Below are 240190 nucleotides of genomic sequence, written 5' to 3' on the forward strand. Positions count from 1 at the left end.
GACAGACCGGCATCAGATGTGCATAGATGTAGGCCAGCTGTCAGCCTCCTTCCATGAGTTACCTCCTGAGGGAGGTTCAAAGGAGTACATGACATGCTGAGGGCAGCTGGCAAGAGAGGGACCCGCATTTGAACCAGGCCAATCTGACTCGATGCCAGGTCTCCTCCACCTCCCAGAACTGCCTGGCTCCGTCCTCCCCCGCCTCCTCCTGCCACCAACCCCACCCACCACCACCGTCATTCCCTGCTGAGGCGACTTCATTTGTCAGCCTCGTCTTTCTGTCACTCAGCTTGTCAGGGGGTTGCAATGAAACCTGTCACTTACAGATGGCTCCCAGCCTCCCTCCCAGAGATGCCTTCACACAGTCCCAACTGCCACTTCATTTGTTCACTCATGCATTCATTCAACAATCCCTCCTTAGGGCCTGCTCAGTGCTGGCCCTGTCCCAGGCATCAAGACCAAGGCCCATCGCCCTAGGCCCTGCCCTCAAACAGCTCCTGGTCTGGCAAGGCACAAAAGGCACGAGCGCAAATACCAGAATAAAATTAAGGTTTGGGTAAAAGCGGTAGGTCAGGAATAGAGAAAGCTTGAGGAGGACCTGGGAGAGAGAACAAACTTCTCCACTCACTTCGTACATTGTTGGTGTGGAAGATGTCCTGCAAGGATGTGCCAGCTGGAGGAGGGAACAACATGGGGAAAGGCCTACACACAGGGAAACAGGATGTGTGTACAGGGACAAGGCCCAAGGGCTGGCGAGCCTAAAGCCTGGAGAGGAGCAGTTATTGCATCCTGTCACTCTCAGGTGCCCAGTTAGTCTTCCTGCACAGGAAGACCTGCAAGGCAGAGCCCACCGTACCTTGGCCTACATTCCTGGAGTCCAGCTCAGGGCCATAGGTCAGCTCCACAAAGCTGACTCAGGCTGAAGAGCCAGGCAGCCAGGGTTCTCAGTGGGTCTACCCAGAGAGGATCTCTGGGCCTCAGTCACCCCAAGCCAGGATGAAATAAGATGATGATATAGAGGGCCGAGCCCAGAAGATGCTCAGTAAATCAGCCCTCCCTTCGAAGTCACCCCTCCAGGGGACAGAATTCATCCAGGAGCCCCTGGGCCCTTTACCCCAATCAACCTTGACCATCTATGCCCCGAGAGCTGAGGCCCTGGGCCTCCCAGCTCCCCGGTACGTCTCCTGTTGACCCAGGAAGGCAGCTCAGTGGAGGGGAGACCTTAGGTTTCCAGAGTCAGGCACACTTGGGCCCTAATTTCAGTTCAGGCACTTCCCAGCTGTGTGATTTCTTTGGGCCAAGGTTTCCATATCTGTAAAATGGGCGTAATAATACCTGCCTCACAGGATAAGGATGTGAGGATGGAGGGAGGATGTGTGACACAGATGTGTGCCATCCATGTTCTCTCTCTGCCGGAGAGCTCAGGAAAAGTCGGGTCACCCTCACCTTTGTATTCTCAGATACCAGCGGCTCCCCCAGGGCCCATTTCCAAGGAAAAATGTTTGGCAAACTGAGGCCAGACCGTGGGTTGGGGTTGCCGCTTGGCCACCACACCCTTCCTCATCCTTTCTTCCCCTTTTCTCCCATTCACTCACCACTTCTCCTCAGGCAGGCCAGGGTGGGGCAAGGCCAGCCCTGCTCAGCACAACTTCCCCAGACCCAGGAGCCTGGGCAGATCAGAGCCCCAGCCAGCGGCAGCAGCAGCGTGCCATTCTCCCTGCTGCACGCCTGCCACATTCACAAATGGGGCCTCGCTGACTCATCCTTCCTGGCAGCTCCAGGAGGTTGGGAATGCTGAGCCCTGTGCTACCCAGGGGGTAACTGAGGCCCAGAGAAGGGAAGTTACTTGCCTCAGAAGGGTCACTCTGGAATTGGACCCCATCCCTGCTCCCTGCCACCTCTGGATCTCCATCCTGTCTCAGACCCAGCTATATGGGTTATTAATATGTAGTGGGGCAAGAGGGGCCCAGGAAGAACTGCATGGGGCGTTCGGAGTCAGAGCATCCCTGGCAAAGGGGGTGCCAGCGCCTCCTGTGAGGGCAGCGGAGGGCAACTTGGGCCCTTGTGGCTGCTTGGGAGCACCTGGGCAAAGAGGGTGCTCCTTGAGGAGGGAGTTCAGGCTGATTCCCTCCTACGATATAGGCCTGCCCTCCAGGAGCTACAGGCTGCTAGGGGAGAGGCCCAGACACAGGTGGGCAGCAGTGTGGTGGGCAGGGGGATTCGGGGCAACTGGTGTTTAGGGAAGACCGATGTCAACAGGCAGAGACTGGAGAGCCATAGGGTGGGGGGAGAAACAGTAAAGCAGGAAGCAGGAATGTGAAGAGGTGTGGGGAAAATAGAAGTTTGATGAAGTGCAGGGTGGAGGTGAGGGGGAGGGCAATGGGGGAGGCTGAAGGGGTTCATTAGTCAGGCTCAGGCAGAGCTTCAGCAGTAACCCAGCAACTGCTCTGCCTCCCAGAGTGAGGAGTGGGGCCAGAAGAGGGCCTGGGAGCCAGCCCCACATAAAGACACAATCCATTCAACGTGATGTAAAGAACAAAACAAAATAGGAGTGAAGCCAAGCCCAGGCCCCTCTGCCTTCCCTGGGGTCCTGGGCTGCCCACAAGCATCCCGTGCCCCACCCCCCCACACACGGAAAAGTGCAGTGGAGAGCCCTGAGCAAGGGAGAGGCTGAGTCCTGGGTTGGAGGGCGGGCCAGAGAGAGGCCTGTGTGTGCTGGTTGCGGGAGGAGGGAGGGCCAGGTGGCCACCGTGGAGTGGGAGGGGAAAGTCAGGATGGTTCCCGGAAACCTGGACAGAGGGAGGTAACCAAGGCTGGGAACAGCCACAGAGCAGCCTGGGGAGGAAGAACGTGGGACAGGCAGGTGCAGGCATGAGGGCAGCTGACAGGAAAGGGAAAGAATAGTTGGAAGGGACCTTGGGCTTCAACTTGTCCCCTTCACACACCCCAGGAGTTGAGACTTTGTCCTGCAGCCCCGGGAGAGAATTCCCATGAAGCTGTCAGATGGGCGAGTGCAAAGGCAGCAGGGCAAAGGCTGGGGCAGCCAGGGGAGGGCGTGCAGGGTGGTTCCATGTCCAGCCTCCCTCTGCACAAGCTTTCCCTCCTCCTCCGTAACGTCTTATCCCCGTGCTCCAGCTTGGAGACAGGCTCAGGGAGGGGCCCAAGGTTGTAAAACTAGAAAAGGACAGGGCTAGGCTTTGAATCTTTGTCTGACAGACCCGATCCCTGTGTTCTTCCCTCTACCGCAGGGCTTGGCAAAATTGAAAGCTGAAGCAGGGCCAGACACCAATACTAATGCAACAACAATAATAGTAATGTTCCTCGAATATTTACCACATGCCAGATAGTGTTCTGAGTTCTCTTTCTATGTATATTTAACTTATTTAATCACAGCAAGCCTTTGAAGTCCTGACCATTATTTGCCCCATCTGTATAGAGGGAGAAACTAAGGCACAGGGAGGTAAAGTACTCTGCCCAAGGTCACACAGCACAAATGTGAACTCAGGTAGTCTGGGGCCTGCCTCCATAAATAACATAAATGCATCAAACTGGCCCCAGAGACCTCTGAGGAGAGTGCGAACCCCTTCTAGGGAAAGTGGTTGCTGCTCAGGGCCAGCCAAGGTTGCCATTCTGGGAAGAAGCTCAAGGTAGCTGGGGCAGAAAGCTGGGGTTTCATGTAAAACTCCTGACTTTCAAATATGGGAAACCCCTTTAAAGTTAAAAAAAACAAAAACATTCTGATATTAATAATGTCCTACTTATTTGCAGGCCAGCTCTGGCCCACAGATGTGTGACCCGGGTGCTCCCAGGTTGGGGAACAGAGAGGGAGATTCCAGCCAGGAGGGCAGGGAGAGTCTTCCTGGGGAGGAGATGTTTGCAGACTTGTTTCCAGTAGGGATGGGACGAAGGGACAGGTGGCGGAAGCTCCTGTGACAGGACCTAGTGAAAATGCAGGAGGTGAGAGGGAGGAAGGAACTGGGGATCAGTCAAGCCCTGGTGTTAGGAGCCCAGGTGATGGGAGGAAAACCAGATTCAGGGAAGCTGGTTCCGTGCCCTGCTTTGGTGGTGGCAGAGGTGGCTTCCATTTGGGACTGGCTGAGTTGGAAGGGCTTGTGGGGCATTTGGGTGGAGATGTCAGCAGGAAGTTGGCTATGTGTGTTTGAAGCTGGGGAGATGTGGGAGGGAGAAAGGGCCCAGAACAGAGTCAGAGAGGGGTAGAGGCCACCTTGCATGTATAGATGATGAGGAAGCTGGAGGATTTGCTAGGAAGGTAGGAAGACCGAGGGAAACCACTGCAAGATTCATTTTGAAAGGAGGGTTTTTCTGTTTCACTAATGGTTGGGATTCCCAGAGAAGTCAGAGTTGTGCATGTGGGGGAAGGGGGGATGTGCAGAGGAAGGGATTGGCCTCTACAGCTACTCACAGGGTAGTCCATAACCAGCAGCATCAGTGCTTGGGATCTTGTCAGAAATGGAGAGTCTTAGGCTCTCCTGAACCTGAATCTCTGGAGGTTCCCCCCGCCATCATTCTAATGCACACTAAAGTTTGAGAACCACTGCTCTCTACTATAAAATAGCATCCTGTGCCCTGCCCATGGTGGGGTGTTTCCAAGAGGAGGCAGTTGCAATAAGGAGATCATCAGTTACAGAGACACCTCTCCTTCCTCAAAGACAACAGCAAACATTGATATAACACCTGCCACATGCTGGCCACTATTCTAGATGCTGGAAATATATTAAACTGATTTGATCCTCACAGCAGGCCCAGGAAGTAAGTTAATTATTATTATCATCATCCCTCACTTACAGATGGAGACAAACAAGTTACTTGCCCAAAGTCATACAACTAGTAAGTGGCAGAGACAAGATTAAAAGTTTGTGTTCCTACCCACTATGCTCTACACCCAGGCTCACCCAGTGGGTGCTGGGGGTCAACAGGGGTGACTGGGGTGTACCTGGTATAAGTCCCAGTGCACATAGTGGTTGGCACATGATGGAAGGGGAGCCAGGGGCAGCCTGAGCAAAACCCTGAGCAAGCAGTGACCTGGCTGAGAATGCCCAGTGTGGCCCTCCAGGCAGAGAAGAACACAGCTCCAATCCTGGGGGCTGGGCCTAGAACTATCCCTTGAGAATCCACCCTGGGCTCTACTCTGACTTTCTACCTCGGGTTTCTTGTAGGTTCTGGCTGTCTCAGATGGAGGTAAGTGACAGAGTATGTGGAGGAAGCCTGGCTGGGGTGGGGGGGGGGGGGGCTGAGGGGGGTGTATGTGGAAACAGCGTGGGGATACCCCTGCCATTTGCTGTCTTTCCAGGAAAAGTACCTGAGATGGGATTGGGCCAGGGGCTGGGGAAGGCTGCAAGGCTCAGCTGCACTTGTCCATCCCCCTGCAGAGCTGAGCAGCACGACGGGACCCCAGGGCCAGGGCGAGGGCCGAGGCAGCTCCCTCAGCATCCACAGCCTTCCCAGTGGCCCCAGCAGCCCCTTCCCCACCGAGGAGCAGCCTGTGGCCAGCTGGGGCCTGTCCTTCGAGCGGCTGCTGCAGGACCCGCTGGGCCTCGCTTACTTCACTGTAAGCCCTGGGGTGGGATAGGGAGGGCGGATGGCAGTGGCCACCAAGGGGGGAAGGGTGGAGGGCATGGGAGAGGGCATGGATGGAGTTTCAGGCTGGCCAGAGTGGGACTCCTCTGTCAGCTGCCTCATCTGGCCTTGCTCTGGCACTCTCTTACTCTTCTCCCAGCTGGGAAGTTTCCTTCTCTCTGCCTCTTATTTTCTCTCTGTGCCTCCGGATCTCATCCCATCTGTCTGTCTGACCCTATCTGTCTGGCTTGGCCTCTTGGCCCTCTCTCTATACCAATCTCTTGGACCACATCCCCTGACTGGGTCTCTGTGTCTCACCTCTGTGTCTGTGCCTCCTTCTCCCCACCCCTAGGAGTTCCTGAAGAAGGAGTTCAGTGCTGAGAACGTGACTTTCTGGAAGGCCTGCGAGCGCTTCCAGCAGATCCCGGCCAGCGACACCCAGCAGGTGGGGAGAAGGGGGAACTGAGGCGGCGAGATGAGACCAGGGCCTGAGCCATGCCCCTGACCTTCTCCTGTCCGTCCTGCCCCAGTTAGCTCAGGAGGCCCGGAACATCTACCAGGAGTTCCTGTCCAGCCAGGCACTGAGCCCTGTGAACATCGACAGGCAGGCCTGGCTTGGCGAGGAGGTGCTGGCGGAGCCCCGACCGGACATGTTCCGGGCACAGCAGCTTCAGGTGAGCGGTCCCGGAGGCGCGGCCTGGGATAAGGGGCGGCGCCTTGGAAGGGAGCTCGGTGGAGCAGAGGCAGGGCCAGATCCAACGGCGGAGCCTGAGCGGCAGAGATGGTGGGGATGGGGTGGGGAAGAGAGCAAATCTGGATGCTGGGACCCAGCTAAACGTTGGGCAGGGCGCGGATCAGAGGTAAGAAAAGAGGTGACAGTGAAGGAGGGGCTAGGGGCGGGACCTGGAGCAAGGAAGGGCTAGGGGCTCGCTCCCTAGGTTGGGGACGCCGCCAAGCCCCAGGGCCGAGTCTGGGACTCTGGCGGCTCGCAGAGCGCCCTCTCCAGCTCACCGCCCCGGGAACCGGCTCCGCAGATCTTCAACTTGATGAAGTTCGACAGCTATGCACGCTTCGTCAAATCCCCGCTGTACCGCGAGTGCCTCCTTGCGGAGGCCGAGGGTCGCCCCCTGCGGGAACCTAGCTCCTCGCGCCTTGGCAGCCCTGACGCCACGAGAAAGGTGCGGACGACTGCCTGTGGGGGCAGGCGGCTGGGTGCAGATCTGCGAGGGTGTGCCCACGGTCTGCCTGCGGGTGCGGCCCGGCCCAGTGCCAGTGGCTTCCCTGTATCTTGCAGAAGCCGAAGCTGAAGCCCGGAAAGTCGCTGCCGCTGGGCGTGGAGGAGTTGGGGCAGCTGCCGCCTGCTGAGGGCCCTGGGGGCCGCCCGCTCCGCATGTCCTTCCGCAGGGGTGAGGGCAGGAGCGGGCCGCAGAGATGAGCGGGGTCGGGAGTCTGGGCAAGCCTGGAGAACACCCCCTTCCTCCTACTGGTCCCGCAGTCTCTAAGACTGTGAAAATCGAAATGCAGGTCCGTGTGACCCCCATGTTCCCCTGGTGGTTCGGTTCCCACGCTAGACCCCAGAAGTTTGGGAAGCCCCTCTCAGCAGCGAAGCTTCCGGGAACCCAAACCACGTTAGACCCCTGCAAAAGGGCTCCAACAGGGTCCGCCTGGCTGGGAGAGGCCTCTGGCAGAGGGGTTGGGGGAGGGGCTGTCCTGCTCATTCTCCCTCTCCCCTAGAACTAGGGGGCGGTGCGTCAAACTCAGCCTTGCGCCGAGAGTCCCAGGGGTCCCTCAACTCCTCCGCCAGTCTGGACCTCGGCTTTCTTGCCTTTGTCAGCAGCAAATCTGAGGTGAGCCCACTGCTGGGGGAGATGAGGTGTGGGCTCGGGCCACTACTCCGGCCCCTTTGTGGGCCACCGTCATTCCAAGTCACCGGCCCCACTTCATCCTCCACTTGATCCAAATGGCCAACCACTCAGCCTCCTCACTTTCTTCCTGTCCTCACCACATTGGGCCCCATGCATGTTATGGGTGTACATCCTCTTCAGCCGATGTGTGTGCACGTGTGGGTGCCCAGGTGTGTACAGCACGTGTGTAGCAGTCAGTGGGTGGACCTGTCTCTGGGTGCCCATACGCTTGGGTGAGCATACATGTATTCCTGTAGGAGGATGTATCCTGCCTGCCTACAAGTGTGCCCTTGGGCATGTGTATGCCTGTGTGTGCCCCAGTGAGCTTACGTGTCTGTGTACCTGTCTGTGTGTCCTTGCATGTGTACACATCACCTCCCTTGACACCTGCTCTGAATCAGAGCCATCGGAAGAGCCTTGGGAGCTCAGAAGGTGACAGTGAAAGCCGACCAGGGAAGTATTGCTGCGTGTACCTGCCTGATGGCACAGCCTCCTTGGCCCTGGCCCGACCTGGCCTCACCATCCGTGACATGCTGGCAGGCATCTGTGAGAAACGAGGCCTCTCTCTACCTGACATCAAGGTCTACCTGGTGGGCAACGAGCAGGTGCGAACCTGGCCTGTTCCCCAACTCTAACTCCCTTCCTGATCCTGAACCCACCCCCATTCCTGTCTCTGCTCAGCCATGACCCCAACACCAATTCCACTTCTAATTCCAACCCCATCCCTTATCCCCACCCCCTTCCTAACTCCAGCCCCCACCACAGCCCCCCTGCCCCATGCCCAACTCCAAATCAACCCAGTACCACCTCCTCACTCAAACTCAGATATCCACTCTCATCCCATGAAAATCCTGTCCCCACCCCATTCCCATCCTGGTTTCCAGCTTCATCCATCATCCTCACTGTGATAGTCTCTGGGAGGAAGAGTAGGGGAAAACCACTGCTGGAGCTGAGTTTTTCCCTGTCACTCCCAGAGTTCAGACTGCCCATCCCTGAAATGGCCATTTGGGGATCCCTTACTTCCTCTGCCACCAGGGGCACACAACTGCACCCAACCTATGAAAAACTTTCCTTTAGGTACAAACTAACATAGCTTTAAAGAGGAGGCTAGGGCAAAATTCACTTAAACTAAACCATCCAATAAGGGGGAATCTAAAGGAAGGATGCTGTATCCCAGGGAGACCCGTCAGGATTTCATTCACCCGATAAACAGTCCTAAGCCCCTGCCAGGGCGGGGCAGAGGGAGCCAGGCTGAGTTCTGTCCTCCAGGTCCAAAGGCTGGAGGTGAGCCAGGCAGGATGTGATCAGGAGGAGGAGTTGAAGCTCCAGAGAGTTTCTGGGTCAAGGAAGGCATTTCTGGTTGGTCCCAGGAGGCTTCATGGAAGAGGTGGCCGTTGATGAGGATGAGGACAAGTTTGCCTGGCAGAGCTGTGGGGGGAGGACATTCCAGGCACAGGTGGGTAAGAAGTGCAGGGCAGGTTCAGGGGCCTGGAGTATGGGAGTATAAGGGCCACAGTAAGAGAAGCTCTGCCCACTTTCTTGGGCCACCCAGGCAGCCTCTGCAGCCCTGATGGGTTTTCATGTCTGCTAAATATAACTTCACCACCCACACTCCACCTGTCCCTGCAGCACAGCACAGGCCTATTGCCTGGGAGGGCTGCCTCCCAGCCCTGGGCTTGTGCAGGCAGCAGGGCCTCCAGGGGTGGTAATTACTACAGCTACTTTTATGTACCTACTGTGTGCCAGGCGCTGTGCCAGATACTTCGCATCCTTCTGGCCTCACAGCTGTGTTGCGGGGAAGAGCCCTTTTTGCAGTGAGGAGACAAGAAGTGTCCTTAGTAGGTGGGAATGGAGAGAAGTGGACAAGTGTAAAAAAAAGGGACAAGGCCTGGGTGGCTGACCAAGGGTAGGTGGTGAGGGAGGAAATGCGTCCAGCTGGTCCAGTTGGTTTTCCCATGCCTGAGGGACAAGGGGCAGCTGTCCAGGAGGCAGATCCTGACCTGGCTCAGGAAGAGGTGGCCCCATGATCCAGGACTTAAGCCTGCCCCTTAACCAAGCAGCCCCATTACCATTTCGTGCCCACCCCACCTCCATGTTTCTTATAACTCTGTTCCTTTTCCAAGTCTGTCCAGCATTCTTGCCACTAGGCTCTGATCCAGCCTGGTTTCGTACTCTGTCGGCATCTCTATGGCTCACCCGACCACCGGCCCCTCCCTCTGGCCCTTAGGGAGCCTCAGTGGCGGCCCTGGGAGGAAGTGATGATTGTTCCCTCAGACCCTGGGGATGGGGGAGGAGGGAAGGAGAAGGAATTTTGAGACCCTGCCTGGCTCCTGCAGAAGGCCCTGGTCCTGGATCAGGACTGCACCGTGCTGGCGGACCAGGAAGTGCGGCTGGAGAACAGAATCACTTTCGAGTAAGTGTCTGTCGCTCCAGTCTAGGGTCCGGGGGTCCCAGCACTCGCTTGGGTCCCAGTTCTGGCTGCTGTTCTCTCCAAGTCCTGCCCCTGGTGCTAACCCCGCCCCTTAGGCTAAGGCCCCACCCCCAAGAGGTCCCACCTCCCCAGTTCAGGCTCCACCCTCTCTCCGGCCAGTCCCAGGTGGGTTGGGGGAGAGGCGCGGCGGGCTCTCCGACCTTCCACAGCGCCAGGGTCCCGCGCAGGCTCGAGTTGGCGGCGCTGGAGCGCGTGGTGCGGATCTCCGCCAAGCCCACCAAGCGGCTGCAGGAGGCGCTGCAGCCCATCCTGGCGAAGCACGGCCTGAGCCCGCAACAGGTGGCGCTGCGTCGGGTGAGCCGTGTGGCCGAGGGGCAGGGGCGGAGCGGGGCGGGCTGCCTGTCCCGCGGGCTGCTGACCTGTCCCCTCAGCCAGGCGAGAAGCAGCCGCTAGATCTGAGGAAGCTAGTGAGTTCGGTGGCGGCCGAGAGATTGGTTTTGGACACTCTCCCAGGTAAGGGACGTTGGCCCAGGGGCTTGTAAGGGACAGCTCTGGCCCAAGAGGAAGGGGGTCCAGGCGAGAGGCAGACAGGAACGGCGGCCCTCTCTGCCGCAGGTGTGAAGATCCCTGAAGCTGGAGACGTATCCCCCTGCTGCAGCCAGGTGAGCGAGGGACTGGGCGCCCTCTTTTGCCCGCCAGCCTCCCCTCCCGGTTGTGGCTCTAACCCCACATTCTCGCAGGGTGGCCAGCCTACAATCCAGGACAAGGCCGCCCACCTCCCTCCACTGTCCCTGAACTCACTGGCCCAGGCACCCAGTAGTATCACTGGGAAGCGGCAGACCTGTGATATTGAAGGTACATTGGGGATGATGGCAGCTAGGGACCAGAAGGGTTGGGGACCGTTGAGGGTGGGTGGCCTTAGAGAGCCTTGAGCTGAGGCAGGGGCCTGGATGTCACTGGGGCTGGAACAGGGTCCACTGGGGTTGAGGGACCAGAAAGGCTGGGACAGGGGGTGGGATGGGGGCATTGGTGCTGGGGTCAGGGAGGCTGTGGCCATAGTAAGGGCAGCAGGACTGTGGTGGGCTAGCATAGGTGGGTCTGCACCCATGGGCCCCTTGACTCTGCGGCCATCCCCAGGCCTGGTGGAGCTGCTGAACCGGGTGCAGAGCAGTGGAGCCCACGACCAGAGGGGCCTTCTGCGCAAAGAGGACCTGGTGCTTCCAGAATTTCTGCAGCTGCCTGCCCAGGGACCCAACTCCCAGGAGGCCCCACCACAGACTGAATCAGCGGCCCAGCCCAAGGGGAGCCTCTCAGACTCCACTGCGCACTCGGCCCTCTGACAGCTGCCCAACCGTCCAGGCCGGCTGCGTGGCACCTGGCGGGCCAAGCATGCCATGGGCCCGCTCTGCATGCCCTGTCTGTGCCATGAGTGTCCCTGGCCCCTTCCTGCCACGGGCAGGCCCGCAGGAAGAGCTGGGAGGGGATGGAGAGGGGACTCAGAGGAGTGACACTCCACAGCTGCCACCACTTGGTCCCTTACAGGCTTGCTCGTCCATCCCTTGCTGCCAGGCCACCAGGGGGAAGTGGGCCTAGCCCCCAGTGCAGGTGTGCCCAACACGGAGGGGCGGCGTTGGCAGTGCCAGCCTCCCCACCATGTGCCAGGCCTCAGCAGGGAGTAGGAAGAGGGGCCGGCTCTTCCTCGGGGAGCTGGTATGAGTAAGGCCTGGGGGTGCAGGCAGGCAGGCAGCCCCTCCCGCTACCCACAGAGACGCTACTGGACTTTTGGATTTTGCAGTTGGCTTGGGGCAGCTGGGTTTGTCCTGGATGTATGATATTGTTATTATAATAATTATTATTATTCTGCCATGGGGCGTGTTCCTTGTGTGCCAGTCTACCCTGTGTGCCGCCCCCACCCCCAAACTGCGTTGCCTCTGTCACCAGGGTCATGCCAGGAAGCCCTTGGGGACCTCAGGATGTACCCCCTGACTTCCTGTTGTCAGAACCTCTCTTCCTGACTGCACAGAGTATGGGGTGTGAGTGTGAGAGAGAGACAGAGACAGCCAGAGAGAATGAGGGAGGGAAGGAGGAACCAGGGGAGGGAGGGAGGAAGGGGAGGGAGGGGTGGACCCCTCTGGGGAGCTGTGCCTCTGCTGGTGTCATTGTGCTGTTCCTCAGTCTCTGAATCTGAGTACAGTGTCTGGTCACTGTCCTGTTTCTACTGGGGACTGAAAGTGTCTCTGTAGACATGGCGGTGGGCTCTTTTGGATTCACCGAAGGCCTCGAGGAGGACACTGGTTTTTGTGGTGGGGGCAGGTTCTGCCCCCTGCCTGCTTTGGCTGGGTGGTCTTCTCTGTCCCCCGGCAGCCAGAGAAGCCCACAGCCCACACAGGGAGGAGGAGCAGGGAGAACCCCAGAAGGAGAGCCCCAGCCTGGGGGCAGAGAAGCTAGACTCAGTCCCGGTGCTGCTGTGACAGACGAAACAAGGGGACGCAGGAGCCTTGAGAAGGCACTGGGGGAGTGAGGGGCCCTCTTGACCACCTCCAGCAGACTGAGCTCTCTTCCCCACTCCAGCTCTTTGTACTTGCTGTCCCCTCTGCCAGGGGCTCCCCATACCTGCCCCCTATCTTGTAACTGGCTCCTCACCCGTGAAGTTCCTGGGAGAGATCAGTGCGGTTTGCTGGCCTTTCTCTAGAAGTGGAGCGCAAGCCTTCCTCAGGGGGCCTTCATGGCTTGTAAACAAGAAAAATTTATTTCTCACAGTTCTAGAGGTCAGAAGTATAAGATCAGGTGCAAATATGGTGGGGTTCTAGTGAGGACCTTCTTCCAGGTTGTAGACAGCCAACTTCTGTGTCCTCATATGGTGGAAGGGGTCAGGGAGCTCTCTGGTGTCTCTTTGTAAGGGCACTAATCTCACTACATCCTCATGACCTAATCACCTCCCAAAGGCCCACCTCCACATACCATCACCTTGGGCATTGAGATTTCAACATATGAATTCAAGGGGACACAGATATTTAGACCATAGCACAAGGTGACCAGGAAAGCTCTACTGAGGTGTGTAAGCTGAGACCTTCAATGAAGCGGGACTTTGGTGTTTGTAAGTCTTAGAAATCCCACTCAGAGTCACAAGCACACACACACTGAAAGAATGCATTGGCTTGTCTAATGAAGAAGTCTAGGAGTGGCTGGGTAAATTTAGGAGTTTAGATCATTTTAGTCAGGAATCTCCGTCCATCTCAGTCCTGCTTTCTTGTGTTGGCTTCATTTGCACGCGTGTTCTCTCCCTGCATGTCCTTTCTGCAAATCCCCAAAGGACGGTAGAAAATGACCAGGATTGGGATTCTGACTGGGGCCAGAGGATCATTCCTGAAGCACACTGAGTAGCCAAGCCTGGCTCATGAGATGACCTTAACAGCCAGAGGGCTGGGCCAAGCCAGCCAAACAAAATGGGCTGAGGGGGCAGAGGGCTGAAGGCCAGGTAGAAGAGCCTCCATAGAGGTCAGCCCCTACGGGAGGAGGAATTCACATCTCCCGAGGTCCCCAAGTTAAGCATGCTCCATCCTTTATCTCATTTTGTCCTCACAACAAAACAGCCTGGTGGGGATGAAATCAAGGCTGCAGGGGGGCAAGTGACTAGTCCAGGATCATGCAGGGGATTGCTGCTGGGGTGTCACCAGCACTCAGGCTGTCTGACTCAGGGACACACACCAAGCAGGGCCTGGATGCTGTAGGAACCCCCACTGGGGAGCCAGGGCCCTCTCAGAGGAGGGCACGTTGATGTGGCTACCCTGGGGGGGGGGGGCGGAGTTTGGGAATTTCTACTAAAAATTAAAAACACACAGCGTGTGACTCCAGCAGTGCCACTAGAGAATCACTCACTTCTGGGCACGTGGAGGCCCATTGTTGCAGGGTTGTCTATTGCCTGAAAACTGTCAAAAGTGTATAGGGGTGGGGGGGGGTAGGGTAACACAACACATGCTCTGCGATACCACACAGCAGATAAAGAATTGGGTACAGCATGTCCTGCCATGGAAGGTTCTCCAAGACAGTTTGGTAAAAGAATGCAGAGCGATGAACATGGCATGATACCTTTATATAAACCACAAACACACAGGCACTTATAAGTGTACAGAAAAGAGAGAGAATGTTCTAGAAGGATACATACCAAACTGACAGGGAGATGGGAAACAGACCAGGAAGGGGTAGTGGTCAAAGGAGACTTTCACCTTTGCTTTAATTTCTTTTTAAAGGATGCAATTAAAAATAATTATAATAACACAAAGAACTCCGCAAAGCCACTTCTTTGTCACTGCTGGCCTGCCATCCCTTTCTCCATAAGTGGTACCCAGATCTTCCATTAGGGGCTTCAGCCCACTGCCCCCTCAGCCCATTTTGACTGGCTGGGTGTGTCCCTCTGCCACAATCCCCTTGTGATCTCCTCCCCATCATGCCCCCTGAAGCAGCCCTGAGCCCTCACTGTCCCACCCTGCCCAGGCCCCAGCTGCAAGGAAGGGGGTCAGGGGCACCAGATGGTTAACCCCTGGGGCCATGTTTCAAAGTCACTGCACAGAGGTGGACTCCTGGGTGGTGGGGAAAGGTAGCAGAGCTGCTTCCCCTCATCCCACCAGGTGGGAAGCCCGGAGAGGAGTCGGCCTGTTCACCCAGCACCCAGTGTGAAGGAAGGGAGAGAACACACATCTGCTGACCACTCTGCAGCCTCCAACACCCCCATCCTACAGAGTTCACAGGCTGGCAGAGGAGGCGTGACTTCCTCAAGGACACCCGTGGGGCCCAACCCCATGTGGCTCCAAGCCTCTAAGAGACAATCTGTCTCTTGTCCCCCCACCCACCTTAATAGCCTTGGGGTACGGGATGGGCACAGGGTGAGAACAGGGCACACAGTGACCTTGGCTCTGGGCCAGCGTGGGAGCGGGTAGAGGCATTGGCTGCTCACCTGGAGCCGGGCTGCAAGCACTGTTCTCTGGGGACAGCCACCCCACCCCCAAGGGCGAGCACAGAGTGCACCCGGTAGGGGGCCTGGTCTGGTGATCAGGTGACTCAGACTTATGGGGGATTAGAGGCTGGAATTCAGCTTCCACAGGGAAATGAAGGCCCAGATGGGGAGGAACACACATGGTTGGTTACAGTGAGTCAAATGCAGCCAGAGCTGGGCACAGGCCCGTACCACTGTACAACCACAGGGGGCGCCATTCATGTCCACCATGGTCCTGGGGGTGTCCAAGAAGAGCTAGGGACATGAACATGTGTATGTGTCCTGTGACTCCTGCAGGGAGGGACTGAGTGAGTGGTGCTCTGTGACCATCTCAGCTCCTGTCTCCAGAGAACTGGCTTGGGGGTAGAGCGGAGGCAGAAAGCCAAGGAGGTGAATGAACATCCTACCTGCAGGCCAGCCCAGAGTGCCAGCTGCCAGGACGAAGTGGCCAGCTAAGATTGGTGGACCGGGGTGACCCTACAAGCCAAGGAGGCCCCCATCTTCCTGCCCCATTGCCAGGAAGCACTGAAGGAACCCAGAACCCAGACCCAAAACCTGAAGCTTGGAGTGTGGAACTGGAGCTTGGAATCTGGAGCACAAAGCCTGGATCTGGGGCCTGAAGCACAGACCCAGAACCTGGAGGCAAGAGCCGGAAGCCCAACCTGGTGTCTGGAATCTGAAATTGAAGATTAGGGCTCAGAACCCGGAGCCCAGCGCCAAGAACCAGAGCCCCGAGCTTGACATCTGATGTCTAAAACTGGAGCCCGAGACTGCAACTCAGATACTGGAGCCCACTTGAGGCCAGAACCAGAGTGGGGACCCCAGAAATTGGAGACAAGCTCCAGGCCCAGAGCATGAAGGCCAGGACCTGAAGTCTGAAGCCAACCTCCGAGCTTCAGGTCTGGAACCCAGAAGCCAGAGCCTGGGACCACCAACTGGGAGTTCACAGCCTCCCGTTCAGGCCTGGTCCCTGAGGCCAGCAGGAAGGGCATAGGACTGGGGCCATGTAAGGAAGGGAACTGCGGGGGAAGAGGTGATTTCTGAGAAAAGCCCAAAGCAGCCTCAGCTCTTTTGGCCACAGACTTTGGCCTTGTCAGTCAATGAGTGACCGGCGCTTGGGCCACCAGGATTAATCATTACATGGGGCACTTATCCCCCAAACAAGGACAGGGCATCCTCAGATCAGCCGCCCCTGCCCTGGAACCAGAGGATCTAATGTAGCCTTGGGCTCCCCCTCTGGAAAGTGGGCCTCAGATGGGACAACGTCTCAGGGCCCTGGCTGATCTGTGCCGGGCAGCTCAGATCAAAACCCAGGCTCTCTAAGAGAGGGCAGTCAAGAGGGCCAGGGGAGGGACTGCTCTGTTCCCGGAGGGAGGTGACAGGGGACCCCTACCGTGTCACTGAGCCTGCTGGTGAGAGTGGCTGCTCTGACCGCAGATACAGAGAGCACGCGCCCGTGTGTGCTATATGCACACTCATGCTGTGCAGTTGTGCTGGCTGCACGCCGGGCAGGAATGCTGCTGCCCGTATTCCCGGCGTGCAGCCCTGTGCCGCCTCCGTGGGGCTTATATGTTGGTTGAATATTAAATAAACATATTGATGAGAAGAGGCACAAGTTTCTCAAACTGTGCTGATGGGAAACCCTGTTGTCATTAACCAGATCCCCTCAAAAAATCCAGGTCATGAACAGATGGTCTGGGATGTCAATTTTTCCTCCTTTGGTTGTCGTCAAACTTTATGGTCCTGCAGAAAACTTACATGCAGCAAATTGTGTGTGTTTAAGGAGCAAATGGATCTTAACAGAGAATTGCAGAAAGGGAGAATAACTGGAGCTGGTTGCGCCAGCTTCCACAGATTGCTCCCTTTCTGGACCACACACTTGCTCTTGGGACCATTCTCTACTCCGTTCAGCAATCGTGCCGCTCCTGGAGAAATCCTTGTCGTTGGTGTGACGAAATTCAGTGTCTGTCAGCCTGTCCCATGCACGTTAGCCATGCTGTCTCTGCTCCCACCTCCTTTTCCTTCCCTTCCCCCAGCACTGCCCCGACTAGGCTCTCAAGGGTCACTAAATCCACTCTGTTCTCACGTTTCCTGACAGCGGCATTTGATTTTGCTGACTAGGGTATCTCTTTCAAAACGTGGGCAAACCAGGGGTGGGGATGGTGGTGTGCTGAATTGGGCGATTGGGATTGATATGTATACACTAATGTGTATAAAATTGATGACTAATAAGAACCTGCAGTATAAAAAAACAAACAAACAAAACAAAAAACAAAACAAAAAAAAACCGTGGGCAACCCTGGCTTCTGGGGCATCTGCTTTTCTGCTCTTCCTCCCTATCCCTGCCGAGCTTCTTCCTGTGTCCTCCCTCAAATGTGAGTGCTCCTCTGGGCTTGGCTGGGTCTCTCCTCACTGTGCACACTCTCCCTGGGGGCACCTTCACCTGAGGTCACGCAGGCAGGAAGCCAAGTCACACTGCACCCTGACGCTGTGACAGGATGCTGGTCTTTGGACTAGCAGGGGTAGGATTTAAAAGGAAGAGGGGTGACATGGTGAGATTTGCATTTTGGTAGGCTGGCTGGCTGCTTTTTTGGAGACTAGATTGAGGGGAGCAATCAGACAGAAAGGCTACTACAATAACCCAGCTGAGAGATGGTGGCCAGGACCAGGGAGGTGGCAAAAGGATTAGGGAGCTCCCAGAAAAGGAAAATTGGGAGAATTGGGGGATGAATTTGAGACCAGGAGGTAGAGGAGAAGCGTGTGTCAAAGATGCCTCCTCCATGTCTGGCTCCGTGTCTGGACCACATGCTGCTCACTGAGGTTGGAACACGCAAGAGGCCCCATTTGGGGAAAGGAGAACATTGCGTGCTTCAGACCCGCAGCTCCAACTGCTCGTGCCAGAGACACCTCAGACACAGTGGTACAGTTCAGTACAGACGGATCTTTGCATCTTCCCTCCAAAACTACTCCTCCTCCTGGGTGCCTTTCTCAGTGTGAGACACCACCAAGCACCCAGGCTCCGGGCCCAGAGGTCTGGGGGAGGCCGTGGCCAGAGTGCAGGTGAGCAGACAGGGCAGGACTCACCATTCAGGGGACACACAGAGTCTGTCACAGACAGAGAGGAGGCAGGCCATGCGCAGGAGTGGGCTGAGATGAGCAGAGGGGCTGAAATGCTTGGGGGCTGGGGGGTGGCCACCTTCTCCACTGCTCTCAAGAGTCCCAAGGCAGCTCTGGTCAGCTCCCAAGTTTCCATGCTTTTGCTAGGGCTGTGGCAGCCCCACTCCCCACAAAATATTTTTGCAAGTGGTGGAGATCCACAGCATTATGTAATTGTTTCTCTTGCGATGCATTTGATTAATAACTGCCTCCCCCGCTAAACCCTGAGCTCCACGAGGGCAGGGAAGGTAGGCTTCAAAACTGTCAAAGATCCAAACCTTATTAAAAAGGAGACACACCCCCAGCTCATAAGGAGTGCCTTGGATACCGCTGCTCCTGCCCGGGGTCTGACTGGAGCAGGCAGGGGAGAGGACCACGCCTGTGGGCGGGGGTGCACGTACCCAGACAGTCTCTGAGTCCATCAGCTCAAGGATGAATCCAACACAAGAACTCAGTAATAATTGCATTTCCCTGGAGCAGCAACACCCCTCCCACCCGTGCATGAACGCCAGTCTTACCCAAATCACTCCCTCCATGTAGGAGAGGTTCTAGGACACCCAAGGGTTCACCATGTAAATTAGGGTTCATGACAGAACGTGATGCAACCATTAAAAACAACATCTGTGCTGAGTGTAAAGACACAGGAAAAGGCTTATGTTATAATGTTAGATGAAAAAAAGCAAGATGCAGTCTTCCAGAGACAATAAAATCCAAAGTAGATAGAAAAGGCACAGGGAAAAGGACAAAAGGCAGTGTTTTAAACATCATGGTGATGTTTCTGAGAAGCAGGATTATCTTTATTTTCCTTTTTGCTATGAATGGAGACCTTTCTAGCAAGCAATGGGTGGCTGATTTCCTGCCTTAGTTCCCCAGAATCTTCCAGAACAAGCCATAAGACTATATGGCTTATTGTCCAAACCAGGGCATTTTGCAGAGTGAAAGGGGACTCTGGGCCAACAGTCATAAACCCGGACTTGGCCAGGCAAACCAGGACTTACGGTCACTCTCCTCAAAACCAATCCCAGCCGCACCTCCGCCCCCCCAACCCCTCTCTTCCCTGTGGGTTCTGTGGCCTAAACTACCACAGCCACAGTGTGGTGGCGCTGGGATCCAAACCCAGGCTGGCCTGTTCTCTGCTCTTAGCCACTTCGACAGAGAGTCTGTTGTGAACTCTATGCAGTAGATAACTCCACAATGTGCTGCAAATTAAGCACTAATGTTAAAGGGGGAAGTGTGCAGAAATGTCCATCCTCCCTGATGGAAAAGGCTGGGACTGTGTCGCCCTAAGATGTGTAAGATGTTGAGTGAGATTTGTAGCTCAGGGGACCCTGAGCAAACAGAGTAGCTGGTGAGCCAAGAGTTGTTGACCTGAAACAGGGCTGAGAATCTAGAGGAGATGGGGCCATTTCTTTGGCGGGGACACTTCAGCCATCCTGGAGACAGTGAAAAGGGCATGAGAACGTGAAGAGAACAAACATGCTGAGGGACTTTGTTCTAGGCACTGAGATGGGTCATTTATCTCATTGAATCCTACAACTCACTGAAAAATTCATGCTCATTGCCATTTTATAAGGGAAGGGCCTAGGGCTCAGGGAGGTGAGTACTTAGAATCCCAGGCCGACTCAGGGACTGGACCATTTCTTGGATCAGGAGAGAAGCTGGCCTTGCAATCTTGGCTCGGCATGGAATAGGAACTCAACTACTGTGCTTAGAAATGGATGGACAGACACAAGGCTGGCTGGCTGGCTGGCTGGCTGGCTGGCTAGGTGGATGGATGGATGGTTGGATGAATGGGCCGATGGATGTTAGGTCACTCAGACAGTTGCCCAAGCTAGATCTTGAATGGAACTCACCACTCCTGGATCTGAGAAAATCTTAATCCCTTAGAAGGGAAGCTCCCTTCTCATCTCTCTGTGAATATGGGCCACAACTCAGGCTCCAAGGTCCTGTAAAGAGAAACAAGCTTCTCAAAGACTCCCTAAGACCCCTGTCTGGGTTTCAGGGACTCTACAGCAGACCTCATGTCATCATCAGCTTCCTGATCCAGAAGCCCAACTGTGATATATTTCTTCTCTCTCCCACCCTCCCAACACCAATTGTCCTGCCCAAGTATCCCTGGGATGCATCTTCTCTCCATCCCTCTTCTTCCCACTTAGATTCAGACCTCATCCTCTCTCACCTGGACCATCTCATCACCCTTTTAACCGGTCTCTCTGCTTCCAGACTCACTCCCTTTGACACATCCCAACCCCCCACACCTGGGACCATTCTAAAATGCGGACCAGGCCCTGCCCCATCTGGCCAGGGGCAGATTCTCTCAGGCTCACATCCTGGATCTGTGGTCTTGGACCGTCCACAATTCAGCGCTACATAGCCTCTCTGGGTTTGTCTTCTGTTGCTTCCTCCATCACACACTCCCTCTCCAAATGCCCCTCAAGACACACAGAGAGACCCATAGACACCCAGATGCAAGGCAAGGCTGAAGGGTGTTTGTGTTACTCCTTGCAGAGTACTGTCAGGCCAAGAATGAGGGAAAGGGGCCAGAGCCATGGAATCTCTGGGGACCCTGGGAACGAGGTGCCTGAGTGGCATCAGGGTCTCTGCCTGGGGGCATGGGATGCATCTGTGCCCTCCTTGCTGTGTCTGAGTCATGGTTCTGGCTGAGTATCTGTGTGGGGGAGGGGAGAGCCTGTCCACAGACTCCCCCTGCAGAGCTGACGATTAGCAATTAACCGGGAGGAATCTCGGGGGTGAGGTTAATTGGGGAACAGAGGGAGGGCAACTAGGGTTCTAGGGACTTTGCCCCTGACCCGAAGGTATAAAGAAGAGGATCCCAGCTTCTCCTCAGGCCCCTAGGGCTTCCCTGAGCATCTGAGCAGGAGCTGAAACACAGAACACCAAGGTGAGTCCAGGGTCCCCACACCCCCACCCCATCCCCAACTCTTAGGCTCCTCACCTCTGTCCTTACTGTGCCTCTGTTTCCTGTCCCCCATAACATCTCAGTCCCAGCCCAGCCTGGCTCACTGCCCCAGAGTAAAACGGACTCATGCTCTTCCAGGGCTTGGAATTCAACTCTGCATGCCCCCCAACCCCACAGCCAGGGCCTTTGGAATAAGGTTGGGGGTGAAGGGTGGGGTGCTGAAGCAGACTGGGTCACTCCCACCCCGACAGCCGGGAACTCCTGCGGCAATTCAGGGGCGGCTAAAGCAAGTCAAGGGCTTCCCAGACTTGGGGACAGGATGGGGACCCTCCTTAACTAAACAAGTCCTGGTCTGAGCCTCATTCATGGCAGAAAGGCCCATCAGTGCTTGTTTATTGCTGGGGGGTGGGGGTGGATGGAGAAAGAAGTTCACTTGTGAGGATGAACCCCTGTGCCCCAGGGGCACTCTGGTGGCATCTGCATCTGTCATTAGAACACTTGTTCCCATTGCCATGTTCCATCTATTTGAGGGATTATTTCATTGACATCTGATTCTCCACTAGACTTTGAGCTTCCTGGGGGCAGGAGCTGCATCTGTATTTAGCCAGCTGTACCCCAGCATCGAGCTCAGTGCCTTCGATAGAGTAGATGCTCAGTAAATACTTGCTGAATGAAGGAATGAATGAATCCCCAAATCTGTGCTGAGCACCTGAGTGTGCACGTCTGGGTGTGGGGGGACGGTGGAGGGTGTGCTTCGCTGGATGTATGTTTGGGATCACACACCATGGGTGTTTGTGCACGTGAGCGTATGGGTGTGTGAGTGTGTGTGAGTTTCCAGGACACGGCAGTTCTCACTCAGTGTTGCTGTGCCCCTGATGTGCAGGGCCCACAGTGTGCACCCAGGATGATGTCCTACGGAGAGAGGTTGGAGGGCCGGGCTGTCTCCCCACTCCCAGTGTGTGGGGGGCACATGATGCGTGGGGCGGCCTTTGCCTACGTGCCCAGCCCACAGGGTGAGTGCTGCTCCCACCCCTGGACCCTGCTTGCCCTCAGTTGCCTACGTCCCGTCCCGGTGGGGAGGCCTCCACCCCTCTGCCCACCCCTCCCAACCTCCCCGGGACGTGGGGCCTCAGGGAACTCCTGACCAGCCTCGCTCCCCAGTCCTGCACAGGATTCCAGGTACCTCAGCCTATGCCTTCCCCAGCCTGGGCCCCGTGGCCCTCGCCGAGCAAGGCTGCCCCTATGGGGAGGTTCTGGAGCACCATGACCCGCTGCCTGCCAAGCTGGCCCAGGAGGATGAGCAGAAGCCAGGTGGGCCTGGGTCGGGGTGGCAGGGGTGTCGGCAGTCACTGGCAGAGCCCTCCAGCCACTGTGCTCATGACTGGCCCGTCTCCAGAGCCTGGGTTGGCCCAGAAGCTGCGCCGGGCTGGCTTGACCCTCCTCAAGGTACCACTGATGCTCGCCTTCCTCTACCTCTTCGTCTGCTCCCTGGACGTGCTCAGCTCAGCCTTCCAGCTGGCCGGAGGTAGGGGAACAGAACCAGAGGAATTATAGAAACAGAACCTGCAGGAGATATATAGAGATCTATGATTTATTGCAAGGAATTGGCTTACTTGATTGTGAAGCACGCTGGGCCTCTTGGGCAGAAGCCAATACTGCAGTGCACAGGTGGAATTTCTCCTTCCCCAGGGAAGCCTCAGGGGAGAGGTAGGGTGGAGGGGAGGGGACCAGGGAAGGGTTTTGAAGCGTCTAGGACAACGCTGGCTCATGCTCCCTAGGGAAGGTGGCTGGCGACATCTTCAAGGACAATGCCATCCTGTCCAACCCGGTGGCGGCGCTGGTGGTGGGGATCCTTGTGACCGTGCTGGTGCAGAGCTCCAGCACCTCCACATCCATCGTGGTCAGCATGGTCTCCTCCGGCTGTGAGTTGGCCCACGAGGGCCAGGGAAGGAGTGGGGGGCTGGGATTCTGGACCCGTGGCTGGGGTGGGAAGAGCAGGAGTGGGGGCAGGGGCCGCGGGCAATGGGCAGCTCTGGTGTCTCCCACTCTGTTCTCCAAAGCATGGCCTGGAGTCTCAGCCAGGAGGGGCGCCCCAGGAGCTGGGAAGGGTGGCAACTAGGGAGTACACCCTCAAGAAGGCTCACCTCCATGTCGCCACACAGTCACTCATTCCATCAATCAGGGGAACAGAACCAGAGGAATTAGAGAAACAGAACCTGCATGAGATATATAGAGATCTATGATTTATTGCAAGGAATTGGCTTATGTGATTGTGAGGCAGGCTGGGCCTCTTGGGCAGAAGCCAATACTGCAGTGCACAGGTGGAATTTCTTGTTCCCCAGGGAAGCCTCAGTTTTGCTCTTAGGGCCTTTAATCTCATGAGATGAGGCCCATCCAGATTATTGAGGTTAATCTTTTCTCAAGGTCAATTGATGGTTGAGGCAAATCCATCCGCAATACACCTTCACAGCAACATCTAGATTAGTGTTGGACTGAATAACTGGGTATTAGCCAAGCTGACACATGAAAGTGATGTCACACTCATGTACACATGTGCACACACAAGCACAGAGACACATTTGAATTTAGGACCCGTGCCCTCATGGACATGCACCCACACACTTGTTCACGTATACACAGGTGCGGTACACATATGTGAACATCAGTTCACATGTATGCACACATGTAAACACACAGCATGTGCCCCCATGTACCTGTGACGCTGAGGCTGAGCAGAGTCAGCAGCATGGCAGGAATGCCTGCTGGGCGCTGGGATGAGGGCAATGGGTCTGACAGGAGAGGTTGTGGGGCCGGAGCTGGGTGGCCCTGATCCAGTTAGTTAAGAGGCGCCCTCTTCTACCAGTGCTGGAGGTAAGCTCTGCCATCCCCATCATCATGGGCTCCAACATCGGCACCTCCGTCACCAACACCATCGTGGCCCTGATGCAGGCGGGGGACAGGACTGACTTCCGGCGGTGAGGGGGTGGAGCAGTGAGGGGCCTGTCCTTGTCGGGGGAGGGTGGTCCCAGACGCCAGGAGCCCCCAATCTGAGTGCATCCTGGCTCCGGCCTGCCCTGCAACGTGGCCTCCCTGCCCAGGGCCTTCGCGGGGGCCACAGTGCACGACTGCTTTAACTGGCTGTCAGTTCTGGTCCTGCTGCCCCTGGAGGCTGCCACCGGGTACCTGCACCACATCACTCGACTTGTGGTGGCCTCCTTCAACATCCGTGGCGGCCGCGATGCCCCTGACCTGCTCAAGATCATCACGGAGCCCTTCACTAAGCTCATCATTCAGGTGGAGGCAGGGCTGTCGTGGGGCGGGGGCTGGGGGACTGTAGGACCCCACCCTCACTCCCCCCTCCCACACCTTGCCCACAGCTGGACAAGTCCGTGATTACCAGCATTGCCACGGGGGATGAGTCCCTGAGAAATCACAGTCTCATCCGGATCTGGTGCCACCCAAACCCCATGGAGGTGAGTCCCAGGTCTGGCTTCAGTGAGAAGACTCCCTCTTCAGACAGCTGACTGCCAGTGTCATTGTCTGTTCAAAAGCTCTATGTAGACCTAGGGGATCATTTACCCTGGGAGGACAAATATGGGGCACTTTTGCAGTGATACTGTGCCTATGGCAGAAGTTGCTACACCCTCCCAGCCTCACACCAGCTTCAGGCAGCCATTGCCAATCAATTAGAGTTAGCATGTCATCGATCTAGCCCAGAGATTGGTTCTCAAAGTGTGGACCGGTGACACACATACCACCTGGAAACCCATTAGAGATGCAAACTATCCGGCCCTTTCCTAGACCCACTAAATCAGAAAAAAAACAGGTAGAGCCCAGCAGCCTACATTTCAACAAGCCCTCTAGGGCTGTTCCACGCTCAAGTTGAAGAACCACTGATATGGCTCAACCCTGTGGTTTCATAGGTAGAGAAATTGGCTCCAAGGGGCTAAGAAACTCTCCAGAGCTTGTCCTACCGCTTCAGGGCCCCAAGCTCAGGTCTTGCAATCTAGGGCTCTCTCTTCCCCCCGGGTGCCAGGGGGATTAATGTCTCACTTCTGCCGTGTTTGGGGGCCCAGGTAATGTGCGGAGGTGGGCGGGGAGAGAGTGCTATAAGGATGCCTGGGAAAAATAGGACCAACAGGAAACTGGCCCAGGAGCAGGACAAGAGGGCCATGGAGACCTCACTGGAGACACAACAGCCACTTGTACTGATATTGGGCTCCTTCCCCTGGAGACTCCCACAGGCCGGTGTCCCCTTGTCCTGCTGCACTCTTCCTGCTGCTTTCTGGCTTCTAATGCCTGGAATGAGGCTCTGTTTGGATCAGTTGGACACTCATGGACCAGCCATTACACCAGGCTAACATGGAAGCTAGCAATTAGCACACTTTCTCACTCAGCCATAAAAAGGAAAATGCTTCATCAAAACCATAATCCACAGTATTTGCTCCCCCTTGATTATAACATACAAGAAGTAACACCATTTAGAACGAAAGACAAGGAAACCAGAAGCCCAGCACACCCTCTTCACTTGCTACTTGATGTTCCCAGACTTTATCCCAGTGTGAACAGAGAACATTCTTTCAACTGGCCCTGTGAGGTTCCTTTGCATCTGAGTGGCACACAGCTCCAGCTCAGTCCTTCTGAGTGTTCAAGGCAGTTTGACATCAAAAAGCCCATGCAGACAGCTTTCACGCTGGCTTTGTGACCCCTCTAACACATCTCCCCTTCTCATGAGCACTCTGGGCCCTCTCCAAGCCCTCTGAATGGCCAAAATCCCCTCCGCTTCACAGCAAAACCTGAAAGAGACCAAAGTCACACACTTTGAACTTCACAAAAAGCAAGCTGTGGAAGGGAGCTCCTCAGCCGTGGTGATCCTCGAGTCCTCTGAAATCCCTGCTGCCTGCCTGCAGCTGCATTCACCTGGTCTCCCCTTGAAGGATGCACCAGCAAATGTAACTCTCACCCAATGGAATCCTCAGTGACGCTGGTCCTGAGGCCCAGGGATTGGAAGCAACCCACCCAAGTTCACTGGGCCGGGGCTGTCCTCACTGGTGCCTCCACTGCTCCTGCTACTGCTTGCCTGAGCACTGTTTTCTCGTCCCAGCTCTCCCGGGAAACCTTCCCTTGAGAGCAGGGTCCAGACTGGATTTCCTTGGCTTGGAGAGTAGCTGGGGGTGGGATGTGAGCTCCCTGTTCTGGCCCTCTCTCTGGGACAGTCCCCTTTGGAAAGTGGCTCACTCAGCCACGTGCACTGGCCGCTCCTCCTGCACTGAAGGCTCACGTTTTTCCTCTGGCCACCGAGTCTCCTGTGGCCCCTTCCAACCTGTTCTCATTGCTTCCAGCTTTCACCAAGCTAGGCCCAACCTCGCCTAAGCCAGCCTCCAGGGCACCTATGTGATGACAGTCTGGGGTTTTCCAGATGGTGAAAGAAAAACCAGAGGCAATGTTTGTTAGCATCCCAACAATTCTTGATGTTCCAGGGTCCTGACACTGTCCTGGGAATTACCTTCTTGTGTGGTCACAGTGTGGATTGTCAACCCTACATACCTGGTTTAAACCAGCTTCTTTTGAGGACTTGGGAGGCAGGGATTGTCACAACCCCATTTTAAACAGGTTCAGACAGGCTTGTCCAAGTCTATGTGATTGAGGTAGGACAAAAATCCTGGTGGAATCTGGAGCCCACACTCTTGACTCTCCATTTCGCTGTCTCTTCCAGATGTATATCCCGCCATATGTGTCCATTTCCCACTCTGCCTATCAGGCGTGAATGCCACCAGGTGACCACAGCCACTTGGAGACCCTCCAGGGGTGGTAGGTGCAGCTGTAAAAATGAATTCTCCTCTTTGCCACCAGATGGCGCTGCTAGCAGAGCACTCACGCTCTGCTTCCAGAAAAGCAAAGACCCTAAAACACCTCTTCTCCTGGAGGGGAGACTACTGCACACGCCCACATCCTGCACGGTTTTCCCCAGGGGAAGGATTCTTGGAGCCCACATTCCTCTGTGAGCTTAATCATATCCTTCAGTTCCCAGAGGTGTCTCCTTAATTTGGGTTGTCTCTGCAAGCACATCAATCCCAAGCTCTCTCCTCCCAGATCCCTCACAACTAGCGCCTGGGGAGAAGTGGGCAGCATTATGGACCTCATGCTTCAGACAGGGAAACTGAGGCTTAGAGAGGTTACGTGTTTTGTCCAGTGTCACACAGCAGGGAGTGCTCAGCTGGGGTTGAGCCCAGGGCTAAGGCAACCCCTCCACATGCCCCTCCCACTCCTCCACCCCCACCTACCCAAGGCCCAGGAGGGATGGGCATATCCTGGGGCTATGCCCCAGACCCTGGGCCTGGCAGCTCTTTACCTAGGCTGGAGCTCCCACCTTCCCCTCTGCTGGACAGGGAAGCCCCAGGGCCTGCTCCTTCCCCTCCCATCTCTGCCCACCCAGCCCGGCAATGCAGTTGACCCTCTCTCTGCCACTCTTGCTGCCTCCACACTCCTCTCTTGCACTTTAGGGTCTCTGGACCGGCCCTTTGAGCTCAGCCAGGGCCACATAACCCCAGGCAGGAAGGTCAAGTTTCCAAAACTCAGAAGTCCTAGCCCCCAGCCTTGCCCTGCCCCGACATTGTCAGCACTGAGTGGGACCCCAGTGGAGCTCCTCTCCTCCTCCTCCAGCCTCCCCAGGTCCCAGAGACCCCTCCCCCAAGAGACCCCTAGGCCCAGCGCAGTGCAGGATGGTCCACCAATTTCCTTCCCAGCAGGGCCAGGATCTTCAGGCATGTCTGCAGGAGCCATTGATCCTGACCTAGGAAGTCAACCCATACCCACACACCATGTGATACTAGATAGGCCCAGGGAGGGAGGGGGTCTAATCCTTATTTGGAGGCACAATTTATCGAAGGCCTGTCATGATCTAAGCCCTGTTGTGAGCGCTTCACACATATTTCCTCCTGTAACCTTTGCAACAGCTCTTTTCTTATCCTGCTTTAGAGAAAACAGGCTCAGTGAGGCGGCATGACTTGCACAAGGTAGCTGAGATAAAAGTAGGATTTGAACTCAGATCTGCCAGACAGCAAACACCCAGCTATCTCCCAGTTACCACTACTTTCCCAGCCGGCTTTTCCAATCAAGCCCATCAGAGACTATTTTCTCCTGGTTTCTCGGCCTGCAATTCTGGCCCAGGCTTGAGGGTGCCCCAGGGCCCTGGTATGGCCAACTGGGTACGCAGATGAGCACGCTGCCCCCCTCGAGGGAGTACATGTCACCAAAATAAACCCCGATTTAAAGTCAGGTGCCATAAATAGTTCTTATCTCTAACACACATTTTTTAAATGACACAGATTAGAATAAAACATAAAGGAGCTGTAAATCCAAGTGCCAGTACCACACCTGAGCCCTTACCCTCAGCACCCAGGAAGGTCAGAGGGGTGTGGGCTGTGGACTCCCCAGGGGATCCCACAGGGAATGGGACCAGGGTCCATATCAGCTCCCAGAGGAGGAAGATGGTGGTGACAGGGAGAAGCTGTGGCTCTTTCATTTTGCCTGGGGCCCAAGGAGTAAGGGCCCCTTTCGGCGGCTCAAGTCCTCCTTTGTAACATGGCTTCTTCCTAGCCAAGCCTGGCCCACTTTCTACTTTCACTGATGGGACCCTGGGGGAAAGGTAAGGAGCCCAGGTTGCATTTTTAAAAAGAACTCCTTAGGGAATTCCCTGGCAGTCCAGTGGTTAGGACTCCACGCTTTCACTGCTGAGGACCTGGGTTCGATCCCTGGTCGGGGAACTGAGATCCCACAAGCTGTGCCAAGGAAAAAAAAAAAAACTCCTTAACCCAAGAAGGCTACAGATGAGTGGTTCCAGACTGGCCAGACTGGCCTTCACAGAATTGTAAAGTATGTCTTTAAGTGGTTGCCAGCATTTACAGATTGGGAGATTTTATCTAAACCTTCAGAGTTGTGGTTTCTCTTGTAGAATCAGGCCCTTTGGCTAAGCTGGGCTGCATCTCTGGACAGTGACAGTGGCCTGGAGCTGAGTAGCTGCTGCCCATTTAGGCCCAGGACACTCCCCACCACCTCCACGCACAGCCCGAACCCCTCACTTAGGCTACCTGCCTGGCCCTGGGCCCTCTGAGTTAAGGGGCCTCTCCAGGAACCCCCTCCTCTTCACCGATAGTAGGTGGGGGAGGGAAGAGATGTTGGTCTTGGGCCCTCTGCCTCACCCCCTCCAGATAAGGAATTGAGCAAGAGGAAAACAGAACGTGGGCTAGGTGCCTGAGGGGAGAGGACAGGGCAAGGATGCTGCAGAAGAGGAGGCCCTGAGACAGGGATTGATAATAAAAGATGGCGAAGGGAGAGTTTTCAGAAGAAGTGGGCCATGGTCAGCAGCCTCCAATGCCAAGGAGAGGTAGAAGAAAACATGGACAAGACACCATCAGATCAGGAGGCCCCTGCAGGCCCCAGTGAGAGCCAGATCAGTGGGTTGATGGGGCTGAATATTCTGAGGGCCGCCTACAGCCAGATTCTCCTGTGGCAGATATTTTCAACTCCATTTCATCATTGGAGGAAACAGACTCCGAGAGGGCAAGCAAAGCATCCAAGGGCATGTAGTCAAGAGGACCATCTGTATCCCCTCCATCCCCCATCTCTCCCTAACCCCCACCTTAGCCCCCATCCCAGGCTGCATTTTCCTGAATTCTCTAAGTCACTCTCCTCTTAATCTAGGTTCCCTCCCGCAGGCCCAGGGCAGAGGCCAACACCAGCCGGATGCTCGGAAATGCCACTATGGAGAAATGTGAGTACCTGCAGCGTGGGAGATGTCTGGCACGGCAGGGCAGAGTCTGGCAGAGGCAGGGCCATCTCCCACCTGGCCACTGCTGCTTCCAGCCCCAGGACTGCCCAGCTCCTGGGCTTGGGTCTGGCCCTACTCTAGAGGTTGAAGAGACATGAGGCAGGGCCTTTGGCTCTGAGCCCAAGAGTGTGGCAAAGGTTGGGGGCTAGGAGCTGGATTGAGTGGGTCAGCTCTCAGAAGCTTGATACCACTACCACCATCCTCCCGCAGGCGGCCACATTTTCGTGGACACAGGACTGCCTGACCTGGCTGTGGGGCTCATCCTGCTGGCTGGCTCCCTGGTGCTCCTGTGCACCTGCCTCATCCTCCTCGTCAAGATGCTCAACTCTCTGCTCAAGGGCCAGGTGGCCAAGGTCATTCAGAAGGTTATCAACACTGGTGAGCCTCGAGCAGTGGGTGGGCAGGCCCCAGGATGGGCCCTTCTGGATCTTGCTGAGTCCTGCCACTGCCTTGGTGTGTGATCTGGGTAAAGCCCTACCATCTCTGAGCCTCAGTTTCCCCATGTGAACAAAGAAGAGACTGGACGAGGTGATTTTTGAGGCCCCTGAGGTGCTGACAGCTGGGGATCTGTGGCTGCTTCCAGCTGTGGTTCCATTCTAGCAGGTGGCTCCAAAGAGATTCTCAGAGGCCATTGTTTGATTCAATTAATAGTCATTGAGCCCCTACTGTGTGCCAAGCACGGCGTGGTGCCAGGGATACAGAGGTGAGCCACACAGAGATGGCTCCTGCCCTCAGGGGGCTCACGGCCCACAGGGGGAGACAAGCAATAAAAAAGTGATCGAGGGGGGATAAATTCAGATAGAGCGGTAACTGCCAAGGAGAAAGCAAAAAACAGCAAATAGAATATGGAAGAGGCTGCTTTTGATGGGTGGTCAGTGGCTTCTGTGCAGAGGTGACATTTGAGCAGGGACCTAAATGTGGAGCAGTCAGATGTGGCTGAAGAGCTTTTCGGGTGGAGGGAACCTACCTGAAAGTGCAAAGGCTCCGAGGCAGGACTCAGCTGGGCAGGACTGTGGCACAAAAAGGTGGCCAGCAGTGTGGTGGGAGCTCAGTGAGTGAGGTGGAGAGAGATAGGGAGAGGTCAGCGAGGTAACAGGGACAGAGCAGGTCCCAGGCTGCGCTCAGAGCCTAGACTTTATCCAGGGTAATGGGGGCACTTGGGGGTTTGGGCAGGGCAGTGATACCACCTGACTTTCATTTAAGCCTCATTTTGAGCTTTCAGGACACTGCCTGGCACTGGCAAAGGCAGCATGACAAACGCTGGAATAAGGGGCATCCATGGATCTACGGGAGCTCAGAGGAGGGAGATGCAAAGTCTGCCCAGGGGCTGGGGTCAGGGAGGGCTTTCCAGTGGCAGTGATATCCACGCTGTCCCGAGGATGAATATTTAGGAGTGAGGAGGATGTCCCAGGCAGAGGGAACAAGGGAGCAAAAGGATGATAGAAGCAGGCTGAGAAGGGCCTTTAATCCAAGATCAAAGAGGACCAGGAAAAGCCACCGCAGTTGAGCAGGGGACTGACAAGGTCCCACTTGGAAGCTGACATCGATTCCTCCTCCCCAAGGAAAGTCCCCGCCCCCTCCCAATGCCCTCCCACTGACCCTACTGGGACCGTTTGCTCGCAGACTTTCCCACCCCCTTCACCTGGGCCACAGGCTACTTTGCCATGGTGGTGGGCGCTGGCATGACCTTCGTTGTCCAGAGCAGTTCTGTGTTCACCTCGGCCATCACCCCACTCATCGGTGAGTCCCCACACCGAGTCAGGGTCAGGTGGGGCAGGGCTGACAGGAAAAGGGCTGAAGGAAGGAGCTGGGGAGACCATGTCCTCTCCTCTATCCCCAGGCCTGGGTGTGATCAGCCTTGAGCGCGCCTACCCACTCACACTGGGCGCCAACATCGGCACCACCACCACGGCCATCCTGGCTGCACTGGCCAGCCCCCGGGAGAAGCTGTCCAGTGCTTTCCAGGTGCGCTTGGGAGAGTAACCCTGTCAGAGGCAGGACAGGGCTAGGACTGGTGCCTGGAGCCTGACCCAACGTAGGACAACACGTACAAATTAGTTTTTGACTGCCTACTAGGGGCCACCCACTATGCCAGACTCTATGGAAACCATACGGACAAAGTATACCTGGTGCTGCCCTCAAGACCTTAGTGTCTAACAGGGGAGAGACATTACTGAGAGCCATGCCAATCGAACAAGAGTAAGAGGGATTTGTACTCTGAGGAAGGGGTGCTGGCTCAGTTTGGGGGATCAAGGACTTGGGGGGCAGACAGCAAAGGGGTTGCTGTTCTAGGAGCAAAGGAGTAACTGATAAGCCAGGATGTTGCCCACTCAGAAGGCCAGAGCTTCTGAGCCAGAAACTGGTGTGAATCTTTTAGCTACTGGATCTGGGCAGGATCTGCTGGGGAATTCCTGAGAGGGAGATCAGTGGGGGAAATGTGGAGAGTTCAGGGCAGCAGTTATTTACCTGCTGGTCCAGAAGTGTTTCAGTATTTTACTGGGGGAATGTCAGCCCTAAGTGCTGACTTTCCTGCTGCCCAGACCCTGTAGGGCCACTGTTATCTATCTTGACTCAGGAGCTGGCGCCCCTGCCCACCTCCACCCCTCCACCCTCTCCCCTGCAGATTGCCCTCTGCCACTTCTTCTTCAACATCTCAGGCATCCTGCTGTGGTACCCAGTGCCCTGCACGCGCCTGCCCATCTGCATGGCCAAGGCGCTGGGCAAACGCACCGCCAAGTACCGCTGGTTCGCCGTCCTCTACCTCCTACTGTGCTTCCTACTGCTGCCGTCGCTGGTGTTTGGCATCTCCATGGCAGGCTGGCAGGCCATGGTAGGTGTGGGCACACCCTTTGGGGCCCTGCTGGCCTTCGTGGTACTTGTCAGCATGCTGCAGAGTCGCAGCCCCAGGCGCCTGCCCAAGTGGCTGCAGACATGGGATTTCCTGCCCCGCTGGATGCACTCCCTGCAGCCCCTGGACCACCTCATCACCCGCGCTACCTTGTGCTGTGCCAGGCCCGAGCCCCGCTCACCCCCGCTGCCCGCCAGGGTCTTCCTGGAGGAGTTGCCCCCTGCCACACCCTCCCCCCGCCTTGCGATGCCCCGTCACCACAATGCCACCCATCTCTAGGCTCCAGCCCAGACTGCTGCCTGGAGTCAGGAAATGCCTGTGCCTGGTGCCCGGGGTAGAAGGGCAGAGGGGTGTGTCTGTGTGCTCTGGGCATGCGCCTGTCCTTGCGCAGGTCCTCAGAGGTCTGGGCTTGTGAGAGACCTGCTCTGTCCCTGTCACTCATTAAGAGACAGTGTTATGTGCACACGTGGGCATGTTGGGGTGAGTCTGTGTGACAACCTGCATATGCGTACTGATGCACCTGAGGGTGGGGTGGGGGGGTGCGTGCCAACTGCAGGTTACTTGGGTATGATTTTGAGTCCTTTGCACATGTGTTTGGAGACCTGCACTGTGTCCTTGTGCACACACAACTCTGACTGGGCTCGGTGGGAGTAAGGGTGAGTCTGAGTTCATGACCTACAGCTGTTTGCTCGCGCATAGATGTGGGAGCCTGAGTCGCTGGCTGAATTCTCGCCCCCTCCCTGCCACCTTCCTTCCTCCATGATACCATTCTCCTCATCCTCACCCAGGTTTTCTGTATCATTGTTACAACCCTCTTCCCCAACACTGCTTGATTAAAAAAAAAAAAAAGAAATGAAACTCTCATTGTGCACTTGGAAGTCTGCTTGCTCTCTGTCTAGGGGGGAGGAGAGACCATGGTTTGGGGTTCAGCAGCACTATCTCCCCTCCCAAAGAGAGCCTGTTGTGCCCTGGAGGAGCCAGCCTACAAGCTCTCCCCAACAATCCTCCTGGCCCTGCCTAATGAGTCCAATCCACAATTCAAACTTCCTGGAGCCCCGGCTAGGGCCACCTTAAGGCAAGTGTAAGGAGGACTCTTTGCTAACCCCACCAGGCTGACCTCCTCTGGTCTCTATCTGCCTCTGCTCACCCACCTCATTGCCTCCCTCCCTCCCTCTCTCTGGGATAAAATCAGTTCTCCAGAAAACAAGTGATAGGTGGGGGCCTGTCAGGGCCACTGGGGGAAGGAGAGTCAGGGTGGAGATGGGCAAGGGAGGTCATGCCCTGGACCCCAGTGCACAGGGCGCAGAAACTAGCCACTCTCCCTCTCACCTTTATCCTCTACTTTTGGGCAATAAACCAGCCTTCATTTAAACCCACCCAAATTTTTCAATTCCTCCTCCTCCATAGGTCCCCCTGAGCTGAGGCTTGCAGAGGGAGGGTCAAGGGGTGGGGGGTGCCAAAGTTCCTCCCTCTAGTCCAGGGACATATCCAGGGCCTTTGGACCCCAAGGAGGCAGGAACGCTGTAGGGCCCCAGACCTAGTTGTGACGGTCTGCAACATGTGCCTCCCCACCCCCACCTCCGTCCCCTTTGAAGTATGTGCAGGGAGATGCAAGGGCCTGCAAGCCCTAGAGCTGCTCTCCAGGCTACCGGCCCCACCATCACCCACTCACAACCCTCACTAGTGCTTCCTCTTGTCATGTGGAGGGGGTGAGAAGTACCCTGGCCTCCAGCTTAGGGAGTGTTGTGGGAGGGTGGGGAGGGGACTTCCTTTACCGTATGTCCCACACAGATCTGTAGAAAGTTTTGTGGGAAAGGATGCTCAGGCCTGAGTTAGAGGGTTTGAGAACTCCCTCCTAGGGTTGGCCGTCCTTAGGACCCTGGGAAGGCACCAAGGCCCTTGGACTCTGGCCTAGGGAGTTAGGCCACAGGCAGGGCACCCATGGGAGGGCCTGGTGTAGGGCTCAGGAGGCTGGGAAGCCTCTGGACTCATAATACCAACCTCACCAGATACATTTTCTGCAAGGATCTTCTAGTAAAGTACTTTCCGCATCTGCAACCCTCCCCATCCCCCTCACGACCGGAGGGTGAGTCTGCCACGCCCAGGTCAGACTTTATTTTGCAGCTGTCTGGCTGTCCTGCTAGGTGCCCTGCGAGCGCAGCCCGTGGATCAGCTCGTGCATCTTCTTGTTGAGAATGCCCCCATGCACGCCCCGCCGGCCCATGAGCACGAGGAGCACACGCGGCGTGTGGCCCACGCAGATGGCGCGCCCGTCCAGCCCCTTAGTGCGCGCGTCCAGCACTCCGTCTCCCTTGGCCAGCAGGTGGTCTCGGATGACGCAGCAGCGGCGGCCCGCCACGCTCAGGCCCGCCTGCAGGAAGGTGCGCCGGTCCGGCCCCGTGAGTACACCCACCTCCTGCGGTGAGATGGCCGCCAGCAGGCCACCGGGCCGCGATGCCCACACGCAGCGATTGTCCGAGTGGCCCACGATGGCCACGTCGTCGATGCGCTGGTCCCGCAGCACCGCACTGATGTAGCCTTTCCACTCGCCCATTCCGGCTCAGAGTGAGCCCCTCGCCTCTCACTTTCGAGGGTTGTCCTGCTGCGCCGCGCACCTGGAACGCCCGGGGCACTATGACTATTCGGGGGGCGGGGTTGTGACGTTGAGGTGGCTGCTAGGTCACAGAGCGGCTATCTATGCTGGAGAATGGGGTGCGGGTGGGGCGGCGTTCGTATCTAAGGCCTGATGAAGTTCTAAAGTTAGCCTGAAGGAGGGAATCGCACGAGTCAAAATAACTCGCAAAATAAACAAACAAGCGAACACTTAAATGGCCCATCAAGCACAGCACACATGAGTTTAAGAACAAAAAGAAAGGTGCCATGTCTAAACTGCCTGACCTCTCAGCCTGATAACCATGCAACTCCCAGAATGTGGTTCTCAAACATTAGGAGTATCAGAATCTCCTGGAAAGCTGATAAACAGATTGCTGGGCCCCAAGTCAGAGTTTTCTCATTCTGCAGTGTGGGATGCAGGCAGAGAACACGCATTTCTAACAAGTTCCCTGGCGGTGCTGCTGCTGGTCCAGGAACCACACTTTGAGACCCACTGCCCTAGTGACAGTTGGGGCAGGGGTGAGGGTCTTCCACGCCATCAACCTTAAGGGTCCACACCACTGATTTAATGTTAAGTACTTCTAACCATGGTTCTCAACCTCCGCTGCAGATAGAATCACCTGGGGAGGTTTTAAAACAAACGGCTAGGCCATTTTAGAAATGGCGGCTCTGCTGGGAGGCATGTTCTCCGGGAAGCCACCCGGACCCCCGCCACCCACGCCGGGGCTCTCGGGCTAGGCTTCGCTTCTTCAGGCCATACCAGGCGTTCCGAGAACTTCTAACAGTACCTTGGTGGACGAGTTGGAGTCATTGTTCGAGGCTTGTTTTGCTTCTCTGGTGAGTCAGGATTATGTCAATGGTACAGATCAGGAAGAAATTCGAACTGGTGTTGATCAGTGTATCCAGAAATTTCTAGATATTGTGAGACAGACAGAATGTTTTTTCCTACAAAAAAGATTGCAGTTATCTGTCCAGAAACCAGAGCAAGTTATCAAAGAGGATGTCTCGGAACTGAGGAACGAATTACAGCGGAAGGATGCTCTGGTCCAGAAGCACTTAACAAAACTGAGACATTGGCAGCAGGTGCTGGAGGACATCAACATGCAGCACAAAAAGCCAGCCGACATCCCTCAGGGTTCCCTGGCCTACCTCAAGCAGGCATCTGCAAATATCCCTTCACCGATGAAGCAAACCTGAGGAAAAGCCACCTGAACATGAGCTGGTGGCTGAGTCAGCCCAGACACAGTTTTGTCAAACATCACTTCTTGTAGACATGACATTTTGGGAGAACTCTTTGCCAGAGAATATGATTTTAGTTTTGTGCTCTCATCTAAAATTTTCCCCCTATTTTTATAAGTGTTATTTCTGGAGTACTTTATAAAATGCTTATTGCTTTGGTAAACCAAGTATATCGTCTTTAGCAAAGTTTAAGACTGTTAGCGTGATGCCATTTACAGATTCCTTTTTATGTTTTTGGTTTTTGCTGCTTGTTATTATTTTTATTTTTGAATGAGTGTTAATCTCTCTGTTTCCAGTTTTAGATTATTTTGTATGATCTGAGGGGAAAAGCTTGTATGATCTGATCTGCATATCAAAGGATGAGGATTTCGGTTGTAGGCCTTTTATGATAATTTACCCATCAGTGGCAGTATATAAAAATATGTAAATGTGCTGTTTTTCAAGACTTTGAACTACCTCAAGAAGAAGAGTATATAAAAATAAAAATATATAAAAATATGTAAATAAATAAAAATATGTAAATTTTATATATAAAAATATGTATATAAAAATATGTAAATGTGCTGTTTTTCAAGACTTTGAACTACCTCAAGAAGAAGAGTCTAATGCAACAATGTAACACTTCCAGAACCTCAGAAAGAGGATATTTTGTAAATAGGTTGGAAGAGGATTATAATATCGTAGGTTAGTGTAGTAACTGTTATTGAACTGCAGTAACCTAGTGCTATAGGAATCCAGTAGTATCCTTAAGTTAATGTTGACTTTTATTTGGGGTAAGTTTATATTTTGTGTAGTGTTTATTTACTTTTGGGGGGGTGGTAGGAGCAGTGATATGCTAGTGATATTCATTTCTGCAATAATCAGTTTAAGTAACAGAGTGGACCCTGCTCTCAATAGGGGCATAAGTGAAGTATGAGGGTTAAAGTTTGCTGTGATCATCTCTGAGTTTTGAGTTTTGTTTGTTTGTTCTGCTGTTTGGAGCAGATTTTTCCATTAATGAATTTCTTGCTAATGGGTAGTGTTGATTCCAAGGGACTGGGGCCTTGAGGTGGGAGGTTGGCTGCAGGGTGCATGGGAGACTCGGTGTTTGGGAAGATCTTTTACCCTCTGTCAGTCACACAGGCCACCTCAGATTCTCTGTTGAACCATTGTTGAGAAATACAAACCAGCACTGTGTCTGGTCTGCTGTTGAGAAATACAGACCGGCATTGTGCCTGGTCTCCTTGGATGAGGCTTTCCTTTCTCTGTTGTTCACATTCCCTCATTAGATTACACCCCTTCTCCCTCACCCAGTGCTGCACTGTCTCTTGAACAGGCAGTAATTCTATGACTTGGTGTCTTGCCTTGCTTTTTCTCCAGCCTTGAAGGCCCTGCCCCACCAACCTTGACATCCACTCAAGTTCCCCTCTGGCCTGGACGCCACCTGGTCTCTGCAGCCTCCAAAAGCCCTCTCGTCATATCCACAGTACACAGGACTTCTTGTCTCTTCTGCCAGCCTTGCTTGGTTCTCCCTCTGGAGTTAGTGATCTGTCTCCTTGTTCCTCATGAGAAGTAGGCATTATTCCCCTCTGAATATACAGGGACCATTTATTATCTTTTATACATAATAACTTAGTACTTATTTTTGTTTGTGTATGTGTGTGTATGGTACACAGCTGGAGGCCAACGAATTCCCTCATTCGGAGTATATAGTTAAACAAAGCTTTTAAAAGTTGTTTTTAATCACATTATCTGATTTCAAGGTTGTTAACCTGGTCATCTCATGCCAATTAGAGGGTCTGATTGGCAGCTTTAGATTTCTTGATTAAAAACCTAACTAAATTGATTACATTTTAGGCATTCTTTCAGTAATGGAGAGGTTCTTAGCGAAAAGTTCAGGAACTATTCTATTTGGTGCTTAGTAAAAATATTTTGAATTAATGTGTGTACCAGTTATTGTCATTTCTTTATTAACTTCAAAAGTTTTCTGCCAAATAAACATTTCACTTTTTTCTGTTTGTAACAAAACAAAACAAAACAAAACAAATGGCTACCCACCCACCCCCCTTCCCTAGAAATATTGATTTAATTGACCTGAGGTGGATGTTGGGCATAGGTTCAAAAAGCTCCCCGTGGTGATTCTGATGTACAGTCAAGGTTGAGAATTCCTGTTCTATAAACTTAAAATATTAGTTTCATACTTGTGGAGTCACCTTGCACAGGTTTGGTACACAGTGTGGCTTAGTAAATGTCAGCTGGACATGAATCTAAACCTTGCATCAGATCTCAATAGATTCTGTTCTCTGAAGGGGTGTGGAGAAGTTGAGCACCGGTATACTATCTTGGCATTTCCCGACGGGACCCCTGAAGAGCTGTGCCTTTCAAGCATCTTCAAAAGTACTTTACTGAGTTCTATGCCATGCCTGGCGCCGGGCTGGCAGCGCTGGTGGGAATGGAACACATTCCTTGCTATCCATGATCATGCCTCAGCCATGCTTCCATTCCAGAACTGCCCAGGAGGGAAAGACGAGTCCCGGGGCGGTCAGGAAGCGGTGTGCTCCCGGATCCAGGCTAGGTAGTTGGCCACGTCGGTGTATACACCCGGCTTGTGGCGGTCGCCACAACCTGAACCCCAGCTGACGATGCCCCGCAGGATGAGCTGGAGCTCTGCGGTCTCATCCTCACACACCAGAGGGCCCCTGGAGTCACCCTGGGTCGGGGACACGCGGCTCAGCGCCCTTGGCTTGGGGTCTGCACTTGACCGGGTTGGAGGAGGGCGCCAAGCGGGTCCAAGGGCTCACCTGGCACGCGTCAGTGCCACCCTCGAGGAAGCCAGCGCAGAGCATGCCGGGGGGTGAAGGCGGCTCCGTGCACATCGGGGGCGGAGCAGCGCTCCGGACGGATGAGTGGCACCTGAGTGCCGCTTCTTCCTTCTACTGCAGGAAGCTGGAATATTCCCCCGACCCTGCGAATCGAGAGCGCCTTCCTCACACCCCTCCCGACTCCTCTCCGCCCAGGCCATGGACCTGGCTGCGCCAGGCTCTTTCAAACCCGCTCATCTCCTGCCTCCCTCGCAGCAAGCCCGAGAGGGAGTGAGTTGCCTTTAACACTATTTCATAGACGAGAAAACTGAGGCCAGAGAGGAGCGGTGATGTGAATGAACCAGGAGGAAGCAGGACTGCTTCGGAACCCCACCCCCACTTCCCATCCAGTGTCTCAAGACCTTGGTCCCCATCCAGCCCACCTGCTGCTCCAGCGCGGGCCAGCGTCCTAGTAGCCCTTGCAGCCCTGTGCCCAGAGGGAATCAAGAGAAAGTGCGATTCTCCCGGTACGCCTCAGATTTGGGGACGCCCCCCAACAGTGAATACCAAGCTCTTGGAGAAGCAGACTGAAGAGACAAGGACCCTGCGCGTCCTCACAACCCACCAGGTCGGCCCCACCTGTCCCTGACGGTACCAAACCTGCGGGCCTCTCTTGCCTACCCCGGTGGCCAGAGGTCTCCCTCCCGCCCCCAGCCGTTCTGCTTATCTTCTAACTGGTGACCCCAGCCGGCCACTTCGCAGAGCGCAGGTTCGGATTCGGCCGGGCGGGCGGCGCTATTCGGCAGGCACACTGGCTGAACGAAAGACAACGGGTGCGCGCAGCAGCCTTCAGCGCTCTCCTGCAGGCGCACCAGAGCTAACCCAAGCGGGGAGGAGCATGAGACCGGGACGCTAGGACTTCGAGCCCTGCCCACCCTTTCCCCTGATCCCCGCGGGGGCGCCCGCACGCACCCAGGTCGTGCTGGTAGGTGATACGCGAGAAGGCCTCGTGCAGGGGGTAGGCGCGCACGACCAGCGGCGGTCCTGGCCGAGCACCACTGTCAGCTCCTCCGGCGCAGGTCTGGGGGCAGGGTCGGGAAAAGGAAGCGCGCTCAGAGCCGGCCACAGGCATCCTGCGGGAGCCCCCTCTTTCCGAGCCCCTTCTTGGGTTTCAGCTTCCTCCTGGGGAGTTCTGAAAGGGAGAAGGGGGAAAGGTGGGCGGAGACGCGGAGAGGTAGGGCACGTGTTCGGGTGTCGCGCGGAAGCTGGGCACAGAGGAGAGAGGAGCTAGGGATCCCGGGCCGGGAGCTGAGCGCTCAGGCACTCGCCGGTTCTGCAGGCAGTGAGCCGCGGTCAGCACCCAACAGGGGGCGATGAGGCTGCCGCTGCAGAAATTCTGGCCCTGCTACAGCGCGGCGATGTAGGGATGCGCCCCGGGGAGCGCCACCAGTTCCCCGACGACGCGGCTCAGCGAGGACAGCCGTTTGTGGAGCCGCTGTCCACAGCCCGCCGGGCCCGCGCTGGGCAGGGGAGTCCGCTGCTCGGGCAGCGAGCACTAGCCTGTGGGAGAAGCCCAGGCTGAGGGCCGGGAGACCCACGATCAGTTGGAATGTAGCTCGTCCCGTGATTTCTCTGCTCGGATTCTTAACCTTTCCCAACTACCTGAGGTCAGGGGTCGAAGCGGGGTCTGGGTCATGGGCTGAGGTTTCTGCAAAGCCGAAAGCGAGGGCAAAGGGAAGTACTGGTGCCCCGATGAGATCCGGATCGGAGGAGGGATTTGGGGCGCCGCCGGGGCTGGGGCCTGGCATCGTGCCAGGCGGCAATAATTCCAGCTCAGTCGGTCGCCTCTCCAAACAAAGCACCACGGGCGGGTGTCGTTGTCCTGGTTCTTGTAACCACGGGGTGGGGTTGGTTGAGAAGCCCTAGAGGGCCCTGGGGCGGAAAGAGACGCCCAGCCCTGCCCCACCCGCGCACCGGCAGAAGGCGTGGTCGCCCAGTCTCCGATTCAGCGCTTGCTCTGCGGTCACATTCCAGTAGGTGGCCTCGGAGGCCCACGGCTGACAGGGTGCACCCGAGAGCTTAGTCCGGGCCACGCCGCGGTAGCTGAGCCCGCGGTCGCGGTCGTCGTAGCAGTTCGCCTTGAAGTCTGGGGAGAGAGAAGGCTCCCTACAGCTAGGAGACAGAATGGTCTCCTGTCGCCCTCTCACCCACTTCTCCACTCTCCCTCCTCCCTCTCTGCAAGCCCTTCCCACGTGGGGGCGGGGCTTCTTCTTCCCAGACACCCTAACTCACCCACTTCGCACAAGCGTCCAGCGTAGCCCGTGGGGCAACGGCACAGGCGGTGGCCCTCTGCCTGTAGGCAGCTGCCCCCACTGAGACATGGGTTGGTACGGCAGACTGGGAGAAGGAGCATGCTGAGCCCCCCCTAGGCTCAAAGACCCCCGCCCCCCACCCCCCACCCAGAGAGCTCCCTCTTACGCTGGCACACCACCTGGCCTCCTGCCAGCCTTTCTTTCCCACCTTCTGCCCTCCTCCCTGGCCAGCTCCCCACCCATCTACTCACCCTGGCTGGCCAGTGGCTTGCACTGGGCATTCGGACCCTTGCACTGGCACTTGGCTACACCTGCCAGCTCAAGCCTATGCCATATTTCATTCTTCTGGAAGAACCAAAGAAGCTGGGGCTCAAAGCACTTCTCTGGGGACAAAGGGGTAGGGTAGTCTCAGGAGAGTGTGGGACCATGCCAAGTCTCTGGGAATCCACAGGACCTCTTCAGTAGGCCTGCGGCTGCCCCCGTTCCCCAGCAGCCCCTCCCCTGGCCTCAGCATCTCCTTACCTCTCTGGCAGTGCTTCCCAGTGAAGTGATCTGAACAGATGCAGTGTGGGCCGTTTGGCATGTTCACACAGGTCCCTCCTTTCTGGCAGGGGTTGTGTTTGCTGCAGTGATCTGAGAGATGAACACAGGGGGAGAAAGAGTGGGGAGCCTGAATCAAACAGATGGGGCCAAGTCCCTACCCAAACCTGCTTGTCTTTTGACCTTGGCCCTCCAAATTTCCAAGCCTTAGTTTACCCACCGGAAAAATGGGGCTACCCCCTCTTAGAACTTCTCCCTCTGGGAAGGAAGGAGATAGGTGGGCCCAGAGTCCCATATGTTTTAGATCTGATGATACCCAGGAGAGTAGCTAGGGTCGGGGAGAGGGCCCTGGGCCACCCCAAAGGTTGTGTGGCACCTTTCACTTTCTTTGGCTCCAGGCAGTATGCCCACATCGCTGATCCTTCTCAAAGTTGGGGGCAGTAGCACACCTGTAGACAGAGATAAGGCTTAAGACATGGAAGTGACCCAAGTGCCCATCAACGGATGATTGGTTTAAGAAGATGTGGTATATACACAATGGAATATTACTCAGCCATTAAAAAGGAATGAAATATTGCCATTTGCAGTAACATGGGTGGACCTAGGGAATACCATACTAAGTGAAGTAAGTCAGATGGAGAAAGACAAATAATATGTGATAGCATTTATATGTGGAATCTAAACAGTAACACAAATGAATCTATATACAAAACAGAAACAGACTTACAGACATAGAAAACAAACTTACAGTTACCAAAGGGGAAAGCGGGGGTGGGGGGGATAAATTAGGAATATGAGATTAACAGATACACACTACTATACATAAAATAGATAAGCAACAAGGATTTACTGTATAATACAGGGAACTATATTCAATATCTTGTAATAACTTATAATGGAAAATAATCTGAAAAAATATATATATATAACTGAATCATTTTGCTGTACACCTGAAACCAACACAATATTGTAAATCAACTATACTTCAATAAATAAAAAAAGAAAGAAAGAAAGAGATAAAGCTTCCTAGCTCTGCCCAAGGGGCTGGGCTGCCCTTTCCTATCACAGCCCCTTCTCTCCAAGCAGGGTTCCTTGGACAGAAGGATGGGCAGAGTCCACCTCCCCCAGACCCCTGCTCCAACCCTTCCGGGGTAGTCTTACCAGGGTCGGGGCCGGGCCAGCCTCTGTGGATACATTTGTGATACAGCTGCCGGTGGTACTGGAAGGGGAAGTGGCAGGGCTCCCTGGTGACAGTGAGAACTGCAGGGGTAACACACTCCTTAATGACTTTCCCCGTGCCCCATTGCCCAGGTACCACCCCTCAGAGTCTGGTTGGAAAAAGGATAGACCTTTGAAAAGATCATTGTGCCTTCAAGACCACATCCTGCTTAAGAGTTGGGTTTCTGGAGTCATTTGGTGGACTCCTGACTCCACCAACTACTAACTGCGTGACTTTAGACAAGTCTGCAGCCTCCAGGCCTAGAAGAGTGCTTGCCACAAAGTAGGCACTTAATAAATACTTGTTGAATGTTGAAGTCACTTGACCACTCTGAGCCTTAGTTTTCTCATCTGTTAAAAATGGCAAAAATCATACATAGTACAGATGAAGGGTTTCAGTTTTGCAAGATGCAAAGAATTCTGGAGACAGATGGTGGTAATGATTGCACAACAATATGAGTGTACTTAATATCACTGAACTGTACACTTAAAAACGGTTGAGACGGGGATTCCCTGGTGGCGCAGTGGATAAGAATCCGCCTGCCAATGCAGGGGACACGGGTTCAAGCCCTGGTCCGGAAAGATCCCACATGCCACAGAGCAGCTAAGCCCGTGCGCCACAACTACTGAGCCAGCGTGCTGCAGCTACTGAAGCCTGCATGTCTACACACCTAGAGCCTGTGCTCCGCAACAAGAGAAGCCGCCGCAATGGGAAGCCTGTGCACCGCAACGAAGAGTAGCCCCCACTCGTGGCAACTAGAGATAAACCCTGCACGCAGCAACAAAGACCCAACTCAGACAAAAATAAATAAATAAATACATTTATTTTTTAAAAATCCAGCATGTCAGTATGGTCCTATTTTTGTACAAACATATTTACATATGCATAAAAAATAAATCTAGAATGAAATCTCCAAAATTTGTAACAGTGGTTTTTGGAAGATAGTGGATTATGGGTGACTTTTCCTTCTTTTCTATTTCCGTAATTTATAAAGTTTTTACAAAAAAAAAAATTGCTATTGTAATTTTTAAAAATAGTACAATTGAGCCTCATTCAGATTCTGTATTTGCTTATCTGCACTTCTTGCTAAAATTTATCTGTAACCTCAAACCAATACTCAAGGTGCTTTCACTGTCATTTGTGGACATGCACAGAGTGGTGAAAAATTTGAGTCACCCCAAGTGCACATTCCCAGCTGAGGTCAAACAAGGTGATGCTCTGCTTCTTGTTTCAACTCCTACTGTAAACCAGTGTCTTTTTTTTTTTTAATTTTTAAATTTTATTTATTTTTTTATACAGCAAGTTCTCATAAGATATCCATTTTATACATATTAGTGTATATATGTCAATCCCAATCTCCCAATTCATCACACCACCCCACCCCTGCCACTTTCCCCCCTTGTTTTCCATATGTTTGTTCTCTACATCTGTGTCTCAATTTCTGCCCTGCAAACTGGTTGATTTGTACCATTTTTCTAGGTTCCACATATATGCGTTAATATACGACATTTGTTTTTCTCTTTCTGACTTACTTCACTCTGTATGACACACTCTAGATCCATCCACGTCTCTACAAATGACCCAATTTCGTTCCCTTTTATGGCTGAGTAATATCATTGTTTATATGTACCACGTCTTCTTTATCCATTCGTCTCTCGATGGGCATTTACGTTGCTTCCATGTCCTGGCTATTGTAAATAGTGCTGCAATGAACATTGGGGTGCATATGTCTTTTTGAATTATGGTTTTCTCTGGGTATGTGCCCAGTAGTGGGATTTCTGGGTCATATGGTAATTCTATTTTTAGTTTGTTAAGGAACCAACATACTGTTCTCCGTAGTGGTTGTATCAATTTACATTCCACCAACAGTGCAAGAGGGTTCCCTTTTCGCCACACCCTCTCCAGCATTTGTTGTTTGTAGATTTTCTGATGATGCCCATTCTAACTGGTGTGAGGTGATACCTCATTGTAGTTTTGATTTGCATTTCTCTAATAATTAGTGATGTTGAGCAGCTTTTCATGTGCTTCTTGGCCATCTGTATGTCTTCTTTGGAGAGATGTCTATTTAGGTCTTCTGCCCATTTTTCGATTTGGTTGTTTGTTTTTTTAATATTGAGCTCCATGAGCTGTTTATATATTTTGGAGATTAATCCTTTGTCCATTGATTCGTTTGCAAATATTTTCTCTCATTCTGAGGATTGTCTTTTCATCTTGTTTGTAGTTTCCTTTGCTGTGCAAAAGCTGTGAAGTTTCATTAGGTCCCATTTGTTTATTTTTGTTTTTATTTCCATTACTCTAGGAGGTGGATCAAAAAAGGTCTTGCTGTGATTTATGTCAAAGAGTGTTCTTCCTATGTTTTTCTCTAAGAGTTTTATAGTGTCCGGTCTCACATTTAGGTCGCTAATCCATTCTGAGTTTATTTTTGTGATGGTGTTAGGGAGTGTTCTAATTTCATTCTTTTACATGTAGCTGTCCAGTTTTCCCAGCACTACTTATTGAAGAGACTGTCTTTTCTCCATTGTATATCCTTGCCTCCTCTGTCAAATATACAGTGACCACATGTGCGTGGGTTTATCTCTGGGCTTTCTATCCTGTTCCATTGATCTAAATTTCTGTTTTTGTGCCAGTACCATATTGTCTTGATTACTGTAGCTTTGTATAGTCTGAAGTCAGGGAGGCTGATTCCTCCAGCTTCGTTTTTTTCCCTCAAGATTGCTTTGGCTATTTGGGGTCTTTTGTGTCTCCATACAAATTTTAAGATTTTTTGTTCTAGTTCTGTAAAAAATGCCAGTGGTAATTTGATAGGGATTGCATCGAATCTGTAGATTGCTTTGGGTAGTATAGTCATTTTCACAATACTGATTCTTCCAATCCAAGAACACGGTATATCTCTCCATCTGTTGGTATCATCTTTAATTTCTTTCATCAGTGTCTTATAGTTTTCTGCATACAGGTCTTTTGTCTCCCTAGGTAGGTTTATTCCTAGGTATTTTATTCTTTTTGTTGCAATGGTAAATGGGAGTGTTTCCTTAATTTCTCTTTCAGATTTTTCATCATTAGTGTATAGGAATGCAAGAGATTTCTGTGCATTAATTTTGTATCCTGCAACTTTACCAAATTCATTGATTAGCTCTAGTAGTTTTCTGGTGGCATCTTTAGGACTCTCTATGTATAGTATCATGTCATCTGCAAACAGTGACAGTTTTACTTCTTCTTTTCCAATTTGCATTCCTTTTATTTCTTTTTCTTCTCTGACTGCCGTGGCTAGGACTTCCAAAACTATGTTGAATAATAGTGGTGAGAGTGGACATCCTTGCCCTTGCTTGTTCCTGATCTTAGAGGAAATGCTTTCAGTTTTTCACCATTGAGAATGATGTTTGCTGTGGGTTTGTCATATATGACCTTTATTATGTTGAGGTAGGTTCCCTCTATGCCCACTTTCTGGAGAGTTTTTATCATAAATGGGTGTTGAATTTTGTCAAAAGCTTTTTCTGCATCTATTGAGATGATCATATGGTTTTTCTTCTTCAATTTGTTAATATGGTGTATCACATTGATTGATTTGCGTATATTGAAGAATCCTTGCATCCCTGGGATAAATCCCACTTGATCATGGTGTATGATCCTTTTAATGTGTTGTTGGGTTATGTTTGCTAGTATTTTGTTGAGGATTTTTGCATCTATATTCATCGGTGATATTGGTCTGTAGTTTTCTTTTTTTGTAGTGTCTTTGTCTGGTTTTGGTATCAGGGTGATGGTGGCCTCATAGAATGAGTTTGGGAGTGTTCCTTCCTCTGCAATTGTTTGGAAGAGTTTGAGAAGGATGGGTGTTAGCTCTTCTCTAAGTGTTTGATAGAATTCACCTGTGAAGCCATCTGGTCCTGGACTTTTGTTTGCTGGAAGATTTTTAATCACAGTTTCAATTTCATTATTTGTGATTGGTCTGTCCATATTTTCTATTTCTTCCTGGTTCAGTCTTGGAAGGCTATACCTTTCTAAGAATTTGTCCATTTCTTCCAGGTTGTCCATTTTATTGGCATAGAGTTGCTTGTAGTAGTTTCTTAGGATGCTTTGTATTTCTGCAGTGTCTGTTGTAACTTCTCCTTTTCATTTCTAATTTTATTGATTTGAGTCCTCTGCCTCTTTTTCTTGATGAGTCTGGCTAATGGTTTATCGATTTTGTTTATCTTCGCAAAGAACCAGCTTTTAGTTTTATTGATCTTTGCTATTGTTTTCTTTGTTTCTATTTCATTTATTTCTGCTCTGATCTTTATGATTTCTTTCCTTCTACTAACTTTGGGTTTTGTTTGTTCTTCTTTCTCTAGTTCCTTTAGGTGTAAGGTTAGATTGTTTATTTGAGATGTTTGTTGTTTCTTGAGGTAGGATTGTATCGCTATAGACTTCCCTCTTAGAACTGCTTTTGCTGCATCCCGTAGGTTTTGGATCATCGTGTTTTCATTGTCATTTGTCTCTAGGTACTTTTTGATTTCCTCTTTGATTTCTTCAGTGATCTCTTGGTTATTTAGTAACGTATTGTTTAGCCTCCATGTGTTTGTGTTTTTTACATTTCTTTCCTTGTAATTGATTTCTAATCTCATAGCGTTGTGGTCAGAAAAGGTGCTTGATATGATTTCAGTTTTCTTAAATTTACTGAGGCTTGATTTGTGACCCAAGATGTGATCTATCCTGGAGAATGTTCCGTACGCACTTGAGAAGAAAGTGTAATCTGCTGTTTTTGGATGGAATGTCCTATAAATATCAATTAAATCTATCTGGTCTACTGTGTCATTTAAAGCTTGTGTTTCCTTATTAATTTTCTGTTTGGATGATCTGTCCATTGGTGTAAGTGAGGTGTTAAAGTCCCCCACTATTGTTGTGTTACTGTCGATTTCCTCTTTTATAGCTGTTAGCAGTTGCCTTGTGTATTGATGTGCTCCTATGTTGGGTGCATATATATTTATAATTGTTGTATCTTCTTCTTGGATTGATCCCTTGATCATTACGTAGTGTCCTTCCTTGTCTCTTGTAACATTCTTCATTTTAAAGTCTATATTATCTGATATGAGTATAGCTACTCCAGCTTTCTTTTGATTTCCATTTGCATGGAATATCTTTTTCCATCCCCTCACTTTCAGTCTGTATGTGTCCCTAGGTCTGAAGTGGGTCTCTTGTAGACAGCATATATATATGGGTCTTGTTTTTGTATCCATTCAGTGAGCCTGTGTCTTTTGGTTGGAGCATTTAATCCATTCACGTTTAAGGTAGTTATCGATATGTATGTTCCTATTACCTCTTTCTTAATTGTTTGGGGTTTGTTTTCGTAGGTCCTTTTCTTCTCTTGTGTTTTCCACTTAGAGAAGCTCCTTTAGCATTTGTTGTAGAGCTAGTTTGGTGGTGCTGAATTCTCTTAGCTTTTGCTTGTCTGTAAAGCTTTTGATTTCTCCATCGAATCTGAATGAGATCCTTGCCAGGTAGAGTAATCATGGTTGTAGGTTCTTCCCTTTCATCACTTTAAATATGTCATGCCACTCCCTTCTGGCTTGTAGAGTTTCTGCTGAGAAATCAGCTGTTAACCTTATGGGAGCTCCCTTGTATGTTATTTGTCATTTTTCCCTTGCTGCTTTCAATAATTTTTCTTTGTCTTTAATTTTTGCCAATTTGATTACTATGTGTCTCAGCGTGTTTCTCCTTGGGATTATCCTGTATGGGACTCTCTGCACTTCCTGCACTTGGGTGGCTATTTCCTTTCCCATGTTAGGGAAGTTTTTGACTATAATCTCTTCAAATATTTTCTTGGGTACTTTCTCTCTCTCTTCTCCTTCTGGAACCCCTATAATGAGAATGTTGTTGCGTGTAATGTTGTCCCAGAGGTCTCTTAGGCTGTCTTCATTTCTTTTCATTCTTTTTTCTTTATTCTGTTCCACAGCAGTGAATTCCACCATTCTGTCTTCCAGGTCACTTATTCGTTCTTCTGCCTCAGTTATTCTGGTATTGATTCCTTCTAGTGTAGTTTTCATTTCAGTTATTGTATTGTTAATCTCTGTTTGTTTGTTCTTTAATTCTTCTAGGTCTTTGTTAAACATTTCTTGCATCTTCTTGATCTTTGCCTCCATTCTTTTTCCGAGGTCCTGGATCATCTTCACTATCATTATTCTGAATTCTTTTCTTGGAAGGTTGCCTATCTCCACTTCATTTAGTTGTTTTTCTGGGGTTTTATCTTGTTCCTTCATCTGGTACATAGCCCTCTGCTTTTTCATCTTATCTTTCTGTGAATGTGTTTTTTGTTTCACAGGCTGCAGGATTGTAGTTCTTCTTGCTTCTCAACAAGTGTCCTTTTCATGCTCTATTTAGTGCCATGTTTTTCAAATTTTGTGCTTTTGATACATGATTTTGCTGTTGAAAATGGCCCCCAAATAGAGTGCTGAAGTGCTGTCCAGTGTTCCAAAGTGCAAGAGGGCTGTGATGTACATTATGGAGAACACTTGTGGGTTAGATAAGCTTCATCCAGGCATGAGTTATAGTGCCTCTGGCCATGAATTTAATATCAATGAATCAATAATATATATTAAGTAAGGTGTCTTTAAACAGAATCACACATAAAATAAGGTTATATGTTGATGAAAATGTTGTGACCAGAGCTCACAGGAACCTAACCCTATATTTCCTCTAGGAGCAATGGTTCCGTTTTTGCTAATTCAGTGTTCATGGTGACTTTATAGAACATGACTACCACGAATAATGAGAATTGACTCTATCTATTTCAGAGGAGTGTTGCAAAACTTAAATGAGATCGTGTCTATAAAACACTTACACAGAGTCTGGCACATAGTACATTAGCTGCTATTTTGTATTAGAGGCCCAGTGACACTTGTGCTGAGGGCCAAATCAGGGACAGGACATTAAAGGAAGAGCGAGGGGTCTGAGACGGACCTTTAAGATGCAAATGGAATGGACACAGAAGAGTAGGACCCTAAGTAGGTGATTAGGCAAGGGCAGGGCAGCTAGGTTGGGTCAGGCTAGAAGGAGGAGAGCAGTTTGGCTAGGTGTGGAGTGCTGAGGAGAGGAGGTGAGGTACTCAGGATTGCCTCAGTGCCATGCTAAGGGGCTGGGCCTGATCCCATCAGGGCAGGCTTGCCAGGGCAGGCTCAATCTAGTTTACAATTCTAGGTAAATATTTAGTGCCTGGAAGAATAAAGGCAATGGGGAACTATGGCAGGGGGGAGATGGCAGATATCCACCATCTAAAAGGGAGCTTGATAATAAAAGCGAATATATTTTAAGCATTTACCATGCACCAAACTGTGGGCTGAGTGCCTCACCGGGATTAATGACTCATTTCTCCTTCTCCACAGCCCTAAGAGTTTTACCATTACCAGTCTCATTTTACAGGTGGGGATTTAAGCTTGGAGAAGTCAAGTCATTGGTCCAGAGCCATCCAGCACATAAGGGATGAAGCTGGGATTCAGAGGCATTTGGGCTCCAGAGCCCTGCTCTTGATACTTCCTTGTCTGTCAAGGGCCCTGGCCTCTGTGTGGCATGACTGATGCCTGCGAGATGTATCGAAGAGAGGAAAGGAAGGGGGAGGCTGGGGAAACCGAGGAAGACTGGCAGGTACTGGACCAGACACTCAGATACAGCCCCAGCCTTGCCCTCAAGGAGCACTCAGTTCACTATCACTCTGGATCCCCAGCACCCATGTGCACAAGACCTGGCATATAGTAGGCACTCAGGTCTGAATGCCAGCCAGACAACTCCGGGGATGAGAGTGAAGAGCGCCCAGGATCCTTCCCCTCACCCCAAGGGCCAGAGACTAACAATCTGCACACTCCCTGCCATACTCATCCCTGTTCAAGGGTCTCTCAGGAGGCGGACCCAGGCTACTTACCCACTGTGTGCTCACTCTCTATGAACTTATGCTGCTTGGGGGCTTTCCAAGGTGGAGTCTATGACAGAGAGAAGAAAGCCAGGAATTTTCCCAGAAAGTCGTTGCCTGCCCCGATCCCATGCTAGTCCCCAGCTTCCTTTCACAGTCCAGAAATGCAGAGATTTCCTCAGAAGGCCTGGACCCCTCCTTCCTCCTCCCATTGTCTCCTCAAGGTCCCCCTCCCCCAGTAATGCAGGCCATGTCCTCATATCCACCAGCACTGTCTGTCTCTCTCTCCTCTACTTTGGCCTTATAGGCTTGCCTAGTCTTTCCAAACAGGCCTTCCAATCACCTAGACTAAAAGGTCATGGGCAGAGGCCAAGGCTGTGATAGGGCCATCCCAGGGCCATCCCAGTACAACCCTCCTGGTTCCCACAGCCCTCACCAAAACCGCTGACTCCATGCTCACCAGCAGGACCCCCAGGAGCAGCAGAGCCCTCATGGCGTCTGTCTGTTGGTCCAATCACTTGCCCAGGAGTCCAGATCAATAGAACTGGTCAAAGGTCCCTAAGGCCTGGGAAGCAGAGATTGGTCGAGCTGCCCTCCTGGGCTGTTTATGGAAGGCCAAGCAGAGAGTTTCCTTGATGGGCCCCCAAGGATGGGAAAGTTGGGAGCTGGTGGGTGGGAGTAGCATAATAAGGAGTGGGGCTCCTCCTCTCTTTCCCAGATAATGGAACTGGAAGCAGGAAGAGGGACCATCTTTGTTTCGGGTCCTATTGGGGATGAGGAGTTTAAGGAGATTCAAGAGAAGCTCCCTACTTTAGGAATCTTAGAGTCCATGGAGAAGTATATTCATTTTCTATTGCTGCCTAAAATTAACCACAAACTTTGCAGCTTAAAATAATACCCATTAATTAGTTCGTAAATCTGTGGGTCAAAAGTCCAGCACTGCGTGACTCAGTTTTCTGCTCTAGGTCTCACAAAACTGAGATCAAGGCTAAGTTTTCTGGAGGCTCTGGGGAAAAATTCCCTTCCAAGTTCATTCAGGTCATTGGCAGAATTCAGTTTCTTGTGTTTGTAGGACTGAGGTCCCTTTTTCTTTGCAAGCCAGGGGTTGCCCCCAGCTGCTAGAAGCTACCTGCATTTCTTGCCAAAGAGCCCCTTCGATCTTCCAAGCCAACAACAGAGAATCTCCCCCACGTTGACTCTCTTACCCTTTGAATTTCTTTTTCCAGGAAGAACCCTGTCACTTTTAAGGGCTCATCTGATTAGGTGAGGCCCACTAAGGAGAATCTCCCTGTCTTAAGGTCAGCTGATTTGGGACCTTACTTACATTTGCCGCATTCTTCTACAGAAGCATCTAGATTAGTGTTTGATTAAATGACTGGGAGAAGGTATGTTTACACCAGGGAACTTGGGGGCCATCTTAGAGTTCTACCTACAAAGAAAGTAAATTATCCCATGGAAAAAATACTAAAAATACTAAACCAAGGGGTGCTAAAATATGCAACTGGAGCACAAAGGAGGGAGATAGGTTGGGCATGTATTATTTTTCCTGCCCAACAACCATCCACCTTGGTTCAGTAAGGACACCCTGCTTATTCCTTTGGGAACCACTCCTCCTTCATCCGCTCCATGAGTCTCTAGTGCTGCCCACTCTATCCTCAGTTCTAGGGCTGGGGGTGTGGCCTAGGTCTGGCCAATCAGAGCATGGTATCTCTAGACCACAGCGATTGGTTCAGGGATAAGCTATACACAAGTTTGGCCAATCAGAGTCAGCCTTGGGACTTTCACCAGAACTTTTATGATAAAGGTGCTTTCTTCCCCCTGGGGTCCCTAAGAATGCAAGCCTGGAGATGTTGATGGCCATCTCTGTCACTGCCTGGGGAAGGCCTGCCTGAGAATGAAGCATACACACAGGAATAGCCGAGCAAACAGGGAAGGAAGGATGGAGGAATGCTGTAGGAGGCAACCTCCTAGATGGTCCCCATTGATCCTCACCTCCTGGGATTCATGACCTTGAATAGTCTCTTCTAAAACTGATTCAGAGCTGTTCTGTGTGTCCAATAGAATATGGAAGAAATGATTGTGTTTGACTTCCAAGCCCAGATCAAAAAAGGCATTGCAATTTTTGCCTTGGTCTCATGGATCACTCACTCCGGGGGAGGCCAGCTGCCATGCTGTGAGGACACTTAAGCAGCCCTGCAGAGAGGCCCATGAGGGAAGAAAGTAAAGCCTCCTGCCAACAGCCAGCACCGACTGGACAGCCATGTGAATGAACCACTTTTGATATGGATACTGCAGCCCCGACCATCTGGCCTGCAACCTCATTAGAGACCTCAAGCCAGACCATCCTGCTAAGCTGCTCCTGAATTCTTGAAACTCTGAATTTGAGAAAATCCTAATTGATTTTTGTTGTTTTAAGCCATAAATTTTAGGATGATTTGTTACCCAGCATTTAATAACTAATACAGATAAATTGATTACTGATTATTTTATTTGAGAACCTGGATCCTAAAACTAGAGATACTCTCAAGAATTCTCAGTTACATGCACCAATTAAAACCAATTTGAATGGACTTCCATCGCTTTCAAAGAAGTCCTGACTGATACAAAGTAATTTGTGGGAAATGAAGGGAAGACAGAATGCAGCAATTCCTTAATTCTGCTGGAAGAGAGGCAGGCCATGGAAGACTTCCTGGAACAGAAACACAACAACAGGACGGCAGGAGTAGAGGCACCACTTCAACAATTGTTTTCAAAAGTTGATGTGACAGTTATTGGGACTTCTCCGCGGCATGTGGGATCTTCCCAGACCAGGGCTTGAACCCACGTCCCCTGCATTGGTAGGCAGAGTCTCAACCACTGCACCACCAGGGAAGCCCCTTTCATCAGTTCTTGATTGCAGTTCTTGAATACAGTCCATGGCCTAGAGCTGGTCCTATGTTGCCTCCTTCTTCCTGATGAGAAGCCAGCTCTCCCTCCAAATGGAAGGGGCCTTTTAACTTATTTTATTTATATTTATTTTGGGCCGTGTTGGGTCTTCATTGCTGCACGTGGGCTTTCTCTAGTTGTGGTGAGCGGGGGCTACTCTTTGTTGCGGTGCCCGGGCTTCTCATTGTGGTGGCTTCACTTGTTGTGGAGCACGGGCTCTAGGCGCATGGGCTTCAGTAGTTGTGGCTCGCGGGCTCTAGAGCACAGGTTCAGTAGTTGCGGCGCATGGGCTTATTTGCTCCACAGCATGTGGGATCTTCCTGGACAAGGGCTTGAACCCATGTCCCCCTGCACTGGCAGGCGGATTCTTAACCACTGCGCCACCAGGGAAGCCTGGAAGGGGCCTTTAAAACAGGTCTTCACAACGAATAGGGCTTTGCAGGTGGGAAAGGGAGAGAACAGCTTCCAGGCAGTGTGAGTACTACAACTTCACAGAAACCTGAATGTAGCATGTCAAATGAAGAATGTGATGAGCACAGGGTGCTTTGTAGGGAATGTGAGATGAGGCATCCAGTCTGTTGGGACTGGAGATGGACATTCATGGGTATTTGGATGTTCAACATCTATTCCCCCTTCCTCTTCCTCTAGTCTCCCAGTTTCTATTTGGGGTCACCCCTCCCCCATTGTGTGGGGGAAGGGTAATTTCTAGTGATCACCTCCCACTCTGGAAGCCTAATGGACCAGATCACCCTCTCCCTACATTAACATAGTCAGAGGGGCCTAAACGTGGCCAATGGGCACTCTCTCCCAGGACTCTGAATCCTGAACAGGCCACCCAAGGATCGTGAAAAGAGCTGGGGTTGGAAGTCTGCCATTGCACCAACTGTGCCCCGACCAGATTGTCCCTGCTACATGGCATAAGTCAGGATGCCTTCCAAAAGCTAAGCTTAAGTAGCAAGGAAATTCAAATGCATCATTTCGTATCATAAGAGATCTAGAGTGGAGGGGCTCCAGGAACAGTGCTTTCAGTGGTTTAACAATGTCATCAAGAACCCATGTTCTTTCTTCTTTTTGTTTACTATGGTCCTCAGTGTGTATACCTTCAGGCTGATTCCCTCATGGTCACAAGATGGCTGCCACAGCTCCAAGAATCACGTCTAAACTCCAATGAAGAGGAACCTTCCCTTCCAGTAGATCTTTCTTAGAAATGAGGAAACCTTCCTCCCAAAAAAATCCCAAGCAGACCTCCCCTCATGGCTCAATGGCCACAACTGGGTTACCTGACACTCCTAAACCAATCTCTGGCAAGGGTAAGGGGATCTCCTGTCTTAGGCCAATCAACCCTGGAGCCAAGTCAGGCTGTGAGGTAAAGTGGCCACAGGAACAGAATTGGGACTCTGCAAAAGAGGAAGGGGAGTGGTATTGGATATTAGTTAGACAACCAAAGTGTCTGCTGTAATTCCTGCTTCCAGATCCTCTAGTGGCCCTTAATGCCTTCTTATTTCCAAGCCTATTCCTTCTAGTTGATGCTATGAACCGCTGAGGGCATTCCCATAAAGTAAATTCCCTTTTGTTTAAGTAGCTAGAGCCACGTTCTCTTGCTTGCAGCCAAGGCCTTTCACTCTCCCTTATCCCTCAAGTCTAACCAGCCTCCAAGTTCTGTTCATTACACCGCCCACATATTTCTCAAATCCCTCCACTTCTCTCCATTCCTACTTCCTTTCTTTGACTTCTGTAAAATTAAAGGTATATACAGTGGCGGAACATAATTTGAGAACCTCTGGTGGACATCTGTCTTTTCCCTTCTTTAGCATTCATTCTCCCTTTATCTAGTAAGAGTCCTCAATGTTCCTTTGGGGAGGGGCCCATTCCCCCTTCCATCAAGTGGATATAAGAAAGCTTACCCCATCCCTCAGCTGAGGGTGGAGTGGGCATGTGATCCAGACCTGGTCAATTAGAACACTGCCTCTTTAGGAAAACTCAGGGTGCTAGATCCCTTATTCAAAGAGGAACATTTCTCATATTTGTTCATTCTAGTTTATTTTCATTTAAAATCTTTTAGGTTAAGTTTAAGCTCTTTAAGAGTTAGTTTTGGAAATTGAAACACATTACTAATACTGTAGGAATTGGTGAGGCCTTGACTTAAAACTTTCTTTGTACTGTGATTTCCTTTTGGGTGTATTTTGCTAAATGAAACTTGTTAAATTTTTTGTTAACTAAATTTTTTCTTAAAATAAAGAGACTTTTTCACAATGAAGAAAAAAAACCCTGCCTCTTTCTGTTCTCAGTGATTGGTTCAAAATGAACACCTGACCCAAATCAAACCAATGAGAGGCAACCCCGGGATTTTTGCTGGAATCAAGATAGAGGCTTTCTCTTTCTATAAAAGTTGCCATGTTGGTAGGAAGTGAGGTTGAAGCTGCTGGCAGCCGTCTTTAAAAGCCGAGTCAGAATATGGGAAAGACAAATTTTGAGTGACACCATTTGAGACCTGGGATGCAATGACACTTGAAATCAGAACCACCACCTACACTTTTCAGTTACTTAAACCAACAAATTCCGGTTTTTTACTTAAGCCGGTTTTAGTTGCAACCAAAAGTCCTAACTGATGCAAGCAAGAATTCATACATTGTTACCATGAAGTTCCTAAAACAAAACAAAACCGCTAGTGATCAGCACTGTAAGTCAGTAGCTTAAAGAATAGGAAAACAGCTTTTTCGCAACGGGTTTGTCGCCAGGACACAGGTGTCGTGAAAACCACCGCTAAACCTAAGCAAAAATGGGAAAGGAGAAGACTCACATCAACATCGTTGTCATCGGACACGTAGATTCGGGGAAGTCCACCACTACTGGCCATCTGATCTACAAATGTAGTGGGATCGACAAGAGAACCATTGAAAAGTTCGAGAAGGAGGCTGCCGAGATGGGGAAGGGCTCCTTCAAGTATGCCTGGGTCTTCTACAAACTGAAAGCTGAACGGGAGCGTGGTATCACCATTGATATCTCCCTATGGAAATTCGAGACCAGCAAGTACTATGTGACCATCATTGATGCCCCAGGACACAGAGACTTCATCAAAAACATGATTACAGGAACATCCCAGGCTGACTGTGCTGTCCTGATTGTTGCTGCTGGTGTTGGTGAATTTGAAGCAGGTATTTCCAAGAATGGGCAGACCCGTGAGCATGCCCTTCTGGCCTACACTCTGGGTGTGAAACAGCTAATTGTTGGAGTTAACAAAATGGATTCCACCGAGCCACCCTGCAGCCAGAAGAGATACGAGGAAATTGTAAAGGAAGTCAGCACCTACATTAAGAAAATTGGCTACGACCCCGACACAGTAGCATTTGTGCCAATTTCTGGCTGGAATGGTGACAACATGCTGGAGCCAAGTGCTAACATGCCATGGTTCAAGGGATGGAAAGTCACCCGTAAAGATGGCAATGCCAGTGGGACCACACTGCTTGAAGCTCTGGATTGCATCCTGCCACCAACTCGCCCAACTGACAAGCCCTTGCGTTTGCCCCTCCAGGACGTCTACAAAATTGGTGGTATCGGCACTGTCCCTGTGGGTCGAGTGGAGACTGGTGTTCTCAAACCTGGCATGGTGGTCACCTTTGCTCCAGTCAACATGACAACTGAAGTGAAATCTGTTGAAATGCACCATGAAGCTTTGAGTGAAGCCCTTCCTGGGGACAACGTGGGCTTCAAAGTCAAGAACGTGTCTGTCAAAGATGTTCGTCGTGGCAATGTGGCTGGTGACAGCAAGAATGACCCGCCAATGGAAGCAGCTGGCTTCACAGCTCAGGTGATTATCTTGAACCATCCAGGCCAAATCAGTGCCGGCTATACATCTGTGCTGGATTGTCACACAGCTCACATTGACTGCAAGTTTGCTGAGCTGAAGGAGAAGATAGATCGTCATTCTGGGAAAAAGCTGGAAGATGGCCCCAAATTCTTGAAATCTGGTGATGCTGCCATCGTTGATATGGTTCCTGGCAAACCCATGTGTGTTGAGAGCTTCTCTGACTACCCTCCTCTGGGCCGCTTTGCTGTTCGTGACATGAGACAGACGGTTGCTGTGGGTGTCATCAAAGCAGTAGACAAGAAGGCAGCTGGCGCTGGCAAGGTCACCAAGTCCGCCCAGAAAGCTCAGAGGGCTAAATGAATATTATCCCCAGTACCTGCCACCCCAGTCTTAATCAGTGGTGGAAGAACGGTCTCAGAACTGTTTGTCTCAATTGGCCATTTAAGTTTAATAGCAAAAGACTGGTTAATGATAACAATGCATCGTAAAACCTTCAGAAGGAAAGGAGAATGTGTTTGTGGACCATTTGTTTTGTGTGTGGCAGTTTTAAGTTATTAGTTTTTAAAATCAGTACTTTTTAATGGAAACAACTTGACCAAAAATCTGTCACAGAATTTGAGACCCATTAAAAAAGTTTAATGAGGAAAAAAAAAAGAATAGGAAAACAATGACCTTAGAAGCAGGGACTGGAGGGAAAAAAACAGCAACGAACTTCAATCAGGAAACCTTCAGTCTATAGGAGTTTACAAAGAAACTTTCCCATGTGGACACCCCCCGCCTCAGCAATTTCTACACGCGTGCCCAGTTCCCCCTGAACATCTGGGTCCCTTCCATCAACTGCTTTGTATCAGAGCAGAAAGGCACCATCTCCTCACCCTGGTTTCTGTCTTTCCATACCTGGGGTGTCAGTCTATGGGATGAGAAGGGAGAAACCATCAAGTTCCTGCTCACAGGTGCCTGGATCCACAGACACACACAGACCCCACTCCTCTGTAGCAGAGACTTGGGGGCGTACATTTCAAGAGGTGGCAGAACTGCCTATTCAAAGACAAGTTTAGGGGGTCAGAAGGTACCCAGCCCATCATCCTTCATTCCTCCTCACTCGGTGGCACCATTTTTATCCCAGTCTTTCAGGCCACCATAATGGAACATTTGTACAAATGGAAGCCACTCCTTCCTCCAGACCAGCGCTGCCTGTCAGAACTTCTGCAATGATGGAAATATTCTCTACCTGTGTTCTCCAATACAGTAGCCATTAGTCACATGTGGCTATTGAGCACTTGAAAAGTGGCTAGTATGACGGAGGAACTGAATTTTCATTTTATTTAATTTTAATTTAAATTTAAATAGCCACACGTGGCCAGTGGCTACCATACTGGACAGTGCAGCTCCACAGTGTGACAAGAGGGAGAGGTGTATGAAATACTGTTGGAGAGCTACACAGGCCCAGATCAAGTTGGGCCCTGGTAGGCCAAGGGGAAGAGTTTGGGTTTTATTTTTAAGTGTAATGGGAGGTGTCTTAGTTATCTACTGCAGCTAATAAGAGATGACAAATTGCTCCCAAATTTAGCGGCTTAAACTACAAACATTTACAGGCATACCTCACTTTATTGCACTTTGAAGAGAGTGCGACTGGGGTAGGGTCCACTTCCAAGTTCATTCACAAGGCTGTTGGCCTCAAGTCCTTCTTGACTGTTGGCCAGAGACCTCAGTTCTGGCCATGTAGGCCTCTCCATAGAGCAGCTTCCTTGAGTGTGAGCCAGCAAGGGGGTGAGAAGGCACCTAAAACAGAAGCCACAGCCTTTTAGTAACTTGATCTTGGAAGTGACATTTCAACACTTTGGCTGCATTCTTTTCACTAGGAGTGAGTCATTAGGTCCAGTCCATGCTTGAGAAAAGGGGATCGCATCAGGGGGTGAATATCAGGAGGGGGGATCACTGGGGTCATCTTAGAGGCTGCCCACCCCAGGAAGCCACCAGGGGGTCCTGAGCAGGAGAGTGACAGGACCAGGTTGATTGTTTCTAAAATAAGCAATAGAGTCACATGATACAAGATTAAAGTCCAAAAGCATATAAGGGGACTTCCCTGGTGGTCCAATGGTAAAGAATCTGTCTGCCAATGCAGGGGACGCGGGTTCGATCCCTGGTCAGGGAACTAAGATCCCACATGCCGCGGGGCTACTGAGCCCTTGCACCTCAACTAGAAAGCACACGCGCCACAACTACAGAGCCCACCTGCCCTGGAGCCCACACGCCACAACTAGAGAGAGGCCCACGCAACGCAACAGAAAAAAGATCCCGCATGCTACAACAAGGACCTGACACAGCCAAAAATAAAAATAAAATTAATTAAATAAATAAATACAAATCATTTAAAAAACAAAACAAAAAACAAAAACAAAGGGTATAAGATGAAAAGCCCCCCTCCAGCCCTGTCCCCAGCCACTTAACTCCCCCTTCCTATAGGCAACCAATGTTCCTGTACCTCGTGTGGCCTTCCAGAGGGGGGTCCATGCGTACAGAAGCAGATTCATCTGTGGGAGTTAGTGTTGTTCACTAAATATTTCCAATTCTATTCTCCTTCCGGGCGTATAGTCGTTATTCCAGAATCTATTTCTGTGTAGCAAACCACTCACAACTTAGTGGCATAAAACACCAACTTATTAGGCTGATGGAATTTGCAGGTTGGGAATTCAGGCAGGACACAGCAGGGATGGCTGTCTGCACCACAATGCCAGGGGCCTCAGCTGGGGCTGATGGGAATGCCCGGGAGCTGGAATCACCCAGGGGCTTCTTGTGCTCTAGGTGGGACAACTGGAAGGCTGGGCTCAGCTGGAACTGTCAACCATAGCAGAGCACCTACCTACACATGACCAATCTATTCAGTGTGGGCTTATCACATCACAGCACAGCTGATGAGCCTGAAGGAACATCCTGAGAGAAGCTTCTAGAGAACAAGCATTGCAAGAAACCCAGGCTCCATGGCCTTTTGTGACCTGGCCTCAGATCTCATGTGTATCACTTCCACCATATTCTACTGATGACAAGAGTCACTAAGGCCAGGCCAGAGGTAAGGGCAGGGAAATGAGAGCCCACCTCTTGCTGTGTGGGTGGCAAGGTCACACCGCAGAAATGCCTGTGGGATGGGAGTGTATTGCTACACTCATCTTTGGAAAATACAATCTCCCACAGTGGTGTTGGACTTCCACACCCCTCTCAACTTAGTTGTGGCCATGTGGTTGCCTTAACCAATGAAATGTGAGCAGAAGTGACTTGTGTCACTTTCAGATGCAAGCTTTAAGGGCCATCATATGATTCCCCACATTTCCTTTTACTGCCTGACATTGCAGAAGCGCAGATTGACAGGGAGGCCCTAGTGTCCTGGGTCCCTGAGTGACTACTCCTAGTGGAGCCTCCTCACTTCCCAACAACCTGCACTGGACACAGGGTGTACCTGAGAAATAAACTTTTGTTGCTTTAAGTCACTGAAATTTGGGGATTGTTTGTTACTGCAGCATAACCTAGCCTATCCTGACCTTTTGTATACAACTACTAGCAAACCTTACCCACTGTTCTGCACTTTGCTTTTTTCAATTTTTTAAAGATTTTTAAAATATTTATTTAATTTATTTATTTGGCTGCGCCAGGTCTTAGTTGCGGCATGCAGGATCTTTTAGTTGAGGCATGCGGGATCTAGTTCCCTGACCAGGGATTGAACCCAGGCCCCCTGCATTGGGAGCACGGAGTCTTAGCCACTGGACCACCAGAGAAGTCCTGCTTTTTTTATTTAACAATATATCTTGGAGATTGTTTATATCAGTACATGAAGAGCACCCCCACAGTTTTTTTTTTTAAAGCTACATAGTATTCCTGTACAGGAAAGGACCAAATTTTACTTAACTAGTCCCTATTAAGGACAATTAGTACATTTGGTGTTTTTGGACAATGCTGCAGTGAGCAACCTTGAATATTCATTTCTTATTTTGCTTGAGTGCAATTATATTTGTAGGATAAACCCTAGAAGTGCATATGTCAGACGAATGGTGGCAGACTTCCCTTTTAAAAAGGATCACTTTGGTCATAGCTAGAGAACAGGTTGAAGAGTCAGAACCCAAGAGTTGTGTGTGATACCATCCCCTCCTCACCCCATATCAATCACCAAGTCTTATTCATTTGAGCTCTATGATAGCTCTCAACCTGGCCACTTGTCTGCACCCACTGGCCACCGCCCCAGCACAGTGCATCATTCCTCTCTCCGATGATTCCTCTTAAAAGGGTCTCCCACCTGTCTTACTCAGGATACTTGGCTCTAAACAATGAAGCCAATTCTGGGTAACTTAGGCAGACAAGGAACTGATTGGATGCTCTTGGGTGCTTGCTGAATTCCCCTACCCCAGGAAGGGCCTGGCTCGACCACCTCCCCCTCTTCTTCCACTGCCACCATAATGAACCCTAAATGGTCCTCTGATGTCTTATGTTAATCATTTGCTTTGGATTTCAAAGACCTGCTTGCAAACATTGGAAATGCTCCAGGTACCAGGGACCTTAGAGAGGAAATTCTGCCTCCTGATTTCCCTAGTGGAAAGCAGGGCCTGCCTCTGCATTTTATAGGTTTCCTCCCAAAGGGGAGGGGTGTTCAGATGCTGGGCATCAAAACAATCAGTGTTTACAAGTCAGCCTAAGCCCCTCTCTCCTCACCCTTCACCCCACCCATAGCACAGTGTGGCTGAGTCAGCAAATATGATCAAACTACTCCCTGGTTTAGCACACCCTGGACAGCTCCCCACTACTCTCAAAATGAAGTCCAGACTCCTTACCTAGCTTCCAAGGACCTCCCTGATCCAGGCCTCTTCAAGGCCTCCCCATGCACACCCCAATGTGTACCTGAAACTCTAGTTCAATGCTCTGCCCTCAGGTGCCAAATGCATGAGCCCCTAACCACCTTCCTCTACAGAACTCTGAACATGTGTTGGCCCTCTATCCAGAGGCTCTTTCCCTCCCACTCCAGTTACCTCTGAAACCTGCACATTCTCACTTAACTCTCAGGTCTCACTTAGACACAACACCCTTCACTGGGTGAGGTACCTGCCCTTTGTCCTACTGGCCACTGTGTTTCCTTCCTTCAAAGTACTTTTCTTTATTCCCCAAAGTATCCTAGATCCATGCACTTTTCTCCATCTCCACTGCCACTTTCTCAGTCCAAGCAACCATCCTCTCTCTCCTGCAATTCAGTAGGCTCCCAACTGCTCACTGTGCTTCCACTCTTGGCCCCCTGAAAGTCTACTAGCTAGAGTGATCTTTTAAAAGTGTAAGTCAGGAACTTCCCTGGTGGTCCAGTGGTTAAGACTCCGTGCTCCCAATGCAGGGGGTGTGGGTTCAATCCCTGGTCGGGGAACTAAGATCCCACATGCCACGTGGCCTAAAAATAAAATAAAAGTATAAATCATCCTTTCAAAGGCTCCACATTTCATTTAAGAAAAACAAACTCCTCTCCGTGGTTTACAAAGCCTTTCAGGATCTACCTAGAATCTCTGCTCCTTCAACTCATCTCAGACTTTTGGGCCCTGAAGCTACACAGGCCTTCTTCCTGTTCCTTGAACATACCAAACTTACTCTAGGCTCAAAGCTTTGCACTTGCTGTTGCCTCTGCTTGAAACTCTGTTCCCCTAGATCTTTGTGTGGTTGGATCTGCTCAAATGTCACACCCTGAGACCATTTCCCCTATTTTGTCTTAATGTCTCAATAGCACTTGTCACTCCCTTAGACCATCCCATTTATTTGTTTACTCATAGGATTACCATATTTATCCCCCTTCTAGCAGGTAGGCAGAGAGATTGACAATCTTGCTGGCACCACTGTATTCCCTAGCACCTGGCCCAGTGCCTGGCACAAAGTGCATGCTCTGTATTTTTGGATGAATGAATGCATAGGAATCAGAGAAGCCTAGTTGAATCGGGCTCTGCCTTATCCGCAAGTTTGGGCAAGCCTCCGTTTCCTGGTGTGTGAAGTGAGGGTGGAGGGAGTAGGATGTTGAGCTAGAAGGTGTTGATTAGCTGTAAAATTTCGGCCTTGTTTTCTCCCTAGTCTTAGGCCTGCAGCCCTCCACTGGACCTCAGCTCCCCACCTGTATAATGGGTGTGAGCTCATTCCCTACGTCTTGGGGTGGTATCGCTGCCTTATAAGGCAGCAGAGGCCGAGGGCGGACAAGGCCGTGTGGGTGGAGAGAAATCACAACATCCGGCTGTGGGGGCGGGGCGGGGCTGGGGCGCCCGCGGTGGCCGGCCTGGAGGCCTGGGAGCAGCTCGGGAAGCCGGCACCCTCCTGTGGGCCTCTCCCTGCTAACGATGTGCGCCCTCCAGGATGGGCCGGCCCAAAGGAATACGTCCGGATACACGGCCCGAACTTGCTTGAGGCCGGCCTGCAGGAGGCCCAGGATACCAAACGCATCCCCTACAAACCCTGGACAAGCCAAGGCGAGCCAAAAGGACCTGGCCCACACCCACATCTAATGGCCCAATCAGAGTGCAAAGCTGAGAATGACTGACGCTTCCTTCATCCAATAAAATACCCGGGATCCGGGGCGTGACCCAGAGGACCCACCTCCTTTGTCCCAGCGGAGGGCTCGGCCCTAATTGGCAGATTGGTATCCTACGAAGGCCCAGAAATTCGAACGTAGGGGCTGAACCCCACCGCAGACCAACCAGGAAGAGGTGACGTTTTAAGTCCCGCCCCCCTGTTCCTTTGAACGAATTCCTGGCTCTGGGGGCGGGGGATGATGAAGAGGCTATCTAATGGGAAGACGGCGCGGCGAGCGCTCGCCCGGTTATTGGCCGAGTAAAGTAAACAGAGGGCGGGCCGGGGCGGGGCGTGCCGGCGCCGGGGTGGCCCCCGGGAGGGGGCGCAGAGTGCTCGGCGGGCGGCGGCGGCCGGTGAGGCCCGGGAGGCCGCGGCGCGGTCACTGCGAGCCGAGCCGAGCCGAGCCGCGCCGATCGCCATCCGGCCCCGGCTCCCTCGAGCAATCCCGGCCGGTGGCGCGGCCCGGCGGGCCCGGCGGCGCCGCAGCCCATGGAGCTCGAGAACATCGTAGCGAACACGGTGCTACTCAAGGCCCGGGAAGGTGAGACTGTTGGGTGCAGAGAACGCGGGCGCGCGGCCTCAGAGCTCGACCGGGCGCTTCAGCCGCCCCATCCCCTAGGGCAGCTCGCTCCTTGCCCCGCACCTCGCGCAGACACGAGCCCTTCCGGCCTGTGGTCCTCTTCCTCCGCACCTGCCCCCCGGGAGCTGGAGCCCAGCAAGGGGTGGGGGTCAAGCTGCCGCCCGCGCGGAGGGGGGGTGGGGTCGTGGTGAGGGGGTGAGAGAAGGAGAGAGGAAGGAAGAGGGAAGGGTGGGACCCCAGCCCTGGGAGAGCCTCTCTGAGCCCTCTCCCAGGTGAGAGGTAAGAAGATGCCCCAGGAAGGGGAAGCGGCAGCCCACACCCCACGTGCCCGGGCCCAGACTCCGGCGCCCAGCCTGGGCCGGCACAAAGTTGGTGCAGGGTAAAAGGTTTGGAAGATAAATTAACCGAGGCTCTGCCGTAGCACAGCCTATGCGAGGTGGGGAAACTGCTGGTCATATATGCTACCAGCATGACTGCCACTTGCTCGGTGCCTCAGGACACTGGGGACAGAGGTGAATGGGTCACAGTTTTTGCCCTCGGGACTAGTGGGGCATATGGGCACAGAAAAAACTGGAAGCTGAGTTTTGGAGGAAGGGAGGCATGCCAGGCTGGTAGGACTGTTAAGTGCAAGGCCTGGCAGAGGGAGCCTGTCTTGTGAACCTAGTGTTGCTGAGCTCCTCAGACATTACCAGGCACCTCCTCTATGAGGGTCCTGGGGATGCATAGGGACCAGACTTGGTCCTCATTGCCTTGTGGTCAGTCTGCCCCTCACCTGCCACTGTTCACCTCAGTAACATAATCACCGAACACCTACTCTGTGCCCTGTCGTGTCCAGGGTGCCAGGGACCAGCAGAGAAGAAGACACTTCTTTTTGGAACTCTAGGGCAGGGAGGTCAGGGCTCTTTGCTGGGCTTTCAGGCTGAAAAAGACATCTGCTTTGCCTTTCTGACCTATTTTACAGGTGGGAAACTGAGGCTTAGATCAGTGACTAGCCCTCAGGACACACAGTGAGACTGGTTGACTCACGCCTAGGACACAGGATGTCCCCAATGCAGTCTGTAGGAAACCCAGAGGAACCCCCAGCTGGCACAGCATCTGGTGCCCCCTGCCTGCCCAGTGCATGTTGACCCTGGGGAAGTGCTGCCTGGAAAGGGGCATGGCAGTCTGGGTCCTCAGTGCCCAGAGCCTTCCCTATCTCCTGTCCGTTATCGAGTCCTGGGGCTAGGCCTTCCTCCCAGCCTCTGGGGGCATCTGCCGATTCTGTTCTGCCTTGTCATCCAGCCATCCAGGGAGGAGGGGTGGGGAGAGCCTGGCCAGGCCTCCCTCCCTAGGGCTGTAGCCAGTTCAGGCCTCAGGCCTGCTGAGAACACTGCCTTGCCTGACCAGAGAGTGTGGGCACCTTCTGGGAGGCTTCCTCAGGCCATGGGTGAGGCATAGGGGGTTATGGCCAGACTGAGACCAATGCCTTCACTGGAGAATCCTTACTCCAACCTGGCTCTGTCCCTCTCACCTGGGTGGCTCTAGACAAGTCTCTTCTCTCTGAACTTCAGTAACTCTTTTTGTGGGATGGTTGAGGGTGGGACCTGAAAACTAAAGGAAATCCCAGTTGTCACTGAGTTCTGAACCCTGGTCTGTAGATTGAGTGCATTGGAATCCCTTCATGAGCTGGCTGACAGCTTGGACCCTGGGCCTTTGCCAGCTTCCCAAGTGATCTGAGGCCCTGAGTGATTTGGGATTGCATGTATTCAATTGACACCTGATACCAGGCATGTTTGGGGTGGGAGAAGAGCTTGGGTTGTGGTCCTAGGGAGCTGGGTTCGAATCCTGCCTCTGGGACCTCCAGGCTTCGTAATCTTGGACCAATTGACTCCTCATTTCAGGGTCTCGGTTTTCTCATAAAATTAGGCCAGGTCTGGCAGAATTGCTATGAGGATGAAGTGGGACAACACTGGGGGTGTGAACCCTCACTTAGTCCTCCTTCCTTTCCCAGGCCCCCAGAGGCACGGGGAGGGGACCAGGCTGGGGTGGGGAGGAGCCCCACTGACTCTGGTGGCAGTTCCAGGACAGGATATTTGCATGTGACTCTGCTGCTGCCTTGATGTGGCTGGGAGGAGGGAGAGGAGGAAGTAAGTGATGGGGGTAGCGGGCGGATGGAGGTGTGGGGGAGGAGTTCCCCTTCTGGGGAGGCCTCGCCCTGGGTTGGGGGGTGGGGGTCTGTTGCTCACTCACAGTGGAGCAATGACTGTGGGGTATGCTGGGTGCAGGCTGCAGGAGGGCTGCTAGCAGGTTTCCCAATGGGTACCCTACAACACTTCCTCTTCCAGGCAGCTTAGGTCAGGGAGCCTATTGGAGGACCCAGCCTTGCCCTCTCCCTAGACGGTGGCTCCTCCTGCACCACCTGCCTTCAGTCAGGCCAGATGGAAACAAGGCTGGGTAAACCATAGCGGAAACTGAGGCCAGGCAAGGGATAGTGGTGGCCTGAGGTTGCCATTGAGTTGTTGGAGCTGGGACCCACCTCTTGCCACAGCTCTACTGGGTACTGGACACAGACTCTCCTGGTCACCATCACAATACCTCTGGAGATGGCTCTGGACCTGAAGTACACATGGAGAAATTGAGGTTCCTAGAGAGCAAGTGATGGGCCTGAAGTGTAAAGTGGAGATTCAAACCCAGGTCTGTAAGATTCCAAGACTCAGGCTCCTTCCACCATTTTCAACCTCATGGCCCACAGGCCACATCTAGCTAGATCTCTAACATGTTTTATTTATTGGGCTGCAGTGGGTTTTTTAAAATATAGGAACCAATATTTCATGTAACAGTCCAGAGTCTCAGCTGATTTTGAAAAGTCAGAAGAGCTGGCCACACTGGGCCAGCATTTCTGCCTAGTAACAATCAAGCAGTCAGCCGTGGTTGTGCTGCAGCTGCCCCTGTTCGAAGCAGCACCCCGGGTCCAGTTCCCACACTCCTCACCACTCCCTGTTGTCTACCATCTGGCCCACATTTACTGTACCTGTCTGGCTCTGTAGGCATTTGAGCTGCTACCCTGGTCTCAGCAGCTACAGATGAGGGGTCAACTAGGTAAAATGAGGCAGGTAGCAGGACCAGGAAAGCAGGAGTAGGGATCCTGAGTGCCAACCCTCCTGCCACCACTTTGTTTGCATCTCTGATAGCTCTGATGCAGGGCCCCGTAATAGGGGCCTGGAGCCTACCTGGTGACCCAGGCTGCCCTCTGCCTCTGGCGTCTCTCAGGCATGTCCCACATGTCCTGGAACATCTCCCTTCTGGGCCTTGACTTACACAGTTCCCACCACTATCGTGTCCTTCTCTTTCTTCACCTGGGAAACTCCTACCTGGTAGGAAGAAGCTGAGGCCTGCCAAAGCTACCTGGAAACCCCACTCTCCCCCAGTGGCCTGGCCTCATGCCCCTCTTGGCTCTTCCAGCCCAGAAACCCCTAGCAGGAGGGCCTAGGGGCCCATGTGTGTCCTGGAACCCAGCGAGGGCATGTTGCAGCATGCGGAAGGAAGGACCGAGGTGCCTCCCAGAGTGGACTGGGCCTAGGCTGGGCCCTGAAGGCCTCTGGACTGCACTGAGGGTGGAGGGGAGGCGCGGCAGTGGCGGGACTCGAGACCCAGCACCTGTTTGCTTCCACAGGTGGTGGCGGGAATCGCAAAGGCAAAAGCAAGAAATGGCGTCAGATGCTGCAGTTCCCTCATATCAGCCAGTGCGAAGAGCTGCGGCTCAGCCTTGGTGAGGCCTGGGTAGAGACGGGGTGTTGGGTGGAGAGGTGAGAGGGTCCCACTGGTGCCAGGGGGGCCTCCCCCGAGACCTTGCCTCAGGGTGGAGGGGCAGGGTTGGGGGTTTTGGGGAGCAGCGAAATTGAGGCCGCACCACCAACCCAGTTTCAGTTCCTGGGCTTGGGCTGGGTGGAGGGCAGAGAGCACACAGGACAGCAGCGGGTGGTTGGGGTAGGCGTGGGGAGGAGGACGGGGTCAGATTGGGGGCGATCTGAGGGAAGCAGCGGAAGGGAGGGCCAAGCCTCGGGCGAGCAGGGCTCGCAGGATGGAGCGGAGGGTGCTTCGGGGACTGGAGTCAGCCCTCACACTGACTGCCCGGGAAGCCCCAGGCCTGTGCTCAGCCCCACCCAGCTGGCCCTGTGGGTGCCCAGCAAAACCTTGACAAGAAGGGCCAGGCCCCCTCTGAAGGCCTGCACGTGGGCTAGGAGTACACCATGGCTGCTTCCACCGCCGGGAAGGAGGCCTAGCCTTGAGCTCGCCGGAAGCCACAGCTTCCTCCCACACTTTCGCCAGGCAGGCAGCAGGTGTGGGCCGGGCCCAAGCCGGGCCGGAACCTCACAGACCACACCCAACCCCAACTGTGACGTATGCAAGTGGTGTGAACCAGGAGACCGCGGCAGGAAGTGAGGACCCTGGCTCTGGAGCCACACTCCTGGCTGTGTGACCTTGGGCTACTTACTTATCCTCTCTGGGCCTCGGAGTCCCAAGCTATGATGGCAGTAACAGTAGTGCCACCTCAGTGCTGTGGTGAGGGTTCTAAAGGAGACAGTGGCCGCCATACTGCAGGGCTGGAAGCTGTTGTTAGGGCCCCGGTCCTGGTGGTGTGGACAGGAGTGCCCTGCCGGCGGGCTCCAGGTCCAGAAATCCAACAGCTCCCACCCCTGCCTGCAGAGCGTGACTACCACAGCCTGTGCGAGCGGCAGCCCATCGGGCGCCTGCTGTTCCGAGAGTTCTGCGCCACGAGGCCCGAGCTGACCCGCTGCATTGCCTTCCTGGACGGGGTGGTGAGTGCAGCCCAGCCCAACACCAAGGGTGGGCAGAGGTCCCGGGCCACATGTGCCCCACCTCCCCACGCCTGTTGCTGTATCCAAACCCCAAGCTTCTCTGCCTCCCACACCGCAGGCTGAGTATGAAGTGACCCCTGATGAGAAGCGGAAGGAGTGTGGGCGGCGGCTAATGCAGAATTTTCTGAGCCACACGGTGAGTGAGCACTGATGGAGGGATGATGGCAGCGGGTAGAGCTCAGTGATGGGGAGAGGATTGACCACAGCTCAGGCAGAGAGTGCCCTGGAGCTGCTCCAGGCTCACCAGGCAGCACTGTGGGCATGGAGCCCAGGAGGGTGGGCTGGGGCTCTGGGCCCTGCAGCCTGCCAGCAGCTCTGCTTCACCCTGCCTCAAGAGGAGCAGGAGAAACCAAGTACAGCAACTGGGCAGGCTGGCGCACCACCGGCCCATAGCCACCCCAGCACAGGCCCGAGGTCTCTTGCCATCTCTGCCCTGGGAGTGGGTGGCTGGCCAAGGGAGCCCCTGCACTGACCTGTCTGTGGCTTGTCCCTAGGGTCCCGACCTCATCCCTGAGGTCCCCCGGCAACTGGTGACTAACTGTGCCCAGCGGCTGGAGGAGGGGCCCTGCAAAGACCTCTTCCAGGAGCTCACCCGGTAAGCCTCTCCCTGCCCATAGGCTGAGAATCGTGTCCTGACGAGGGGGCTTCTGTGGACCCAGAAGGCTGTGAACAGTTCAGCAGGTGGTGAGGGAGCTCAGCCTCTCACCCCAGCCTTGCGCCGGCTCTGTGACCTTGGGCAGGTTGCCTCCCCTCTCTGTAGCATCCTGGGCTTCAGCCGGGATGCATGTCTCCCACCTAGGTGGGTTAGCAAGAGGGTTGGCCGAGGATGCTGCCTTTCAGGCTGAGCATACACATAACAGGGGGCCTGGCCCATCAAGCCAAGAACTTGAGGTGTCAGGGGCTGACCAGTGGGCTGGGTCTTCTCGATAGGCTGACCCACGAGTACCTGAGTGTGGCCCCTTTTGCCGACTACCTCGACAGCATCTACTTCAACCGTTTCCTGCAGTGGAAGTGGCTGGAAAGGTGAGCTCCTTGAAGGCTGGGCCGGGCTGGGCCGGGTTGTGGGGGCTCTCACGGGCGTCAGGCCCCTGATCAGCTAGTGTTTGCTCCCCAACCCCTTGTCCACAGGCAGCCAGTGACCAAAAACACCTTCAGGCAGTACCGAGTCCTGGGCAAAGGTGGCTTTGGGGAGGTGAGTGGCCAGGCCAGAGCCCCAGCAGAGGTGGGTTAGGGTGGACCCTGACAAGCCCCTTCCCCCTTTGAGCCCCTGTACCCCCAGGAAGGGCACAGCTGGTCCCCATTTGCCCCATCTACCCTGGCTACAGGTGTGTGCCTGCCAGGTGCGGGCAACAGGCAAGATGTACGCCTGCAAGAAGCTGGAGAAGAAGCGGATCAAGAAGCGGAAAGGGGAGGCCATGGCCCTCAATGAGAAGCAGATCCTGGAGAAAGTGAACAGTAGGTTTGTAGTAAGTACAGACAGGAGACCCTTCCCTTTTCCCTGGCCACGCCTGCTCTCCCCACTCGCTGGACTAAGATCTCTTCCCTCCCACAGGCCCCCTCCAGGCACGACTGCCTCCCCTGCCCTCAGAGATGCCTGGGAAGGGTGGGTTTGGGGAATTGACACCTGGCCTAGGGAGCAGGCTGGGCCCCAGGGAGTGGTACTAAGAAGGACTTTTCGGGCGGCTGGCACCAGCCCCGCCACCAGGTGGCCCACGGCCCCTGCTTCAGGGCTCGGGCCCTCTTGGTCACAGGTGAGCTTGGCCTACGCCTATGAGACCAAGGACGCGCTGTGCCTGGTGCTGACGCTGATGAACGGAGGCGACCTCAAGTTCCACATCTACCACATGGGCCAGGCTGGCTTCCCCGAGGCTCGGGCCGTCTTCTACGCGGCGGAGATCTGCTGTGGCCTGGAGGACCTGCACCGGGAACGCATCGTGTACAGGTGCAGGGGTGTGGCCCTCCTTGCCAGGGACCGCAACTGGGCTTGGGTGGAGGCTGCAGAGAGATGTTGGTGTGCTGGGGCTGTCACTGCAGGCACAAGTCTGTCTGGGCTCTGGCTGGGGGCTCCACACTCACCCACACTAGGCAGACTTGAGAGGCTCAGAACCCAGGCTCTGGGGTCTGGTTGACCATGTGTGAATCCCGGCATTGTCACCCCTCTCTCACTCTGTGACCTTGGCCACTCAGCTCCCTGCTCACAACACCATTTTCTTTCCTGGGAAGCAAAGACTATAATTCCTGCCTCTCAGGTTGTTGTAGGGAATGAATGAGATCATGCTGTAAAGTACATAGAACTCGGTAGTGGAGAGCTCCTCTTACTACTGTTACTGGTGATGATTTCATTTGAGCCTCACAACAGCCCCATGAGGAGATGGATGAGTAGCCTCGTTTGACAGATGGAAAAGGTAGAGTCAGCCACCAGAGTGGAGGGAGAGCGGAAGCCCCTTGACACTAGGGGTGAACAAATCTGCTGGTGACGTCTGGGAGGCTTCCCTCTGAGTGGGAACTGCCTTCCACTTGCGTAGCGAGTCCCAGGAGTCCTGGCTGCACAGATCCTTCATCTGCTCCCTCAGGTTGGGGCTGCTGCCAGGGAAGGCAGGGCTGTCAGTCCTCTGGCAACAAAAGGCTCCCACACCTTGCTGCACATCCCATCCCAGGGGGTGAGCGAGCTAGGAGGGGGTGGCCCTGTCTGGCTGCTGGGCAAACTGAGCAGCCTCTGATCCTGCCCTTCTCTCCCCACAGGGACCTAAAGCCAGAGAACATCCTACTAGATGACCACGGTGGGTGAGGGGCCACAAAGGGTGGGAGAGGCATGGGGGAGGTCTGGCCCACCTGCCTAACGGGCCTCCCTGCTTCTCCACCCACGTTCAGGTCACATACGCATCTCCGACCTGGGGCTGGCTGTGCATGTACCTGAGGGCCAGACGATCAAAGGCCGTGTGGGCACTGTGGGCTACATGGGTGAGTCTCCCTTCCCCCTGGCCCACCAGCCTCCTGGGTCCTCTCTCTGTCTTGGGCCCAGTCCCCACCACCTCTGTTGGGAAGTCTCCTGTACCTCAGGGAATAGAAAGAGTTGATGTTCTTCTTTTATAGATGAGGAGACCAGGACTCAGCCAGGGCCTCACACACTGTGAATCCACAGGGTTCACTCACTACATATTCATTGAGCTCCTCCTACTGGCTGCGCCTACAGGTGGCTACCAGTGAAAGACAAGAGCCTCATACCTGTTTCCACGGCCCCGGTCCTCCACTCCCGAGACCTGCCCATGCTAGAAGTGGGAGTGCCCATCTGTGGCGGAGGCCAAGATGTGGCCCCAAATTCCCCTTGGGACCACGTGACACAGTAGACAGAGCTCCAGCTATGGGCTCCACCTCTTCCTTGTTATGTGTCCTCGGGCCAGACATTCTGCTTCTCCCAGCCTCACTTTCCCTGACTGTAAAGTGATCATCACCTACTCCCAGGGTTGCCTTGAAGATGAAAAGAGGCAGTAGAGGCAAAAATCCCTACCTGCCTGTCCTGGCAGGCAGTAGGTATCCAGCAAATGAGTTGCTGTCTTCTTTCCTCTCTTTGATATTAAATCTAGAGGTTGCAAACTGGCAGCCACACTAGGCCTAATTTGGCCTCCATCTGTGTTTAAATCAAATTGTTTTTCAAACAATTTGAATTGATCGCCAACATTTGATAACCCAGACAGCTTCATGTTAAAAATACGGATTTCTGACTTCTCTTGAAAAATCAGAAGACGTGGCCCCCTGCAGGGCCGTAGCACCTCCGTTTGATGGGATGTGTGCTCTCCTACTCACCTCAGTCCCCACCGGGCTGCTGACGGTGCCTGCCTGGCTGGTACCAGTGGGTGTTTGAGCTGGTTACCCCACCTTGACATGCATGCTGGGCATTCCTGGGGCCCCGGGGCTCAATTCCGCCTCCTGCCCCGTCTTAACTCCTGTGCTGTCCCTCCCAGCCCCAGAGGTGGTGAAGAACGAACGGTACACATTCAGCCCGGACTGGTGGGCGCTAGGCTGCCTCCTGTACGAGATGATCGCAGGCCAGTCACCCTTCCAGCAGAGAAAAAAGAAGATCAAGCGGGAGGAGGTGGAGCGGCTGGTAAAGGAGGTGCCCGAGGAGTACCCCGAGCACTTTTCCCCGCAGGCCCGCTCACTCTGCTCCCAGGTACAGCAGGCAGCAGGAGGCCCAGCCGGCCAGGGCTGGGGCTGGGGGCGCCTCTCCCGGGGCTACCCTGACCACCCTGCCTTGCCGTAGCTCCTCTGCAAGGACCCTGCCGAGCGCCTGGGGTGTGGGGGGGCCGGTGCCCGCGAGGTGAAGGAGCACCCCCTCTTCAAGAAGCTGAACTTCAAGCGGTTGGGAGCCGGCATGCTAGAACCACCCTTCAAGCCTGATGTGAGTGCCGCCCACTCCTGCCGAGGACAGGGCCAAGCCCTGGCTGGGGGGCAGGGGTGGGCGAGAAGGGTTGGGGGCTCTTGGAGGATTGGTTGGGACACCCTCATTGCAAGTGTTAGAAAACTCAAGTGGGTTAACCAACAAAACAGAATTCACTGGGCTCAGAAAAATGAAAAGCTGTGGGAGAGGCCTTGCTTGTGGCCTACCCGATCCAGGGCTCCAACAATGTTGCAGGAATTCCGTCTTCCTCTCTCTCCCCACTACTGGTCAGTGTGCAGGCTTCTCTTTCAGGCAGCTGTCCCCAGGGTGTGGCAGGCCTACATCTTAACAGCTCAGCCACCCTGGAAGACAGAGAGTGCCTCTTGCCCAATAACTTCAAAAGAAGTCCTAAAAGGAAAAAAAAACGCCTAAGGCTGACGCTCATTGCCTGATTGCCCAGAGGCCCCTCAGCAGCCACACCTGGATCCTATACCCACTTGAGCCACTGCCAGTGGTGGGAGATCGGTTTCCCAAAGGAAAACTAAGATGCCTTGCCAGCAGGGGAAAGGGCCATTGGGCTGGCAAAACATCTGCTGCCCACTACACCTGGCAACGCTGACCTCCCGTCTGGGAGCAGGACACTCCCCTCTGCAGAGTCTCACTCATTTACTGAGCATCTCAGTGGGTCAGGCATCCTCCTGGCAGAAACATCCTCGAGTCATCAAATTCTAAGTGGCAGAAGCCCAACTCAAACTTACGCCCAACGTGGAGCTTATTGGTTCATTTGGCCAGAAAGTCCCAGAGTAGGGCCAATGTCAGGGTTTCATACCGTGTTGTCAGGACTCCATCTCTCGGCTCTGCTGCAGCCTGTTGACTGTTCTCCCACTGAATTCAGGCTTCTCTGTATAAAGTCATAGGGAAGGTTCTGATTGGCCAATATTAGGTCATGTGCTTGCCCCCCTCTCATGTGTAAGAGAACTGGGACCTGTGATTGACAGTTCACCAGGAACACGGGGGAGGAAGGTAGGTGATGGGCAGGCCAGGTTGGTGGCTGTCAACCATGCACGTGATTGTTGACACACTCAACGAATATCTGAGTGCCCATATGTGCCAGACCTCAGAATTAATAGAGTCAACAGGACCCAGTCCTCCCTTCATGTTTTAGTGGGAAGACAGCAAAATAAACCAGTAAGTGAAAAAGGAGTGGTGGAGGGGTGGGAGTATTTCTACACAGGATGGTCTCTGAGGAGCTGATGGTTAAGTAGAAGCCTAAAATATGCAAAGGACAGAGCTGTACGAGGATTTGGGGCGTGAGCATTCCAGGGAGAAGGAGCAGCCAGGCATTGAGATCCTAGTGCAGGGACCAGCCTTGAGAGGTGGAACAGCAGTGGAGGCCAGTGTGGCTGGCGTGAGCATGTGCAGGGAATGTGCAGCAGGAATATGAGGTGGGGGTGCGGGCCATAGAGCAGGGGAGCAGGAGCGGGAGTGGGAGGCCAGCTAGCGGGCTGCTGCCTCTGCAGGACTGCATCTTGTAGGTGGGTCTCACCAGCAACCCACGGTTTTAGCCTTGCTGTGGGCAGTTGAGCTGAGAGCCTGACTTGCGGCAGCCTGCCTCAGGGCTGGCCCTGCCACTCAAGTTTACTCCTCCTTCCCTGCACATCAACCTTGAAAATCAGTGCCCTGGAATTTAACTTTTTTAGAAGCAGCAGATGAAAAATGTGCTTGATGATGATATAGTTTTTAACAGCTTTATTGAGTTCACATACCATACAACTCACTCCTTTAAAGGATGTAATTAAATGGCTTTTAGCATAGTCAGGTTGTGCGACCATCACCGCAATCAATTTTAGAACATTTTCATCACCCCTCCCTCCAAAGTACCCCATACTCATTAGCAGTCATTCCCCATTCTCCCCTCCCCTGGCCCTTGGCATCCACTAATCGACTTTTTGTGTGTGTGCGTGTCTGCGATGTGTCTTCGTTGCTGTGCGCGGGCTTTCTCTAGTTGCGGCGAGCGGGAGCTACTCTTCATGCGGGGCACGGGCTTCTCATTGCGGTGGCTTCTCTTGTTGCGGAGCACAGGCTCTAGGCATGCAGGCTTCAGTAGTTGTGGCTCGCGGGCTCTAGAGCGCAGGCTCAGTAGTTGTGGTGCATGGGCTTAGTTGCTCCACAGCGTGTGGGATCTTCCCGGAACAGGGATCGAACCCGTGTCCCCTGCATTGGCAGGCAGATTCTTAACCGCTGCACCACCAGGGAAGTCCCTACTAATCTACTTTATGTCTCTCTATATTTGCCTATTCTGGACATTTCATATTAATGGGATTGTATAATATGTGGTCCTTTGTGACTGGCTTTTTGCACTTTGCATAATGTTTTCAAGGTTCACCGGTGTTGTAGCATTTATTGGTCCTGCATTCCTTTTTTATGACTGAATAATATTCCATTGTATGAATATGCCACATTTTGTTTGTTCATCAGTTGATTGACATTAGGGTTGTTTCCACTTTGGGGCTATGATGAATAATGCTGTTTTGAGCATTCACATACAAGTTTTTGTGGGGACATATGTTTTCATTTCTCTGGGACATACACCTAGAAGTTGAATGCTGGCTCATATGGTAACGCTATGTTTAACCTTTTGGGGAACTGCCAGACTTTTCCAAAAAGCAGGTGTATGATTTTACGTGATGATATTTTGACATCCTAAACAGTAGGACTTAGAAAAAAATGTAACGATGAAAAAAGAAGTGGCCTTCTGGAGTGAGGTGGGCTCCTGGCAGAGGGCTGGGGGTGCAGGGAGGTGGGAGGAATGTTCTAATCCTTTGGTTGGCTGTGAAACAGAAGGGGATGGAATATGCCATTGGACGTCCCAGGACAGAGGACCTATCAGCTCCAGGCCCCCGCATGGGGTACCCAGCTGAGATTCAGTCTGCGCTGCCCTCACCAGTTGCACGTAGACAGCTGTATACAGGTGGAGGGGGGTGCCTGTTACTGATTCCGTATGGCACTGTGGGGGCTGGTTGGCCACCGTGGGTCGGCTCTGCAGCCTTGTCAGGCAGTGAGCAGTGAGGGATAATGAGCCCCAGTTTAGAGGGGAACTTGGGCCTCAGAGAGAAGGGACTGCCATGCTCAGGAAGTGCATGGGGCATTTGTGTTTTGTTTTGTTTTGGAAGTATAGTAGATTTACAATGTTGTGTATTAGTTTCTGGTGTACAGCAAAGTGATTCAGATATATATATGTACGGGTGTATATATGTGTATATATATGTGTGTATATGTGTATATATATATATGTGTATATGTGTGTATTCTTTTTCAGATTCTTTTCCATTGTAGTTTATTACAAGGAATTGAATATGGTTCCCTGCGCTATACAGTAGGACCGTGATGTTTAACTATTTTATATATTGTAAAATATATCTGCTAATCCCAAACTCCTTATTTATCCTCCCCCCTTCCTCTTTGATAACCATGAGTTTGTTTTCTATGTCTGTGAGTCTGTTTCTGTTTTGTAAATAAGTTCATTTGTATCATTTTTTTAGGTTCCACATATAAGTGATGTCATGTTAAATATATTTGTCTTTTAACGACTTACTTCACTTGGTATGATAATCTCTGGGTCCATCCATGTTGCTGCAAATGGCATTATTTCATTCTTTTTTATGGCTGAGTAATATTCCACTGTACATTATTTATATACATATGCCACATCTTCTTTACCCATTCATCTGTGGATGGACACTTAGGTAGCTTCCATGTCATGGCCATTGTAAATAGTGCTGCTGTGAACACTGGGGGCACCTGCAAACCAGGAAGCTGCAAGGGTCAGGGCAAACCCAGCCCCAGCTCAGGGTTGAGCTGCCCTCCTGTCGAGGAGGGGTGTGTGTGGTGTTCCTGTCTAACCACTGCCTCTGTCCCCCCAGCCCCAGGCCATTTACTGCAAGGACGTTCTGGACATCGAACAGTTCTCCACAGTTAAGGGTGTAGAGCTGGAGGCCACTGACCAGGACTTCTACCAGAAATTTGCCACGGGCAGTGTGTCCATCCCCTGGCAGAACGAGGTGGGGGCTTGCCCAGCTGATGGGGTGGGCTCCAGAGGGGCACCCTTGGGGGCAGTACTCACAGCTGCCTGTTCTGCGGCAGATGGTGGAGACCGAGTGCTTCCAGGAGCTGAATGTCTTCGGGCTGGATGGCTCGGTTCCCCCAGACCTGGACTGGAAGGGCCAGCCGCCTGCACCCCCAAAGAAGGGACTGCTGCAGAGGCTCTTCAGTCGCCAGGTAACCCCCAGCAGTGTCCTGCCTGGGTCCCCTGCCTGGCTCCAGGGGACGGTGGGTGGGAGGCAGAGCCGGTGCCTGCGTGCACGGGGAGTAGGCATTCTCCAGCCGTGTCAGCGGTGCCCAGGGTCTCTGGCCTCATTCCCGCCTGTCCCCCACCCCCGGCTGGGCTCACGGCCTCTTTTCTCTTTCCAGAGGTGAGCAGTGTGGGCTCCCCATGGGTTGGCCTTGCTGCCCGGCCTTGGGGAGCCACAGACAGCCCTTCCATGGCAGAGGCGAGATGTGGGCGAAAGAAGTCTGGTGCCCGCTCCCTACCTCCCCCTCCCCACTGCTTCCGTGCCCAGCACCTGCAAGCTGCTAGCCTTGCTTAGCCATCTGTCTCCCCATGCCCTGCCTCCACCGGCCCCAGGGGAGAGGGCCCTGGCAGAGCCTGGGATCCACCTGGTCCTCCTTACTTCAGCCTGTTGCCAGCAGCCTCTGCACTGATGTCCACACATGTCTGGCCTGAGCTGCTGCCCTGGGCCCCTCGTGGGGAGCCCCCTCCTTGGAGCACGGAGCTCCTGGTCTGCCCTGGCAGGGCCGGCCCAGGTGACAGCCCTGGTGGCTAACTGCGCCCGCTCTGCCTCTCTCCCTCCGTGTCTTCCCCGCCCTCCAGGACTGCTGTGGGAACTGCAGCGACAGTGAGGAAGAGCTTCCCGCCCGCCTCGAGCTCCCCACCCGCCTCTAGCCCCCAGCCTGAGGCCCCGCTGGGCGGTTGGCGGTAGCAGCTACTCCGAGCGCTGTTTACAGTTTTGCACAGTGGTCTTCCCCATTGTCCACTCAAGTTGTGGCCTGGGGAACACAGCCGGAGCTGTCCCCAGTGCCCTCTGCCCCTCAGCCCCTGGTCTGGCTGAGTTGGGCAAGGCCTGGACTGTCCCTGGGACAAAGGTGCGTCCCTTCAGCTCTTGTCTGTGGAGCTCGGGGCTTTCTGTATTTATGTCTTTGTACGAATGTATATAGCAACCAGAGCGTTCTTAAGACCCACCCTGGAGCCGGCACAGGGGCTGCTGCCACACTCCAGGCACCTCAGGCCCAGCTCAGATGGGCGAGGTTGGGCCAGGCCAGGCCCCTGGGCCCCCAGCACTGTGCTTGCCACCGCCGACCTCCGAGTGAGACTCGTGCCTGCCCCTGCCGCCCTGGGCTTAGGCCGCCACCTCTGGGGCCCAATACTGTCCCTTCTCAGCACTTGTCAGAGCTGGATCTGGGACCTCTGTGTCCCCTAGGCCTGTGCCAAAGTGTGACCAGAGATTGGGCTGACCCTGGGACCCCTCAGTCCACTGCCCAGGCTGTCCCAGATGGGTCTGCCTCTGCCTTCCAGCTCCCAGGTCACCTCGTCCCTTGTGCTGGGCCCTGTCCTGAAGACACCTCGTGCAGAAACACCCCAGCCCAGGCCAGGGGAAGGGTAGGGGTGGGGGTGTCCCTGGCCAACCGTCAAACATTCCAGACTCCCCTCATAACAGACACATGTGCCCAGCAATAATCCACCCCTCCCTGTGTGTGCCTGTGGGGTGTGTGTGTGTCTGTGTGTGTGTGTGTGTGTGAAGGGGGCAGGCGAGGCTGTGGGCCTGCGCCCCGGGCCCCAGCCCTGGCCCTTCCCGGACTGTGATGACCATCCTGGTCCCAGTGTCAGGGTAGCGTGGGATTACAGGGTCCCAGTTTTTCCATATTTAAAGCCAAGTTTTATTACCCATTTTGTCCAATATAAGCTGCCACATGTCTCTGTGTGAATACAGTCCGAGCACAAACCTGGCCAGCTGCCCCTGCCTGCCTCTTTCTTGCCCCTGGTGGCCCAGGGGTCTTCCTGCTTCCCTGGCCGTGCTGGAAGTGGAAAGGGATTGGAAGCGAGGATAGTGGGGGCTGCCCTTCCAGCAAGGCCCAAGGGCCCCCAGGGCCGATCTTGGGGTAGCCTCTCCAGGCAGCCAGGCTTTGGTGGCCTTTGGGCCCAGCAGCCTCCTCAACAGGTTGAGGCCTGAGAGAAGAAGCCTTGGGTCCCCACTAGGTATGGGTCTGGCTCTGGAACCACTAGGGTGTGGGCCTGTGCTGGAGAGACGGGCTCAGCTGGCAGTATCCCCTCCGAGGCCAAGGTGGCCTGGCCGCCGTTTGTGGGTTTGGAGCGGCCTGGGGAGTAAGGTGGGAGCTGCTGTTAGGACCACCTGCCCAGTCTGTCTTACCTGGACACCTGCCAGTTAGGAACACCTGCCCAGTCTGTCTTAACCTGGACACCTGCTGTGTGATTTGCCCAGGGCCAGTACACATGTGTTAGAGCCATTCCTCTGCTTTGCCTTTGAAGCAGGAAATGTGGCTGGGCAGAGACAGACACTGGTGATGCTGGAAGTTAGGCTGTGGCAGAGGTGGGTGGAGACCAGCCATGTGGCCATCAGGGAGGATTCTCTGAAGGTAGCAGTTGAGCCAGGTCTTGAAGGAGACATTCACCTGGGGGACAGAGGAAGTTGGGGAGCATTCCACCTGTGCAGAGACTTGGGAGTGGCAGCCTGTTGACCACAAGTCTGTCCCAGACTTCACAAATCTGTTCCTGGTCTGTAGCATCCCAGTGGCCCCAGCCCCCCAGGGATGCTCTGTAACCACCATAAGTGTTTGTTCCTTGCCTCTGGGCTGAGTACCCAGTGCCACAGAGGCCACATGAGCTTTGCAGTTGGATAGCTCTGGGTTCAAGTGCCAGCCTGGCCACTTGCCAAGCTGCCTTTGCATAGGCCCTTCCCTTGTCTGGAACCCTGGGTGTGATACCCATCGCCTCACCGGGCATCTATGAGAATCCAATTAAGTAGCCAGTCACCCCCTTGAGCCCCTGGGTCACTGGCAGGACTCTTGTCTGTTGGGGGTATGTGGGTGCTGGGGGTCAGGCTGATGGCTATCTTAAGGACAAGTCAAGGTTCCAAGTACCAACTTCGAAGGGGCCTCTGGTGGCGGCCTAGCTCTTGGTATGTGGAGAGCGCACCGCTGCTTCTATTGACTTGAGGGAAATGGGGTAGGGAGAGGGCCTTGCCTAGGTCTTCCAGCTGGTGAGCGGCCATTGCAGGGTGGAGAGGAAGCCAGCTGAAGATGAAGACGCTGGAGGTGAGAGGTTGGGGCCTGAGGTGCTCCGGGCTCTGTTGTGGGCGGTGGGGAGAGATAGGTATTAGTGTGCAGAGGCCACAGCCCAGCTCTGGGCAGGTGTGCGAGGGTAAATGAGTGCCAGGTATCCGGGTGGGTCCAGACCTCCCACCAGACTCCCCTTAGGCTAGGTAGGAACTTCTTGGCTAGGGTTCAACCCACCTTAAAGTTCTTACCACAGTGGATGCTTGGCAGAGAACACTCCCAGAATTCACTTCTTAACAAGCCTTGCCCAAGTTCACCTCCTCCCCATCCAGCCCTATGGTAAGAGCTGGGGGACCCAGATGGAGATGAGGCCCCTGCCAGCTTCGAGCTCTGTCTGGTAGGCAAGCAGATGTGGGGACAGTGGGACCCAGTGTGATCAGCACTGTAGCAGAGATGATGCTGGGACTGGGGGCCAACACCAAACAGGGGAGGCCCCTTGCCACAAAGGTGTCAAGTTGGTACCCTCCAGGATACAGAATCAGATGTTCCCAGGGGAGGAGATGGATGGTCTAGAGCCTCTAGTGGCTTAGGATGGCTGAACATGGGGTAGTGGCTGGAGCGGAGGTCAGTGAGACTCTGCCATCCTGGGCTTTGAAAGCTGTGTTAGGATGCGGGGTCTCATCTGGAAGGTGGGGCAGTCCTGAAGGGTTTTTTAGGTGGTTGTGTCAGGGTGTCTGCCTAGCATGTACAAAAGCACCGCATGTTTCCTTTGGGTAGACTCCCCTCAGTCCTTTTGGTTTATATGAGACTGGGCTTGCACCCCCTGCATACACGTATACCTAGAGCATGTGACCCAGGTTGGGCTGTTAGGAATCTTTGGTTGCAAGTGACAGAGCTGTCCTATAGCTAACTTAGAAAGTGTTAAAGGGATATGGAGGGGCTTCCCTGGTTGCGCAGTGGTTGAGAATCCGCCTGCCAATGCAGGAGACACGGATTCGAGCCCTGGTCTGGGAAGATCCCACATGCCGCGGAGCAACTGAGCCTGTGCTCTAGAGCCTGCAAGCTACAACTACTGAGCCCGCGTGCCACAATTACTGAAGCCCGTGAGCCTAGAGCCCATGCTCCGCAGCAAGAGAAGCCACCGCAATGAGAAGCTCATGCACCACAATGAAGAGTAGCCCCCACTCACCGCAACTAGAGAAAAGCCCACGCGCAGCAACGAAGACCCAATGCAGCCAAAAATTAACTAATTAATTAATTTTTTTAAAAAAAGGATATGGAGGAGCTGAGATGGGAAGAACCAGAACTGAGGCAGCTCATCAAGGCACAACCTCCAGAAGCAAAAATGCTACAGCCATGTTTATGTCTCTGCACCACTGAGCTCCAGATCCAAGGAATCCAAATGACCAGGCTGGGAACCTGCCCACTGTACATCGGGGGCAACTAATGGGGTGAAATGAGTCCCCCAATGAAATCAGGGTGCTCAAAGAAAAGGTAACGGATACTGGGTGTCTGAACACATATCCCTTCCCCCATACCTGGATTGGATCACCTATGGGCACTTGGCCAAAATGAATCCAAAAAGAGCCTAGGGGGTTGCTAGAACTCTTGGGGAAGAATTGGGGTTCTCAGTTCCTCTGGGGATGGGTGGCTTGTGCCTAGAGCTGTGGGGTCATCCTCACCACCATTTGGGGGCACATTTGCCTGAAAATAATGCAAACAGAAGAGAACTGAGTGGAGAGAACAGATAAATGCCTCATTCCATTGCTGGAACACAATTGTGATCACAGCTAAAATCTACCCCTGGACTTCCCAGTTACATGAGACAAATGCCTTTGAGCTCAAGCCTATTTGTTTTGAGGTTCTGTCACTTGGAACCCAAAATGTCCCAGCCAACATGATGGTGGAGGATGTTTTTGGAAGACCACCCTAAGCATGGTGGAGAATTTGGACTGGAAACAAAGAACCCAATTAAGAGGCTGATGGACAGTCAGGTTCAGACTCAGCCTAGGTAGCGGGTCCCTCACTAGAGCTCACCTCTGTTCCCTGGGGATGAGCAGGGTCCATGAAAGCCAGGGCTATGGATCCAGCACTAGGTTTTTCCCTGTGCTACTTCTTACTGGACATGTGGTAGTGTGTGCTGGGAACACAGTGGGAAGGGCCGTGAGTTGGGAGTGGGCTATGTATTTGTGAGTTGGAGCCACATTGGGGTGCCTGCCTGCTCCAGCCCCTGCCTACTGCGTGTGTGCGGTGCCTGTCAGGATGTGGCCAGGGCCTGGACATGTGTGCGTTCTCCGGGTTGAGGTAGGTAGGTAGGTAGGTGTGTGTGTGTGTGTGTGTGTGTGTGTGTGTGTGTGTGTGTGTGTGTGTTCGTTCTCCATCTCAGCTCCTTAGCTGAGCATCCTGTGTGCTCGGCTGACGACGGTGTGCACCGGGTCTGCTAGCGTCTGCCGGGTCCGGACAGCCTGTTGCCAGGAGCTGTGCGGCGTGGCGTGGGCATCCCCTGTGCAGGGTGAACCCGGCGCCCTGCCTGCCGAGTCTCGGTGCGGCAGGTGGGTGCCGGGTCCTCAGCCTTTCGCTCCCGGGACAGCATCCTCGGCGGCGAGTGACTGGGGGTGGGGGCCCTCTGCCGGCGGCCGCGCGCGCGCACGCCGGCCTCGGTACGCGCCGTGTACGCGCCCGTGCGCGCGCCCCGCGGCTCCAGCCCAGCTCTCGGAGCCGCCTTCGCTGCCACGGTCCGCTCCCTGGGGCCGCCGCCGCCTCCCCTGGGTCGCGGGCTCTGTCCGCGGGGCCCGTGCCGCTCGCCCCGAGCCAGGAGGACGAGCTCGAGGAGGATGCCTGGGCCCGTGAGTACCGCGGCGGCGGGCCGGTCGGGTCCGGAGCGCGGGCGGAAGATGGTCCCGGGGCTGAGCCCCTCCCCGCGGGCGGCTCCGCGCCCTGGCCCCGGGTCGCCGCCCCGGACCCCCGCCCCGACCAGCCCCTCCCCCAGCCCACACCGGAGGAAGGGAGGGAGGGAGAGAGAGGGAAGGCGCCAGTGAGCCAAGAAGCGGGAGCAGGGCGCAAGCCGCCGCCGGTTCGCTTGGAAACGGTTGCCACAGCAACCGGGTTGCGCTCCCCGGCAACGCGGCTGCAGGGCGGCGACCCCCCCATCCCCGCCCCCACGAGGGGCCGAAGCCCCGGGGGACTCTCCCTCTCGCGGTGGGGGGAACTCCGACCCTCTGGCCCGTCTGGGTGTGCCTGCCTCCACAGCCGTCGAGGGTGGGGGTGGGGGGAGAGCGGCCCCGTGGGCAGGAGCTGGCTCCCACGTGGCTGCAGTCGTCGCAGCAGGGCTCCTGGGGTGGCAGCAAACGTGGGGGCGGGCCAGCCCCTGGGCCAGCCACAGGAGGAGGAGGCATGGGTCCGGGGTCTGTGCCCGTCACCCCAAACCCAAACCCCCCCCCACCACCCCCCGCCAGCGAAATGGCCTGACCCGAGTTGGGTGCCCCAAAGGCGATGGTCCCTACCAGGGGAGAGGAAAGACTCTCGCATCCCTCCTCCTCACGGCCAGAGCATGTGCCAGACCGTGGCTTGGGCCCGCAGTGGGTCTCTGCTCCTCTTCTCAAGCCATCATTCTCCGGGAAGGGGTGGAAGGAGCGTGGGCAGTAGCAGAGGAAAGGACACTGCTGACCCAGGGAAGCTGAAGCCCAGGCCAAACAGGAGCACCCGGCCCCCTGTCTGGATCACAAGTGTCCCTTTCGTGTCTGAGCACAAAGCCCAGACTGTGCTGGGTGGCATGCAGGTTGGCCGGCAGGCAGGCCAGCGCCACATGGAGATGTCCTGTCTTCCAGGGGAGCTCCTCTGAGAGGAGAATGACCGCTGAGTCAGAGGAAATGACCTCTGGCTCCCCTCCCAACCTCCCCTCAGTGGATAGCGTGCTGGGGGAGAGAAATGGCCCTCCTGCCAGCTCTCCCGGGCCTGACTCAGCAGATGCCAGCCCCAACCGCAGGCCTTGGACCCAACATCCCAGTGACCACAACCACCCTTGGGTTTCCTTTCCCATCCAGGGAGGTCTCCTGGGTACCAGAGGTGACCATTACCTGGTCATTTGAGGCCTTGGCATAGATGCCCTTAGATGGGTGGTATCCTAAGTCAGGCCTGAGTCTCCCACAGGCAGGAGTGCCTTTGGAATTACTCACAGGCTCCTTTCATTCTGTTCCTGCTCTGTGTGAGACCTGTGTTGAGCACTCTGCATCCATGATCTCCTAGTCCTTACAACATTGTGCAAGGTAAGTTTATTATCCCCATTTTAGAGATGATGACTCCAAGGCTCAGGGAGGTAAAGTGACTTGCCCAAGGTTGCACAACTAATAAGTGGTGGAGCTAGGTTTCCAGTGCAGGTTTCTCTGCTGGCATGGCCCCTCTCTGCTATGGTATTGCTACATACTATCTCTTGTGAGCCAGGCAGAAAAGAACTGTAGAGCCTTCTAGAGGAGCATTCTTAACCTTCTTCTGCATTCCTCCGGTGAGGAAATTCCTTTTGGCCTATGTCTTTTAGGCCTTGGTACACCTTTCCTTCTTCCAGCAAAATCAGCCAGATTCTTGCCCCCAGATGCTCTATAGGACCGTGCTATGGCTGGGTTGCCTCCTTTCCTCCCTCCTTCCATTTTCTCTCTCTGAGGGAAGCTGAGCAGTGAGGGCTACCTCAGTCCCCTGGGAACTCCCAAGGCCCTATTCCTTGGTTTGTGGGCTCTGTGGCCTGGTCAGCTTGCAGCCCTGGCTGTAGCAGAAGGAATTTAGCAATGATGGGCCCATGCACTGCTGGCCCCTATGGGTGCTCAGTCTAGCTCAGGGGTTAGAAACCCAAATGCCTCCAAGGCCCAGGTGGATTAGGGCACTAATCAGCTGCAGTCTATGTCACCATCTGAGAATGTGGACTTGGTATGACGAGGTTGTCCAGTTTTCAAGTTGACCCAGAAATTTATGTAAAATCTCCTGGTTTTTAAATGTTGGCAACTAATCATATTTTTAAAAAATGATTATGGGCCAACAAAACATGTCCATGAACTGTGTCCAGCCTGAGAGTCACAAGGCTGAGATCTCTAGTCCATGGGAAAGTGATGGCAGTTTTTGCTAGACCATCTCCAGGCTTGTGTAGATGTAGTGCCATGGGCCAGTTTCCACATTTGAGCCTCTTGAGGCTGCAAGGTGCTGGCATTTGGTTTGTCAAGCGCAGCTGTATATGCTGGTGTATTTTCACATCCCCCATCAGTTCTGCTCCTACCTTGGCACTGCCAGGCAGGCCTCATCGTCTCTATCATACAGGTGAAGAAACTTCAGCTCAGGCATGGGAATAGCCAGGATGGGATTACACAGTCCGGGCAGGGCATAAGCAGGATTTGAACCCAGGGATCCCTGCTCAGTGCTCTACGTGTTCACCAGGCTGCCCCTCAAAAGAGGGTACAATCACCTCCGCTCCACCCCCCCACCCCCGAGGTGTGGCCAACTCCCTTGGAAGGGCAGATCTGAGTACGATAGACATCAACCCACTAGGGCCCCAATCTCTGTTGTCCTGTTTGCAGTTTCGCAAGCCCTGGGTTCCTGGCATTGTGCCGAGGTTGGATCACAGAGATGCTGCCTGAAGGTGAGGGTGTCAAGTCAGTACCTTGGCCTCGCTGGAAATGAGGTTATGGCCAGCTCCACACCTGGCCGACTGTGGCAGCTGGGACAGTTGCCATCATCTCTCTCTGGCTTCAGTTCATTTGTCTTGGTGTGGGAGGAGTGTAAAAATGTCACCAGTGCCTCCCTAAAATGGCCTTCCTGCCAGGACAGTGGGCTTTACAGTCCCCTGGATTTCATAAGCCCGCAGGCAATGTGGGCCTGAACTGGCCCCAGCTCCCTGCCTGTAGAGTGGGGATGGCAGCAACTCCCTCCTCGCTGAGGTAATGAATCTAGAGAGGTTAGCAGGGGGCTTGGCACGTGCAGGGCACGCAGGACAGGTGACTGGTCACCTTTCCTACCCCACCCTCATTCCACACACCATACTCTCCTCCTTCTCTCCTCTGTCCCCTGGCCTGAATGCCTGTTCCTTCACTTGACCAGCAACTCTGGTGTCACATCCAGGGCTTCCCCTTGTGACCCAGAGCCCCTGTTGCCTGGGATTCCTTCTTTCCACTCCAGAGCCCCTGGTACACATCTCCACGTAGACTTTTCCTTTTATTCACATAGACGTATGCATCCTCAGCTTGCTTATAAACCTCCCTGTGAAGGCTGAGAGCTGCTTTCTCAGTGACATTTTGGTGAAAGGCCAACATTTCCCAGGAATGAACTAGATGCAGACCTAGCTCTTGAGGTATTCCTTGTCAGACAGCTAAAAGACCAAACAGGTAACTGGACACCTCCAGTTACTCCTTCAACAAGTGGTTTTTGAGCCACCGTATGCCAGATGATCAAGGCAGATGCAGCCCTCGTGTTGGACACAGGCCACTACAGAACACTGTGATTGATATCGTTGGTCTTCTCATCCAGCCCTGCAGGGTGAGGTAGCTGGAGGCTGACATGTCCAGGGAGGTAACAGGTGAGGCCAACAGGTGAGGCTGAGGAGCACGCGCTGGGGCGAGAGCAGCGAGGCTGTGTAGCAGCTGGGTTCAGGGGCGGGCCAGGGGGAAATGGACAGGGTGGAGAGTGGCAGGCCAGGCAGAAGCACAGCATGGAAGTAGACAGAGTGGTGGCAAGCACGGTAATGGGGGCCCAGGTGAGAGATGACAGTGACCTGACCCAGCCAGCTGCAGTGGGGGGACAAAAGGAAGTGGACAGATGAAGACACACTACACTGAGGGTTAAAAACAACAGGATTTGGCAGATGGTGTAAACGGTGGGCCCTTTGCTGAGATAAAAGACCCAGCAGCAGATCTTTGGGGTCTAAGGTTAGGGTGCCGGGGTTCTCCATACAGAGGAGTAATGTGGGAGGTGCCCACAGCAGTGCACCAGGCCCTAGAGTAAGAGATCTGTGTGACCTTGGGGGTCATTTAATCTCTCTGAGCCAAGTGTTCTCATCTGTCAAATGGGCAGAATGCTCACCTAGTTTATAGGGTGACTGAGAGAACTCTCTGTGGCGTCCAGCCCGGGGGCACACACCTCTGCACCCCCAGCTCCGAAACTGTGGACAGCAGTGCTCATGTTTGTTGGGCATCTCCAAGCCCTTTGTATGGATTAGCTCACTCTTCTCCACAGCCACTGATGAGGAAACTGAGACAACATGTCACCCCCCAGCTCTCACTCCCATCCCCTGCTGCTGTGCTCCCAGTGAGTGTGTGGCCTAAGAAAACCCTACAAAGTGATATACTCACAAACTCCACAAATAAACCAAGATGGAATCCTGAAAAATGTCCAAATAACCCGCAAAAAGGTAAGAAAAGAGAATAAGGAAACAAACAGAAAACAAATCATGAAACGGCAGACTTAAGGATGAGTCTGGCCAAAGGCTCCGCTCCCAGTACACAGTTGGAGTTGGTATTTACTAGGGACCAGGCATGTGTCTGAAGGGGATGGGGAAGGTGAGTGGCTGTGAGCAAGAGGCAGGGTCTGAGTTTGAAGGGTGCCCCAGACCCGGACAGGAGCATGCACAGGTGTGAAGGGATAAAGGAACAGCCCTTTGGAAAGGCTTTGAGAAGCTTGGCTTGGTCAGGAAGAGCACTTGGAAAAGCCTGAATTAATTCCTTGACATTTATATATTGGGCAACTACGGTGGATTAGATGAAATGTTACTGAGCAACTCCTGTGGACCAGACACAGGGCAGGAGGGAGGTTCAGGCAGGATTCCTGCCCTCTGGGCCTGTTGGAGCACCAGGGTGAAGCAGCAGCCCAGGAGGCACTGTCCCACCCCACCCCCCCACCGCCAAACTGGGCATTGGAGCCAGTGTGGGGTCAGAGGGCCAGCTCAGCTGTGAGACCTTAGGCAGACTTCCTCTCTCAGACCCACAGTGGCCAAGTCTGCAAAATTCAGCAATAGTTCCTGCCTCTCAGCTGGAGTTTAGCTAAATTAGAAATAAAAATACCCACCAAGGCCTGTCTACTGTGTGTCAGGCCTTGTTCTAGGCCCCTTCCACACAGAATCTTATGTGATCTTCAACACCGCCTTCTCACTGGGGGTCATGCCCATTTGATAGATGAGACAGGCTGAGAGGCGACAGTGGCACCCAGTGGGTCTTGGGTGTGGCCTGTCCCAGTCCTCCTAATGCCCAGTGAGCTGAGCTGGACCCCTCAGGGCACAGTCCCTGTCCTTTGTTCCTTGTTAACCCTAGAGCTGCCATTCCATCTCTCCTTCACCCTGTAGCCTTTCCCACTCTTGAGCTGAGGGCTGGTTGCCAGAAGCATCAAGTTTTGGTGGGAAGGAGTAGGAAGGCGCGTTCTGGCTACAGGCTGGCCAGCCTGGCCAGTGTCCCCACGACTGCCAAATCTCCTGTACTGAGTGCTCACGTGCATTTATTTACATCTCACTCATCACTTAGGGGAAAGTGTTTCAACACAGACTTTGGATTCACACTCAGGCTAAATCCTAGCTCTTCCCCTTATTAGCTGTGTGACCCAGGGCAAGTCACTTCCTTCTCTAAGCCTGTCTCATCCATCAGATGGACACGACCCCCAGTGAGAAGGTGGTGTTGAAGATTGCATTAGATTACTCTGCATGAAAGGGGCCTAGAATGAGGCTTCACACAGTAGACAATCCTTGGCAGGTATTTTTATTTCTAATTCAGCTAAACTCCATCACCTCCAGCCCCAGAAGTGCTTTCCTGACCCAGAGCTGTTCCTACTTTGCAGGCCAAGGAGCCCCCTAGTTAGGGCCAGCTTCCTCAGAGCACTCCTGAAAATTCCTGTGGGCTCAGGAAAAGGAGAATAACAGATTTAATTAACTCCCAGTGACTGGCAGCATCGTGTTTTTATCTGGGCTGCGTCGCCATGGCAGCCTCATGGTGGGGTTGTCGAGGGGGCGGGTGGAGCTATTGTTCCTGCCATTGTCTGTTCTGGAACACAGGCCCAGGAGAAAGGGACTGGCACGGGCACCAATGGCACATGGCACAAAGCAGTCACGGAGTCAGAAAGGAGCCATCTGGGGGAGAAGTGTGGGGTGGCCCATGTGGCCTGGCTTCCCCCCAGTTTGCTCTCAGACCAGTCTAAGTCAACTTAACGTGGGGTCCCCAGCTTGGGGCTCAGGCCCACTGTGGCCCCCAGAGCTGAATGCATGTGTGCCTTGGTTGGGCATGCTGAGGATGGGGGGTCCATGGGGCTCCTGGAAGAGACCCACAAAGTAGCTCAAGCAGCAGCACTCTCCCACCCCAGGCTAGGGTTTTGTGGCCAGGCTTGGGTTCAAATTATGGAACCGTCAACTGCCATCCACACAGCTAATTGTGTAAAATCTGTAAAACAGGAATAATTTGTTACCCCAAAGGGTTGTGTGTGAAAGACCCTGGGTATAAGGCAGTCAGGAAGGGGTCATTCCTGTTCTGAGGGGGTGGTGAACAGTCGCCTGTCCCTCCTCAGTCAGGGCTCCCTCCTACATACCTCTTAGGATGCAAGGTTCCCCTCTCAACCCTGGCTGTGGAGAGGAGATGGAACTAGAGGTGCCCATCTGGAGTGATGTGGAACCAGGTGGTACCGATTACTTGAGCTAGTTTTCCTACCCTCTGCAGAGAGGGAAAGGAATTGGGGGAAGAGACATGGCGGCCTGGAGCTAGAAGGGCAGGGCCAAGTGGGGCTGCGCATGGGTAGGAGGCTGAGGACGCGGAGACGGAGCTGGGATTCAGCGAGCGGAGGCGCCTAGAGTAAAGGAAAAGAGGGAACGACCCACGCTCGGCGGCGCGTTGGGCTCAGACAAAGACAGGCTGGTAGCACGCAGTAGCCGCGGGAACCACCCGCCCGATCCCTCCCTACAAGAGCTGAGACAACCAGGAAGCCGCGGTGCGGTCCGGAATGTTCCACGCTTTGTACATCCAGGGTTGGGAGCGGATACAAGGTCTAGGGCGCCAGGGGCTGCCAGGTGTGTATGCATAGGGCTGAACCTGGGCACCGGCGGGCTGCTTGTGGGGCCTAGGATGTGGACCACCTTTTCTCCGCCGCAAAACAACCGCGCCATGGCTCCCCTTCAGCGCCCTGGGAGTCTGCCTATGGGCCTCTCAAGCCCTTTCGGAGCTGGGGTACCCTGCACCCCGGGGATGCGGATGGTAAATCTCCCGTTCTCACTGAGGCCGAACCTGGCCTTCACGCGCCCCCTGCTGGCCTGCCTGGAGTCACCTCGGCTGGGAGGCGGCGGCGGCCGGGTCTCAGATACGGGAAAGCCCTACGGGGGAAACCTCGGAGCGTGACGTCATCCCGGTGACGTCACCGGGCCCCGCGGAGTGCGGAGGTTCCGCAGAGGAGGCTTCCCCGGGATTGCGCAGGGCACCGGCGCGGGCAGGGAAGTCGTCCGGGGCTACAGCGCGCCTTCACTGCGCCCTGTGTCTGTCCCACAGGTCCCGCGCGGCCCCGGGTGAGGCCCGCCAGCGTGCCTGCCGGCGCCATGGGAAGGAGCGGGCGCCGCTGCTGCTGCCTCCTGCCTGCGCGCGCACGACTTGAACCCAGCTGCGGGCAGCCCCCGGCCGCGAGTCCCCGAGTGACGCTGGCGGCATCTGGGAGCTTGGCGCGGGCCCGGGGCCACGTCGAGGAGCCCATTGTCCAGTGAAACAGCCGAGGACCCGCCGCCCGCGCCGCCGCCATGGTTATGTCCCAGGGCACCTACACGTTCCTCACGTGCTTTGCCGGTTTCTGGCTCATCTGGGGTCTCATCGTCCTACTCTGCTGCTTCTGCAGCTTCCTGCGCCGCCGCCTCAAACGGCGCCAGGAGGAGCGGCTGCGTGAGCAGAATCTGCGCGCCCTTGAGCTGGAGCCCCTTGAGCTCGAGGGCAGCCTGGCCGGGAGCCCCCCCGGCCTGGCGCCCCCGCCACCACCTCACCGCGGCCGTCTCGAGGCGCCGGCGCACGCCCACCAGCACGTGCACGTGCACCCGCTGCTGCACCACGGGCCCGCGCAGCCGCACGCGCACCCGCACGCACACCACCACGCGCTTCCGCACCCACCGCCGCCGCACCTATCAGTACCGCCGCGGCCGTGGAGCTACCCGCGCCAAGGTAAGTACCGACCTCCGCCAGAGGGCAGCCTGGGCCACTAGGGTGGGCGAGGCCTCGGCAGGGGGCGGGCTCGCTGCTGACCCGCGGGGCTTCCACAGGGGAGCCTCCTTGAGAACCTAGGAGGAGGGAGCGGGTTGGGTCTGGGGTTGGCGGCTGGCCAAGGCCTCTGCGGGTGGCTGAGGATGGAGAGCCTCACGGCCTCGGACCGCTTCCCACTCCGCAGCGGAATCGGACACGTCCAAGCCACCGTGCTACGAAGAGGCGGTGCTGATGGCCGAGCCGCCGCCGCCCTACAGCGAGGTGCTCACGGACACGCGCGGCCTCTATCGCAAGATTGTCACGCCCTTTCTGAGCCGCCGCGACAGCGCGGAGAAACAGGAGCAGCCGCCGCCCAGCTACAAGCCGCTCTTCCTGGACCGGGGCTACACGTCGGCGCTGCACCTGCCCAGTGCCCCGCGGCCCGCGCCGCCCTGCCCTGCGCTCTGCCTGCAGGCGGACCGCAGCCGTCGGGTCTTCCCCAGCTGGACCGACTCGGAGCTCAGCAGCCGAGAGCCACTGGAGCACGGAGCTTGGCGCCTGCCGGTCTCCATCCCCTTGTTCGGGAGGACTACAGCCGTATAGAGGGCGCCCGGCGTCCCGGGCCCCACCCGCGGACTCCTGGCCTGATTGCGGGGCTTTTTAAACGCTTCCCTTGGACTGCGGAGGTGGGTGGGAGGGGGGTGGGGCGGGAGGGAGGGATTTCTTACCCCGTTTGTTACATTTTGAGGATAATAAAGGTGTGTGATCTGGTTTGGTACAAGCGGAGGGGGCACCCACTGCTTGCACCCAAGGTTCTGGCGGCCAGGTGTGCCCGGCCTTATCGGGAACGAACCTTGTTGCGCCTTTCAGCTACAAACCGGCCTGAGGGTGTAGAACTAAACCTGAGGTCTGCCTGCTTCAAACCACTGGCCGGTTCCCCAGGGAACCTCATACCCCACCTTCCTTGCCCTTGAGGTCTTGGTGAGGGTGCCCCCTGCAGCCTTGGAAGTGGGAAGAGTTGGGAATGGGGTCGTGGCAGGCGGTCCACCCCAGATCAGCCCCTGGAGGCCCGGAGCAGCAGGCCCAAAGGGATCTGGATTTCTTTATTAACAGACATGAGCACGACCTGTTACAGAAGTTTGTGCTTTCCAAAAAACAGTTACTGAACGTGAAAAAGGAACCCAAGCAAAGAGGGAGGAGGTGGAAAGGGGCCACCCATAGCCCTGACCTGAATCACGCCTAGGGCCTCCAGCCTGGGACCTGCCCAGCAGGAGGGGGCAGGAAAGGGCCAGGAAGCTGAGAGGCCCCAGCTGGGCCTGCTACTTCCTTCGGGCCAGGTGGGGAGGGGGTCAAGAGAAGGGGGGAGGGGGCGGGTCCCAGGGAGCCAGAGCCCACGAGCCATTTATTGCCATGTTTTAAAATTCGTGCAAAATATCTGAAGCCCTGGACAGAGAATACAAAGTGATATTTTTCCAAGAAACAGAAAACTAGGAAAAGAGGTGGGGGGAACATTTTCCCACCAGAACTTCCCCCCACGCCAGGCCCCAAGCAGGGTGAGGCCTCCACCCCGGCCAGCTGAGTGAGCAGGGAGGACTAAGAGCTACAATCTGGACCAGGTGGGAAGGGGGTGGAATTTGCAACAGCATCTCAACTACCAACGGGAGGAAAACCAGTCAACTGTACAAGTCTCCTATCAACTTTAAAAAAGAGAGAAAAGCTGTAAAAGTAGGGCCCTGTGGGTAGGGAAGCGGCCAAGTCCCCGGCCAGGGCCGGAATCCAGAGTGGGTGCCAGGCGGAGCTGCTGCAAGTGCAGGCACTGCGGGCCGTCTGGCCAGAGGCCGGCGCAGGTGGGCGGCCTTGGCGAGGGCAGCCTGAGGGCAAGCATCACCGCTAGTCGCCACCCTCGAAGCCCTCCTCCTCTTCCGGTACCGGGTCTGCATCCCAGCAGGTGATGTCGATTTCTATGGTGTGCAGAAGGGAGGGGAGTTAAGGAGATGGCCCAGCAGATCCATGCCTGTGTCCCTCCCAACCCTGGGGAGCTGTGCCAGCTGTGCGGCAGGCGGGGGGAGGGCTGCCTGTCCACACTTGAACACAGCACTGCCACCCAAATTCTTCTCCATCACCCATCCCAGTACTACCTGGAGGCTTGTTGTAGAACATAGGAGGCGGAGCCTTTGCACACAGCTCTTCCGATTGGGCAAACTCCTCCTCCTGTGATTGGCTGAAATACCCCTCACTGGCCTGTACGAGAAAAGCTCCATGTCACTGGGTCCCACCCAGCAGGACTAGGGCTGACCTACCAGGCCTGAGCACGTTTCCCCAGCAACCAGCGATTGTATCAGTGGTTGCCAGGCAAACACAGATGCCTGCCTTGGGAATAAAAGCAGAGCTGGCCCAGGGAGGGGGAATGAAATACAGCTTCCCCCCCCTCAACGATGTGGGTCACAGAGAAGGGGGGCAGGGTACTGCTGCAAGCCTCAGGAAGGCAGGGTCAGCCCCCTGCTCCAGCCCTGACCACTTCCCCTCCCATCAGGCAGCCCCAGCCCCACCTGGGTCCCCTCCTTCTGGGTGGTCTCGCCATTGGTCAGCAGGTGGGGCTCTGGCTCCAGGTCCGGCTCCTGATCCGGCTCCTGATCCAGCTCCTCTAGAGCTGAGGGCAAAGTTGGAGCCTGGGGAGCAGCCAGGGGCTCCCCTTCTACTTCCTCCCCTGGGTCACAGAAGGTGGCTGGTGGCTCAGGCAGCTCATCAAAATTGAGAAGGTTGGCACTGCCTTCACCTGCCGGCGGCAGTGGCTCCTGAGCCACCTCGTCCAGCAGGGGCACTCCTGCCAGAGTGACTTCGGCACCTGAGGGTGGTGTGGGGGCCCTAGGCTCAGCCTGGGGTACGGAGGCCCCTTCCCCATTGCCAGGCCATAGGTCAATGAGGCTGGCAGTGGCAGGGGTGACGGTGTTGGCAACACTGGTGTCAGCAGCAGCAGTGTCGGTTTCAATGGCATCAGCTGCTGGGGTGTCAGCTGCAGAGGCTCCAGCCATGGCAGGCTCTAGAGAGGCAGCCAGGACTGCCTGCTCTGTAGACGCCATGAACATCAAGTCCTCCGTGGGGCTGCCTTGGCCCTGGGGAGGCTCTGGTGCCTGAGGGGACTCCTCCAGGGGGCTGGCCCAGGCCTGAGGGTCTGCTGCTCTGGCTTCCTTGCGGGTCTCTTCACTATCCAGGCCGGGGCTGGGCTCCTGGGTCTCTGTCAAAGCACAGATGGAGGAGACATGTGATCAGCTCCCAGGAAAGGATGCGGGCCCTGGGCAGGCACCCTACAGTACCCTGCCCACCCACTGAGGAGTCCAGGAGAGAAGGCCTCCCCTAAGACTTCCATGCAGAGTGCCTTCTAGCACCCACTGGGCCCCACTGCCCCTTTACCTAGTGTCTTTCAACCGCTCAGCAGCCCTGGGAGGAAGGCACAATCCCCACTCCAGGGAGACACTGAGGTGCAGAGAGGGCAGGTCTGACCAGGGCTCCTCCCTGCCCCAGCCATTTCCAGGGCAGTACAGTCTGGCCCAGATCCCTGGGGGGTTGTTACCATGGCCATTTGGAGTTCCCAGCCCAGGGGCTAGGGCCATTCACACACCTTGGGCTGCTGGGGGTGGTGGTGGCAGTGGTGGAGGCTGCGAGGACATAACCTCATCCAGGGCCCGCTCGATCTGCTCAGTGACAGGGGTAGAGGCCATGCTGGAGTCAGATGGGCTCCGGGCAGGGATCGGGGTAGGCACCATCCTCCGGTGGCTGTCCAGGTGGCTGCCTGTGGAACAAAAACCCCTAGGCTGGTCAGTAAGGGCCAGGGAGCCAGGTGGAACCAGGATTGTCCACCTTGGGGCCTGACCAGCCCCTCCTCTCTGGAGTCTGGGTCCGGGCTGGGAGCTCCCCAGGCCCCCCAGGGGCCAGACCACAGCTCCAGACCCTGTAAGCCAGGCCCCTAAGGGCCAGTGTCCCTTCAGGGCCAAGGGAAAGAGGCGGGCGGTACCTGCTCTGGGGACAAACACCAGAGATCAGCAGTCAGGCTGGGGGAGTGAGGGCAGGGGGGCTGCTGGGAAGCGGGGGGCCCTCCTTACCCCCCCACGGAGGCCTGGGGCTGCTACCTACATGGGAGGGAGGAAGAGAGGTTTGGGGTGCGGTGACAGGTGATATAGGGAAAGGGAGTCCGTGGAGGGGAGGAGGAGGAAGAGGAGGAGGAGGAAGGCCCACTGTCCGATGCCTTTATGAAAGGGCAGTACGGACGACCTGCCAAGAGAGACAGACAGAGAAAGAGAGACAGAGGACAAGAGAGGGTCAGTCTCCCCCACCCCCACCCCGAGGCCTCATCCACCCCCAGCCTGGCCCTGGATGTCTAAGCTGCCTTCAGCCAGGGCGCACATTCAGCCAAGCTGGGCCAGAGCCTCAAGCCAACAGATGACTCCACCACACCAGCCACACACAGCAAAGAGCCTGATACGCCACAATGCAACCAGCCTCAGGGCAGCCCACACCTCGGAACAGCCTGCCCCACCCCTGGAACCCTAGCACAGAGCCAAGCACACAGAAGGGGCAAACAGACCAGCAGACAGGGAGCGGAAGGGGGCTTCAAGGAGAGGTGGAAGCTGCACAGGGAGAATCCAAACAGGGAACCCTGGGTACAGGCTCCAGGCTGCTCAAACTCAGGACCAGGGAAAGAGCCCACTCCTCATGCACCCACAGCCCTTCAGATAAGACCTAGTTCAACCCCAGCAGGGCTACTCCTTGCAGCCAGGGGCATGCCTTAGCCCTTGTGAGAAATGCCCAGATGGCTCTAGCACAGCCAATTGCTCAGCCCAGGCCCAACACTGACCCTGCCGGAGCCCTTCTCAGCCCTGCCACCTGGAGGTGGTGGGTGGAAGCACACCTGATGATTGGCCTTGCCTTCTCCAAGGGGTCCTTGGGCAAGGTTTCCCTTCCAAGAAAGGTCCCAAAGAGGCTCAAGGCCAAAACCTGAGGAGTGGGGATTGGGTGGGGGTGGGAGCTGGGACTACCTGGTCGGTGGTTGAAGGGTGAGGGCACATCACAGCTGCCTGCGGAGGCCGATGCGACTCTTTCCTGCTGCTTAAAGAACTCCCGTGGGTTATCAGGTCGCTGGGCAATAATGGCTGCTGCCTCCTGGGGGCACATGGAAAGGGTCAGGCCAGACGGGGCCCAACTGAGGCAGCCCTACCAAACTCAGATGTCTGGTCCCCCCGGCTCTCACCTCTACCTCCGATTCTGACTTCTTCATCTGGGTCTCTTCCTCCTCATCCCGCTGGTCACCCTGGAAACCAAAAGGGAAGGTGTTCTGAGCACCCCACTCCCACAGGAGCTCTTGGCTTTCTTACAGCCCCCATGTTTCCTCCACTATCTGGAACCACTTTCACGACCCAGTCACACAGCACCTTCTATCTGCAAGGTCCTCAGCCACCGCATCTCCAGTCCAGACAGGCCCCTGGGCACCCAGGGCCATCCAGGAGCACTCCCTGCTTTGCAGCTTACTTTTCTCCAACCTCCTACCACACCTACCGCACCTAGCCAACCACACCTCCATCACTGCTGCCTGGATCTTGGTAACACGACTGAGGCTTCTTCATTAGTCCCCTGCCTCCTTGTTCTCTTTCCCCCCATTTCTTCTCTACAGACCTGAAAGCATCTTTTCAAAATGTTAGTCGCCATCACTTAAAAATCAGGTTTTCTTACTGAGATCAGGGTCTCCAGTTTCTCTTGAAATGCCAGAAGCCCTGCCAACACAGGCCAGCGTGTCCCAAAGCAGCCATTGACTATAGCTGCACTGTAGCGGCCCATAGGGTGTGTGTTGTCCAGTTCACCACAGCCCCCACCACTCCCTACTGCCCTTCACATGTCCACTTCACTCGCTGTTTTGAGATTGCAACCCCAGGAGTAAAGGTAGGTGGGGCCCCTTTGCTTGGCCCACGTTCCCTTCTCCCTGCCTGATCTAGTCCATCACTTCTCACAATGCTCCCCTCCCACCCTGACTCACCCACACCCTGTGAGATGTAGGCATAAATTCCTCAGCATGATGTAGTTGCAGTTCCTGGAACATGCATACAACTTCCCACCTCCGTGCCTTGGCATGGGAGATGAATCTCTCTCCCCAAGTGCCCGACCCCCACCCCAGGTCCAGCTCTTCCTGCTTCCGGCCTCAGCTTGGGCACTGCCTCCTCGGGAAGGGGTCCCTGGCCCATTCAGGTCATTTCCTTCCCTGGGTCCCCATGAGGTGTTCCAGGCATACACCACAGATTACACTGTGTCATAATTTCCTGTTTCTGGATCATCTCCCCACCCTTTGTGGGTGATACAGGATAAGAACTCACGTACGTGTGTGAGTGGCCAGCCCAAGGTTCAGTTCGTACCTGTTTCCTCAGTTGAACTCATCACACCAAAAGCCTCAAGAGGGCTGTCATCCCAACTGCCACTTTGTGTCTTCCAGAATGAAGTCTAAACTCCTCCTCTGACCTTGCTCTCTCCTCCCAAATTTCCCAGCGGGCTCCAGTCATTGGGGAAGTTTCCTTGCCTTCCCCAAAAAATGTACATCCCACCAGCCTTTGCTGTTACGCTGCCCCTGCCTAGTATAACCTTGCTAGGTTCCTCTGCCTTGTTCAAAAAAAGGACCAGAGGCAGCTTACCACAAAAACCTTAACTACATAACACTATGAAAACCACTGAAACAAATTAGAGCTTGGGGTTGGAGAAAGACATCAATATACTAACCATAAAGGTCAATAGCATTGCTATCCCTGAGCATCTTCAGATAAATGGAAGCTCCCTGGCATCCCAGGCAAAAAGGGAACTCACGTAAGGAATGCAACTCTTATCAGAAGAGAGAAAGCAGAATAGCGCCTTAAGCCAATATAAAGCACTTCATGGTTCTAAATTCCAAAGTTTCTCATGTGGGAACTCCCTCAGAGGACCTGAAGTTGCAGGGTAACCACAGTGACCTGCTAAAACACCTACTGTCACTGTCACATGAGCCACACTTGAAGGGTCAGATGAGACTATAAAATAATGGTGTGACACTGTAAGCCTTTGCCTGAAACACTGGTAATTGGTGAAGATGAGCAATCAGTTCAGTGGGTTCACTATACTATTCTTTCTACTTTTGTGTATGTATGTGAAATTTTCCATAAAAATAAGCTTTTTCAAAAAGAACTTGCTCTGAACGGATGAACAAAATCTGGTATACATATACAATGGAATATTAACAGCTTTCAAAAGAAAAGACATTCTGACGCATGGATAAACCTTGAAGATGTTATGCTAAATGAAATAAGCCAGTCACAAAAGGTAAAATAACTGCATGATTCCACCCATACAAGGTACTTTGAGTAGTCACATTCTTAAACACAGAGAGCAGAAAGCAGTTGCCAGAGGCTGGGGGAGGGGGCAATGGGGAGTTAGTGTTTAATGGGTACAGAGATTCAGTATGGGAAGATGAAGAAAATTCCAGAGATAAACAGTGGTGATGGTTGTACAATATAAATACACTTAACACCACGGAACCGTACACTGAAAAATGGTCAATATGGTACGTTTTATGTTATGTACACTTTGCCGCAATTAAAAATAAACTAATTCATCAATTAATTGTAAAAGAGCCTTGTTCATCTTGTTCTCCACCATGTTTCTCACACCAGCACGTGGCAGGTGGCAAGGGTTTGCTGAATGAATGAGGCTGCAGCTTACTAACCGGATGTCTTCTCCACCCCCAGGGGCTAATGTGAGTGGAATGACCTATGACAGCCGTTAACGCCAGTGCCGGCAGGGCTGTCCGGCCAGCCCCCTGTGGGCGCGACCTTGGAGCCTGTTTGAGTCCCCAGGGCCCAACGGCTACCCGTCACAGTCCCAGTCCAGACGACTACTGCCCACCTCCTGTCCTAAACTCTACCATGCTCAGCTTTGAATGACCTTAGCTATTGCTCAAGTATAAAATTCAATTCAAAGCATGAAGATTTGACTCCACTGTGATTTTGAAAGGGTCAATCATGATGACCCTATGGGCCATCCCAGTGTTTGGAGGTTCAGCCAGCACCCCTGGAACAAGCGCCTTTTCTCAAAGAGACACTACACACACTTGTATATAGATGCTCAGAACACCAGCCCAGATTCATTCAATGGCTCTGCAGCACTCTTGCTGTGGGGACCAGGCCTCGAGCCCCATAAGGGCAGGAAGCATGTCTAATCCACCTCGAGCCCCTCAGGCCCTGCTGGGAGGGGGCAGGAGGAGCCTGGCCAGTGAGGGTCTGGGTCAAGGTAGATTTTCTCTTTCAGTCTAGAGTATTAGCTTCTCCAAGGAGGTCTCTTTCCACAGCCAGGGAACAGAACCCCACACGATCAGGTACCAGGCCTGACACTGCATGATACCCCGTGCCCATGCAGCAGTACCCAGAATGCCCAGCACTGTCCCCGAGACACTTACTCCCCCCGCGAGAGGCCCAGGAACACGGGGACCATCCTCACTTCCCTCACCAGGAGACAGGAACCCCGACTAAGAACTTACAAAGATGGACTGCTCCTTCAACCGCCTCTTGGCCTCCTCTGCTTCCAAAGTCTGTTGTTTCCTCCTGGAATGAAAGGCGCAGGGAGCCCTTCAGGACGGGCCACGCGGGGCCGGCGGCCCAGGGCCCGGGGGGTGGGGCGGGGCGCACCTGTGCTCCTCGATCTGCTGCTCCCGCTCCCGGTAGCGCCGCTCCCGCTCCTCCTGCTCCTGCCGCTCCTGCTCCATCCGCTCCTGCTCAAACCTGAGCCTCTCATCCAGAGCCTTCTTCCGCTCCTCCTCCTTCCGCAGCTCCTCCTCCTTCTGCAGCACCCCGTGCCAAGGCAGTGCAGGCCCTGAGCCCGGGGCCCGCCCCAGCCCTCCAGCCCACCCCCAACCCAGGGTTCTGAGAATTCAGGGGCTTGCTCCCTCAGTAGGGGAAGCACGTAGGACGGGCCAGGCTGCTGAAGGGAGGCGCTTAGGGAGAGAAGGCAGAGCTGCCCCATGGGGTCAGGACAGGGAGGGGCAGCTCAGCCTGCAGGCCGGGGTCAGGGTCCACACCTTGGCCTGCTCCCAGAACTGCTCGCGGTTAATCCGCTTCATCTCCACAGCTGCATCAGTCTTCTGATAGGTGGTGCCCTGCAGAGTCAAGCGGCCTGGCGTGAGCGAAGCCCACGGGCCGAGTGCTCAGGAGCCCCCACACGCAAAGGGTGAGGACTGAGAGGAACCGGACGGCGGAGCCCTGGGCAGGGCCTGCCTGCCTGGGGCGCACACTGACCACCGGCTCGGCGTTCTCATCCTCACGTAGCCGCAGTCGGTGCAGCACGGGGCTGGAAAGCCGTGCCAGCCCGTTGGAGAGCCGCTGCCCGATGGCGCCCGCATCTATGTCTTCCACACTGCTGGCGTTCACGATCACATCGACGCCCTGCAGCGGGAGGAAGGCGTGTTCAGGCAGCAGGGCTCCCTCCCATCACCGCCCCCTTGAGCCCTGACCCCACTCGCACCTGGAAGAACTCGGCCACCTTAGCCACGTGGCTGGCACAAGCACATTTGCGGGCATCAGGCACATCTTCGCCAACCTGCAAAGTCCCCAGCAAAAGGGGGCGTCGGGAAAGGACAAGAGTTGGCGGCAGGCTGAGGCCCAGGGCTCTCTTCCCGGGACTAGTGGGGTTCTCTCCAGCAGTGTCAGTGAGTGGAGTGGGATGGAGGATAACCGTTCTTGGGCCTTCGGCTCCCTTCCCCAGCCCATAGCTGCATACCCAGTTGATGAGCACGTATTTCGGCAGAGCAGCCTGGGAGTCCTTGACGCTGCAGAAGCCATACATCACCTTCTGGTTCTCAAAGTGGCCAGAGAGCTCCTGCAAGCCCCCATCTGGGGGAATCAGGAGGGTGTCAGGCCCCATCTCCTGAATCCCTCCCCAACAAAGGGCCTGGAACCCAAAGCAAAGACTCCTCTTGTGGGCTCTGCAGGCACCGCCAGAGATCTGGAAGTCCCAGAGTTCTGTGTTGGTGTGAAAGAGGCAGCAGGCAGGTGTGAGCTTTGCCTCTGAATCCCCCAGGACCTTGGGGAAGAACTGAGGAAGTGTTCTTCACACACCAAGTTTCACGCGGGGCTGGCACCCACTGAGGTAAAATAAAACCTTTTAGGGCTCTCAAGAAAGTGGGGTGATCTGGGCCATCCCTGCCAGGCCCGTTCCCGCCTAGCTGTGTGACTTTGGGCAAGTCACTCTCCCTCTCTGAGGCTCAGTCTTCTCATAATCAAACAGGAAACAAGCCTCCCTCCCTCCCCACCCTGGGGATCTTAGGGATAACCACAGGAAGGACACTTGGCCAGACAAGTGTGGGTCTGCTGGATGCAGGCAGCGAGGTGGCCTGGAGCCAGGCGGATGGGGAAGAAAACAACCGGAGGAGGAGGGAGCGGAGAGGAAGGCAAAGGAATGGCTGGAATTCTTACCTCCTGACGCTGCAAGCTTGAGGTCATCTGAGCCATCCTCATATGTGTACAGAGCCCTGGGGAGAGGGAGGGGTGGCTGGGAGAACTGTCAGGGCCCAGGCAGCCAATTTTGGGTGGAGACGGCTCTCCGGGGTAGGAGGGACACAGAGGGGGCAGGACAGGAGGGGGGTTCCAGCCCAGCACTTAAGCCTTGTCGCCATGACAACAGGGCTAAGCACCATTTCAGGCTGGAATCCAGTGGGGGACAGTCCGGGATCTGATGGAGGGAGGCCTGAGTCAGGTGGGGAGCAGGCAGTGGGGAAGAAATCGCTGCCCAGTCGCTTGCTTCCAGTGAGCCAGTGTGTTGCGTCCTCGGAGCCCTGGCCCTAGCAGCCTGCAACCCAGCCAGCGGTGTGAGATGGAGATTCCAAGGCGACGGTTCCTTGGTTACCGTTCCCTGGCTACCGCTCCTCATCCCCATTGGCCGTTGCCAGGAACCTACCTGGCGCGTGCCTCAGTACCCACTGCCCCTCCCCCCACATCGAGGGGGATGGGGAGAGAGAACCTGATGCTGTTCAGCTCTGGGCATCCCCTGGTAACTATGGCAACCCAGCAATTGGCACGCGACTGGCCCACCCCAGCTGCATCCTCCTGAACACAAAGGACCCCAAGGGGACACGCCCTCAGTCTCAATCTCAGTCTCTCTGAAATGGGGATGAGGTCACCGTGGTCACTCCTGCCTGGACTCTGGCCCCTGGGTGAATGTGCTCTCCTGGCCTTCCAGCCCTAGGCCTCCTCCGCCCTAGCTGAGGCTCTGGCCTCTTGGGACTGCTGGCCTTTCCTTCCCTCTCAGCTTTGGCAGAAAGCTGACCTAGCAGCCTTCCTCCTTCCTCCTCCTCCCTAGCTTTTTCTTCACAGGTAGCAGTGGCACAGCATCCCTTTCACAGAAGGGAAGAGAGAGATGTCTCCTCCCCAGGACCCACCGGGAGGACAGGCTTGGGGCCAGGAATAAAGGTCATGTTCCGGAGGTGCAGGAGGCTCAGCCCCTCCCCCAAGCTCCCCTTTCCTTACTGCCAAGGTAGGGGGCTAGGAGGAGAGGAGGCAGGAGCACCAGGGAGATGCAGAAGAGAAAGCGAGCAGGAGGCAGAAAGAGAAGACAAGAGAAGGGAGGGAAGTGAAGGGATGAAGAGAAAATGAAGGAGCGGGGAGAGAGGAAGGGAAATGGGAGGGAAGGAAAGAGGGAGGAGAGAAGAGGGAGGAAGGGAGAGAGGGAAGAGGAAGGAAGGGGGAGAGGGAGGAGGGCGGAGCAAGGAGGGAGCAGGGAGGGCCTGGTCCAGGCCCAGCCCCATGAGGTCAGCACAAGTCACTGCCAGAGCCAAATGGGCCCCCAGCCCCCTGCTTCTCGGGATCCCTCCCTCCTGAAAGGGACACAGGTGGGCTGTGGGGCCAGGAGCTCCTGGTCCAACTGTTGCCCAGGCTACAGTCCTGGCAGCTGCTTCTCAACACAGCTGTCCCACCACCTGTCTGGCTGCCCTAACCCACCACTGGGAACAAAAGGCCCTTAGAGAAGCAGGGTCTTCCCTTCTCCATTCCACAGATGAGAAACTGAGGCAGAACTCCAAGACCCTGGCTCCCAGACACTGCTCTGGCCATCACACCTCCCTGGGGTGACTTGTCAGCCTCTCCTAGGCTCTCTGAGGGACCCTGGCTCCTCCCAGGACCCTGCCCCTGCCATTCTTTACTCCTTGCCTACCCACCTCCAGCCACCTTTCCTGCTGCAGCCCTGGCCCTTACCTGGTGGAAACCATAGCTGAGTTCAAAGGTTTCAGCAGGCCTTCAACCCTGAGCTCCGCCCACCTGCCTTTCCAGCCAGACCTCCGTATCCATACCATACACTCCGGTCACATTGGATGGCTCCCTGATTCCCAGCACAGTTCTGGATATTTCCCACCCTGGAGCCTCTGCATATGTGGTTCCCTTCACAGGGAGGCCAGACCTGTTTCTCCACCCCATGCCCATCCCTGACTGAAATCTCTCAGGGACCCAATGCCAGCTCCCATGAAGCCCTGCCCTGCGCTGCACCTCCCCAAAGCGCTTACCACACTCCAGCAGGGACGGGAAGAGGCACCTGAGCCTGCCCCAGATCTCACTAGACCACCAGTGCTTCTCAAACACATTCGAGGTGGCCTGAGCCTTGGGTGGGTGGGAGCTGGTGAAACTGCAAGGAATCAGGATGGAGGGGGGCAGGAATCTACATGTCTCACCACCTCCAACCCCTGGAGACAGACACTGTCCTGAACTATAAGCTTCGTGAAGGTGGGACATCTAACTCAGTCCTTCAACACAGAGCACAGAGCAGCTCCAGAAGGTGTTTGCAATATTGAGACAAAACTCTGAGAAACCATCTCAGCCAGAGAAAGTGGACTGGGGTGAGGTGGGAGCTGGAATGTAGCAGCTCCAGGGAGATCCTGGGGTCAGCTGAGGATGGGGGGCTCAGGGCAGGTGGATTCTTCAGGACAATCACACTCTCAGGATATTAGAACTGGAAGGGCCTTGGGTATCCCAGGTATGGTTGAGCCCAATCCCCTTTTCCTCTTTTCAAGAGGACCAGAGAGGAGCAGAGACTAGTGTGGTTACATAGCGAGTCGGGTCACATCCAGGACAACACTAGTTCTTTTCACTACACAATCTGACTTCCTGGGTCCCCTGCTGCCAGCATCAGGGCAGCAGTCCATTTCAGAGTGAGCCACCTAGGAGTGAACTCCCCCACCCCTACTCCCCACTCAGAGGTAAGGTAAGGGAGGGCAGTGCCAAGCCCCGTTTGCCCAGACAGCAATTTTACCCAAGACGCCCTCCTCCAGCCTCTGAGTGCAGGGTCTGCCCCTGAATCTTGAGACCCCACTGTACCCCTGGTTCTGTGCTAGGTGCTGGGGACCCTCATGTCCCCTTCTGCAGGGTGATCCTCACATCCTTTCTACCAAATGTTTATCTGGGCCCTTGGGAGTGAGCAAATGTATGTATGTATGACGGTGCATGTGTACATCTGTGTGTGTCCCACACACAACACAGATTGGGGTGGGGGAGGGGTGAGGCACGCCAGTGATGAATAACTCACTTTGGCCACATGGATGCTGCTGGGTGGTGGGAGCCCAGGCCTCTGCTGAGCAGGATGTGGGCCAGCAGTGGCTGTGGGAGCTTTGCCTTTGGGAAGGTAGGGGTAAATGGGGTGGTGGCAGGCAGCACCCCCAGACTGGAGGGCAAGGGTCCCGAGGTGGGCTGTGCCTCTCTCCAGGCATGGCCCATATCCCAAGGCCAGCTCCTCCACCAGGCCAAGCCAGCCACTTGCCCTGAACTCCTCCCATGATGTCAGTCCCCCTGGGGCAGGGCTGGGACAACGGATGGGCCGCTTGCCCGCTTAGCCTGTGCTGGCCTCTCCTGTGACTGACCCGCAGGACAGGAGAGCTTGCTTGTCTCCCACGTCCATCCCTCCAGGCCTGGCCACCCGCCAGTGCTGCAGTACTGTGGCATGGATGCCTGGCCATCTTGTCCCCTCCTCCAGCCCCCAGGTCAGTGTCCTCCCAGCATGAGAGTGAGGCCAGCCCAAGTGAGGTCCCTCAGACCTGCCTTCACTTTGTGTTTCCTGCCTGCCAAGGAGAGAAGAGCCCTAGGGAACAGAATGGGCATCTGCCCCAGGAGAAGAGTATCTTGGGGGGATGATGATTCCTGAATGGGGCAGTGTGAAACCCCCTGGCTTTCCTGCCACCCTGGGGACTCCAGCCCCAGAGCAGGTGGTCCAACCCCTCCCACAGCCTAGGGGGAGACAACAGCTGGGGAGGGAGGAGAGGGCAGCCCAGCTCCTCCCCCACAGAGGAGCTGAGAGCCCCTTGCCTCTGGGCCAAAGGGCTAGGAGCTCAGTGGATCCATTCACCCCCTCATCATTCTCTGGGAACTCCTGCAGAGTGGTGCGCCTGGGGGCTTCCTCCCAGGGACCCCACCTGGCCCCCTAGGCAGGCAGTTCAGTTCCTTTGGCATGTCCCAGCCCAGCTGCCTACTCCCTGCAATCCCTTTGGCATCGAGGAGAGCACTTATCCTTGCCTCCTCCTCGACCCCTGAGGGGAACAGGAGTCACTTGGCGGTGGCCCTGCGGCAATGAACGTCTTTCCATCACACCCCAACTCCGAGAGGCCCCCCGGTGGGCGGGGCGCCCCGGCCCCCAGCCCGCTCTGCTCCTCCCCCGCCCTAGCTTTCCTTTGTGCTGTGGCCGGGGCCGGGTTGGGCCGGGTAGGCTGCGCTGGCTCTGCTAGCTCGGTCCCTGCCCGGTCCTCGCCCGCTCAGAGGTGGCAAAGGTGCCCTTGGCCGCCCGTGCACACCTGTCCGCCCGGCCCGAGGCAAAGGGGAGGGGGCGGGGGATGGGCTTCCACAAGGCCGGGAGGCCCCGGGCCACACATCTGGACCCTGCGTCTCTCCAGCCCGCGTCCGGCCACCGCTCCCACCGCGCGGCTGGGGCCGCCTCCGGGCGCTTGGGGCCCGCCGGTGCCCCGCCTGGCCCGGCCCCTCCCCCGGCGCGCACAAAGGCAGCCCCTCCCTGGCTCTCCCGGGCCGCTGCACCATTTCGGGGTCTCCCCCTCCCTCCCGGCTGCGGGGCGACGGGGCCGGGTGGAAACAAAGGCGCGGCGGCGCGGGGACAAAGGGGCTGGGGGGCGGGGGCGGGGGCTCACCAGTCGGCCGCGCTCTCCTCCCGAATCACCTCCTCGTACGCCGCCAGCAGCTCCAGGCGGTGGCCGCTGAAGCTGACGCCGGCCATGCTGCGGGCCGGACCGAGGCCGAACGGACAGACGCACGGACGGACGGAGAAGGAGGGAGGGAAAGAGGGAGTCGCCGCGCCGCCGCCGCCTCGGAGCCTCTGCAGCGTTGCGAGCCGAGCGAGCCAGCGGCCGGGGGAGGGGAGCCGGCCGGCGGGGGGCGGGGGGCGCTGGCTCCGCCCGGCTCGCTCCCTCCGCGCGCTCGGTCCTAGCGCCGCCCCGACCCGGCCCAGGGGAGGCCCGCCCCCCCTTCCCGGCCTGCCCCGGGGCGCCCCCACGCCCCTCGCCGTCAGTATCTGCGCCCCGCGCCCGGGCGGGTGTAGTCTTCGGCGCGGGGCCATTCTTCCCGTGTCCCAAATTCTCACCTGTGGTGTCCCCAGCCACAAACCTAGCCCCGTCCCCACCTCTCCAATCCCTATCCAGGCCCAGCTTCATCCCTCTCCTTTCCAGCTCCCGGTCCCAATCCCAAATCCACTCCATTCCAATCCGGCCCAGCCCCACTCCGTCCTTAATTTATCTCCACCCAGCCTCACCCCTATCCCTGGTCCATCCCAACCTCCAGCCTCAACCCAATTCCCGTGCCAGCCACCCCTGGCCCATCTGCAGCCCATCCCCACCTCTGAAAGGCCCATTCCTAGTCCATCCCCATCACTGTCCACTGCTGTCTTCATCCCCAAATCCCCCACCATTTCTGTCCCCTCCCAGCTCCAGCCCCACTCCCAACCCCATGCTTAGCACACACCCCCTACCCATTCATCAGACCCCACCCCTAGCTGCACCTTCCTCTTTCCAGCCTATCCTGTTCCCATTCTGATCCCTGTTCCCAACCACACCCCTCCATCCCTGCCTCCTAGACCATTCTCAGCTCCTTACCCCAACATTGCCAACCTCTACCCCATCCCTGCCCTACCCTATGCTGAGCACCCCTCCCTTACCAGCTGCCCCCTGAGTCCTCTCAGGTGGGGCCAGACTAGGAAATCCTTTGCCTTCTCTCCCAAGCCTCAGGCCTCCCAGAGGAATCTAATCCCAGACTCTCAGGGCAGGGCTCCTCCAAGGACACTCCATGGCCAGCCTCCTGGCACCTTAATTTCCCAAAGCTCTGAACACAGAAAACACTGGGGCCTAAGAGGAGTCCCTCGAGGGGAAGTGGACACCACAGCCAGGGCCCCCTGGAGCATCCCTGCTCCTGTCTGAGCTGGAATCCTGAAACCCTCTGCAGCTCTCAGAAGCTTTTACCTCCACCTACAAAGCCTCCCACCCCTGTCTTCCCAGAGGAGGTGACAGAACCTGAGCAAACTTTACCTGGTCCAATCTGGGAGGTGGTGGGGCTGGGCCTCTGAGTTCTGAGTTGGGTAACCAGCTGGGCCAAGAGGAGGAGAGCAGTGTGTGCACTGATCTCCAGCAGTGGGTCCCAGCGCTTTGGGGTAGGAAGAACCTCTTAAAACTCAATACATTTCATGGGTCCCCGCCTGGGGAACTCTCTGCTTCCACTATGCCCATGGACCCCTGGCCCTGGCAGTTTCTCCACGGCCCCCACTTGGAGCAAGTCCCAGGCAGAGTCAGTAGGATTCTGGGGAGGGAGGAAGACCCCACAGCAGGGCTGAGGGGTGCCTGGAAGCGGTAGGTAGGGGGATCTCCGGCCTCAGTCCCTTCCTGCTTCGACTTTTCCCAGCCCAGAACACCTTCATCTCCCCATCCCGAAGCCCCCTCCCCAGCCTCCTGCTCACTCAATTTCACATCCAAAAAACAGAATCCCTACCTGCATGCTCTCCCTTCCTCAAATTCCTGCTTCCCCCCAGACACCTACAAACTCCAGCCACACCCACTCTTACCTCTTTGCCATCTATATTTTTAAACAAACTTAATTTTAGAACAGTTTGAAATTCACAGAAAAATTACAAAGATAGTACAGAGAGTCCCCATATGCCCCATGCCCAGTTTTCTCTATTTCCAGGGGAGCAAGAAGTTTCCCTGCTCACACACCCTGGAGCCTACCCTTCACCCCTCCACATCATTATCATCCTATAATTTGTACATCCGGTAGTCTGTCTCCTTCCCGCATTTCCCTGGCACTGCTCTGGCCAAGGTCACCAGAGACCACTAAATTGCCAAATTCAGTGGCCCTGTTGTAGTCCTCAGTTTCCTCAACCGGTGGGAGCAGGGTGACCAATGATCACTACCTCTTCTGCAAATCTGCCTCCCATCAGCTACCTGCTGCCCCTGAAACCCACACGCTCAGCCTTGGTGGGTGGGTGCTGGGTGCCTCCTTGGAGGCCCTCCCACCAGGCTTTCATGTCTACCACTCCCAGCACTGATCACCCTTCAAGTCTCTCCCACTCCTAGATCTCGAGCTCCTCCCTGCCCCTCCCCCCCTCAGCACTGGGAGCCTAGTCCAATGGCTTCTGGGTCCCCAGAGTGGAAAAGCCAAGAAAGAGGGAGGATTCAGATCCAGAAGTTGGTCACTCGCTGTGTGACCTTGAGTAAAATGCTTTCCCTCTCTGAGTTTCCTCTTTGATAACATGTTGTGAGGATAAGATGTGACTGGATGAAGGCTTAGGAAGCGAGAACCCCTTCCCCTTCCTCCTTGCAGCCCCGCCCTTCCACACCCACCTTCCTGCTCTGCGCTCCCCCACACCTCTCAGAGAAGGCTTCAAGGCTGACGTGTAGGTTTCAGGACTTTTTCAGCACCAGCTGGTGGAGCCTTCTCTGCCCTCACCCTCCCTCTGCAAGTTCCTACCAAGCACACCTTCAAAATTTGCCCCCTCGTCATTACAATGCTCCCAGCACTTTCCAGGTCTTGCCCCTGGCATGGGGCCAGCCACTTTCATCACTTAGCTCTGCTCCTGAGCTGCACAGACTACCGTGTGACTTTAGACTCTGCTTGGCCTTTCTTGTCTCACTATAAAATGGGGATGATAATGATGGTACCCACCTCATAGGGTCTGTTTGAGGAGTTTTTTTTTTTTTAATAAATTTGTTTATTTTATTTATTTATTTTTGGCTGCGCGTGGGCTTTCCCTAGTTGCGGTGAGCGGGGGGGTGGGGGGGGCTACTCTTCGTTGCAGTGCACGGGCTTCTCATTGCGGTGGCTTCTCTCCTTGTGGAACACAGGCTCTAGGTGTGCGAGCTTCAGTAGTTGCGGCACACAGGCTCAGTAGCTGTGGCTCGCGGGCTCCAGAGCGCAGGCTCAGTAGTTGTGGCGCATGGGCTTAGTTGCTCCGTGGCATGTGGGATCGTCCCAGACCAGGGCTCAAACCCATGTCCCCTGCATTGGCAGGCGGATTCTCAATCACTGCACCACCAGGGAAGACCCTGTTTGAGGATTTTTTAAAAGTATCTAGAAAATGCTTAAAATGGCAACTGCACATAGTAGGTGCTATTGACGCGTTGGCCATTATTACTATTTCACAGCTGGGAAAACCGAGGTTCAGAGAGGGGCAGTTACTCGCCCTGTAACACACAGCTGGTGAGTGGCAAAATCTGTATGGGAACCCCAGTCTGTCCTGTATCACATCAGCATAGCACACACCCTCCCTGCTTCCCCTTCTAGCACCCCCATTTTTGCATCCAGGGGCTGGCCTGGAATTTGGTAGTAGCTCCTGAGGCTACAGCTGTGGGGTCTAGGGAAGGAGTCAGGGGGCAGGGATCCTAGGCGTGGAGAGCAGGATGTCTGCCCAGTGCAGTGGATGTCCACGGTCAGGCATCCCTGCCTGTCTTCCAGTTGATTTTCCACTGCAGGCTCCAGAGGGGAGCATGTGATTCAGGCCAGTGGGTCAGAACCAGTGACTGCTTCAGGAATGGACACATGACCCAAGTCAGTCCAATGGGAGCCAGCCCTGAGCTGGCCCCACTGGATGTGGGCCTGGAGCTGGCTGAGGGGCGTCTTTGCTGATAATGGGGAGAGTTGCCTGAGAATAAAGCCAGCACTGAGAAAAGCAGAACTGAGATATGGAGGTAGGGGGAGATCTGGGGGTGGGGGGTGCGGAGAGCGCACCCGGGGGCTCAGAGACTCCTGATATACATCCATGGGTACTGGATCCTGCCATGTCTGAAGCCATTAACCTTTTAAGTTAAACGAGACAAATTATCCCTGTTTTTTTTTTTTTTTTTCCTTTGACAGGCAAACATAGAAGTACAGAAAAGAGAGAAAGAAGGTAAATAATTCCAGCATTAAGTCCTCTTAATAACGTGTCTCTTTATAATCATTGGGCTATCCCTGTTTTTGCTTAAACTAGTTTGAAATGCGGCTGAGAGTCCTTCCTAGTTGACCTAGTCTCCAAGTAGTCGTCATTTTTGTCAGTGGCAAGGGACATGGGTGAAAGCTGAGTTAACCTTCTACTGCCCCCGGGCCCTGAGCGGGAGAACCTAGGCTGGTCTTGGGACTCTCCCTGGCCACTCTGTAGTGACTCCACTGCACAATCTCCCAGGGCTGACCCCAGCCTCCTGAGTTCTCCGCAGGCTCCCAGCAAGCTTCTTCTTGCCCCACCATAGCTCCTGGAACCCTAGGGCCACCCCCGCACGCCCTACCCTGCCCCACTTTAGGTCCCAGTTGGGGAGGAGCCCTTCCTCCACTCTCAGGTTTGGCTTTGGACTCAGGCCAACTCAGGTTCGAATCCCAGCCCCGGCTGCTGCCCCCTGTGTGCCATGGGGCAGGGCCCTTTAGCCCCTAGCCTCAGCTCCCTTCCTATAGCAGGACCCTGTGTACCCTGTGAGTGTTCCAAGGCCCAGCTGGGGCCCAGCACCAAGAAGGCAGCACCAGAATCATCAGTTCCTGCCTGTGTACCCTGTACTCCACCGCCTGTCTCCCTGCTGACTTCAAACGAGCTCAAGCTGCTCAGAGCTGGGAAATGCCCCTCCCTGGCCTGCTGTCTCTCCAGTTGCCCACTCAGCCCCCCTCCAACGGCTCTGCCCCCTCGGCTGGGGGGACTGCACTCTCCAAGGGAGCTAATGGCCTCCCATGCCCGGTACAAAGACATTTCCCAGTACCCTTGGCCTCCACCTGCATAGCCTCACACCCAAGCTTGAGAACACCGTGATCCCTGCAGTTCTGTGTTGGGGAGGGCGGGTGCTTGGACGTGCAGTGGGGAGCACCTTGGCCTTTGATCCATGGAGCAGCAGACCCGGGCCATTCAGGCTGGGTGGCTCTGGACAGGTCACTTTCCCTCTCTGAGCCTCAGGTCCCTCATCTGAAACATGCCTTTCATGACATCTCTCTTAAGCATGTTTTGATGATTAAATGACATCTAAGAGATTGCTCTGTGGTTCCGGCAGAGAGAGAGGTGGCTGTTCAGAGCAGGTGCCCATGCTTGTTTATACTTCCATCCAGACCAGCTCTGCTTTCCTGAGATTCAGTCCCCAGCTCTCTGCTCTTTGCTCTACTCTCCCTTTACATCGGCCCTCCAATTTCTTCAACCACCTTCCCCTGGCAGGAGCCTCCAAGCTGCCTCCTCCACCCCTCTTGGCTACTCAGCTGACCACGATGGCTAGTGGTCCTCTGGGCCCACCACAGCCAAGCCTCTTAAGACAGCCATCTACACTCTCATCTACACACTCTCTACACCCTCCCCCTTGATCTTCCAACCCTGGCATCGGAAGTCACCCAGTTGCAAAAGGCCATGGGGACTCCTCAGCCTTACCTGCCTGGTTGACACTCTTGGCGACTTCTGGAAACACTCCTGCCCCGCCCGGAGGCTGTGATCCTCCACTTCTGGCGGATCCTTCTGCTTTCTCTGCCCTGTGCTGTGATGTCGCTACTCCATCTCTCATGTCTTCTCTATGCTGCGGCCCCGGCCATCCTCACACTGGATTTGGTCCACGTTTATTTTTTTTTAATAGGATTTTTAAAAATTTAACTTAGTTGCCAACATTGAAAAACCAAATTTCACATAGAAGTCTAAATCTCCGGACGCTGTTGGTAAACTGGCAGATCTGGCTACAGCTCAGCATTCCCACACGGCTGCCCCCAGGAGGCCCCCCACAGACGGCTTCCAGCAGCAGTCACCATCCACCCCTCTCCATGGAAACCAAGGATGGACTGAGAGAGCTTCATGGTTCAAGAGAAGTGGGAGAGAGTATATTTCTTTGTGGAAGTGAAAGATACTCTGCATTTAATATGCCAAGGATGTCTAGGGACTTCCCTGGTGGTCCAGCGGTAAAGAATCTGCCTTCCAATGCAGGGGACGTGGGTTCGATCCCTGGTCAGGGAACTAAAATCCCACATGCCACAGGGCAACTAAGCCTGAGTGCCACAACTACTGAGCTCACGTGCCTCAACGAGAGAGCCCGTGTGCCGCCCACGCGCCCTGGAGCCCGCGTGCCACAACTAGAGAGAGAAAACCTGCACGCCACAACTAGAGAGAGAAAACCTGCACACCACAACTAGAGAGAAGCCCGCGTGCCACAACGAAGAGCCCACGCCGCAATGAAAGATCCCGCACGCCTCAATGAAGACCCCGCATGCCTCAACTAAAGACCCGACACAGCCAAAAAAATAAATAAAATAAATAAATAAAATAAATATTTTTAAAAAGGCAACAAGAAATTCTTTTAAAAAAAATAAGCCAGGGATAACTATGTTGAAAGAAAACCACATCCTACCTGCCTTGCTCCTGATGTGACCTGCCTGGGCCCCTCTCTGGGCATCAAAGACAAGTATCTATGATAACTGCCCCAAACTCACTCCCAAATTGAATCCAAGGTGAATCTAGACTTGAATCTTCTGCTGCTCCCTGAATTGGTCTCCTAAATGTCCCATAGGCACCTCATTCAGTCATTCAACAAACATTCACTGGGCATCCACCATGTGCTAGATACTGTTGTTCTAGGCTCTGGAAAGACGACATGAAATTGGAAAAACCCGAATGAACTTTTTGGCCAAGCCAATAACACAGGAAGCCCTGCACTCATGCTCCAGGGGTCCTCGAGAGAACACAACAGAGAGGCCCGTCTCTTCTCTTAAAGAGGACAGGCCCAAGCACCTGTTGAGAATGCCAACAACTTTAGATGTGCTGAGGTTCCTCATGCCAAGGGAGCCCTGGAGGACAGGTGGCCATGGGCACACTGAATTGTCTTGGCCTAGTTTGGGGCCTTTCCTCAGTCCCTCTCCAGTCCAAACTTGGAACAGGAAAAATGACAGTCCCCCTGGGGTAGTGGAGGGCACCAGTGGGAAGCAAGAGACCCCAGGGAAAGATGGGGCCACCACCATAGCCTCCAGGTTTTGAGGTAGCAGGCAGAAGTAAGCTTCCGAAGGAGCATCCCTGGAGCATGGCACTCAGTGCCGGCCAGTCCCAGGACAGTGCAGCCAGCTTCGTGCCTGCCTTCTAGTCTGGCTCATGGCTCAGCAGCTGTGCGACTTTGGTCAGGTCTCCTAAGCTTTCATCTATAAAATGAGAATAACTGCAGGCACCTCACAGTGTTGCTGGGAGGATCATGTAAGACGATGTGAGGAATGACTGGTATACTCCAGATGTCTAGCAGACCTGCCTTCCTTCCTCTCCTCACCTCTCATCCCAGGTCTCCACTCTGGGCTCCCTGTGGACCTGTCACTGGATCCCATCTCTGCCTTTTGGCTTGTTGCTCCTCTCTTCCCCTGAGTCCTGCCCCTCCTCCCAGTCTCTCTCCTTCTGTTCACCCCACTCACGGCTCTCGGGGCTTTTTCTACAACACAGATCTGAACACTTCTGTGCCCTGACCTCCCCACCGCCACCTTGTCCTCAGGAAGCAGTCCTGGCTCCTTGTCCTGGCACTTGTGGCTTCCCAGGACCGGAGGGCTACCCTCTCCAGCCCCACCTTCTTTGCCTGCAGCATACAGATGGCAGCGGTCCCTCTAGGCCCTCACTCTGGCGTACTGTTTTCCATGTCCCATCCCTGAGGATGCCCCTCAACTCCTCTTCTCTGACCTCCACGCCAGGCCAGCCCAGGCGCCCCCCACTTCTGCGGGTCCTGGGCCCAGCACATGCGATTCCCCTTTGCCTCCTCCTGCTGACTGAGAGTCCTCCATGTCCCCATCACAGGACCACCAGGATGGTAAGCCCTGGAAAACTTAATCTCCACCCTGCTACGTGCCTCAGATCCCACCTTTCTTGATGCGTAGGGGGAAGTGCACACCGGACACAGCTGGATACAGGTTTATTGTGGCACTGTACGTGAAGAGGGGCCGGTGTGGCCAGCACCAGTGTGCAGAGGTGGTGGAGGGAGTGGGGGAAGGTGAAGCGGGTGGGCAGGGGCTCAGGGAACCGCAGGCTCAGGCCAAGAGTCGGGGTTGGGCAACTTTTGCTGCCCCTACCCAGAAATCTGGGGCGATGACTCCAGAACCAGCAGCCCCTCCAGCTGGACAGGGCAGGGTGGGCAGCAGTGGGTGGGAGGGGCTCACACGTGGGAGAAGGCGTGGCTCTTGCAAAGGGGCTTGTCCTTCTTGGAGTAGAAAGTCTTTCCTTCCAGGTTGATCTGACATATCTGGGAACAGCCATGGTCCAGTTACATGGGGTTGGAGGTGGCAAGAGAGGCCCCTTCCCAACCACTTAGGAATCCCAGAGGCAGGGGTGGGAGGGAGGGTGGTGAAGAACACAGGGCTCTGGGGGCGGAGCCTGAGTCGGAGGAGGGGCACTCACCGCGCACACGAAGCACGTATCGTGCCAGCTGAAGCCCAGCGCCTCCAGGAAGCGGTCCCCGGCATCGATCTTGAAGTCACAGCCTCGGCATTTTGTGCCAAACATCTTCTCATAGTCTGGAGACACACAGAGAGGAAGGGGACCCTGGGTTCTCCCCTGCCCGCACCCCGCCCCCTCACCCAGCCCCGCCTCCTTGCCCGTTCCACCCCATACCTCGCTCGCAGTAGGGGGCCCCTTCCTCCATATAGAAGGCCCTGTTCCGAATGGGTGTCTTGCAGGCCGCACAGGTGAAGCAGTGCACGTGCCAGGTCATCTTCAGGGCATGCATGATCTCCTGGGAGGAAGCGACAGTCACTTGGCAGCTCAGCACCCTCCTCTCCAGAGCCGGGGACACAGGAAAGCAGGCTTGGGTCCTCTTTCTTTCAGGGTAAATGTTACGTCTGCACACGCATTGCTGCTACTTTCTCTCTCCAACCCTGAGGTCTCGCCGTGGCTGTCCACCACGCCATGTCTAAAGCTCAGCTCCCAATCTCTGTACCCCAAACCTCTCGCATTCCCACAGCTGTCTCCATGTCAGTTGATGGCAACTCCATCCGCATGGGCCAAATTCCCTGCTTTCTCCCACACCTCACTTCAGGTCCACCAGGAAATCCTGCTGGGTCCACCTTCAAGATGCGTCCAGATTCTGACCACTTCTCACAGCCTCCGTGACGTGAGATGTGAGCCTTGGGCACCTCTGACCTGGATGACTGCATGAAACTGGCTTCTGTGCTCCTTCCTCTGCCCCTACAGACTGATATCAACCTGTGCCAGGTCACATCCTTCTCTGCTCCAATTCCTACCTAGTCCACATTTCTCTGAGCAAAAGCCAAAGCCCTGGGAAGGGCCCAGAGGCCAGCAAGTCTGGCCTCTGTCCCTCTGCTCTCCCCACACGGCCTCTCATCCATGGCTGACACACCAGACACACCGTCTTGGGGCTTCACACCAGCTGTCCCCTCTACCTGGACTGCTCTGCACCAGATACCTGCAAGGCTTACCCCTCACCTCCTTCAAGTTTCTGCTCAAAGGTCACCTTCTCCATGAGGCCCACTCTGACACCACCAGTTCATAGGCCAACCCGCCTTCCCAAAGCCACACTCCCAATAGCGCTTTCCTTTTTTCCACACTAACATACTACCAGGTAATTTACCTATTTTGTCTAATGCTTATTGTCTGCTCCCCACCCCCTTCTTCCTGATCCAGTGTAAGGTCCAGGAGGGCATGAAATACCAACTGTTCTGTTAGCAGGTATATCCCAACAGTGCCTGGTCCATGGGTATTGCATCACAAGTGCTCGTGAGTTGAGTTAACCTGCTCCACTGGAGGCCTGCCAAAGCAGAGGCTGCTGGTGGGCTGAGCTCTCCCTGGGGCTGGGACCCTCGGGCCAACCAGGGCAGCAGCATTCCTATCTGGAGCAGGCAGAAGGCAGTGTGGAGCTCGGAGGGGGGATCAGATCTTTGGGTTCAGCCAGACCTTAGCTGCATGGCTTGCCCAACAGCTTTACCTTCTCTTGACATTTGGCTCCTTCCCTTTTGAACTGAGAGCCTAATCCCAGCTTTGCAGGGGTGTTATAAAGATGGTCCCACATCTGAAGCCAGGGGTCCCAGACTCAGTGCCTGCCAGGGCCAGGTGGGGCCTGTGCTGTGGGAGAGCACCTGTTCTCCCTGCAGGGGTGGTGCTGACCACTTCATTTAGGAATGCCTGGAAGGCTCAGGTGGAAATCTAGGTGTTAAAGTCAAATCCAGTTTTTCAATGTTGGCCATTAATTTAAAAATGAAACAGTGTGGACCAAGTAAGACGTAAGTGTGGGAAGCACCTAGCTCTCAGCTGGCCCGTGTGACCTCTATAAAATCTGTCATGGGAATTCCTGGCAGTCCAGTGGTTAGGACTCCATGCTCTCACTGCTGAGGGCCCAGGTTCGATCCCTGGTCAGGGAACTAAAATCCCACAAGCCGTGTGGAGTGACCAAAAAAAAAAAAAAATTTGTCACATCTCACATATACCTCTCAACCACCCTGGGCAGGAAGTTACTGCCACCCCCATTTTAGTGAGGCCCAGAGAAAGTGACTTGCCCCAGGTCATACAGCCAAGAGATGGTGGAAATGTGTTTTGAGCCCAAGTCTGGCTCGCTACAAAGCTGGCTCTTCCCACTGCCTGGTGTTGCCTCTTTGCAAGGATAAGACAAAGGGTTGGGGGAAGGAACTTGGCTGTGAGCCCACAGAACAGGGTCTTGGCAGGAGCATAGGGAGCCCAGAGCTGGGCCCAGTGGGAGCGTGGGCAGAGAGGCAGGTCTCTGCCAGTATCCAGAAGAACCCGTGAGCCAGTTTTCCCTATCTTATGCCCAAAGCTTCCTAAATCTATCTGCCTCTCCCATCCCACCATGCTGACCCAGGGCCAGCAGCTCAGTTCTCCTCCTCTAGCTGCCTCCCCCTGCCCCAGGGAAGCTTGCCAGGCACACCTGACCTCAGCAGTCCCCAGCTCTGAACTTCTAACACGGCCCCTGCCCCCCTCTTCCGCCTCATCTCACACCCTCCCTGGGTGTTGCCTTGTGACACAGCTCTTCCCTCCTCTTGGAACACTTTCCCCTGATCCTTCTCCATGCTAATTCCTACTCATGTTTTAAGTTCAGCTTAGAGGCCACTTCCATCCACTCCTTCAAGTCTTAATTGACCACTTCCTATATATGGGGCACAGCATAATGCGTGAGCAAAACAGCCCTGGCCCCAACCCATGAAGTTCACCCTGGGGAAGAGATGGGACAACAGGGCTGGAAGGTAGTGAGCAAACAGTGGGGAGCCTGGGCTGGTGGGGAGGGTGGGTATCAGAGAAAGTGCCCCTGAGGAAGTGCTATTTGAGTCCCGGATGAGAAGAAATGAGGTAAAGAGAGTGCTAAAGAGTATTCCTAGCAGAGGACAGCCTGTGCAAAGGCCCTGTGGTGAAGGGAACAGCACACTGGCAAAATGGAGAAGCCCATGTGGCTGGAGCACAGAGTGAGGGGGGCTGGTGGTGAGTGGTGAGCCTTGAGAGCATAGTGTTCCAGAGGGTCCCCAGACCAGGGGACAGGTCCCCTCTAATGTGTCCCCTTCAACTCTGCTGAAACAACCTGACTGTCCTGTGTTTCTCTCCCCATGCTCCACTCTGAGCTCCGAGAGCAGGCATAGTCCCAAACACCAGGCACAAGCAGAGCCCAAAGCATGCGGTAAATTGGGAAGGTTAGCTTCCTGCCCCATGGGAGGGTGAGGTAGGAGCTTCCTGGGGTCTGTCAGGCCCTGGAGTCCCTGCAAGAGGGGAAGCTGAGGGCCCCTGGGCCACACTGTGGAACCACTGGCCTGGGCTGGGGCAGGAGCAGGGCTTGCCACCTTACTCTGGGCTTACTCTAGGACCCAGGAGCCAGTCAGGCTCTGTGAGCCTTGCCCCCTCATCTGCGGCCTGGGTGATAACCCTGCCCACCCAAAACTGTGGCGGGGAGGGACAAGAGTGCCGTGCAACACAGGCAGGGCCATCAGCGAACAGAAGGGCCTTGATCTGTGGGAAACGAACCCAGATGCCAGCTTAGGAAAGGTCCTGGGATCCAGCCCGTTCTGCTAGAACAGTCCAACAGGGCATGGCCTAGGCTGGTGGAGAAATTACTGTGATCTTGGGCAAAATTTCCTCATGTGTAAGATGAGAATAATCCAACTGACTTCGTAGTATGATTAGCTGGATGCCTACACATAGTAAATGACCCACAACACAAGACTGTGATAATATCCTTTCTTCCCTTCCAGTCTACTGATGGAACCCCCATTTTTTGCTGGGCACATAGCTATACCAGACTATATTTCCCGGCCTCCCTTGCAGCTCAGTGTGGTCATGTGATTGAGTTCCGGGCAATGGGATGGAAGTGGAAGGGTTGGGTGGCAGCATCTTCTAAAGATGGCTCCCAAGAGCCTTCCACCCCTTCTTCTCATTCCAACATCCTGCTGGTTGGAACGTGGAAATTTTGCCTGAAGCTCAAGTGGCATCTTGGACTACGAGTGGTAAGTAAGCCAATGTTGAGAATGTCCGAGAAACAAGATACAGGAGCCTGGATCTGCCTACAAGTCCCAGATTGCCCACCTCTGGACTTTCTTAGGTGAGTGATAGCCGCCATTATTTTTTCTATCACTTGCGGTCAAGGTAATCGTCACTAACATGACCATCACTACAGAGCTCTCTAGCCACATCTGGAAGCTCTGCCTATGAATCCAGAAATGGGGAGAAGCATGAGTGGCAAGAAGAGCCCAAGCTGAAAGTCAGCAGTGCCTGGGGCTGCTCTGGTTCGGCCCTCATGCTCTGCAGCCTTGGGCAATTTCTGCCTCTCTCTGGACTTCAGTTTCCATACAGGTACAACTGAAACCCCCTCAACTTGTCACCCTGCCTGTTATGCTCCCCTTTCCTCAGGCTGCTCAGCCCCTGACACCCTGAGTCCCCTTCCTCTGTGTGAGCTCCTGGGGGCAGGGCCACACCTGTCTCTTCACGAGGTGCCCCTAGCGTGGGGCATACTGCCCACACTCAGTAAAGAGAACGAATGGGAGAAGGTAGATAGTGCATCACTCTTAACCCATGACATGTGCTGACCCAAGTCCCAAGCCCAGCTCTGGGTGGCAGCTAGGTTGCCCTGCAGGAGACCAGGTCAGGCTATACTGCATATTTAGCCTCAGCGGGAAGAATAGGATTTTGAATCACAAGTTTTTGAGCCTAAATTTCTGGCTTTGCAAATCAATAGTCCTGTGTCCTTCAAGCCCATCAAGTCATCTTTCAGAGTTTCCGTTTTCATATGTACTAGGGGCGGCAGACACTGTGCATTAGCCTCCCAAAAGCCTGTCACAACCCCCTTCTCTTTTGCCTTTCTCTCTTACAGAGGACAGAAGCTAAAATACTGGATTTGCCAGCTTCCCCCATGGCCCAGGTGCTCACAGGATAACAATTCCAACAACTGAGATAAAGATGCAAGTTCCTGGTTTTTCTTCCAGAGTCAAAAGGCAAAACCTCATTAAAAGAAAGCATCTGACCCAACCATTTATCTGGCAACCATGATACAATACACTTGAGGACAAAGATCTACATGCTAAGGATTTCAGAACTTAAAAAGAGGAAAAGCCTGAAGGCATCCTTGAGCTGCTATTCCACCCCTGGAATTCTTGTGATTGAAGTAAATATTACTCCTTCTGTTTCAGCCTCTGTAGTGGGGTTTTCTATTACCGAAGCTGAATGCAGTCCCCACACAGCAGCCATCTCTTGTTTTGGCCTGCCTAGCACTTACCTCCCTTCTTTGGGTAATGTCATCCTGGTTTTATTTTCAAGGAGCCAGTCCTGTGGTTCAGGCAAGGCCACCAGACCCCACTCCAGGAGGGGGTGTCACCCAGGCCTGGCCAATTAGAGTCACGCGGCTTGGTTCGGAGATGGGCATGTGAAGCAAGCCAGGCCAATGGGCATCAGCACGGGGACTCTTGATACATCAACTGGCACAGAGATGCTCTCTTTCACTTTGTGGTGCTAACCTGGGGAGATGTAACCCTGGAGCCACTGTGGCACCATCTTTGCCGCTTTCTAGGGAAAAGCATGCTGGGAACGAAGCCAACAAAGATGAAACCAGAGGCAAGCAGTAGAAAGACTCCTGATGACCTCGGGATACGCATTCAGCTGGGCCTGAAGTTAGCACCCCTCAGCCTTTCTGATTATTTGCGCCAACGCTCTCTTGCTTGAGCCCTTTTGAGTAGGATTTAGGTCATTTGTTAAGAGGATCCTGATTAATGAAAAGTAAGATCAATATAGCAGCCCGACTGTTAGGCTGGTAAGGTTCCAATAGGCTCCTGCAGGGAGAGCTCCCAGGCTCAGGAGTTGCTCAACAACACTCAACACTCAAGGGTCAGACTTGCCTTCCCAGCCACCCACCAGCCCCACTCACGCCAGTGATCTTCTTCTTGCATTTGGCACAGCTGGGTGCATAGCGCACGTCATAGCAGGGCGGGCAGAAGATGGCACCCTTTTCCTCGAAGAAGCCACCCTCTTCCAGGACCTTCCCACACTGACTGCACACAAACTCCTCGGGGTGGTACGCGTGGCCCAGTGCCACCAGGTAGCGGCCCCTGGCAGGAGGCAAGGGCAGTGAGCGGGAATGGATGCAAACGAAGTTGGGGCTCCTGGCCAGAACCCCACGGGGTTTACCCAACACCTACTACGAAGCCTTGCAGGGAAAGTTCATTCTCTCCATCTCCAAATAGGGTAGAAACAGGCTTGGGAGGTGACTTGACCAAAGTCACACAGCAAGAGAGACAAAGCTGCACTGTTTTGATGACAGGAGATGAGGGAGAGGGGCAGTGTTGGAAAAGGGAGGAAGGTTACACTGGGTGAGAGCTGCTGATTTAGGCCTAATAAGTTGAACCCAAGGAATTGGTGCCCTGGGGGGGCAGGAGGCCTGGAGTGCCCGTGAGCCCTGAAGACCAGTGGGCACTTGAGCTGAGCCTGGTCCCCACCCTGTCCTGCTTGCCTGTTCCATCTGGCCTGGGGAGGGCCCTGCAGGTCCCAGATAAATGGGGATGTCTGAAGGAAGGGGTGCTTCACAGAGCCTAAGAGCTGACAGGAATCTAGAGCAGTGAAGGGCCTGGGATGAGAACTAGGAAGGCACACTGTCACACTGATTCTGGGGGGCTGTGTGACTCTGCCAGGCCCCGGGGAGCAGCGCAGAGAGGGAGGGACTTCAGAGGCTTAGCAGAGAGAGACCAAGCAAGCAGGAAGGAGAGAGGCAGAGGGGCTGGGAAGGGGAGGCCCTTCCTTGCCCAGAGAGCAGCGAATCTAGGGCTGCCGCTTGGCTGTGTCATTGGCACTTCCTCCATTTCACCAGGGCAAATGCTGAACAGAGGCTAATGACGGGTGGGCTGCGGGTAAGGAATGCGGGATTCAGAATCTGAGGAACCAGCCCAGGTCCCTACCCTCACTCCGATAAGGAACCGAATCCTCATCCTCCCGCAGGCGCGGTTGAGATGAGTGGGGAGATAGATGGGGGAGCAGAGATCAGAAAGACACCAGGGTTGAACTTGAGATCAGGAAAGACCATGGTAGGAAAGGAACAGGGCCACCCACCGGATGACCTTGTGGCACTGGTGGCACACGGGAGTCTTGCCATTGCTGCCACCGCTGCCTCCAGGGCCCCCTCCAGCGGCAGCCTGCACAATGGAGGTGCGGTTCTGCATGGGCGTGGGTGTGGCTGGCTGGGTGTGCCGGGTCAGCACCGTGCTGGTCTTGTCCGGGGCGTAGCGCTCAGCGAACGCAGGGTCCACAGCCCAGGGCGGGCGGCTGGTGGGGCTGGGGGTGGTAGGGCCTGCCAAGGCCAGGAAAGTGACTCCAGGGGGGTGTCCAGGGACGCCACAGGACAGTGGGGAGACCCCGGGGCAGCTTGGAGGGGCCCACCCCCATGCCTCTGGAGGCTACCCACCCTTCCCCAGGCCCGAGCCCACTCTCTCTCACCAGGCCAGGGTTCCTGGGGTGTAGCTGAAGCTGGGGCTGGGGCTTCTGTCCTGGGCACCTGGCTGTAAGATCTGCCATTCAAGGCCCTGCACGGCTGAGGCTCCTGGCATGGCTCCACCCCCCAACCTTGGTCCTGCTGGCCCCATGGGAGATGCGTGGGTGCATGAGAGCTGCTGGATTGGACTCCAGGTCCCACTGGGGTAGGGATGGGTAGGGCAGCTTCTCCTAGCCAGGTTCCAGCTGGCTGGTCTGTGGCACAGGGCTGGGAGGTGGAGCAGGGCTCTCACTTCTGGGGCAACTCTTGGGTCTCCTTCTGATGGCAGGGCCCCCTTTGCTGGGTACCCCCACCCACTGAGACCCAGACTGGCAGGGCCCATACTGGATCTTATCCATCTAACACCCCTTTACCCCAAATGCAAACCAAGCCCACAAAGATAGAAGACAGAGGCAGAAAAAGCAGGGCCGAGCATGTTTATTTTCATGCCTAAGCCAGCACAGACCTGGCAGACAGCAGTACCATAGGGCAAAGAGTGAAGTCAGTGTCAGATGGAGCCAGGCCCTGTGCCAGGAGGGCAGCCGAGGCCAGGCCAGTAGGAGGCTCAGTCCAGGGGCAGGAAAGGGAGGGGTGAGGTAGGCAGAAGCTGGAGGCACCAAGGGGGGGTGCCCTGGGAGGAGGAACAGAAAGAGAGAGGCAGAGAGGGCAGCCGGCCGGCGAGGGCCAGGCTACGACTGCACGTTGAGCACGTGGGCAGAGCGCTGGTGGTGCCAGTCCCGGAGGCGGGTGTAGCGTGGGCTCTGCAGCTCCAGGACATACTTTTCCCTGAGGAGCAGAGAGAGAAGGAGGAGAAAGTGGAAGGAAGGAGAGATGGAAGGGAGGAAGGGAGGAAGGGAGGGAGGACTGAAGAAAGGAAGGAGAATGGAGAAGCCTGGCTAGGGACGGCCAGGGGCAGACACAGGGTGGTGGGTGGAATGGGAGAGGCAGGAAGTGAGAAAGAGGGGCTGGAGCTCGTCCTGTTACCTTGATTTCTTCAGATGCTCCTCATCCGGGTCTTGCACTGAGAGGGCAGAGGCAGGAATTGACCAAGAGCAGACAGAAGGCCACCCCAGCCCTGAGCCCTGGCAGAGGGTCACGGGGTGCTGGAGCAGGCTCCAGCTAAGCCCAGGCCCGGGTTGGGGGCCAGAAGAGAGTCTGCCCTGCCCTGGGATGGCACTTACTGAACTCGGTGCCCGTGAGGTGGGCGAGAATGCGGAAGGAACGGGACTGGCCTGTCCCAGGCCTCGGCCGCCAGTCCTCCGTGTCCTCCATCAGCCGCTGCTTGCTGGCGTCTGGGACCAGCAGTCGGAGCGGCTGTCTGTGGGGAGGGTGTGGCTCAGAACCTCATGCTGGGGTGGGCAGCGGGGGCAGCCCCTTCCCAGATTGGTACATGTGGGCTATAGTGATGGCAGAGTGGGGAAGGGCAAGGCCAGGGCCCTGCTGGGTGGGAGGTTGGATAGGTAAGTGAGAGGGGAGGAGGGCAATCAAGGTGAGAGGAGGGCAGCCAGGGTGGGAAGGGGCCACCACCCAGAGTGCCAAAAGGAAGAAAGAGAGGGACAGGCAGAAGGGGCTCACTGACTTGTCAGGGGTCTGCACCTGTGAAGGAAATAGACACATGGACAGATAAAGGGACAAAGAAATAGACAAGGGGAGGAAGAAAGATGGCAAGGGATCAGAATAGCTTGAGGCAAGGCTGCACTGTCTAGGGCTCAGACGACCCGACACTAAACCCCAACCCCAGGCCACCAGCGAGGGGGCGCTGCCTCGTTCAGAGCCTCCAGAAGGACAGTGCCCAGGCAGGAGCCACACCCTCGGAGGGGCCCTGTGCCTGCAGTCCCCGCCCTGGCCGCCAGGGGTCGCTGCCGCACGGTTCCGGCCCGGGCTGGGGCGCAGCGCAGACTGAGCAGCAGCGGGCAGCGGGCAGCGGGCAGCGGGCGGGCGTGGGGCTGTGGACAGATGGCGTGGGCGGTGGGCGGGCAGGAGGGGTGTGGGCGGGCAGGGTGCACGTACCCATTCTGCTGCGGGGCGCTGTCAGCGGGCTGGGGGGCCCCGAAGGGCCGGGCCGTCTTGTTGAGGGAGGCGCTGGGTGCAAAGGTGTACCGCGGGGGGTCCGCGGCGGAGGCCAGGGCCTGGGCGGAGACAGAGCGGGCAGGGAGGGCAGGGGCGGGGACCTGGCTAGAGTGGGGTGCCCCCCTGGCGCGGAGAGGACTGGAGAGGACTGCGGCGCTCCAGCCCCACCCCCACACATCTGGCCTGAGGCTACGGAGAAGGGGCGACTCGGGTTTCAAGGGGCCCATTTGGGAGCGATGATCTCCGCCCACGCGGCCCGAGGGCGAGGGCGGACTAGTGCAGCTTGCAGCAGAGGCCGGCGGGAGGCAGACAGGCAGACGGACAGACAGGCAGATATGCGTGGTACCCTGACCGTGCGGCAGCCCCCGGCCCAACTCCCAGTCCCCAGACTCCCCAGCTGGCCTCCACCCTCTACTCCCAGCCAGGGATGGGGGTACCAAGGCTGCACCAGGGAGGGCAGGTCAGCCCGGACGTCCAATCCCACCCCGCCTGCCGCCCAGATGTCCCAAGCCCCTCACATACCTTCTGCGGTTTGCTCTGAGGCGGCTGGGCCCTAGAAGAGAAGGGAAAGGGGTGTTGATGGGCAGCCCCAGGGGCGTGCCCACCTGCCAGGCCTGCTCAGCGCCCGCATACCTGCTGAGACCCAGGCTGAGGCGCTCCCCGCAGGCACGGATCTTGTTCTGGGCTTCGATGTGTGTGAGGCCCCCCGCATTCTCGCCATCGATACTCAGCACCCAGTCGCCCACGGCCACGCCGGCCTGCGCAGCTTTACCTCCAGGAGTGAGCTATGGAGAGACAGAGGATCATGGAGGCCCAAGGCTCTGCAGGCCAAACTCAGGCCAACAGCAGCCAACCCTGCCTTTCCTTAGCTGCTCCACTTGCAGAACCCAGAGGCCTCTTCATTCAACATATTTCTGGGCAGCTGCTGCATACTAAAGCCATCTGGAAGGGGGTGGGGCTCACCTGAGCTTCACCATCGCCCCAATCACCCTGCTTAGTTATTCGTTCACCTCCAGGGACCCTCCCCACAGTCCAGAAACTGCTGACATCAACAAGCAGCCACCTTCAGGCTAAAACCCAAGCTTCTCAGCTCCAGCCGCAGCCTTTTGAGGCCCCTGCTGGCCTCTCGCCCAGGCCATTCCACCCACCAGACATGCCCTCTGGCTTGTGCGTGTGGCAAGTACCTCCCTGAGCACTGTTGGGTGCTCTCATTGACCTCTTACACTCCTAGCACCCTGTCCTGGGGCCAACTGCAGGGATCTACCGGAACACTTTGAGCGCCAGGAATAGGCCCCATCACCTCTAGGTTCCCAGTGATCAGTGTGACTGAATGGGGTCCAAAATGTCAGCTGGGGCTTCATAGGTTGTAAATAAATATGGATGTCACCCCCAAGCCCTCAACTGCCACATCACCCTCTCCCCCCAGTCCTTCAGGCTCTGAGTTGTGAATCCCTGGTTCCCATGGCAAATGAGGAGCAATAGTAGGCTGGAAGGAATGGTCACCACCAGTATGAGCTGAAACTATCAGGATGACCTCTGGGAAGTGGTGGGCTTTGGCGAAAGGAGAGTGGGATGGGCTGCCTCTGGTGTGAGAGAGTCCAGCTATTTATGAAGGCCTCAAATGCTGGAAGGAACCAGGATTTGGCCTTGAGATTAGGAGGAACCAACAGCAGTTTTAAGGCCCGGGGTGGGGTATTTGCCAGGGTCCAGATAGAGGTGACCCTGAAGAACCCAACTGGGCCCTCCCATCCCTCTAGCCTAGTGGCAGCAGCAACACAGGCAGGAGTAGCACTACTGTTCATAAGTCTAAGCCCACAGGGCTGCCTGGCCATCTGGCAAGGGGCCTGGCATTGAGCAGGCTTGGGGGGAAGTGCTGGGAGGCAGATTCACATTGTGAGATTTGAGGGGTACAGGCTGCCTGTGGCCCCATGAGGCTCATCAGGTAGGCTGATGCTCAGACTCAGTTGAGGTAGGGAGAGAGGAGGTAAGGGGTTCCAGAGAGATGGCAGAGGGACCATATGCAGAGACTAATGGCACTAGGGCAAGAAGGGAGACCTGGGTTTGATGGCTCTATTTCATGCTTGGGAAGTTAGAAGGGTAAGACAGCTGGGTGGCCCTTTCTTCACCTGCTAAAGGATAACAGCAGCTTACATTTATTGAGTACCTAGTACTGCCAAACACTGAATCCTTCAACAACCCTGTGGAGTAGAGTCTGGGAATATACCTATTTTACACATGGAAAAACAGAGAGGTTAAGTAACTTGCTTCAAGTCGCCCAGCTAGCAACTCAAGAGACAAGGCCAGGACCCTGGCCCTAAGGCCCCACCCTACCAGGCCATCTCTGCTGAGAGCTGGGGCCCAACTCAGAGGTCAGCCCTCTGGCTGGAAAGACCCCCTGACCTCCTAGCTGCGTTTAGGGCTTGGATCCCCTATCTTACCTCTAGTCCAATCCAACCCCTTATAATGGGCATGGGGAAGTGACGCCCTTGCAAGGAAGTGACTTACTCAAGGTCGTGGTGAGTCAGTAGACGGGAAACCTGGTCTGGCCACTCCCTACCCACACTGGCTGGCTCCTGGGAGGTGTGGGCTAAGCTTGAGGTGGGGGTCTCAGGTTGAGCAGGAGCAGTTGGCTCCCAGAGAGGGGATGGGGAGCTGGGGACTACTTCCTTCTCTGGAGTGAGGAGGATAGGAAGCACAGGAGGGATAGGGGAATGATCAGAGAGGGGGAGACAGAAGCAGAAGGGGGGAGCAGGGGGGGCAGGGTGTGTCTGGAGAGAGAAGCAAGAGGGCCCAAGGGACCAAGGAAGGGAAAAGCCAGGGGGCTGGACACTGCATGGAGTAGGGGGTGAGTCAGCCTGAGGGCTCCACTGAGCAGCCCAACCCCCAAGTCCCAGACATTACCTCATCTCCCAGGCCCGGGCCTACAGCCAGCCCTAGCCCCTCCCTGCCCCCCTACATGCTGGGGTCAGGGGAGAGAAAGGGTGCCAGCCCAGCTCAGAAAAGACCACCTCACACACCCACCCACCAGGGCCTAGGTCCAACTCCAGGGATGGGCTCAGCTAGTGGCCCCACCCACATGCTAGGGCTGCTGACAGGGGAGCCTGGGCTCAGAGTGCCCCCAACAGGCCACATTTGAAAGTCCATCCCTTAGGCTACTTTGTTGCCCATCCCCACCAATGAAGAAACTGAGGCGCAGAGGTCAGCCAAGGCCCCAGCCACATTGGCCAGCACTTTCCCAGGGAGGGGAGTATAGGGTAGGTTTCCAGGGCTGGCAAGGCTTGAGTATGGGGTGGGTGTATGTGGTAGGGACACCACTGCCCTTAGCTACCTTGCTGGTAGGGGAGCTTCCAGGGAACCCTGTGGAAGGGTCCCTGGGAACAGTGACTGCCTGCCTGGCCTGGCCACCAAGCCCAACTCTGACAGACTCTGCCTTGGGGCCCCCTCTAGCTGGGCCCTCTGGCCCCCTCCAGGCTGTGCTTGCCCTGGGCTTCCTGCCAATAGCTGCCTGCCCACCAGGAGCCTGGGTGGGCCTCTCTGGACAAGCGGATATGGTGACAGGAAGTCCCCACCCCCTCCTGACCCCCAGGCCACAGTCAGAGACACCAACCCAAGGGCTGGCCTCGTGCTCTCAGGGCAGGCAGTTTGTTCTGTGTCCCACAACTGACCCCACAGCTGGAGCCACAGCCTGGTGGTGATCAGCTGAGGGGCCCACTCATGGGGTTCAGGGGTCCAGGCCTAGGCCAGCTTTTTTCCAGCTCTGCACACTCCAGCCACCAGTTGGCCATCCCAGCATGGGGCTGCATTCTTGGGCTTATAAGGCAATCCCCCTGCCATAGGGAGGAGCCAGCCCCCAGCTCCGCCCCCACCAGAACAGGCTCTTGGGAGCTGAAGTCACAGCCCTAGAGCCCCGTCCCAACCCCTGCTTGGGGTCAAAGGCCACTGCATCCTGAATGGGACCAGTGGCTGGGATATAGGTCCTCACATAAGCCTGGGGAGAGGTGCCCCACCCACCCACGAAAACTGCAGGCCACCCCTGTGCCTGAATTCCAATCCCTGCTTTGCCATGGAATCGCTGAAGGAGCCCCTTCACCTCTCCAAGTCATCTCAACTGGATAAACAGGTTGAGAGTCGCTATTCCTTGGGTGGCAATGAGGATGAAGTGAGATCCTGCAGTCAGAGTGCCCTGCCTGGGGTCCAGCTCCAAGCACTGCTCCCTCAAGCAGCTTAGACCCTTCCTGGAGACCTCAGGCTCCCCTCCTCCAGAAATGGCATCTCCCTGAGCCTCGAAGGTGGCCCCAGGAGCTTCGTGGACTGGCATCAGGTACAGTGCAGTGCTGTGGAAGTGTGGGAGCTCCTTTCCTAGTATCTGCCTAGTTGGGAGTCCTTGTGGCAGGTGCCCACATCTCTGGACCTGGACACCTCTTGGCCTACTGGCCTCAGCTCACTCCTGCTCAGACTCCTCCCGTCACTCACTGGAGATCTGAGCACCCAAAGATTCCTGAGGGAGCCCCTGCCTCAACCTAGGCTCACCCGGGAGATGGAGAGGGGCACATTGAAGTCCTTGCCCCCCTGCAGCCGGAAGCCCCAAGGTGCTGGCCCCTCTAGTACCACCTTGAAGGAATCCATGGTGCCGCTCCTGAGAGGAGAGAAAAGGTGAGTGATGCATAGTGGGTGCACAGGCAGGCCCATCACGGGACACCAGCCTCGGACTAGTGCCAGGCAGGCACTGGCAGACGCTGAGCACACCCAGGGGGAGGGTAGGCGGGCACCTTGTTAGGTTTGGCTGGGCTACTAGCTGGCAGACCTCACTTTGGAAAGACAGGGGCAACCCCCCTTCCCTAAGGAACTGGGAGGGTGAGGGGAGCCCGCATCCAGTCTTGAGGTTCCTCTCATCCAGGAGTGGACCGCAGGGCTAATTTGGCACGGCCTCCTCCCAAGCCAACCTTGAGCCTCGGACTGGACGGCAAGGCCAGTCCGGGGCCGGCGCTCCTCTCCCCCGCCCCCAGGTCCCGGCAGGCAGGCCTCGACTGGAGCCTGCTCGGACTATATAAGGCGTGTAAGCTGACACTATGCGGAGAGCCAGCGGAGGGAGCACACGGGGGCTCGGGACGCGAGGGGGAGGGGTGGGGAGGGAGGCAGCTGGAGCGGGTCCTAGCCATTCCAGGACCAGTCGAAGCTGCTGGGAGCCAGGGCGGGACCCCTGGGCGCTGGGGGGGGGACTGCGCGGGGGCGCGGCCCCTGCGGAGGCTGGTGGGGGCTGGGACTCCAAAGCGTGGCCAGGAAGGAGATTCATCCTGGAGCTCAGTGGGGGTGGTGCCTCCCACACAGGCCTGCTACCATCCCGACGTGACTCAGTTTCTCCCGCCCGGGCCCCATGCACTGGCCGAATCCGGGTAGTAGGGAGCGGCGCAGGCGCCAATCAGCCCCGCCGCAGCCGGCTTTGCCGCAAGAAGGCGGGGGCGGGGGTAGGGGCTCCGGCCCATCGGAGGAAGCGCAGAGCTGGCTAAGACCCCCAGTACCCCCTGTGGTCCCCAGTAGGCCTCTGCCCCCCGCCTGGTCCTGCCCGAGACGCCCCACGCTGTCGCATGTACCTGCTCGGCCCCGCCGGGGCGCTGCTCAGCAGCGGCCTCCAAAAAGCCCCGTTGGGTTCAGCCGCCCGAGTTCTGACCCCGCCCCCGTGGCCGCCGTCCGCTTTGAGCCCGCGTAAGGGGGCGGAGCCAGATACCACGCCCCTGTCAGAGTCACGGCCTCTCGGGCGGTGGGAAGCCCCACCCAATCCTTCCGCTCCGCCCAATCACGAAGTCCTATCTCACTTTGAGCTGTAAGACACGGCCCTCCTGGGTCCCCTTGGTGGGGCGGGGCCTGGACGGGGCCTGGGCGGGGACTGGGCTGCTGGACACCCTCCTTGCCCCGGAGCCCGAGCCGCCGCTCTCCTGGCCCCTTGCGCCTCCCGTTGGAGGAATGAAAAGAAAGCCGCCTTAGAAACCAGACAGATCTGGACCTCAGTCATCTCTGAACCTTAGTTTCCAACTCGGAAAAATGGGACAATGATACTCGCCTCTCAGGGCCGCCGTGTAGATAGGCACAGTTTGGCGTAAGGCACAGCCATTGGCGGTTCCAGAATTTCTAAATCGGACGAATTTGGTAGAGAGTTGCGGGGTGGGGGTACCTCGAGGTGGGGTTAGTGGAGGAGGACAGGACACAGCGGAGCTTGAAGTTAAGTTTGCAGAACACTCCACCGAAGGCAGAAAATAATGGCAGCGGACGGAGGTGGAAGGGCCCTTGGCTCGCCCCGATCCTGACCTGTGGGCCCTGCCCTTACTCCTACCCGCTGACCCCCGGCAGTCAGCAGCCTGTGGCCCTGCAACCACGGCTCAGCGCTGACTGTCGCGATGGGCTGTGTCCTGGTATCCCGCTCCAGAGCGGGCAGCGCCTCCAATGGTGGTGTCAGCGTCCCCACTTTGCCCCAGTGCTCAGCCCCGGCGGCTAAGCGCAGGAGGCGGGGGAAATTGAGCAGGGACCAAAGTGTGTGGGTGGACGAATAGGCGTCCACCTCTCAACTCCTTCTAGGGCATGGCCCATGCTATTCTCCCCCCTCCACCATCATCTTCTGCGTCATCCCCCTCACTCCAGAAATCGGTGTAAGCGTTCTCATCTTTAAATAAATTCTCTCTTGATCCCACATCCCTCTCCAGCTATCTCTCTTTTATTCTACTCCCCTTGAGAGTAAAATTCCTCTGAGTTGTTTATCGCCCTGCCACCCTTGCTTTCCTCCCGTTCTCTCTTGAACCCACTCCGGTCAGGCTCTTGTCCCCACCAGTCCTCTGAATTAATTCCCTCTTCAAAAGGTCTCTAATGACTTCCAGGTTATCAAATCAATGGTGGTTTCTCAGCTTTCCTCTTACCCTGTCTAGGAGCAGCTCTGGTCCAGGTGCACTCCCTCTTCCCCATGGCTTCATGCCTTCCTCCTGCCCCACTGACTGCTCCTTCTCCACCTCCTTTGGCAGCTTCTCATTTACTTCCCAAAGTGGCCATCAGATGTTTCCTCTCTACATTCACTCTCTGGGACCCCATCCTGTTCTGTGGCTATCAATAACACCTATATGCCAAAGACTCCCAACTTATATGTCCAGCTCTGGCCTTCCCCCAAGAGCCCCAGACTCTAGTATCCAACAGCCTGTCAAACCTTGGATGTCTACTAGATATCTCAAATCATCATGTCCCAATTTAAACTTGCAATTTCCCCAGCTCCCTAACTCCTTCCTCACCTCGGTTAAGCAAAAAAACAAAACCTGCAGTGCTATTCATCTGCCTGGTCCATTAAAAATTATGGTTTTCCTTCCTTTATCTTCTGTGTCATACATCAGATTCTGCAAATTCCACCTTCAGAATCTGTTCCACGCCTGGCTTCCATGGTTGTCCCTGACACTTGTCTCATGCCTGGACATCTTAACAGTCTCCTGATAGAGCTCCCTGCTTCTACCCTTACCCAGTCCAGAGTCTTCTCCATGAAGCAGCCAAAGTGGTATTTTTACTTTTATTTTTCTTAAAAGATGTATTTATTATTTTATTCATTTATTTTTGGCTGCATCGGGTCTTAGTTGCGGCACACAGGATCTTCATTGAGGCATTCAGGGTCTTTAGTTGCAGTGCACGGGCTTCTCTCTAGTTGTGGTGCGCAGGCTCCAGGGCATGTGGGCTCTGTAGTTTGTGGCACACAGGCTCTCTAGCTGAGGCGCGCGAGCTCAGTAGTTGTGGCACACGGGCCTAGTTGCTCCGCGGCATGTGGGATCCCAGTTCCCTGACCAGGGATCAAACCCGCGTCCCCTACATTGTAAGGTGGATTCTTTACCACTGGACCACCAGGGAAGTCCCCAAAGTGGTATTTTTAAAGCAGAAATCACACCACATCACCCTCAGCTTTTAGCATTCCAGTGGGCTGGCATTGTGCTTAAAACTAAAGTCTTTCAGACATACATGACACTGATAAACTGGGTCCACCCCCCCACCACTCTCCTCCTCGCTCACTCCACTCTAGCCACTCTGGCCTCCACTAATCCTCCAACACAGCAAATGTATTCCTGCCTCAGGGCCTTTGCACTTGTGACTCCTTCTGCTTGAAACACCTTCTCCCAGATATCTAAACAACAGCCTGTCTCATTGTGTTCAGGTCTCTGCTCAGATGTTGCCTCCTCCTTCCTTGATTGTCCTATCTAAAACAGCAGCCCCCTGACACCTCACCTGCATAATGCACTAGTCCCTTATCCTGCTTTATTTTTCCCTATAGCGCTTACCACCATTTGACATTATATTAAGTGTTTGTTTCTTCATTGCCCTCTGTCCCCATTAGAAAGTCAGTCCTATGAGAGCAGGGGCTTGTCTGTCTTGTTCACCATCTCTCCAGTGCCTGCACACAGTGGATATGAATGAACAGATGAAGGAAGGACTGAGAGAGTGAAACAGCAAATGAGCAAAGGAAGAAGTGGCAGCCTGGGGCTCCGGGCAGTGCTCCAACAGAGAGGGCCCTGGGATCCCATTCCTTGGGCCCCTCCCTGCATGGCTCAGACCTAGATGGTGCCACTAAGAGCTCCCTGCACAGGCAGCCCCTGGGTAGAAACAGGCCTTGGGCTAGGACACAGTGCCCCCTGGTGGTCAGGACACCTGCAGCTCCAGGGCCAGTTCCCTAGATGTTTCCAAAGACTTTCTCTTCCACAGTCTGGTTGGAACTTCACAAAAATAGCCATGAAACAAAAAGGTTTAGATTTGTAATAAAAAAAAGTATGCCAAAACAACAAGAATCTACTGTATAAAACAGGAAACTACATTCAATATCTTGTAATAACCTATAATGGAAAATAATTTGAAAAAGAATGTATACATGTATACATGTAACTGAATCACTTTGCTGTACATCTGAAACATTGTAAATCAGCTATACTTCAATTTAAAAATGAATATAAATGGGCTTCCCTGGTGGCGCAGTGGTTAAGAATCCGCCTGCCAATGCAGGGGACACAGGTTCGAGCCCTGGTCCGCGAAGATCCCACATGCCGCGGAGCAACTAAGCCCGTGCACCACAACTACTGAGCCTGCGCTCTAGAGCCCTAGAGCCACAACTACTGAGCCGTGTGCCACAACTACTGAAGCCTACGTGCCTAGAGCCCGTGCTCCGCTACAAGAGAAGTCACCGCAATGAGAAGCCCGCGTACCGCAACGAAGAGTAGCCCCTGCTCGCTGCAACTAGAGAAAGCCTGCGTGTGCAGCAACGAAGACCCAACGCAGCCAAAAATAAAATAAATAAATAAATTTATTAAAAAGAAGAAAAAGACTGCATCATTGTGAAGTGACAGTGGAGTGTCACTCTCATAAATGGGATGTACCAAGGGTGTGAGCAGCTGAGGTGGAGTTGAGGTCAAGGGGCCAGGAGGCTGGATCTTTGGGGGCACGATCCTTGTGTGCGTGGTGGCCCAGCGTTGGTGACAGGAACAGCAATAAGGGGAGGACAGTAAGGCAGGCACTAAAGTCTTCAAGAGACTTCTTATTTCCCTCTGGAATGAGGACTCCTTGAGAACAGGACTGTGGCTGTAATGAACATGGCTGTGACCTCAGTGCCTGGCACAGAGTAGGCACCTGATCAAACTCGAATGAATGTATGCTTGGTATGTAATTTGATCTTTATCCTTGACAGTTGAGGAATACTGAGGCCAGGGGTTCCACAGAAGTGTCTGCGCATTTTTGAGTCTCAGTGGGGAGTGTTTTGGGTGTGCGCACCTTTGAACTCCCTTCCACCCTCCCGTCTCCCCCCCCCCACACACTCCTCCCCAGCCCAGGCTTTCTGGTCCCTCAAAATCAGCCTCCACACTGCTTCCCTGGCTGACTATGTCCCTCTACTGAGGATGAGACCAAGCTCATTGTAGGATGGTGAGGCCTCTCATGTGCGGTCAACTCTCCCTCAGCCCCTTGGAGCCCTCCAGGTCCATGGTCTTCCCTTGCTCTCTGCACCCACCGTGCCCACCTTCATCCTGGAAAGCTCCAGGGCTCACTGCCAGCCTGGTGAAGCCCTGCCTGCCCTTCACACTCAATTCAGGGGGCACCTCTCCCATCAGCAAGCCTTATTTCTCCCTCTGCCCTACTGTCGGAGTTATTTCTGCTGAACAGGACCATGTGGAGCCGTAATTATCTGCATCTCACCCTCCTGCTCCAGGAGACTTGAGCCTACTGATGGCAGAAGTCAGGTCCAGGTCACGTGTGTCCCTGGAACCCAGCACAGGGCATTGGTGTTTGCTGCAATGCCTGTGTTTGAGGGTCTGTGTGGACCCGGGCAAGCCACTGCAAGGAGCCGTAGGGAGGAGGTATGGACTGTGGGTCACAAGGTGGGACGGAGAGGAGAACTAAAAGGCTTTATTACCAGCAAATCTGTACACTATACACTGGGGGCCGGCAGGGCACCTGAGGGGTCCTCCCCAGGCTGTCTGCCTTGTCCCTCCAGGCTAGAGTGAGTGTGGGGGTGTGTCTGCAGATGTCCATTGTTCCCCCGCCCTCTTGTCCCAGGGAGAGCGCCTTCCTCTCCTCCGGCCACCACGATACTCGGTCAGGGCCTGTCGCAGGGAGCCGGGCCCTTCCTGCGCTCGCGGCTCAGCAGCGTCACCAGCTTGGCCTTGAAGCCCAAGTGGGCGCCGGCGCGGGCGGAGCCCCCGGCCTCGTCGCCGTTGTCGGCCAGCTCCAGCTCCAGCAGTCGCCGGTACTGGGCCTCCAGGCTGCTGTCGTGGGCCGCGCCGGGCCAGCCCAGGTCCTGGCTGTTGTGGTAGATGGGGCTGGCCAGGGGGCTGCGGCCGCCCGGGCCCTCCTGCTCCGGACAGCCGGCGTCGGGCGCGGGGCCGGCGTCCAGCACGCACAGGTTCTCGTACAGGTGCTCGGCGGCGTCCGGAGGCCGGCTGGCCCGCTTGCACACCGACGCGTAGAGCGCGGGCGCCGGCTCGTCCGGGGCTACGGGGCCCAGCAGAGCGGGCAGGCTCTGGGGCCCGGGCTCGGCCGCGCGCGCCCTCCGGGAGCCGGGCGCCTCGGGCCCCAGGGGCACCTCCCGCAGCTCCCCCGGAGGCTCCAGCGAGGGCAGGGAGGTGGCCCGCGGCAGGGGGCAGGGCTGGGGCCCCGCCGGCTCCGGGAGCCGCTCCCGCTGGCGGGCGATGGCGGCGGCTACGGCCCCGCATAGGTCGCGGGAGCGGGGGCTGATGAAGGCGAAGAGGCCCTCGCCCGAGTCACAGCGGCGGCCGGCTTCAAAGGAGAACACGCCCTGGGCACGGGCGGCACGGGGAGTCAGCAGCTGAGGGGCCGCCCGCCAACCGCTACCCTCCCCTGCGGGACCAGTGGGGCGGCCGCCCAGCACCTCACCTTGTCGGAGCCGAACTTGCGCAGGAAGCGGTAGGGCCAGGTGTAGAGCGCCTGGGGGCTGGCGGGCTCGTTCAGCTGGATGGAGTTCTGGCCCAGCAGCAGGAGGTAGGGCCCCTTCAGCTGGCAGCGGGCGGCTGCCTCCGTCCTCTGTACCACCACTGGAAACTCGCCCACTGCAGGCACGGCGCCGTGAGGGCCACAAGCACAGCCCCCGGGGGTCCCGGAAAGATCCCAGCCCTGTTTGTGCTAGGGCTGAGGCTGCCCCTGTACCTCCCCGACTCACCTTCCTGCCAGGAGGAGTAGATGGAGTTCTCCTCCATCTGGACCAGGCCTCTCTTGGGAGCCTCTGCCTCCCCTGATCCTTGGGAGCTCTCCCCTGTGCCCTGGGGAATGGGACAAGGTCAGAGGTTAGTGTCCCACCCACTCCTCTTCCCACATCCTTTCTCTGGGGTTCGTGACAAGCGAGGGCACCCAGAGACCTGAGTGCCAGTCCCAGTTCTGCCCCTGACACACTGCAAGACCCTGGACACCCCTCTGAGCCTATTTCCCCACTGGCTCCCCCTTGAGGGTGCTGAGTGCTGTAAAGCAGAGGGCACAAACGAGGCTGTCCTCCATTGCCCTTGAGGTTGGCCACCGACTGGGCCGGCCTGTGTGTGTCCCTGACAGCTTGGAGCAGTAAAGGGGTGGGAGCTTCAAGGGTGGGACCCACGAGTGAATGGCCACTTGTTCCTCCCATCTCTGGCCTCTTTCCCCATCTCCCACCATGTCCTTTGGGCTCTGACCCTGAGCATCTCCATCATGACCACCTTGGCCCATGATACCATGGCCAGGGTCAAATGCAATGGCTTTCCACTGGTCTCCTTGCTCCTGTTTATTTCCTTTTTTTAGTTATAAGAACTGTGGTAAAATACACAACATAAAATTTACCATTTTAACCATTTTAAAGTATATGATTCAGAACTTTTTCGTCACTCCAAATGGAAGCCCCGTACCCATTAACTGCCACTTCCCATTCCCCCCCTCTCCCCATTCCCTGGCAACCCCTAAGCTGCTTTCTGTCACTATGGATTTGTCTATTCTGTATTTCACATTAATGGAATCATACAACGTGTGGCCTTTAGTGTCCAGCTTCTCTGACTTAGCATGTTTTCAAGGTCCATCCATGTTGTAGCATGTATCAGTGCTTCGTTCCTTTTTATGGCCAAGTAATGTTCTGTTGTATGGATAGACTGCATTTGGTTTATCCATTCATCAGTTGATGGACATTTGCGTTGTTTGCATCTTTGGGCTATTGTGAACAATGCTGCTCTAAAGATTCTCTTACAAGTTTTGTTTTAACACCTGTTTCAGTTCTCTTGGGTATACGCCTAGGAGGAGAATTGCTGGGTCATATGTTAACTCTATGTTTAGTTTTTGAGGAACCGCCACTCATTTCCTTTTGGTCCATCACAGACCCTGTAAAGCTTTAAAACTCTCAGCTTCTGTGTCCAACTCCCCAAAGGCTTCTCCTCCCACTCAGAATAAAATCCCAGACTCCACATGTGGCCCAACGCAGTTTCAGCTGGCTCCCACCGAACTCTCCACTGTTGCCTCCTCCTGGGCCCCCTCTCACTCCTTACCTTCCAGCCACACTGACCTTTCTGCTGCTTGAACATCAAGCTTTTCCCTGCCTCAGGGCCCTTGCCCATGCTGTTCCATTAGTTCAGGGGACTCCTCAGACCTGTGTTTAGGACACTCTTTCCTCAGATCTTTGCCTGGTGGGTTATTTGTCCTCGAGGATTCAGGCGCACTCTCCTCTCCTGAGAAGCCTTCCTGGACCATCCTGTCTAACATCTCCCTACTCACTCCTGGTCCCACCCAGCCTCTTGTTTTCTCCATAGCATGCATGGCCATCTGAGATTTGTTCTGTGGGCTTCTGGGCTGTTTCCCAGGCTTCTAGGTGCTTGGCAGGTGCTTGCTGAGTGATAAGATGTGAATGAGCATGGAGATGAACAAGGTGTGAGTGAACTGGTCTCCCTGGCTGGCCCCTGAATGCCTTACCCACCCACCCTGTGCTCACCGGGAAGGCCAGCTGGCAAATGGGGCCCATCCAAGACTGGCGGTGCTGTGCGGCCAGCAGGTGGCTTCTCTCCGTGGTGGTGAGCAGGAAGGCACCAGTGTCCCGCGGGCAGCTCTCGCCGTCAGCCGGCAGCACGGACACGCAGTCAGCCAGGCGGATGACCCGCCGCTCTCCTCGCCGGCCAGGCCCCACAGACCTGTCACCTGCTGGCCCCAGGCCACCATCCCGGACCTCCCAGCTCTCTAGCCGTGCCACGCCTGATGGGCCTCCTGCATACAGTAGACCCCATACCTTCCGCCAGGACTTCTGCAGGAGATGAAGATGGGGGAGATGACCCTCGGGTGGCAGTTCTCCCTGCAGCTCAGCCTAGCACAAGCCACTTAGCAAACACTCCTGGCCACCCAGGCTGGCCTCTGCCTCGCAGCTCTTCAGGCCACAGAGGATGCCTTGCCAGAGCCAGCCCGGCAGCAGGAAGCGTCTGTGCTTGGAGTCAGTCAGCCCTAGCTTCAAATCCACCCCACGCTTTCCTAACTGTGACCCTCCCCCCCATAAGCCCTAGGATCCTCGTCTCTCAAAAGGTTATAAGAACACGGGGTTGGCGCTTCTACTGGGCAATGTCTGTAAAGTATCTAGTGGCCGGAGCAGACCACCTGACACTACTGCTTTGTTGGTGCACCCACCCCCTGTAAAGAAAAGGTCAACTGGGCCACGGGACAAGGGCTGGGGCGGGAGGGAGGCCTCAGTCTCATGATGGCAAGGAAGGAAACATGCAAATAGCGTCGAGCAAAGGAAACAGACGGTTTATCTGCCTGGGCAGCAGCTGCAGCTGAGCTGTGGGTGTGCAGGGCCTGCTACCCCAGGACAGGGCTGGGAGGAGCTGAGCCCTCTTCTGCAGGATGGAGCTCCACTTCTGGGGGCTCCTCCAGCTCAGCCTCCAGCCCTCTCGAGGGGCCACAGTGCCACTAGTAGATGGGATGGAAAACTGTTGGATTAACCAGCCTCTCAGCTCTGCCCTGCCCCAAGGGTTCTTGGCTCCCCACTCTTGGCTTCCCATCTGTAAATGAGGCAGGGTCTCGAAAAGGCCCACTCAGCCCAACCCGCTCAGGCTGAGAATGGGGCTCTGTTCCACCTCCCCACACCTGGGTTGGATTCCCCACCTGGACTCCTACCCCCATTCTCCCAGGTTCTGGTGGGCTGTCCAAGGCTGCGGCAGAGGCCCACCACCTGTCCTAGGCAGCTGCCTGGCAGCCAGGGTCCCCACCTTGCCAAACTTGATGTGCTGCTGGTAGAGGATGCCGTCCTTGATGGGTGTCTCCAGAGGCTCCATGGCCATGGCCGCCGCTCCGAGGGCCTGAGGAGACTGGTGACAGGCCAGAGGGGAACTCCTCACACTTCCCCTTCTGGCCACTTCCCCCTCCCTCTGTCCAGAGAGGCAGCTGCAGGGTTGGGGGAGGGGAGCCCTGTCTTCGGAAAAGGGGGTAGGATGGGGGTGAAGGGCATCACATATTTCTTCCTTGGGGTTCCAGCTGGCCCAAGGTACCCACTAGTGCCAGGCAGCGGCCTTGGACCACCTGAGGGCAGATGACCCGTGCCTGCCCGGGTCAGCTGGGTGTGAGCCTCTGACCACAGGCTGGCTCCCGAATCAGGAGCTCCGACCCCTCCCCCATCCTGGGGCAGTTGTGTACCCTGGGGCCTGCCATTCCCACAGCCTGGTCCCTGCCCCAGGACCTTTCTCTAGCCAGACTGGCAAATTCCTTGCTTTCCCGCTTGGAGTCCTGGTTGGTCTGCTTGTCTTTATTCTGGAAATAGTTCTAATATTCACTTGCTCCTCTCCATCTTCACAGCCCCTATCCCTTGCCAGCTTTGGCATCTCCCCTTTGAACCACGTCCCCACCTGGGCCCACCGGGCCCTCTCTGCTAACCCCAAACCAACCTGTCTCTCCCCTCCCTAAACGCTTCCTGGCTCCCAGTGCCCTGAGGTCTAGCTTGGACTCCTTGGCCCAGCACTCAAGGTGCTGGGTATTCTGGCCTCCACCTCCCCCAGCCTGGCCCCTTCAGGGCACCTCTCACCGTGCTGCTCAGGGCTCTGGGCCTTCTTCCTCTGGGAGGCCTCCCCAGACCACCCCACGCTGTCTGAGAGCACAAAGGCCCCAGCCCTCATGGCACGGCCCCAGCCACGTGAGTGTGGGTGGCACGCCCCCAGCGGGTTCCCTGGAGAGCTCACAGGCTTTCTAAGCTTTGCTTCTTGCTGGAGTCCTGTTTCGGTCTTGTCTTCCTGGAGGCCAGTATGGGAGCTCTGCATATGAATCTGAATCCTGGGGACAGCCTCATTTCAGTTATTCAGTGCCACCTCTGGGAAGGAATGTGTAAACAGGCTAAATACTGTTTGGGGGTCACATATGGGGTGTGTAGCTTCTCGGGCAGGAAATCTTTTCCAAGGGCCTCATTCACCTGGCTTTGTGCCCACTATGGCCCCAGCAGCCCTGAGCTCTGGCAGCCTCAGACACCATGTCCTTTGCATTCTCATTGCCATTTCAGCGATGAGGAAATCAAGGCTCAGAAACATTAAGTAACTTGCCCTAGGCCACACACCAAGCAACAAACATGGCTTGAGCAACTGCTGTCCTGCTGGGATAAGCATGTGGCCTTGCACGTGAAGTGCCTGGACAGAGGAGCTGTCACCAGTGCTTTTTCTGTCTACCCCTTGCAAGATGTTGAAATCCTGGCCCATTTGCCAGCAGTCCCGTGACCGCCGCCCACATTTATTTATGGCTGATCTGTCTGTCCCACTCACCTGTGAACTTCTCAGAGGGCATCTGCCTGGCTCATTTGTGTCCTGAGCCCAGCAGATACCTGGGCACAGAGCTGGGTCAGTGGGTGCTTGTGGCGTGAGTGGCAGTCCTGTGGCATCTGCTGCCCCCTTGGCAAACAGAGCACAGGGTTCCCTACTGGGAGCCTGTGTGGGCAAGGGGCCTGAGGCAGGAAGTCTCCTCCTAAAGGGCCTTAGGAGAAGCCCCAGGACCTTTACACAGTGACAGGAAGAGGGAGGCTGGGGCAGGGCTGGAGATTGTAACAGCCAACCAGAAAGACCAGCAGACCCAACCAACCATTTCCCCTTGGTCCATCAGTGTGGTCCTTCTCTGAGTCATAAATCCAGGTAGACTAGAGGAAATACCCTAAGCCCCCAGAGGGGAACCCGGGTGGGCAGCTCCTTCCACAACTGAGTACCAGCAGGTGTGGCAGTAGTGGTGGGAGATGCCAAGGCCCTACCTGAGAGGGGCTCTGGAGGTCAGAGGGTGAGGCCTGCCCAGGAAGTGCGGGGCAGACGAGGCAAAACACAGAAACTGAGACCAAAAAGGCTGGTGTTTTAATGGCAGCTGGGGTAAAGAGGAGCAAAAATAGTAATTCTGGGGGGCACAGGGAGCAGGCAGCCAGGTCCAGCCTGGCCCAACCCAGGCCAGCTGGGCCGAGGATGCTGGCTTCTTGCCCACGGGGCAGGGGTGTGTGGGAGGTGGCTGGAGCTCCAGGGACGGAGGCCCCTTGGAGAGAAAGAGGGATGACAGCCAGCTCAGAAGTCCATGGAGCTGTGGGCCAGGTAGTCCTTGCGGCCGATGTTGCTAACCTGCTTCGTCTGCATAGCCTCGAGTTTGGGGCAGTCGGTGATCCGATGGCCCAGGCCCCCACAGAAGGCACAGCCACGCTCTCCTGGGGGAATGGGGTAGCGGTGGATGGGGGAGGAGGGTCAGCATGGTGATGGGGCCAGGCTCTGTGCCCCAGACTCTGGGCCCAGGCTCTGTGCCCCAGACTCTGGGCCCCCATCAGACCCCCAGACCGCTGAGGGGCAGAACGGACTTGTTCCGTGGTGTTCCCGTCACACCCCCACTGGACTAGTGTCTCCCACCCCGTGTCACCTCCAATGTCCAGCATGGACTCGTCCCCACAGTGCAGTACTTGCAGCACGGGTGGAACCTTCTGCTTGGCCTCCAGCAGCAGGGCTTTGAGATCCATCAGCACTGACTCGTCTGTGGGGGAAGCGGGGAACCATCAGGTCCAGCCCTGGGCCCTGTAGCCAGGACCTGGCTGGTCATAGGTGGAGGACCCAGGGGACAGCCAAAGGTGGCCCTGGTGGCAGACTCACCACAGGCCTTGTTGATGAAGGTGGTGGCAATGCCTGTGTTTCCTGAGCGCCCAGTGCGGCCGATACGGTGCACTGCAGAGAGAGGGAACAGAGCATCTGACCCACTGCCCAGGCGCTGGGGCGTAGGCCGCAACCCCAGCCCCCCAAACAGCCCACCATAGTTCTCAATCTCCTCAGGCATGTCATAATTGATGACGTGCTGGATAGCAGGGAAGTCCAAGCCCTTGGAGGCTACGTCTGTGGCCACTAGGACATCCTTCTTGCCCTCCCGGAATGCCTCGATGGCCTTGGTCCGTTCCTCTTGGTCTGGGAAGGGTCAGGCAGGAGCTATTAGAGCGACAGCAGGAGTCTGGGGAGTAGTGGCAGGCCGGCCAGGTAGGGGAAGGGATAAGATGAGGGGCTGCTATGGCAGCGGGGTCCATGCCTATGCACGTGCCACCCTAACCTTTGCCCCCATGGATGGCCACAGCCTCGACCCCCTTGAGGAGCAGGTACTCATGGATGGCGTCCACATCTGCTTTCTTCTCCGCAAAGATGAGCACCTGTCCAGGAAAGCCAACTCCAGTCACAGGGGCTGACTCCTGGGTGCCCCCGCAACCTTCCGCCAGCATGCAGCCCCTGGGCTAGCCTGGCTGGCAGCACTCACGGGCGGCGGTGTCTTCTGCAGGCACTCAAGCAGGTACACCATCTTGGCTTCCTCCTTCACATATTCCACTTCCTGCCACCACAGGATCAGGTTAGGTGGTCCTGAGAACAGGCTCACCAGCCATGGCCCTGCCACAGAGGATGGGTCCCCAGTCCCGGCTAGGAGGTGACCAGAGAGCCTCTTGCCAAGGGCTGGGTACCATGAGAAGGCTTCCTGCTAAGGGCCGTGGCTGTGAATGAAACCCCTAGTGCCCATAAGGTGGCCCTCCACCCGGCTCCGATCAGCTAAGGGAGCCTCACCAGATCCAGCCCTCACAGGTGAGACCGCCCATCAGGAGTGCTTGCCCACCTGGATGACATCCAGGCTGGCAGCCCCAGCACGCCCCACATTGATCGTGACAGGCTTTACCAGGGCACTCTTGGCAAAGTTCTGAATCTTCTTAGGCATGGTGGCACTAAAGAGTAGGGTCTGTCGCTGGCCCTGAGGAAGAAGAGGGCTGGGGCTGAGGGCACGTGGGGGCTGGGGAGCCTGAGGGGCTGGGACAGGGGGTGGGCAGCACAGGGCCTTAGGGCCCTCCAGAGTTGAATGTGGTGTGTAGGGGGAAGGTGGCAGGAGTGTCCCAGCCAAGTGGGGAAGGGCACCTTGAAGTAGGAGAAGATGGTACGGATGTCACCCTCGAAACCCATGTCGATCATGCGGTCAGCCTCGTCAAGGGCCAGGTAACGACAGATATCCAGGCTGACCATCTTCTTCTGCAGCAGATCCATGAGGCGCCCAGGGGTGGCCACCATCATGTGCACACCACTGGGGACCAAGGAGGGACACTGACGGCAGGGCCACCTGCTAAGCCCTACCTAAAGGCCGGCACTCCACCTTGTTCTGCCCTCCGGCCTCTTTCCTATCTCTCCTCACCTGACCCTCCTTGTCACTGCCACCACCTTGCTCTATGGACAGCACAAGCCTCTCCTGGAGAGTGCTGCAACCTTCTCGACCACGACTCTGTTCCACTGCTCTACCCCAGCCATGTGGTCACCTCGGCCCCACACACCCTTCCCCCAGGTCACTCCTCTTGCCCCCAGGAGGACAGTCCTGAATCTTCAGATAGGTCTCAGCCTGTGCTCCCACAGCTCCCTTTGTAGGCCTCAAAGGCTCACTTTCGTGGTACAATGAACTCATCTTTTCCATGTCTGCATCCTCCCTGACTAGCAATGCCTATGAAACAGGAACTGGGTTTGGCCTGTCTGTAACCCTGGACATCTAGTGAAGTCTGTTGGGAACTGCACTGTGTGGAAAGGGCACAGGGCCAGCCATGCCCCAGAGCCTCAGCCTCCTCGATGGGTCACACTGAACAACCCTGACCTTCCTGGACACCCCGGGGCCCCCACCTCTGTGCCTTCTGCCTGGAATGCCCCGATTCCTTGACCTCCCAGATGCCCCCATTCCATCTGCTGTGTTCCCACAGTACCTCACCACATCCCTCTGTCCCACCCCAACCAACCTCCCCATTAGACTGGGGGCTCATTGAGGGCTGGGCCCACGGGAGGCCTCCGCAAGGATCTGTCGAGTGGCTAAAGCAAAGCGTCCTTTAGCTTGTCTAGGGGCTTTGGGGAAGTTTGGGCGGGGGTGCCTATACTCACTGTCGGATGGTCTCCATCTGCTCTTTGACGGACATGCCCCCGATGCAGAGAGCACAGCGCAGGAGTGGCGAGCTGTCCTCCTGCAGCAGGCGGCAGTAATACTCCAGGATGCCGTGGGTCTGCCGGGCCAGCTCCCGCTGCAGGTACAGGGGCAGTGGCTGGCACCAGAAGGTGGCCCCATCTGTGCCCTGCCCTCCAGGCCAACCTATCTTACCGAGGGGCAGATAATGAGTCCATAGGGCCCTTCACGCTTAGAGAAAGGTAACCTCTTCTCTTGCTCCAGGCAGAACATGATGACAGGCAAAGTGAACACCAGTGTCTTGCCTGAACCCGTGAAGGCTATGCCTATCATGTCACGGCCGGACAGACTGGTGAGAGAAGAGAGGCCTGAGGGTCAGGTTCAGCGGAATACAGGGACTGCTTCTCATCTAGCAACCACTCCTCCCCAGGGCCGCCATGTTCACACTCACATGGTGGGAATTCCCTGGATCTGAATGGGTGTTGGGTGGTGGATGCCCTTCTTCTTCAGGCCTCTCAGGATGGCTACAGAAAACAACACTGGCATCATCCTTGTGTCTCATAGGTACTTCAACAGGCCCCCAAAGCCTATAAAATTGGCACTATGTCCTTCAGGTTACAAATGATGAAACTAAAACCCAGTAAAAAAAAGAAAGAAAAACAAACACACAGACTTGTCCAAGGCCTCTAGGTTAAGCAGAGACAGGATTCACACCCAGGTCTGTTTAAGGCCGTCATCACTTGCCTACCAAAGCTCCCTAATGGCAGAAGTTGGTAAATATGAACAGTTGCAACAACTGAAAAAGGAGCATAAAGACATATCCCTCCTTCTCAAATCCCTCATCCCCACTGACTAGACCCAATGCTTCAGCTGCTGGGCTTGGTGGGGGCTAGGCTGCAACCTCACAGATGTTTCCCTATCAAAATGTGGTGTTGCTCCCAGCTCCCAGGCACCTGCAGGAAATTTCATTTCCTTGAAGCTCTTGATGGGCGGCGGGATACCATCTCCTTCCACCAAGATGTGGTACTTCTTCCGTACACGCTCATGCCGCTCTTCAGACATGCTCAGGACGTAACGGGGTGGTGTCCAACTGTGGGTGGGTGGCAAGAGTCAAGAGAGCCCCTGGGCACAGCTGGCTTTGGGGTGTTCCCGCCAGTCTCCACCACATATCGTCTGAAGTAAGAGTGACTGACTTTCCAGACCGGAAAGACATACCTAGTTTTGATTGGATCGTCATACGTGATTCCCTTAGCCATCTCCTTCACTGACATCAAGGCTGAGGAAACAGATGTGACTCAGGGCTGGCTTCTGCTTCCCAGAGGCCAGGCCCTTTGAAATATAACATGCCTAGGACTGAGGGAGGAGGCTCAGTCCCCCTCCTCTCTGCCCTAGCTACAGCCATACCTCGACCCTCAGCCACACTCTCCAGGATCTTCTCCTCTTCCTTCAGCTGCTTCTCTTTGGCAGACTCCTTGCGGGCTGACCAAACAAGCAGAAGGTGTCAGAGAGAAACCGAAGCAGTGCACCAAGCTGAGCCTCCCGCCTGCTGCCCAGCCCACCTTCAGCCTTCTCTTTGAGGTGCTGGTGCTGATCCAAGAGGCTGACGTTGGACTGAGGGCCCAACGGGATGTCGTCCTCATCTCCCCGGGGCTCGCTGCCGCTGTCCTGCTGCTCCTCTTCCGCAGCTCCCTTGCGCCTTCGCTGCAGCAGCTTCTGGAGCTGAGGTTCCACCAGCGCCCCTCAGAGCCGAGCCCAACGCACAGTGGGGCATCGGGCCCAGGCGCCTGCGTCAGGATCCTGGCTTTTGGGAGAGGGTCCTTGTGCCCCGAGGCGCACAGCTGCCCCACCCCTCAGATCAGGTCGCCAGTTCCTCGTTTGCCTGGGGACCACGCTCCCGTGTACTGACACCTCACTCCTTAGACCGGGGGCCACTCCCCATCCCACCGCCAAACCCCCATCTCCTGCCCTCATTCCTCCCTCGACCCGGGGCCCTCACCAGCAGTTGCCGGCGCTGTCGCAACGGCACGTACGGCACGTAGTCCTCGTCGTCCTCATCCTCTGCCTCGGAGCGGCTTCCTGTGGCAGTCGCCTCGTCGGTGCGAGCCCGCTGCATATACACACGAGTCAGACCCAGACCCCCGCCCCCCCCCTTCACGATCTCTCGCCACCCGCGCAGACCCCCGCCGCGTTCCCACCTTCCGCTCGGGTTCCGATTCCTCCATCCTTTGCTGCACGCATGCGCACCACGATAAAACCCCGCCTCACCTATGATGAGATCCAATCAGATGTGAAGGGGCGGACGTCGGCGCCTAGCAACGACCTCTAAGTGCCGGATCGCGCAGAGGGACAAACTTTCTCCTGTGCCCCTGTCTTGCGGCGTGGCGTCTCCGCCCCCTGTGGGCGGCTACGCAGCTGTTGCCAGGGCTGAGGGCGAAAGCGTCAGGCAAGGCATTGTGGGACGCTGGAGGATTTGGAGCACGCGCTGAAGGCGCAAACCGAGTCGGGTTGAGTCGTGGGGACCGCTGATCCCGAAGACGGCGGTGTGCTGGGTCCCCAGCCTCGCCCAGGGCGTGACGTCACCCGGCACGCCCCCGCCGGCGGACACTGCGCCCTCTCGTGGCCGGGGAGCTGTGGGACCCAGCCAGCTGGGATCCCGCCCCGCTCTCTATCCCGCCCCCATTAACCGGCGCGGGCCAAGGAGGGCAGGGCGGGGCTTGCAGAAAAAGTGACTCAACACACGCTGCCGCTGACTGGTGTTCTCATCTGTCTGAGACACCTATGTTCAGAGTGGTGAGGGATAAAATAATGACGACGGTGGGTTTTAACTGAGGGCCTGTATATGTGTGTAAACGATTATTAATGTAAATGCTGTAATAGAGCTCAGAGAGTGACTGGGGAACCAGAGGCTTCGAGGAGACCTGGATCTGAAGTAACAGGGAAGTGTGGAATCTCAGAGCTGGGAGTGCAAGAAAGGGAGAGGCTTCCTGATAGAGGGTCTAGCAGGAGTGAAGTTCTGGCCATGTGCAAGTTCCCAGGGAACAAAGTGATCACGTGGCCCGTGTGGGGTTGGGTAGTCAGAGCTAAGGCTTTAAGGCAGACCCAGAGCATGCAGGGCCGAGACTGTCAGGGTGATTTCAACTTCACTGGGAACTTTTAAAGAGGAGTGATGGGTCAGTGCTGTTTTCTTTCTTCCTATGTTAAATATGAGTATGTGCTGGGCACTGTGCGTAGTGTCGAAGCAGGTAAAAGATGAACAAGACACAGACCTGGCTTGTGAGGACCTTTCAGATTAGGTGAGGAGACAAACACAGATAACTGGTCTTGAGATTAAGAAATCTCCTCTAAGACACAAAAGGTACCACTTTTGGAATTAGCATAAATCCAGGGCAAACTTGATTTTCACAGTAAAAGTGGCTTCTCAGTTGACAGAAAGGGATGTGAAAGTTAAGGTGGAATTCATGAACAAAGTGTTAACTGGGAAGAGGGAAACAAGTGAGCAAAAGTCAGAAGCCCCGAGGGTGCCAGGCCTAGCTGGAGACTGAGGTCATCAGGTGTGGAGAGAGTGTACCAGAGGCAGGGGCCGGGCTTAGAGGACCCTCAATGCCATTCTCAAAAGTCTTTCTCTGTAGGTAAAGCGGCTGCTTGATCAGACCTGCAACATTGAAATGATGAAGCAGAATTTTAGATAGTTGTGACAATTCAATTGTAGGGCAGGAGCCTAGTGTAAGAGCTGAAGGGAGAGAGGAGCACAGGTAATAAATATACAGAAAAAAGTTTCACAGAAGTGTCCACACTTCCTTGGGGATTGGCCAAGGGACCAGGAATTGTAAGCCTATGGTCAATGCTGTTTCACCTCTTTGGAAGAGGAAGCTTGTACTGCCAACCCAGTGTGTGTGTGTGGGGGGATGTTCAACCTGGGAGGAAGGAGGGAGTGGTTTCCGATCCTGCTCCCAACACTCCACAAAGGGCTCTTAGTGACTGTGTGGCCACTACCACTGTCGCTCCGCACATTGAGCTCAAGCTAAGAGCTGGTTATGGTAGGAAAATGACATTGGAGGTGAGGATTTGGGACAAAAGTGTGTGTGAGGCATTTCTAGCGAACTATTATATTAAAATCTGAATTCACAAACCAGATCTATGGTGGGGAGGGGGGGATGAGATAGTTCATTACTCTCCTAACTCTCAAGTACTTAGGCTACACGTCCATTCCCGTTGTAAAGTCAAGTCCAATTTATAAAAACTCCATTTACCATCAACTTCCCCTGACAACTCCAATCGTCCAGGCTATAGATGCACAGTTCAAAGGCCTCAAGCCTTCCCCTGATACCTTCTCACATCAGCTGCACAGAGATCAAGTCGCACCCCTCCAACTCACCCATCTTGGAGGGAGGGAAACTGAGACAGTGTGGGGAAGGGGTTGCTCAGGGTTTCCATACCAGAGTCCTCCCAACGGGAGGGAATGGCACAGATGCTGCTGGCATACAGGCCTACGCTCTAATCCTAGTTGGCCAAACTGAACTCAGTAGAGTCACCTTCTTGTCTGAGCTTTAATTTCCGCATCTGTAAAATGGAATAACAGTCCCACTTAGCATTGCTTCGAGAATTATGCAGAAACGATGCCAACCTGTTGACAGGTAGCACATGCTCAAGAAGGTTAATGACTAAGAAGGACTCCAATGCTTCTGAGTACATCCTTCACCCTCACTCCCCACCCAGACAAGGGAACCACCAACATACCAACTCTGTGTCCAAATGTTGCTTTATCTTTCGGCAGGAAAGATCTTCACAGTATCAAAAAGAATTGAAAAAACAAGTAAAACAAAAACAAAAAACCAAACACAAAGAAAGCAGTGTTGGGCCAGCAGTACCATCAGCCCCCAAGCCCAAAGGCCAGCCCAGCCCCTGGGCTCTGAGTGTGGAGGCTGCGTAGCACCAGGAAGCGGTTCTGCGGAGGTCCTGAGGGGCCCCAGCACACACGGCATCTATTCAGCTTTTGGTTGGTCCGGGATGGCAGGGAGGGTCTTGGGCAGGTGGGTGGCGATGTGAAGGAAAAAGGTGTAGACCTTCAGCTGGCGGTCAGGGTCTCAGGACACCCTGAAGAAGCTTGATCTGGCAGGGGCTGAGAAAACAGAAGAGCATGGCCACATGGTGAGCAATGGCCCCCACCCTAGCCTCCCCATGCTGGCTCTGAGTCTCCACAGGTGCCCATGGAGGCAGGAACAGCTGCCTACTATTTTTGTCCCCTGGGCTGAAAACATTGAACAGACTTTCTCGATCACCTCCAGCAGGGGATGAAGGTTAAGTCACAATCGGGGGGACAGAGCCCCGGCCCCAGTGAACATCATCCTAAATCTCAAGGAATGTGGACAACACTCGAGCCCACAACGCTCTGCTGTAGGCTAGAGTGGAATAAGAGCCCAACCTCTGGCATTGCGCTCCTGTTGACAGTGAAGAGGCCACCTATGCACTCAAACTCCTGCCTCAGGCTCTAGGTACATGGCCTGGGCTGGGTCCCGAGTCTGTGCCAGCACTGCTTTCTTACGCACCTGGGGCTCACAATCACGCTATGAGGAGGGTGGAGGAGGTCAGAGGAGAGCATTCACTGGAGGGGAGCATCCCCTGTCTTGAGAAAGAGATCAGCCAAGAGGGAGTGGGAGAAGATTATGGCTGGATGAGGTTTCCTAGATGACAGGGGCATTGGGCTGTGGGAGGAGGTGTGACCCGTTTTCTCTCATGAAGGGCAACAGATGAAGATGCCTGGAGTCCTTGTAGCTCCTGGTTCTTGTGGAGGTGGTGAAGAAAGGCAGGAGGGCAACCCAGCCCTAGCAGAAGCTCCTGGGGGCATGGATGTATCAATCTGGCAAAGGATCAGGATGCCCAGGCCCACAGAGCAGAGGGGATGAGGTGAGTCTGAGGACAGTCCTGACTCTGGGGTAGTACAAAGGTGCCACAGGGAGCCCAGCCCTGAAGGCTGCCCCTGGGAAGCTGAGGTCAGTGTCAAGGGTGGGGGGATCCTGACCCAAAAGGGGACTCGGGGACTCAGCCCAGGGTCCAGGAAGTCTGTTTCCCTGGCACTGGAAAGAGGAGGAAGAGGACAGGTGAGGACATCCTCCTGGGGGGTCCCTGAGCTCGGCCCACTTGCCCCAGCTTCCTGTTGCCTTGAAGGCAGCTGTGTGGTTGCCAGCCAGAACAGGCCTGACCCCAGGGACGCATCTTAGGGTGAACCATGGCACTGCACAGCCATTAAGCCCCAAGTCCAGGACCAAGGCCTGCCAGCCAGCCATCTCTTTTGCCCTTGGTTCCCAGCCCACCACTGCCTTCTCAGTTTTCAGCCTGGAACATCATCTGATATGTCAATATTTCAGACAAAAGGACCCTTGCAGGTGACAGAGAGGAGGCCAGAGCCCAGCTGTGGGCCAGGCTCTTCTTCCAGGAGGCAGTTTCACTACCAATTTCCTCATGGAATCTGTCCTGTTTGGGGAAGAGGGCCCACCTATTCCTCTATGCCTAAATGACCTCCAAGGCCTTGGTCTAGCGTGGCTGCCCTGTCCCTGTTCCCTTGGGGCTGGGTCCTTTTCACATGGCTTCAACTGGGAAGCACCTTGGTAGCCTGCATGAAGAAGCCAGGCCAGGCAAATGAGATTCAACCCTCAGGCTGATAATGTCAGGCGTGGGAGCAGCTCTCTGAGGCCCATGCCCTCCTGGACACTTTGGGAGGCAGCTGGTGAGGGAAGTAGAGGCCTGGCAGTGACACCCCAGGAGATGGCAGGGCTGGAAGGGCCGTTCAGGAACACAAGCAGGAGAGCTCTTAGGAGAAGAGATGTGGCCGGCCGAGCACCTAGACCAACTCTCTGTGCCCCAGAGCATGAAATGGCCTAGCAGGGGCACAAAAGGTGGCACAGCATGGGATGAGGGGGTGCATGCAACACTTGAGGGGGGTCTCTATACCTCACTGAGCTGTGCTGGGAGTGGTTTTCTTGAGGCTGAAGTTGGTCCAGTTCACGGCAACTTTCTGACGCGTTTGCTTTGCAGAATCCAAACAGAACCTGTTAGGTTCGGGAGATGCCAGAGAAGCACAATCAGAGGTTCCCTCCTCTCCCCACTGGACCCTCTTCTAGACCTGTGTATCATGGTCACTAAAGAAACCAGGTCAGCTCTGCACAACCCCTCTGGCTCCCAGGTGTTGGGGTCTAGCAGTATGGGGCTTCCTGGATGAGATGCCCACAGGCCCAGGGGACAGTGTGTAAAGAGAGTGACACTGCCTTAGGATACAGCCTCCCTCCTCACCCTGTATTTTACTCTAGCTATACTGAGATGCCTTCTGTTCCTTCAAGGATGATGTGTTTCTTCTGCCCTCAAACTCTTTTCGTTTTACTTGGCCCACTCATTCCTATTCCTCAGGTTTCAGCCTGGTTACCGCCTTTTTTGGGAGGGCTGCCCTGGCCACCCCACCCTTCAGCTTGGCCATTCCTAGGCCCTAGCCCCATGCCCTTACTCCTCGGCCAGCACTTATCACTGGATTGTATGTTTATGGCTCTCTCTCCCCACCTAGATGGACTGTGTTTGATTTGCCTTTGCCCCCAAAACTCATCCCAGGCAGAGCAGAGGAAGTGCAGGTGAATAAAACTGGAGAAAGCCCTTGTTCTTGGGGCCTGACATGCCTCCTGCTCCCTGTCCCTTGCACCTTCCCAGATGACCTGTCCTGCCAAATCATCCTGGCTACCTGTGTCCCAGCAGATAGGCTGGTGGGAGAGGGCCTGGAGGGGCTGGACAAGCTCTCCCTCCAAGGGCACATGGCTAAGGGTGAGGCCTTTCTGAGAGGCTTGAGTGTGTGTGTGTGTGGGGGGGGGGGCCCTGGAGTCCACCGTGAGCGGGAGAGCAGGCAGCCTCACACCTACCTCTTGAAATACTCCACCTCCCGGTCAGTCTCATCCATCTCCACCCCATCCATGTCCTTGGGCAGGAACACATCGTCTAGGAAGACACAGCCAGGAGGGCTCAGTGCTCACCACCAGGCGTCTGGGTCATGCTTTTGGGGCAATGCTGCTCACATGTGAGGACTGCCCTCCACCCCATGGCCTGGCTGGGTGGGGGGTCAGCCACTCAGTTCCTGGTGCACTCACCCAAGGAGGAGGCTGACTTCTCCTGCTTGTTGCGGCTCCGGCGGCTGCGGGCCTTGCCCTGTGGCAAGCTCTGTGGCCTTGCTGGGCCTGGGGGCTGCATAGACTCCTGCTCCAGAGGCCGTGCCTTGGCTTCACCTGGCCAGTTTTGCCAGGAGCTGCCCTTCTCCTTGTCAGCTTTGGGGCTGCTAGCCCAGCCTGGTCCTGGTTGGGTTCCCTGGCTCCCTTCTCCAGCCTCGGCACAGCTGTCCACTCTGAGAGGCTCTGGGGCCTTGCTTGGCCGCTTGGGGCTGGGGGTCTGGCCCTTGGCACTGGGAGTCTCAAGGCAGGCTGGGGACTGGGGAGCTGGGCTCACCTTGCTCTTCTTGGCCTGACTACCCTGTCTCTTGCCCTTCCGTGGCTTGCCACCTGAGGCCACAGGCTCAGGCAGCTCCTGCTTGCAACCAGGGACCTCCTTTACACTTAGCTCCTCAGAGCTAGGGTTACCTGGCTTGGGTGTCTTGACCCAGATCACCCGGGACAGGTTGGGCACGGTGTTGAGTCTCCTCACTAGCCCGTTCTCAGGGATGATACCAGGAGGGGGGCCCCTCACCTCTGTCCATGGTGGGTGGAGACTTCGCATTTCTGCCCATGGTGGGGCTGGCTCGCCTGGAGCGTGTAACATATGGTTCTGAGGGGAGCCCAAAGTCAAAGGGGACAGGTCAAGGTTAACGTCAGGCCGTTGCTCTGAGGAGCCATTGAGGTTTGAGGGGGCTAGACTCTGAGGCTCTGGCTCAGCAGCCCCCTCTTTAGTGAAGCCATTGCTGTTCATGCTGAGCTCACACACACTGAAGCTGGCGCGGATGGAGTCCTTGACAGTGTTCTTGATCTCCTGTAGACGGCTGCTCAGAAAGCTGTTGACCCGATCCAGCTCCCGATCGGGCCACTCCAAGAGCCTCTCCCTGGCAGGCCTCAGCTCCCGGCTTCCAGAAACACTACGATTTGCCTGCTTTAGAGCTTCTGCTGCCAACTGGGCCTTCTCCTTTTCCTGCCAATACAAGAGGCAGTTTCCGCAGGGCCTTGGCAGCTGCCAGGCACAATGCGACACCTGACACGTCTGCCTCTGGCCCAGTTTTGCCACTAACTGGCTAGAGGCAGGGCCTGGCAATCCCGGCCTGCTCACCCTGCAGTAATGAGGATGAAATGCAATCAGATAGGTACATGTCCTGGGGATGGAGGCAGTTATACCCACAGAGGGTAGGGTTTTTACATCTTGTTCATCCAGGGCCCCAGTATCAGTTCTAGGGCCTAAAAAGGCTAAGGCAGCTAGGACTCAAAAGGGATAGGATCTGCCTCCTAGGCATAAGCTTAAGCAATTCATTCACTTGCTGAGTCTCAGTGGACTCATCTGCAAAATGGGGACAATAATTCTGGAGCGAAGACCAACGTGGGGGTGCATTAAGGAAGATGGCTGCTACAGAGGCATTCTCTCCAATTCTGCAGGTGGTAGGGGAAAAAAAGCCATGACATCAGGTAGGTCTTTCAAGAAGGAAGATGTGGGGCTGTGAGACTGCCATGGTATATCAGACTGCTCTGGGTGGCTGGGAATGTGTGTGCCCTCCTGATGCCCCATAAGGGAGGCTATTGGAGAGGGCCAAGTTCCCATAGCAAGGCCACTCGGTGCTTAGTTGGCCTCAGGCAATCAAGGCCATGCCTAAAGCATGCCCAGTGGCATACAAGACACAGCCACATGGGGCCCCCACAGCAAGATGTAAAAGCAGCCCCTTTGCCCAGGTGAGGACCAGGAGGCTGAGGAAGCCTGGACCCTGCCACTCAGCATTGACAGAGTCAGATCTGGAGAATGAAAACAAGTCTGTGGGCTCTGAGTCAGCCCACCCCTCTGCCTAACCTCAAGGCACCAGCAGGTTAAGGAGGCCTTTAGAGGGAGATGGGAGACAGTTGTCAAAAGCCAACAGGAACAAGGTGGTAGTGGTGTGCTAGGGGGCCAGATGATTTCACCATTTCACCTATTTCCAGCTGATTTGGGAATGGAGAGGGAGAAACAGGATGAGTAAAGCGAGAAAAGAGGTCTTGCGACCACCTCAATGTCAACTTAAAGAGGGTGACCCTGTGCCCCAGTGGGCATACATTTATTTATTCTCTCATCTTTTTAAAATACTAGCTCCACAGCTGACTAGGACCACAACTGTGGGACCTTGGACAAATCACTTACTCTCCCTGAAGCTTAAAATCTCCATTTGTAAATTTGGGAGAAAAACTGCCAACCTATATACGTCAGAGGGTCACTATGAGGACACCTGAGTGGGTGTGTGCCCCTTTCCCTGGGCACTAATAAGGCTTTGCCTTGGCAATGTGGTACTCAGGTGAGGAAGAGAAACAGTCTAGAGCAGCTGTGTGCTGTGGAGTTCAATGCTACAGAGCTCTGAGGCCATGGGGATGGACAAAGAACTGGAAGGCCCTTCACTCTGCTCCTCCTCTGCACTAGAACAGCTTTGCTTTTATTTGTTAGGAATTGAGGTTCCATGGAAGATTTCAATTGCAGAAAAGAGTTTTGCTCTCTACAAAAGACTGAAAACTACTAGTGTAGAGGGAGTGACGGGGAATCATGTATAATTTGGTAGTGAGAGAAGGAGAAAGCACAGATCCACGCATTTCCTGCTATGTACCATGAGCCTGGTACTTCCCCATGTTGTCTCACTTAATCCTCACAACTGCCCTTGCTGTGTCGTTATCCTCAATTTACAGATGAGGAAACTCGACTTTGGAAAGAATAAGGAACTGGCCCAAGATTACATGCTAATTAAGAGGCAGATCACCCAGGGGTGATCTTCAGAAGTTGTGTTTTTCAATATCCTTTGACATTCATTTTTTGACTTGTGACTCTATGAGGCACTGGGAATTCAGCCATGCGTGAGACAGTCTCTGCTCACTGACTTAAATCTGCCAGGGGAGACGGACATGAAAACAGGCTGTTTAATTCTGAGTGCCAGTGACAAGAGGTACAGGGAAAAAAGCACAGAGTGCTCTGGGAACCCAGACTGGGCCATCAGGAGGTGGTTGCCAGAGAAGGTAGTATCTCCTGAGCACTGAAGGGTGAACAGGATTATCCTGGGAAGTGTGAGACAAGCACTTTCTAGACAAAAGGAAATAGAAAGGCTGGGAAATGGGAACAGGCGAAATATTTAGGGAATGCAAACATTCAGAGGGACAGCTGGAGCACAGATTTCTTCTGGTGGGGGGGAGTGGGCAGGAAGGCCAGAGGGGCAGACTGAGAGATGAAGCTGGAAAGCTAAGCAGGGGCTGGATCCTCAAGAGCCCTGCAGGACATGCTTGAGCCTGGATTTGACCCTAAGGGCAATGTTCAGCCACTGAAGGCTTTTTAAGCAGTGGCAATAGGGTGTGAGCTCCTTGGGAGGTAGCACAGCCAGGACTTTTGGTTACGGGTGGGGAGAGAGAATGAGATGAGTCACGAAATCAACATCAACAACCACTACTGCTGTTGCAGCAGCTACACTGACGAAGCGTTCACTCTGCCCAACCTTTCTGTGCATCACTCTATTTTATTCTCGCAAAAGCCTTGAATTAGGTTCTACGGTTATTCTCATTTTATGGAGGAAGAAACTGAGGCTTAGAAGTTAAGTGATTTGCCCAAGGTCATACAGCAAGTATGGCAGAGCCAGGTTTCAAACTGGGGTCCAATTCCAAGGCCCGCTGCTCTCCATCACCATGATGTAGTCCTCCCAGGATGGCACCTGGGGTTCTGGTTCAGGCAACTGGGTGGATGGTAGTGCCGTTAACTAGACAGACAACGGAGAAGGAAGAGCGGGCTCTTTGGACAAAGATGACAAGCTCAGTTTGGGATATGCTGAGTTTGGGTACCTGCGGGACATCTGTGAGGAGGTGCCCAGCAGCAGCAGGAGATGTCACCATGAAGCGCAGGGAGGAAATAGGTGGACATAATGACCTGGGAGGCAACACTATCTAGATGGCTGTTTCCCAAGGACCTGTCCTCAAGGGGGAGGGCCAGGCAGAGGAAGAGGCACTCACAAAGGAGACAGGACAGAAGGCAGAGAAAAAGTGAGAAATGTGGAGAATGTGGCCTCCCCATTGCCCTTTCCCCACCCCCACTTGGCTGAGTTGGAGGAGCCAAAGAAAACAGTGTTTGAAAAGGAGAACAAAGTGTGAGATGTTGCCTAGTGGAAAAGAAGATGGAACAAGAGAGAATGATTTGGCAACAAAGAACTCATTGGTGGCTCTGTGGAGCGGTGAGCTGACAATTGCAGAGTAAATGCAGATGACGTCTTTCTGTGATGAGGAAAGAGACTGGGGTGGTGTGAGGTTGTATGCTCAAAGGACAGTCTGCTTTCAAAAAAAGAGAGTACTGGGCACAGTGAACTGCTGACGGGAAACAGCCCAGAGAGGCTGGAGCCACACAGCAGGAAGCTGGTGTTAGACTGAGGAGGCAGGAAGGACTGCACAGGCCTTAGGTAGGAAAAGGGCTAACTCTTCCCTCAGGACAAGAAGGAAGTCTGCAGGTGGGGTGGTAAGACACTGAAAGAGTGCCTGTCCACTTGGCTTTTAATCCTTGTTGAAACAGTAAGGTTATCCTGCCAAAAATTAAGGTGGGGGTGGGGAGAGCCTGGCAGTTGGAGCAGAATGGAGGTCTGACAAAGGGACTGGGGAGAATGGAAGTGACGAGGAGCCAGAAGACTAGAGAGCAGCAAAGTGGGGGCTCAGGCACACGGGAGACCACTCGGCCTGGGTGCCACAGATAGATTCGATCCAGTGCCTTCCTCAAGGTGTAGAAGGGGAGAGGCAGGTTTGGGTCGAACCCAGGACTGTGGTTCTTCTGAGCGGGTGTAAAGGAAGGGCAACGGGGCAAGGAACTAAGGACTGGTAGGAGAGTGAATGAATGATGGTCAAGGTAAGAGAAGAAGGACAGGTGACAGTCTTCAGCGGATGAAGAGTGGTGGTGGGAGGTTGTAGATGACACAGCCAGGGGTTGGTTTCAAAGCAGCAAGGGTTAGGACATGAGAGAGAGAGAGAGTCATGGTCCGGAAATTGATGAGGGAGCAGAAAAATACCCAGCTTTACCTGTCTCCCCAGGTGGGTAGTGGGTGGATGGTTCTTGTGGAAGCTGTGTTTTTGGTGGACTGCAGTTAAGTCTGGGAGGTGGAGGAGGGGTACCGGGGAGGAGGTTGATGTATAAACAGATAATGACCATGATCGCTAGTTACAGGACATCAGAACTACCCGCTTCTGTGTTGTATCTTGGCCTCTAGACTGGGCAGGGCAGACAGTAGCTGTGCAGGAAGTTTCTGAACGAGTGAGTAGAGAATGATAAAAGGCAGACTAGAGAGATGTGCGAGGTGCAGCCGTAGCACAGCGTAAGGTGTTACCTGAGGAAGACTGCAAAGAAGGAAACACATGAATTGGGCTTGGGAGGAGGTTTTCAGAAGGAAAAGGAGGGGGCAGACATGAAGGAGAAAGGATATCCAGGCATAGCGATTTATGAAAAGCACACCAGGCCTGGGAAATGTGAAGTGTGCTTGCAGGGACCTAACTGGGAACCACTGCCTTGGGAGGCCAGGAAAGGCCAAAGAGACCACTGCTGCCCACTGCACACTTCTGGCCAGGCAACGCTGGCTAGGAGACAGAAAATGCTGACCATTTTCTGAAGGCAGTGGTGGGACCCTTTGGTTTACTACTTCAGGCTGCAGGGAAGGGGTCCTGGTTTGTCCTTTGGTTTGGAAAAAGATGGAGAATCACTGCTGCTTTCCAGAGCACCAGGGCTGTTTGACCACCCAGGACCTGGAGCTAGCTAGCTGTCAAACCCATCCTCTTCGGCTGAGCTCCTGAGTGTGGCACTGTGCAGACAAAGCTGAGGGCAGGCAGGCCAAGAGGTAATGAGGTGGCAGGGGATGAGCCATCAAACTCTGGTGCTCGCCTGGCAGCAGGGCTGCCCAGGAATAGCTCCCCTGGTTCTATCCTCAGCCTTCTGGGAGGAGCTCACTCAGCCCTCAGGCTGGGTCATTCCCATGGCTTCAATTACATCCCCATGCCAGCAACTCCCAGCCCCACACCTCCATCTCCACTTGGACGTCTCATGAGAATCTCCGAGTCACCGTGTCCCACCTGAATTTCCAGTCTTCTGCCAATTCCACCCCTGTTCATTAAAGGTATGCCATCCTGACAGTCACCCTAGCAAACACCTGGGAGATAATCCCTGACTCCGTCATCTCCTTGTCCTGCAATCAGATCACCTGCCTCCTCTGAAAAACCCATCTCTCTTGCTCCAGGCCCACTATCAATCATCTCTCCCCTGGTCTTGGTTCTCGAGCCTGGAGTATCACCCCTCCAGGCTACCTTCCATACTGCCACACGGTCATCTTGGGATGCAGATCTGCCAAGTGCATTCTGTGATTAAAGCCCTCCAGCGACCCCCCCCCCGCCCCCACAGCTGTAGGATCAAGTCAAAGCCCTTAAGCAGGGCCCACGAGGCCCTTCCCTCACCTCCACTCTCTCTCCTGCCTCTCTTGGGTTTGAGCTCTGGCTTCACAAAGGTGCTGTGGATGTGCTATTCCCCCTGCCAGGAGGGCCCTCCTGATGAATCTGTACTCACTCCCCACGACTCAGCTCCCAAGGCAGCCTCGTGGTACAGCCATTTCCAGCATGCCCAGGCAGGACGGGGGGCTTCCCTCATCCCAGCACTTGTCACACACTAACGTGCTTGTCCAGTTTTGTGTCAGTCTCTCCACTGGACTGAGTTTCTCCAGAGTGAGAACTTAACTGCATCATAATTTTAGCTCCCAGTATTTGCAGAAGTGTTTGCTGAATGAATACCTGACTGAGGCAAATCCTGGGCTTTGAGGAATCCAGCAAGCGGCTTCTGACGCTATGACTTGTTTTTCCTCCAATCACTGGCCCCCAGGCTCCCTCACCCTGATGCCTCCCAAACTTATTCAGACCTTCCCAGAGCAGAGAGCCGCCAGCACCATTCATGCCCCAAAAGTCCTGGGGGTTGGGACGAGGGATTCCTCGGGGAGAAGAGGTGGTAGAGCTGGGCTCCCGCCACACCCACCTTCTTTTTCAGTTTGTGCCGGGCCCGCTTGGCGGCCCTGGCGCTGTTGGGGACTTTGGGCTCCGTGCTGTTGATGAATTCCAGCAGCTCATCCACATCTCGGTGGTCCACGGCGGGCTCCCCAGGGATCCCGCCCAGGGCGCCCCCCTTCATGGGCAGCTCCTCTTTCCGCCTGGTCAGCCTTGAGCGGAGCTTCTCTCGGATCTCGGTATAATTCCGACTCGTCGGGGCAGCGGGTGGCTGGGGGAGGGGGAGGTGCTGACGTTACACCCTGGGCCTGGGAAGCCCGTAGCACTCCCACCCACTGGCACCAAACATGTGGTGAGAAGCGAGACAACTGTTCTTTCTACCACAGCCACTAAGACCAAATGGCTTCACCCTCAGCCAGGCCCGGAGCCAAGGCAGTGGTGGGTGGAGGGAGTGAGAGGTACGCAGCAGTGTTGGGAGCACACTGACTTGGGAGCCAGGAAAGCAGGTTTGAGCCCAGGCTTTGTCACTCAGAAGCTGTATGACCTTGGGCAGGTTCACTGAGTCTTCGTGAGCCTCAAGTTTGTCATCTCTAAAATGAGGATAACAACCGCTAGCTCAAAGGTGACCAGCAATGTAATTACTTTCATTTCTTCTGTCCTCAACTGCTCTCCCTTAGCCAGCAGCCCTTTCCTCTTCACCTTATGAGACTTCTGAACTGCTTTCTCCCCGTCCAGAGACAGCATGTACTCTGCTCTGAGCCTCCTCCCTGGCACCATCTGTGTTCACTACCTGTCCCTCGGCTGGCTCTCACACTGGGGACTGAGAGCCTTTGCTTCCACTCTGCCTTCATCATGCACGAGCCTTCACTTCTCTGTGATTACACACGTATACACACTCATCAGAATCATAGCTTTCCTCTGCCACCTCCTTTCTTTTTGCCTAAGGAAAAAAAGTGAATCTTAAGAGAAACCATGAGAAGAGCAAAGGCAGCAAAATGTTAAGAAATCTCTACCTCACCAATGTGCTGTGAGGATCAAGCGAGTGGACGCTGGTGTGAGGACTCAGGGTCCAAGCGCAATTATTAGCCCCATGAGCAAGGGGGCCTCGGGGAGAGCAGGGTGCTCCTCTGGCTCCCCTTGGCTGGCCACAAGCCCGCTCTGGCCTGGGCAGGGCTCACTCACCGCATTGTGGCCGAAGAACTCACAGTAGCAGCAGTCACAGAACTTCCCATCTCTCTGGTGGGTGGAGGATGAGGTGCAGGAGCTACGCTCTGAGCTGCTGTCCTCTTCCTCGCCCAGCCCCTCGTCTGCCTCGCAGGGCTGGGGCAGCTGGCAGGTCAGGCCACTATGGGTAAACTTGTGCCCCTTGCACCCAGGGTCCCTGCTGATGGGGGAGAAAGACAGGCCCAAAGGTGAGGAAGGGCAGGGCAGGAGCAGGCCACGAGGAGCCCAGGAAGCATCCCCACCATCACCTTCATCTGCCTCATCCCACAAAGGCCAAGGCAGTCAGACTAAATCAGAGCCTCACAAGAACAGGGCAAACACTCTCACTGTCCCTCAGGGCCCAGCTCAATGGCGTTATTCTGGAAAGGTTCCCTGTGCCTCCCCTGCCCATGCCTACCATGTGAGCCTCCTGGACTGTGAGGACGCCAGGTATACTTCTATCCTACTATCATGCTTTATAGCGATGGTCTGTTTACCCACCTGTCTTTCAGACCGGAGTGTGTATTCCTCAAGAATAGGGACTATGCCACTTCTATTTTTGGGTCCCAGTGTGTAGCATAACAACCTTGTACACAGTAGGTGCTCAGTAAATACGTGTCTGAACAGATTAGTGGACTGATGGCTCCCTGGAACATCCAAAGGAGGTCAATGTCCTTTTACTAAGGTCCTTTTTTCCCTATTTTGTTTGTTTTTGGCCATGCCACGCAGCTTGTGGGATCTTAGTTCCCTGACCAGGGACTGAACCTGGGACCCTGGCAGTGGAAGTGCCGAGTCCTAACCACTGGACCACCAGGGAATTCCCTCTAAGGTCCTTATGATTGAGTCTGAATCACTGGACAGAGCTGCCTTAGCCATGGGGCCTTGAAGTTAAGAAAGCAAATGTGCCTTGTGGGCCACAGACTCTAAGAGCTACTACTTGCGCCAGATACTGTATACAGCATATTATTTCTAATAATATTTCTAATATTTCCCCAAATCCTGCAAAATAGGTGCTGCCATCCCCACATTGCAGTGGAGGAGGCCAAGGCTCAGAGTGCTTCACTGCTTTGCCCAAGGATCAGCTAGGACTCAGTCTGTGTACACAGCTCACGCTCTCTCACTGCACTGCTCTGCCTCTGGATTTCCGGAAGCATCCTGTAATATAGACTATTTTCCCAGGGTAAGGAAGAGACAGGCCTGCAAGGTCCCAGAATTGGAGCCAGAAGAGTCAGAGCCCTGGGTTGGCTATCAGCAGTAGGAGTGCCCCAGGGCTAGGGCCAAGGGAGGCAGGAGGAAGGGTGGGGCAAGGAGCAGGGGTGGGTCAACACTCCTACTCAGCCTTGAAGCAGTTACAGAAGACAGACCACCGCCCTTCTGCTTCCCATAAGAATATGGGAGTAAAATCTCTGAGCAGGGAATGAAACAGGAGGGAAGGGGGCAGGGCGAAGCCTTTGAAAGAATGACACAGCCCAAGGACATGACATAAACTGATTAGAATCAAATGGGTCCAAGATGGCACACAAGTCAACTTCCACTAGACCTTGAGCCTCTGTATATGCTTACTGTAACACATCAGCAAGCTAAATGACACACCAACAGGCACCATAACAGTTCCAAGATGGACCAAAAGGATCAAAAAGTGGGCTGTGGCCCAATTCCTGGAAATCCCGCCCCTTCCCAAAAGAGCTGGAACACTCCTCCCACTCATTAGCCTATGAAATTACCCACCCCTATAAAAACTGACAACCCCCATACCCTGGTGCCTTTCTTACCTTCTGAGATGGGAGAAGGTGAGGGAGGTTCCATGGGGAAGGAATCATTATCAAGGTGCTTAGAGGACTTCCCTGGCGGTCCTGTGCTTAAGATCCTGTGCTTAAGACCCCGAGCTTCCACTACAGGCGGCATGGGTTCTGGGTTCGATCCCTGGTCAGGGAACTAAGATCCCACATGCCGCCAGACGTGGCCAAAAATCACACACGTGTGATTTACAATATAAAAAGATAAATCTATCTTCTCCAAAAAATTGTATCTTTCATTATATTAATATAAACTTTCTCAGTACTTAAGAGTTACTTCTAGGAATCTATCTTAAGGACAGAACTCCTGACTCAAACAGATTTGTGTGCAAGGATGCTTATTACAGCCTAGTCTATAACAGTTAAAAACTAGAAATGCCTAAATATCCAGGAATAGGGGAATGATAAACTATGCTAGAGCTGTACAATAAGACATTATGTGGCCACTGAAAAGTTTTCTGAAGAATTTTAACTGAGGAAATGAACATGGTATGATGTTAAAAAATAACCACACAAAAATATATAGAATGTGGACCTCGTTTTGTTATTTATATATATTATTTATATATAGAAACATCACAGGACTTCCTTAGTGGTCCAGTAGCTAAGACTCAGCACTCCCAACGCAGGGGGCCTGGGTTCGATCCCTGGTCAGGGAACTAGATCCCACATGCCACAACTAAGAGTTCACATGCCGCAACTAAAGACCCTGCATGCCGCAGCTGAAGATCTCGCATGCTGCAATTAAGACCCAGCGAAGCCAAATAAATAAATATTTAAAAAAAAAAAAAAAAAAAGAACATCAAGAAGAAAATGTACTGCAGTGTTAAAGTTTAGGTTGCCAGGAATTATTTTCTTCTTTTATATATTTTAAATTTTTATACATTTCTAAATTTTTCCAAGTTTTTAAATAATAAACACATATTTCTTTTATAATTGAACTATGGAAAAAACATAAACACAGTCTACCCTTTAATTTCTATCCCAAAGGTACCCTTTGCAAAGTTTCCCAAAACTCTTAAGTTCAAGCTGTCAGGGAGTTTGCTCTTTGCGCCACTCACTTACCTGTGAGTGCTAGTGAGCTGCTGAGAGCTGGGTGGTGGGAGGAGGGGCCCGCTGCAGTGCCCGCTGCAATGCCCACTACAGGGGTGGCTGCAACCCGAGAATGGTGGAGGCATCTTCAGGAGCGGCATGCTAGTGGAGGGAAGGTGGGGGCTCTGACATGGCCCTGGGGTGTGGGGGGCAGCAGCCACGGCAATAGGGCATTCTGAAACCTGGGCAGGGAAAGGTGCTGCCGGGGTGGTGGGCAGCAGGTGCGGGTGGGGTGGTGAGCCAAAGGATCCAGGGTGAGATGGGATCAGCAGCGCTGGTTGGGGGTGGTGGCCGGTGGGGCTGTTAGGTGGAGCAGTGAGGTCTGAGTGCCGGTGGTGCTCCGAGATGGGGAAAACCTCACCTGTGGGCGGATGGGGGAGAGAGGTGTCAGTGGGAGCCCAGATCTTGGGAAGGAAGCCCAACGGCTCATTGCTGCAGCATCCTGCTTACTGCGACCAGAGGGAACATGCCTGGGCACAGCCTTTCAGCATGGTGGACTTGTGAGCTTTCGGAAAAGCCCAGCAGTACCTTGGGCTGGAGAGATTTCTCTTCAGGCAGCAGCTGGACAGGCTGAAGCCCAGGCCTGAGAGAGAAGGCACCAGGAATGCCAGCCCCATGCAAGGCCACAACACCTCTGCTGGCATAAACAGGGGATACATGTTCTGTCTCTCAGTGCCTCTTTAGGACCTGCCTGTCAACAGGCATTCCTCAGGCCCAGGGCAGGATCTACAGAAGCCAGTGGAGCAGCAAGTTGAGGCTCTGCCTCTGGGCCACGTGGACTGAGGCAGCCAGGGTATGCCAGACTCCCGGTTGGCTCCAGATTTCAGAGGACAAGTGGGAAAAGGCTTTGATGACTCTCTCTGGCTTATGCACCAAAATAACTGGAATTATGCATTACTCAACTCACAATTCTGGGGGCAGCACCCCTTTGAAGAATTCAGGTCCTCCATTTAGAAGCAGACAGTAATACATATTTACACAGTACATCAAAAACCCAAGATTTTTTCTTTGGGTCACTAAGCGTTATCTCAGGGTCTAAAAAAGGCTTACACAGCTGCAAAACTGGCTAATAATCAAGGCAGCTCACACTGCCAATCTCTTGTGGATGGAAGTGCAGTGCTTTTATAAAAGCACCCATCCCCTAGATGGAGAAAAGGAGGCACCCAGGCCCTCTGTGCTGCTGCAGGAGTCAGGTGATCTGATTCCTAATTCCCTAAAGGCCCTTCCAGACTTCACTTTCTGTCCAGCCAGTGCTTACCAGGTCCCCTCTTGGCTCCAATGGGAACAGCTATCAGAGCCAGTCCTGGGGAAAGGATTCCCACCAAGACAGTCAAGGGCTAGATTCCCTGCTTGGCTTCCACCAGAACAGCTCCACTTTTACTTATTGGGTTGGCCGAAAGAGTTTAGGTTTTTCCACAAGATGGTATGGAAAAACCCAAACGAACTCTTCGGCCAGCTCAATATTTTAATAACCGATCTTCTGATTTGTTTGAACAAAGCGGTTAGGAAAACAGAGCTCTCTCCACTTACGGGGCCTGGCTGTCTTCCGAGCTTGGAGACTCACCAGGGATGGAAGGAGGACTCCCGAGCGAGCTGCCTGGCACGGCCCCACTGGAGTGCGGGGAGTTCCAGAGGCCCGAGAGCTTATGTGCTGACAGGAACGAGCTGGGATCCCAGTCCCCTGAGTTCCCATGGCAGGAGGAGGACGAGGATGAGGACGATGAAGAGGAGGACGAAGAGGAATGAGAGTCACCCCCACAAGACTGCGATTTGCAGGATGTGTGTGACAAGGAGATCTGGGGAAGGGGGAAGAAAAAGGTTCATGGTAAAAGAGGAAACATCAGAGCTAACCCTCTGCTGCCTCAGCTTCCCCAGGGACACCTCCTCCTCCAGGCCCCCATGCCATGGCCAAAGCACAATTCCCACAACTAAAGGTGCAAGGGCAAATGCGGGCCAGGCCTTTGCCAAGAGGGGCTGTGGTGCTCCCAGTGAAGTATGTGGATATGATGAGAGAGATTCTGGTAATGGCAGAGACTGCCTGTCAACTGTGGGCCTTTGGGGAGTCCTGAGAGCTGGCAAGGAGAGGAACAGTCTTTAAATTAGGAGTCCCGAAGCTGAACTGATTCTGGGTAAAAGAGAGGGGCTGGAGGGAATAAGAAACGAGAAGTCCGACCTCTGTGATTCAGGAGATGGCACTTACACAGCTCCTAGGCATCTTGGAAGCCTTCTAATGGAGGCACATTGCAGACCCTCAAACTGACCTTTGCCCTCCATATCATATTGGTTGGCTTTTGAGCTGCCAGAGAACTGAAGGCAGCACAGTCACAGGGAAGGGTCAGGATCTCAATCTACCAGTACATCTGAGCCGGCCCTCACACTGTGAACTGTCCTCAGGGGCTGGTGGGCTGCCTGAAACCTCTCTTTTCTTCCCCCAAATGTGAACCCAAGCTGCTAATGCTGTGTGGATGCAGCCCAGCAGCCTCTTGGCACCTGGGCGTAGGTGCTGCCTGAGGAGAGCCACCTGAGAGGACAAGGCAGCAACGGCTCAGCAGCCTGACTTCTTTGGGCAGGCAGCGCTCCTGCATTCAGGGACCCCTTCTCAGCGGTTACCTACCGCCACTGCATGTTCTCGACCTGTCTGCCTTTCATCTTCCTCCATGCTCTTTCGGCAACTCTGGCAGACCCATAGAGGCATCTCGCCTAGGAGATTCTTGACGAGCTTTGGCATGAAGTCAGGGGGCAGCTTCTCACCCTGCAACACCAGTCCATTTTGGGAAGGGCCTTCTTCCCAGCCTTTGCGTTCCCGGTGACACAGCAGGCAGCAAGTCTGCACAGACTGGCTGGAGGTGGGGGGAACCTGTCCAACAGACAGAAACAGGGTTTCCCAGAAGGGGAAGGGCTCTGCTTAGAAATAATATTAACAATACTAATGACGTCACTTATTACGTGCCAGGCACTGGGTTAGGCACTTTATTTACCTAATTTTAGTCCTTGTAACAGCTCTGCAAACTAGGTGTTATCATTCTTCTCTTTTTTTTAAAAGAAGAAACAGATTTCAAGAAGTTAAATAAGTTGCCCAAGGTTATAGAGTTAGTGAGTGAATTAGGATTTGAACCCTAGTGAGGGTGACTCCAAAGCTCATGCTCAAATGCCCTAATGCCCCGATGTCCCCAAATCTTGAACGTTAATGAGAAGATGGCCCTTCCTTCTCTGGCATGTCTGGGAGACGTCACAATCCTTGGGTGTCTGTGAAGTCTATAGACCAATCCCCACCTGAAAGAAAAAATGTTAACGCAGTTTGGGGGAACATGTAGGTTTCCTGAAGAGCTGCACACTTCCATTAGGATCAGAGCAGCATTTTGGAGGAGCCAGTCAAAGAGTATCAACTCAGCTGAAAACTGAGTTGGAGGGTAAGGCAAACCCTGGTGCTTCTGAGAGGCAGTAAGGTATGGTGAAAAAACCCTGGGCTTTGGGGGTCAGACTGACACGCATTCTAATCCTTCCCTGACCACAAATTAGCTGGGTGACCTTGAGCAAGTTATTGAACTTCCTGAGCTCTGATTTCCTACCTACCTTGCAGAGTTGTTGTGAGGGTTGGTGCCTAGATAGGGAAAGTGCCTAGCCCTGTGCGTGCCGATAGCATGGTCCCAGTACACAGTAATTATTATTTGGATTTTTTTTTTTCCCTTCTAGGACAAACTTCACCTAGAAATATAAGTCTATAGGTTTTCTGTCACATTGAGGGGTACTGACTGGGAGACTGATTGTGTCTAATGACCCCAATTAATGGCTTTCCTATATCCTGCAACTTTGTACTATAGTCCCTTCTCACTCTGACAGTCATGTCACTTTCTTCAGCCAACGGGATGTTAGCAAACATGCTGCCAGCATAAGCTTGAAAAGTGTGTATGCATTTCTACTTGCCTCCTTGCATGGCTGGTCTTGCTCGCTCTCGCACCCCTGCCATGCCATGTAAGCATGACCAGGCTAGCTGCTGAAGGGATGTGAGAGACACGTGGGGAAAACTGAGTCTTCCCAGCTGACTGGCCAGCAGATCAGATACACAAGTGAGCACAGCTGAGATCAGCCAAGTAGGCCCCGATCAGCAGAAACACCCAGTCAACCCAGAGACTCATGACAAATAATAGTATTGTTTTAAGCCACTAAGTTTTGGGGTGGTTTGTTACATGCAGTAGTTAACTGATATACCTTCCAAACTTACCCACCACTAGGTAACAGGTATTTGCAGAAGCCTAAGCAAAGGCATTAATAAGGGTATCATTTTCATCCTACCAATAAAATAAATGGCATCATCTTTTTCGAATAAAATCACCTTCTCACAATAAGTTGGCATCAGGGTATCCTTAAATCTGTAATGTTACAATTACACTGACCTGGGTCCCTGGTTTCTAGAAAAAGAAAGGAATCAAACAGCAGTACCAGGAGCATACTGAAACATTTACGGAAGTACAAGGACCTTGGAAAAGAGTACCAGAGAGAGAGAGAAAGAAAGGAATCTTACATATGGAACTCATGTGAGATGCTGCCTAAACAGTCTGTGCCAAGGGGACATTTCAGTGAGCAAGTCAGCTGCTTAATGGCAGCTGCGAAAGAATGTAGGTTTCTAGAACCCATTGCTGATGAGTATCTCATGGAAAGGGTGGAAGGCTGATGGAGAAGGATGGTGTTCAGATAAGTTACGGCAAGGGAAGCCTTTCTGAGATGTGTACCCAGGAAACTTTCCATAGCTACAAAATGCCACAGTAACTCCAGAAGGAGGAGGTGAAGTCAATGCCCAAGTCCCTTTCCCTGTGAGAAAAGTGACCGTATTTTTAAGGCAAACACCAGGATGTGTAATTTTACTACAACGGAGTTTCATTTCATTTCAGTGTTAGGTTCTATAGTTATTACGGAAGATGAAAATCTTGTATGAGTAAAATTATTCTCGAAATTTTTTATATAGCCTGTAAAGTACAGTATATATGGTTTTGTAGGTACAACCAAGAATTCAAATGTATAATGTAAATGACAATGTGTAATAAGTGATTTTTTGTTTTCTTTTAAAAGTGAAAACAGAATTCTTATAAGTTAAATATGTAATCAATGTGACTGTACTTAGTGCCAGAGTACTTGTGGGAGGTGCTGGGGTGTAGTAGAAACAACACTCGCTTTGGCATTAATCCTGGGCCTCCATCACTTACCAGCTGTATAATGCTGGGCAAGTTCTACTTATTCTATGTCTCTCCAACTATAAAATGGGATTAAGTCCTGACTTGCAGAGTTGGCTGTGAGCATTGTGATAAAGCACCTAGTGCCAGGCATATATGTTGCTCAACATATGGCACTAATTATGAACATGATGGGGGCAACGGGAAACAGTATTTAAAATCAGGATTACGATTGAAAATATAGAATATACAGTCACTGTATTTTAAGAGAAAGCAAGAATCTCTCACATGCAATGAACTGAAGGTGATTTTTAGGCATCTTAATCTGTCCTCACTCCATGAAGTCATTCCTTAAGTCCCCCAAATACTTCCTGTACTCTCCTATGTCATGCCTTTGCTAAAGGGGATCCTCTGCCTAAAACCCCCTTCCTCCCCACATTTACCAATAAGTAGAAGGGCAAGGCTTAAATAAGGCCCAGCTTAGGTCCAATCTCACCCAAGCTTTCCTAGAGATTCCCTCTTATAATTCACCTCTCCTTCCCATATCCCCACAGCACATTGTGCCTTTGTTACAACATCTGTGCCTTCCACTTAACTTATTTATCTGTCCCTTCTACTAGACTGTGCTCTTAGAAGGCAAGTACCAGATCTGATTCTTGTCTGTATCCCTCACAGTACAGCACAGGGCACAGGCTCAGCTGGGCACACAGTGGCTAAATCAGATTTGTTAAGTGTCCCCATGGCAATACAGCTGGCAGGCAGTTTGGTGAGACATTGCTTGAAATTACTGTTTCCCACAGAAAAAGGCCATCTCCCCACCCTGGACCTCCACCCAAATGGTTCCAATCTCAAGTGTGGAAGAGTGGAAGATTGCATTCCTTGGGGATTACAATGAGATTCCACATTCATGGAAATAACATGACTTTCCCTAGAGCCAAAATGGTACACATGATAAATAAGAATAGCCATCAATGGAAGTGAATTTACAGGGCAGGCTGTCTTTCTAGTTAAAGGAAGAAACACAGGGCCTGGAAAGCTAATTAAGTACAATCTGAAGCAGGGATATACCACCTACATTGCATAAGGTTGCCCAGAGGATTAAGTGACATTAGAGATGCAAAGCACTTAGCTCAAGGGATCCATTCAGGAGGTATTCAATCTATTATCTAGGCCCCTTGGCTGGTCTGTTCTTAATAAGTCTACACTGGAAACTAGCTTATCCACTGTCTTGAGTTTGGTACACTAGATTCTTTCTTTCTAGGCCCAGGTAGTTCTGGGGGCCACCCTCAAAGCTGTCTTAACTCTAATCTTTGGTGCCTGCCCCTGGGTAAAACTCCCAGTGGAGCCTGGGGACTTTTCCCTCTGACATTTTCATCTCTACTTTAATTGCCAGAGGGTTGTGGGAATTCCAATCCCTGGAGATATTATATACAGTTAATACTACCAGATTTTTCAAATTTTTGCTTTGGCAGAGAAAAGCTCTTGGTTCACAGTTCCCTTTGACTGCAATCTCCTGCCATTTTCCAAATTCCTGGCAATCATGACTTCTTATCCCCTGTAGTCAATTCAGGCTTTCAACTAGCTGTTCTCAAGCTGTACTTTTTAGCACCTGGCACAGGATTCCCACATGAATAACATAATCAATAAATGTTTATCGAATGAATGAAAATTCCAACCATGTTTCTTCATCACAAAGGCTGATGGAACTGATTCTTAAATCCAGCAACCCTGGGCAACAGCTACTTATTCCTTCTTACCTCAGTTTAAATTCAGAGCCTCTCCAGATTCCGGTCTAGCCTTAGGTAAAACATGGAGGAGAGAAAGGAAAGGTTCTAGTGGTTCTCTAGATTTGGGATCTGCTCAAAAAAGCTCCAAGATAATTCTGCTTCATTCTCTGAGCAAACCCCAAATCTCTGGACAGTGTGGGGTTACTCACACAGGGGATCGGTGTTGTAGCACGCACATCCCCAGAGCAGTCAATGAGCCAGGGGAACCCTATACTGTGGCCACTCCCAGCCCAGGAGGCTGACATGTGCAGCCATTAAAACCAGTACCTGCTCCACCTGCTCCCTCACCTGACCAGGCCCAAGACTTTTCTGTCTTTGTCTGAGAAGCATTATGCTAAGACATTCTAGTTTTTCCTGTGAAAAAAGAGATAAAATCAAAGAAAGGGGAAGCCAATTTTTTCATGGAACACCATTTTTACTTCAAAGAATGACTGACTGACAAACTACGGTTATTCAAACTTGGGTTATTGGCAGACATTTTCTCAAAAAATGACCAAAACGAGCCTGTCACTTCAAGGAAAACAACTCTGTATTTATGGTCAATGATAAAATTCAAGTTTTAGGAGAAAATTAGAATTTTGGAAAAGTTGTATCTACAACAATGAGCTAGACAGCTTCCCAATACTTAAGGACTTTATGATGAAATTGATGGTGATATTAACAAATGTTATCTTTTGATATTATAAAATGAAACAGGAAAACATTTGGAAGATATACATAACTCAGTGAACCTACTTTCCAAATGATCAAAGCATAATGTTACAGAATCATGCACTGGTATAAAGTCCACTCAAAGTGTTAGGTGAACCAACAGATTTTAATGTAAATGAGTATAAAGACTTTACTGATATGGTCTCAGATTCCATACTGCAAAGAAGAATACAAACAATCATCTGGAAAGGCTATCAAAATACTTTTCTCTTTCCAACTACGTATCTGTGTGAGGTTGGATTTTTTTTTTAAATACTTCAATCAAAATAATGTATTGCAACAGACTGAATACAGAAGCATATATGAGAATCTAACTTCTTTCTATTAAGGCAGACATAAATTTGCAAAAGTGAAAACAAGACCATTTTTCTCACTAATTTTTTTGGAAAATTGTTATTTTTTATTTAAAGTTGTTATTTATGTTAATGTGATAGGTTTAATATTGTTATTCTGCAATGAATTAGTAACTAAATATTTTTAAACTTTCTCAGCTTTAATATTTAATTTGGTAAATATCAATAGTTTAACCAACAAAAGCTCTTTCGGGTCCTCAAAATTTTTTAGGAATGTAAAAGGGTCCCAAGACCAAACACTTTGAGAACTGCTGATGTAAAGCATCTAACAGTGCCTGTCACCCAGTGGGTGCACTATAAGCAACAGTGATTATTAACAACCATACAGCAGTTCATGGCATATCTGGATAGCTTTCTGGGGGCATGAGTAAATTTTGCACTTCAGACTTTCTGGCCACAACTTGGGAATTACGTGTCACTAGGCCAGATGGCTGTCAAGGACTGCTCTTGAAGCTGGATCTAATTTCCAGAACCAAACCTGCTCTCATTCCTTTCATGGATTCTTTTTACTCCCAAGAGTTTGTGTATGTTTGAGAGGATTCCCCCAGGACACATGCTGTATCTAGCCAGCAGCCCTGCAACAGTTTCCAAATTCTATTCTGAAGTGGCCCAGTAGAGCACTCTACTCTCAAGTCACCCAACTCCAAAAGCCTCCTTGTCACTGAGGCAGGCAGAGGACAACAGTTAAAATTCCCTTCCAAAAGCAGAGAAAATGATTAATCCCCAGCCTAGAAAAACTTATCAGCTCAGTCATTACCACTCACTCTTCCATTCACCCATTCATTCCCTCATTCAACAGACATTCTCAGGGCCCCTACCTGGTGCCAACCATTGTGCTAGGTGCTGGGAACCATAGAGTTCCTGCCTTAAGAACACATGCATAAACCAGGCAGGTTCATGCACGGGGCTGTCAGTGCTCCCAGACTCCCAGGATGCCTCATATTCATTTTGGAGAATCAGGCAGGAACACATATTAAAATAACATACAATTATAATTAATAAACAAAATAATACATAAATTAAAAACTGATTAGGACACTGGGCTTCTCTACTTAATATAAGCTTATTATGTGCCTTCTCACATACCTATCCAGTTTGAGGATCTCTTTCCTTTACCTCCTCTTTCCTACCTTGGTCTCTCTTTGATCTCTAGGCTCCTTTCCGGTGGAGCTCGCTACCATGGCACCCTTTGGCCCCTGGCATTTATAACTCGGCCCCAGCTGACCTCTCCATACTCCATTTCCACGCTTAACACCTGAGAGCCATAGGTTCTACTCATACTGTTCCTCAGATACACCTTGCCCCTTCAAACCCCAGCACTTCAGCTTTACTCCTCAGGAAATTCCTACTTATCCCCTAAAATCTTGGTCAAAGGTCGTTGAAGCTTTTGCTGGACCAGGCTGAGTAGAATTATTTCAGTATAGCACCTATCACATTGTGCCATAGACATATCCTCTGCCTACTCCAAATCCTGGTAGAATGGGAGCTCTTTGGGGGCAGGGAGTAGACTGCAGCCATTTAAGTGTGTCCAGGAACTAGGCTTGGCTTGGGCCCGGCACATAGTAGGCATTCATTGAATAAATGAACGAATCCTTAAAGCCCATCTGGCTCATGTCTCAGCTGCTCTACACAAAGGATAGAAACTAAAACACAGCCAAACAGCCCCTTTCCCGACATACCATGTTGAAAACACATGGCTGCGTCACTCCAGGCCACTAATGGGAGGGCATCAGTGCTAAGAATCTCAGACCATTCTACTGCTGGCCATCAGAGGTGTAGTTAATTCTTAGGGAGCTGATACAACCTCAGTGCCCTGGAGCTTTCACCCAAACTCCCACTCAGGCTGTTGGCTCAGGTCCTTCCAGGAGGTAAGACAGTAGTTTCACAACATAAAGCCACTTTGTGGAGAATTCTCTTTGGTTGTACAAGCTGAGTCAAGGATAGGGCAGTGAGTCTTTCTGACCCCAGGGGCCCTCTACCCACCAAGGCTAGTTCATCTGTCAAACCTGCCTCCTGGGTGCAATCAGCAACAGGAAGGCCTCAGCTGCTTCTTATTTACCTGGAACCTTGGGCAAACCTTATTACCGACTACTCTGTAATGGCAACACAGAGATCTCATGGGTGGAAGAGTATGAACTTTGGAGACAGACTGTTGTGAGTTCAAATCCCAGTTCTGCCATTTTCAGTATGATCTTGGATTATTACTGAATTTCTTTGAGCCTCAATTTCCTCATTTATGAAATGAGAATAAAACCATACTTCACAGAGTTGTGAGGACAGAAGGAAATAAATTATATAAAGTACCTGGCCTGGGCCTGGCACACAGTAGGTGCTCAATACCCGTTAGTTTCTTTCCTCTTCTGTCCTGGAAGAAATGACAGGGAAACTTACTAAGTGAGACTTGCCCAATCCAAAGTTATTACTTGAAGCACAGGACAGAAGACTAGACAGGTGACCTTCAAGGTCTCTTTGACCCCCACCCCCCCACCCCTCAGCCCACATTCTCTTGCTGCAACTTCCTAATAAGAACCTTCAATATTTCCGGGCCCTTCTTTCTGCCTTAGTTTCCCCATATCTATTCACTTCAGAATGGAGGGGGAAACCACAAAGGGATCTGGATAGCTAAGAGCCTTGGGTAGGAAATAAAGGACAGGTGGCCTATAGGACTGTACCATGTTCATCCACCTAGAGTCTGAAGGATGAGGGTGGGAACATGGGCACAGAACTGAAGGGTGCAAACACTGGGCCTTTCCCGGGACACAAGCATGCCTCTCCTCAGTCCTTCTCTGCTCTGCGTATTCTGCCACGAAGAACCATTAACCACTCCTTTCCACAATATCCATTCCCTTTCTCCAATACATAAGCACTCACATCTTCACTCATACTGTTCCCTCTGCCTCTTCCTTTTTAGGCTCAATTTGGGTGTTACATTCTCCTAAGTCCACAGGCAAAATAAACTGTGCTTTGCTCTGGGATGCCCTAACACTTTTTTACATGTCTCTTGTAGAGAGCTTATCACGTGTATCCTGATTATTAAAATCTGTCTTCTCCACAGAAGACAGCTTTTCAAGGGCAGGGCCTGTGTCTCATGAATCACTGCATCCCAATCATTCAGTAGAGGTGGCAGCATGTGTTTCGATACACGAAGAAAGATTAGCAGTTGGATAATATGGGCAACAACTGGAGAACTGGGAAAAGTTTGCTTTTTAAAAAACTAAGGCTGTTTCTTCTCCTGCTTATGGAAAAGCTCTCTCCTCCCCCAGGAAGCCCCATTCTTTAAAGAATAGCCTAGGCCTCCGCAAAGATCCCCATGGCACCCTCAGTTCAGCAATTCCCAGACCCAGCCACACATCAGAATCACCTGGGGCAATTTAATAACAATAGATCCTGGGCTCCAGACCTAAAGACTCTAGGTTTGGGATAGGGTCCAGCAAAGCACAAAGGATCTGATTATTAGTTAGGCTGGGGTGAGGGAGAGGTAGAATCAAGCAATCACAGCTGCCTCTCCCACTGAGAATTACTTCCATGCTATCAGAGAGAATTTAATGAAGCACATCACACTCACTTTCCTACTTAAAACCTTTCATTGATTCCTCATTGCCTACAGGATAAAGCCCAAACCTCTTGGTTTTCAAGAACCTGCGAAACTCTCCAGCCAGACCTCTCACCACTCTCCATGAGCTGGGCAGTTCTGGCCTCTGGGTCTTTGTCTATGCTGTTTGCTTTGGTTAGACACTTTCTCTCACCTTCTCTGGAGGACCTTCTACTTGACCTTGAAGCCTCAGCTCTGAGAAGCTTTTTCTAGGCTAGCACGTCTGTGCATCCTCAGAACAAAGCATCTATAATAATCACAGCTACCACTTGTGCTCAGTGCTTGACATGCAGTACTTGCTAAACCCTAGTGTGAGCCCAGCATCACTGTCATTTTATACATAAAAAAAAAACCCAAAAGGCTGAAATACTTCTAAAGGCGTGTACTAGGATCTAGGATTTGACTCACCTCAGAGGAAGTGATGCTCTTCTAGCCTAACTGCAATTATTATATGCATGTTCTTTAGACCATGAGCCCCTGTGGGCAGGGACCATGTCTGATTCACTTCTGCATTCCCAGCTAGCCCAGGGCCTGGCACAGATCAGGTGTCCATTAGTGTTGGTAGAATAAATGAACGCCAGGTCAGGTGAGAGGAAGGCTGGGCATGGTGTGTGTGCAATGTGCCTGAACGAATGAGTGACTGCCAGCCTGGCCTAGCAGTGCGGGCAGATAAGAACAAAGTGCTAGAAACCTAACATCTCTTTTATTATAATTTAGTTTAACAGCCATTCATTGAACACATAGGACCATGCGTAATAAATACACCAAAAATAAATTAAAACATAGCCCATGCTCTCAAAAATTCTAGGTTTAGTAAGTAAAGATGTTAGGATCTTAATAGTACATCTGATATCATTTATTTAGCTTATAGCTCTGGGACATTTTAAGGAAATTTAAAATTTTAATTACTTTTTTTTTTTTTTTTTGCACTGTACCACAATGGTATGTGGGATCTTAGTTCCCTGACCAGGAATGAACCCATGCCCCCTGCACTGGAAGCTCGGAATCTTAACCACTGGACCACCAGGGAAGTCTGGAAACTTAAAATTTTAAAATCTTAGTAGGTAAGTCTTCATCTTAAAAAGACTTTTGGCATTTCTACATAGTGAATCTCTACTGGCTTACAAAGAACCAGAGGTGACAAGGATCTCTCCTCAGTACCATTTCTTCCTAACTGCAATGAAAATGGCTGGGTGGGCAGTGATTTTAAGGGGGAAGTCTCAGGGTATAGGGATTATCTCATTCATCTGTGTGCCCCAAATAAAGGCCTTGGCACAGAGATCGTTAATACTTGCTGAGTGGATTAAACATAATGAGATGATTTTAATAAAGATACTGGCTGATCATCTACTCCAGTCCCATGAGGGAGCAGGTTTAACTCTGAGCAGTGGGGGAGCCAGGTCTCTACAGTTCCTTTAAACTAGGCTGGGCAAAGTCCCAGGTGATGCTGTAGAGATGAGAAATGGGAAGGGCAGGATGAGCTCAACCCCCACCAAATAAATGCCAGTTTACAGTCTAGCAAGTCTCCTGGGGGTTTACTGAGTGTGCACCTGGACTACAAGCTGAGTGGTCCAAGAGAACTAGAGACAGCCAGCAGAGCTGGCAGGTGAGAACACTCAGGCTTTGGATGGCCAAATGGCTCCCTGCCACACGCCACGTCCAATTCTAGCTCTGGCGTGAGGAGCACTAGGTGCTATGTGGGTTGCTCCACATTCTCTGGTGAAGCTGTGGAAGAGGCTTAGAGAAGGGAAGAAACATGCCCACAGCAACAAAGCTAGGAGACTGAGCAGGAAGCTCACCCCAAGTCTGTAACGTTAAATACTACGTCTCACTGCCTCCTCCAACTGCTTTGTAAGTTGGGATTGTTTTTTTTTCTTTGCTAAGAAGGCTGTAACTGTTTTAGTCTTCTTGTGAAATAAATGAGGATTTGGGTTTTTAGTGAATGCATCAATGTAGTTTAGTGGCCTAATCAATTAGAAGTAAGGACTTTTGGGATTCCAATTAAGCTCAAAGTCCTGCATTTAAATGTGTACAGGTTATGAAAATGAGCAAAGGAAACTGGATGCAACCAGAGTGGCCTATGAGCCTTAACTCAGAGGAAGTAATGATCTTCTAGCCTTACCGCAAACTACTATATACTTGTTCTCTAGACCAAATGAGCCCCTTGTGAGGAGGGACCATGGCTGATTCACTTCCGCATTTCCAGCTGGCCCAAGGCCTGGCACAGATCAGGTGTCCTTCATATGATAAAGAGGGCAGACACTTCTCAGAGACTGCAGATTACTGCCTCCTGGAAATGTGGGCCCAGGAGCACCAGATTTTATTTTAAGAGATGGCACAAATCTAGTTTTGCGGGAAACCTTTGATTTTTAAAAATACTGGCTCAAATCAAAACAAAAACAGAAACAAAACTACATGTGACTTGAGGCATTTAAACCTGTATGTGGACTGAAAGTGATCTCATTTGCCATCTTTGGCTTCGGTTTGGCATATGACACTGAATTTCACCTTACTTACCCACTCTAAGTATTTAAGATAGGGTTCTAAGTGGTGGTGGGAGCCAGAGATCCTCACCAAAGGTATGCCTGTGGGTAGAGCAATGACTGATCCCAATTCTTTCAGTAGGTGCTTTTCACCAAGGCACAAAGGCCTGCTTCTGGCACCCAGAACCCCCTTCCCCAACAAAAATGGGGCACAATCAGAGGAGAGTTTGTCAGTTTGTTTCACCTATTGAGGCTAGAGTAAAAAAATGCCCTGTTAAATACCCCACAGTACACAGAGTGTCCTGTTTTTGGTGGTAGTGGGGGCACCTATAGTAGGAGTTATTTGGGCAAATGTTTAGCTTCTCTGAGTTTCTGTTTCTTCATCTGAAAAATGGGATCAATAGTATTTATATCCTTCAGCTCATTCATTAAAATTTGTTAACCACCAGGCATAGGGGTACAATGGTGACTGACTTGGTTCCTGCACTCTGAGTTTACACAGCAAAAGCAGACCAATAATTACACCAATAGCTAACTCATCACTTTGTGCTAAATGCTGAGGAGAACACAGGGGTAGTGGCAAGGTATGTAAAGTGCCTAGCATGAATAAATGAATGAATTGGCAGGTCAAGCAGTGGAGTAGGTAGGAACCTACATGTTAAAGTTGCGTCCTATATAAAAACTAAATGTTAAGCCATCAACCAAACTTTCTGGCCATGAATACTATAGGCTGGTTAAGTGTCAGGGGACCCTGAATGGGAAATAGAGAAGACAACTCCCTGGTTCTCTCCTCCCCCACTATCCCATTCTGGAGAACAGCACTCCCAGGGGGCCCAGAGAAGGGAAAGAGAAGGCTAGGGGGGAAAGCAGCTTCAGGGTGGGACGTCAGACCAGGCAAGGGTGGGGTCCAACCTGAGGAGTCAAATCCTTTGGAACCAGTCTCAGCCCAGGGTAGGGGTGGGGATGAAGGTGGGGCTTCTGACACTCAATAAGTGGTGACATCTTCATTAATTAAAAATCTGATTGTGATCTGAGACACAAAGGAGACCAGTATCAAAACTGGGTTACAATAAGTACAGGTTCTCAACGGATTCATTCTCTCTCATTCACCTAATTATTCCTACTCTGTGTCAGCAAGGCCCAGGGCTAGGTGTGGAGGATCAGGGATAGATGGCATAATCTGTGCCCCAGTGGAGTTCAAAGTTCGGGGGGGGGGGCGGGGCACAGACACATCAACAGACTATCTCACTGTAGAATGGGGAGTGCTACCGGAAGGGAGCACACGGGGCTGTGGGACAGAGGGGGCACCTCACGCAACTGGGGAGGTCAGGGAAGGCTTTCTGGGAATGGTACCCCAAACAGCATCCCCACTCACATGCACAATTCCAGAGATTCTACTAGAAAGCTGTCAAGAGCCATGCCTTCTGGCTGCACCAGCCTCCCAGAGTCCCCTGCTGCCCGATGCAGTGTCTGCAGAGCCAAACGCATCTTCTGCCACGCCTCATCCTCATCCGGCGCTGCATCCGACCCTCCAAGACTCCTGCAGGAGCCTGCCTTCCTTGGCAGGCTCATCCAAAAAACCAACTCAAAACTCTTTTGTCAGAGCAAGCTTAGGGCGAGCCACCCAGCCCCAGGTGCCATAACCCTCCCAGAGCAACTGTGGCTCATGCCACCCCAGCTTCGCAGTGAACACCGGCAGGGTACCTCCTATTATCTCCTTTGCTCAAATCAAAGTGACCTTCTGCCAGGTGGCAAACTGGAAGCTTTGGAGAGTCCTCCTACTGCTCACTCTCAGCAGGATTCGCCAAACCCAGGGATCTGAGGGTCTGGGTGGGCCGCCTTGTAGGTCGGGGGTATACAGGTGAGAAAGAGCAGGTTTTGCTGGGTTTCCACCTCGGTGCAGGAGCCCCCACCAAATAGTCTTCTGGGCAGCCTGACTGTCTGCTGCAACTGCTCTGCTGGGCAAGGAGAGGAGGGAGGCCCCGGGAGACATATGCTGGGGGCACAGCTGCTGAGGGGGCAGCGAGGGGAAGGGATGGAGCCGCTCCCGGGGGGAGAGGGAAGAGGCTGCAGCCTTCCAGGCCCCAGCGCCCCAAGGTGGCCTGTGGGTGGGTGGGGAAGCAGGTGGGCCCAGGGGAGGTAAAGGGCACAGAGCTAAGCTGTGGCCTCAAGATTGGTGCGCGGTCCCAGTGTGGGTGTGCGACCAGAACGTTTCCCGGAGGCGGCGGGAGAGGGCAGGAAGCCTGGTCTCAGGGGAACAGGACGTGCCGTGCCTCGGCTTTGGACCAAAGGATCCAGACTCCACTCCCGCCTTGGGGGAGAAAGCCTCAGCCCTGGCCCAGGGGGTAAGGCTCTGGCCCCAGCCGGGGGAGAATGGTCCATCCCCAAACCCGTCCCGGCCCCGCTCCGGGGAGGTGAAAGAGCCCGAGCAGCCAGACTCGCCTCGCTCGCTCCTACCTGGGGACCGGGAGCCAGATTGGGGTCGTCCTCCTCCCTGGGGCCGTCGCGGTAGGGCTCCGCCGGCGCCTCCGGGGGCCCTGCACCCGCTCCTGCTTCCAGGCGCGGCGGCGGCGGGGGCTCCGGCGCCTGGGGCTTCTGCGGCCCCGCGGCCCGCGCCCGCTCGCGCCGGCCCGCGCCGCCACTCGGCCTGCTCCGCCTCCGAGTCATGCTGCTGCTCGCGCCGCTCCCTCGCTTCACTCGCGCCGCCGCCGCCGCCGCCGCCGCCGCCGCCGCCGCCGCCGCCGCCGCCGCCGCCGCCGCCGCCGCCGCCGCCGCCGCCGCCGCCGCCGCCGCCGCCGCCGCCGCCGCCGCCGCCGCCGCCGCTCCCCTTGCAGGACAACAGCCAATATGGCGGCGCCCGGCTCCCCCTCCGCCGCTGCCAGCAGGTCAGAGGGCACGCGGAGTCCGCGCCGCCGCACTAGCCCCCGAGGCTGCCTGCGCCATTTTGAGTAAGGTCACCACCCGGAGTTCCGCGGAAGAGTGAACCTGGTGAGGAAACGCCCTCCCCATCCCAGGATCCAAGGGATGAGACCTGCGCGAGGGGAGGGTGTGCGCTGTAGTAATCGTGCTGCACGGCCCTGGGCGCTTAATAACTGTTAAATGGATGAGTGAATTCGTAATTTCTATAGTGCTACGCTACTTTCACAGCCATGACCTGAGTCCTCGTACCTACACTGAGTGGCAGGTACAGTAGTTCCCATTTTGCAGCGGAGAAAACCGAGACTGCAAAAGGCGAAATGGTTGCTCAACATCAGCCAGCCAGAATTCATGGGCTCGTGGACAGCCTGAGCTGAAAGGGACAAAGGGATTGTCTAGATTCGTATTTTCAGTGTATGGTCCACGGGGAGTCCAGCGTTTGGTGCTTGGGACAGCGAGACACACCTTCTCAGTCTGTTGGGGAGAGTGGACACTTAAATACACAATTACAAGTGTGATAAAGATGAGATGACTGGGGCACGTACTAGGTCAGTGTTTCCAAAAAAGTAGTATGTGCGCGAGAGGATTTTGAGTGGTACGCAAAGGAACATTAAAAAAATGTAATGATTATGTATTTAATTGTTAAAATTGGGATATTTTCCCTCCCTTTCTTTTTTGAATATATGACATGCGTATAGTACAAATTTTTTAAAATAGTTTTTAGTGCAACTTGTCTCATGCCAGGGCCAGTGGTGGCCTGAAACCATATGGTGGTTATATGTAGAGTTGCTGTTGACCCATCAACAAGGGCAGAATTCTGACATTGGCCCAACCCAAGGGAGCAAGGACTATTTTGAGAGGAAGGGCTAAATGGAAGGCCCTGGAGCTCTCCCTAACTGCCAAATGAAAAAATAATACTTCCATCTCATTACAGGGATTAGCGCCACCATCAAAGATTTGAAAGATTCAGGGTGATTCCCACTATATCAACATTACCTCTTCAGTTTGGCCAGAACAGAGGATAGATGGTATTTTTTCCCATTCATTTATTTTCATTGTGGTAAAATTTGTGTAACATAAAACTTATTGTCTTAACCATTTCTAAGTGTACAGTTCATTGGTATTAAGTACATTCATATTGTTGTGCAACCATCACCACCATCTATCTCCAGAACACTTTTCTTCTCGTAAAACTGAAACTCTGTACTCATTAAATAATAACTCCCCATTCTCCTGTCCCTTCAGCCCTTTGCAACCACCATTCTACTTAAAAAAACCTTCCCCTTTTCCCTACACCTCAGCCTCTGGTAGCCACTATTCTACTCTCTGTTATTATGAGTTTACCTTTTTTTTTTTTTTTTAATATTCCACATATAAGTGAGATCATGCAATATTTATCTTTTTGCGACTGGCTTGTTTCACTTAAAATGTCCTCTAGTTTCATCTGTGTTGTTGCAAATGGCAGGATTTCCTTCTTTTTTAAGGCTGAATAATATTCCTTTATATTTATATTTTATATATATATACTTTTTGTATATTCCTCATATATATTCCTATATATATTGTAGATATTTATATATTCCTTTATATACATATACATATATACAGATATCTATCCATCTATATCACATTTTCTTTATCCATTCATACATCAACAGAGAAGATCTATCTATCTATCCATCTATCTATCTGTCTATATCACATTTTCTTTATCCATTCATACATCAACAGAGAAGATAGGGCTTCCCTGGTGGCACAGTGGTTAAGAATCCGCCTGCCAATGCAGGGGACACGGGTTCGAACCCTGGTCCGGGAAGATCCCACATGCTGTGGAGCAACTAAGCCCATGCACCACAACTACTGAGCCTGTGCTCTAGAGCCCACAAGCCACAACTACTGTGCCCGCGTGCTACAACTACTGAAGCCCTTGCGCCTAGAGCCCGTGCTCTGCAACAAGAGAAGACACTTCAATGAGAAGCCCGTGCACCGCAACAAAGTGTAGCCCCCGCTCGCCGCAACTAGAGAAAGCCCGCGTGCTGCAACGAAGACCCAATGCAGCCAAAAATAAATAAATAAAATAAATAAATTTATAAAAGCAATAGTAAAAAAAAAACAAAAAACAAAGCCAGAGAAGATAGATGGTCTTAAATCATGACCGAGCATTATGATAAACTCATTCTGGTAGGGAACCCAACTGAGGGACTTTTTCAGAGTGGTCGTTCTTGGAGGAGACCAGTGCAATTGTTGGCCCACAATTATAGGTCTGATCAATGCTTTTTTAAAAAAAATATTTACTTTTTTATATGGCTGTGCCAGGTCTTAGCTGCGGCACGTGGGATCTTCGTTGCTACGTGTGGGATCTTTGTTGCAGCACGTGGGATCTAGTTCCCTGACCAGGGGTTGAACCTGGGCACCCTGCATTGGGAGCACGGAGTCTTAACCACTGGACCACCAGGGAAGACCCTAGTCAATGCTATTTATTCTATACCAAACCTCAGGAAAAGTTTGTGTTCCTCTGGCAGGGGCAGCAGTAGACCTTTACTGTCTTGCTTCAGGGGTATGTCACTCTCTGGACACACTCAGTTTACAGGAATTTTTGACCAAATCACCATTTAAGTGGATATCAGGCTAATCTACTGTGATGCTGATGACAATATCCTGAAGGACCTTGAGAACAGGAAGTAGCAGATACCCTAGATGATTTGGTAAGCATGATGTGTGTGCCAGAGGGCAGATAATAAATCCCACGAATATATAGGGGCCTATCTACTCAGTGAACTATCTAGGGTTCTGGGCTGTGTTTTGATATTCTGCACCAAATAAAGGACAAGCTGCTGAACATCACACTCCTGACCACTAAGAAAGCGGTACTGTACTTGGTGGGCTTCTTTACTTGGGTATAAAATATACCATATTTAGGTATATTATTTTTACCTATTACTGGGTCACTTGAAAGCTATCAACTTTAAGGGGGACCATACAAGGAGAGAAGGTTTTCTTACTGGATCAGGCTGCAAAGTAGGTAGTTCTGCCTTTGGCCCTTATATTCGGGCATTGGCTTTTGGAGCAAAGTTATGACCTCGTTCAACAGTTGTTTTCCAAAAACTGATGAACTCATAAAAGTGCTAACAAAAGATCAAGATGAAAAAAAAAATTTAATTACATGGGACTGAGTGAACTGATGAGGATGAGTATAATTTTTGTGACTTTCTGTCTGAATTAAAAAAAAAAAATCCCACAAGGACTCAGAGGCAAAGAATATACAAATCAATTTTCACTGCAAAGTAAAGGAGCTGTTACAGTGGAGGATTACTGGACTGAATGTCAATATTATGACATAGTATGAGTGTGTTTCATGTTTGGTAATTGCAATCATTGTTGCTTTTGTTGTGGTCATCCATGTACAATGCTTGGTGTCAGCCTATTTATCTCTTGTAAAAATAAAATACAGTGTGTGTGTGTGAAAAAACAAACAAACAGTTGTTTTCCTTCTGAGAAACATCTCCTGGCTTGCTTCCAGGGTGTGTGGAAATTGGATGCCTGACCATGGCATAGCAGGTGACCACGTGACCTGAGCTACCATGTTATCTAATCTACCTAGTCACAGAATTAGGGGTGGCTAGCAGTACTCCATCATGAAGAAGAAGCGACATATATGGCCTGGGTCCAGCAGGCCCTGAAGGCACAAGCAGGTTGCCTGAGCAAGTTGTTTACATTCCTCTCCTTCTACTGATGTTCATGGTCCCCTGGAGAGTTGTTTGTGATGGGTTGACTAAGTAAGAATAATCTAAAGCCCTGTTTATAAACGGCTTTGCACATTATGTTGGCTCCGTCCAGAAATGGATTGTTGGGGTCTTCCAGTCTTCCTCCGAGAAGGCCTGAGGGACCTGGAAAAGGGAAGTGTGCCCAAAGGCCCCAAAGTAAAGATGCACTGATTCCTAGCCGTTGGATAATGGTTTAGTCTGTTGGTCAGGGACTTGGAAGGAACCAGACTGAAGGCTTAGTGACAAGAAGTTTTGAGGAAGGTAAATGTGGATAGACTGCGCAGAATGGCTTCAGAGCATAGGGTTATTAGTGTACCAGATGAACATTCACCAAAGGGTCTCACTACAGAAGAACTTCTTAAGAGCCTGGTGGGCAGTTGGGCTCCTTCTGTGGCTATCAGGCAGTCTCCTTCCCTAGCCATCTCAGGACTTGCTCTATGGGTTTATGAGAAAACTGGCCCAGTATTACGGACTGCTCCCTCCCACAGCTGGCCTACTCTTTGTGCTGAACCCAATTTGCAAGCCTCAGGGAACCAGCCTGAGCCCCCAGGTGGAGCCTTACTTTGAGGGAACCAGCCAGCTATCTCGTGGCAGGGAGATTACATTGGACTCTGTATTAGTCAGGGTTGGCCAACTGCTGTAACAACTGACCCCAACATGTCAGGGGGTTAATACCATAATAGTTTAGTTCTTGTTCATGTCACAGATCAATGCTGGATGAAGGGGACTTTGCTTCATGCAGTCATTCAGGGGTCCACTCCCTCTCTGTCTTGTGGCTCCGCCCTCATCCAGGTTCTCTCCATTCAACGAGAGGATGGTAAAGAAGATAGAGCGAGGGTTGCCCGGGCTGTTTTTATGAGCAATACCTAGTAATGACTATACATCACTTTCACTCACATTCTGTTGGGGAGATTTCAGCCACATGGCTCCACCTGACTGTAATCTTTACTTCCCACTCCTTCCCCTCTCCCCAGGCAAACCACTGATCTGCTTTCTGTCTCATGAATGTTCTACATTTTCATACAGTATGCACTCTGTTTTGCCTGACTTCTTTCCCTCAGCATAATTATTTTGCAATTCATCCATTTTGTAGTGTGTATCCATAGCTCATTCCTTCTTAATACCGAGTGGTATTCCATTGTATGGAAGTACCACAGTTTGTTTATCCATTCAGTATTGATGAATAGTCATGACAGACCTTTCTCATACATTTAATTAACTTATTATGCTGCTCTGAGAACTGGAAGAAAATATTTTTTTTTTTTCATGTAATGTCTGAAACATTTATATTAACATATTTCCATACATATTTCCATACAAATACAAATATGATTTTTAGAAATTTCATGTAATGTCTGAAACATTTATATTAACATATTTCCATACATATTTCCATACAAATACAAATATAAGATTTTTAGAAATTTCATGTAATGTCTGAAACATTTATATTAACATGTTTCCATACAAATAACCCAATGAAAGTTTAGTATTAGTTGTTTTGTTTGTTTTTTTATACTGCAGGTTCTTATTAGGCATCAGTTTTATACACATCAGTGTATACATGTCAATCCCAATCGCCCAATTCAGCACACCACCATCCCCACCCCACCGCAGTTTTCCCCCCTTGGTGTCCATATGTCCATTCTCTACATCTGTGTCTCAACTTCTGCCCTGCAAACTGGCTCATCTGTACCATTTTTCTAGGTTCCGCATACATGCATTAATATACGATATTTGTTTTTCTCTTTCTGACTTACTTCACTCTGTATGACAGTCTCTAGATCCATCCACGTCTCAACAAATGACTCAATTTCGTTCCTTTTTATGGCTGAGTAATATTCCATTGTATATATGTACCACATCTTCTTTATCCATTCATCTGTTGATGGGCATTTAGGTTGCTTCCATGACCTGGCTATTGTAAATAGTGCTGCAATGAACATTCGGGTGCATGTGTCTTTTTGAATCACGGTTTTCTCTGGGTATATGCCCAGTAGTGGGATTGCTGGGTCATATGGTAATTCTATTTTTAGTTTTTTAAGGAACCTCCATATTGTTCTCCATAGTGGCTGTATCAATTTACATTCCCACCAACAGTGCAAGAGGGTTCCCTTTTCACCACACCCTCTCCAGCATTTGTTGTTTGTAGATTTTCTGATGATGTCCATTCTAACAGGAGTGAGGTGGTACCTCATTGTAGTTTTGATTTGCATTTCTCTAATAATTAGTGATGTTGAGCATCTTTTCATGTGCTTCGTGGCCATCTGTATGTCTTCTTTGGAGAAATGTCTATTTAGGTCTTCTGCCCATTTTTGGATTGGGGTGTTTGTTTCTTTGATATTGAGCTGAATGAGCTGTTTATATATTTTGGAGATTAATCCTTTGTCCGTTGATTCATTTGCAAATATTTTCTCCCATTCAGAGGGTTGTCTTTTCGTCTTGTTTATGGTTTCCTTTGCTGTGCAAAAGCTTTGAAGTTTCATTAGGTCCCACTTGTTTATTTTTGTTTTTATTTCCATTACTCTAGGAGGTGGATCAAAAAAGATCTTGCTGTGATTTATGTCAAAGAGTGTTCTTCCTATGTTTTCCTCTAAGAGTTTTATAGTGTCCAGTCTTATATTTAGGTCTCTAATCCATTTTGAGTTTATTTTTGTGTATGGTGTTAGGGAGTATTCTAATTTCATTCTTTTACATGTAGCTGTCCAGTTTTCCCAGCACCACTTATTGAAGAGACTGTCTTTTCTCCATTGTATATCTTTGCCTCCTTTGTCATAGATTAGTTGACCATAGGTGCGTGGGTTAATGTCTGGGCTTTCTATCTTGTTCCATTGATCTATGTTTCTGTTTTTGTGCCAGTACCATATTGTCTTGATTACTGTAGCTTTGTAGTATAGTCTGAAGTCAGGGAGTCTGATTCCTCCAGCTCCATTTTTTTGCCTCAAGACTGCTTTGCCTATTCGGGGTCTTTTGTGTCTCCATACAAATTTTAAGATGATTTGTTCTAGCTCAGTAAAAAATGCCATTGGTAATTTGATAGGGATTGCATTGAATCTGTAGATTGCTTTGGGTAGTATACTCATTTTCACAATGTTGATTCTTCCAATCCAAGAACATGGTATATCTCTCCATCTGTTGGTATCATCTTTAATTTCTTTCATCAGTGTCTTATAGTTTTCTGCATACAGGTCTTTTGTCTCCCTAGGTAGGTTTATTCCTAGGTATTTTATTCTTTTTGTTGCAATGGTAAATGGGAGTGTTTCCATAATTTCTCTTTCAGATTTTTCATCATTAGTGTATAGGAATGCAAGAGATTTCTGTGCATTAATTTTGTATCCTGCAACTTTACCATATTCATTAATTAGCTCTAGCAGTTTTCTGGTGGCAGTTTTAGGATTCTCTATGTATAGTATCATGTCATCCGCAAACAGTGACAGTTTTACTTCTTCTTTTCCAATTTGTATTCCTTTTATTTCTTTTTCTTCTCTGATTGCCGTGGCTAGGACTTCCAAAACTATGTTGAATAATAGTGGTGAGAGTGGACATCCTTGTCTCGTTCCTGATCTTAGAGGAAATGCTTTCAGTTTTTCACCATTGAGAATGATGTTTGCTGTGGGTTTGTCATATATGGCCTTTATTATGTTGAGGTAGGTTCCCTCTATGCCCACTTTCTGGAGAGTTTTTATCAGAAATGGGTGTTGAATTTTGTCAAAAGCTTTTTCTGCATCTATTGAGATGATCATATGGTTTTTATTCTTCAATTTGTTAATATGGTGTATCACATTGATTGATTTGCGTATATTGAAGAATCCTTGCATCCCTGGGATAAATCCCACTTGATCGTGGTGTATGATCCTTTTAATGTGTTGTTGGATTCTGTTTGCTAGTATTTTGTTGAGGATTTTTGCATCTATATTCATCAGTGATATTGGTCTGTAATTTTCTTTTTTTGTAGTGTCTTTGTCTGGTTTTGGTATCAGGGTGATGGTGGCCTCATAGAATGAGTTTGGGAGTGTTCCTTCCTCTGCAATTTTTTGGAAGAGTTTGAGAAGGATGGGTGTTAGCTCTTCTCTAAATGTTTGATAGAATTCACCTGGGAAGCCATCTGGTCCTGGACTTTTGTTTGTTGGAAGATTTTTAATCACAGTTTCAATTTCATTACTTGTGATTGGTCTGTTCATATTTTCTATTTCTTCCTGGTTCAGTCTTGGAAGGTTATACCTTTCTAAGAATTTGTCCATTTCTTCCAGGTTGTCCATTTTATTGGCATAAAGTTGCTTGTAGTAGTCTCTTAGGATGCTTTGTATTTCTGCAGTGTCTGTTGTAACTTCTCCTTTTTCATTTCTGATTTTATTGATTTGAGTCCTCTCCCTCTTTTTCTTGATGAGTCTGGCTAATGGCTTATCAATTTTGTTTATCTTCTCAAAGAACCAACTTTTAGTTTTATTGATCTTTGCTATTGTTTTCTTTGTTTCTATTTCATTTATTTCTGCTCTGATCTTTATGATTTCTTTCCTTCTGCTAACTTTGGGTTTTGTTTGTTCTTCTTTCTCTAGTTTCTTTAAGTGTAAGGTTAGATTGTTTACTTGAGCTTTTTCTTGTTTCTTTAGGTAGGCTTGTATAGCTATAAACTTCCCTCTTAGAACTGCTTTTGCTGCATCCCATAGGTTTTGGGTCGTCGTGTTTTCATTGTCATTTGTCTCTAGGTATTTTTTGATTTCCTCTTTGATTTCTTCAGTGATCTCTTGGTTATTTAGTAACGTATTGTTTAGCCTCCATGTGTTTGTCCTTTTTACGTTTTTTTCCCTGTAATTCATTTCTAATCTCATAGCGTTGTGGTCAGAAAAGATGCTTGATATGATTTCAATTTTCTTAAATTTACTGAGGCTTGATTTGTGACCCAAGATGTGATCTATCTTGGAGAATGTTCCGTGCGCACTTGAGAAGAACGTGTAATCTGCTGTTTTTGGATGGAATGTCCGATATATATCAATTAAATCTATCTGGTCTATTGTGTCATTTAAAGCTTCTGTTTCCTTATTTATTTTCATTTTGGATGATCTGTCCATTGGTGTAAGTGAGGTGTTAAAGTCCCCCACTATTATTGTGTTACTGTCGATTTCCTCTTTTATAGCTGTTAGCAGTTGCCTTATGTATTGAGGTGCTCCTATGTTGGGTGCATATATATTTATAATTGTTATATCTTCTTCTTGGATTGATCCCTGGATCATTATGTAGTGTCCTTCCTTGTCTCTTGTAACATTCTTTAATTTAAAGTCTATTTTATCTGATATGAGTATAGCTACTCCAGCTTTCTTTTGATTTCCATTTGCATGGAATATCTTTTTCCATCCCCTCACTTTCAGTCTGTATGTGTCCCTAGGTCTAAAGTGGGTCTCTTGTAGACAGCATATATATGGGTCTTGTTTTTGTATCCATTCAGCCAGTCTATGTCTTTTGGTTGGGGCATTTAATCCATTCACGTTTAAGGTAATTATCGATATGTATGTTCCTATGACCATTTTCTTAATTGTTTTGGGTTTGTTTTTGTAGGTCCTTTTCTTCTCTTGTGTTTCCCACTTAGAGAAGTTCCTTTAGCATTTGTTGTAGAGCTGGTTTGGTGGTGCTGAATTCTCTTAGCTTTTGCTTGTCTGTAAAGCTTTTGATTTCTCCATCAAATCTAAATGAGATCCTTGCCGGGTAGAGTAATCTTGGTTGTAGGTTCTTCCCTTTCATCACTTTAAGTATATCATGCCACTCCCTTCTGGCTTGCAGAGTTTCTGCTGAGAAATCAGCTGTTAACCTTATGGGAGTTCCCTTGTATGTTATTTGTCGTTTTTCCCTTGCTGCTTTCAATAATTTTTCTTTGTCTTTAATTTTTGCCACTTTGATTACTATGTGTCTCGGCGTGTTTCTCCTTGGGTTTATCCTGTATGGGACTCTCTGTGCTTCCTGGACTTGATTAATTATTTCCTTTCCCATGTTAGGGAAGTTTTCGACTATAATCTCTTCAAATATTTTCTCTGGTCCTTTCTCTCTCTCTTCTCCTTCTGGGACCCCTATAATGCGAATGTTGTTGCGTTTAATGTTGTCCCAGAGGTCTCTTAGGCTGTCTTCATTTCTTTTCATTCTTTTTTCTTTAGTCTGTTCCGCAGCAGTGAATTCCATCATTCTGTCTTCCAGGTCACTTATCCGTTCTTCTGCCTCAGTTATTCTGCTATTGATTCCTTCTAGTGTAGTTTTCATTTCAGTTATTGTATTGGTCATCTCTGTTTGTTTGTTCTTTAATTCTTCTAGGTCTTTGTTAATCATTTCTTGCATCTTCTCAATCTTTGCCTCCATTCTTATTCCAAGGTCCTGGATCATCTTCACTATCATTATTCTGAATTCTTTTTCTGGAAGGTTGCCTATCTCCACTTCATTTAATTGTTTTTCTGGGGTTTTTTCTTGTTCCTTCATCTGGTACATAGCCCTCTGCCTTTTCATCTTCTCTATCTTTCTGTAACTGTGGTTTTTGGTCCACAGGCTGCAGGATTATAGTTTTTCTTGCTTCTGTTGTCTGCCCTCTGGTGGTTGAGGCTATCTAAGAGGCTTGATGGGAGGCTCTGGTGGTGGGTAGAGCTGACTGTTGCTGTGCTGGAAGAAAATATTTTTAAAGCATGTATGCAAGGTACTAAAATCACATCTCTTGCAACTGCTTACATTTATATATTTTTTTAACATGCTAACCTTAAAATGTGTGAGAGCAAGGCCAGCTTCATGGATGTACAACCTGCACACCCACTCAGGGTCCCTTATTCGGAAGGGCTCTGAGCTTGGCTTAACTTTCTGCCATCACCTTCTTGAAATTCTCTCTCTCTCTCTTTTTTTTTTTTTTTTTTTGGCCGTGCTGTGCAGCATGGAGGGTCGACCCTGTGACCCCTGCGGTGGAAGCACGGAGTCTTAACCACTGGACCGCCAGGGAAGTCCTTTGAAATTCTTAATAATGTTTGAGCAAGGGGCTCACATTCTCATTTTGTACCAGGCACTCCAGTTTATGTAGCTGGTCCTGAATGAGAGGGTGTGTAGTTTTTAAAACTGTTTTTTCGGGGGCATGAAGCAAAAGTTTGAAGGCCACTGGCCTCGACTGTCAAGTCTGTAAGAGCTTGGGCTTTTGAAACACAGTGTCCAGGATGGTTTGCAAGTTCTCCTACCTTCCACTCTGTGATCTACTTTACTCCTACTGCAAGGCAACAGTTACAGAACTAACTGCTTGAGTGGTGAGGAGGGAAGGGGAAACTATAAGGGTGATGCAAACCAGATTACCAGATCAGCATAGTGTCCCATCTGCACAGGTGAGGATGGGCACTATAGGCCTCACACAGCTAATTGAGGGTTTTACCCTTTCCCTGGGGTTGTGTTTAAGGCCCTGGAGTCTTATCTAGTACTCAGCTGTGAGTGAGTGTGTATGTGTATGTGAGAGAGAGAGTGAGAGTGAGTGTGTGTGTGTACAGGTGTATCTAGTTCTCAAGGTCATCCATCCACACAGGCGTTCATGGAGATGTCATTTGTCCCCAGTGGCTGCTGCTGAGAACTGGCTGTTCTCACTCACATGTCTACTAGAGACCCCAGCTCTCTTCCTGCCTCGTGAGAATCTTGGTGAGGTTACCTAAGGTTCTTTTTGCCTAGATGTGCCCCAGAGCCATCTCCATGCCCGGTTTTGCTGTTTCCCAGGACAACCTTCCCCTCTATTTTGGATTCTTTGCTCCTTCCTCCGGCCTCTCTCTGTGCTCTCATTGCTTCCCTCCATCCTCCTCTTCTTTACTTCTGTGATAGCGGAGAGCCAAATCTGACTACATGTTGGATCTGTTTCTTTTACTTTAACCTTTGCTTTCTGCTGCTTTTGTTCACTAAAAGGATACTGTCTATACGTAATGGCCTAATAATGCCTCGGGGAACCCTGCCCCTCTGCCTGAATGTTAAACTAAAATGCCTTTGTTCAGGGAAGCATCCTCACCCTGTCCACCTGTGGATGGCTGCAAGTAAGAAGAAATTAACACATCCCCTCCCGGAGGCTGGCCATTCCAGGGGATATTTACAAAACGTATGGCCTTTTTACTTTACTTCCTCATCTCCTCCCCCCCGCCCCACCCCCCGCACCCCTGCCCCGTTCTGTAAAAGCAACGGGCATTCAAACCCGGATAAGATAGTTTTTTGGAGAATTTAGTTGGCCATCTTCTCAGTCTGCCGGCTTTCCGAATAAAGTCGTACTCCTTGCCTCAACACCTTGTCTCCCGATTATTGGCCTGTCGTCTGTCGTGCGGCGAGCAGAGTGAGCTTGGACTCAGTAACACTTCCATTTCTCCAGACCACTGAAGTCCTCCTTTTGGGGTATCTGGAGGAAGCCCCAGTAGATAGCACTGTCTTCTTTTTTAAAAATATTTATTTATTTATTTATTTTGTTGCACCGGCTCTTAGTTGTGGCAGGCGGGCTCCTTAGTTGCGGCTCACCGGCTCCTTAGTTGCGGCTTGCAGGCTCCTTAATTGCAGCAGGTAGGCTCCTTAGTTGTGGCATGCATGTGGGATCTAGTCCCCTGACCAGGGATCGAACCTGGGCCCTCTGCATTGGGAGTGTGGAGTCTTAACCACTGCGCCACCAGGGAAGTCCCAATGGCACTGTCTTCTTGACTAGAGTTCTCTACATACTGGAAAATGAAGCAAAGGAGAGGCAGGTGGAGGCTGAATATTACCTTATTACTGACAAGGACCAGGGAAGAGCATTTGCTCGATGTGGGCAACTGAACCCCCAGCCCCCAGTCATGGCAGTGCTAGAATGAGTGGACCTCCCTTCCAGAGCCCCTGGAGGGGTGGTGGATGTGGCAGATCCTAAGAGGAAGAAGGGCAGAGCTGAGCAGAGCATGTACCATGTTCTTCCCAAGTACACTAATCAGATGAGTTCTCTCTCCCAGAAGCAGAAGTTTCCTGTCAGTGGAACCTCTTCACCCTGGACCAATTCTTCCTCTCCTCTCCTCTCCTCTTTCTCTTGAAGTTTCTTAAAACTTTTCAGGGACTTCCCTGGTGGTGCAGTGGTTAAGAATCCGCCTGCCAATGCAGGGGACACAGGTTTGATCCCTGGTCCAGGAAGATTCCACATGCTGCAGAGCAACTAAGCCCATGTGCCACAACTACTGAGCCTGCACTCTAGAGCCCACGAGCCACAACTACTGAGCCCGTGTGCCACAACTACTGAAGCCCGTGTGCCTAGAGCCCATGCTCCGTAACAAGAGAAGCCACTGCCATGAGAAGCCCACGCACCACAACAAAGAGTATCTCCTGCTCACCGCAACTAGAGAAAAGCCTGCGCACAGAAACGAAGACCCAATGCAGTCAAATATAAATTAATTAATTAATTAAAAAAAATCCTTTTCAGCTGTGGCTGACACTTCTCTCCTTTGCCCTGAGTCCTTGTTGAAACCAAATCCAGAAATACTTTAAAAAAATCTTTTTAAAATAAAAATTTTTTAAATAGACAAATGTAGACAGAATTCTATAATGAGTCCCCTTGCAGTCATCACCCAGCTTCCACAATAATCAACTCATGGCCAATCTTGATTTATCTATAAATTTTACCTTCTCCCCCCCACCCCAGCTCCTGTGTTATTTGAAACAAGTCCAACGTATCACACCGAAAAGACTCTTATTTTCTGCCCTGTCACATTCCACCCCTGAGGAGCAATGAGCACAGAATGGACTAGCTATTTGAAACGGGGTCAGAGTGAATTACTAGGGGAAAAAAAGTGGTAACATTATAAAGACACTCTCCTGCCATAGTAGTTAGGCTGTTTCCATTTTCCTTGCCACAGTTGAGGTTCAAGGACTTATCATTTGTCTCTGGCAACAACCTTGTTCTTAGTTTCCTTGCTTTTCTCCCTCTGGATTACTAGTGTTTCTTCATGTGACCACCTGCATCAGAATCCCTTGGAAAACTTGTTAAAATGCAGATCCTGGGCCCCTCTCCAGCCCTGCTGAATCAGATTTTTTAAAAAAATTTATTTAATTTATTTATTTTTGGCTGTGTTGGATCTTCATTGCTGCGCATGGGCTTTCTCTAGTTGCAGCGAGCGGGGGCTACTCTTCCTTGTGGTGTGCCGGCTTCTCATTGCGGTGGCTTCTCTTGTTGCAGAGCATGGGCTCTAGGCGAGTGGGCTTCAATAGTTGTGTCACGCGGGCTCAGTAGTTGTGGCTCGCGGGCTCTAGAGCACAGGCTCAGTAGTTGTGGCACACGGGCTTAGTTGCTCCGCGGCATGTGGCATCTTCCCGGAGCAGGGATTGAACCCGTGTCCCCTGCATTGGCAGGCAGATTCTCAACCACTGTGCCACGAGGGAAGTCCCTGAATCAGACTTTTGAGTGTGGTTCCAGGTGTTTTTTACAGGGAGCCCAGAATGATTCTGATGTGCACTGATGTTGAGAACTGCTGTCCCAATCTAGCCTCCATGCTGTCCCCAGATAGTCTTCAAACACCAAGTCTGACCATGTCACCCCCCACTTAGGACAACCAGGAGGCCCCCCCAACAGGATAAGTTCCAGGTTAAGGCCTGGTACGTAGGGCCCTTCAAGAGCTGGCCTTTGCGTGCAGCAGCCTCGTTCCCCACCACTCTCTCCCTGAACCCTGGGTTTCAACCCTATCATACAATCTTGATGAGCTCAACACTGCATTCTCTCCCTTACCCCTACAGGGTTTGATAAACTTGTTCTGATTATTCAAGGACCGGGTCAGGCCAGTGTCTCTTCTTCTTGGAAGCCATCTGTGACTCATTCCTCTGTACATTGTGGTAGAAAAGCTGGGGATTCAGATAGACTCAGGTGTCCATCTAAGCTCTACCACTTACTGGCTATGTGACCTTAGGAATGTCCTCGATTGCTTTGGGTCTCAGTCTCACCATCTAGAGAATGGGGATGAAAGCAGTATCTCATGGGACTGTGAGACATAAATGGAGACCTTGGCACAGTAGGGAGGCAAAACTTTACCTCTGTCCTCTTAGAATCTCTGGCTGGTTCCAAGAATTAAATTGACCTAGGACAGATTAATAGAAGAAGAGCATATAGATCTTTACATGGGAGTTCCCACAGGAAAAACAAAGATCCAGAGAAGTGGCCAGGCCTAAGTGTTTATATAGTAGGCTGGACAAAGAGAGACAACTGTGGAAAAGTAACTAAAATACATGGGGAGGGACTTCCCTGGTGGTCCAGTGGTTAAGACTCCACACTTCCACTGCAGGGGGCAAGGGTTTGATCCCTGGTTGGGAAACTAAGATCCTGCATGCCATGTGGCATGGCCAAAAAAGAAAAAATGGGGAGACTAAAGATGAGTTATTTTAATAAGGCCTGTTTGTGCAGATTTCTCTTGGTCTCGACTTCCCATCTCTGGTGATAAGAATCTTTCCTCCTGGTACAGAGAGAGCATCTTTCACAAATTTTGTCTCCTGTTTTCAGGAAGAAAAGCGGAGGTCAGTGTACCCTTTACGTACCTGCTATTTCTTCAAGAGCCTTTAGCTCAATAATTCTTATGCCAAAGTGGCATATTTGGGATGGCATATTTGGGATGGCATATTCTGCCACCTTTCAGCACAGTGCCTGGCACATACAGTAGGGTGTTCATAAACAAGAGCTCCCAAACAAGGCCCTGGCCAAGAGACGGTTAAAGGCCAGAGCATCTCAGATCACTCTGATATTTAATGGAGCCCACGCTGTCAGATTTCAGCTAATGCAATGATTTATCATGATAATAACTATGAGGGCATCATAACAATGAGATCATCACTGCTCATTGGCCAATATTAGCTCCAGCACAGGGCACTCTGACTCCAGTTTTGTCCCCTTGGGCCCTCTACCACCTTAGAGTGACTTTTCTAGTAAGTATTATAATGTTGTAACCCAGGGTTTTATTAATTTCCCATTCCAAAATGGCATTCGAGAAATTATAAGGTGTGTGTGTATATCACATTTTCTTTATCCATTCATCTGTTGATGGGACACATAGTTTGTTACCATTTCCTGGATTTACTGTAAAGAATGCTGCAATAAACATGGGGGTGCAGATATCTCTTTAAGATAGTGATCTTGTTTGCTTCGGATGAACACCTAGAAGTGGGATTGCTGGATCATATGGTAGTTCTATTTTTAATTTTCTGAGGAACCTCCATGATGTTTTCTGTAGTGGGTGCACCAACTTACATTCCCACCAACAATGCACAAGGGTTTCCTTTTCTCCACATCCTCTCCAGCATTTGCTACTTCTTGAGAATGAAAATTCTGTGGGAGAGATGGGCATAACCCTGATAAGTTCATTCTCTAGTTGGGCATTCTTTGTCTTGGGTCATCATTTCAAAACTTTGTAAAGATTTATTCCTTGATCTTGTCCTTGTATCCCTGAGAACTATTTTGTTTAGCTTAGTTTGCCTAGAGTTAGGAGGTTGTATCTGGCTCTGATGGGTGCTGGTTGGCCTTTGGCCAAGCTTCAGAGAAATAAAATTACACATGAACCATCCTTATGGACCATTCGGTTCCATGGGCTCTTTTAAAAAAGGGCTTCTTCCTGGTCAAACACTTAACCTGCTGAATGCTTTCTCACCACAACACCACCAACTTGTACTTAGCTTTCTGACTGCTACAGTTTCACCAGTGACAATTTGGAATTGCAGTGGCCACTTTGGGGGGCTTTTGACATTGAAAAGATTGTTCATTTAAGAGACACCTTCGAGCAAAAAACAAACTCTCATGAAGAGATTGTCTTGTTTGTTGAAAAGAGAGATCATTTTATTTAATGTAGGATGAACTCCATGCCTCCATTTCCATACCTCAGGGCTTTCTAATTGTAAGGCTTGAGAAATTTGTCAAAGGCCCAAGTTACTCTCTAAACCAGCTGTAATGTGGTTTCTTCTGTTTTTCTGTTTCTAAAGTTCTTCCCTTCCCTTGCAGAGGAAACATAAGTAGTCTTTTAAAATAACAATTTCAGATTGGTCTAAAGCCAGCTGCTTCTCACTTTTTCTGTTCCTCTCTCTTATTCTCTCAGTAAACTTAAAGAATACCATTAAAACAAAATACAAAACAAAACAAGACATTCGGTTGTTATGTGCACACTCTAGAACTATCTAGTCCAAATAAATAGTAAAAGTTGTCTAAAACAAAGTTATTCAACTGTGTTTTTTATGTGTGTAGACACTCGAAAGTCTATGTGCATAATAGCCTTTGTTAAAAGATAAGAAGAAGCTTTAATTCCAAGATAAAAGAGCTCTGGGCATGATTGAGAGGCTTGGAAAAGTAGTTTACCATATAAAAATAATGTAAACACAATATTCTGGTTTGTACATGACCAGGGTTAAATTTCTCATGATTTAAACTTTCTAAATTTCCTGATTCATTTTATGAGTTAGGTAAGTTACCACTGTTTCCATAACCTGTTTAAAATGAAAGATATGTATATAGTTTTATTTCACTAAATGAAATTATAATGTTGGATGTCTTTTTTTATTGTGGTAAAATATACATAATGTAAAATTTTACCACTGTAACCATTTTTAAGTGTACAGTTTTGTGGTACTAAGTACATTCACATTCTTATGCAATCGTCACCACCATCCATCTCCAGAACTTTTCTTCATCCCAAACTGAAACTCTGTACCCATTAAACACTAATTCATCATTCTCCCCTTCCCCCAGCCCCTGGAAATCATTGTCCTACCTTCTGTATCTATGAATTTGGCTATTCTAGGTACCTCATGTAAGTGGAATTATACAATATTTGTCCTTTTGTGTCTGGCTTATTTCACTGAGCATAATGTCCTCAAGGTTCATCCATGTTGCAGTGAATGTCAGAATTTTCTTGTTTTTGAGGCTGAATAATATTCCATTGTATGTATATGCTACAGTTTGCATATTTATTCAAACCTGATGGACATTTGGGTTTTTTCCACCTTTTGGCTATTGGGAGTAATGCTGCTATGAACATTGGTGTACAATATCTGCTCAAGTCCTTGCTTTCATTTCTTTTGTGTATATACCCAGAAGTAGAATTGTTGGGTCATAACGGTAATTCTACATTTAATTTTTTGAAGAACTGCCATACCATTTTCCACAGCAATTGCATACATTCCCACCAGCAAAGCACAATAGTTCCAATTTCTCTGCTTATTTGTATATCTTCTTTGGAGAAATGTATATTCAAGTTCTTTGTCTATTTAAAAATCAGGTTGTTTGTTTTTTTGTCATTGATTTGTAGGAGTTCCTTATATATTCTGAATGTTAATCCATTATCAGATATATATAATTTTAAAATATTTTCTCCCATTCCATGATTTGCCTCTTTACTCTGTTGATTTTGTCTATTGATGAAAAAAACTTTTCAATTTTTAAGTAGTTCTATTTATATAGTTTTTCCTTAGTTGACTGTGCTTTTGGTGTCACATCCAAGAAATCATTGCCAAATCCAAAGTTGTGAAGCTTTTCCCCAATGTTTTGTTCTAAGAGTTTTATGGTTTTAGCTCTTATATCTAGGTCTTTGATCCACTAAAAAATAATTAGCTTCTTTAATTTACGTTATTAAAATTTTACTTTATTTAGTTTTTAGTCATGGTAGAAAAACATAAAATTTACCATCTTAATGATTTTTAAAAATATATCATTTAAAAAATTTTTTTTGGCCATGCCGTGCAGCTGTGGGATCTTAGTTCCCCCACCAGGAATTGAACCCACGCCCTCGGCAGTGAAAGTGTGGAGTCCTAATCATGGGACTGCCAGGGGATTCCCCATCTTAATGAATTTTTTTTTTTAAAGATTTATTTATTTATTTAATTTATTATTTTTGGCTGCATCAGGACTTAGTTGCGGCACATGGGCACTTCGTTTTGGTGTGCAGGCTTCTCTTTAGTTGTGGCGTGTGGGTTTTCTCTTCCCTAGTTGTGGCACGCAGGCTCCAGGGCGTGTGGACTCTGTGGTTTGCGGCCCGCAGGCTTTCTAGTTGAGGCGCGCAAGCTCAGTAGTCGTGGCACGCGGGCTTAGTTGCCCAGCGGCATGTGGGATCTTAGTTCCCTGACCAGGGATCGAAGCTGCGTCCCCTGCATTGTAAGGCAGATTCTTTACCACTGGACCACCAGGGAAGTCCCTCTTGATGATTTTTAAGTGTACTGTTTAGTAGTGTAAAGTACAGTATATTCACATTGTTGTGCAACTGATCTCTAGAATTTTTCATCTTGCAAAACTGAAGCGCTATACCATTAAACAGTAACTCCCCATTTTCTCCTCCCTGCCAGCCCCTGGCAACTACCATTCTACTTTCTGTGCCTATGAATTTGACTACTCTAGATATCTCACACAAGTGAGAGGCATCACACAGTATTTGTCTTTTTGCGACTGGCTTATTTCACTTAGCACAATGTCTTTAAGCTTCACCCATGTTGTAGCATGTGATATGATTTCCTTCCTTTTTAAGGCTGAATAATATTCCATGGTATGTATACATCGTATTTTATTTATCCATCCATTCAATGAACACTTGGGTTGCTTCCACCCCTTGGCTATAGTGAATAATGCTGCTATTTTGAACATGGGTATGCAAATATCTCTTTGAGATTCTGCTTTCAATTATTTTTGATATACAGCAGTAGGATTGCCAAATCAATATGGTAATTCTATTTTTAGTTTTTGAGGAACTGCCATACCATTTTCCATAGTGTTGTGCTGTTTTACTTTCCCACCAACAATGCACAAGAGTTCTAATTTCTCCACATCCTTGTCAACACTTGTTTTCTGTTTTGTTTTGTTTTGATAGTAGCCATTCCAATGGGTGTGAGATGATGTCTCATTGTGGGTTTTTTTCCTTTTAAACAGGCTTTATTTTTTAGAGGAGTTTTAGGTTCACACCAAAATCGAGCAGAAAATGCACCGAGTTCCTGTAAACCCTCTGTCCCCACACAGGACAGCCTCATCCACTTTCAACATTCTACACCAAAGTGGTACATTTGTGACAATCGATGAATCTTACATCATTATCACCCAAAGTCCACAGTTTCATTAGTGTTCATTCTTGGTGTTGTACATTGTATGGGTTTTGATAAATGTAGAATGACATGTATCCATCATTATATTATCATACAGAATAATTTCACTGCCCTGAATATCCTCTATGCTCAGCCTATTCATCCCTCCTACCCTCCCCTCCTAACCCCTGTAACCACTAATCTTTTTACTGTTTCCATAGTTTTGCCTTTTTTAGAATGTCATATAGTTGGAATTGGAGAGCAGAATAGACCACCCCAAGAAATCATCCTTATTGTCAGAGATAGGGAATTCAAGGCTGAGAACGCTCTATAAACAAATTTTGTTACTTTTCATTAATTTGCTACCCCAAGTCCAAACCCCCTTGTTTTGTCAAATCTTCACAAGTAATTGTTTCTTTGTCTAAAAGGTTAAGAAGCAGCCTGCTTTGGTCACTTCTTTGAGTCTCACATTTCTTCAAGCACTCATATGTACAAATTAAATTTTTCTCCTGTTAATCTGTCTTATGTCTAATTATTAAACCAGCCACGAAACCTAGAAGGGAAGAAAGGAAAAGTTTTCCTCCCCTACAGAATAATACAGTATGCAGCCTTTTAAGATTGGCTTCTTTCACTTAGTAATATACTTTTAGAAAAAAAAAAATTTATTTATTTTGGTTGCTCTGGGTCCTAGTTGCGGCATGTGGGATCTTCGTTGCGGCATGCGTGTGGGATCTAGTTCCCCAACCAGGGATCAAACCCAGGCCCTCTGCGTTGGGAGCGCAGAGTCTTACCCACTGGACCACCAGGGAAGTCTCTTAGTAATATACTTTTAAGGATCCTCCATGTCTTTTCACGGCTTGATAGTTCTTTTTTTTTAGTGCTGAATAATATTCCATAGTTTGGATATACCACAGTTTTTTTTATTCATTCACCTACTGAAGGACATCTTGATTGCTTCCAAGTTTTGGTAATTATGAATAAGTCTGCTATAAACATTCATGTGCATGTTTTCGTGTGGACATAAGTTTTCAACTCATTTGTGTAAATACTAAAGAGCATGATAGCTGAATTATATGCTAAGAGTATGTTTAGTTTCGTAAGAAGCTGCCAGTCTTCCAAAGTGACTGCATCATTTTGCATTTTCACCACCAATGAATGAGAACTCCTGTTGCTCTACATCCTCACCAGCATTTGGTGTTGTCAGTGTTCTGGATTTTGACCAATCTAATAGGTGTGTAGTGGTGGAATCTCATTGTTGCTTTAATTTGCATTTCCCTATGACATGATGTGGAACATCTTTTCATATGCATGTTTACCATCTGTATATCTTCTTTGGCAAATTGTCTATTCAGGTCTTTGGCCCATTTTTAAGTTGGATTGTTAGTTTTCTATTGTTGACTTTTAAGAATTCTTTGTGTATTTTGAATAACAATCCTTTATCAATATGTCTTTTGCAAATATTCTCTCCCTGTCTGTGGCCTGTCTTCCCATTCTGACAGTGTCTTTTGCAGAGCAGAGGTTTTTAATATTAATTAAAATGAAATTATTATCCATTATTTATTTCATGGATCATAACTTTAGTGTTGTCTCTTATAAGTCATTGCCATATCCAAGGCCATCTAGTTTGTCTCCTGTGTTATCCTCTAGGAGTTTTATAGCTTTGTTGTTTTACATTTAGGTCTGCGATCCATTTTGAGTAAATTTTTGTGGAGGGTGTAAAGTCTGTGTCTAGATTCATTTTTTTAAATATTTTTTTAAAATTTAATTTTATTTTTGGCTGCGTTGGGTCTTCATTGCTGTGTGCAGGCTTTCTCTAGTTGCAGCGAGCAGGGGCTACTCTTCGTTGCAGTGCGCGGGCTTCTCATTGTGGTGGCTTCTCTTGTTGTGGAACATGGGCTCTAGGTGCGTGGGCTTCAGTTGTTGTGGTGCGTGGGCTCAGTAGTTGTGGCTCGTGGGCTCTAGAGGACAGACTCGGTAGTTGTGGCGCACAGGCTTAGTTGCTCCGCAGCATGTGGGATCTTCCTGGACCAGGGATCAAACCTGTGTCCCCTGCATTGGCAGGTGGATTCTTAACCACTGTGCCACGAAGGAAGTCCCTAGATTCATTTATTTTGCATGTGATGTCCAGCTGTTCCAGCACCATTTGTTGAAAAGACTCTCTTTTCTCCATTGTATTGTCTTCACTCCTTTGTCAAAGATCAGTTGACTACATTTATGTGGGTCTATTTCTGGGCTTTCTACTCTGTTCTGTTACTCTATTTGTCTATTCTTCCACCAATACCACACTGTCTTGATGACTGTAGCTTTATAGTAAATCTTGAAGCTGGGTAGTTGTTCTCTTCCTTCAAAATTGTGTTGGCTATTTTTTTCCCAGTTACTTCATTTTTACTAGTTCACATTTTCAGCAGACAAATCAAGGTGCAAACAGGGTCTTTTAGCCTTCCATAGAAACTTTAGAATCAGTTTATTAAAGTCTATAAATTAATTTGTTGGGATTTTTATTGGGATTGTGTTGAATCACAATCAAGTTTGGAAGAACTGACATTGTTACAGTATTGTATCTTCCTATCCATGAATATGGAGTATCTTTCCATTTATTTAGTTCTTCTTTGATTTCTTTCATAAGAGTTTTGTAGATTTTTCTCATATAAGTCTCGTACATATTTTGTTAGATTCATACCTATTCCTTTTTTGGGGGTGCTAATGTAAATGATACTAGATTTTTTCTTTTCTTTTTATTGAACTATAGTTGATTTACAATGTTGTGTTAATTTCTGCTGTATGGCAAAGTGATTCAGTTATACATATACATACATTCTTTTTTATATTCTTTTTCATTATGGTTTATCACAGGATGTTGAATATAGTGCCCTGTGCTATAAAGTAAGACTTTGTTGTTTATCCATTCTATAAATACTAGTTTGCAGCTGCTAACCCGGAACTCCCACTCCATCCCTCCCCCACACCCCTACCCCCTTGGCAACCACAAGTCTGTTCTCTATGTCTGTGAATCTGTTTCTGTTTCATAGATAAGTTCATTTGTGCCATATTTTAGATTCCACAATGATACTATATTTTTAATTTCAAATTCCACTTTTTCATTGTAAGAAAACAATTGACTTTTGAATATCCATCTTGTATCCTGCAACCTTGTATCCTGCAACCAGGATCACTTATTAGTTCCAGGAGGTTTTTGTTTTTTTTTTAATGTTGATTCTTTCAGATTTTCTACATAGATGATCAAAGTTTGTTTGATCATGGGGTAGCCAACCTTGGAGAGCTGAGCATGAGGTGGGGTGCTGGGCTGGTGGGCTGGTCCCGGGCTCCCTGGGTCAGGCTCCTGACCCCACTTCCACATGGAGGCATTTCTCAGGACAACTGGCACAAGGGCTGCAAGACTGGGGGCAAGAGAAAGCCCTACCACAGAAGTGGAAGTATGAGCTGGGACACCCCGCTGCCAACACCAAGAGTGGCCCCCGCCGCATACACACAGTCTGGGTGTGAGGAGGCGACAAGAAGTACCGGGCCCTGAGGCTGGACGTGGGGAGCTTCTCCTGGGGCTCAGAGTGTTGTACACGCAAGACAAGGATCACTGATGTTGTCTATAATGCATCCAACAACGAACTGGTCCATACTAAGACCCTGGTGAAGAACTGCATTGTGCTCATTGACAGCACATGTACCAACAGTGGTACGAGTCTCACTATACGCTGCCCCTGGGCCGCAAGAAGGGGGCCAGGCTGACTCCTGAGGAGGAATCGATTTTAAACAAAAAATGATCAAAATAAAAATTCAAAAGAAATATGATGAAAGGAAAAAGAATGCCAAAATCAGCAGTCTTCTAGAGGAGCAGTTCCAGCAGGGCAAGTTTCTTGCGTGCATCGCTTCAAGACCAGGCCAGTGTGGCAGACCAGATGGTTATGTGCTAGAGGGAAAGGAGCTGGAGTTCTATCTGAGGAAAATCAAGGCCCGGAAAGGCAAATAAATCCTCTTCCCTCCTATCTTAGCTCATGTAATAAAGGTGTTTATTGTTCTAAAAAAACAAAAAATTGTTTGATCACAGAAAGTTTTATTTCTTCCTTCTCAATCTGTATATTTTTATTTCCTTTTCTTGTCTTATCATATTAGCTAGGTTTTCAGTATGATGTTGAAAAACAGCAGTGAGATGGGACGTCCTTGCCTCATTTCTGATCTTAGCAGGAAATCTTCGAGTTTCTCACCACTAGGTATGATGTTAGCTGTAGGTTTTTTGTAGATCGTCTTTATCAAGTTGAGAAAGTTCCTCTCTATTCCTAGTTTGCTGAGAGTTTTTTAAAAAATAAATTTATTTATTTATTTTTGGCTGCATTGGGTCTTTGTTGCTGTGCATGGGCTTTCTCTAGTTGCGACGAGTGGGGGCCACTCTTCATTGCAATGCACGGGCTTCTCATTGCGGTGGCTTCTCTTGTTGCGGAGCATGGGCTCTAGGCGCGCGGGCTCAGTAGTTGTGGCACACAGGCTTAGTTGCTCTATGGCATGTGGGATCTTCCCGGACCAGGGCTCGAACCCATATCCCCTTCATTGGCAGGCAGATTCTTAATCACTGGGCCACCAGGGAAGCCCACCAAACATTTATTAATAGTTCTAAACCTTTTGTTTCTCTGTAAAAGGAAACCAATGTTCAGTAATTAATGTATCAGTATCTTATTTTATTTGGTAATGACCTAGTTATTCAATAAACTTCCATCATTTAACTTAATTTAGCACAACTCTAAATTTTCATGTTGTCGAACATTTGGAGAGGTTTTTTTTTTTTTTGGCTGCAACCCCACGTGGCACGTGGGATCTTAGTTCCCAGGCCAGGGATCAAGCCTGTGACCACTGCGGTGGAAGTGTGGAGTCTTAACCACTGGACCACCAGGGAAGTCCCTGGAGAGATTATTTTTAGATGGGCATTCCTAAAACATAATTATTCCTAAAAAGTTCAACCAAAACTCTTATCTCATTTGCATTTTCTTTCCTTAAAAGTTTCCTCACATTGAGTTTCCCCAGCAGTCAGCCACAAAGGGCTTATGGACTGCTGAGATCCTGATCTCCTTAGCTCTCACCCATGGCCAAGTCGAGCCTGAGGCAGCCAGAACCCCTGGGCCACTGGTCTTCAGTAGCAAGCATCCTCACCCATTTACCCCAGGGTGCTGAAAACAATTTCATTTTCTACACATGCAGTGAGTGAAAATGGCTGGAAAGCAGTGAGAAGAACTGGTTTCTCCATTTCCCTGGCCCTGAACCAAGACGGCGGAGTAGAAGGACGTGCTCTCACTCCCTCTTGTGAGAACACCAGAATCACAACTAGCTGCTGGACAATCATCGACAGGAACACACTGGAACTCACCAAAAAAGATACCCCACATCCAAAGACAAAGGAGAAGCCACAATGAGATGGTAGGAGGGGCACAATCACAGTGAAATCAAATCCCATAACTGCTGGGTGAGTGACTCACAGACTGGAGAACACTTATACCACAGAAGTCCTCCCACTGAGGTGAACGTACTGAGCCCCACGTCAGGCTTCCCAACCTGGGGGTCCAGCAACGGGAGGAGGAATTCCTAGAGAATCAGACTTTGAAGGTTAGTGGGATTTGATTACAGGACTTTGACAGGACAGGGGGAAACAGAGACTCCACTCCTGGAGGGCACACACAAAGTAGTGTGTGCATTGGGACCCAGGGGAAGAAGCAGTGACCCCAGGGGAGACTGAACCAGATCTACCTGCTAGTGTTGGAGAGCCTCCTGCAGAGGTGGGGGGTGGCTGTTGCTCACCATGGGGACAAGGACACTGGCAGCAGAAGTTCTGGGAAGTACTCCTTGGCGTGAGCCCTCCCAGAGTCTGTCATTAGCCCCACCAAAGAGTCCGGGTAGGATCCAGTGTTGGGTTGCCTCAGGCCAAACAATCAACAGGGAGAGAACCCAGCCCCACCCATCAGCAGTCAAGCGGGTTAAAGTTTTACTGAGCTCTGACCACCACAGCAACAGTCAGCTCTACCCACCACCAGTCACTCCCATCAGGAAACTTGCACAAGCCTCTTAGGTAGCCTCATCCACCAGAGGGCAGACAGCAGAAGCAAGAAGAACTACAATCCTGCAGCCTGTGGAACAAAAACCACATTCACAGAAAGATAGACAAGATGAAAAGGCTATGTACCAGATGAAGGAACAAGATAAAACCCCAGAAAAACAACTAAATGAAGTGGAGATAGGCAACCTTCTAGAAAAAGAATTCAGAATAATGATAGTGAAGATGATCCAGGACCTCGGAATAAGAATGGAGGCAAAGATTGAGAAGACACAAGAAATGTTTAACAAAGACCTAGAAGAATTAAAGAACAAACAAACAGAGATGAACAATACAATAACTGAAATGAAAACTACACTAGAAGGAATCAATAGTAGAATAACTGAGGCAGAAGAACGGATAAGTGACCTAGAAGACAGAATGGTGGAATTCACTGCTGAGGAAGAGAATAAAGAAAAAAGAATGAAAAGAAATGAAGACAGCCTAAGAGACCTCTGGGACATTAAACACAACAACATTTGCATTATAGGGGTCCCAGAAGGAGAAGAGAGAGAGAGGACCAGAGAAAATATTTGAAGAGATTATAGTCGAAAACTTCCCTAACATGGGAAAGGAAATAGCCACCCAAGTCCAGGAAGCGCAGTGAGTCCCATACAGGATAAACCCAAGGAGAAACACGCCGAGACACATAGTAATCAAATTGGCAAAAATTAAAGACAAAGAAAAATTATTGAAAGCAGCAAGGGAAAAATGACAAATAACATACAAGGGAACTCCCATAAGGTTAACAGCTGATTTCTCAGCAGAAACTCTACAAGCCAGAAGGGAGTGGCATGATATACTTAAAGTGATGAAAGGGAAGAACCTACAACCAAGATTACTCTACCCGGCAAGGATCTCATTCAGATTTGATGGAGAAATCAAAAGCTTTACAGACAAGCAAAAGCTAAGAGAATTCAGCACCACCAAACCAGCTCTACAACAAATGCTAAAGGAACTTCTCTAAGTGGGAAACACAAGAGAAGAAAAGGACCTACAAAAACAAACCCAAAACAATTAAGAAAATGGTCATAGGAACAAACATATCGATAATTACCTTAAACCTGAATGGATTAAATGCTCCAACCAAAAGACACAGGCTTGCTGAATGGATACAAAAACAAGACCTATATATATGCTGTCTACAAGAGACCCACTTCAGACCTAGGGACACATACAGACTGAAAGTGAGGGGATGGAGAAAGATATTCCATGCAAATGGAAATCAAAAGAAAGCTGGGGGCTTCCCTGGTGGCACAGTGGTTGAGAATCTGCCTGTCAATTCAGGGGACATGGGTTCAAGCCCTGGTCTGGGAAGATTCCACATGCCATGGAGCAACTGGGCCCGTGAGCCACAACTACTGAGCCTGCGCATCTGGAGCCTGTGCTCCGCAACAGGAGAGGCCGCGACAGTGAGAGGCCCGCGCACCGCGATGAAGAGTGGCCCCCGCTTGCCGCAACTAGAGAAAGCCCTCGCACAGAAACGAAGACCCAACACAGCCAAAAATAAATAAATAAATAAAATAAATTTATAAAAAAAAAAAAAGAAAGCTGGAGTAGCTATACTCATATCAGATAAAATAGACTTTAAAATAAAGAATGTTACAAGAGACAAGGAAGGACACTACATAATGATCAAGGGATCAATCCAAGAAGAAGATATAACAATTATAAATATATATGCACCCAACATAGGAGCATCTCAAAACATAAGGCAACTGCTAACAGCTATAAAACAGGAAATCGACAGTAACACAATAATACTGGGGGACTTTAACACCTCACTTACGCCAATGGACAGATCATCCAAAATGAAAATAAGGAAACAGAAGCTTTAAATGACACAATAGACCAGATAGATTTAATTGATATTTATAGGACATTCCATCCAAAACCAGCAGATTACACTTTCTTCTCAAGTGCGCACGGAACATTCTCCAGGATAGACCACATCTTGGGTCACAAATCAAGCCTCAGTAAATTTAAGAAAATTGAAATCATATCAAGCATCTTTTCTGACCACAACACTATGAGATTAGAAATGAATTACAGGGAAAAAAATGTAAAAAACACAAACACATGGAGGCTAAACAATACGTTACTAAATAACCAAGAGATCACTGAAGAAATCAAAGAGGAAATCAAAAAATACCTAGAGACAAATGACAATGAAAACACGACAATCCAAAACCTATGGGATGTAGCAAAAGCAGTTCTTAGAGGGAAGTTTATAGGTATACAAGCCTACCTAAAGAAACAAGAAAAATCTCAAGGAAACAATCTAACCTTACACCTAAAGGAACTAGAGAAAGAACAAACAAAACCCAAAGTTAGCCGAAGGAATGAAATCATAAAGATCAGAGCGGAAATAAATGAAATCGAAACAAAGAAAACAATAGCAAAGATCAATACAACTAAAAGCTGGTTCTTTGAGAAGATAAACAAAATTGATAAGCCATTAGCCAGACCCATTAAGAAAAAGAGGGAGAGGACTCAAATCAATAAAATTAGAATTGAAAAAGGAGAAGTTACAGCAGACACTGCAGAAATACAAAGCATCCTAAGAAACTACTACACGCAACTCTATGCCAATAAAATGGACAACCTGGAAGAAATGGACAAATTCTTAGAAAGGTATAACCTTCCAAGACTGAACCAGGAAGAAAGAGAAAATATGAACAGACTAATCACAAGCAATGAAATTGAAACTGTGATTAAAAATCTTCCAGCAAACAGAAGTCCAGGACCAGATGGCGTCACAGGTGAATTCTATCAAACATTTAGAGAAGAGCTAACACCTATCCTTCTCAAACTCTTCCAAAAAATTGCAGAGGAAGGAACACTCCGAAACTCATTCTATGAGGCCACCATCACCCTGATACCAAAAGCAGACAAAGATACTACAAAAAAAGAAAATTACAGACCAATATCACTGATGAACATAGATGCAAAAATCCTCAACAAAATACTAGCAAACAGAATCCAACAACACATTAAAAGGATCATACACCACGATCAAGTGGGATTTATCCCAGGGATGCAAGGATTCTTCAATATACGCAAATCAATCAATGTGATACACCATATTAACAAATTGAAGAAAAACCATATGATCATCTCAATAGATGCAGAAAAAGCTTTTGACAAAATTCAACACCCATTTATGATAAAAACTCTCCAGAAAGTGGGCATAGAGGGAACCTACCTCAATATAATAAAGGCCATATACGACAAACCCACAGCAAACATCATTCTCAATGGTGAAAAACTGGAAGCATTTCCTCTAAGATCAGGAACGAGACAAGGATGTCCACTCTCACCACTATTATTCAGCATAGTTTTGGAAGTCCTAGCCACGGCAATCAGAGAAGAAAAAGAAATACACGGAATACAAATTGGAAAAGAAGTAAAACTGTCACTGTTTGCAGATTATATGATACTATACATAGAGAATCCTAAAAGTGCCACCAGAAAACGACTAGAGGTAATCAATGAATTTGGTAAAGTTGCAGGATACAAAATTAATGCACAGAAATCTCTTGCATTCCTATACACCAATGATGAAAAATATGAAAGAGAAATTATGGAAACACTCCCATTTACCATTGCAACAAAAAGAATAAAATACCTAGGGAGACAAAAGACCTGTATGCAGAAAACTATAAGACACTGATGAAAGAAATTAAAGATGATGCCAACAGATGGAGAGATATACCATGTTCTTGGATTGGAAGAATCAATATTGTGAAAATGAGTATACTACCCAAAGCAATCTACAGATTCGATGCAATCCCTATCAAATTACCAATGGCATTTTTTATGGAACTAGAACAAATCATCTTAAAATTTGTATGGAGACACAAAAGACCCCGAATAGCCAAAGCAGTCTTGAGGGAAAAAAACGGAGCTGGAGGAATCAGACTCCCTGACTTCAGACTATACTACAAAGCTACAGTAATCAAGACAATATGGTACTGGCACAAAAACAGAAATATAGATCAATGGAACAAGATAGAAAGCCCAGAGATAAACCCACGCACCTATGGTCAACTAATCTATGACTAAGGAGGCAAAGATATACAGTGGAAAAAGACAGTCTCTTCAATAAGTGGTGCTGGGAAAACTGGACAGCTACATGTAAAAGAATGAAGTTGGAACACCCCCTAACACCATACACAAAAATAAACTCAAAATGGATTCGAGACCTAAATGTAAGACCGGACACTATAAAACTCTTAGAGGAAAACATAGGAAGAACATTCTTTGACATAAATCACAGCAAGATCTTTTTTGATCCACTTCCTAGAGTAATGGAAATAAAAACACAAATAAACAAATGGGACCTAATGAAACTTCAAAGCTTTTGCATAGCAAAGGAAACCATAAACAAGACGAAAAGACAACCCTCAGAATGGGAGAAAATATTTGCAAACGAATCAACGGACAAAGGATTAATCTCCAAAATATATAAACAGCTCATGCAGCTCAATATTAAAGAAACAAACACCCCAATCCAAAAATGGGCAGAAGACCTAAATAGACATTTCTCCAAAGAAGACATACAGATGCCCAAGAAGCACATGAAAAGATGCTCAACATCACTAATTATTAGAGAAATGCAAATCAAAACTACAATGAGGTATCACCTCACACCAGTTAGAATGGGCATCATCAGAAAATCTACAAACAACAAATGCTGGAGAGGGTGTGGAGAAAAGGGAACCCTCTTGCACTGTTGGTGGGAATGTAAATTGATACAGCCACTATGGAGAACAGTATGGAGATTCCTTAAAAAACTAAAAATAGATTTACCATATGATCCAGCAATCCCACTACTGGGCGTATACCCAGAGAGAGTCATAATTCAAAAAGACACATGCACCCCAATGTTCATTGCAGCACTATTCACAATAGCCAGGTCATGGAAGCAACCTAAATGCCCATCGACAGACAAATGGATAAAGAAGAAGTGGTACATATATACAATGGAATATTACTCAGCCATAAAAAGAAACGAAATTGAGTCATTTGTTGAGACGTGGATGGATCTAGAGACTGTCATACAGAGTGAAGTAAGTCAGAAAGAGAAAAACAAATATCGTATATTAACGCATGTATGTGGAACCTAGAAAAATGGTACAGATGAGCCGGTTTACAGGGCAGAAGTTGAGACACAGATGTAGAGAACAGATATATGGACACCAAGGGGGGAAAACTGCGGTGGGGTGGGGATGGTGGTGTGCTGAATTGGGCGATTGGGATTGACATGTATACACTGATGTGTATAAAATTGATGACTAATAAGAACCTGCAGTATAAACAAACAAACAAACAAAACAACTAATACTAAACTTTCATTGGGTTATTTGTATGGAAATATGTTAATATAAATGTTTCAGACATTACATGAAATTTCTAAAAATCTTATATATTCCGGTATAATGTTATAAGTCATAATTCTAGTTATTACTTTAAAATGTATATCTCAGAGCTAACTAAATTTCCTTGTCAATTGCATTATTATGAACTGTCATCAAATCTTTAACTGTGGTCATTTTTAAGTCTTTTGTCATTGACAGACAGTTCTGGGTGTACTCTGATGCTTTCGCAAATATGTTCCTATAAAAGGGTTTCATCTTCAAGGAATTCATGGAAAAGACTGACAAGTACAGGTTTCTGGTAACTGACTGTACTGCTGAACGGAATGAATAAGCAATTTCAGAACTCTAATGAAAAACTGATGAACTCGGGCTTCCCTGGTGGTGCAGTGGTTGGGAGTCCGCCTGCCAATGCAGGGGACACGCGTTCGAGCCCTGGTCCGGGAAGATCCCGCGTGCCGCGGAGCAGCTAGGCCCGTGCGCCACTACTATGGAAGCCAACACGCCTGGAGCCCGTGCTCCGCAACGGGAGAGGCCACTGCGGTGAGGGGCCCGCGCGCCGCAGCGAAGAGTAGCCCCCGCTTGCAAAAGCCCGCCCGCAGCAACAAGGATCCAGCACAGCCAAGAATAAATTAATTAATTAATTAAATTTAAAAAAAAACAATTAAAAAAAAAAAAAACTGATGAACTCATAAAAGGGCTAACAAAGATCAAGATGAAAAAAGAAATTAATTACATGGGACTGAGTGAACTGATGAGGATGATTATAATTTTTGTGACTTTCTGTTTGAATTTAAAAAAAAATCCCACAAGGACTCAGAGGCAAAGAATATACAAATCAATTTTCACTGCAAAGTAAAGGAGCTGTTACAGTGGAGGATTACTGGACTGAATGTCAATATTATGACATAGTATGAGTCTGTTTCATGTTTGGTAATTGCAATCATTGTTGCTTTTGTTGTGGTCATCCATTTACAATGCTTGGTGTCAGTCTATTTATCTCTTGTAAAAATAAAATACAGTGTGTGTGTGTGAAAAAAAAGTGTTCATTTATCTATTTCATATTTATTGACTACATCTTAGACACTGTGTTAGCTGCTTGTTCTAGATGTTAGTAAAATATAGACCTTCCTGCTCAAAGGGTCACAGTATTTGTGGGAAAACAAAAAAATGAACAACCTATGTCTCAAATAGCTTTGTACTTCCCAAAGAGAACACACCTCGTAGGTACAATAAATATATGTATTATAAAAAAAAAAAAAGAATCCAAGACTTAATTTTTTTTAAATTGCTTTCTCATGCCCCTGCCAACCCTCTAGCACTCTTGTTGCCCTTACTCTGGTCTACTTTTTATTTTTCAATCTTTCTTATCACTTCCAAGCTCTCATATAATGTATTTATTTATTATGCTCATTGTCTGTTTGTCCTACTGGAAGGTAAACCCATGAGGACAGGGATTTTTGTTTGGTTCCATTACCCTTCCCAAGTGCCCAGAAGTGTCTGGCACATGATATATGCCCCATAAATATTTGTTAAAAGAATGACTTCATGAATCTCCCTGGGTGTATTGCACAGTGGTTGCAACCTAAGGATATGGCCTGACAGACCTTTCAGAGTGGGGTGTCAAACAGCTCCATTATTCCATTATTGGTTGGTCCTCCACACTCTTTCCCTGATCTTTAAGGAGTCAGATTCTGTTTGGCGAACTGTCTTCTTGGAATGTGCTGGAGATGGCTTTACCTATCAGATCTCTTTGGTGGATCACCTTGATTTTTCCTATCCCACTGTCAGCCTGCACATCGTACACATGTAGGATTCTCAGTTAGTTTCTGGTAGAATGGGACAGCCTGTCTACCAGTCAGCCATTTGGAGCTTACTGGAATAGCAGGAGGCCACAGCTATGCAGGGCTCATGGAAGGAAGTCCTCCTTCAGGACTTGTCAGACCACAAGGGACATTTTGGATCTCAAGACATCAGCTCCTTTTGGAGCTTGGCATTAGGTCCTCCGCCTCAGGAAGGAGACTCAAAACAAGGCCTGGCCCAAAGCCAGTCCCCTCTCCCATACTTCAGTTCTGCTCCCAGGATGGGGAACAATATCATTCTTCCTTCCTCCTACAGCATTTACATCAAAGTGCTCACCTTCTTGGGACCCTTGCTTGGCCTTCATATCAACTTGGCCCCTAGCAAGGGAGGACACCCAATTAAGCAAATGAAAGTTCCCTTCTTCAGATTGATCCCACTTGTTTTCAGAGTGAACTGGGTGTGGTGCTATGTTAAGACAGCTCATATGTCCAATTGCTGATGTCCACTCAGTGACACTGCTGTGCCTAAGATGTTGCAATTTCAGTCCAAGTAAAATGGATCAGCTCTACAGCACAGGGATTGGTGGCTGCAAATTTTCTCTGGCACCTTTTGCATAGTAGCATGGGTTTCTTCCATGGACTTGGGCCGGCTTGATCTCAGGATGGGTTTTCAGGGTGCACTTGATATTGTGAAATAAAATTCATATTTTATGGCAAGACAAGAAAAATTTAAACATAAAAATTTTCTCTGCCCTTTGGCCTACTCTGTGCATTGTGTATCTGCATTATACATCAACCAAAGCTTCCCCATTGGCAGAAATACCTGCTTAACAATAAAGAACAATATTCTCCTAGCATCAACAAGACAACTCCTTAAAGATAACATTCCTTCCTGATCTTGTAAGGGGCCACGATGATGCTTAGATCTGGATTGTGTAAACTGTCATTTAATGTACAGCCCTCTGTCTCGATAAACTTATATAACTCTGCCTTGACTTCTAACAGGAGGAACAGTTCTCAGAGCTTTCTGAGATGTTTTTCCTGGATTATAATCCTCAATTTGGCTTGAATAAAATTTTCCATTTTTTTCTTAGATTGACTGATTAATTTTTTGTTGACAATATGACCTGACTAGGTTAAAACCCCAGGTGTGGTACTGTTCCTCCTTTCTGCCTTCAAATGTATTGCTTTCTACGATGGGACTGTGTGTGTGTGTGTGTGTGTGTGTGTGTGTGGTGTGTGTTCCCCTACCAGTGAAGAAAACCTTATTTTCTTTAGTAATGTACCTGATAAGGAAGCTCGCCTTGCCAAGGAAGTGTTAATTTTCTTGCAGATGACAAAACTGTCTCCCTGGAGGAAAGAATATTCTTCCTGGCAACATAATATTGCCCTTTAGGAAGCCATAGCCTTAGAACCATCACATAAGGAGTGTTTGACACTTCCTGGGCCTGGCTCATCTATAGAACTGGCTTCCCCAGGGATCTTAGGTCTCCCAGGAAGTTACATCTAGCTCCCACTTGATTTTCTTTTATTTAAAATGATCATTCAGATGATAGAGTGTCTGTGTGTTTCCAGTTTGTCCCATTGCAAAAGAATGCCATTTATTCATTCAGTAGGCCTTTGTTAGCACTCCCTCCATGTCACAGCTTAGCTTGGTGATGGGTAAACATTTAGAAGAAAAAGATACTGTTCTTGGCTGAGGAGCTCCTGATCTAGAAAAGGGAGCACAGAGTGACAAGGCCATTGAGTGCAAGGTGATAGGGGCTGACATTCGGGACGCACGGTGGTGTGGGAGCCCAGAGGCTCTGGGAAGGTTTTATAAGGGAGAGAACTTTGAGGTGAGCCTTCAAGGGTGTGTAGGATTTTGTTACTTTGGGGGTGTGGGGGTGGGGGTGGGGCAGGGCGGGGCGGGATAACTCTGCAGTCAGAGGGAATGCCAGTGAAAAGTTCAAAGTGTGAAAGGGTATTTGATGTTCCTTGAATAATACAGTGAGAAGCCCCATGAGGTTTGAGCATGGAGATGAGAATGGTCTTGAATGAGAGGTGTGCACTTTCTTCTATTGTTTATGGTGAGCAGCTGAGGGCTGTGAGTCTAGCTGGCAGGTAGAATGAGAGTACAGGGCCCAATCTGTACTGGGAGGTGTTGTGGTGGAATTGATCCTGGCCCAGTTTCTTGCTGCCATTTCACCAGGGAATGCAAACTCAACATCCAGAGGCTTGGGCTCTTATTCTTTTTGAGCTCCAATCTCCCCATCAACTGCGACAGGCACTTATATTTGAAAGTTAACAGTGGTGTCTGTTTGCTTACTTGCATAGCATTTTACAAGGAAACAGCAACTACCATCTGCCAAGTGACTTTTTCTTTGACTTAGAATTTTGGGGCAAAAAAATATGCATGGAATATCTGCATACGTGTATGTAAAAAATCAAACAATCTTTATTGTGAAATATAACATACATAGAGAAAATGTATATTTACAGTTGAAAGAGGAAATAATAAAGTGAACAGCTGCATACTCATCTCTCAGGTTGGGAAACAGACTGTTACCAGAACCATAACTAATCTTCTGTTTGTCCCTCCCCCACAAACCACTCAATGTCCCTAACCTCCCCCAGATAACCACTAGCCTCACTTACGTATGTCTTCTTTGCTTTTCTTTGTGGTTTTACTTCTGTGTATGTACTCCTAAAGAATGCACTGTATAGCTTTGAAAACCCGAGTAGTAAACCCATCTGTGTAAGGAAAGGACAGTATGGCCACTGTTAGATGAAGCTCCAGAGGATACACTGAACAGAGGTTCTGAGGCATACCTCAGAACTTCCCTCTCAGGGAAGTTGGTGGGCAAGATCGTGAGTGAGTCTTGGAGGGTCTCACCACAGTTGGGAAATCCCACAGGGCTCTGGAGTTTCCAGGTGCTGCACATCTGGCAGCATTATGATAGGAGGAAGGGGCTATTTCTATGTGGTGGGCTGAGCGTTCTCAGCTGATGCAGGCAGCAGGGCATGGAACAGAGCAAGAACTTTTCCTGTATAACCAAGTACAGATGAAAATCAGGACCAGGCTCAGTAGGCCGTGTGTCTTCCGGTTATAAAGACGGTGCAATGAAAGTCAGCATCAAGCGATTCTCCTTCAACGTTCTCCTGGGGATTTCCATCACTTCTTTCCATGTTGGGTCTTCTGGTCCTTCTAACCCATCTCTTCCCCTTTCTTGTTTATCTCTTTTGCTTTTGTGGGGAACATCACAGTAACCTTTCAAGAAAAGATGCTTGGGAGGTCAATTTTTAGACTCTTCATGCCTGAAAATATCCTTATTCAACCTTCCCCCTTGACTGCTGGTTTATCTTGGATATGAAATTCTAGGATGGAAATAATTTTCTTTCAATATTTTGAAATGATTACTCCTTTGTCTTCTTGCCTCCAGAGTTGTTGTTGATAAATCTAAAGCCATTGTGATTCTTGATGTTTTTGTGTGTGACTTGTTTTTTTTCTCTTTTCAAGTTTTTGGAATCTTCTATTTGTCCCCAGTGTTCTGGAATTTCACAGTAACTTTCCTTGGTATGGGTCTGTAGGTTTTTGAAGCCTTCTTCCAACCTTCAAGTCAAGATCTTCAGTTCTGGCAACATTTCTAAAATTATTATTATTTTTTGTGGTTGTTGATTATCTTCTCCCCTCCATTTTCTCATTTAGATGGTTGAGCTCCTGGAGAGTTTCCCTCATTTTTCTTATCTTTTCCAGCCCTTTTTTTTGCCCTCCTTATTGGGAGAGTTCCTCAAATTATCTTCCAACTTTCACATTGCATATTCTCCATTTATGCCTTCAGATTTTGAATTTCCAAGACCTTTTTTTCTTCTTCTTCTGAATCTTCATTCCTTCCTTCCTTTTCCCCTCCATCCCTCTCTCTCTCCTTTCCTTCTGTCCTTCTTTCTTTTTTAAAAATAGCATTGTTATTGTTTTAAGGATATTTATTTTTTTTAAAGCATGACATTTAAAAAAATTAACTAATTTATTTATTTATTTATTTTTTGGCTGTATTGGGTCTTCGTTGCTGTGCATGGGCTTTCTCTAGTTGCGGTGAGCAGGGGCCACTCTTCGTTGCGGTGCGAGGGCTTCTAATTGTGGTGGCTTCTCTTGTTGCGGAGCACAGGCTCTAGGCGTGCGGGTTTCAGTAGTTGTGGCTCGCGGGCTCTAGAGTGCAGGCTCAGTAATTGTGTCGCACGGGCTCAGTTGCCCCATGGCATGTGGGATCCTCCCGGACGAGGGCTTGAACCCATGTCCCCTGCATTGGTAGGGGGATTCTTAACCACTGTGCCACCAGGGAAGTCTCAAGAATATTTAATTTTTTAAAGATTTCAATGATAGTTTTTAAAAATCTTACTCAATTAAACATTTACATACAGTAGTATTCACTATTTTTGGTGTTTAATTTGAAGAGTTTTAACCCATGTATAAAATATTCTCCCTGCATAGTGTCTATTTCCTCCAGGTTGCTTTTTTTCTCTTTTGTTTAAATGTGTTCGACATTTTTCTCAGATGTCTAGCAATTCCTGACTCCCTGCTCGTGATTAAGAATGGGGCCTAAGAGACTAACTGGGGACTTTTTGAAAACACGGTGGGCCTTGTCAACTGGGAGCTTCACAGTGGGTGTTGACGTAGGCCAATTGTTTGGGGTCAGATTCCCCAGTGAGGAGCCCTCCAGACTCCTGCATTCAGCATGTAGTATGTTTTTAGTATTTCCACCCTGTCTTATTCCTTTAAATATATTTTTATTACTTATTAGCTTACGACAGTATCTAGTTACTATTCTGCTGGGAAAGATGAGAAAATCAACATATTTATACTATCTTCCACCATTTCTGCCTCTCCTTTACCGACTTTACTGAAGACAGTTTCTTTGATTATTTCTAAGTCTATTTTCTGGAACCAAAGTCGCTGCAGTGATTTTTGGCTCAGTTGTACATGTGAATGTATTCAGTGCTCACTACTGACTTTGTTGCTGTCATTGCTAGTTTTTCTGTTCATTTTGGCTGAAAATTGTCTTCTAGGACAGTGATTTTCCAACTTTTATGTTCTTAAGATTCACCTGGAGATCTTCAGACTCTGGTTCAGTGGGTCTAGGACGGGGTCTGAAAGTCTGAGTGCCGGACTGGCATCTCCCAGGTGAGGCTGATGTTGCAGATCACACTGCAAGTGGCAAGATTCTAGCAGGCTCTTCATGAGTTCTGAAACTTTGAAAACATCTCTCTGATGCCTTGATACTTGTGTGAGATTTGAGCATGAAATTCTTGGGTCACATTTTTTTCCTCGATGACTTTGCAGACATTGCTGCACTATCTGCTGATGTTGAAAGTTTTTTGGAGATTCTGAAGGTAGCTTGATCTACCCCTTGCAGGTGGCTTGATTTTTGTGTGCTTGTTTCTTTTTGGCCTGGAAGCCACGAGATTGTTGCTTTGCTTTATCTTTGAAATTCAGTGTCCTTGCAGGTGATGTCTCAGTGCTGACTGATGTGTGAGAGCTCTTTTCTGGGATGTGGCGTGATGCCCTTTTAAATCCGTGGACTCAAAGTTTCTTCTGTTTTGCAAGAGTTACCTGAATCTTTTTGTCTTATTTTCATCTAAATCATTTTTTAAAATATTGAGATATAGGACTTCCCTGGTGGCGCAGTGGTTAAGAATCCGCCTGCCAGTGCAGGGGACACGAGTTCGAGCCCTGGTCCGGGAAGATCCCACGTGCCACGGAGCAACTAGGCCCGTGAGCCACAACTACTGAGCCTGTGCTCTAGAGCCCGTGAGCCACAACTACTGAGCTCACATGCCACAACTACTGAAGCCCGCGTGCCTAGAGCCCATGTTCCGCAACAAGAGAAGCCACCGCAATGATAAACCCACGCACCTCAACAAAGAGTAACCACTGCTCGTGGCAACTAGAGAAAGCCCACGGACAGCAATGAAGACCGAATGCAGCCAAAAAATAAATTAAATTTTAAAATATTGAAATATAATTCGCACACTATTTTAGTATATTTATCCTTTTCAAGTATACAATTCAATGGTTTTAAAGTATAGTCACGAGATTAACCAAGATGGCGGAGTAGAAGGACGTGCTGTCACTCCCTCTTGCGAGAGCACCAGAATCACAACTGGCTGCTGGACAATCATTGACAGGAAGACCCTGGACTTCACCAAGGAGGATACCCCACGTCCAAGGACAGAGGAGAAGCCACAGTGAGATGGTAGGAGGGGCGCAATCAGAGTAAAATCAAACCCCATAACTGCTGGGTGGGTGACTCACAGACTGGTGAACACTTATACCACAGAAGTCCACCCACTGGAGTAAAGGTTCTGAGCCCCACGTCAGGCTTCCCAACCTGGGGGTCAGGCAACGGGAGGAGGAATTCCTAGAGAATCAGACTTTGAAGCCTAGTGGGAATTGGATTGCAGGACTTTGACGGGACTGGGGGAAACAGAGATCCCACTCTTGGAGGGCACACACAAAGTAATGTGTGCATCAGGACCCAGGGGAAGGAGCAGTGAGCCTGGGGGAGACTGAACCAGACCTACCTGCTGGTGTTGGGGGGTCTCCTGCAGAGGCGAGTGGTGGCTCTGTTTCACCGTGGGGATAAGGACACTGGCAGCAGAGGTTCTGGGAAGTTCTCCTTGGCGTGAGCCCTCCCAGAGTCTGCCATTAACCCCACCAAAGAGCACGGGTAGGCTCCAGTGTTGGATTGCCTCAGGCAAAACAGCCAACAGGGAGGGAACCCAGCCCCACCCATCAACAGTCAAGTGGATTAAGGTTTTACTGAGCTCTGACCGCCACAGCAACAGTCAGCTCTACCCACCACCAGAGCCTCCCATCAAGCCTCTTAGATAGCCTCAACCACCAGAGGGCAGACAACAGAAGCAAGAAAAACTATAATCCTGCAGCCTGTGGAACAAAAACCACAGTTACAGAAAGATAGAGAAGATGAAAAGGCAGAGGGCTATGTCCCAGATGAAGGAACAAGATAAAACCCCAGAAAAACAACTAAATGAAGTGGAGATAGGCAACCTTCCAGAAAAAGAATTCAGAATAATGATAGTGAAGATGATCCAGGACCTTGGAATAAGAATGGAGGCAAAGATTGAGAAGATGCAAGAAATGATTAACAAAGACCTAGAAGAATTAAAGAACAAACAAACAGAGATGACCAATACAATAACTGAAATGAAAACTACACTAGAAGGAATCAATAGCAGAATAACTGAGGCAGAAGAACGGATAAGTGACCTGGAAGACAGAATGATGGAATTCACTGCTGCGGAACAGACTAAAGAAAAAAGAATGAAAAGAAATGAAGACAGCCTAAGAGACCTCTGGGACAACATTAAACGCAACAACATTCGCATTATAGGGGTCCCAGAAGGAGAAGAGAGAGAGAAAGGACCAGAGAAAATATTTGAAGAGATTATAGTCGAAAACTTCCCTAACATGGGAAAGGAAATAGCCACCCAAGTCCAGGAAGCGCAGTGAGTCCCATACAGGATAAACCCAAGGAGAAACACGCCGAGACACATAGTAATCAAAGTGGCAAAAATTAAAGACAAAGAAAAATTATTGAAAGCAGCAAGGGAAAAACGACAAATAACATACAAGGGAACTCCCATAAGGTTAACAGCTGATTTCTCAGCAGAAACTCTGCAAGCCAGAAGGGAGTGGCATGATATACTTAAAGTGATGAAAGGGAAGAACCTACAACCAAGATTACTCTACCCGGCAAGGATCTCATTTAGATTTGATGGAGAAATCAAAAGCTTTACAGACAAGCAAAAGCTAAGAGAATTCAGCACCACCAAACCAGCTCTACAACAAATGCTAAAGGAACTTCTCTAAGTGGGAAACACAAGAGAAGAAAAGGACCTACAAAAACAAACCCAAAACAATTAAGAAAATGGTCATAGGAACATACATATCGATTATTACCTTAAACGTGAATGGATTAAATGCCCCAACCAAAAGACATAGACTGGCTGAATGGATACAAAAACAAGACCCATATATATGCTGTCTACAAGAGACCCACTTTAGACCTAGGGACACATACAGACTGAAAGTGAGGGGATGGAAAAAGATATTCCATGCAAATGGAAATCAAAAGAAAGCTGGAGTAGCTATACTCATATCAGATAAAATAAACTTTAAAATAAAGAATGTTACAAGAGACAAGGAAGGACACTACATAATGATCCAGGGATCAATCCAAGAAGAAGATATAACAATTATAAATATATATGCACCCAACATAGGAGCACCTCAATACATAAGGCAACTGCTAACAGCTATAAAAGAGGAAATCGACAGTAACACAATAATAGTGGGGGACTTTAACACCTCACTTACACCAATGGACAGATCATCCAAAATGAAAATAAATAAGGAAACAGAAGCTTTAAATGACACAATAGACCAGATAGATTTAATTGATATATATCGGACATTCCATCCAAAAACAGCAGATTACACGTTCTTCTCAAGTGCGCACGGAACATTCTCCAAGATAGATCACATCTTGGGTCACAAATCAAGCCTCAGTAAATTTAAGAAAATTGAAATCATATCAAGCATCTTTTCTGACCACAACGCTATGAGATTAGAAATGAATTACAGGGAAAAAAACGTAAAAAGGACAAACACATGGAGGCTAAACAATACGTTACTAAATAACCAAGAGATCACTGAAGAAATCAAAGAGGAAATCAAAAAATACCTAGAGACAAATGACAATGAAAACACGACGACCCAAAACCTATGGGATGCAGCAAAAGCAGTTCTAAGAGGGAAGTTTATAGCTATACAAGCCTACCTAAAGAAACAAGAAAAAGCTCAAGTAAACAATCTAACCTTACACTTAAAGAAACTAGAGAAAGAAGAACAAACAAAACCCAAAGTTAGCAGAAGGAAAGAAATCATAAAGATCAGAGCAGAAATAAATGAAATAGAAACAAAGAAAACAATAGCAAAGATCAATAAAACTAAAAGTTGGTTCTTTGAGAAGATAAACAAAATTGATAAGCCATTAGCCAGACTCATCAAGAAAAAGAGGGAGAGGACTCAAATCAATAAAATCAGAAATGAAAAAGGAGAAGTTACAACAGACACTGCAGAAATACAAAGCATCCTAAGAGACTACTACAAGCAACTTTATGCCAATAAAATGGACAACCTGGAAGAAATGGACAAATTCTTAGAAAGGTATAACCTTCCAAGACTGAACCAGGAAGAAATAGAAAATATGAACAGACCAATCACAAGTAATGAAATTGAAACTGTGATTAAAAATCTTCCAACAAACAAAAGTCCAGGACCAGACGGCTTCACAGGTGAATTCTATCAAACATTTAGAGAAGAGCTAACACCCATCCTTCTCAAACTCTTCCAAAAAATTGCAGAGGAAGGAACACTCCGAAACTCATTCTATGAGGCCACCATCACCCTGATACCAAAACCAGACAAAGACACTACAAAAAAAGAAAATTACAGACCAATATCACTGATGAATATAGATGCAAAAATCCTCAACAAAATACTAGCAAACAGAATCCAACAACACATTAAAAGGATCATACACCACGATCAAGTGGGATTTATCCCAGGGATGCAAGGATTCTTCAATATACGCAAATCAATCAATGTGATACACCATATTAACAAATTGAAGAATAAAAACCATATGATCATCTCAATAGATGCAGAAAAAGCTTTTGACAAAATTCAACACCCATTTCTGATAAAAACTCTCCAGAAAGTGGGCATAGAGGGAACCTACCTCAACATAATAAAGGCCATATATGACAAACCCACAGCAAACATCATTCTCAATGGTGAAAAACTGAAAGCATTTCCTCTAAGATCAGGAACGAGACAAGGATGTCCACTCTCACCACTATTATTCAACATAGTTTTGGAAGTCCTAGCCACGGCAATCAGAGAAGAAAAAGAAATAAAAGGAATACAAATTGGAAAAGAAGAAGTAAAACTGTCACTGTTTGCGGATGACATGATACTATACATAGAGAATCCTAAAACTGCCACCAGAAAACTGCTAGAGCTAATTAATGAATATGGTAAAGTTGCAGGATACAAAATTAATGCACAGAAATCTCTTGCATTCCTATACACTAATGATGAAAAATCTGAAAGAGAAATTATGGAAACACTCCCATTTACCATTGCAACAAAAAGAATAAAATACCTAGGAATAAACCTACCTAGGGAGACAAAAGACCTGTATGCAGAAAACTATAAGACACTGATGAAAGAAATTAAAGATGATACCAACAGATGGAGAGATATACCATGTTCTTGGATTGGAAGAATCAACATTGTGAAAATGAGTATACTACCCAAAGCAATCTACAGATTCAATGCAATCCCTATCAAATTACCAATGGCATTTTTTACTGAGCTAGAACAAATCATCTTAAAATTTGTATGGAGACACAAAAGACCCCGAATAGGCAAAGCAGTCTTGAGGCAAAAAAATGGAGCTGGAGGAATCAGACTCCCTGACTTCAGACTATACTACAAAGCTACAGTAATCAAGACAATATGGTACTGGCACAAAAACAGAAACATAGATCAATGGAACAAGATAGAAAGCCCAGACATTAACCCACGCACCTATAGTCAACTAATCTATGACAAAGGAGGCAAAGATATACAATGGAGAAAAGACAGTCTCTTCAATAAGTGGTGCTGGGAAAACTGGACAGCTACATGTAAAAGAATGAAATTAGAATACTCCCTAACACCATACACAAAAATAAACTCAAAATGGATTAGAGACCTAAATATAAGACTGGACACTATAAAACTCTTAGAGGAAAACATAGGAAGAACACTCTTTGACATAAATCACAGCAAGATCTTTTTTGATCCACCTCCTAGAGTAATGGAAATAAAAACAAAAATAAACAAGTGGGACCTAATGAAACTTCAAAGCTTTTGCACAGCAAAGGAAACCATAAACAAGACGAAAAGACAACCCTCAGAATGGGAGAAAATATTTGCAAATGAATCAACGGACAAAGGATTAATCTCCAAAATATATAAACAGCTCATTCAGCTCAATATCAAAGAAACAAACACCCCAATCCAAAAATGGGCAGAAGACCTAAATAGACATTTCTCCAAAGAAGACATACAGATGGCCACGAAGCACATGAAAAGATGCTCAACATCACTAATTATTAGAGAAATGCAAATCAAAACTACAATGAGGTATCACCTCACTCCTGTTAGAATGGGCATCATCAGAAAATCTACAAACAACAAATGCTGGAGAGGGTGTGGTGAAAAGGGAACTCTCTTGCACTGTTGGTGGGAATGTAAATTGATACAGCCACTATGGAGAACAATATGGAGGTTCCTTAAAAAACTAAAAATAGAATTACCATATGACCCAGCAATCCCACTACTGGGCATATACCCAGAGAAAACCGTAATTCAAAAAGACACATGCACCCGAATGTTCATTGCAGCACTATTTACAATAGCCAGGTCATGGAAGCAACCTAAATGCCCATCAACAGACGAATGGATAAAGAAGATGTGGTACATATATACAATGGAATATTACTCAGCCATAAAAAGGAACGAAATTGAGTCATTTGTTGAGACGTGGATGGATCTAGAGACTGTCATACAGAGTGAAGTAAGTCAGAAAGAGAAAAACAAATATCGTATATTAATGCATGTATGCGGAACCTAGAAAAATGGTACAGATGAGCCAGTTTGCAGGGCAGAAGTTGAGACACAGATGTTGAGAATGGACATATGGACACCAAGGGGGGAAAACTGCGGTGGGGTGGGGATGGTGGTGTGCTGAATTGGGCGATTGGGATTGACATGTATACACTGATGTGTATAAAACTGATGCCTAATAAGAACCTGCAGTATAAAAAAACAAACAAAACAACTAATACTAAACTTTCATTGGGTTATTTGTATGGAAATATGTTAATATAAATGTTTCAGACATTACATGAAATTTCTAAAAATCTTATATTTGTATTTGTATGGAAATATGTATGGAAATATGTTAATATAAATGTTTCAGACATTACATGAAATTTCTAAAAATCATATTTGTATTTGTATGGAAATATGTATGGAAATATGTTAATATAAATGTTTCAGACATTACATGAAATTACTAAAAATCTTATATTTGTACTTGTATGGAAATATGTATGGAAATATGTTAATATAAATGTTTCAGACATTACATGAAATTTCTAAAAATCTTATATGTTCTGGTATAATGTTATAAGTAATAATCCTAGTTATTACTTTAAAATGTATATCTCAGAAATAACTAATTTTCTTGTCAACTGCATTATTATGAACTGTCATCAAATCTTTAACCGTGGTCATTTTTAAGTCTTTTGTCATTTACAGACAGTTCTGGGTGTACTCTGATGATTTTGCAAATATGTTCCTATAAAAGGGTTTCATCTTCAAGAAATACATGGAAAAGACTCTGACAAGTACAGGTTTCTGGTAACGGACTGTACTGCTGAACTGAATGAATAAGCATTTTCAGAACTCTAATGAAAAACTGATGAACTCATAAAAGTGCTAACAAAAGATCAAGACGAAAAAAAAAATTAATTACATGGGACTGAGTGAACTGATGAGGATGAGTATAATTTTTGTGACTTTCTGTCTGAATTTAAAAAAAAAAAAAAAAAAATTCCACAAGGACTCAGAGGCAAAGAATATACAAATCAATTTTCACTGCAAAGTAAAGGAGCTGTTACAGTGGAGGATTACTGGACTGAATGTCAATACTATGACATAGTATGAGTGTGTTTCATGTTTGGTAATTGCAATCATTGTTGCTTTTGTTGTGGTCATCCATGTACAATGCTTGGTGTCAGTCGATTTATCTCTTGTAAAAATAAAATACAGTGTGTGTGTGAAAAAAAAATAAAATAAAATAAAGTATAGTCACAAAATTGTAAAATCATCACTACTATCTAATTCCACAACATTTTCAACACCCCAGAAAAAACCCCATTCCCCTTATTGGTCACTCCCCATTCCCTCCACCCCCACCACTGGCAAGCACTAATCTACTTCTGTCTCTATGGATTTGCCTATTCTGCACATTTCACATAATTGGGATCATATAAGATGTGACCTTTCATGTCTGGCTTCTTTGGTCTGCATAATGTTTTCAAGGTTCATCCATGTTGTAGCATATATCAGAATTTCATTCCTTTTTATGGCTGAACAGCGTTCTGTTGTATGGATAGATCACATTTTGTTTATCTGTTCATCAGCTGATGGACAAGGGTTCCTTCCACTACCTGAATCGTTTTTGAATATTTCTTTTTTTCTCTTGCTTATCTTCTTCAGAGATTCCAACTATGTGTCTAGTGGGATCTCTTTTTTTCTATGTCTTGCATTTTTCTCTAATCATTTTTTCTTATTTGCTCTTTTTCAATTCATCTTTCTTAATTTTTTCTATCCTTTTCTCTCTGTCCCTGATTGTTATCCATGATACCTCATCCCCTCTTCATGGCTTCATATGTGGCCTTTATTTCAGGGATAGTCAAATTCTCCTCTCCCTCTTTTTCCTGAGCTCTGCTAGAAAAAAATTTTTTTCATTTCTTTCTGCTGTCCTGTCATTGCTTCACCAAGCGCCTGCGATTCAGCTTTGAGACCTTGCATGATGGAGGTGATAGTTTTAGTATATTCTATGAGTTCTTGGGGGTGAATCTTTGCTCATCATGCTCATCTTTTCTACAACAAAATCTTTTGGAGAGATGTTCTTCACTTGTTGATTTTTCCTCTTTCTTTCTTTTTTTCCTGGTTGAATTCTTCTTGGATGAGCTGTTTTCACAAGGATGGTGTGGGGAGAAGCCAGGGTATTTGCATTAGTTCATGGAGATGCCTCATAAGACAGGTGTGTGTGATTGAGGCTGCTGATCTCTCCCCTGCTGAGCTGACCAAGAGCGCCAGCTGCTTCCCCTGGAGCCCCTCCCTACTCCCCTTGTTAGCCAGGCAGCGGTTTGCCAGGTCCTTCATGTAGCCTCTTATCTCTCTGAGCACCTTATCTCCTTCCACTCTACTGTATCAAATGTTCTTGTTTTGTCCCAACCCCCACCCCGGGTTGGCCACCCACCTGCATGGGTCTGTCCTGCACTGGCCCTGCCTTGAAGGTCTCCGTGGATGGCCCAGTGTACCCTGCCCCCGGCAGTTTTTCTCATTTTATTTCAGAGTTTGGAGTTAGAGGTTTTCCCTCATTTAATCAAAGACAGAGAGTTGCTGTTTCTCATTTTCTTTTCTTTTCTTTTTTTAATGGATATGGGTCCCTTAAAAAAATCTTTTTTAATTTAATTTTTTAAATTTTTACTATTTTTATTTTTGGCTGCGTTGGGTCTTCGTTGCTGTGTGCAGGCTTTCTCTAGTTGTGGTGAGCGGGGGCTACTCTTCCTTGCAGTATGTGGGCTTCTCATTGCGGTGGCTTCTCTTGTTGTGGAGCACGGGCTCTAGGAGTGAGGGCTTCAGAAGTTGCAGCAGGTGGGCTCAGTAGTTGTGGCATGTGGGCTCAGTGGTTGTGGCTTGCAGGCTCTAGAGCACAGACTCAGCAGTTGTGGCACACAGGCTGAGTGGCTCCGAGGCATGTGGGATCTTCCCGGACCAGGGATTGAACCCATGTCTTCTACATTGGCAGGCGAATTCTTGACCACTGCGCCACCAGGGAAGCCCCTGTTTCTCATTTTCTTTGCTGCTTTTGTTGGGTTTGGGAGAAGAGGCAGACAGGAAGTCATGAGGAATCCTTTCTCACATTAATTCCAATAAAAGAATGACCAAAAGCAAATGCTTGGGAAAAAGTAATGAAGATTTGGAGCTAACACACCCTCCCTTACTACAAAATGCAGGAAAAATTAAATACATGTAAATTTCTGAATTCAGTTAAAAATCTTTACAGGGATATCCCCCACCCACACACTCCAGTTTATGATAGTAAAAATAAACAAAATGCCCCAATGTCTCTAAAACCAAATTTCAACTGTATTATATAGCTCATGTTTTAAGTCAAACTATGCCAAACATTGCTTCTGAATTTGGAGAAAATTCAGGCATCTCCATAGCATGGTAGAAAACAGTTATCTTACAGAAAGGCAGAAATACTACTTGATATAAAGGAGCAATGGGTGTAAAACACTTGGCAAAGTGTTGCTCCCATTTGAAATCAACATTGGGTTTTTCTCTTTGCCTCATCTCCTTCCCAATCACAATGGGGACCTGGCCAGGCTGGACCAGGTCCTGGGCAGACACAGTTTTGGGGGGAAATGGAGCCCTCCATCAGGATTGGGCCCTTAGGACAGTCACTGGGACAGCCATCTCTCACCTGGTGCTGTTTTTGGCCCCTGCAGGTCTGTGTCTAATTGACTGTGGCCTGGGCCTCTCTCTCTGGAGCACTATGACCTGGAGGGCCCTAGAGCTCTTTGTGAGGCTGCCAGAGACTGGTAATACCCGAAGTCACAATCTCAGGGCTCTCAGCCTTGTGTTTTCCAGCTCAGCCTCTAAAGCCAGTTCTCCAGGCCATCTGGCCTCTGTCACCACTTTGCTTGGTGTTCTCCACCTATGCCCACCCCCTGAAATGGCTACTGGAGTCCTCACGGCAGCTTTTTCACAGTCTTCCCCCCAGCTTAACTGGAATCTGGCTTCCCTCCCCCGTTGCCCCTCATCCTCCCTTGTCCTGAGCCTCTTGGTGCGGAGCTTGCATTGGAGTGTCCCAATGCTGCTGCTCCCCGCAGTTCTGCTCTGCGGTCCTTTTGAAATCCTGTTTGGACTCATCACCTTCCCCCGCACTACTCACCACCGCTTTGGAAGTTCTGGGGCTGTGGCTCTTAGCTTCTGCTCTATGCCTGGGAGATTTCCAGGGCCCACCCTGCTGTGAAGGGTTACCTCTGTGGCTCCCCTGGCTGCCCACAGCACACCGGTCACCCCCAAAATGGCCCCGACTCCTGGGCATAGGTCTCTTTATGTGATTGTCTCTCCAAGCCCCCTGGAAGCTCCTCTCCCAAGATAGAGTCTTAGTCATCTGTATCCCATTGTCAAAGTTAGGGACAGCCTAATGACCAGCACAGTCTGTTTTAAGAATAAACAAGACTGGAAGATGGGAACGTAGAGAAAGAAGCACAGGCTCTGCTTCCCTCTGCTGCGGCTCAGCGTGCCCCTTCCCCAGGCTGGAAGCTTTTCTCCATACGCCAGTCTCAGGGGACACTTCCTTGCTCCTCCTTCCTCCCTCCATAGCCCTTAACTTCCAGGACAAGTCCTCAGGCCCTGCTTCCAGTTTTCCTTTCTGCTTAGGGAAGGAGACTGGAGGCCGGCGCGGCCTGTGGCCGGTAGAGGGCAGGCACCCTCCCAGCCGGCAGGGGATTGCTGCCTCCCCCGGTGCCTGGGGCCGGTCTTGGAGGCTCAGGTGAGATTAAGTAAGGGTGCATTGGTGCTGAGCCTTGAGCCCTGCTCTGCAGCCTCCAGCGAAGGATTTGACTACTGACTCAAGTAGGGTACCTGCCACGCGGAGGAAGCCTCACGCTGGCAGGAAGGGATGAGACTCCTGAGGTGGTGAGGTGTCTTGCCTCTCCTTTGGTGAGAGGCTCTTGGGGGCCAGTGAGGAGGGAGGCCAAGCAGGGGCATGGGAAGAGCTCGAGAGGGAGAGCTGGGAGCCCAGGTTGGGATCCCCTCTATGCAGGTGCTCATTGCTGCCTGCTGTCAGCTCTTCCAGTCCCAAGGTCACAGGTAGAGGGAGAAGATTGTCTGGGAACTTTCCTGGGACTGGAAAAGAGTGGGTGGTTGGTCAAAGAGTTGTGTTTGACCAGGTCTGATTCTTCCACCCATTTATCCCTGCAAATATACAGAAGTAAAGAAATACAACAACGGACTCACATGTTCTCCATTCACATGTTCACATGTTCTCACTCCATTCTCTAGACTGAATAACTACCAAGATTGTGCTGTGTTTACTTTGTTACTTTTTCTTTGCTGAAGCATTTTAAGGCAAATCTTAGACATTTTGCCATGTCACTTCTAAATACTTTGTTATGCATCTTTCAAAAACATGTCAGCTACTTTCATACCATAATGCCATCATCATACTTAACAAAATTAACAATGGTTCCTTGGTATCAACTAACATCAGTTCATAGTTGAATTTCTTTGGTGTAGTTTTACTATTGTTTGTCATGTAAGGCCCAATATGTGGTTGTGATAGCTCTTAAGTCTGTTTTGATGGACAGCATTCTCCCTTTTATTCTGAGTCAATGACGTGTTGCTGACGCTGGTCAACCTGTACAATGGCTCTCAGACTCTCAGTCTGTTTATCTGTATAGTAGGTACTGTTGCTGCCCTGATGGATTCCCTTTACTGGCACACCCAACATTTTTTAAAAATTAATTAATTAATTAATTTTTATTTATTTTTGGCTGCGTCAGGTCTTAGCTGGGGCACGCGGGATCTTCACTGAGGCATGTAGGACCTTCTGCTGCGGTGCACAGGCTCTTCGTTGTGGTGTGTGGGCGTCTCTCTAGTTGTGGCCCGCAGGTTTTCTCTCTCTAGTTGTGGCACACAGGTTCCAGAGCGCATGGGCTCTGTAGTTTGCGGAACGTGGACTCTAGGCTCTAGTTGAGGCGCACGAGCTCAGTAGCTGTGGCCCACGGGTTTAGTTGCCCCGCAGCATGTGGGATCTTAATACCCCGAACAGAGATCAAACCCATGTCCCCTGCACTGTGAGGTGGATTCTTTACCACTGGACCACCAGAGAAGTCCCTGGCACACCCAACTTCTGTCTGCAGTGAATGTTGGCTGTAAGGGCTCACAGCTGCCCTCTACTCAGGGGAATTGCTTGTAGAAAGTTGCTCTTAGCCAACCCGAGCTCACCCTCTTCATGGCCCGCAGCCAGTGATTGACAGGGGTACTGAAGCCTAGCTTTCTTGACCTGAGGAGGGACAATACTGTAGTGGTGCTCATGCTCCAGAGCTTTCCAGGGGACTAGGCAGAGCCTAGACTTCAACTGAAAGCACTCATTTCCTTAGCTTCTTCCCCTGTCCTACTCTGCCTCCCTCAGTTCCTTGCAGGTTTCTTTTGAGAGCACTTGCATGAGAATCCTAGGGTCAAACTGTGCTTCTAGGAGACCTAAGTCTATTTTCTTCCTTAGAGTGTCACTTAACTTTTACTTTGATTTCTTGAATACCTACAAATGGAAATGAACTCTGGAGGCCTAGTCAGAAGCAGGTTCAACTCTTTATAGCAAGATTACTTCATCAGTGGTCTGGGCAGCATATTGTAAGCCATCTGGAGGCATAGGGGATCAATGAATTCAGTCTGATCCCTCTGTTGTGAAGTTCCCCATCAACCTCTCATCTAGACACTCCATCCATTGATTATTCCCTGACTCAGTTACTGCACTCAGGGTGGCAAGGAGGATATTTTTCTAATTCTTTTTCTAACATCATTTCTTCCACATTTATCACCTGGAATATTTCCATAGGGAAGAATTTTCCCTGATCAATGAAAGCTATTTGGTTGTCCTGCAATGCAATTTATTCAGGAAAGGTTAGTTTCTTTCCTGTTAATTGACAATGCTCAGTAAAGAGGTGATGCCCTTTACTTCCTGGTTCTATTACCATTATTACTCATGTCATCGTTTATTTCAGTATCAAGATACATGTGTATGTTTTTAAAAATTGAGATAAAACTCATATAACATAAAATTCACCATTTTAATCTTTTAAAAGTGTACAATTCAGTGGTTTTTAGTATAATCACAATATTGTACAACCAACATCACTATCTAATTCCAGAACATTTTATCACCCAAAAGGCAACCCCATCCATTAAGCAGTCACTCCTCATTACTCCCCAGCCCCAGCCCCTGGAAACCATTAATCTACTTCCTGTCTCTATGGATTTGCCAATTCTGGACATTTCATATAAATGGAATCATACAATATGTGGCTTTTTGTGTCGGGCTTCTGTCCCTTGGCTAAATGTTTTCAAGTTTCATCCGTGTTGTAACATGTATCAGTACTTCATTATTATTCATTCACTATTGACTGATATTCCACATTTTGTTTATCCATTAATTGGTTGATGGATATTTGGGTTGTTTCCATTTTTTGGCTATTAGGAATAATGCTGCTATGAACACTGAGGTACAAGTTTTTGTGTGAACATATCTTTTAAATTACCTAGAGGTAGAATTGCTGGTCATATGGTAACTCTATGTTACCTTTTTTTTTTGGCTGCATTGGGTCTTTGTTCCTGAGCGCGGGCTTTCTCTAGTTGCGGCGAGTGGGGGCTACTCTTTGTTGTGGTGCACAGGCTTCTCATTGCGGTGGCTTCTCTTGTTTCGGAGCACAGGCTCTAGGCGTACGGGCTTCAGTAGTTGCAGCATGTGGGCTCAGTAGTTGTGGTTCGCAGGTTCTAGAGCGCAAGCTCAGTAGTTGTGGTGCACGGGCTTAGTTGCTCCGCAGCATGTGGGATCTTCCTGGACCAGGGCTTGAACCTGTGTCCCCTGCATTGGCAGGCAGATTCTTAACCACTGTGCCACCAGGGAAGCCCTATGTTACCTTTTTAAGGAACTGCTAAACTGTTTTCCACAGCCTCTGTTCTGTTTACATTCCCACCAGCAATGTGTGAGGGTCCTAATTTCTCTACATCTTCATCAACACTTGTTACTTACCATTTTAAAAATTATAGCCACTCTGGTGAGTGTCAAGTGGTATCTCATGTGGTTATGACTTGCATGTTCCTAATGCTAATAATGTTGATCATCTTTTCATGTGCTTATTGGCTATTATATATCTTTGGAGAAATTTCTACTTGAATCCTTTGCCCATTTTAATTTTTATTGGATTGTTTCTCCTTTTGTTGTGGAGTTGTAAGAATTCTTTATAAGTTCTATCCAGACTAGACGCTAGGCTTTCTGCTGTCTTGATGCTATCCTTTGATGTACAAAAGTTTGAAACCCCCCCCATTTATTGAGATATATTGACAAATAACATTGTGTAACATTGTATAAGTTTAAGGTGTACAATGTGGTGATTTGATATACATATATTTTGTGAAATGATAACCATATTAAAGTTAGTTAACACATCCATCACCTCATATATCTACCATTTGTATGTGTGTGTGTGTGTGTGTTTGGTGAGAACATTTAAGGTCTATTCTCTTAGCAAATTTCAAGTATACAGTACAGTATTCAAGTATACAATACAGTATTGTAAACTATGGTCACCATGCTGTACATTAGATCCCTAGAACTTCTTCTAATTGCAAATTTGTATCATTTGACCAACATGTCAAATCTCCCCATTCCCCCCACTCCGAAATCCCTGGCTACTCTCTGTTTCAATAAGTTCAGGTTTTTAGATTCCACACATAAGTAAGATCATACAGTATTTCTTTCTCTGACTTACTTCACTTAGCATAACACCTCAAGGTTCATCCATGTTGTCGCAAATGACAGGATTCCCTTATTTTTTATGGCTATTTAATATTTATGTGTGTGTGTATGTCCATATCATCTTCTTTATTCATTCATCTCTAGACGGACACTTAGATTGTTTCCACGTGTTTGCTATTGTGAATAATGCTGCAGTGAACGTGGGGGTGCAGATATCTTTTCAAGATAGTAATTTTATTCCCTTTAAATATGTATCCAGAAGTGGAATTGCTTGATCATATGATAGTTCTATTTTTAATTTTTTGAGGAACTCCATACTGTTTTTCTTTTTTAAAAAAATTTATTTATTATTTATTTTTGGCTGCGTTGGGTCTTCTTTGCTGAGCGCAGGCTTTCTCTAGTTGTGGCGAGTGGGGGCTACTCTTTGTTGTAGTGCACGGGCTTCTCATTGCGGTGGTTTCTCTTCTTGCGGAGCACAGGCTCTAGGCACGCGGGCTTCAGTAGTTGTGGCTTGCGGGCTCTAGGGCGCAGGCTCAGTAGTTGTGGTGCACAGGCTTAGTTGCTCTGCGGCATGTGAGATCTTCCTGCACTAGCGCTCGAACCCATGTCTCCTGCATTGGCAGGCAGATTCTTAACCACTGCGCCACCAGGGAAGTCCCTCCATACTGTTTTAAATAGTGACTGTGCCAGTTTACATTCCCACCAACTATGCATAAGGGTCCCTTTTCTCCACATCCTCTTCAACACTTGTTATCTCTTATCTTTTTAATTATAGTCATTCTAACAGGTGTCAGATAATATCTCATCATGGTTTTGATTTGCATTTCCATGATAAAGTTTAAAGTGTATTTTGTCTGATATAAGTATAGCTACTTCTGCTCTCTTTTCATTTCCACTTGCATGGAGTATCTTTTTCCATTCCTTGACTTTGAGCCTATGTGTGTCCTTAAAGCTGACATGAATCTCCTGTAGGAGGCTTGTATTAGAGCAGGGGTCCCCAACCCCTGGGCCACGGACTGGTACCAGTCCATGGCCTGTTAGGAACCGGGCTGCACAGCAAGAGGTGAGGGGCAGGCGAGTGAACAAAGCTTCATCTGCCAGTCACCATCACTCCCCATTGCTCACATTACCACCTGAACCATCGCTCGCAATACTGCCTAAACCATTCCCCCCCACCCCAAACCCCTCCGTCCATGGAAAAATTGTCTTCCACGAACCCAGTCTCTGGTGCCAAAAAGGTTGGGGACTGCTGTATTAGAGTCTTGTTTTTTCAATCCATCCAGCCACTCTATGCCTTCTGATTGGAGAACTTAATCCATTTACACTTAGAGTAATTATTGATAGGTAAGGACATACTAATGCCATCTTATTGTTTGCTAGATGTTTTGTTGTTCCTTTATTCCTCTCTTGCTGCCTTCCTTTGTGAGTTAAATTTCTGTGCTGGTATGCTTTGATTCCCTTCTGCTTATCTTTCATATATCTACTATAGGTTTTGCTTTGTGGTTACTGTTAGCCTTGCATAAAACATCTTATAGATATTACAGTCTGTTTTATGCTGATAACAACTTAAATCACTTACAACAAGTTTACTCTTTTTTCTCCCTTCCTTTTATGTTTTTGATGTCATAATTTACCTGTTTTTATGTTGTGTACTTATTAACAACTTATTATAGCTACAGTTATTTTAATACTTTTGTCCTTTAACCTGTATAGTAAAGTGGTTAATATATCACCATATTACAGTATTAGAGTATTCTGAGTTTGACTATATACTTACTTTTATCAGTATGTTGTGTATTTTCATGTTGCTAATTAGCATCCTTTCATTTTAGCTTGAAGAACTCCTTTCAGCATTTCTTTCAAGACAGGTCTAGTGGTGATAAACTTCCTCAGCTTTGTTTGTCTGGGAAAGTCTTTACCTCTCCTTCATCTCGGAAGGACAACGTTGCCATATAGAGTATTCTCACTTGGCAGTTTCATCCTTTCAGCACTTTGAAAATATCATCCCCCTCTCTCCTGACCTGTTAGGTTTCTACTGAGAAATCCTCTGATAGTCTTATGAGGGTTCCTTTATAAGTTACAAGTTTCTTTTTCCTTGCTCCTTATAAGATGATTTTCTCTTTGTCTTTGTCTTTTGACAATTTTACTACAATACGTCCTAGAGAAGATCTCTTTAAATGGTTTGGTGACCTATGAGCTTCATGAACTTGGATAGCCAAATCTCTTCCCAGATTTGGGAAGTTCTCAGCCATTATTTCTCTAAGTAAGTTTTCTGCTTCCCGCCCCCCTTCTCATTCTGAGATTCCAATAATTCGCAGATTGTTTCTTTTGATATTATCCCATGGATCACATAGGCTTTCTTCACTCTTTTTCATTATTTTTTCTTTGTTCTCCCTGACTGGATAATTTCAAAGGTCCTGTCTTCTAATTCCAGATTCTTTCTTCTGCTTCATCCATTCTGATGTTGATGCTCTCTATTGCACTTTTTTTTTTTTGGCTGTGTTGGGTCTTCGTTTCTGTGCGAGGGCTTTCTCCAGTTGCAGCGAGCGGGGGCCACTCTTCATCGCGGTGCGCGGGTCTCTCACCGTCGCGGCCTCTCCTGTTGCGGAGCACAGTCTCCAGATGCGCAGGCCCAGTAGTTGTGGCTCACGGGCCTAGTTGCTCCGCGGCATGTGGGATCTTCCCAGACCAGGGCTCGAACCCGTGTCCCCTGCATTGGCAGGCAAATTCTTAACCACTGCACCATCAGGGAAGCCCATATTGCACTTTTCATTTCACTCATTGTACTCTTCAGCTCCAGAATTTTGATTTGGTTCTTTTATATGATTTCTCTTTGTTAACGTTCTCATTTTGTTTGTGTATCATTTTCCTGATTTTGTTCTATTGTCTTTCTATGTTTTCTTGCAGCTCATTGAGCTTCCTTAAAACAACTATTTTGACTTTTTATCAGGAAAACTACAGATCTTCATGCCTTTGGTATTGGTTACCAGAAGATTATTGTGATCCTTTGGTGGTGTGATAGTTCCTTGATTTTTCATGTTCCTTGAAGTCTTGTGATGCTGTCTTCACATTTGAAGTAGCAGTTACCTCCTCCAGTCTTTACTCAGTGACTTTGAGAGAGAAATACCTTCTGTCAGCCCTGCTAGGCATTCTGAGGTTTCTGGATATGCCTACTCTACATTCCTTGTTGCCTCTTGTGGCAGAATTCTTAAGCTTATATGCCTTCTCTCCATCCTGCAGTGCACCAGACCAGAGGCTGACAGACTCCCTTTTGCTTTTCCAAGGATAGAGCTAAAGCTCGAGTTTGTGGTCTCTCCCTGGCCAGCAGATTTAGGCCACCTTTCTACACATGCTCACTACTGTCTGCCAGAGCTTGCTCTCACCACCATCAGGAGTGCATTCAGAGAGATAAGCCACAGGGAGGTGTGTAGATGAGGCACATGGAGCATTGGCAGTGCCTGTGGGCCATTTGGGAGGTTTCAAAGGTAAAGTGTCCCCAGCAGCTCATGACAGTTAGTAGGATCCATGTCCCTTTAATGTCCTCTGAGGGTCCTATCTGCTCTCACTCAACCTCTTCCCACCCCCCAGTCATGTAGCTCACTACTCAGTACTCTGGATGGAGCAAGAGAGAAATGACATCTTTGACAGGATCCCACACTGCTGGAGAAGCTGTGTGCTCACTCACACACTCTCACTTTACCCTGCAGGAGAAATCACTGACCAAGAAAATGATTTCTTAGCATTGAGCTGTGCCAGTTTTGGGGACAGGTAATGCAGGTAAACTCAAACTGTTCCTCTTACCCTCTCCAATGTGTCCAAATGTGTATTTTTCTGCTCCAGCTATGTGCTGGAATTTCTCTTCTGGAAACCTGGACTTCCACAAAAGCTCTCTCATTCATAAGTGATTGTCTAAGACAGTGTTCTCCAGGGAGAGAGGCTCACTCCTTCCTCATAATCTTTATCATGCCTCCTGGATATGCACAACTGTCATTTTCTCACATTTATGTCAAGTCAAGTGTTGCAAAACAGCTCCAAGCTCCTCCATCCAACCAGTTTGCCTATCCAATACATCCCAAAATTTATACTGCAGAAGCTGTGGCACTGTTACTGTTGTCAAATAATTTGAAAAAAAATAACACAAAAAAAGGACAAACAATATAC

At 51.1% G+C, this 240190-nt stretch overlaps 13 protein-coding genes, 1 non-coding gene and 1 pseudogene across 41 annotated transcripts; 7 read left to right on the forward strand and 8 right to left on the reverse strand.

Moving 5' to 3' along the window:
• The first annotated feature begins 6141 nt into the window (after window positions 1-6141).
• RGS14 (regulator of G protein signaling 14) lies at window positions 6142-11776 on the forward strand. 3 transcript variants are annotated; one of them, XM_059919672.1, is made up of 11 exons: window positions 6142-6251; window positions 6570-6755; window positions 6872-6983; window positions 7312-7424; window positions 7883-8086; window positions 9818-9894; window positions 10140-10266; window positions 10344-10425; window positions 10528-10574; window positions 10653-10767; window positions 11050-11776. In XM_059919672.1, exons 1-11 carry the CDS (start codon window positions 6228-6230, stop codon window positions 11250-11252), a joined length of 1290 nt encoding a protein of 429 aa, XP_059775655.1. In that variant the 5' UTR covers window positions 6142-6227; the 3' UTR covers window positions 11253-11776. The 3 variants fall into 3 exon arrangements, with proteins under 3 accessions (XP_059775655.1, XP_059775657.1, XP_059775656.1); XM_059919674.1 differs by lacking the exon at window positions 6142-6251 and adding an exon at window positions 6345-6437; XM_059919673.1 differs by lacking the exon at window positions 6142-6251 and adding an exon at window positions 6345-6437 and having other exon boundaries at window positions 6612-6755.
• A 9108-nt stretch (window positions 11777-20884) lies between these two features.
• Window positions 20885-33517, forward strand: SLC34A1 (solute carrier family 34 member 1). Its single transcript, XM_059917806.1, has 13 exons — window positions 20885-20963; window positions 21865-21994; window positions 22143-22292; window positions 22378-22506; window positions 22760-22903; window positions 23845-23956; window positions 24080-24275; window positions 24359-24454; window positions 29685-29754; window positions 30022-30189; window positions 31435-31551; window positions 31652-31776; window positions 32435-33517. Exons 2-13 carry the CDS (start codon window positions 21886-21888, stop codon window positions 32936-32938), a joined length of 1920 nt encoding a protein of 639 aa, XP_059773789.1. The 5' UTR covers window positions 20885-20963; window positions 21865-21885; the 3' UTR covers window positions 32939-33517.
• A 1282-nt stretch (window positions 33518-34799) lies between these two features.
• PFN3 (profilin 3) lies at window positions 34800-35213 on the reverse strand. The gene has a single exon (XM_059919675.1). It carries the CDS (start codon window positions 35211-35213, stop codon window positions 34800-34802), a length of 414 nt encoding a protein of 137 aa, XP_059775658.1.
• A 719-nt stretch (window positions 35214-35932) lies between these two features.
• On the forward strand, window positions 35933-36675 carry LOC132363947 (mediator of RNA polymerase II transcription subunit 28-like). The gene is given in 1 exon segment (XM_059919676.1): window positions 35933-36675. A coding segment is annotated over 1 exon segment (537 nt). The 3' UTR covers window positions 36470-36675.
• Window positions 36676-39032: 2357 nt separating this feature from the next.
• F12 (coagulation factor XII) lies at window positions 39033-51728 on the reverse strand. Its single transcript, XM_059919137.1, is given in 18 exon segments — window positions 39033-39200; window positions 39292-39342; window positions 39344-39406; window positions 39409-39472; window positions 40027-40168; window positions 40264-40326; window positions 40329-40372; window positions 40620-40851; window positions 40951-41179; window positions 41262-41437; window positions 41584-41688; window positions 41855-41986; window positions 42126-42236; window positions 42520-42553; window positions 42556-42592; window positions 43286-43403; window positions 51248-51305; window positions 51672-51728. Coding segments are annotated over 18 exon segments (1884 nt in total).
• A 5156-nt stretch (window positions 51729-56884) lies between these two features.
• Window positions 56885-58595, forward strand: LOC132362804 (elongation factor 1-alpha 1-like). The gene has a single exon (XM_059917807.1). The coding sequence runs from the start codon at window positions 56940-56942 to the stop codon at window positions 58326-58328; it is 1389 nt and encodes a 462-aa protein (XP_059773790.1). The 5' UTR covers window positions 56885-56939; the 3' UTR covers window positions 58329-58595.
• Window positions 58596-64893: 6298 nt separating this feature from the next.
• GRK6 (G protein-coupled receptor kinase 6) lies at window positions 64894-80424 on the forward strand. 4 transcript variants are annotated; one of them, XM_059917811.1, is made up of 17 exons: window positions 64894-65085; window positions 68777-68872; window positions 69811-69923; window positions 70042-70119; window positions 70478-70578; window positions 70914-71006; window positions 71112-71175; window positions 71309-71449; window positions 71735-71925; window positions 72726-72763; window positions 72855-72944; window positions 73946-74154; window positions 74245-74382; window positions 78285-78422; window positions 78505-78639; window positions 78754-78755; window positions 79292-80424. In XM_059917811.1, the coding sequence occupies exons 1-17, from the start codon at window positions 65034-65036 to the stop codon at window positions 79398-79400; spliced, it is 1788 nt and encodes a 595-aa protein (XP_059773794.1). In that variant the 5' UTR covers window positions 64894-65033; the 3' UTR covers window positions 79401-80424. The 4 variants fall into 4 exon arrangements, with proteins under 4 accessions (XP_059773794.1, XP_059773792.1, XP_059773791.1 ...); XM_059917809.1 differs by lacking the exon at window positions 78754-78755 and having other exon boundaries at window positions 78832-80424; XM_059917808.1 differs by lacking the exon at window positions 78754-78755.
• Window positions 80425-83009: 2585 nt separating this feature from the next.
• On the forward strand, window positions 83010-93546 carry PRR7 (proline rich 7, synaptic). Of its 2 annotated transcripts, XM_059919678.1 has the most exons (3): window positions 83010-83205; window positions 92196-92849; window positions 93073-93546. In XM_059919678.1, the coding sequence occupies exons 2-3, from the start codon at window positions 92438-92440 to the stop codon at window positions 93468-93470; spliced, it is 810 nt and encodes a 269-aa protein (XP_059775661.1). In that variant the 5' UTR covers window positions 83010-83205; window positions 92196-92437; the 3' UTR covers window positions 93471-93546. The 2 variants fall into 2 exon arrangements, with proteins under 2 accessions (XP_059775661.1, XP_059775660.1); XM_059919677.1 differs by lacking the exon at window positions 83010-83205 and having other exon boundaries at window positions 92109-92849.
• Window positions 93547-93955: 409 nt separating this feature from the next.
• On the reverse strand, window positions 93956-108281 carry DBN1 (drebrin 1). Of its 2 annotated transcripts, XM_059917812.1 has the most exons (15): window positions 108037-108281; window positions 103340-103395; window positions 102645-102757; window positions 102390-102464; window positions 102164-102310; window positions 101947-102024; window positions 101558-101709; window positions 101410-101473; window positions 98113-98172; window positions 97901-98024; window positions 96999-97136; window positions 96487-96657; window positions 95417-96102; window positions 95006-95108; window positions 93956-94828 (listed from the first exon to the last, which is right to left on the reverse strand). In XM_059917812.1, exons 1-15 carry the CDS (start codon window positions 108120-108122, stop codon window positions 94758-94760), a joined length of 2124 nt encoding a protein of 707 aa, XP_059773795.1. In that variant the 5' UTR covers window positions 108123-108281; the 3' UTR covers window positions 93956-94757. The 2 variants fall into 2 exon arrangements, with proteins under 2 accessions (XP_059773795.1, XP_059773796.1); XM_059917813.1 differs by lacking the exon at window positions 96999-97136 and having other exon boundaries at window positions 108037-108216.
• Window positions 108282-112205: 3924 nt separating this feature from the next.
• On the reverse strand, window positions 112206-112333 carry LOC132364229 (small nucleolar RNA SNORD97). The gene has a single exon (XR_009502773.1). It is a non-coding gene; the product is annotated as a small nucleolar RNA SNORD97 (small nucleolar RNA).
• Window positions 112334-116230: 3897 nt separating this feature from the next.
• PDLIM7 (PDZ and LIM domain 7) lies at window positions 116231-132041 on the reverse strand. 5 transcript variants are annotated; one of them, XM_059917815.1, is made up of 14 exons: window positions 131952-132041; window positions 130891-130996; window positions 126994-127145; window positions 126883-126913; window positions 126301-126419; window positions 125866-125886; window positions 125472-125608; window positions 125275-125311; window positions 124257-124318; window positions 123873-124110; window positions 122698-122878; window positions 116943-117063; window positions 116730-116845; window positions 116231-116574 (listed from the first exon to the last, which is right to left on the reverse strand). In XM_059917815.1, exons 2-14 carry the CDS (start codon window positions 130984-130986, stop codon window positions 116488-116490), a joined length of 1398 nt encoding a protein of 465 aa, XP_059773798.1. In that variant the 5' UTR covers window positions 130987-130996; window positions 131952-132041; the 3' UTR covers window positions 116231-116487. The 5 variants fall into 5 exon arrangements, with proteins under 5 accessions (XP_059773798.1, XP_059773800.1, XP_059773799.1 ...); XM_059917817.1 differs by lacking the exon at window positions 126301-126419 and having other exon boundaries at window positions 125870-125886; XM_059917816.1 differs by lacking the exon at window positions 125866-125886.
• Window positions 132042-136703: 4662 nt separating this feature from the next.
• On the reverse strand, window positions 136704-142345 carry DOK3 (docking protein 3). 2 transcript variants are annotated; one of them, XM_059919679.1, is made up of 6 exons: window positions 142032-142345; window positions 141069-141167; window positions 139808-140113; window positions 138032-138131; window positions 137749-137921; window positions 136704-137650 (listed from the first exon to the last, which is right to left on the reverse strand). In XM_059919679.1, exons 1-6 carry the CDS (start codon window positions 142107-142109, stop codon window positions 136952-136954), a joined length of 1455 nt encoding a protein of 484 aa, XP_059775662.1. In that variant the 5' UTR covers window positions 142110-142345; the 3' UTR covers window positions 136704-136951. The 2 variants fall into 2 exon arrangements, with proteins under 2 accessions (XP_059775662.1, XP_059775663.1); XM_059919680.1 differs by having other exon boundaries at window positions 141878-142120.
• An 807-nt stretch (window positions 142346-143152) lies between these two features.
• On the reverse strand, window positions 143153-148524 carry DDX41 (DEAD-box helicase 41). Of its 2 annotated transcripts, none has more exons than XM_059917837.1 (17): window positions 148443-148524; window positions 148244-148354; window positions 147807-147966; window positions 147652-147726; window positions 147463-147523; window positions 147201-147337; window positions 146699-146771; window positions 146443-146596; window positions 146229-146365; window positions 145233-145395; window positions 145000-145071; window positions 144592-144663; window positions 144391-144487; window positions 144102-144251; window positions 143946-144017; window positions 143719-143829; window positions 143153-143512 (listed from the first exon to the last, which is right to left on the reverse strand). In XM_059917837.1, exons 1-17 carry the CDS (start codon window positions 148467-148469, stop codon window positions 143376-143378), a joined length of 1809 nt encoding a protein of 602 aa, XP_059773820.1. In that variant the 5' UTR covers window positions 148470-148524; the 3' UTR covers window positions 143153-143375. The 2 variants fall into 2 exon arrangements, with proteins under 2 accessions (XP_059773820.1, XP_059773819.1); XM_059917836.1 differs by having other exon boundaries at window positions 144940-145071.
• A 2464-nt stretch (window positions 148525-150988) lies between these two features.
• Window positions 150989-182303, reverse strand: FAM193B (family with sequence similarity 193 member B). 15 transcript variants are annotated; one of them, XM_059917826.1, is made up of 12 exons: window positions 182060-182150; window positions 180978-181557; window positions 175832-175892; window positions 168123-168365; window positions 167073-167304; window positions 165482-165869; window positions 162600-162801; window positions 161449-161688; window positions 154371-155394; window positions 154146-154221; window positions 153196-153293; window positions 150989-151366 (listed from the first exon to the last, which is right to left on the reverse strand). In XM_059917826.1, exons 4-11 carry the CDS (start codon window positions 168234-168236, stop codon window positions 153197-153199), a joined length of 2373 nt encoding a protein of 790 aa, XP_059773809.1. In that variant the 5' UTR covers window positions 168237-168365; window positions 175832-175892; window positions 180978-181557; window positions 182060-182150; the 3' UTR covers window positions 150989-151366; window position 153196. The 15 variants fall into 15 exon arrangements, with proteins under 15 accessions (XP_059773809.1, XP_059773810.1, XP_059773813.1 ...); XM_059917827.1 differs by having other exon boundaries at window positions 180978-181560; window positions 182060-182115; XM_059917830.1 differs by having other exon boundaries at window positions 180978-181169; window positions 182060-182111.
• Window positions 182304-205582: 23279 nt separating this feature from the next.
• On the forward strand, window positions 205583-206302 carry LOC132363437 (small ribosomal subunit protein eS8-like; annotated as a pseudogene).
• The last annotated feature ends 33888 nt before the right edge of the window (window positions 206303-240190 follow it).

Source organism: Balaenoptera ricei, chromosome 3 (assembly GCF_028023285.1).
Source record: "Balaenoptera ricei isolate mBalRic1 chromosome 3, mBalRic1.hap2, whole genome shotgun sequence".
Lineage (NCBI taxonomy): Eukaryota > Metazoa > Chordata > Mammalia > Artiodactyla > Balaenopteridae > Balaenoptera > Balaenoptera ricei.

What these genes read in the sequence shown, in the direction of transcription:
- SLC34A1 (XM_059917806.1), top strand. Translation starts at nt 21,886, where the DNA reads ATGATGTCCTACGGAGAGAGGTTGGAGGGCCGGGCTGTCTCCCCACTC. An exon ending in AGCCTTCCAGCTGGCCGGAG is followed by an intron (nt 22,507 to 22,759) that starts GTAGGGGAACAG and finishes CATGCTCCCTAG; the next exon opens with GGAAGGTGGCTGGCGACATC. An exon ending in TCAGAAGGTTATCAACACTG is followed by an intron (nt 30,190 to 31,434) that starts GTGAGCCTCGAG and finishes GTTTGCTCGCAG; the next exon opens with ACTTTCCCACCCCCTTCACC.
- PDLIM7 (XM_059917815.1), bottom strand. Translation starts at nt 130,986, where the DNA reads ATGGATTCCTTCAAGGTGGTACTAGAGGGGCCAGCACCTTGGGGCTTC. An exon ending in CTCAGAGCAAACCGCAGAAG is followed by an intron (nt 126,420 to 126,882) that starts GTATGTGAGGGG and finishes GTCTCCGCCCAG; the next exon opens with GCCCTGGCCTCCGCCGCGGA. An exon ending in AGCGCCCCGCAGCAGAATGG is followed by an intron (nt 125,887 to 126,300) that starts GTACGTGCACCC and finishes TTTCCTTCACAG; the next exon opens with GTGCAGACCCCTGACAAGTC.
- DBN1 (XM_059917812.1), bottom strand. Translation starts at nt 108,122, where the DNA reads ATGGCCGGCGTCAGCTTCAGCGGCCACCGCCTGGAGCTGCTGGCGGCG. An exon ending in AATACGTGCTCATCAACTGG is followed by an intron (nt 102,465 to 102,644) that starts GTATGCAGCTAT and finishes GGGACTTTGCAG; the next exon opens with GTTGGCGAAGATGTGCCTGA. An exon ending in GTTCTACAACAAGCCTCCAG is followed by an intron (nt 94,829 to 95,005) that starts GTAGTACTGGGA and finishes TGCACACCATAG; the next exon opens with AAATCGACATCACCTGCTGG.
- RGS14 (XM_059919672.1), top strand. Translation starts at nt 6,228, where the DNA reads ATGTTCCGGGCACAGCAGCTTCAG. An exon ending in CCGCATGTCCTTCCGCAGGG is followed by an intron (nt 6,984 to 7,311) that starts GTGAGGGCAGGA and finishes CCTCTCCCCTAG; the next exon opens with AACTAGGGGGCGGTGCGTCA. An exon ending in GCAGACCTGTGATATTGAAG is followed by an intron (nt 10,768 to 11,049) that starts GTACATTGGGGA and finishes GGCCATCCCCAG; the next exon opens with GCCTGGTGGAGCTGCTGAAC.
- GRK6 (XM_059917811.1), top strand. Translation starts at nt 65,034, where the DNA reads ATGGAGCTCGAGAACATCGTAGCGAACACGGTGCTACTCAAGGCCCGG. An exon ending in CTCTTCCAGGAGCTCACCCG is followed by an intron (nt 70,579 to 70,913) that starts GTAAGCCTCTCC and finishes TCTTCTCGATAG; the next exon opens with GCTGACCCACGAGTACCTGA. An exon ending in CGGGAACGCATCGTGTACAG is followed by an intron (nt 71,926 to 72,725) that starts GTGCAGGGGTGT and finishes CTCTCCCCACAG; the next exon opens with GGACCTAAAGCCAGAGAACA.
- PFN3 (XM_059919675.1), bottom strand. Translation starts at nt 35,213, where the DNA reads ATGGGCGAGTGGAAAGGCTACATCAGTGCGGTGCTGCGGGACCAGCGC.
- PRR7 (XM_059919678.1), top strand. Translation starts at nt 92,438, where the DNA reads ATGGTTATGTCCCAGGGCACCTACACGTTCCTCACGTGCTTTGCCGGT. An exon ending in GTGGAGCTACCCGCGCCAAG is followed by an intron (nt 92,850 to 93,072) that starts GTAAGTACCGAC and finishes CCCACTCCGCAG; the next exon opens with CGGAATCGGACACGTCCAAG.
- FAM193B (XM_059917820.1), bottom strand. Translation starts at nt 182,269, where the DNA reads ATGACTCGGAGGCGGAGCAGGCCGAGTGGCGGCGCGGGCCGGCGCGAG. An exon ending in CAGCTCACTAGCACTCACAG is followed by an intron (nt 162,802 to 165,481) that starts GTAAGTGAGTGG and finishes CTCCCCCATCAG; the next exon opens with CAGGGACCCTGGGTGCAAGG. An exon ending in GGCACAAACTGAAAAAGAAG is followed by an intron (nt 155,395 to 161,448) that starts GTGGGTGTGGCG and finishes TTGTATTGGCAG; the next exon opens with GAAAAGGAGAAGGCCCAGTT.
- LOC132362804 (XM_059917807.1), top strand. Translation starts at nt 56,940, where the DNA reads ATGGGAAAGGAGAAGACTCACATCAACATCGTTGTCATCGGACACGTA.
- DDX41 (XM_059917836.1), bottom strand. Translation starts at nt 148,469, where the DNA reads ATGGAGGAATCGGAACCCGAGCGGAAG. An exon ending in CCATCTTCTCCTACTTCAAG is followed by an intron (nt 145,072 to 145,232) that starts GTGCCCTTCCCC and finishes CTTCTTCCTCAG; the next exon opens with GGCCAGCGACAGACCCTACT. An exon ending in GGCCATCCATGGGGGCAAAG is followed by an intron (nt 144,252 to 144,390) that starts GTTAGGGTGGCA and finishes GACCCTTCCCAG; the next exon opens with ACCAAGAGGAACGGACCAAG.
- DOK3 (XM_059919679.1), bottom strand. Translation starts at nt 142,109, where the DNA reads ATGCAGAGCTCCCATACTGGCCTCCAGGAAGACAAGACCGAAACAGGA. An exon ending in AAGCAAAGCTTAGAAAGCCT is followed by an intron (nt 141,168 to 142,031) that starts GTGAGCTCTCCA and finishes GCCTGTCACCAG; the next exon opens with TCTCCTCAGGCCCTCGGAGC. An exon ending in GCAAGTTCGGCTCCGACAAG is followed by an intron (nt 137,651 to 137,748) that starts GTGAGGTGCTGG and finishes GCCCGTGCCCAG; the next exon opens with GGCGTGTTCTCCTTTGAAGC.